The 284,166-nt window shown below is 40.6% G+C and overlaps 1 protein-coding gene across 3 annotated transcripts; it reads right to left on the bottom strand.

Moving 5' to 3' along the window:
• Positions 1 to 33,753: 33,753 nt before the first annotated feature.
• On the bottom strand, positions 33,754 to 223,373 carry NOL4 (nucleolar protein 4; the record flags this gene model as incomplete). Of its 3 annotated transcripts, XM_082290278.1 has the most annotated exons (12): positions 33,754 to 33,947; positions 39,534 to 39,614; positions 43,510 to 43,690; positions 67,676 to 67,789; positions 80,105 to 80,296; positions 81,044 to 81,223; positions 112,664 to 112,947; positions 172,523 to 172,655; positions 177,239 to 177,351; positions 177,862 to 177,973; positions 188,329 to 188,478; positions 223,107 to 223,373. In XM_082290278.1, 12 exons carry the CDS (start codon positions 223,371 to 223,373, stop codon positions 33,754 to 33,756), a joined length of 2,001 nt encoding a protein of 666 aa, XP_082146404.1. The 3 variants fall into 3 exon arrangements, with proteins under 3 accessions (XP_082146404.1, XP_082146405.1, XP_082146406.1); XM_082290279.1 differs by lacking the exon at positions 39,534 to 39,614; XM_082290280.1 differs by lacking the exons at positions 39,534 to 39,614; positions 80,105 to 80,296 and having other exon boundaries at positions 223,107 to 223,352.
• Positions 223,374 to 284,166: the final 60,793 nt, after the last annotated feature.

Consider the following 284,166-nt stretch of genomic DNA (forward strand, 5'->3'; position numbering starts at 1 on the left):
TTAGATTAGAGAAGTGGTGCTTTATCTTCTAATAATAAAATTAAAGAAAAATTAAGAAACAGGTAAGTTTATTTCTTGAACCAGCAATGCAATATTTGCCTGATGGATTAGTCCTATTTAATCAGAACAGTGAGCAGCTGGATAAATCCTAGCTAGGAGAATATTAGGTCATTTGTTAGCCCTTCAGCCAATTACAGCTGCAGCTGCTCTGTGCTATCTTTTTCTTCTCATCTCTGAGCTGCTTTTTTTTTTTTCCTTGAAAACACTAGATGATGAGCCCTCAATAGATAAGAATGTAGGGCAGAGAGATCTTACAGCATCAGGGTGCTGGTGGGTAAAATCTGGTCCCTCTCATCACCAAAAGAGAGTGTCAGTGAAACTTGTTTGTGGAACTGGAGAGCTGCAGGACCAGGGTCTAGTCCCGACTTGGCAAGAAGACAGCTGAAGTGCCTTTTTCTCTTCTGCCTAATAAACCTTTTTTCTTCATTTTTTTTTTCTTAAACTACTTAGTTCTTGGGGGGTTATATTTTTTATTATTATAATTTTAATTTAAACTGTCATTATAATGGCAATATTTGTGCTGAGCAGTTTGCTTTTGGGTTTGGGGTTTTTTTATGGATTTTATTTTGTTAAAAAGCAAGCAAATCCAGGTGAGAAAATAGCTGAAAAGTCTTGTCAGTGCTCCTGAAAGTGGGGGTGAGTGGAGTCTTCCTGGATCTTCAGAGAATCCTTTGTCTGGAAGCTGGCAAATGTTGCCCCAGTTTTCAAGAAAGGTAAGGAGAAAGGCCATGGTAATTACAGGCTTGTCCGTCCCATTTCAGTGATTAGTAAAATTATGGAAAAAGTTATTCTGGGAGTTACTGAAAAACACTTGAGAGACAATGCAGTCCTTAGTCACTGCCACCACAGGTTCACAAGGGGAAAGTCCTGCTTAACAAACTTAATTTCCCTTTATGACAAGGTCACCCATCTAGTTGACCAAGGGGAGATGTCGGGGCTTGTGGTTTTAGCAAAGCTTTTGATACTGTCTCTCACAGTATCCTTCTGGTTAATCTGTCCAGCACACAGCTGGATAAACACATCAGGCAATTGGTGAGCAACTGGCTCACAGGTCAGGCACAAAGGATTATAGTATATGGGGTCACATCAGGCTGGTGACCAGTCACTAGTAGCATTCCCCAGGGCTCCATCTCAGGCCCAGTGCTCTTTACTGTTTGTATAAATTATCTGGGTGCAAGAATCCAATGTACAGTAAATAAGTTTGCTGATGATACTGAATTAGGAGGAGCTGTGGTAGAGAGGCCTTGCAGAGAAATCTGGATAGACTCAAGAGCTGGGTAGTCACCAACCGCATGGAATTTAACAAGAGCGAGCACTGAATTGTCCAGCTGCTACAAGGTAACCCTGGTTATGCCCACAAATTCGGGGACAAGAAGTTGAAGAACAGCTCCATGAAAAGCGACCTGGGGGTCCTGGTCACTGCAAAGTTGAATGTGAGTCAGCAGTGCCCTGGCAGCCCTGAGGGCCAGCCCTGTCCTGGGGGTATCAGGCACAGCATCGCCAGCTGGGAAAGGAAGGGGATTGTCCTGCTCTGCTCTGCACTGGGGCAGCCTCACCTTGAGTGCTGGGGGCAGTGTCGGGTGCCACAGTATAAAATAGATATAAAGTTATTAGGGCATGTCCACAAAAGGGCAACCAAGATGGAAAAATGTCTTGAGGATAAGACAGAAACACAGGATCAGCTAGGTTAGAAAAGACCTCTGAGATCACTGAGTCCAACATGACAAAACACCACCTTGTTAACTAGACCATGGCACAAAGGGCTGCACCCAGTCTTTTCTTAAGCAGCTCCAGGGATGGTGACTCTACCACCTCCCTGGGCAGCCCATTCCAATGCCCAGTCATTCTTTCTGTGAAGAACTTCTTCCTAAAGACATAAGACCAGTGTCTGAGGCTACTTGTTTTGTTCCAGTTGAACAAGAGAAGGCTGAGGGGTGGCCTCCTCGTAGTCTACAACTTCTGCAAGGAGGACAGCAGAGGCAGAGGTGCTGTTCGGCTCTCTGGTGACCAGCGGTAGGAAACAAGGAAATGGAAAATGCATCAGGAGAAGTTCAGGTTGGACTTTATCTAAAGTTTCTTCACTGAAGGGGTGATCAGTGACTGGAACAGGCCCTCAAGGGAAGTGATCATGGCACCTAGCCTGTCAATTCAAGGAGCATCCCAATGATGGCCTTAGACATATGCTTTAGATCTAGTTGGTCCTGCTTGGAGCAGGGAGTTAATGGTCCTTATGGCTCTCTTCCAACCTGAGACATGTTGGAACCCTGGGTTTAGAGAATTTCGTTTTCTGGGATATAATAATATATATATGTGTAACAATATAGAGGACTTGGGGTGTGGGTTTGTTCTTTTTTTCTCCTTCTTCTTTACAAATCTGGGTGTTCTGGCAGTGGGGATCATGAATAGTTAGTTATTGGATTATAAGTGAAAATAAATTACTTGGCATTCCGTAATTGGGTAATTTGGACCTTAAAAGACCTTGGAAGTTAGAACTCGGGGCCATTTTCCACCTTGTTAACTAAGAGGCACATCCTGTGCAGCTGTATTATAGTTAAGAAAATAATAAATATCTAAGCCCGAAGAACAACCTAGTGTCGTTCTGCCTTTTAATCCAAACTCTGAGTAAAAGAACTCACGAAACAAAGGCAAAGAAGAAAAGAAATTATAAAAGAGAAAATTAGTAAATGGTGCCCGCCTGTGTGTTGGGGTTCCCCCCGCCCCCCCCCCCCCGCCATGTGGTCCTGGGAGAGGGGCCCTGGGGGGGGAGACACGGGGTTTCCCTGCCCCTGGTCAGCCTCGTTCCCCCTTGGTTGTTTTGTGTTCCCCTGCACGGGCAAGGACCCTCGGGTCCCATGATTGCCTCAGTTCCTCAGCAGAGCTCCGGCAATGTGGCTGGAGAAATAAACATCTCTGAAACATCTATCAAGAATCCGTCCATATATAATTCTTTCCCATGGGCCTCATTGTTTGATACGCGCGTTGCAGTATCTGCACTGTAACATATGGTGGGAAATGCGGGCAAGACACCGATCCCTAAGGACAGAAAATTTGTGAGTAAAAAACGCTCTAGATCTCTTTCTTCTCGCCTTGGTTTGGATATTCTCTCTGAACTATAGAAGAATCGTGGGAAATGTGGCTCTCTGAGCCACAGAAAGAAATGTATCTAGAAGTTAAAAGAATCCTTGAACAACAAAACAAGAAAGTACTTGTTCTGGGAGATCTAGAACATTTTTTTAACTGGCTTTTCAAAAATTTCTTTTATATTTCTCGAGACTTACTTTTAGATATTGATCGGCCTGGAACTAATCACGGGTGTTTTTGGTACAAGACCTGGGATGAGATAAAGGATCAAACAAAACATGCACTAGTGATAGAACCCCTCCGTGCATCCCTTGTAATCAGCGAAGCTCTTGAGGAGCATTCGTATGGTCCCATTACCCCTAGAGCAGAGGATGGCCATAATCCCATGGCTGAGGCCGCGCGGCCGCCATCCCGGGAGCACATGACTGCAGCCGTGCCGGCGGAGGTGCCTGTGCTGGATGCGCCCGGCCCCCTCGGGAGCCCGTGCCTTATCACGGACCCCATCCCTGTCTCGGGGTCCCCGGCCACACGGCCGCGAGTGAGGGAGCGATGCCGCAGGCGCCGCGGGTGCCGTGGGCCACGAGCAGCCAGGAACCGGCATCGGCGTGGCAGCCCGCTCTGAGCACACGGCTCGGAGAGCCCTGTGGAGGGAGAAGCGGCGGTGTCCACAGCGACACGAGAAGCCGCGCAGCGCCGAGCCGGAACGGGGCCGCTCTCAAAGCAGCGTGGAGTTGGCAGAGTGGAACTGCTCACAGGGTGTGGGGCCGGCGGTGATGGCAACGCGGGGCTGTGCAGAGCCCAGACACGCGCCGGAGCAGTGCCGCTCGGAGAGCGCGGAGCAGCTGCCACGTGAAGGCCTGACCAAGACATTGGAGTCGATGAGGCAGCGGCCACGAGGGACCAGCAGCCACGACGAACACACAAGCACATGATAGGAGAAGTTGTAGCCACGAAAGTCACAGGAACTGTGAAATGGTACAATGTAAAAAACAACTATGGATTTATAACATGAGATGATACAGGGGAAGATTTATTCATCCATAGAACTGCCATTAAAAGGAATAACCCTAAAAATTACCTGCAAAGTGTAGGAGATGGAGAAGTTGTACAATTTGATATAGTGCAAGGAAAGAAGGGTTTACAAGCAGCAAATGTTACTGGGCCTGGAGGAATTCCAGTCAAAGGCAGCCGTTATGCACAAAATTATAAACAATATCCATCCCAGCCTACTTTCCCCTTTTACCCTATACCCAATATGAACCCTTTCCTAAGTTTACCCCATCCCCAATTTATCCCTAATCCATTTTTCACCCCATGGCTTCCCTATACAATTGCCTTTCCCTACAACTTCTCTCCAATGCTGAGGGGGGAATGAAAAGGGGGAGGGAAGAAATTAACTATTGTTTAGAGTTCCAACAGGTACAAATGGAAGAAACCCTCTCCTGCCTCGGTTTCCCCACAAAGAATGCTCAGAGAGTCCTGTCTCCCTTCTTTCAGCCTTAGGATGTTCCAGAGAATCTGTTTGGACATTTAAAGACTCAGGAGGGTGGCTTGTTTTGTTTTGCAACTGTTCTTGTTATGTTTATCCAGTTGTTTTCAATGCTAACTTTTAAATCTCTTATGTTAAAAATAAATGGGTGAAATGTCAGGGTCCCTTCCTCCCTGCCATGTGGTCCTGGGGGGGAGACACGAGGTTTCCCTGCCCCTGGTCAGCCTCATTCCCCATTGGCTGTTTTGTGTTTCCCTGCACGGGCAAGGACCCTCGGGTCCCGTGATTGCCACAGTTCCTCGTCAGAGCCCCGGCCATGTGGCTGGAGAAATAAACATCTCTGAAACAGCTATCAAGAATCGGTCCCTATATATTCTTTTCCATGGGCCTCGTTGTCTGATACGCGTGTTGCAGTATCCACACTGTAACACCTGTGAGGACTCAGAGTTTGGAAAAAGAGAAAATTAATAGAGATATTCTGTGATTCTGGGAAATATTTGGTCCATGTCATGTAAGCTAAGTTTTGGGTTTTAATCAGTTGTGCAAGGTGGGGGTCTGTTTCTTTAGTGCACTGTAGAGGAATGAGAGAGTTATATTAGTACCCAGCTATGTCAGATGTGCTTTGTTCCCTCTCTCTCTGCCCCTCTTGGGGCTTGCAGGGAGCTACTGGTGGTAATACAAGACTGGACTACAGCTTTGTAACAGCCAGCAACATTTGGAGTTCATGGGATATTCAGTGGCGAATTATACCTTGCATTTTATTGACTAGTTCTGTCTCTTACACCAGCTTTGTGCTGCAGTGCATCCCCAGGTTACTCCATATGGTAATGACAGTGTGTGCTCTTTCTTGTACGCTTTAATTTTAAATTATATTTACATGGTGCATGAATGTGAATCAATTGAAGCTTGGCATTCCTATTTCAGGGTAGGAATAGCTGGTCAATATGAGCTGATATTATTGACTGGCCTGTTTATGTGTCTGTTACGCAAACCATACAGGTAAGGAATATCAATATACAAGAGTCTGCTGAAATGCTTTACAGTCAAAAGCATGGAGGCTGAACATGGAAGGCAGTCTCCCATGTTGGAAAGCAGTTGCCAGTATTTTGGTACAATAGATTCATCTGTAATCTAAAGTATACATAAAAGAAGAAATGTGAAATACTCTATCTTAAAGGGAAAACATGAACATATGTTTCACAGTACACTTCTGACATGTGGTGTCTCACACTCCAGAGAGAGGGTTTTTTAACATCGGATGCAGAGCTGGTGTTACAGCTATGGAGTTTCCACACAGAAGCACAGTGGAGCCTCTTTTCTAGCTATACTCTACTGTCTTGCTCTGCTACCCCTCCAAATTTGACAGACAGACCTTCTCCTGCCTGTCCTCAGTGGTCTGAGATCCTAAGCACTTGCTCTGACTCTTGTCTTTAAATCTTGAGCTAGTCAGGCACGTGTTTCAAGGAGACAATTAGGATTGAATAGCAATTAGGAATGGATAATATTCCATTATTGTAAATCAGGATTACTAAGCATTTACATAATTGCAATGACAATATTTATAGAAGAAGAGACCAAACCTATGAGTAGTAAGGGAAAATTAAGACTAATCATAAGCCAATTGTTGGCTTTGTAACATGGCCCCTGCAGCAGTCGTGGGGTCCATCTGGACTGTCTCAGGAGCAGAACAGGGGCAAGGCTGTGACTCTGGGTGGTGTCATATGGCTCCATGCTCCCTGAGACATGACATAGAAGGATTGGTTGATGCTTCCTGACTAACAGCAGATTGACTGTGCTGACTGGTATGCTGGGGATGACTGCAGAACAGGCACCAAGTCTATTGCTTGTAATTTAAAAACCCCTCTGCTTTGCTTCTCTTATTTTGCTAAGAGTCTGTAAATATGTCTATACATGCCCCAAGCAGATGTGAGCTTACTTCACTATCAGCGGCTACAGCCTTACTTGAAGCTACATAGCCATGCTAATGTGTCAACAACCAACAGCAACAACAACAAAAATTGATTCTCAGCAAGGTTTATTAGCTCAGGCCCAGCTTTATGCAGGCATGGCAGTCTAGCTTTCATTCAGAGCTCACTTGCTTCTAGCTAACTCCAAGTGTGGGCAGAATATGATAATGACAGTACACAAAATGCCATGCAGGCATAACTCAGTTCCTCATGATTTTTAGAAACATGATAATCTTTCAACACTTCAATTTCAGAGTGGGTAATAAAGTTAAAAGGAAGCAAACAGATGAATCAATTCTCCCTGTTTAGAATGGGATTCCTCCTCGAAAAGCTCTGTGGTTTACATTTTAGGGTTCTTCATATGAGATCAGTCATCCATATGCTGTCACTTCTTTGGAACCTGGAATGGCACTTTATGGTCTTGGGATGAACTCTGCATTGCTTGCGAATAGAGAGGCTAATATGGTTCCAGGCACAGGGTACCAGGAGACCAATTTTTCTGTCTTGGTGGCAAAATGGGAAGAATAATAATGAAGTGTAATATACACACTAAGCTACAAGTTGCTCTAGCACAGTTTACACTGGAAAATTAGAACTACCTCTTTGGGAATAAAAGGCTTTTGCTTCCATCTTCAAGGGGATAGAACCTTGCCCTAGTGAAGCTTAGCTGGGGATGCTGACATAAGGTCTACCAGCCTTTATTTTTGTCTCTCATAAATAAATGAAGTTAGAAATACAGAATGGCAGTGTGAATATCTAAATTCATAGACATGAACACTAATATTGTTCTGCATTGCTTACGTTGCTTATTAATCCTTTCTGGAAGATTAAGGAACAGGCATTGTGGGTTTTAGTCAATGTGCTGTGATGAACCTGAAGAATGTTGAAACAGGTTTTGAATTCTCCTCTGGTACTATTTCATCTAACTGCATCCAAATGATTTTTTATTTAAAATCTGAACTCCACTTTCTTTTCTACTTTTAATCTGTTTCACCAATGCCATTCTTTTTACCTAAGGTGTGACTTTCTGGAATGGTCCTATTGTAGAATTAATAAATATACCTTTGTCTTATCAGGCTTATCAGCAATTATTGAAGGTTGAGTTTTTCATCTTTCTTGAAGAAAAAGGAATTGCTGATTTTAAAGTTGGATAGTTTAGGGGTAAATTTGTTTGGTTTAGAGTGAGGTAATATTCCAATTAGTGGCAGACTGTTACAGTGATTAGTCACCCTATACCAAATACATTTCTCTGTTTACCACAAACAAACTCTTTACTAAACTCTTTATCTGTATGTAAAAAAGAAATCATTTGATGTGATTCCATTTGAAAGGTGTTGACTTCTGTGACAAAATACTTCATATGGGCTTTATGTAGTTGGTCCATATTACATCCAGGATCATCCCATTAGATAGCCTACTATTATTACTGTAGTTTGGGGTATTTTCTCTTTCTAAGAGGTATCCTTAGAAATATTTTAGGTGACATTTCATTAGAAAACAGTGCTAAGTTTTAAGACACGACCTTCTCAAAGCACCAAACCAATAATGAAGTTGCTAGTAACATTTTTGTAACATTCCACTTTCTCTTCCTTCTCCTTCACCTTCTCCTTCTCCTACACCTTCTCCTTGTTCTCCTTCTCTTTCTCTTTGTGACCCAAGTTTTCAGGTGACAATTTGCAAGACTCTGTTTGTTGCTTCAAATAATTTGGCATTTGTTGTGCAGAGTGGTGTCACCCAAGAATCTAACAAGACAGGAAGAAGTGGCTGACAGCCTTTGGTGAAAAAGGAAATGGCAATTGGTAGGGTAAATTCAGACTTGCATGCATCATTTCTGTCACGGGCCCAACAGAAAGGAATATTCTACAGAACACTTACTTGGATGGCAGCCTATTTGGGAAAAGAATCATAGTAAGCCATTCCATCTTACTATGCCTAAACCCACAGTCACAAGGAATGTCTTATTTTTGATCACTCAGCTTAAAAAAATAGAAGAGGTATGTCACTGTACACCAATCAATGCTCCTACACTTTGCAAGAGATTCAGAGTTACAGTTGCCTACAACCTGTATTTCCACCAGTCCCACTGCTTGGATATTCAAGGAAGATGAGCTGCCTTCTTCAAACTGGCAGTTCCCCAAGAGCCAGCAGTTGGAACTCTGAATAGAAGAAACAGACTTGGATTTTTCTTGGTATATTCTCTGTCATGTTTACCTCGTGCAGATTGCAGTGCAGACAGTTGCTGCTCACGTATGCATTGCTTTTTTCCCCCGTTATGTATACCATGTGTGCATGGGAAGAGTTTTGGAGAACAGGTGGGAATGACACAGCCATGTGTTGCAAGTATATACATAGAGCCAAGAGGGAGGGCTGCAACAGTCTAATCTGACTTCTTAATCGCGTTCTTCTGCACGTGCATAAAATCGTTTGAGAGGAAACATCCCATTTTGATCTAAGCATTTATTTCCTTAGCTATGTTATTCAGTAGTTCTCAATTCCAAGGACCTTATTTCTCCTCAGATAATAAAACCTTCATGTGTTGAAGCAGGAGGGCGGTGTTGGGGTGTTGAATTATAAAAAAATGTGCACACCACCAATGACTGGATTCCTCTCTGGGCCCATACATCTATCCTTGACCTCTTGGTATTCTGTGCAAATGAAAGTCTTTCCTTCAAGTTTCTTACCATTTTGCTTTAATTTTCTTCAGCTGTCTTGTAGCAGACCCCTTGCATTTTACTTGCTGTCACATTTTCTTTCACCCTGAGAGCTGACAATCCAGTCTTTGTTCCTCCAATAATTTGGCTTCTGCTTCTAATTTCCAGCTGTAATTCTGCTTCTTCTCTGTCTGTTCTTTGTGCCCAACCCTTATTTCTCCCCCCCAGCCTTGGTTTTGTACATCAGAGGAGGAAAAAATTGTCTTCTATATTTGCTTCTATATTGTCTTCTATTTCTTTAAATAATTCACAGCTTTGGCCCCATTCATGTGTCTCTCTCTTTCAGTGCTGGAGCTTAGTCACTGTTTTCCTGCCATCATCTCTAATTCTTTTTCTTGTAATGACTTTTCTTGCATTTCTAGATAAGTATTTTAGGATCCAGCCCTGCTGATGATCCTGCAAGTAACATGGGCCAACAGTACCAAGCCCAATGGAAGTATTTTGTTGAAGCAGCGATCACCTTTCAAGTGCAACTGCTTCAGATGTTATTGGTTTTTCATGCAGATTGTGGAATCATAGAAGTGATAAAAAGACCTTTTGTTATATGTATCACTGGTGAATCCTTTCTCTAACAAGTCTGGGAGGGAGACTGCCCCATCTGGCTTTGTCATTTCTCTTTCTTTCCTGCGTTCTGTATTCATGCATCTGCTGACTTAAGTATTTCCCCAACTAATTTATGCTTTTCAGCAGTACCTGTTTTTTCCCCACTTGCTGGGATGGAGACCACCCTGCTTCTCAGAGTCCGGTCAGCAAAGCTTGTCCCAGAGTTCTCCTTCAGCTCCATTTTTTATGATTATTGTGCAATCAGTATTTTGAATGAAATTACTTTCATTGATTTTTTACATTTTGTTTCTTTCTCTGACCTTATGCAGGAGAAACAAGCCTATTCAGCACCACGAATTGATAACTTTCCATTGCCTTTTCTCGCTACAGGTTGTGTAAATCTTAAAACACATCCAAAATTTATCCTAGAAGACACTCAAACAGTAATGTGTGGCAAAAAGAAAAGTTTTCTTGATAAACTTTTTTCTTGCCTCCTAAGAAATCCAGAGCATGCGTCTTGTGTGACAGTTGTTTCTCTCCTAGAAGGAATTTAGAAAATATCCTGTACTCCAGATATATTTGTGGAAGAATATCCCAAAACCTTTCTGCAACAGGGAGCTGGGGCCAGCCACTAGAAGGCAACATGATCCCACAAACAGCCTAAGACAGTATTATTCCCTCAGAGCTACTTAAGCCAAAACCTGCACTGCTGCTCAGTAAAATCACTTTTGCCACTTGTGTGTGTAATGGGTAGGGGATCTATTAAAACTACAGGACTTCTCTTAGGCAGTGGTTGCAGCACTGCAGCGCGTGAGAGACACAGCACGAGAAGGGGCAGTGGTCGCTGGTGGCACACAGGTGTTCAGTCTTGTGCTTTAGCAGTATTTGCTGTATTTATAATCAGCTGTGTTCGCAATGCAGGCTGATGAAAATTTATTGGAAAATAGTTACATGGCAATAATAGTCTCTTGATGACCACTGACAGTTTCTTAGACCTGAAGCCCTGCAGGACTGTGTGAAGGGGATTTGCTGTGCTAACTTGCTTTTGTGAGCTATCAGCAGTAAATAACTTGTCCTTGTCAGGAATTCAATGCTCTTGAAGCGTAGTTAATATATCCCTATGTCTGGGTGAGTATACAGCTACAAAATAGATGCAGTGCTGCTTCACCTTTTCATTTTCATCTCTCTTGTAGGTGAGAGACCCAACAGATGGTCCTTTATATGTCTGTGTGCTAAAACTGCAGTGTAAGAATTGCCACTAAATATCCTCTGCCTTTTAGTTTTAAAGAAAATGTATGAATGGAGGAAATCTCAGTCTGTGGATCAGAGGAGAGTCCAGTTAGCACAGCACTCTGGTGTCGGAGTGCTGCCCCAAACCAAACCCCTTACAGCTCCTAAAGGGACCATCATGATCTTTGTCACCTGTTTAGGGGTTTCTGGTGATGTATTTTTCTTGCTTTTTTCTAGCATTCACCTGGAATTCCACTCTCTCTGCTCGGTCTCTTTCAGTGGCTTTTGTCTTATGTGTGAATGGCAAGGACCTTTCTCTGCATTTACTCCTTTTTACTCACTTTGCCTCATGTGTAGCCTCCTCAAGTACCTGCCACTGGCTGGAGATGCCATGGTGTCCCTCAGAGCACATCTTCTTCAACAGCATGAAGGGGAGGGAAGAAAAAATACCTGAGGGGAAATATCCTTGCAGCAGGTAAGTAACTCCTTGTCCTCACTATTCGTCCTGTTTGGTAAGTTTGTGGATCCAGGCAAGTGCACTTACTGTAGAATCTAATAAGATGCCAGGATTTAATTAAATCAGATGAGATAAAATAATCATGTATGGCTTTGAGAGTACCAGCTCACCTGTTACAAGTCAGGATACACAGTTCTCATATCTTTGATGGCTATACCTAACAAAAATTGGGCTGTTTGCACAGCTTCACTCCTTGGAGAACAAAAAGTCTTATCTTGTACCAAGCCTCCAGACCCTTGGAAATAACTCAGAATTGTTCTGTACTGTATCAAAGCACTCTACAAGGCACAGGCATTTGGCTGCTGTGCCACAGCACTTTTTTTCATTATCATTGGGCCTGTATGTCTGTGGGGCTGTGTGTATGTCTGTGTGTGTGTGCTGAGAATTATCCATAAACTAGAAATCTAATTAGGGAAATTTTCATGTCTCCTGGCTCAGTAAAATACTCCTGAGACAAGGGCAGGGCAAACCTCTGTTGCTGAAGGACAAATCAATACTGATAGACTCCAACTAATCCCTGAGGCTGCTCTGCAGGGGGAAGGCAGGGCTCCCTGTGTGCCCACTGGCTGGCTGGGAGCTGGGTCAGGGTTTTGCTCAGGCAGGTGCAGAACCTGTTGTTTATTTAACAAGGTTGGCGGCAGCTGCCGCCATCACTTCGGAGCAATTAAAGAATGTGTTGTTGGGTAGGAGGTTGCCAGGTGCTGGCTGTCCTATATGCTATGACAAGCAGGGCAAAATTTCATGTAAACACCTGCCAGCATCCCAGGCAAACCTGAACTAATGGGCTATTATGTACCTGCCATTAAGCCGCTTGTGGGTTTAGCTGACAGCAACATGTGCACACCAGCTATAGCAGCAAGGGCTTGGAGAGATAAGATATGCCCGTGTTTCCTTGCATCCAACAGATGCCAGGCCAGGATGTTTGAGAAACACCAACAACCACTTCAGACTTTTCCATCTTCAATACATGGGGCCCAGTCCTCGCCTGGGGTGAACCAGTGTTGTGCTGGTGACAGCAGGAGTAAGGTGTGATGCACATTCTGGACCTCTGACAAGGATCAGACCAGCCAGCCACAGCCTGATGTTTCAGTATGGGGTCATTTTTCCTCATGGAACCTGAGTTGTGGTGGGCTTTCTTGTCTCCACAAACATGGTGTGGCAGGTTAGCCCCTTAGCTGACTTTAAAGCACGGGCGTGATCTCTGCTCCATTAACTGAGACTGGTGCAATTAGTGTCAGTAGTCACAAACTTCCCCCTGAAGAGAACAGATGCTACTACTGAAAAAAGAATCACGTCTTTGAAATACTTAAAAATATATCTTACAATGATTAATACACTTCTGAGAATGCATGTGATGCATTGTGCTTCTGTTACTTCGGTGTATGAGACACCCAGGTATTCTGCTGCTGTTGTCCTCTGAGAGCATAACTCAGGGAAGGAGACCAAAAATGGTTACAGGCTGTACCTTCTTTGAGGTGATACAGCCAGAGAACAGGAATAGTCTCTCAGAGCTCCTCTTCAGAGTTCTGTGGCTAATGGCCCTCAAGGGACCATTGACCAGGCAGAAATGGCTGGATGACAGCAGGGATGTAACCCCTGCCCTCCCATCCTAAGTGATGCTGGAGGAGCAGACAGGAGGGCTGGCTCTGGCACAGAGGTTTTTCCATCTGGGAAGAGGGTCCTGCAACTTACAGATCTACAAGTGATGGCAGTCATGACGAGGAGGGTGATCCAGCACATTTTCAATTTATTGCCATAAATTAGACCATCAAAGTTTATTTTTTCCTGTGTGCTTTAGCGCAAAAATGGGTGCTCTGCTTTATGAAGTTTGAGAGTCAATGGATTGCTGTTCAGAATTGTGTTTTGTTTTGAAAGGAAAAGTAAAAAAGCTTACTCAGAATATAGTTGTGGCAACAATTGTTTAAATCACTGACCTTGCTGAATTAATGATCCCAGCAGCAGTAACAGCGACCTACAGCCCCTTCCTGCAAACCCCATCCAACCACTCGTGTTCCCAACTCTGTTTACCCTCTGTGACTGCTTCCATGATCAGTCAGATGGACTGTGTGCACTTGGACAGGTAACTGTGCCTTCTGGACTGTTCACTGAATGATAGAAATTCATAGATTAAAGGATAATGGTAGAGATTTCTTTTGTTTTGTAACAAGACAATCCTGATAATATTACTAGATTAGTGACCCAGGAGTAACTTACCTATGTTCCATCCTGGGGAAGTGAATGACTCTAATCCAGACTCAATTTCTGTGCACTGTGTATGTTTGTAACAGCAACTATTATATATGCATTTTTCTTCCTTATTAAAAGGAAAACCTGCAGTCTCTTGCCCCCTGCAGTTTTTAGTGAATACTGTACATAAATGATTTATTCTTTTCTTTTAGAGAGGGCTTTGCTCTGCACGGTATCTGTCATCTGGGATTTCCCCCCTCCCCCTCTCGCAGAAACATAGCTGGAAGCTCTTTGACTCAATCTGAGAACAAGTCAAAGTTGGTTGTATTAATTCCATCAAGCTTCAACTACTCTTTAACATTCTCTTTCATCTGGTGAGGACCTTCATTAATATGTACCATTTGTGATTAAGGTAGCACTTGCAGGACCACCATAGGATTATGTGCAGATTACTACACATTTCCATGAAATTCAGATTTCTGGAGTTTAAAAAAAGAATACTTAAAATCTTTTAAAAAGTTCTTTTTAATCACTTTTTTACTTTTGATCAAGAGAAGTCATGCCCATAATTGCTCCCTAACAGATGATCTCTTCATTTGCTGTGTCTTGGAGATGGACAGTGAGACAGGATTTCAGCTGAAGGATGTGCTGCCCAACACCTAAATTAAGATGGATCAAGAAAGCTAACCTATAAAAAGTCCCAGCTCAGTGGGACACTGGGGTCCATTGCTGGTAGCTCTTCTTCAGGGGCGAATTAAGTGTGTTACATTAGGTAACACGTAGTAGTAACTGTTAGCAAATGCTCTGTATCATGGCTTTTACTTTTTATTTTTTAACAAAGTTCACAGTAGCTTTCTGAAAGAGAGCCATCAGGTGAACTCCTGTGTAAAGGCCAAGGAAATGCAGTTGCTGGCATGAGATAAAAGACAAAAATGAAATGGGTAGCAGGACAGAAAACTTTGTAAGTAGATGATTGTATCAAAGCAAAGAATGACAGAGGTCGATGGGGAAGAAGATTAAAGTAGAATAGGGAAAGCAATCAAAGGATGTCTCAAGCAAAAGCTGCTGGAGGGTAAACGACATGTTGTTGAGATGGAAAGCTTTGGATCAGTAAATACACCTAATGTAGTCATCCGTTTTCTGATGGTCAAAACTGCTCCCACTGAAGTGAGTTCAAAAATTTCAAGAGATGCAAAACTGAGTCTGCAAAGAACCTCAGGAGTATCACCACTGGAAATGTCAAGTGTCACCTGCTGGGGCTCTCTGATCACAAAGAAGACATGGAAAATCTTGACCAATATGAAGAACATGCAGCTCAGTCATGCATGGCTTATCAGAACCACCTTTTAAAAGCAAGCCTTTACCAGAAGACCTGGAGCCAATTACAGGTTGCTGGGACTTCAGTGGGGAGATGAGGAGGTACCTATGGCAGGTCATCACAAGCATGCAAAAGACTTTGGTGCATGATCACCACAGAATCATGGAATCATAGACTGGCTGGGGCTGAAAGGGACACCAAAGATGATCCAGTTTCAAAACCCCTGCTGTGGGCAAGGACACCTTTGACTAGACCAGGTTGTTTTGAGGCCTATCCAACCTGGCCCTGAACACTCCCAGGGATGGGGCATTTGAACCAAGAAACCAAGGAAGAAGGAACTTCATATAAAGAGGAGTGCCCTTGAATACAGGATTTTTTTTCTGCCCACTGTGCCTATAAAAGGATAAAACTGTCTTTACAGAATGCTCCATCTTCTCTGCTGAAGGGTGGAAGCAAGTGGTAGCTCAGAACTCCCAAGAAAGTTGGAACACAGCCTTTTACCTGTTCAGCAGCAGTGTTACAACGTGGTCGGTGGATGGAGTACTTCCAAGTTACTGCCCTGGAAAAGAAAGGAGAACTAAACAAAAAGGACTAAGAGGATGAGGTTATCTGTAAGCAACAGACAGAAGTGGGGTCAAATGGAACCCTAAAGGTCCATGCTGAACTACAGACTAAGTGCATTCTCCTGCAGGTGGACAAGCACACAGAGCCTGACCTCTCTCACTGAAGGGCTGTGGGCGATGGCTGGCAATGTGCTTTGTGCTCTGTGTGTGTGCAGCATTGAGCTGCAGGTCATTTACAGGAGCCTTGGTGGCTGTGGGTTAGGAGAAAGCAGGGAAAGTGAGACAGACAGGACATGAGGAGCAGGAAAAATAAGATGTTGAAAATTAGAGAAGAAAAGGTGAGGTGGGAGCTTATGGCTGTAAACTGCACTTTTCAGACCACATGGGCCACTTGGAACTGGGAATTCTGTTCTCTGTCCTTAACCACAAATGCCTGCATTTCTGCAAAGTATAATTTATGGGGAAATTCCATAATTTTTCTAAAGATAGTGCAATTTGCATATCACATTTGCATTGTATGACTTATTTGCATACCAATCCCACTTAGTTGCTCCTCCTGCATTTAAAATTTCAACTATTTTATATCTATAGGCAAATATTGAATGTGTATTTAGCTACCACTAAAACCACCATTTAATCATTGGAACATGTACTGTTTGTTCATGGCAGGAATAGTAGCAAAGGCTTCAAGGGTATGCAGAAATAAGAGTGGCATCAGGAAAATCTTTCCAAGTGAAAACTAGGTACTGGTTTTATGGTCTTCAAAAACAGTGTGTTGGCAGTGGCTAATGGTTGTGGTTGAGGTTGTTGAGAGGAGAATTGCTATGACATCATGAGGCCCTTGGCTTCAGAAGATACTGGGGGCATTGAGGGGACAGAGAAGTAAGCAGGTTTAAGGAACGGTTTTCTGCAGGAAAAGGGAGCTCCAGTCTTGAAGAAGAACCACAGAGTGGAGTAGGGTAATGTAGATTTATTTCTTCTTCTAAGTATGATGACTAGCCCAAGGAGGGAATTTCTGTGTGGGGGAGTCTGCCACTGGCCTGAGGGGTGGAAGGGCCCACAGGGAGCTCTAGTTAAAAGGTGTGACTCCATCAACAAGTGTGACACATGCCAGTTGTGTATTGTTGGTGGTAGAAGAACTGTGTATTTGAATTAATTTTTAATTAAAATCTTGTGGTACTGCTGAAAGCAATATCCACTCTTGAGGTTGCTGCCTGCCTCAGAAAAGAGAGCAGGCCACTGAATGGAAGAAACATGGTTATCGCAGGTGAGACTGGGCAGCTCCTTCATGAATTGTGCTATTTTCCATTTCCCACTTGGAACTAGGGCACATGATAGCAAAGGATGCTCTGATGAAAAATGAAGAGAGATAGTTTCACTCTTTTACTTCTTCTGCTCTCATAAACCTTCCCTTCTCCTGACTTCTCTGCCAGTTAGTCTCTCATCTGTTTCACCCCCTCTGTTGCCTCATCTCATGTTTCACACACAAAGCCTGAGCTTCTTCAGTATAGTGATAAGAGAGTGGAGAAACAAGGGGTTTGAAGAAGAGAAATACAAGCCAGAGAAAAAAATCTTCGATTGAAGAAGGAATGCCATATTGTTTGTCTTGTGTAGTGTTCTTGTTCAATGAAATTATCTCTACAGTCCCATAATTAATTCCTTTTTCTTGCAGTTACCTCAATTAGCATATAACACAGATAAATTGAAGAGGCAGTATTTTGCCTCCCGCAGCCAGCAGTGCAATACTTTAAGCCATCAAATCATCTATGGTGCTACAGAACATTTCTCCCTTTGAAAAAAAAGTGCCCACCATAAAAGCACTTTCAAAGAAAAATGAGGCAGAAGTTTATGGCAAAGAGGCAGTGCTTCAAATGTACATTTTATGCTGCTAAAGAGAGCCACAGTACTGTGACCAAAATCCCATTAAATGGAACGCTTTCTATTTAAATCTTCCCATGACATGATTCTGGTATTACTGCACCAGGGAGGCACATAACTGTCAGGCTTAAAGGCTGCTCTTCTTTCCATCTTGAGTGGCTCTGCAGACTCAGGCTGTCACTTGCAGTTCAGGATCTCAGGCTAAGTGCCAAACTTCAGTGCAGAACAACACCTCACCTCTGACTGTCGCTGAGCCCCTTGACTTGTGTACCTTACCCAGCGAGGCATTAGCAACTTAGTGCTGAGGTGAGAAAGCTCCAGACCTCTCAAGGAAAACTGCAATGCTCTTACCCCTTCCCTGGGCCATCAGCTTTGCTGTGTTCCTCACAGGATGAACTCCATGTGTTATTTGTGGGTGCCTGTCATGGACAGAGTGATACACTTCACTCATATGAAAGAAGTAGCAAATTTTTTATCAATATAAACCAGCAATTTAACAAAGTTTGATAGCAAATGGAACAGTGGCTTGACAAGATTTGTTGGCAAGATACTCTTGGTTATTTACTGCATGGAGGGCAGGGTCAGACAAAACTGTTAGGAAGAGCCTCCTGCTGAGTCATGAGGTTCAAAAAAGACCTCCTTTTATTCTAAACTTCTCAGAGGGGAGTTTAGGTGCAGCTTAGACTTAGACCCAGATTTGATCAATGGTTTATAGCTAAATGATTATATGGACACAATCCATCTTTTATATCACTTAGCTAAGATTTAAAATTTGGATAAGCTTTTAATCACTTACTGAGAATCCATTGTGGCAAGAAATCTCTCAGTCTCAAGGATTAACCTAGAGAAGTGTCCCTACTCAAGGGGAGATCCTGGAGTGCAGCCCACGGTTGTGCAGGAGAGCTCAACAGGCCACTGGCTGTCCACAATTTATGGAGTAGGGTAATGACTTACAGTCCTGTTTCAATACCAACTACAGAAGTTAGTTCCTGCCAAACCTGGCTCGAATCAAACCTTGACCAGGCCTATGGTGAGGCAGAGGGGGTGTTTTTCTCAGATTAGGCCTTGGCTATTGTGTTGTTTTCCATCTGCCCTGAACCCATTATGAGTTGGATGCAGCCATCAGGATTCATCCATTGCCACCACTGCTGGTAGTTATTCCCTGAGCAGGTGTGCAGGAAATATAGGCCAGGTTTGGGGAGATGTGGGAGCTCATCCTCACGGTGCCTTGCCTGTCTTTTTCCACTGGTGGATAGGCCTCTGGCAGTGTTAACCTGGCCAGCACTGAATGGAGAGCAATGACTCAAACTAGAAGTTTTGGTTGCTATTTTTGAATCACCCTTTGGGCATTCAAGGCATGCTGTGGTTTCTGACCCGCACAGAGAAGAGTTCCTCACCATGAAGGGCAGCAAGATGCAGTGAGTTACAACTAGAATCTGCGTGCACTCACTGTAAGTATCTGACATTATCCGGAATGTCACACTTAGCTTTCTGTCAAGGGGCTGGTCCCGACATCTTGGATACACTTAATGCTGGCTTACATTAAGCACTTGTTAAATGCTTGCAGTAATCCCGAGTGCAGTGTACACAGAGTGGAGTACAGGAGCTGGTCAGAGGAAAAAAAGATGCTTAAATGAATCTTCATAGATTGTCATCCCAAGCTCTCCAAATACTAGTGATGTTACAAAGAATAGTATAAGAGAAGAAAAGGAACATAAACGATAAACTAAAGTCCCAGAGACTTGCTTTGTCCACTGACAGGCTAAAATCTTCCTCCTTTTTTTACCATTCTGTATTGCAAGGCCAGCCTTTTTGCTGCCAGTTCAAAGCTTTAGTGTAATCATAATTTCTGCAATGTAGACAGTTACAGCACTATTTTCCTATTTATCTAATTTGTAAGGTATATAGAAAACCCATCAGATTTAGGATTCCTCCTAGAAACAACTAGCAATAACCACTAGATCAACCAGATTGTCATTTTAATTAGGAATATCTTTCACTTTTGCATGTTTGGGTTTAGTTTTTCATGCCTTACATTTAGATATTGAAATTTTCTTTTTACCATAGCTTGATCAGTTGCCTTAGCCTTGGTTTTCTTCCTTTCTCCCAAAATATTAGCAATACTCAAATAGGGAATTTGAGTTTCCTGGTAACTCTTCAGTGTCTGTCTAGCTAAAATGATTTTACTCCCTCCTTGCAGTTCATAATGGGCATGGTCTCAGAAAGGACACAAAGATCTGAACATCAGGTAAGTTCTACCTCCAAGGTATTTCCCATATCAGTCCTTAGCAACATTGGGCAATGCAGAAGTCTTAATCAATGTTCATCTCTTCTTTGAGTCAACAGGACTCCACCATCCTTCCTAATGCTCACTATGTGAGAATTAAATGCAGCTAACCACTCCCTCAACCCCACAATCCCAAAGAGAGATAATATATTCAAAGGGATAGGTAGGTTAAAATATGGTGTCTGTCAGGTAAGTGAGCCCATACTTTGTTGCAAACATTTTCAAATAATTTTCCTGGCCAGTGTTACTATTTATCAAAGCTCTCTTTTGTTTAAGAAAGGACTTGCTGCCTCACAGCCTGTCTGCCTGGTCCTGCAGTGCAGCCATTAAGCTGAATTTATGACACAACTGTAATTACTGTGCCAAATCCAACCAGCTGCTGTTTAAAAAAGAACCCCCCTCAAAAATCTAAGAAACAAAACCACTGGATTGTGTCTAACAATGCAGAATTAGATGGCGGAGGACAGGGAAGCTTTATTCGAGCATTAATGTTCAGCAAAGTAGCAGGGACAGTGGAAATGAATGGCAGAGTAAGCAGCATGTTGAAGAAATGTCTCCTCCAAGTTTATTCCACTGTAAGAGCCCTTCTCAGTGTAGGGTGTTGCCACAGTGTAAGGCACACAGAGAGACAAACACTCGCTTGGAGTGAACAAAAGCCTGTCTCCTGCTGTTGCTTAATGCTGTAACTTTTATTAGCAGCAAGTGACAGCGGTTTAGCCTCCCTTCCTTTTTCTAGATGATTACATTCTTAAGCCGATTGACTGTGGAGACTAAAGGCAGCTGTTGATCCACACTCTTTCCTCTTACACACACAATGGCACATGAAGAAAAGAAACACCAGTTTTTGTGTGTTCAGGATAGGCTTAAGGTTTTGATTGCCTGAGCAGAGGTGAAAACTTGCTTGCTGTATCAAGAGACTGGGATCCCTAAGGGTAGAGTTTCCACATGCCTAGCAAAAGCAGGTGGGGGTGCTTTGAGTTTGGGAGTACAGAACTGAGCCTCCTCCTAAATTCCCTTCCCTCTTGCCCCAGACATGGGGGAAAGGGTGGGAAAGGGGACTACAGTAATAGTATGCATTTGATTGGATTTGGGCTACTAAGTCATCAACCTGGGAAAACCCTGACAGAAAAAGAGAGGATTAGTGAATCAAGTACAAATGCAGCCTACACAGTCTTTATATAGAGTTAGATGTAGATGTGTAAATGGAATTTGTTTCCTTGTTGTTTTATTTTTTCCCCATGGTTGTTTATACCTAGATTTGTTTCCTTGTCTAAGTCCAGGCAGGTGCTTTGCTCCATGCTCAGAAGACCTTCAGGACATCCAAAGTGGCAGCTGTCTTTTCTATTAAGGTTGAGGGGTGCAATGCCGGTGCATGGGGATGTGGATGGCGTTGAATGGGCATTTCACTGAACTTGCAAGCCATCCACTTAGCACTACCATAGGAGATTGTATTGGGAAAGGATTTCTTATAACCACAAAACAGCTGATAAGCTGGCACTTCAAGAGATACTGCTTTTTAACTAACTTGTCTATGTGAACTGGCACAAAATTTTACCCAGGAGGAAAGATGACACTGGAAGTGGAGTTGCAGCTATAATTATCCAATTAAGCTTTTTTTCAAGGACAAACGTGTCTTAGATATCACCTTATCTGCTGTAAATTAATGGAGTAAAACCCAATCTGTTTCTGCAAAGATTTAGGTGACAAATTTCCTGCTTCAGCCTCTGTTGGCTGTGATGCACAGTAAATACATCAGTGACAGGTCTCAGGAGAGGCTGATCTAACAAGAAGGCTCCTGCTGCTGTCTTATCTCAGGTGAGAGGTAATTTACTGTTTAAGGGAACATCCAAGAGCAAGGCCTCATTTTCAAAAAGAAAGTACAAGTGAAGAAAATTGTGGGTATTTTTTTCTTGTGCACAAACTAGTGAGGCAATGTGGCTGTAGCGAAAAGGGATCTAACCAAAAAATTCAGATCTGCACTTTCCTCCCTGACAAAGCTGTGGGATATCTGATTAGGAGCCTCTCTAGCTAATGCAAAAACACACCAAAAAGTTCTTCCAGGTGAAATCCAGTTGAATGTGTCCAAGATATAACTGCAGCTTTTAAAGGGATGGTCATATGTGAAAAAAAATACTTTGACACCTCAAAATAAAGTTTTCAAAAATGGTTAAAGCAAGAGATACTTTTCCTACTGGGAACCTGTGCTGTCTGTTCTACTGCTTTGGAAACTGCAATAGGGAAAAGAGTTCCTTTTGTGTGCTAAGAACAAGCGAGAAATGCTGGTATCCTTACTACCTTTTTCTCCTCTCTCTCTCTCTCCATATACCTAAGTTCTCATTCATATTTGAGTGACATAAAATGATTTATGAAGTATTGGCCAGATATACAGCTTGCAAACTGATGGAAAAGCTTCTTGATTCTGCTTTGTGCAGTGTGAAAATGGTTTTATGCTCAGTGGAAGAACTTCACAGGGATGACAATTTGATAGGTGATACTGTTGTGGTAATTTATTTAGAGGAGAAAACCTAGACTGGATCTCAAAAGCTTGAGTAGACATAATAGCTCACTGGTAAACCATATCCTGAGACATGAAAGCACTGCTGGTGTGCTGTCAGAGAGGGAAAGTCAGTTCAATAATGAAACAAGACACACTAGGGAAGCAGGTGACTTTCCAGGTTGTAAAGAAATACGAGCGTGGGTCTGAGTTGGAAAGTCACAGTCCAATGGAGTTAGCAGTGAGGAGTGGAAAGATCCTGCTTTTTGTGAACACGCCAGGAAGTTGCTTGGTATAGAAACACCTTGGAAAATTCTACACCCTTTGATGGAGTGATATGGAAAAATATGTCATTTTAATTTCAACCCACAAGTGTCTGATTATAGTTCATACAAAACTGTTTTCTGTGTGGATGAGACAGGTGTGCAAGTTACAAAACCCCCTGATAACCATAACCATATAAAAGGGTTAAAATTATGGTTCTGCTGCTTGTCTTCACATCATCTTCAATCCACCCCTGGTGTCTTCAGAATAGTCCATCAACTGTTACATTACCTCAAATGAAAGAAACTCAGGCTCAACTTCAGCAGCCCATGCAGGATATGACTGTGGAAGCTGCTTCTCCGTGATGAGTTTTCCAAAGCCTTGGGCTACATCAGCAGCTCTACCTTTCAGGTAGGGGTGGTGTCGATTACACAATCCCTTCAGCCAAAGACAAATTGAAGTGGCTTGTCTGGACTCCAGGGCACAGGAGCCACACTGCCCTGGGCCACACTGATCCGGGCTGCAGCTGCCCCTTGCAGACACTGTCGTGTCTGAACACACCCCCTCCTTTTGCAAGCTGCAGTGGTTGTGCTGCCCATGTGAACGGACGTACATCAGTAATCACTTCAATGGGAAACAAAAATCCCAGTGTTGCCAGATGCATCTATTCCATCATTCAGAAGGAGCTGCATCTACCTATTTTGATTATCTCCACCAGTAGGTGTCATGATACAGCAACCTGTGAAAATTCTTGGTGGAGCAGGAGATAAAGTTGTTAAATAAAAAGTAATAATTACGAAATTTTATTTAAATCATTGGATTCCAGTGGTTGAAAAGGTGGTTAATTTTGCTAGATGCTGCCACACAGACATTACTCTCCTTGTTTTGGGTGCAATACAAATAAAAACCTCTGTCATTGCCCCCCAAAATTTCTTCTTGATACCTGTGGAATACACCAGTTTCTCTCATTCCAAGAATGGTACCTACCCTTCAGTGGGACATGCTAATAACGGGGTGGGTAAGTGACTGAAGAGTGACATCCTCTAAAAAAATTAATGATAACCTCTCCTTTGAAGAAAGAGATTCAAAATGAATGCCACACACATTTGCTATGTCTAAGAGCAGTGCACTTAGATATTTTTGTCACACACATCAAAGCACAACTCTCAGCCATGTCCATTTTTGTGATGACTTTGGTTTCATTCTTCAGAGGGAAAAAAAAGGCTGTCTACTCTGGGAAATCAATTTAAAGGAACTTTAATATGTCAGATAGTCAATCAGGTGCCTGCACTAATGAGGATCATGTCCATTTTTGCTGCAAATTACTGTGTGACATGAGTTTTCTCTCACCTTCCCAACAGCAATCCTGGTGTGAATGCCACACAGGGTATTTAGTTTTCAAGCCTTTGTCTGTGCAGGCATGCTGCAACTTAAGAGTAAAGTTGCAGTGGTTTAAAGTTTGATCTGATTGCTGGCCTGATGACTTCTCCTGAACACTTCTCCTGCTCCCAAGGAAGGCATCTGTTAAAACATTTTGAGGTAGTTTTTCGCTTGTTTGGTTGGTTTTGGGGTTATTTAAATTTATTTCTCCTAGCCCTTTAAATTTATTTAAATAAATAGCCCTCCTAGCCCTTTTAAAATTTATTTATCCTAGCCCATTGTAATTGCAACCCCCCCCCCCCAATTAATCTCCATCACATCACATGAAAGGGCCTGTTGCTATTCAGTGAGAGACAAAAACTGAAGTTCAAAATCTTATTAAAAATGTCTAAGCCTTCCTTTGTCTACCTTTGCTTCATGTTCTCAGCAGAGTTCTTACTCTAAGCTCCAGAGATCATGTAAATCTATTCTGGATATTTTTAATGATTGTTGCAACCCATATTTTGAAGGTTTTTTAAGACATTTATGTTTACAACTGAATTTCTAGATTCCTAAAGGGTTAAAATGAAAAACTAAATGGAGGCTCATTAAAAGTATTCCTCAGCACAGATGGAAGCAAAAAATATTTAAGAATATGCACTTTGTTTTAGTGAAAACTCCAACCCTGCAAGTTCAGTAAAGAGGGAGTGTAAGAACAAACACAGCATGAGGTTAGGAAGGTACCATGGTGCAGGGTTAACCACAAGGAACCTGTGAGTGACTTCTAGTCAGGCAAGACTTAATGGAACTTTTTAGCCAGACTCACCAACATCCACAGAGAAACCCTTCTGGACCTCTGACCTGGAGGGGCTGATCACTCAAGTCTTACTTGAGCGTTGGCTGATAAGCACTGCCATCTGCAGAACAGAACCAAAACTACTTAATTGGTAATACAACCTCTTTGACAAGTGTGGGTTTTACACAGCACACCTCCAGCATGTCATACTGTCACTCTTGAAGGAAATGAGCCAAGATCACTACATTATTTTGGTATCTCAAAATACTTTGGGAAGAAGTCTGGTCTCTGTTGAATTCAACAACAGTGAAATATTCATGAAGCAAAGCTACCACAGTGAGCCTGCTTGTCACAACTAGCCCACTTCAGAGTGGTTTACCATTTCTTAGTGTTCAAGCTGAATCTACTACTTGGCAACTAAATTTTACAAGAAAACATACCAAATTAGCTAGCAGGTTTCAGTGCATGAATACAGAGTCTGTTGTACCCAAACCAAATGCTAATGCTTTTTTGAATTGGAGGAGTCTCAATCAGTAATGAATGAGCTTTTTACCTTCATCCTAGAGCTGTCAGCCTTCTAGAAAGTAACTTATAGTCAGAGTATTTGGTGCAAGCCTCCCAGCTCAGCTGTGATTGCTGGAAGAGCTATTATAATGAAAGACGTGTAATCAACTGTCCTGCTTTTGGCTGGGATAGAGTCAGGTTTCTTCCCAGTAGCTGGTGCAGTGCTGTGGTTTGGATTTAGAATGAGAACAAAGTTGGTAACACGCTGGTGTTTTAGTTATTGCTCAGTAGCGATCAGGGATCCTTCAACCTCTCATCCCACCCCACCCGGGAGCTGGCTGGGAGACACAAGAAGGACAGCTGACCCCAGCTGGCCAGAGGGATAACACACACCATATGGCTCCATATCTAAACTGAGGGAGGGAAAGGAGGGAAAGCTGGCCAGGACTACTGCTCAGGAACTGGCTGGGTGGTAAGCAACTGCACCCTCCTTGTGATGTTTGCCAAGTCCTGAAGCTATGGCTGAGGTGAATGCTTCTCATTTTTATGAAGGTTTTCAAAGGTCTTAGCCTGATATCTGCTCTCTGTTCAATGAGTTCCACCCCTTTTCCCATTCAGGAGTGCCCCCAATAACTTTTATTCACAGCCTGGGACAAAATCTGCGTAATTTGAATTGTAGGTAACTGTTCCTGATGGTTCACTAATATAAATTTAGTGAACAAAAAGTGTGCCCTCTCAAAATGTGTCGAGTCTTGAATCAAGTAACTTCAGACAAACAGATCTGGATCCACAGAGTCCTTTTAGGGCTTGGTGCTCATCCAGGCACCCAATGCCTACTCATTTCTGCCGTCATATTGTGCCATTCACACTCTATTAACATAACAATGACACCCTCTTATTGGTGGGGAGCAAGAGAAGCCTAATAAAAAATCAGTATCCTTGTTAGTATTCTCATTTTCCCCTACAGAAGAAAATAAAAAATCCTTTTATAGGGACAAGGATGGGCAGATGGCCTTTTTAAGCAAAGAAAATTAATTTTCACTGCTTTACATCCTAAAAATATACCGTCTTAGCAAGATGTACAGAAAGACAGCTAGTAACCACATTTCTCTCTCATTTTCTTGGCAGTGGAATTCTCTTTCAAGTTCTGAAATATCAGCCTGAAGTCCCAGTAACAGTGACACTGGGAGAAACTGCCAGTGGAAGATTCTTTGAACTACTACTGAAACATGCCCACGCTGCCCACAATGCCTGAGGTATAGCATTTCACAGAGGTTTTCCAGAAACTTCTCAGCCCAGAAATATAGGGACTGCAGCACCCAGCCAAAAGGCCATTGGGTATGAGAGCTTTTCTGTAGCGTCATAGAGAACTCATAACAGCCCTCTCCTAAGCATGCTCTAATAATGGGCCAAGAGACTGGCTCCTCTGGGGTGCCATCCAGAAGGAACTTAGCAGGCTTGAGGAGTGGACCAGTGTGAACCTCATCATGCTCAACAAGGTCAGGTTCAATATCCCGCACCTGGGTCAGGGCAACCCTCAATATCGACTGGGGAATGGATGGATTGGGACGGGAGAAGGACTTGGGAATACTCCTTGGTGAAAATCTGGACACAAGCCAGCAATGTGTGCTTGCAGGCCAAAAAGACAGACACATCCTTGCCTGCCTAATTAAAAGTGTGGCCTGCTCTAGAGTTCCCCACACAAGGAACACATGGATCTGCTGGAGTAGGTCCATTTTCAACAAAAATGGTCAGATGTCTGGAGCACCTCCCTTATGAGGAAATGCTTAGAGAGATGGAGTTGTTCAGCTGGGAGAAAAGAAGGCTCTGGAGCAGCCAGAGCAGCCTTTTGGTACATAAGAAAGAAAGACAGAAAGTGATTTTTTATCAAGGTCTGCAGTGACAGGACAAGGGGCAATGATTTTAAACTGAAAGAGAGTAAATTGATATGGCATATAAAGAAGACATTTTTTACAATAAAGGTAGTGAGGCACTGGAACAGGTTACCCTGAGAAGCTGCGGATGCCCCATCTCTAGAAACGTTCAAGGCCAAGTTGGATAGAGCTTTGAAAGTTGTCCCTGCCCATGGAGAGAGGTTGGACTAGATAATCTTTGAAGGTCCTCTCCAACCCAAACCATTCTTCAATTTTATGACTGTACCAGAATATAAATGGTTTGGTGTTTGAGCCATTAAAGTTTAGTCAATAACCACGTGGTAACTTTTTAATTGAGCATGATTTCAAGCCCTTTATCATCATTGTTTGTAAGGCAGCAGAATGATGAATGGCAGGGAGACTAAAAGGAGTGTGCTGTCTTCTTTGAGACCCAAGTCCAAACAAGAGAGTGGATTTACACCATAGAGATTTCCCCTCAACAGCAGAAGAAATCTGGACTCCATATACTGTAAACAAAAAACCAGTAATTTTTTTAAAAGGAGAAATCATAAGATTTTACACTTTAGCACTGAGACAAATTTTCCAACTCTATGCTAGGTATTAAGGATTTCTATTAAATCCCTAATTTTATTTCTGTTCTTATTTATAGTTTAAATCAATTAATATATGGTTTAATATAGTATAACTAGATTGGACAGAAATGTTTAAAAAATAGCCTGTGCCTCCAATGATTAGAGAATGGCTCTGTGAGTTAAGCATGCCTTGTAGCTTGCGATTTTCAAATATCAGGTGCAGCAAATGAACATTGTTAAGGCTGCCTGCTGGCTAGGGCAGTAAGAGCTTTTCTCAGCTAGAAGCTATTTCTCCACAGAGCAAATCCTTCCCTTCCTACTACAAAATGTGAGAGGAAATAAATAGGTCAAGCTTGTGGCGCTAAAGCACTGTGAGTTGGGAACCACAAACAAAATTAATTTAAAACAGTTAAACTGAAACATGTTTGAATTATTAATAATACTTATCCCTCCTATTTTTCCAGTTTTTCCTGATGCTTTTCCTGCTGATTAGCAACCCTACAATAACAAAACAGCAGCCTTGCAGGAAAAAAGGAAAAATTATCGGATGTAAGTTTCCAGGGGAGCATTAGGAAAAATTTTAATTTAAGTTCTTTTGTAGGAAACCTTGAAAATTCAGTAACACTGTTTCTTTTTAATTAGCTACTGTAATTTACCTCCCTGCTGCGTCGAGAAAAGGAGGACAAACCTATCTATTATGCTGGATCCTTTTCCCAGCTCTCTTTACACCATAGTTGGCTAACTGCAGCAAAGATGTACTTACAAAAAGAGTTTTATACATATGGTCACAACAATTAGAACTCTTACACTGTGTTTCCAGACATCATTAGAAAAAGGAGCAAAAATTTTTGCATAGAATATCCAGACTGGGAGAAATGAACTGAATTATGTGGCACACCATAAAGTTTCTATTCATAAAGCAGTTAGTAATTTTACAGCCTTTCCAGCTCCTTTGTACTCCTTTGGTCAGTGGTGAAAAAGAGATTTAAGTAGGTAATTGGGGAAGAGGTTTAAAAACATTTCTGCACCTGTTCTACGACATTTGATTTAGTCCTGACAATGGAAAAGGCATTCACAGGTTGCATGGCCTCAAGCAACTCATTTTTCTTTTTCCCTGGTATTTTTGAATGATATATCATGCTACATGACATCATTCTTGGCCAAAAAGAAGTAGGGGGAATTGGGGTGGGGAATATGTCCAAACTAGTCATTGCTTTGGGATGAGCTGGGCATCACATCTCCTGGTGGGAAGTGGTGAGGGATTTCCTCTGCATCCCTTTTTCTTTCCTCACTTACTCAGCTTTACCCAGTTTTTTCCCTCACTTTTGCCCTTTGGATTTTTTCCCTGTGCCACTGTGGGGAGGGAGTGAGGGTGGGTGGGGACATACCTGCCAGCAAGGGATAATCCACCACAGCCTTAAGCTGTTGTAGGCCATGAACATGCATTTAGAAATCCTTACTATAGGCTTGCTGTATTCTTCTGGTCTGCTCTATCTGACACATCTTTATCCGTTTTACACATTATCAGATACAGAACACAAGGCTGAGAACAACTGATCTTGTCCAGCACCGGCATTTTATATTCTTACATATTTAATCCAGTAACCACCTGTCTGACATTGCTTGATTTCTAGAATTATTTCACAATTCTTTTTCACATGCTGGTGTTTTTCAATAGTGGGTAGAGTCTGGACTAGATCCTGACTTCAGGCTCTACCAAAAATCAGCTTTGCTTTATATAGAAAAACGTATGTTTTCCTTATGAATGCCTCACAAGCCTATCAAAGCCAGATTCAGAGGAGCTTCAACAAATTTGCGGGGAGTCTTTTAACACGGTGCTAGGCACTTCAGAGAAATGAATTTTTTCCTCATTTTCAATGGAGTTTTACCAACAAAACCTACCTCCACCTACACTGTATTCAGACCATTACAGCAAGAATATCCAGTCACTTTAGTGTAACTCTGTTTTCCAGTTAGTTTTATAGCCACAGTCACATACATGTTCACCTGCTTTCCCTCACTCAGAAAATTCCTTCTCCATACAAGATGGGCAGCTTTAGAACTGTCAAATACTTGCTTACCTCTGTATACTCGTTCTGTAGCTTCTGATACTCCCCATGGCTGCTATGGTGGTGTTCTCCTTCAATGACAGGCAGCAAGGTCCCAATCTGGGTAAAAACTTTTGACTCCAGATGTCTTGTTACTGTGATCTGACTCCAGTTTCCCAGCAGGCATTGAAAGCAGTAAACCAGTCTGATTAGCTGATAAGCTGGTCGGATTGTCCACTCTCACAACCCAAAGTTGCTTCTAAAGGTATTACCCACAGCTGCCTGCCCTGTTAACCAAAAATACCCTGGAAATCAGGGAGAGAAAAATGGATGACTGACTTGTCTTCCCAGTGTGTGTGTAAGCCTAAAGAGACTCAACATACCCAGACCTTGGTCAGGTTTGGTACTTAACCCTGTAGGGAAGTTTAGGGACAATATGAGATTTTCCCACCATCCCTCCCCTGCCTTGAAGGCTAAAGGTCTGACAGGACCACTCACAAAGAAACTCCAGGAGAGTTGGGAAGATGTGAGGCTGTCTCAAGAAAGACCAGCACCTACCAGTCTGCACTGATGAAGTTCTGTAGTGAGACATCCACCAACTTGAAACATCAGTTTAATAAAGATATTGGTTATAAGGATAATACTTTTCTGAAGGCAGCCTTAAGCAGTTATACTCAGTGGACACACCCATGCTGGTAGAAAATGGCCTTATCCTAACAGCAATATTTGGGCTGAGGTAATCAGGCCATTGTAACAGAAGATGTGGATAAGAGAAAGAAATAATCCTGAGGTTACTGCTGGGTGCCTGAGTAAGATATTTTCCCTTGCGCTTTTACTGCCTTAGCAGGTACAAAGCAGACACAGAGTAGGTGGGTCTGAGACCTGGATTCAAGAGGACAAATTTAGTTGCAATTCTTGGATGTAGATTTGCTTGCACAAAAGTGGACAGAGATTTATGGTCTCTCCTTCACAGGTTGGGTCTGAATTTCAGTACCCTCTTATAAGAGGAAGTTAAAACTATAGTTGAATCTGTGATTGCTCCAAAGAAGAGATTAATAAACCCAGTACTTAGAGATGGAAACAACTCTAGAATAAAAACTCATCAGTCTGCTGGAATTTGGCATAGACAAACCACTTGAGGACACAGTTATTGTTAAGTATCTGTATGACACTTTAGAGAAGAACATCAATTGCTCCTACAATTGAAGAAGACCCTAAATACTCCAGAAGAGGCACCCAAAAGAAGATGATGTGTGTAGAAGACATATTGTAGAAGACATACTTGAAGAACTATCAAAGTAGGCTGGGAATGGAGCAGGAAAAAGGTGGGACTAATCATGGGCCTTGAAGGTTGTATGGTGACCCCTACCTTTTCTACTTCTCCCTCAAGAGAAGGAGTAATTGAAGGACAAGAAAGAGGAGTCAGAGGATAGAACAATGAATTAAATCCCTTACCTCCTCATCCTCTAGCTTCTTGTCCTTACCGGGATTTAGCAAAAGAGCTTGAAAAGTGGTTAGGCTGCTCAGCTGAGAAGGATTCCTGGCTGGCAAACAGCCTCTTGGACAAACTGCTGGTTGCTGCTTATTTGGCAGTGTGAGGCACACTGCCCTGCACAACAGGACCAAGGAAACTTGGAAACCTAGGCATAGCTGCCACTCTTGTCTGTGGAAGATGTATGCCACAGATTTCTTTGGGTGAGGCCCAGACAGTGACATGGCACAAGGTACCTGCTTCATCCCCTCCTGCAGGAGACCAGAGAGGGTGCAGATATATGAAAGTGGAAGAGAGGAAAAAGGCTCTTGGCTCTGGATGGGCTTTTGAATTCCTGGTGAGACAAAAGCTGAGGCAACCCCACATCCAGGACAGAGATGAGTCATAGGCTTTCTGGGCCATGGGGAGATGATGTTAGGAACAAATGCACCTCCCAAGTGATGGGCAACAACAACTGGTAAGGATTTGCAACAATATTCTCATATTCAAGAATAGGGGCCTCTAAAAAGACATCCAGTGATGTTTTAAGAACAAATGTAGAGTGGCAAAATTGTGTTCCCTCCAGCCACCTTTAAATTATATATGCTACTGACTGAATCCTACTGGATTTACTCAGTAATTTTGAGAAATGATGTATGAGGGCCTGCATGAATCGGACTGCAAGGCCCTTTTCCCTGTTTAAAGGCCATAATAGTTATAGCTTTAAGTGCTATTTGATTTAAATGTTATAATGTTTCACAATCATGTATTTAAACACAGAAATCTGTTTATTTACCCAAACAAAACAGAGGAAATGATTCCAGCCCTCAGGTTTTGAATTCTCATTTAAATATGTGAACATCAGTCCACAACTTAGAGATGTTTGTGTATCTATGTACCTCCAAAATACTCATATTTCATAGGCTTTTTCACATTAATATTCACCAACAGTATCACAAAAGTTCTTTTTCTTTTACATAACTGTAAGCAACAGTAATTCTAGAAACACTAGAGAAAAAAAAGCATAGCAATGTCCACAGTTACAAGAAAAAGTGCACATTACTTGGTCACAATCACAGTCATTACTTGGAAAACTATATGTAACAAGTAGATATAAAATATCACTGATGCCTTAAACTCATTGTCAAAAACGGAATTACATAAAATTTTGTACATGAAATAAGGCAAATTTAGGAATGCACAAGAAACTTGTTATTCAACAAAAGCTAAACAACAGAACAGATAGTACAATAAGCATAAACTAAAGTACTTTTTTCTATATACTTAAAAAGAAGCCTGCCATAGTGCACAAAGAAAACACCATTAATGTGTAATTAATATTATAAAATAAGAAATAGAGGGGTTGGGAAGAGTGGGGAAGGTAAGAGAAGAGTTTTATTATAGTTGCAGCTGCATCCACTTACAGTTTTGTACAGGTTTTAGCTAGGCCTGGGAATTATACAAATTATACCAGAAGTGTCAATGACCTTCCTTGGTAAGAATTTTGTTTAAATTAAGGAAAAAAAATAAATACACACAAGAGTGCAAATTTTCAGATTGTCACTTGCAACCTCTTAACATTCATCATCTACATCCAATCACAACTAGAGGGACTTGTATAAGACAGCAGCAGTGATCATGGAGTCAGATGAGCTCACCGTAAGAAATCAATTCATCTTTTTTTTTTCTCAACGATATGTCTTTTTTAAAAAACGCTCAACTCTTTATTAATTGCTAATAAAGCTGCAATATATTACAGAATGGAGTTGAGAATGGCATGAATGCAGGAAATGCATACTTCCTTTGGAAGGTATACCATAGATGACAATTTACAGTACACAGGGGAGGAATTATCCAGCATCAAGTTACTCATTGTAGAAAGAATATGAAGTTGGGGAGAAGGGCACAGCCAGGGGTTCAAGAGAGGAAGGGGGGACTTAAAATAGCTCCTCAAAACATTTTCAGGACCAGTGAAAAAGTTTACCAAAGTAAAAATGAAAAATCTTGAATGAAAACAAAAATCTTTTGTTTTGTTTTTTATAAAAATTACATTTTTTTAAAATACAAGATCCTTTTAATTGCAATTGTGCCCTGTAGCAACAGGACATTTGGCAATGTTTTGCCATATACTGCAGCTTTAAGTCCAATGAGTCAGTATCACATTCCACTAATATTGCACTTGGATCTTGAACCACTTGTTTTAAAAAACCATCACAGCATCTTCTGTTTCCTCCACTTGTTAGAATGAGTTAATTTCTAGCCACTTTTTCGATATTTATGCTGACACACTAAAACGAAAGCAATAGGCTGGACACAGTAAAGTACCTCGGAAATACCAGAGGTCGAAGTTCACTTGAAGCACCTTAACACATCACTTTATGGATCAAGAACAGTGTGGCATTATGGTAATTAACTCTCCTAAAAGACTGTGCAGTAACTGAAGTGTGTGCTCTGGGAAATCAAAATGTCATTAGTGGAAATTCTGAGATAAGACCAGGCCGGTGTGAAGGTCACATGACTCAGTTCTGCTGCAAAATAAGGTTTTCCAGTTCATCTGCAGAGCGCAATAAAAACGCGGCTGATTCTCGGTACCCTGCCACAAGCTGCCTCACTGCGTTTATTTCAGTCGGACTCAGCTGGGGTCTGGAGCTGGAACTACTGGAGGATCCAGAGCTGGTTGCTAACTGCCTCTTCATACTGAGATCTGTTGGACCTGCAGACGGCAAAGGGAAAGAAAAGATGCTTCAGATCTGCTGCCAGAGACGTTTCACAGCTTTGTAGATACAAATGCAGAGTAGTAAGATGTGCTCTCAGCTGAGTGCAAGTAGCAGAAATAAGCAGTAACTCTCCTGTTACCACTCGCCTCGACAGGAACCACAGCAATTTATATTTATGTATCACAGACCCCACTTACAGAACATAAGGGGCAAGTCCACTGCCAGCTGAAAATTACCCTCCAGGGGCATATCCCAACAGTCTGAGCCACTTGCACCCCAAACCCTGCCCTGGGATCTGATGATGGTGATCAGGCAGAAGGTTCATCTCCCCCCAGCCTCCCCCCAGCTCCAGCTGCCATCATAGACTTCATGGCAATATGCACACTTGCAATTTTTATCACAGAAAATCCAACTTATGTTCTCTAGATAGCTGTTTTCACATTTTGTGCTTCAATCAGCATGTGGCCAGATTGTGAATCCCTTGCAGACATAGATAAATGGTCATCCACATGACTTGCCTGACGCTGTCTGATCACTTACATAAATAGCTGCTCATGAATGAGATTAGGCTGGTGACAATCTGGCTGCCACAGTGAGGAGCACACTATCATCTGTGAGGGCTGCATACAGCTGGCAGTACTTTGCAAGGATCTTGTAAGGCCGGAACACTGACAAGATTCTGCAGCAATCACCATGCTGTTGTATTGGCAGCTCATGGCAATATCCTTCGCACTTTCCTTCAAAGAATATTCTCAAGACCACGGATACTTCATATGGAAGACAGCATTCCTGAGGGCAGTCTGCAGGTTACAGTGATGGACAAAACACCTGCCACCATGAACTTTGGCTTTGTAGGGAAATTCCCTGGCCATTTGATCAGTTATTAACTGGCTAAGATGCATGGTGCTTTAATGAAATGCTTGCCTTTTCCACTTAACACATTTTTTTTCTTCCCAAAGTGTAAATTTGGACAGGTAGAATAGGACTGAAGAGTTTTTTGAACATATATAGAAGGATACAGATGGCAAGTATACCTATCAAACAGTATATTTTGTGCAAAATCTGGGAAATACTCCTCATTTCTTTTGACAGTGTAGCAAATCTGTATTTCTGTCAGGCAGAAGATCAGACTAGCCTGGTCCTAATCTTAATACTCTCCTGGAAATTGGGATCAAGCTATCCAAAGCAATGTATCTTGCTTTCCTATGAGAAAAATGTCACTCTTCAATGTGATCAGAACAATGTATGTCAATGCCAAGGCTTTCCAGAAAAGACTGGAATAATTTTAAAATTCAGCATATTCAGCGGTATAACACAGAACACATTAATTCATACTCTGGAGGTTCTTCTAAATAATCCCACTGAAATCATAAGATTCAAAACCAGACTCACAATTGTAAGCACTAATGGAAAGAGATGTCTGATTTCCAGAAGCTAAAGATCTGGTCATAAATCTAATTTTTTTTCCTTTCTTATTTGTCTGTGCAGAGGTACAGCTGAGACCACAAAAAATGTGGAGATTGCCATGTCCGCACACTCACTGAAGTTAATGAAAAAGCTCCCCTTGACTGAATGAAAGCAGAGCTGAGACTATGAAAAGAAACTACTCAAACAGAAAGGGTCCTATTAGATCTGATTTCCTACTACACAACTAGCATGAGCAGCACTTAGCCTTACAGCTTGTATTATCTGGTTTTACAGTAGCACAAATGAACTGACTCTTAAATGACTTCCAGTGTACAAAGGATAAAATAAGCACAATTAGCTCAGTGATTTTTTTTCGGTGTGACCGTACACTGCAGGAAAATGATGACAGTATGAAGAAGCTTAGAGGATATTTTTAAGTAAAATCTTAACCCAGTGCAGAGAAGAATGGTATACCAATCATAAAGCCAGTTGGGCTGAATGGCTGTAAGAAGCCATTAAAGACATCTATATTTATTGAGGCAGTAGTGAAAAAGCTGCCACTGACATATTGTGCTCCACATGAACCTACTTTAACTTTTATGTTCTTTCCTTGACTTTCATTCATGTCACTGCCAAAAACACACACACACACAAACAATATCTGGCAGAACAGAATTCTGCAGCAGAGCACATCATTTTATGAAATGTAACTGAAGGGCTTTTCTCATTTGTAATCCAGATTTTAAGTGACGTACTAGGATACCAGTTTATGCCATTCATAAGTAAAATATACATGGAAATGTGCTTGGTCATACCTCTCAGGTTTTCCTTACACAAACTGATGGTGCAAAGCACTGCTCTGAAAGGAAAACTAGAAGACCATGTCCATCATGCACAAACCAGTTTAAGTCCTCACAAGTCTATGGGATCTAAAGCTTACCTACGACAGCCCTAGCTTTATATCTGGCAGAACACCCCACTCAGAGATTAGTCCCAGGATGTGTTATATCTGTCTCAGCTTTAATAGCTATGATAGACACTCACTGGCAGTAATAAAGATTCACAACAGTTGGCCACGCTGCTAAGTACTAAAATGCTATAACAATTGTAGCTTCATCAGTCATATCTGGCCATTCAGAAACTAAGGAATAAGTGCAACCTGTAAGTGCATTCTTACACTGTAGATATTTCCCATGTAATTTTATGCAAATCAGCTATTGACACATGGAAACCTAAACCCTAATCATACCTACCATATCTCTTTAACCAGACAAATAAATCACAGCTATTCTGAAGGCTTAAAATAGCTGGTTAAGGACGCTTCATATACATCTATCTCCAGAAGCCATCACTACAGGTTACTAATCTGGAAAGAGCTGAACAGCTTCACCATCATGTCTTTTAGTAACTATCTTTACTATTTCTTTAGTGTATTTAACATTATTTATTAAGCTGCCAGTCCTCACAGGAACAAGAAAGTATATACTTGTAAAGAGGGATATCTGAATATTTTTGCAGTGAATTTTAAAGTGTCAGGTTCCTCCAAGATGTTACTGCACATTTTAGCATGCTGCTTCCTATTCTGGAGTACTTCAGGACCATTAAAAATCTTGATTGCAAACATTATCAGGTTCCACAACGTCTGTTGAGCAAGCAAAGATTAAGCATATATCACAGAGATTAAGACAGGAGACTTATTTCCATTTCTTTCTTTCTCTTAGTGCATATTGCCATAACACGAAATTGTCACCTTCCATGTTTTTATAACAGCACAACATTCTCACAAGCAGTGGGTTAAACAAATTGCTGAGACAAATTTTTTCTTTTACACTTTTTCAGAAGACTATTGTTCCTCTGCCTCTTGTTGAGATCACCTGATTGACACTTTAACATGGGAATACTTTTGATTTACCACCTCTGTCCAGTTACATTGACCTAATTTCCTCTGTGAGGTGCAATTGTTTTGTTGGAACCACATCAAGCTCAATATGAAAACTCTAAAAACCCACTCTTCGTGTGCTAGACAAACATTTATCCAATTAGCAGCTAGAAATGTCTGCCACTAAATACACTGTGGAACAAATGGCTTTTCTGTGAATTACAAGACTTTAATGGAACTAGTTATTGCCTCATGCACTACTCATTACCAACATGATTTATATCAAATTCCAAAATATGGGTCAGATGTAGATGTGCTGATACTGATTGCTTAGACCCTATCAACTGTCTCAGCAAAATTCCCTTAAGAATTGTATGTTGTCACTGGGTAGCTACCAATCTTATAATTAGCAACTGCTGAAAGAATAATAAATGTGTCAGTGACTCTCAAAATGGTTATCACTATTGTAGATAACAATATAGAATAAAAAATAATTTTTAAAAGCTTTATGTGCTGAAGCATCTATGCTTCTACATTTTCATTAATAGTTAAGCAACCTTTTCATCAGTGATAATGCAAAAAGCAGTGGCACTCATTTAGAGAAAAATACATTTGCCCATGTTTTGAAATCTGTTGCGTGTATCTTTCTATTGCACCTATTCTATTTTTTCCCCACGAGTGGCTTTAGAGGAGAGGTTGGACTATATTCTTGTATACTCCAATAAAACTAAATAGAAAAAAAAATCAAAGTATGCTACCTTTTATTTCCAAATCAGATGTATTTCTTGTAATAAGAATGCTTTATTGTGATATTATGCATCTGCCAATGCTTCTTTTCTTCCTGCCTTCAAACACAGAGCAGATGTGCCTAACAATATTGTTTCAAGTGCCAGGAGAAATCAAGAAAACAGGGGCTGATGAATTGGACCTTTTAAGCTTCTTTCTCCCTTCTACACCTCTCCCTCTGGAAGACACATCTTCTGCTACTTTAGACAGCAGAAAAAAAATGCTGTCTTGCCTGAGGAAAGTGATATGAAAACACAGAAATACCTACAGACATCATTCATTTTCAACGATCAGGAAACACAGTGGTCTGTGATTAAATGATTATGTGAGATCCTTCCTATCCACCACAGGAGATTAATTATGTGGTGTATACCTGTGTTGCTTTAACAGTTGTCGCCTCAGCTTTGCGCAGAGGTAGGAAGGTAATACACTTCCACAGACACTCCATTTCCATCCCTATGGTGGCAATGGACCAGTACTCGCATGTGCCACGTATCTGACAGTTTGAAGATGATGAGGAAGGAGGAAGAGGAATGTGGGGAAGATCTTAACACAAAATTCAGCCAGCATTTTACAGCAAGAAGTCCACACCTTTGCCAAAATATAAGTTAAACCATTTAACTTCTCCCAACCCCATCTTTAGTTTTCTTTAAACTGGATTAAACACACTGTCCCAGGTTCCTAACTCTATCACTCTTGATCTGTTTATTCATGCTCCAAGCTCCATCTGTGTTAGAGACAAACTGTGTTCTCTTTCCCCTCTCTCCACTTTGATGTCACCAGGGTAGCACTGAGAACACAAAAGACTGTGCAAGAGTAGAGGTATAAAGAAGACCTGAGCAACCACAGCAAAAACCCCATTCAACCCCTACATCCTGGCTAGCCAACCTGTGAGTAACTCACTCAGCATTTTAAAAACTAGCTACATATTGGATACTCTCATCTGTTGTTTTTTTCCCCTAGTTTGTCACCAAGAAGTCTCTATCAATCATGAAAGGGCCAAGATTTTACAGCAGGTTACAACTTGACCAAATTTTTGGACGTGGAAAAGAGGCACCTTTCCACATGCCTGCCATGTACTTCCCTACTTCCCTTCCATGAACAAGTGGACAAGAGTGCTCAGCACTCCTCTCCCTGCTGCAGAGCAGCACGGGCAGGCTGATCCCTGCAGGTCAGCAGCACCTGCTCTGGGAGACTCCCCCAGCTACTCCATTGGCTTCAGCAGCACTGGACCGTCTGAAGGACCAGGAGGCAGAAGGACCAGGAGGGCTGACTGGCACATGGGTAAGAGGCCTGCCTAAAGCAGGGAACAGCTGGGAGGGCATAGCCTCTGGAAGGGAGCAGCAGGGAGGGGTGAGCAATGTGGTGGAAGTCCAGCAGCTACCAGCTGGGCTATTAGGCCATCATGGTCTGCAGGCCTGCCAATTGGAGAGGAGGCTGAAAGAGAAGCCTGCCAGGGCTCAGGATTTGCTGTGGTGTGAACATATTGGGATTCAGACGAAGAACTCACCTGAGCTGGAAGGGGACTGGACGTTCGTGGTGCCTGGGATGCAGTGCTGAGTTGTGGCTGTGGTGGAGGTAGGCTGCAGATCTGTGGAGAGAAATAGAGACACACCACTTCATCTTACTGTGACACAAGGGCATGTCCTGCATGGCCAGCCTGATATTGAGTCTGAAACACCCTCTTTTTACACACACAAAAGGAATTGACTGGCATTTCTGCCTAGAAAACTGGACAATGATGCAGAAGAAACAGTCCCAAATCACCTCCAGGAAACCCAGCTATGGCAGCAGAAACACATTCCACACCTCTTTGAGAAAATGGACTTCAGAAAATGATGCAGCTGCAAAGACCATGACTCCAAGGAGCCCAACATGACTTCAGGGAGTGCTGACAGTCATCAGGAGAGGGCAGGTAGCACCGGACTGAAATACACAGGGAGACAAGCCGGTCCCACTCTGTCAGGAGAGGCTCAGGTTACATGCAGGAACTTCAACAGCTCCTGGTGGTATCAAAAGATTTTGCTTGCAACATTATCTCCTGTCCTCACCCTCCTGCCCTCAAGCTGGCCATTTTTCCAAGCTCGGTCCAGGAGTGATAGAGGGGGGCCAGCTGAAGCCTTTGTGGCTGGCTAAGAGCTGACAAGCAAATTTGTTTACATTCACTGAGCTATTCCACCTTGGAGGTTCTCCATTCAGTTCCGTAACAGGAACTGCATTAGCCTTAAAAAAAGAGAGCTGTTGAAATACACCCTTCTCAAAGAGCAGCTCTCCTTTACCATCTAAAAGAATCAAACACAACATGACCAAAGGCTTCTCCCCAGTCCATCCAGCCCATGTACAGGCTGACACAGACTCTGTCAACCCTCAGATTGCTTGGTGAATGTTTCCAGCCAAGCTGGATTGGCTTAAAAAGTTTAAAAGGAGGGGGAAAAGACACCTTGGCGCTGTAAAACCGAGCCTTTTCCTTCTGTGCTTTTTTTCCCAGCCCATAATAAAGGAGAGGTCATTGCACAAGCTGCTGCATTCTGTTTGCTCATATTGAGCAGTTTCATGAAGGCTTGCCCCATGCAGTTGTGTGAGGAGCTAATTATGGCTCTGTAATTAGCCATGTGGAAGGACAGACCTCCCCATGTGGAGGGAAGCACTGCAACAGCAGGCACAGAGAGGTCCCTGAGCCAGAGCCGCCAAACAGTTGGGCGAACAGATAGCTAAGTCTCTAAGGTCAGAGTAGGGATGAACTTTATACAGAGGAAATAACCAAATTAAATGAGTCACAGAATACAAAATACATGCATCAGTTGGACTACTAGACAGAGAGTTAATTGGACATTAATTATAATATTACTGTGGGGGAAGGTCCAGAAATAGATAATCAAGCAGTGAGTTTTAGATAGCTACGGCAGCTATCGCACCTTCTTTTTCTTCTGTTTTAGCAGATACACAAAACCAGACAGTATTTGTTTATACACACATTCTGACAGAGGTGTGTATTTATTTTTACACTAGGAGAACATCTGTAAACGTGACAGGAAAATTTGGTGGGTTACTATATTGAAAAGGAGTTGCATTTTTAAATTAGTTGTTAGCTCCTGAACACAATTTGCAAGTAAATATCCTGTTCTCCAAAGAAGTAATTCATTAACCATTTTAACAGCCTTGCTTATGTTTGGAACACGAGTCCTGGAAACAGCGTAATGATTGCAAACTGTCCTATGAGGTCTGTCAGGACAGGTCATCCCTGTCAATTTCAACTCCAACCACTCCTCTTGTCTATCAACAGACATTTCAGAGACGACTGACAGATCTCAAGGAAGTGGCCTCCAAGTCCTCCAACTTGTCCTGTGGGGAAATCAGCTGCCAGAGCCAGAGCAATTTACCCTTAATATCCAAGACATAATTAGTTTGGTTACTGTTTGGTTTTGTGTCAGTGAGACTAAGAAATGGATGGAGTTGCCTTTCCACAACTTTCCTGATCTTCCTGAAATAGCAAGTGGGTCACAAACCACCAACTTAACTAGACTGTCAGCATCAACTGGTTTCCAAGTCCTGGCATACAAAGACTTTTGGTTCATGGAGCTTATGTACTTTGGCTCCTGTAGGATCCCTGTGGAGAAGACGGACACCTTCGCACAAACTTCCAACTGTGAACAACCATATGGGAGAGGTGCAGTGGCTTACTGGTCCTTCAGAGTAAAAGGACATACAGACAAAATTGACCAGTACAAGTGGGGAAAGGCAAGGAAGAAGAATTGTTTGAGCATATGTCTGTACGCAAACCTATCTTGAGCTTTAACTGTGAAAAAACACTGGAGTCCTCTATGTTAAAAGCATAAAGAAAATGTGGCTTCTAATCAGAAAGCAAGACTAATTTATGGTGTTTAATTTGTATGTCATTTTTTAAAATTGCATGCTGAAGCGACATAGAATACTTTTGCCTAAACTCCACAATTCACTGAAAAATGGGAGTTATGAAAATGTATCCTATTACAAGAAGTTTGAAGGGAAAAACAAGTACACAAAACAGTTGTGATTCCTCACATTTTAAGATTATATAAACCAGTACAATATTGATGGCTTTTGCTGACAAATAACACATGGGGAGTTTAATCCTACTCTTAGTTGGGTAAAAGGGCAAATGCCAACTGTTTTCAGTGGGAACTGGCTCAGATCCTCTCTGGACATAACGTAAAAGACAATTTTAAAGTTCTTATGCATTTTCACAAAAAACCCCAGATTTCCACAGCTTGTCTTACTCTTATGAAAATATTTGATCAGAGACCATATTCAGTGCTTCAGATGTACTCTTCATGTGTATGGAAACAATTGTGATTATCATTCACTGTCTTTAAGTCAAAGACTTTTGACAATTAAAGTATTATCTTTTCAAAGCCTTTCAAAAACTTAGCACAAATCATCCACAGACCTTTGAGAATTTTGCGGGCAGGGGGTGAGGAAGAAGACATGACTGAAGGTCCCCAGGACACCACATAGCAGTAACTCCCTGCAGGCTGCAGCCCTGACAGCATTTTAAAAATTGCTGAGCATGCTGAATATAGAGGCAGTAGCCAAGCAATTACCATCTTGCCTAAGTCAGCCCCTCTACCTGAACTGGCACTCGTCAGCCAGAGAGGGATCAGCCAGGGCAAAACCCTAGGGATTTCTCCATCCTCTGAGACATTTCTTTAAATACAGTCCTGGGAGTCAATAAACCCTCAGGCTTCCAGAGTAATCACTTTTCTCTGACAGAGAGACAATACCCTTTTTATCAGAAGGGTACTGCTCTGCATTTGTACAAAATCAATATGAGGGATTATTTCAAGCAAATACCACAATTTGCTTACACTTTTTTTGTTAAAAAAGCATGCCAATGTAAGAAGAAAGGAGTGTTGTCTACATAAATGACACCACTTGTTTTTTTCAGAGGGACATATGACCTCATGGTGACACATATTTACCTTATCATTTTTAGTCTAGGGCATAAATTAATATGCTGATTTCTCATTTAACACTTGGTATGCCAGATCCTTATCTGCAGTAAATTAAAGTAGCTGGTGAGACCATGTGAGAAATCTATATCAATTAATTTGTGTTACACAACATGGAGTTCAGTGTTTCGAAACTCGAGCCAAAAATATAACAATGGCCTCATTTTGTTATTAGTGTAGGAGAGGACAGTAATGACAAGGTCCTCGTAAAGTCATGCAAACTGACTGAAGATCTAACCCAGCATTTTTTAACTCAGCTTTGTTAGAGGCTTATAGTTCAGTCTTCTCTATTGTGTATTAGTCCCTTGAAACTGGAAGGAGACTAGCATGCAGGGAGCAAGTATTTTGCTCAGCAGTAGCTGTTTGCAGGATTGTGCTCCTGCTCATTATGTGATAATGGCCTATGGATACTGAACCCCTTGGACTAGCTTTCTGTACAGCAGGGGGAAATACACAACGGCACATATACACACAGGCACAATTTGTAAGGAAACTCACCACTGCTAGAAGCATCATTGAGATTTAGCAGCCCACCTCCGAGCCCTCTGTAACTATGGTAACTGTAGGTCCCATTGCCGTTGATGTACAACACCTCCTGTGTGCTGGAAACAGCTGATGCTGAGTAAGTGACCTGGGCTGGCTCCTGTTTGTACTGCTTGTCAGCTGGAGCAGCCTCATCCTGCAAAAACAAGAAAAGGTTTGGAATTACGGTTACATTTCACCTTGCACGTGAAGGTCTTTTGCATTGTAAAGATTCTACATCTATTGCTTTCAGAAAAGTATAATGCATGTTAAACAAGCACAGATATGTTTCTGATTGACCAAATATCAGCATAACCGAAACAATGGGAATAGGCGAGAATACAGGCTTCCTAAAAATCTGAGAATATTAATTTACTTGTGCTCCACAAGCCAACCATACTGTTTTTTAAAGGAGAACATTTACCCTCTCACCCTGAAGAGTTCACAGTCTTCCTCAAAACCCAACACTGTCCAGAAATAGTGGGAAAGGATAGGAAAAAGCCAGAGTACTGGAGTGACTCTTACAAGTCAGAGAATCATATATTTCTCATTTAGGTAAACCAGTACAGAATGCACCAACTACTTATTTTGATGTATCAGTCTCAGAAATGACAGAAGGAATACAGGAATGGAATAAAACAGCATTCCTGTTTGAAAAAGTCTGAGTGAGTGTCCTTCCACACAAAGACCATAAAGTAGGGAGGGCTCCACAAAAGTGACTTGAAAACTGTTGTTATTTGTGTAAGAGCAGTGTCTGTTTGCACACCATGAGTTTTCCTCAACACTCCCTGTTTGCCTCTTTGATGATTGCATAACATTTAACAGAATTTAGCACAACAGCCCTTTAATTTTCCCTGAAAGGAGATGATGCTTCAGGTGAAAGTGTATTTTTCCCCACCTGCACTTACTGTATCTACTGCTTAGAGTACCTCACCTCCACTCATGATCACAAAATGCCCCGGTAGCAACTTTATTAATGACACAGGTGAAATAAAGAAAAGCATTAAGAGAAGATTTAATCCATTTTAGTAGTTGGAAGCAAGGAAAACTATCAGTATGTGACTGGCATCCTGCCACAGGGACCTCAGTGACACAAAATCTGATTTAGTCTGTATGAATTAGAACATTTTCTTTGTTTCTTGACTTTTTTTATGGGTTTGATTTTACACTCTCATCTGATGAAAATATATTTCAGTGTTTTCAAATAAAATGGATCTATGGAAGTTTTGTTTTTAAAGGACCTTTTCAGAGTAGTTAACTAAAAAAAAGATCTAGAATTATCTCACCTTTGTATAAGACTTTTGTCTGTTTTATGCATCTCTCCTCTGCACAACCCTTTCATGGTTGCTAAATAGACCAAACATATTAAGAATGCTATAAAATATCTGAAACCTTATTTACAGTTTTTACTTAGAGAGATCAAATAGTCCAAACAGTGTCCAGTCTCTGTGTTGAAGTAAAAAGGGTAGTGCATCCTGTATGCATTAGGAGCAGTTGCTGCTTCCACTTCTCAAAGAAATGCTATCAACTTTCCTTAGATAAAGACATCCCTGTCTTGCAGATATTTATTGGTGAAAGAGACTTTCACCTGAAGCACAACTAAGATAACTCAGGAGAAGGGATATATATTATTAACAGAAATTTTAATATTTAATACAGAACACTGAACCATCAGACAATTAATTCCATAAACAATAAGAATGGGGCCTCTTGGGCAGTAATATGAGCTAAGGCAAAACTTTACATTTTTAAGAGAGTTGGCCAAAGTGGTCTCCTAAGCATTTTCTTAAGTAATAATAATCTTAAACAAACGGCCAGAATTGAAATGTATTTTGGCCAAGAATTCAACTTTAATATAATTTACCTTTTATCTCCAAAGGTCATTGATGTCTCTTATGAGAGAAAATATATTATTTTCTCAGAGAATATTCATAAGCTGCACGGTAAAGTTCTATCTTGGCAACATAGCTTAACTCATCGTCCAAAATTTTAACACTCAAGACTCAGATGTTCTGCCTCCTTATGTCTACAACTAAATTATACTTCCTGCCATAGATTTACTCAGAGCCTCATTTTTTTTCACAGAGCTCAATAACAGATCTTCTGCCAATCTATCAAGGACTAAACTGTGTTAAAGGGGTGCAGTGCAAACAGGACTAACTCCTATAGCTGAGCAGAATGTCTCAGGATTGGTCTCCTTATCCTCGCTGTCTGGAACCCACAGATTTGCTGTCCCTGAATTTACATGTCCTCCAGAGCCCCTCTAGCCAGGACACTGAAGCCCTATCTGGGAGTCTGTTGCAGAGCAGATGTACTGAGCTTCTGGCAAAGCCCAGAATGCAGAGCCTGGCTGGAGGATGCAGCAAGGGCGATGGTGCACCTTGGTGCATACCAGCCCACGTGTTCCGGAGCACATGGCCAAGAAGTGGGAGACCAGAGTTCTGGCTACTTGTCGCAGTATGTGGTGAAGAGGCGGAAAAATTGGGATGCAGGGTCTCTGCTGGCTGTGGTGAGGAGGGGACCTGAACTCAGAGCTGCCATCTCCTAGCAACCAGGCTCCAAGCAAAACTGAGGTGGGAGTCGTCACTGAGGCTGTGCCACTGTGCGGGAAGAAATTCCCAATTCACAGGGCTGCAGAGATAGCACACGAAAAGGGAGCATGACTCAGTTCAGTTCCCTCTCAGGAATGCTGCCCTGGGAGGCTCCTTTCCAGCTACTCCCTAACACAAAATCCACAAGCGGCTTTGAGGTCAGGAATCCAAGGTTGGAGCTGTGCTGCTGAAGGGGGATCTTTGCAGACAACTAATCATAGCCCTACACAGCACCATGACATGCCATGGGATGGGGCTTGAGGTGGAGTCTGGGAGCACCAGTAGGGAAGACAGTCTCAGGGAGGTGAAAGGAGTCAAGGACAATGCTGAGACCAGGAGTCGCGATTCTGCATATGAACTCTAATCTCTTGGGCACTGTGCAAGAGGAGACTTCCTCTAAATATTACATATCTCTTTAAAGAGCACACCGATCACCTATCCCTAAATGATGAATAAGTTGCCATACATTTCAGACATTAAATCCAATCCTTAAGTGTTTACCTCAGTCTTCAGGATAGCTATATGCAGAAACAGGGTGGGATTTTTGTCAAGCTTTTTCTGAGCAGGCTCAGGTGTCAGCCCTACTGGTAGGATTATGAACCGTTAGCCTGGTCTCAGGGGGTTAGGTGTTGCCTCTCATACATTCCCCTGGGACTTAAGCATTTTTTTGCAAATGTTTTGTACTTCAAAAGGCAAAGTTATGCCATTTTTCCTTGCAGCCATACCAAGGATAAAGAAGCCATTGTCTCTTTTTCTTGGGGATGGAGAATATGAATATCATCTTTACTTTTGTATACCTGAGATTCATTCTTCATAGGTTCATTCTCTTCATTCTTTTCACCTGAAATGCCTTTGCTTTTAAAGTAACTGTCATAGGTTAGCAAGCATAGTCCCGGAAGGGATGTCCTTGCTATGGGGTGCTTACAGTTTCCTCTGGGAACTGATAGAACCTATCAGCTGGCCAGTTTGAATATGGACAATTCTCTAAGCCACTTAAAGTTGTGAACACCTCTGTGATCCACATTTAAGAATAGGCAAACTCCCCCCCAAGCTCTCTCTCGTTTCCGGCGCTGGCACAGGTGGCTGCGGGCCCCGTGTGGGGGCCAGTGGGCCCGGCCAGGCCCTGCTTGGGCCAGGCCGGGCCGGGCCACGGCCATCCTGGAGCCATGGACCTGTTCCAGCCATGGAACACCCCCCACTGCCTTGCCGTGGGCAGCTGGAGCGGCTCGGCTCTCCCCCCTCTCCACTGTGATAAGAAAAATTCAACATTCCAGCTGCAAAGCTGCAAGGCCAAGGTGAGATTAACCCTTTTAGTGCTGTGAAGAGCTGAAAACCTGAGGGAAGAGAGAGAGGAGATGCTTAAAGCTGAAATTCTGTTGTGAAGCTATGATATATCAGAGTATCCCGTTGTAATTTCATGAAGATATGGGGGGTGGAGTGTTCAACTCGTAAGCAAAAGCACCTGCACTGAGATAGGCAGATGCTGACGCAGCTGTAATTTCATGAGAAGTTTGGACAGGGAGAGATGAACCAGATGAGGGCTTTTGCTCCAGATGGGAGAGGAGAAACCTCAGTTCCTAGAGATGCTCCCAGAGATAGTCCTAAAGATGAAGATGAGGAAGACCCTTTGCTCCCAGGGAAGGAGAAGGGCCTCTGTTTTTGTTTCTGAACGGCTCAACCTTAAAATTGTACCCCAAAAAACTTCAAGAGTGGACCCTTGAAAGCAGTTGCGGGAAAAGCTGCAAGTCGGGGGAAAGGACTCACACGCAGGCAGAGAGACTCCTCTTCCTAAATGGACTGAACAATATTTGGAAGTGGGCAGCTGTCTCGTTGTGATAATGTTTTCATTCATAGCATGAGCAAGAAGAGACTTCTCTTTCTAAATGGACTAAACAAGGTTATTATGGAAGTGGTAAACAGACTGAACATCTCAAGGGTTGTCTTTTTCCATTGTCAGTGGGAGAAGGGAGGAAGGTGGGGGGAGGAGGAGAGTTCTGAAGGTGGTATAATTTTTTTTTTTTCTTTTCTCCATCTTTTAGGTCTGTTAATAAACTTCTTTATATTCTTTCAAGTTTGGTGCCTGCTTTGCATTTCTCCTAATTCGTATCTCACAGCAGATAAACAGTAATGAGTATTTTGGACCAAACCACTACAGTAACGTAGAAATTAAACATACTGTTGTTCCTCTGAGAACTGAGATCTTTAAATAATCTGTGTTAGTTATTCAGCCTCTCCTCTTTCTCCCTATATAATGCTTACACTGAAAAGGCCTATTTATTTAAAATTCTATTTCAAAAATACTTTAATTTCAAGAAAATCATTAACAATTAACTAACCATTTAGTGACATGTTTGACTTAACTACCTGGAACATACACTGTTGCCATCATAACAATGTACTAAACTTTTGAAATATTAATTAACCATTTTTAAACTATTTATAATTTACCGTTAGTAAGAAGTATGACCAAGGTGCAGATAAAACATTCGTTCGTTCATCTATAATTTGACTCATACTATATTAATTTAGTATATACAAAAGGAAATAAATCATCCTTCTAACAATAATTCTCTTCTGAATTTATTTTGGAGGAGAAGCAATTTAAGTCTTGAGCACATTACCTGCAAAATGATTGAAATAACAAAATGGAAAAATACTTTTTAGGTATAAAAGCATGCTAAAATAAAAATTTATCCACTGGATTGAAAAGAGGGAGCATGAGTTCATTACTGTGATCCTCAACTTGATATATACCAGAGATATTTATATCTCAGTTTTACGTCAAGGTCCATACTAGAAGAAGACTTTTTTTCACAAAAGAGCAGATAGAAAAAATTATTTGATTTTATTTTTAATCAAGGAAGCTGATTAGTATGTACTGTCCTTAGTAACCCTCTAAGGACAGTACATACTAAGAAAATTTTCCATCAGCTGTTGCATAACCTGTACATGAAGAAACCATTCTCTGCTCTGTTGCTCTGAGCAGCAAATGAATAGTTTACAGAGGAAACACCATCCACAGCAAATGATGCTGGTGCAGATTGTTAGGACTGTGGTACAAAGAGCAGGGCTCACTGGCAGTTCCCAGCCTCTTCTTCCCCGGCCAGCAGAGGCACAGCGCACACATCACTTTTCAAACAGTCTTCATGGAAGGACCTTTAGCAGTGTCACTGATCCATTCTTTTCCCCATCTCCTTTACCACCACCAAAATAACACAAAAAAGCAATAGTTTGTTGAAATAGAAAGCCCTGGCAAATCTGTGCTACGAGTTTTGATCTCTTACAGACACAAGTGTCAGAAATTCAGTGTACTCCAATTAAGAGAGAGCGGTGCTGTTGCCTTGGCTTCCCTGTTAGCAACAGACATTGCTAACATGTAAATGTAAATCCTGACAGGGAGTGTGTGTGCAGATCAACTCACATGGCCAGTGCTAGCAAACCACAGAGCTAAGAACACTTCTGCAAAAAGAGTATAAATGGTAATGTTCCAACAATGCAAAGACAGTGACATGCATGGAGCTACTGCTTTCAATAATGCAGTACTTCCCAGACTGACAAATCAACAACTCTGAGATTGACAGCTTTTAACTGCCCCTATGTCAACGTGACTTTTTCCCCATAAATTATAAAACAGACAGAAAGGCAAACACATTTTTGCTTCATATTTCTTGATACTCCCTTTTCTAATAAGTTAAGCTGAAAAATGTGGATTGCTTGTTGTTCTTGTCAATAAACACTTCTTTTAGAATACCACTTTGAGGTTAGAAAAACTCAAATGCAGATAAGTCTTCAAACAAATAGGCAAGCCAGGGACCCAATATTTGCATACGGTCTTCCATTCTTTTCAGCATAGGAAAAAAATTCATTCACTTGAAAAAACAAAGCGGGCTTTAAATTTTTTTAGTTCTCAGTAGCTTGTAATATGGCTTTAGAAGAAAGGAGATAATGTTTCATATATTTTTCCTATTTCAATCTCACTAATTTAATTCTACAATTTTTGAATCAAAAGTAAAATAAATAGAAACATATGATAAAACCATATAACACTTTTCAAAGCAAACCAAATTAATCCTTACAATATTCCTGATAGATAGGACTTTTATCAGTGCTTTTCAGATGGTGAGATTCAGTCAACAAAGGCAACCTTAAGCTAGAGTTACCTAATATGTAAAGTACTTGAGTTCTGCAACCATAACAACATAATGGGCTTCTCTTTGTGCAAGTTAATGTTTAAAAAGTCAGAAGTTTTTAACTGGGAAGAAACTCAGAAGTTATATCACAAGACACCCTGCTGAATCCACAGAGGATTATGGGGCTGGGAGTTGTCTTCCCATCTCAGTTTTTGCACAGAGAAGTGGCTGCCAGGGTAAGAAGCCATCATCACCTGCACGGAGTAAGGTATTTACGGGAGGATGAGCCACATGAATCCTGGCTCCCACTGAAGGGCCCGGAATCTGGCCCCTTCTTAGACACCTGTCAATCTGCTGTTGCCAGGACCAGATTGTGTACACCTTGTGCTCCGTCTTTCCAAAATCCCTGAGATCTCACCCCACTCTCTTTGCTTCTCCAGTCTCCTCTTCTACCCTCCCTTTCAGTTTCAACCTTCTTGCCTAGCAAATCCTAATCTCTTCTTCCCAAAAAAGTCTCTTGATGACAGATACCTGAGCGGCTTCAACAACTCAAGGCCTTTTGTTTCCTTGTTTGTATTTAATCAGTGTTACATCTACTGATGGTCCTATTTGAGATTTTCCCTCCATCCTCAGACTCCTATCAGTGTCCTAATCCCCAAAATCTTGTCCCACAGGGAGCAAAGCCAGGTTCCATAATAAGCCAGAGCAGCTCCTGTTTTCCACTCACATTATTTCTCATTAGTAGTATCTGATCCTCTTTCATCACGAGTTCTTTAATCCACCTGGCCAGTTTCCATCACATTGCCAGCCTCAGCTACTCACTCAACTTCCTCATCCAACCCCATCTCATAATGTCACTTTCCCTTCATCCCTTGTTTTCACTGCTCCTGTCAACCCTCACAAGGCTCCAGCCCCAACACTTTTCCCCTCCTTTCTGCACTGAGATCAGATTCACGGTCACACCCACTAAAATTTGAATAATCTGGGAACCTATCAACTAAAATACTTTGATTGCATAAGCACGTACATCCAGTGTCACATCCTTGGTATAAATGACACCACTATATTGTCAAGAGCAAACACAAAACCTTTTTTTTTAAGGAATGGTAAATACACCTAAGGATCAAACTATCTTTACAGGACAAAATTTTCCTTGTTCTTGAAAGTGGCTGTAATTATCTCTGAAAGAGCTCAATAGATAGAAGCCATACAGAACAGCAAATGTAATCCCTGTGGGCTGAAGGTCATGAAGTTATCACTGAACTGCAAACCTAGTATTGTAATGGGAAATGTCAAGTAATCTTAATAAGTGATGATTCCACCAACTGCTTGGATGACACACACTATTCTGACAGAACACTGGACTTTTATTAGCTTTAATTACATTAAAGTAACTCTCTAGTGTTTAACCCATCTTTTAATTTTATGACCAATATCCTGGAAGCCTGGACAGCTAAACACTTTGGCACATCACAGTAGGTTAAATTTTTCTTTAATTCTGACGTAAAGGCTGTTGACTCAGTGGGCTCAGCAATAGTGGAAATGGCATTTCTGCAAATGATGGATGCAAGTTTTCACTTCAGTTTTGGTTTCCATTCCACATTCTTTCTCCCCTCTCCAGTTGCTAAGGTTTGTGTTGGGATTACTACTAAATAAACTACACTAAATAAAGCCTGTTCAAGACTAGCGAGGCTTGGACAAAAAGCAAATAGGCCTACATAATTCATGGTTTCATAGGCCTACACAACTTCCTAAGTTTGAAATCCAAATGAAGCTACACAGTAGTCCTTTGCATTGGCTGACCTTCATATCTGAAGTACTGAATATTTATAGTCCTGTAAAAGGACATCTTTTAATATTGTAGGATATGCTTTTACAGCTGTAAGCTCAGCATGAAGGCAATGTAAGGCTAGGCCAGGAGGAGAACTTCTGTGTCCAGAAGCCGATCTAAGAAAAGATACTACCTTCCCCAGAAAGCCTTATTTCTTTTACAATGGAATGGACAAAAGCCAGATTTTCAGTTAAGTCAGCAGAGTTTCAGTATTCACAGTGAGAAAAGCCAAGCATTTGCTACGGCCTCTGGTGGATTTGCACATAGAAATGTTAACCCATGTGACGTATTTGCCATGCACCATCATGCCTTCTTACCTCAAAACTATTTTGAATAAAGTTCCACGAAATTTCCAGTCCCTAAATTGAGGGATTAGTAATAAAAAATTAACATCTACTTGAAATTTCAACTTGCTCTCCCAGATCCATAGCTGAAATCTGAAAAATGAGTGCTAGAATCTTATAGGCTCTTTAGGAAAAAAATTAAAACATAACACAGCTATATTTTATTTGTGGGGAAGAGTTCTTCTCTGATAAATTTTCAAGACTCATACATATATTTATATTTATATCTATATTTGTCACATAATATCTCTCCATGGGTATTTCTCCACCTCTCAGGCTATTCACAGTATTCCTTAAAATGATGCAGCTATTGACAGTCCCAAAACCTGGTGTCCAAAATCATTTGAACAGATAGATATAAAAAAACTAATTGCACCTTTAGACAGATTCTTTCCTCTTTAAGTTTAGCTGTCCTTCAAAACAGCATTGATAGATTTATGGATGAAGTCTATTACAGTCAGCAGAAAGGCCCTTGAGATTTTACCCAGAAGTACTAAATGCAAATTTGAGCAAGCTGGCAAAAATAAAACATGAATTAAAGTTCAAACAATATCACAGAACTCATGCCAGATATTCCTTATTCCTTCCATGTTCCTAAACATGAGAAATGTTTTGATAGTTCAGGAGTGGACTTAGCAGTGAAACTGAGAGGGACATAATTGCTGTTCTTGGGTTTGCACACTATGTCTTCTCTTGTAAGGAGCAGCTGGGGGATTGCACAGTTGCTTTCCACTCTCTCGTTATCAGATCTAGACTATGCTTTTCTCTGCCACTCTCTCTGCATTATTTTCTTCACTTTTACTTACTTAAATCAAGTTTGTCTAAAAAATGAGAAAGCCCATTCTTGTGTGACATGCTACTCAATTTGTAGCTCAGTTGGAGCTGGGTATTCCAGCTAAGCTGAACACTCATGCTTTAGCTGTGAGTCTATCATCTCATCATTACATGGAGAGCACATTAGTCTCAGAGTAGAATTTTCTGGCCTGAAAACATGAAAAAGTGCTCCTAGCCTGCAGAGGCAACTGTAATGAACATGTTACTGCCAGAAGTCTAGGTATTAATGATGATTTTGCTTTGAAGTCTAGTTTCAAAATTTTTTCATACTTCAGATAAAAAACCATAAATAGAATTTTTTATATGGTGATGAAATATTGATATGGTCTAATTGAATCAAATTGAGTGTAATACAGAGTCCAGTTAGGCATCGAAACTGCCTGGAATGCCAATAGTGATGTGGAAACTTGAAGAGTGCCTATCAAAGTGTTAAGTTAGCTGCCAGCAGCTCAAAGACCTCCAAACTGTCCTCCTGACACAGGGTATAGAGCCAAGAAAAGAAAGCCATGCTTCAGCTTCAGATTAGAAGGGCAGTAGGTTCCTTTTGCTTTCAGATTATTAACACCGAAATGAACTGTCAGCATCAGGGTTGTCACCAGGCATCAAAAACAACATCAGCTAGCGTTCAACAAGAAATGAAAGCATGAGACTGACATGGAAAAAGAAAATCAAAATAAAAAGGTGCTATTGCATAGAAGAGAGATAAATGAACTCCAGCCTTCTGCATTTCTGATAGAATGACACATGATCTATAGACTGCCATGGGTATGTTAACCCTAAATAAAAGGTTGGTGTTTTCACATGGCAGCATTTGAGTCTGGTTTTTTCACCACTGCCACTTCACCTGCAGTACAGAAAATATCCCTTGGCAAGAGGTATTGCATGACTGTTGCAAGGAGCTGTTGGAGAACCACTTTTGTTGGAGCACTACCTATGGCAGAGGGCTCACTGTTCATAGCCTGTCAGCTTTAGCCAGTTCATTATCCCCTGTGATAGTAGAAGTGCAACATGAGCTTTCAGAGGTCACCAGTGCTGCTGGTTGAGCATGAACACATCCATGAACATGGATGAGCTACTCCTACACTTTAGTTAACTGTGATGCATGCTCCCTGGGGAAAGAGAAACTGTGTTCTACTAAAGGACTGTTTTTCTCTGCCCAAATGGAAAAGGATAGCCTTTATCTTTTCCTGTGACCCTTAAGACAAATTTACTGGTTTTTAGTGAGGTTCTAGAGAGTTGATTTTTGAATGTACTCTCCCTGGTGTGGTTTTTTTCCCATCAGGAACAAAGGAATATTGAAAAGCATAACTTCAGTGTAGCAATCCCATTTGAGGTCGACTAATGGTAGAAAGCATCCTTGCAAGTTAATTTTCTCTATAGCTCCTGCTGTTCTTGTCTTAGGTTGCAGTTACCCCCATTCATAAACTATTTCATAAGTTATGCTGCTTATACTCTTTATTTTTCTAGATATTTTAATATATTAAATAATTTAGTTATAATTTAGGTATTCCACCAGTATTAATTGAAAGTTGTCTCAATATACAAGACAGATGCATAGTGCAAGACCACACAGTGCACCCCAGTGTGTGCACAGTAGTCATTTCCTCAGTGCAAATTTAAATCACATGTCCAACAACGGCTGGCACCATGTTGCAACCAGCTACAGACATGTAAGAGGCAGGACTGGGCCTGGTTGAATATAGGAATTGTGCCAATGCCTTTAAGTTTTGGCAAAATTCCTATGGGTGACAGTGTATTTCACAAAATACACGTGACATTTCCTATGGAGAAAGCAGTACAAATTCAGACAAAGGTGGTATGCAAAGAACAGAAGAGTCTTCAGCCACCATTTTCTGCCTTGCAGAGGAAGACAAGAGGAGGGAGGGCAAGTGGAACCTTTTTCCTCCCTGTTGTACCAGCAGAGGGAAGAGATTTATTAAGGCCCAGGCCTCATACAGAATTTCTTCCTCTTAGGATAGGCAGAAAACAAAGGCAGACTTTTACTCTGACCTAAAGAAGAGCACAGCATGACCCTTGCCTTGGGCCTTATGGTAAGTTATTGATTGAGGCTTTGTTTTTTAGTAGTCAATCTTGAGAATCCCCACCTCCTCTATTTACACCTTCCTACCCACTCCCAGCTCCCATTTTCCTTTAAAGGAAAGCAAGTTTCCCTTGGAAGACTACAGCAATTCCTTCAGCCTCTGACACAGAGGATGGGACCGGGGAATATGAAAGGATTCTTTCCTTCCCTGTGTCACCTCCGTTGAGTTCTCAGCCTAAGATCATTCAGGACGCAGGACCACGGGTACAGGTTTGCTAAACCTCTTTCCTGAGAGATTTCATTTGGTACATGCCTGATCACAAAAGTGAAGCACTGCATAATGAACTCCAGGGCCTAGGAAGCCCCTGCTGGAATTGGATTAGCAAAAAAGCTAGAGAAAATGAAGGTAAAACTTCAGGGAAAATGAAGTAGAGGTTATGTCACATTTATTCTCGTCTTGCTACATAAACCCTCCCAAAGCCAATTCCTTTGCAGAGGCCAGCACCTTGCCAAAGACCATGGCTACTGATCATTTTTGCTGCTTCTTTATTGACAGGCAGTACTAATGGAGGAGTCTGAACATCTGACTTTTCTTCCAAACGAGAAACAACATAAACTGTAAGAAAACAATGCCCTCCTCTCCCATCCCAAGAGCGGTTTTGCCTGCAGGTAATGGTGCTGAATGAATCAATGTATTACTGAAACTGATGGGTGATGACAAAGGCGTAGCAGTACTTACTGCTGAACCAGAAATATGCAAAGCAAGAGAAATTCCTTCTTTGCAGTATTCCTCCCATTCAGAACAAGCCTTGCTGTGCCTCAGGCAGCTACACTTTTATGATCACAATCAAGCATTTTTCTCTGCGCTTTTCATGCTTATGTATACCGTCTTAGAGAAATTATCTCAGTGAAGCACTCCTGCAGGAGTTTCTTTCCCCCCTTGCCAAAATGCCATTTTCCAGTGACTGTGATGGGCACCACTTTCAACTGGGAGAGATCAGCATTACTGCATTCAGTGCGGGAGGACTGTGGCACCAGAGCACCAACAGAGAAAATTTTTAAACTTATGAATCAAATGTTTAGGAAGCACACAAGGGAAAGCGTGTGGGAGTACTGGAGCAATGCTTGTGCCAGCTTTGCAGATTTATTACTACAATATCATCATGGTCAACATAATTAAACCTCCCACTATAGGTCTCTTCATCTACTGCACTACAACTGGTATCACTCCCACCACTGACAGCGTATTTTGTTGACACAAAACAGTTTTCCATGCTCCTGCCAGATCAGGGGTATGGAGATGCAACCACTGAAAAAGGCTTTATGGAAAACTATGGGGTACGATTTGGATTTTGAGTGATTCTTCCTATTTCTCTTCTGCTCCAGGCTTTCTTTTAATATTACATGTATTGGAGTGTGTGGCAGGAACAATGGACCTTTATGTTAGCTAGATAGGCACTTTATGTTAGATTCCAAATTAAATTCTTCTTCATTTAGAAACGGAAGACATCCTAGACATGAAGCATTTGAGGTCAATGCTGAATTAACTTCCTCACTTTCAACTAATTAAAAATGTCTGTGTATTCCGCTTTGAAATGGAAAAAAAGTAAGCCCGCTGGAGATTCCATCATTTTGCTTCCACAGATAAATTATAGTGGAAGTTACAGATCTTCTAAAAAAACCCCATAACAACAAACCTCAGTTTTCTTGTCTGTTAGAGAGTGAGCAATTACTTTTTTGCATTCACTTAATGGTTGGCTCTTTTCAAAGGTACGTTAAGATTATTTTAAAGATATTTTACCCTGTGTTTAATACATTTGAATGCCAATTATTTTATTTCAAATATGCATTAAAACTTGAACAGCATGTTCTAGAACAGCAAATTCTTTCTATGAATACAATTGAGGGTATCTGTTTATAAATACTGTCTCAGGTACAACTTAACTTCTACAATTTAAAAAAAGTCTTTTAAAAATAAATGGTATTAAAAAAACCCAAACAAGCCTCACCTCCACACCCTGTCTCCAACTATTTAGTAGAAGAAGAAGAAGAATATTTTGCTACAGAAGAAGACTTGCTCTGCATTTTTTATAGAACTTGGCACACATCTTTTAAGTTCAATACTGTGAGGGTCCTGTATTTTAAAAAATTAAGTAAATAAGAAGTGATGCTTGGGGCATGGCATTTTGATTCCATAATCGTTAAGCCAAGGTAGCATATGCCATTGGAAGAAACAAAGACATGAACTTTGACTGGCCTTTGGAGGACACACTTTCTGATTTGCTTTATTAATGGAGACAGTAAAACTGAAGCTAAATGTGAAATACCATGAGTAATAAGCATGAAATATGTGTACTGCAGTGCAAATCTGTTCCCCAAATATTCTCATTTCAGGGGAGAATTCTTTTGGCACAATGCCTGGGCTTCTGGCCACAGCCTGCTTGGCTGCCTTGTCCTGTGCCTAGCCTCTTTAGCAGCTGGTGCTGCTCCCAGGCACTGCATTCAGCTCCTGCTCCCACAGCTTATTATAGGTTTAATTTTTTTCTTAAAAAAATATGTTTCTAAATTTAGTTTAGGACATCAAGCCAGTTGTTGAATCACAAACATGTTCCTGCTACCAAACATAAGCAGTCTGTGCATACACTTCTACATGTATTTTCTGTGGGCAGAACTGCACTTTCTAATTGAGGAATACTTCTGAATCCCTTGTGCAGCTGATGTTTGGAATTTAGGAGTAATTTATGACTCTTTAAAATCTTTTAAATCTTACTAGCTCAATAATCAAAACCAGAATATGCCTCTCTTGAAAAATAAGGTTTTGCTCACGCACACTGGCTTTGCACTGACTTCATTAAACTAGCCCAAACTCTGTGTGATAATAGGGATTTACTCATCAGAAACATTATTCCCTGCCTGTGCTGTGGGCAGGAGGGTGTGTGCAATGAAGTCATTAGCTAAACACAGGAAAAGAAAGACATACTCGTATCTATGACAGAAATATCTGACAAGCCAGAAAATGTTTCACATTTAATATCTTCCTGCCATATGAAAGGAAAGGGTAAGTGAAAAGCTCTCTATTCCTGGCTTTTAAGGATGGAGCAGGAAGAACAGAAGCCCTGACTCTAAAACCTCCGTCTTCAGACCTGAATAGAGAACTGCTATATCTACATTTCCACTGGCCTTTCCTTTTCTGCATCCTTGACATAAAATGGATGTTAAAGACACCTGGAAGAAAGCTGTTCCCAACCCTGTTCATTTTCATTCCACCTATGGTAGGAAGGGGGATAAGATTGCTCAAAAGTTCCTGTCCAAGAAACAACACAACATTCCATTTTTGAGCCTTCAGTTTTATCAACCTCCAGAATAGAAAACTTACACTGACATCAATTTTACTTCACATTCAAGATCTTATAGCATCTTAGGGTGCTTTAAAGTGTATTCTGGAATCAGCAGCTTGAAATTCAACTACACATGAAATTCAGCACAAAGAACCTGGAAAAATACAGCATTTTCTAATTTAATGATCTCTGTGTTGAGGTGAAAAATTATCTGCTCACCTTGGGGCCTCACTGAAAATTCAAGGCATGAAATTATTTGCGATTGCATGCCTTGCACATTATTCCTTTCCATTGCATGTAGCAAATTTAATATAGGTTGGTCTGGAGTGTGGAGGGAGGGGGGCTGCCCTGCGATACTCGGCATCCTCTCCAGCTGTATCTGCTAATGACAGAACCCTATCCAGCACTGCTGAAACCAGGAATTTTGCCACTGACTTGAAAGGCAGCAGGATTTAAAATTACAATGCATACCACTTATTTTCTTCCCCTTGACAATATGGCCAGTGCATTCTGGGTAGGAAGCTAAGCTTCCCCATGCTTGTACATAATTTGATCTCCTGACAATAATCCACATGCAGCTAAACGGTGCCTGCATAACATTTTTTGCCTCAGTGGTTAAGGCATATCATTTGGAACCACAAAAACAAACCAAAGACCAACCTAGAAGCAAAATAATCAGTAGGTGGGGAAATGATGGAAGTGAACAAGGCCTGAAATGCAAACTAAAATGTGGGTACCCAAGGACATTACAGTCATCTTAGTGATCATTTTGAAAGCAGATAAAAAAGGATAAAGTACTGAAGTACAGAAGTAATTCTGATCCCTGTTAAATACTAAATCACAAAGAGATGTCTGAACACAAAAAGCTATTATTAATAGAGCTTCTGTAGTACAAGAGGCATTGAGCTCTTTGCAAGTTAAGTGACATTTGCCTCTTGTGGATTTTGGGATTCCAATTTCTATTTGTTTGCTTTATGTTAAGTGAACCATCTGCTTCCTTTTGCTCTTTTCTAAGACTCCACAAGCCTCCCATTCTGAAGCAATAATCACTTAGAGCTGGAATTTTTCAGGTCTTATGTAAAAATACAGCAGAGGTAGGACATGGCCCTATCCTTCTGCACAGCTGCCACTTGGATGAAGAGTCCTTTTTTTCCATCCTCTAGAGCAAGTTAATCTGTGAAACCCAAGAAGAAGAGAACTCCTGATGCTTTCTCCTCCACCTCTTACAAGGATGTACAGTTGATGTGCTTTTCCTGCATACTGAATAGCTGTGGCAAGGACTCCACCACCCTGACACAAGACCACTTCTGTGTGCTCCTGCTGCATTTGCAGCTTTCCACCACAGCAGCACTGCCTCAGCAGGGCATCCTCCAGCATCAGCTGGGAGATATTTTTGCATGACTCTCTTTTCTGTAACCAATGTTGTCCAAATCTGTCCTATGCAACATATTGCCCTATATTGCCACTTTACAATATAAATAACAGAATATGATTTTTTCCTTCCTCCTGGGAGCTGCATTGATTAGGAAAGAGACAACATACATATGGGGACACAAATGCATGTCTTTCTTCCTTCATTCCTGCTCTCTGAAGGGTAATAGATGAAATAACTCCTCAGTGTCAAGATTTAGAAGCTGTGCATTAATGGGAAAATTCTCTTGGTCCTCCAAATATGAAGGTTTAAAAGTCTCTTACCCATCACTGCTGAAAGCCAGATACAGTGATCCTGCAAAAGAGGTCCATGCCCTTGCTGCAATTTAGATTTTAATTCATTTCTTCCAAAGCAGTTTCACAATTACCTATAATTTGTCCACCAGTAATTTCCTTCCTTCTTAATCAAAACACAAACTGCTCCTGGTCTGCAACAGCCAGACATTATTCTTGTTAATAAAACTGTGCTTGAAGAGTCTTTATGTCAACCCCCCTGTTACACGCAGCAAAACAGCTCTAGAAATTGTATGGAGGCAGATGAGTAACATCACCTCACAAACCTCAATTGCTTTAAAAATTTAGGAATTAGATATAAATAGAAGGAAACACCATAGCAGTGATTTTCTAGTGGCAGTACATGTGCACTTTTATTAACATTCAGATGTATTGCATTAGCACAGAACCTGTATCCAGTTCTGCAACCAGCACTTGTTTCAAGCTGCTCTATTCAGGTTGCTGCTGTGACAACTGTCCAGAGTCAAATGTTAGGTCAGCTCCCAGCATATGTGTCTAGGCCATAATTCATTTGTCAGAAATCTAATAGCCACCTATTCCTACTCCTCTAACAGCTAAAACCAATATTGTTAAAATTACTAAATGTTACAATATCCTTAACAGCCTATTCACTGAAAACTTTAGATTTTCCTTCCTTTTATCCCCCAAAACAAAAATGGCTGAGAAGGATGCATTTAAAGTGCCTATTTGTAGACTTACCACAGAATCACAGAATAAGCTGCAAGGGACCTATCAGGATCATCGAGTCCAACTCCTGGCCCTGCACAGTCTCTAAGAGTCCAAGAGTCTCACCACATACCCAAGAGTACTGTCCAAACACTTCTTGAACTCTGTCAGGCTTGGTGCTGTGACCACCTCCCTGGGGAGCCTGTTCCAGTGCCCAACCACCCTCTGGGTGAAGAACCTGTTAATAATATCTAACCTAAACATCCCCTGACACAACTTCAGGCCATTTCCTTGGGTCCTGTCACTGGTCACCAGAGAGAAGAGATCAGTGCCTGCCCCTCCTCTTGCTCTTGTGAGGAAGTTGTAACTGCAATGAGCTCTCCCCTCAGTCTCCTCCTCTCCAGGTTGAACAGACCAAGTGACCTCAGCTGCTACTCATACAGTTTGGGATCATTAAATTTTTTCTTCTTTGGGAGGTGGTTGTTGTCTTTCACTCCTCCACCACGATGATTACTGATATTTAATTTGGCTGGTTACAAGTCACAGCATAGAAAAAAATTATAGCTGTCATCATGATGAGAGGTTTCCTTAAAAATGCATTCAGTGTTTATCACAAAGAACTGCTTCATAGCATCATAGTGCACAATACTCTGTAAACAGAGACTCGCCCTTGTCAACTTGAAAAGCTCAAATAAACAAAGAATATTTTTTTAATTGAGGTTAGCACATCAAGTGAGTCGTATTGTGATGTCTGTACAGTGAATATATGAGGACAACATCTTTCTCAGACTATAAAGTTGTCTGACTACTGCTATTTTCATGTAGTCTCTGGAATGAAAGGAAACTGTACCTTTTAAACTCATATTTTTCAAAAAATGAAATGCAGAAAACCTTTTTCTTATCATGTATATTCTATAAAATACTGACAGACAACGATTCTGTGAAGACACTACTAATTTAAAAAGCACCAGTTCTGACTGAGAAATGCCTTTGTTAGGATGGGAGATATGTAAGATAACAAAGCTTTCATTTTCCTCTGAGCTTAAGTTTTTCTTAGGATCAACTTGTCATTTGCTGTGTAACTACAATAGAATCACACACTGCATGTCCAATTACTTCGGGCATAAGGATCAAAGAAGTGTATGCAGCTCCCTCCTTTGGCTGACCAAAAAATTGTGCATCTATTGCAGCCTTTCCATGACATTAGTCACTGGAGTCAAATGGCTAAAATGACATGGATTGAATCCAGGGGAGCATCCAGTCCACTGGCTTTGCAGCCATATGTGACCACTATTCTCCTATCTGCAAATATAACAATGTATTCTCAAAGGTCCAGATTCCTAACTGGTACAAATCAACATGTTGTGAATGAAGCAACATCAATTTTCTAAATGTCCTGGCTAACTGTACATGACACGTCCATAAAAAGGTTCATATACTTCTGCAGTCATATTACTCTGTGGTTCAGTTCTTTTCCTGCTTCCCTGTATTCATCCTCCCCTCTCATTCCCAAGTGCTGACATTTTGTCTTGATTGCCAAAAACTACTTTTTTCAATTAGAGAAAAATGCTCATTGATAAATTTTGCAACATGACAGCATACAAAAAAGTATAAATTCTAAAGAAATAAAAACAATTTAACAAAATGCAGCTGTTACAGAAAACACTTGTGTCCAAATGAAGGAGAAGGCATTTTTTCCTACTATCATTCTTAAGTGCTTTCCCACTGGTTCATCTTTAGAGAAAATAAAGAGGCAGGTCCTCTCACATACTGATGTATATCAATTATTATTTACTCTTACATCTTCCCTTGAAGACTTCTCATTGGTTTCTGCGGTTTTTTTTTACAGACAGAACAGTAGCAACACTTATCCACCTCCACTTCTCCAGAGTCCCATAGCCCAGCCCTGCTCCACACTGTTTCATGTGGTGGTTTTATAAAAACTACAGCACACACATACACCTGTTTGGAAGAAGCAGAGACTGACAATGGTTCAGCTCTTAAAATAAAACTTCCTGTGATCAACAACAGATTGAGCCTTATGACCAAGGTCTCTGGAGTGCATAAAGCAGGCATCCTGCCCCTCTGTTCACTGCCCAGGACATAATGACAGGATGACTTTTCCCAGATTTTTCTACTTATTTAACCATTCTTCTTTTGCCCAACCAAGACACAATTTGGTTTGTAAAGTGAAGGACATGGCAAAAGAAAAATGGCTATATTGTTCACCATATGCGATGAATACAAGTGAATAGGGCTGTATTTTAGCTCTACTTACTTTGTTTCAGTAGTTCAGAACCTCCACTTAATGCAACTGCTTCACACCAAACATTGCTATGGATCTAATAAGGATTATCCCAGGAGAACATCCAAAGAAGCACAGAAAATCCTAAGGATTCAGATAATGCCTCTTCTATCTCTCACTGAAGCAAATAATAAAAGGTTGATCCAATTCCTGTTTCTACATTTTTCATCAACTGTGATAAAAAAGTCTTTAAAATTCAAAAGAGTTACTCTTTTTCAGTATCCAGACTCAACATAGGTGATTTGGAGAGAGACACAAAAGCTCTGTATTTCTTCTGTACCAACTGCCTGATCTGGACTGTGAAAGATCAACCAAATCTAGCCCAGTGTCACAAGCATTTCACTGTTCAGCAGCACTAACAGTAAACTTAGACAACTTCAACATATAAATCTATAAAAATTGTGCAACAGAATAAATTATTTTTGCTACCAGGCAGAATTAAAAAGTGGAAGTGACAGGAGTCTTCAGCTGGGTAATAGGTATCAAATATATAACTTCTCAGCACTGAAGCTTCTGGCCAACCAACCAGTGCCTGATCTCAAGATAATGAAAATACACTGAAGCTTAAGAGAGCACTTGAGTAACATTTAACAAGGTCAGACAACCAAAGCATTACAGTCTGAGCTACCACAGCCTAGTAAATAGATTTATATTTCTCAAAAAGAAGTCTCACAAACTGACAATGCTTTTATTGTTGCAGTTTCCCAACAACTATGGGAAATTACTAGTTTCCTGAAAGACAAGAACACATTGATTTTCCCATTAAGAAATAAATTCCTAGCATGAAAAAAACAATGCTGAAAATAAGTCAGTGACGCCAGTGAGACCAGATTTCATTAACTTATTTTTAAAATTGGATTTTTGCTGGCAGAAATTTTCAGCCATCAGTTAGGAAATACAAAGATCATATAAGTGGAATTTAAGACATAGGTTGAAGGATGGTTTCTTCCTTATTCACACTTAACTTTATCACACTTAACACTGTGCCATGATCAGGGCTATATTAACCACTGCAGCTATCAGAAATACTTCTAGAAAGTAATCCATAGGATGAAGTATTTGTGTGTGCAGAGATACATACACACAAGGAGAGGTTTCTTCTGAAGAGAAAACAAATGGGTGCATGGGACTGTAGTTATATAAAGCCAATCCTTCACATTTAATACTTGTGAAAGAAACAGCAAATACTCATGAGCATGGCAAACACTATCTATTAAAAAAAAATGAGGTCTTAAAAGGGTCCCTAGGTTTGACTTTTAAGCTGCTTCTTTTTGCTGAGCAATAATTGAGATTATTTTTCATAAAATCGTTGCTAAAATTAACACTGTAGGCAAAAAACCTATTTAATTTGGAGATTCATATCATTTTAACAAATAGAGACTTCCATTAGGGACATACATGCAACAAACTCAGAATTTCCTACTTGGGGGCTGTGTTGTGCCAGCGAGAGAAGGAAAAATGGAGAAGAAAAGGAAAGAGCATAAACAAGAGAAGAAAAGGGGTTCAGTGGGCTGCAAAGTTTTATCTCAGCTTCAGGACTGGGCATAACACTCACTGTGTTCTTAATTAATTCATGGTTTATGGGTAATATTCTGAAAAACGTGGTGGTGGGGATACAAATTACAGAGACACAGAAACACAGAATCAATCAGGTTGGAAGAGCCCTCTGAAATCATTGAGTCCAACCTTTCACAAGAACATTACCACATCAATTAGACCATGGCACCAAGTGCCACATCTCACTTTGAGGCAGAGCACCTGTCTGGAGAACAAAAGGCAGAACTTCACTGTACTGCATGCAAGAATAAAGCAGCCTTTATGCAGTGCTTCCATTCAGCTCTGAGGGGAAGTGCTGAATGAGTGCTCTTGCCAGATCCTTGTAACAATCTATTTTCCAGGACTGTCTAATGCTTGCCCTCAATTAGAAGATCTCTTGATATAATTTATGAAGTGGCAATTTTCATTATCAAAATCTTATTTCCCCTTTTTCCCTCCCAAATTTTCACTGGAGTTCTCAAAGCCTGAATCTACCCAGTGGTATAACACCCAATTTTGAAAAAACAAGCTACTTTCTTTAATTTATATATATATTTTTAAGAGCTATGGAACAGCAAAACAACATCATGAACTGAAGTTTTCCAATCTTGCTCTGTTTAAGAAAAAAAATCTAATGAAAATATAACATTTTAGATATATGTAAGAAAAGTGAAGGAAATTGAATAGTAAGTTAAGCGGAAAAAATAGGAAGAGGAGCAGAATAGAACCCTTTTACCTATAAGTCACACGCTCTGGATGTGAGGATACAGACTCAGTTCCCATCTCAGCACATAAACTGAGCACACTAGTGTCCATTAAATACCACACTCAGAAATACTCCAGAATGCTTTGCTCTCAGTCTACTTTGTTAATGTCTCATCCTTGGAATAAATAATTAAATTTCAATGGGACCAGGGCTAAACCCAAGGTTTTCTACTTCTCTAATGACTTATCTATTCCACCCTGAAGGGTAAATTTCTCACTAAGTTTTATGAAGCTACCTAACACACACTGCCATAATTTTTTTCCAGCATGTTCAGCATATCTACTCAGCATATCTATCCTGAATTCACAAGTAGTTTTGCAAGCACCAAAGCTACACCAGCTCAGCTAATTTACTGCTTGCTGAATCAAATGGCTGGTGCTATTTGCAACTCCACTGCGTTCCCAGAACTCACTGGCAAAAAGGGGGAAGAGCTGAAGGAAGCAGAACCCAACACCCTTTGTTCATAGCCAGCTTTGCTACTTTAACATCACAGTTGCAATTAAGGTGATCATTTGGGACATATCCTGACTACAGGTTTTTAATTCTGTAACAAAAAGTAAAGAAATGCCTCTCCCCCCAAAGCTGTTACCAAATGCTTCTGTGATAGTAATACTACAAATAAAGGGGAAGAGGGAAGAAAAAAAACAAGCCTATTAATAGGCTTTTCTGAGTTCTGACTACAGTTTAAATATTGATCTTTGTTTCAACAGGTCTCTGGCTCCCTGAAGAGCATTATGGGAGTCTCATTCAAAACTCTGCCTCACCCTGGCTGGACCAAGGAATTGAGCCATTAGTTTTGTACAATGAAAGTAACTGATGTCTGTGCAAGTAATTTCTAGTTTCCCTTGGGCTAAGAGCACATTGACTTTGTAGCTTTTTTTAATTATTATTACTGAAAAATCAGAGAGCAAATGAAAGAATATAAAACCTGAATGAGCACCGCTTCTAAACTAAATTATATTTAATATTACAGTGCTTTGACATCCCATGTGATTTGTAAATCTTAAGGCAAATCTAGCACAATAATGAAAATACTAGCAAAAAATTATCACAGCAAAAAGAAATAGCAACATACACTCTCAGATCTTAAACTATCAATTTTGTAAGTACAGCAGTAGCAATCCTTTATACAGTTAGGGTATGACCTGAAAGAACTCAATAGACTATGCATAAAAGGAAAATGTTCTTTTAAAAAATGTTCTATTCCACAAAATAAAAGTTCATCTGCCATGACAGAAGCGTATTTTAGAACACCTGAGGTATCACTAAGATTTTTACTTTGCTACAATCATGAAGAGAAATAAAGCATAATAGTTTTTGCAATAAGAATGTTAGACATTCACTCTGTCTGTGGAGTGAGTAAATAATGAAAAAGCCTGGAATGAACTACCAGTTGGATTTTTTAAAAATGAGAGAAAACCTGTAATTTCCAGAAAATAAAAGGTAATAAGATTGTAACATGCACTAAAAAAGGTGAATAATCACACAAGAAAAAACATATCAGCTTTAAAAACTCACGAATAAGTTAATTGACAGCATTTTGTTATATAGCACAGCAACTTTTCTGTTTCAGGCAAATAGGTATTTTCAGACACTAACACTAATTCACCTTATATTTAAAATGCATACACATTTTGAAAGAGAATATGTGCACAAATAAACACACTAATTCATGGACACATGCACCATTTCTGTTATTGATGTACTTTATATACACTGTATGTTCTGTTCCTTTTAATTCTAGTATACAGATTACACATTATGCTCTGAAAATCCACAGCCATCAAAAAGTAGATATATAGCTTTATGCAGCTGGACATTACAAATATATTCTACACCCTCACACAGCTTATGTAAATATAGACAAAGACATGCTTGTGTATTCATTTAAAAAACTACAGCTTTTGTATTTTAATTAATCTTGCTAGCAAGAAGCATATAAGGGATTGCACCACCCTTTTGCCTGGCATCCTATGTAAATGAGTCCAGTGCATTTATAAATATGGATGTGGTAGACCCCCAAACAACACAGTACCTGCTGTCTATCCAGCCGCATCCTTTTTGCAGCATTTCTGCTTTCACTCTCACAGGCGGAAGCCAGGATACTCTCTGCAACTGCTGAAGTAAGGTGTGAGGGAATAGGTCGTGACTATGAAAGAGAAAAAGAAACACAGAAATTATTCCTAGCATAATCCACAACATCCTTTTTCAAAGCACACCATACCATCACCTAGGCAGGAAAGTCCGCTCATTGAAATGCAGTTTATACCAACAAAACAGGGAAATGGAACTCGCAAAGATGAAAAATGAAACTAGTTAGATGTTAAAGCTGCAGCTGATCCACAGATCCACGAGAAGCCCTTTCCCCCCACAGCTCTATTGTCCAGTGTGTTTAGTCTGGCTCATTAAGCTGTACTTTGAACAGACAGTGGCATATTCTCTGCGTTCCAGCAGCACCCTGGCCGTCTGATTCTTGTTAAGAAAACTGAAAGGCTTTTTATCCTGTACAGCATGTGACAGAGATGAGTAGTGTTTTTTTATAGTCATACAAAAAAAAAAAAAACAAAACAAAAAACCCCAAGTGATAGGGTTGAAACATCACTCAAAACCTAACAGATTGTCAGAACATTTCAGAGCAGCCTCAATCTGTAGTATATGAATATTTGCATTCCTTGCTGCAACATGACTGATGTGATTAAAACGACTTTAAAAAAAAAATCTGTTTTCCTTTTGATAATGCCAGCCTTCCAACACTCCAGATATTTTGTGGTTCAACTAGATATGGTTCATTTTTCCAGTTCAAAACCTCTCATTACTAATTTCATTGGATTTACATATTTTAGGTTAAAGGTGCAGTGAATCCCCCAAAAAGAAGGGAATAATAAAATCTTTTTTGCGTCATTGTTGATTATGAACTCCAGTATGATCTTGCCTACCATTTCATTAGGAAGAATATTTACACACCCTTTTTTTTTCCTGATTACATACAAAACAATCTTCCTGAAAGATGAAGCTCATAATTATCTTCTTCATTGATATACAAAGATATATCAGAACTACCAAGAAAATCAACAAAGAGGGGATAATAATAGAGATACTGATGTACGTGTAAGCCCATTACAGACACTGCAATTTACTGAGCCCAGTTCTGAATTTCCACAAATTTTCAAAGCTTCATTGAACTCAAATTTACATTTACTATGTATATTTTTACATACTGAAAGAGTGGCCATGTGTGAGGGAGTTTGGGTGTGTTTTTTTGCTTGGTTGTTTTGGGGGGGGGTTTGAAGGGTTTTAGTTTCTTACTCCCAAAAATATGGATATGAACCTGCTATGAAATGTCAATGAATTTTGGAAGAAAATTTGGAAGGTATTCCCATTCACTTCCTAGACAACCTTAAAACAAATTAATTATATAGGCTCAACTGATTTTATGGTTTTCATAACATTCCAGAAAGTATGGAGCCAGCCATTACCTGTGTTACATTTTTACCTTTAAAAATTAAAATCCATTTATTGACTTCGGATATGCTCTGCAGAAAGCCAGTTTTTAATCTGACACTCTACTTTCTCTAAAGCATGGGACCACAGTCTGTCTGGGACCAGAAGATGAACTAGCTTACAGAAATAGACAGGGATTTATGGGTCTTCCTCACTAGTGCAATAGGCTTATTTCTCCCCACGTATATGAGAACAAGCTTCCTGGCATCAGTATAAGAGCAGTGTAAGAAAGACAGCCAGAGGCTGCAATACTGCAATAAATTATACTTGGATTGATTTGACAGAACAAACTATGGAGCTTGTTTCCAGTTTTGAAAATAATTCAGTCTAAGAGATGAGGGACACTGATGCAAGCCCCAGTGTCGTGAGAGAAGTTAACATCACGTGCAGTACAAGCAGACACCTGACTCAGAGCTCCAGAGGACAAAGTCTTTGCAGAAGGGTTTCACTGACAAAGCATGATATTTATTACTCTGACTTCCTGGAATGGTGATGTTACTCTGAATTTGTTACTGCATCACACTAGATCCCTCACTGTGTTTGGTGCCCAAGTACCACTGTACATGCCACTGGTTTATGTATGTTCCAGGTGCACTGACTCTGTTGACTGCATGGAAGTCTCAGTGTGGTCCTGTAATAGTGGTCACACAATGTTCTTGAAAAATGGTGAGCAAATACCTCATTAATTTCTCCAGCTCAGGTCTTCAGCTAAAACTGAAAATCCACATCAATGGATTTTTAGAAGGGGATATATGAGCCAAAAAACCTAATGTTCTGACCGAAAAGTAAAATGAACACCAGTTCTTCCAGTTAATGTATTTGTCTATGGGAGGGAATACGTTTATGGAAGTGTTTTATAAAACAAAACATGAAATGTTATTATAAAAATCAAGCAGTTATCTTTTCTCTGAAAAGGCGTGTAGTGATCATGTGCTCACTATTGAAATATTGAACACAAGTTAGCACCTGCAAAATAGAAGTAATCTCTGGGTAATGGAGTATCTTCCTCTTGAAATACGCATTAACCCAAAATTTCTCTCACTCATCACTGCAGCTGGCTGTTGATATGTTCATGTCAAGAACTATCTAGAGTGAACCGCAGGGGAAACATGATGAATACATGGCTCAGTAACCTGGGGAGTAAAGTACTGCAACAAAGCACAGGAGAAAAATCACCTCCTCAAGGTTCGGGCTCTATCAACAGAGCACTAGTCTGGCATTGACTGAGAAGATGAAAACAGTCCTCTGTCACTAGGAGCAGAGCTGTTAAAAAGGAGATTTTCTGTTTCGTGAAATTCCATATGTGTAACATGTAAAAAAGATCAATTTTGAAAAGCTTTGCCTAAGAGAAAAAATTACTTTGAAATAACCACTTCTAAAAAATTGTTTTTAAATAAACTGAATTAGTATCTCCATCTTCTAAGCTCAGAAACCCCTTTCTGGCTTAGCTTAGCTTCCTTTTCCTCTCTACTTCTGATTATACACGATCTCTCTCATAACTACAGCTGTAAAACCAATTCTGTAAGAAGCTCAAATATCCCTGTTGGGTTCTGAACATCTCTCAATTCCCAATCTGAGGGGGAGACTCAAAGGCCTTGGGAAACATGGCAAAAGTGATATCATTCAATTTTGCAGAAGGAAGCCTGCAGATCTCAGCCAGAAGAGAATTTTGCAGGTTCCCAGGCTGCCCTCTGCAGAGCTGAGAGCTGAATGCTGGTTCCTACATGTTTGGAACTACAGCAGGAAATGTGGGAGACAAGGACAACTTTTTACAAGGCCATCCAGGCTGTCCACACAATCCCTGGATCCACAGCCTGCCCACTGAACTAGCAGAAAACCAGGTTTCATTTTATGGTAGTATGTCAAAATCGAAAACCCTTGACAAAATAGCATTTCTCAAAGAGAAAAAAACCAAAAAGACATTATTTAAAAATTACCAACCAGCTTTAGCTGTTTTTGAATGTGCCTAGTGTTTGAGGCATAACATTCACAGGCCCAATCTGGTATTTCTCTCACTTCACAGCGATGTAAAGCAGGAAATAACTATACTGCAACTAGCCATGTGTAAAACAACAGACAAGAAAAAGTCCTGTAAACTTTAGTCTACCAAAAGTAGCAAATCACAAGGCAGGATAACAGTTTTGTCATTTTGAACCAAGGATAGAGAGCAAAGACACATGTGACAATTTTATGGCAACTCTCAGGTGAAGAGATGAATAAAACTTAGAAGGAATCTGGTGAACAGTATAATACAGGCCTTCTGAGAAGACTGTCTGTCCATCACACAAAAGCAGTATACAGAATTGCTTTGTATTTACTTGGAAACATGATGCTGCTTGTGACTGCACTGAAGCAGGAGTCACATTTTGAACACGCATCCGGTTTTGGTTTTTACATCTTCTCAGCTGACACACAGCTAACATCCAGCCTCTAACACAACGTAGACAAAGAGCATTTTGACAAACCATGTAAGGAAAACCTGCTAGACTGCATGTGCACACGGATGCCTTTGTTTAAAACAAATTTTGAAGTGACTGACATTTAGGAAGTGGTTGGAATTCCCTCAGTGACCCATGGGAGATGACCAACCACCTTCAGTCCTCTCATACTTGAAACTATTTTGAGATCACCACAGAGCCTGTAGATGACAATGATGACAACAAAGCAACATGCACACTTAACCATCTTATTGGATATGCACTTTTGCATGCTTTCATAAGAATTATTTGTTCAAATTGATTTGAAGTTTTTATACACTCATCCCTTTTTCTCTTTCTGAAGAGTTTATAAACCATTGACAGATATAGTTTTGCAAGCTGCATAATGGAAAATCAAATTAGTCAATACTTCTGTCTAGTCTATAACTGCTGTTTTGCTTTAAAGTATGTTGAACCTAATGAATACCCTTCCATGACTTTGATGCTCTTTAGATCTGGGTATCAACAATCAAAGCATCTTACAACAAGCCTTTCTGGAGTTAGAGAGTAGTCCTGCAAGGCTGCTCATTTTTTAGTAGTTGAAATCAGAAATCCTTGGCCCAGTTCATCTAGAAATTAGGTCTCTTGGTATAATCTCTGACCCTTTAACAAAGAAGAGAAGAGATGTTCAACATGCTGTAAAATACACACTTTCACTATACCAACTGCAGTATCATCAAGCCTTCTGCTTAAAGTGAGGTACCTTTGCAGTATCTTCATGTGAAACACCAAATACCTTTTCTGGCATGGTCACACAGTTCCTGTATTTCTACACAGAATCTGAAAAAACTTCTATATTCTAATTTCATACGTACACTTTTGGCATAAATTTACCAATTATTGATATAATAGTTTGCTGACTATATTTCAGTCTAAACCACTAGGAGCAGTATATTCACTAAAAAGAATTTTGCAATGTACTGTACATGCTGTCCACCCGTGGTTAGAGATCCATTATCACTACTGTTACTAGCCTGGCATTTTTTTGATATCCAGTATAAATAAAAGCCAAAGTTGTTGCACAAAATTTTGGTCTACATACTTTTACCCATGTTACATTAGTCTGGCTCAATTCTGAAAAAATACAGCTATCTGTTTAGTCAGATAATGGGCACACATGTATGTTGCTGCCTGTTCCGAGCTTCCCCTCCCCCTCCCCAAGACAAGCCAGGACTTGCCTCTGCCATGTGCTCTGAACCCCTTTGTTCCAAGCGCGGGCAAAACCAAATGTAACTCAAACTTTTTAGCAGTGTCTGATTGGCCGGTCACCCCGGGTCCGCCCCCAGTCCTCCCCTTTCCCCTTCTCTGAATAAAAGAAGGACACAAGAGGGGGCCCACCCTCTTTGGCTTGCACCCTTTTTGTGAACATCTTGTCATCTGTTTCTGCTTGAAAGCTTCTAATTGCAGGAATTAGGCAAGCTGAAAGCTGTATTTCTCCCTCTTTGCTTCTGCTGGTGGTATCAGTTTTGCAGCTAATATTTGCCACTTTCAGAGCTACTGAAATGCTGGATTGCCCGTGCTACCTCTCTAGGCTGCCTATGGCTTCCTAAGTCATTGAACTACGAGCCTAGCCGGTAAAAAGCTGTAAGTACACCTCCTCACATGTACACCTGCTAAATGCCAGACATTATAAGTTGACATGAGTGCATAAATACTACCTTCTAGTTCAGGCAAATTAACACTGAAAATTACATCTTTCAGTAAAAGACAGTTGCAAACACATAAACATGCAAGTTACTTAATTTTCTTCATAGAGACCCTCATATAAATCATAGAATCATAGAATCATTTAGGTTGGAAAAGACCTGTAAAATCGAGTCCAACCATTAAAACAGCACTCCCAACTCCACCACTAAACCACGTCCCCAAGTGCCACATCCACACTTCTTTTAAATACCTCCAGGGATAGTAACTCCACCACTTCCCTGGGCAGTCTGTTACAATGCTTTGTCTTTGGATGAAGAAATTTTTCCTAATAGCCAATCTAAATCTGCCCTGGCACGAGTGCAGGCCATTTCTCCTACTCCTATTGCCTTGTACTTGGGAGAAAATATATGGATTCTAATATAAATGTGAGAATGAGGAAGTATTTTAACTATTACTCAAACTTGAAAAAAAATGGTTTAAAATTTTCCAAAGTGATTTGGCATCCAAAATTGAAGATAAATGCCTAAGATGCCTCACTGACAGTAACTAAATTTCTCCAAAGATACCACTAAGCACTTCTTTGCATGTTGGGCTCCCAAAAACTGCATGTCAGCTTTTTCCTCAGGTATTGCAAGACCAGCTCATTTCCAAAATTAAATACTGCAAATATGCCACAACTCTTTCATAATAAATTATTACGATCTAACACAATGTCCTAAAACACCCAACATATTTGTAACAGTGTACAATATCTAAATAGCACTTTTTCATAGAAAACATGTAAAATACGTTACAAGACAGGGAATACAGGATCTTCAAAGAAGAGTTTTTAATCAGAACAATGCAGTGAAATGTATGACAGAACTGTCCTACACAGCACAGTTGCAAAGGACTCAGAAACCCTTCTACAGAGTATTTTTGAATTTAAAGACTGAATGAAGTACAGTACTGCACTACACTGCATGTACTTTTTTACTGGTCACAAACTGGAAGAGGGTAGGTTTAGATTAGATATTTGGAAGAAATTCCTTACTGTGAGGGTGGTGAGGCACTGGACTGAGTTGCCCAGAAAAGCTGTGGATGCTCCATTCCTGGAAGTTTTCAAGGCCCGGTTGAATGGAGCTTTGAGCAACCTCCTTTAGTGGAAGGTGTTCCTGCCCACAGAAGAGGGGTTGGAACTAGATGAATTTTAAGGTCACTTCCAACCCAAGTTATTTTGTAATTCTATGATTCTGTGGATTGTCAGTACAGAATAGTGGAATATGAACAACTGGACTGGCATTTTAATGTCTGTAGCACTGCATTTCAGTCTGGGGTTTGATATATTTTGCTCAGTCTCACAGTCTTGTGATAAATACCCAATTGTAACACCTACCAAAGGATTCAATGAGATAACAGAAATATTTTCTTAAATGGCAGAAAAGGCATTTTGAAACATCTAGTGATGTTCAAATCCCTTTTTTAATTTTTCAGCTTTGAAATACATTGAACTGAAACACTGAGTGTTGCACCTAGGTTATGATGGCACCTAAATAAATCCATATATATCTTAACATATCCATATTCCTGTCAAAAAATTAAGCAAATGACTCCTTCCAATCAACCAACATGCTGCTGTTGCTGCTGTTATGTCTACGTAGGGGTCCAAGTTCTGATCTGCCTATTTAAGTGAGCGATTTCAGCAGGGCTAGTGGAAATTTTAAATGACTTATGTGAACAACAGCAAGAATATCCATCTGACTTTATTAACCTAAAAATCAAGTATTTTGTCTAAAGTAGTCATCCAGGCTTCTTTTTAGTTTCATTTTTAACTCATGAGACTGCTGGGGATGAACCTCTCCAGACTGGTTCAAAATCTTTTTCCAAATATCATGCCGTTTTTAAAGCTAACTTCTTCACATTTTGCAAGGTTAATGGAAGAAGTGTTACTTCTTCCACCACTCACTTTTCCAAAATTGCCTATACTTTCAAAAGTCATTAAAAAGTAAAAGCTATCTGAGGCAGATTTAGGAGGAAGTTCTCAAAAATCACATGAACATTCACTTAACTGTTCTGTGGCGAAAAGAAAAAAAAACCAACACATCTAAGAGCCTTAGAAAAACTGTTTCTAGAATATTTTTTCAAGACTATATGAGATCTAATGGTAAAAGTCAAAGTTTATCAGAGGGTAGCTTTGCCCTTTTTCAACCAAGTTGCCCATCAGACTTAAATAAGTTAACCACTATCAAACAAGGGTGAGGTGCTTGGAAAGGGGAGTGCCCAGGTGACAGAGTTTGGGTTATAGTACAAAGCAACAACTCCATTAGTGTTTTTAGATCTTCATGTAACTGCTGTTGTGATAATTTTCTTAATGCTTCCCAGCTTTTTAATCAATTAGATATGCATCCCTGAATCTACAGATCGTCATTTTCCTGGAAATGCTTATGACCTTTCCAGACATAAAAGCCTGGAGGAGAGAAAACCCATGTGACAGCAAGGGCAGCTGGACTTTTCAGCACTAAATTCAGTAAATAATGAAAGATTTCTTTTTCTAAAACTAAAACTAAAAAGCAGAACCTAGACACCTATGCCAAGCAATCTTAATGAGGCAGATTTCAGAAAACATCCCTTCTGGAAACCAGTCCCCACCGAAGCTGCTCAATCTCAATATAGACACATGACAAGCCACTAGACACATTCAAAACACCTTGATCAACATGAGCACAGTCGCAAATTGTTAAAACACCTCTTACAGCCGACTGGCACAACCAAGTGACAGTAGCAGTGAAAGATACAGAGCTCAGTTACTTGTTCTTGAGGCTGGCGATAGGACAGAAGGTGCTGGGATGAACAACACTGGGACCTAAATCATGAACAATCTTCAGGCATAGTGTGACTCTTCTCTGACACATCCAAACTTGTCTTTGGACAATGAAAAGCATTTATGACTAGCCTTTTCTCTCCAACACAGAACACTTGATACTATTGTTTTGTATTACGGTAGTACTTCGGAGGAGGGTTTCCTTATGCTTAAAAAAAAAAGAAGAATCTCTTAGTGAATGAGAGTTTAAAATCTTGCTCTTGCATTGGGATGCTCACAGAAAAGAATGGCACATCTGTGAGAAAGATACTGTAAGATGCAATTTCAAACTGAATGCAGTGAGACTGATCATAGGAGATCATGAACATAGGAGGAAGCAGAGAGCAGTAAAAAAATGTAACTATTAAGTCAATTCAACCCCATTTGATTATTCCTAGCATCTAAAGTTCTTCTGGACTATAACTAAATAAATATCTCCAGCAGCTGTCAACTAAATCTTTCTAATTGATAGCTGTCTATTACAGAGGCTGGGACAAGTCTAAACAAAGGATTTAAAAAACATTAGTGAAACAGACCATGTGACTATTTTGGGGAGAAAATTCCTCTTGCATAGCCTATGGAGGTCACAAGACACCTAATGCGTATACAGGGAGTCTTGTTGATATTGGTCCTTGAGAATGAGGAAGCAATTTTTTTCTTTTGTTTATGGGCTAATGAAGAGAAAAAGAAATAATTTCTTTAAGAATATTGAGAACTTTTAAGTTCTCAAAGCAGTACAGCACAATGCAGATAGAAGCACAATATAGAAATCCCCTCCAAAAGCCAGTGATTTCAGTAGTTGACAGATTTCCCTCCCAACTAAAGATTCTGAGCAAGATCACAGAATTTAGTAAGAGAATGTTCTCAACAGTCCCTTAGCAAGAGACAAGGGGAGGAGAGAAACACTCATACAGTTAATGAGAAAAGCTGAGTACCCTACAGAGGTATATACTTGTGTCAGGATGAAAACTGCTAACTACAAGCTGCACAGTCAAATGGGCAGAGCATTTCCAATGTAGAAAGGGAATTTCTCAAAGGCATATTTGTCACAAGAAGCTATGCGAGCTGCCTCAGAGTCCACAGACAACTATCTGTCACAAGTGGAGGCAGAATAACTATAAGTAATCTCTTAAACATAATAATACTAAGAATCATATTAATTGACAATACGAACAGTCATGAGACTGAGTCTTTTTTATTGCCTCAAACCTAGAACTGGCCTGTTATGCAGCAAGAACTGTCGCTGGGATTACAGATGGCAAATAACTGACAGAATCAGGCTCCAGGCATTCTTTTTCATCTTTACCATGCAGTTTTACACTAATTTAACATTGTGTTTACATTTTCTCTTCACTTTACAGTATGGTGCTGTAGATAACTGCACGATTCCACACACAGCCTGAACTGTTACATGCCATAAAAGAGAATATTCTCTTTTTCTCATGCAACTAGATGCTCAAAATGTAGCATTTTGAATCTGAACAAAATAAAAAACTTGTATTTAACGTGTGTATCGCAAAAGCCATCTCCTGTGGAGGTTATTATCTGACATCCTATTTAATATAACAATGGTACTGGTACTGCTGCTGAGCAGATCATTATTCTGGTTTATTTTGTATTTGAGGGTAGCCCCTTATTCAAAACAACACCATCTTGTCCCTTCATGATTGTTTTGAACAAATGTTATTATCCAGACAAGGTGGTTCTTCTCCATTATCAAAATGGTAAGCACATTTAAAACAACTAAGTAGTCAATGCCTCTGTCCATGGTAGCATTTTTAAAAAATGGCTGTAATAAAGAGATGATGATACAGTAACTTAGAAATCAGAAAATAATTTAAAAACCCAAAGGGATATTAAATTTCAAAATTATTCAAGACATACACATAAAATACTATTTATTCTCTTAGGAAGTAGATGGGAGCTCCTCCAGAGACTTTGGATAGTCTTTGGCTCGTATTCCTACCTGCTAACAGGGACATAGGACAGATATCCCTTCAGGCCCAAGAGGGTTGCAGTCTTTGGCAAGAGTTCCAGTGCCTTGTCACTTCCATTCATGGGTGAGAAAGCCAGTGTTTTAGAGGTTGATTTTTTTGTTTAAAAACAAGTAAAGCCCATCATAAACTGTCATGAAACATTATAAAACCAGGAAATCTTTCTGAACTACAAAGATTGCCCATTTGGATCATATTCCTGGTAATCTCTGCTCCTTTTCCCCTCCCAGGAAAAAATTTGATCCTGCAACCTTTATTCATATGCAAGTAACATTTGCAAATGTGCACTGAAGTCAAGCCAACCCAGCTCTTATGGGTCAGACTGTAGCCCCTTGTTCATATTGCAAAACCGTTGCATGAGTCTTTCAGATGACAAGAAATGAGCCAGTTTACATAACTGCTCATCAGCGTGAATAATGACGGTAATAAGGCCGTGAATTGGAACAGTGCGGAGACTTGCTAGCATTGGCCAATTTTGTATTTTCAATTGAAAGGACAGCAAAATAAAATATTTGGTTTCATGGAAGCTGAACTTGATGTTGCTGAATTTTTGTCAGACAGAGTGAGTAGATGCAATTTAATGCTACTTAGTATATTGTAGGAAATATTTCTTTACTATTTGTCCTTTGTTTTGGAGGGCTAAACAAGCTGCCATATATGCCACCAGTTAACCTTTGGCACTTCTGTCTGTACAGATGTCCTTTATTCTACCTGTCTTTCTTCATCTGAGCTTCCATTGTTCAGAAATAGTGTTATGCCAATGTTTCAAATAATAAAACCATGCAGTTGATTAGAATACCAAACACACTCAAAAATTTACTTTCTGCCTTTGTTTTTTGTATTATCAAATAGTGGTCTTGCCCTACAAATAAGCCTGATATTTTGTTCTTAAAACTGTCAGCTACCATCTTAAACAACATATGGTACTCATAAATATTCTGCAAAAACTGCAGGAAAGAGAAAGACAGAGAGAAAGAGAAAAACAGTAAAATGCAATAATCTCCAATAATTCTTAATGTAATCAATGGGTTTGCAGATGATTCATTAAAAAAAAAATGGTATGTTTAATCGCTAAATGATATCTATTTGTAACAATGAGGTGATTTTGTTGTCATCTAAAGGCCAGAGAGATAGCTAAAACATTAAACACAAGGTGTGTAGGTGTGTAGCTACCTAGTTACTTCTGACTTTTCTCCATTTTGGAAATACAAACATTTTCTAGAGATAATAAGCTGCCAAACGGTGAGAAGACTTTATTTACCAATTTCTGTGTTACTGAGTAATATTAAAATATCAATGTCTGAAAACACTGTCAGTTGCATACTATGACAATTCTCGTGAGCTTTGGTTCAATTATAACTACTAAATCATTAGGATGCTCAGATTCTAAGTTTGATGTGTTTTACAACCATTAAATATGTTTTGCACACCTATATATCAACTGAAAGATTTCAAAGGAGTAATTTTCACTGATAAGCAATAGGCTAAGGTGTACAAGAAAACACCCAAAGCCAAAGCCATTGCCACTATGATGTTACGACACTGGGCATTTTCTTGAGTATAGCTTTTCTCTAGCGGGATCAATTTTACAGAGCTCACTGGAATCCAGTTAGCAGAGGCATTTTAGAGAAAAATCTGTCTTACTGCAAGACTTTTACAGGCAAAAATCTGTAAATGTAACTTAAAGTAAGAAATAAGTCACCATACAGTCCACAGTACAGTTTCCCTCCTTATTTATGCCTTGCTTTCGTCTTTTTCACCTGTAGATCCATATTAGTTCATTTTGTGACCTCTAGTGTCCCACAGCATTTTTAAATCAAGGGGAATAAATTCAGGAAGAATGAAGGAGGGAAAAAGAAATCTCTGACCTGGTATTACCAAAAAGAAAAAAAAAAAGAAAAAAAAAAAAACAAAAAAAAGACACTAAGATGAAAACAAAATAGTGCCATGGATTTACATATGGGGTTTTGATGGAAACTAGGGCTGGGTTTTAAGTCAAAACTCACCATCTCAAAACCACTTCTTTTCATCCGCCTGCAGGACTTGAGGTAAGTACGTATGCGTTTTCTGGCACGCTCTTGATACTCAGGGAATTGTCGCCTGCATGAGTCAATGATAGCCTGGATCTTTTCTTTGGGCTGCTTAGAGATTGGGACCATTCGGTCCAAGTTTTCATCTACAAACAGCCTGACAAACATCTGTTGGCAAGAGGGAGACAGAGGAGATGGGTTTGGAGGGCAGCTCTCTTCTCTTCCTAGCTTCCTGGCTTGTTTACTGATAGGAAGACATTTTTTTTCTATCCACTGAAGAGCTTTGTAACGGGAAGCCAGAAATATTAAGCAAACAGTTCTTTAAAGGGTTATTTGGGGTGGGGGTGGGGGAGGGACTGATCAAAAAAAAAAATAGACAAGAAAAGAATAGTCTATAGGATACAGAACTGTGAGATAAACCAGAACAGATTGTGAAAATAGGCACTACTTAAGTTTCATTATTAACAATAAGCTGTGATTGCTAATCATTTTATTGAACTGACTCACATTTTTTCTTTGTTTGAACAATTGCTTGTGTTTTCATGCATAATTATATACATTGGGAAAGCAATAGAGAACAGCTGACCACCAGAATGGTCTCCTGACAAAACTAGCTACAGCCTCTTTCCATTCAGTGGGTGAACATGCACATCCACACAGCCACACACATGGTCACACATGCACACACACAGAACAAAGCTTTGTTTTCCTCACTGGTAAAGATGGCACTCTGCCTCAAAATTCTAAATAAAACACAGTAAATCTGTTGTCTGTTGGCAAGAGTTTAATGTGCGTTAAAATAATAATTGAAATAAATCCTGCAAATTAATGTGCCTTTAATATTGTCAAACTTACCCAAAACAACAATGCAAAAGTAACAGAAGAAGTAAACAAGGTGAGTGCAAGAGGGCTTACGTTAAAAGCTTTCAGTCGCTCAGCTTCTACCCCATCTGATTCATTAACCTTCTCAGGATCTTCTTGCTCATCATGGTCATCCTCATCCTCATCTCCTCGATTCAGAGACAGATCTTCAGCACCTCTGCCTACACTCTCATTCTTGCCAGAGTCATAACTTGAATAGCTATGTGCAGGGGACTGAAAATAGAGAAAAGGAATATGCTTGTAAAAATTCTCAGCAAAAATAAGGTCTTACTTATCAAAAAGGCTTGGTAAATATTTCAAGAATTCCATGAATCCTTTTTATACTTGTTCAACATAAAGTGCTCCTAATCCTTCCAAGGACAAACAATGCACAATTGTAGTAATTTCAGTGCTTTAAAAAAAAATGTGACCAACTGCAAATTCAGTAAATCTATTAACAAATTAATTACCTATGATAATTACAGTTAACATGAAAACTTTGCCATACAGCCTTGTTTAAGTACTACATACAGAAGTTTCTTACAAATACTAACTTCTTTGTATTAGTCCAGATGTAAATAAGGGATAGCTGATTTGAACAAAACTCATATGGAGTAAAATTTAAACATTTCAATGCAAAGAGGATTCAAGTACGAAACACTGGTATTCATCCAATGAATAATAAATATTATCAAGAGATGCAAGAATTTATTCAAAATAAGGAGATGATCATGTTTCAGTTTCACTTGCAAAACCCCAGAATGTGTTAGAGATGTGTAGGTTTACATTTTGAATGCTCTCTGAGAATTATGTAGTAAAACCATTTTCTCTTTGAAAATCAGCCTGCAGAACTTTCCCCTGAGCAGAAATTCATTTTGTTGGATAAAACAGATGGCCATCTCAATAAAGTGTATCCACTTGAAGGACCAGAAAGTATCAAATTACCAGAAGTTCATAGAATGCATTTTCACTTGCAATATCAAGCCCTCAGTCACCTGTTTCCACTGCATACACTTCAAACTGCAAACTGTGCAAAAGGCATCAGTAACAAAAAGTCTTCCACAACTTAACATTCTACAACTTAAAGATCAAAGCTTTTCCCCAGCCACACAAAAGTATCAGAGAGTATCTCCATCAGAGACATCAGATTCACATTTAGGTAATTCAGATAAAAATCTCACTTCTATATTTTAACGCTGTAATATTTCACTACGTTTCTCTCTTGCTTCAAAGCATTCTGAAGTCTGAATCAGGTGCCACATGACAAACTTCATATACACACTTTTTTTAGATGCCTCCTGCCTTAGTGTCACCAGAAGTCAGGAGTATAATTCGTCAATCAAAAATACATTTCAAATACTTAAAATTGCATGCCTTGAACTACATTCTGAGATTCCTAAAACTTTCTTTATTTCAGGGTATTTTGCCAGCCACAGAATGAATCTGGACAGAGAGGTAGGAGTGAAAAACCAACAAAACCATCCATCTGTAAGGCATATTTTTTGCTTTATATTCTTACTTCAGCTTCTTTTTTTCCCTTTCCCTATTTTCATTTCCATCTTACGTTGGTTCTCTGTACACCGTGAGTTTCAGAGTCACTTGCCTTGCCTTAACAGCACTCATATTCCAAGCCTTCCTTTTTTTATGTATCCTCCCTAGACTATATTCTCGCATTACCAATCCCCTGGAGTTCCATGTTTTATTCCCTAATCCTCCTAATGTCAGAACTTGCAGTCTTTCTCATCCCTTTCCCTGAGTCTCTTCACTCTCTAGACCACTTTCCATTCCCTAGACCCTTATAGCAGATGTAGGAAGAATGAGAAAACATCAGAAGAAAACAGAAGAGCTGGCTAGTGGATAAAAACAGCTTCAACAAGTAGCAAGCTCAGCACCACCTCATATGGGGCATGAAATTAGAAAGGGTTCAAGATGGCAGATGTGAGATGGCATGGGAAGACAAGGCTTGCAAGAGCAGCAAAAACAAAACTCCAGTTCTTGATACAATGATACTCTGTCCTGTGAAGATGATGAGTATCTACATTGCTGTGCAGTAAGGTGAGTGCAGGTTCCATCCTAAATGAGGCGATGGCTGTTTCTTATCAGAGTGTCTAGCATATGTAAGCAATAGTGTTTAACCTGGCCAATGGCTACCAGAAGGCCAACAGCTGCAGCCCAGTAGCCTGTTATAAAGGAATGAGTGATTTCCTGTAACCCTGAAGAGATTCTCAGAAGACATTCTTTAAAAAAGAAAGTTACAATGAATTAATTGCTACTGTTGTACAGTGCAATGCAGTAGAAGATCTGACCTGTGCTGCAAGACTTGTTCTTCTGTACGTCTTTGTTTCACCTGTCACTACAGCTATACAGCCCGCAGAAGGCTTTGAGATAATCAAAAAGCCATTTCATGTGCTAGGCATAAAGCATAGAAGCTGCTGCCCTAAAGAAACCTACTGACTGAAATCCTTGTTGTGCAGACACTTGATCTCGCATGAGTCATTTCATCAGACTAAATCCAATTAGACTACTCATGTGCACAAAGTTAAACAGATGCAAAACTGATTTCAGTATGTACATATGTTTCGGCTGAATGCCAAGATCATAAATTATGCACCAGGGTTGAGATTTCCTTTTATGAAGGAAATAAATTCAGGCCAAAATGCCTTAAGTATGTCTCTCAAAAATGCAACAGTCGGGGTGGTTTTTTGGTCTTGTTTTGTTTGTTTTTTAAAGAAAGCATTACATAGAGAGTCCAACATCTTCTCTAAAGTTTTTACTTAAACAACAACTTTAGCATCTTAAATGAACTGTGGGGATTAACAGTCTGAGAAAGTTGCATGGCAGGAATCCATATTTATTCACTGTGAATTTGAAGACTGTGTACAGTACCAGGAAAAAGTGGTGTTTTTCTCCTAGCTGTTTCATTGGCAAACTGAGGGAGAAAAAAGCTCAGTTTGAGTTTGCAAAAGCTCAGTTAAGAACAAAATTTCTACCTTTCTGTATTTCTACACAGATGAATATTGATTCAGAGATGGAGGAGACATCTCTCTCATTTGTGTTGACTCTGCAGTTGTGCAGAAGCCAGTAAGGATTTCCTTTTGCTACTCTATTAAGCACCTGCAGTGCTAAACAAGGGGTGGGACAGCAGGGGACAACTCGTCCTTTGTACGTGCTTCCGAATTTTAGATCTTGCACTGTCCTTTCAAAAGGCTGCTCCCACCTTTGACAGACAGTAACATGCTAATGCATATTCCTGAACAGCCCTTGACATACGCCTTTTATGGTTCTGCAGTGAACTAGACTGAAGAAGTGATCCTTGTTAAAATGTTTTGGTTTTGCTTGTTTGTTTGTAAATTTGGTTTTTTATAATATTGCTAGTCCGCTTATGACCAGAATCCGTTCTTGGGTCCAGTTCACCATCTGAAAGTACAAACCTTTGTGCTGACAGGAAGGTATGAGCATGGAGGGGAGCATACACATCTCTGTTGACAGCAATGAAAGATTAAGTCTTGGTGGAGTGGAAGCATTAGTAGATATAAGATGTTTCACAGGTGAATCTTTTGTGCTTAACAAATCAGAGCTGGAGAAGAAAGTGACAGCAAAGAGAAGTTATTCAACGAGAACAAATGAGGCCAAGGTTAAGCACAGAATTATTGCCTTCTCCAAACACTTAGATGATTATGAAGTTGTCTTAAAAATACTTATGATGTTGACAGTTATATTCTGACCGCTTTGTCCTTGCCCCTTTTTGAAGGTTCTCAGTTCATTACTTTAATCTCCTTCTTGCAACAATAAGTACTAGGCACTTCTGCTTTATTAAAATGAAAGCAAAGGTTCATGCCCAACAAGCTACTTTTAGGAGTTTGGCATGAAATATCAACCTCTTTCTAAAACATTACTGGTCAGCAACAATACTCACCTGGCGTAAGGCGCCAAATTATGCAACAGAAGACCTGGGAGGACATCACAGTGTCATCTACTTTGTCTTGCTGCCACAGAAGAAGGTCAGATGGTCAATCCTGACCATTGTTTATCTGGTTGTTTTCTTAAGACTTCCAGTGACAGAGATGCCATGCATCCCCCAGACAACATGCACCAGTGTTTCACTGTCTTCACCACTATTAAAACATTCTTAAGACCAACCTCTGACTTTCGTAAATGTACTAAGCCTATTTCTTTTTCATGTATCTACCATGGACTGCAATGGAGGAAAGGTGTGGCATTGGGAGAAGAGAGCATTCCCTTCCCACTTTCCAACAGCTGAGGATTGTTGTGATGTCCCCTTCCCTCAATCTTCTCTCCCCAATAAATTAATTTATACTGTGAAACTCATGTTTTCCTGATTTCTAATCATTCTTACTGGGCTGCTCTGGTTGTTTTCCATCTGGTTTGAAACCTTCTCAAAGAACAACTCCCAAAATTCAAAAATGTATTCCATTTATGGCTTTTCTGTGAAAAATGTATTTCTTTATTGCTTGATTAATTTCTAGCATGCTTACAGCAGAAAAACTTTATCCCTTTAATTGCAGAAGAATACCCCAAAGATGCAAAAGACAGCAGTGCAGAAACCCCACAGTTGCCAACAGAAATTGTGCTGTTATTTTTTGAGAACTAAAGCAGAAGTAATCCATTACATTTAAAAATATAGTCTACCATAGTGCTCCAGTACCTGCTGGGCTTCGAGACTGGTGTATGGCCCTCAGACAGAGTTTGGAGGATGACACCACACGAACTCATTGAAGGAATGTCCCAGCAGAGACTCTTGGCTACCCCAGTGAGTACACAGAGATGGCACTTAATTACCCAACCAAAATTTATTCAGTGACAGAAAGCTAATTACTGAGGGTGACTATTTCTAATGACCAAAAAATGGAAAAATCATGTCTTTGTGACTTTTCAAAAATGCCAACATGGATAAAAAGACCCCACATTTTCAGGGAAACATGCCTCTGAAGGAAGTGTAGCAATTCTTTTTCTTTTAACGAAGCTTCATTTTTCACATTCACATTACATTTTACATTTACATTTAGTTAGAGAGCTTCACATCTTATTGAATAATGCGTAATTCTTTCAGTTGTTACATTAGACACTCATAAACCACAGAACTCCTGTGAGCAAGAGAGATTTGCACATTTGAGGAGTTGGCAAGACAGCAGCACAGGTTTCCATGGAAAGGAAAGGGGTTAGGAGGCGGGCAGAGATGAAAGCACTCTACTGGCTATACATGAGTCTCTTCTAGAAGTCGGCCTCCACATCTGTAAATGTTACTAAATATTTTAATGAATAAATAAAACCATATTCTAAAGCTGACAGAATTCTGCTTGCCCCTGGTAGTACATCCAGCCCTTTCTTCTTTTTCTTAGGTTTCAGTATTTCCCTCTCTGCCACTGAATACACAAAAGTCTACAATTTCACCAATTACTCTTTCAAATTATGTGTGCTTTTCTGCATGTTTTCCCATGTGCTATAGTGTATACATATTTTTATAGCAACTATTCCTATGACACAGAAAGGGATTAGAATATTCTGATGGCAACGGGTTTGATTGCTTTGAAGATCCTTTTTTTCCACAATTGCCGATTAAATTAGAATTTTATTTTAATTTTTTTTTAACATTTAAATTTTTAACTGACTCTACATATGAAAAAGTTTTTGAAAAATGCGTTAAAAGTAGTTTTTGGTAAATTGATATGAGTGAGAAGCATGTATTTTATTTGATATATAAACAAAATTAAAAGGTTAGACCTGAAAGGTTAAGGGAAAATTCATGTCCTATATCTTTCCCTTAAAAATATATTTGAAATTAATATTGCATTGTTAGAGTTCCACTTCATTCCTGTGCAAACTGTGAGTTCTCCATACAGCAGGGAACTTGCCTACAGAACGTAGAGGTGTTTGGGTTTGGGGTTTTTTTTATTATTAAATATATAATATATGTAATATAAATAACATATTAGAAAACACAAAATACTTTTTGTAGATACACCCCCTTTTGTTATTTATTGAAAGACTTGAAACCATTAATAAAAACATTCCTAAATTTTCTCCTCAATTCAAACAGAAAGCAGGAGGCATAACTGGAACACTTAAGTTCAGCTATTATCCTAAGGAGTTCTCTACCAGGTTTTACAGATAAAAGTCCAACTTTCTATTATTTTGCATTAATAAGCCATTTTTTTCATCACATGTGGGGAACTTTACTGTCCATCTCTTCTCATTACAGAGAAGACTGTGAATTCTCAAATACAATTCCAGCATCTCACCCTTTATTTCAAGATCCAATTAACCTCATTTTGATAAACTCATCAAATATTTGTCCATCTTACCCATATCTTTGCATCTGACTACGACCAGTTTGCTACTCTTCTTACACCATAATTGGCCTTTCCAGCTTCTTTATAAAATTTCACCCATGATAATGGGAAGGCATCATTGTGTGCAATTCTACTATTTGGAGCATGAGGACAACAGCATTTTTACAGGAAGAATGGAGAGCTGAAAGCTAGAGTTTCATCAGTTTGACTCTATAAAAGTGTTATCTAACATGCTAAGTGTTAAGTTGTAAAAGGCTTTTTTGCACAAAACTTGTTTTACACTAAATTATTAAAAGATCTTTTTTGTTTGCTCAGTGTTAACAATGTGACTTCCAGAAACAAACTGTTCAGTTATTTACAACAGGAACTAAGAAATAAAAAGATTTTGCTCCTGAATTATCTTTGACATGGTCTTCTCTTCAGAGCCAGTTTTTACAGTAGTCCCTGAGAGAACAGTGACTGTTTCTAAGACTATCTGCTCGTTCTTTCTCAGTAGTTTTCCAATCTATGGCATATTATGCTTGCTTATAATATTCCTTTCAACAGAAGCATATTTATTAGCAATAAGGAAACTATAAATTACCCAGACACTTTCACTCACTGGGTAAATAGAAGTTTGGATAATTGAAAGGTAAGAAATAATTGAAACACATTTCTTCCTGTGATATTTTCTCTTTTTAGCTAAAATGCAGTCTGCCCTAGGTCTGTCCCCACTGGTATTGACCAACATCAAAATACATCATTTTACCCTAATAGAAATAACCTCCAAAATTAAGTAGAGAGTAAGAACAGAGAGACAACTGAAAAGTCTCAGTCAAGTAGAAGAATAAAGTATATTTATAGGCTATAGATTAAAGAGCTTCTTTTTAACTTTTCTATAACCAATCTCTTATTACCTGATTGGGCGTTTTCAGAAAAGCTCCTGCTCCTTCCCCAGCCATTCTAGAGGATGAGAATTCTTGTGGGAATAAGAATAAGTATCTCCAAATCACCCTCGTACACCAGTGTTGAGAGTTCCAGAGCAGAGATGATTTAACAGAGCAGGAGACTTGCCTACTTCTTAGCTACTAAATAGCTTTTATTTTACAAAGTTGTTTTATTAATGAATTTCAAGAACTCCTGTCACTGATGTAGGAAGACAGACTTTTTCCACCAAATACTAAAAGAACTTAGTTATATAACCACCAATAACTAGTCATATTGCAAAATGTGGCTGCTGTGTCTTTGGAAAAAATACAATGTCCTTCGTGGGAGTTGAAAAGTCAAACCGAAATGGTGACAGACTCAAATAAAAGAGTAAATTATTTTTGGCAGCATACACTGCTATTTTGAAGCTCTAAAAGGATCTGACTGAGTTTCTGAGAATTTGAGAAACACAGGTTGCCACACAGGAAAGCTCCACCACAAATTTCTGGATTTCTGTAAATCGTGTGCCAACAGAGTATTTAAACATTTTCTATAGTACACTCAAAATCAAAGCAGAAGATCTGAATTAATTTATACTCTTTTAAGATCTTACATTGCTAAAAAGAAAAAACAAAAACCAAAAAAACCAACCTTACCTTATTATCAAAGTTAGAAAACTTCATCAGTGATTTTCTAAGGACAATAATAGCATACTTTTCAGGTAGTATCATAGCTCAGCAAAGCCAAGAGCCTGAGGGAGCCCCGTATAGTTCTTGTGCTTTTGGCAAAATCCATCAACATAAAACTTCTATTGCAAAACTATAATTTCCAATTTTTGGTGAAATTTTGACCTTTTGCCAAAAACCTTTACAGTTTCCATCCAGATTCCACAGCTTCCCCTTTGTCAGGGTTTGGGGGTTTTTATTTTCCTTTTAAATGAAATAGTGACAGTTTATATGAGGAGTAGTGAACATTTTTCTTATGGAATATACTTCGGTGACTACTAAGGTTCACATTACAGACAGATAATGAGCATTTTTGAGCAGTAATTCTTTGGTCAATTGGCAGACAATTGGCTGGCAAGAGCTACAAAATATTTTGCAGAAACACTGGACTAATAATTTCTTCTCATTATATCTAAATTGAGAATGAAGCCTCTAATGCAGGCAACACATTCAGGAAGCAACTAAAATGGAGAACATTTATAAGACCTGAATATCACAATGACAATTACAATGTTAAGTCCCAAGACTCACACTCCCCACTTTGCAACCTGTCCTCATCTAACTGACAGAGGTTTAAGATATAACTAAACATGTTGATGCCTTGAAGTGGCTACCTGAAAACAGAGGCCAGACAAGAATAAGAGAATAAAAGCAAGTATTTATTTGAAGGGCCTTCAAAGGTACACCTTAGGAGTCAAAAGCCTCCGAGGGGCTCCACCCAAGATGGACCCTGGGTCACGGGTTCTTCACAATTTTGTAAGTTTGGCCCACTTGCATAATCAGGGTTAATTCTTCAATTATAATTTCAGTTAATGATGTAATTACCCCAAGTTTGCTCCTCCTCTCAAGGCTTTAGTACATCTTTTGGGGCCTGGGACAATCAAGGTGTCCTTGAAGTGCAAACCTAGAGAGGGTTTGTTATGTCTAACCAGCATGAGAGAACAGCAGCTAACAGACCAAACAAAACTTCAGTTACACACTAGGCAGTACAGGATTTGAAAAGCCTAAGCCATCAACGTCAACAGGGATAAAACAGTAAAGTTTCTTAAAAACTCTCCAGCAAGGAAACAGCAGAATCGCTGACAAAACCCAGCCTATCCATTAAAGATCCCACTTACTGACCAACAGTGCTACCCCTATTGCTTGAAAATATCACAAACTGCTGCCAGCTTTCAGAACAGAAGCAGTTGCTGAATACTGCAACAGCAGTCATGGCCTCTGAAGTCTTAGGTAAGAAGCCAACGTCAGCAAAAGCAGGAGCTGAAATACAGGAGTGATGGAATTTCTTGAGCAGTAGTTTAAATGTGCTAAGCTTACCATTTTACTTCCGATTTTAATTTCTTATGGGTATCTGTACACAGGGAAATAATGTCATCATAAATACAGAAGAGCAGGACTTCTTGTCGACACGGTATCACTGGATGCTCTATTTTAATCTTGAGCATATTGCTGCTGGAATAACTAAGAAGAATCCCCTTCCTCACTTTAGCAGTGAGGAATACAAACCAGGGAATACAGAGCACATGTAATTCACTGGTTTAGTCATAGGCCACTTGTCAAACATCTACAATTAACTACAAAACTGCCATAATATTTTTTTCCTTCTGTGCTATTCTTTATGTTCATGCCCTTTGGTTCAGTTTAAGACTTTTTTTTCCATGCTGCTTTCTCCTAAATCTTTTCATTCTTTATCTTTGAACTCATTATGCCTTTAGTTCTTTTTGCTTCAATCTCTTCTTGATTTGTTCTTTTGTCTCTCATACTATCCCCTTCATTTCTTCCTCCCTAAATTTCTCTCTGCTTCCTCTTGTCATAAATTTAAGCTATGACATTAAAAGGGTTCAATAACCTGTTTTCTTCTTCAATCCCAAAAGGACATTGACCTGTTGGAGTGAGTCCAGAAGAGGGACACCAAGCTGATTAGAGGGATGGAGCACCTCTCATATGGGAAATGACTGAGAGAACTGGGTTTGTTCAGACTGGAAAAGAGAAGGCTTTGGGGTGACCTAATTGCAGCCTTCCAGTATCTGAAGGGAGCCTACAAGAAAGATTGAGAGAGACTGTTTACAATAGCATAGTTGTGACAGGACTAGGGGGAATGGCTTCGATCTGAAAGAAAGTAGGTTTAAATTAGGTATTATAAAAAAATTCTGTGAGGGTGGTGAGGCACTGGAAAATGTTGCCCAGAAGAGTTGTGGATGCCCCATCCCTGGAATTGTTCAAGGCCAGGAACAATGGTGTTCTGAGCACCTGGTCTAATGAAAGGTGCCTGTGTCCACAGCAGGGGGGTTGAAACTAGATGACCTTCAAGGTTTCTTCCAACCCAAATCATTCCATGATTCTATGAAATAGAAGGCTATTTCCTTAAGTCCCAAAGCAAGAATCTACACTTGGAAACTATGAGTTTATTCATAAACAACACCCCTTGAATCTATGACTGCAGGTGAAGTCCTGCTAACAGAACTACAACCACAGAGAATGTAGACTTTGTACTTGCCCCTTTAATTTACTGCCTTTTTCTTCCTCACACTCTTTGCCATGACAGTATTCTACTCCTTTAAAGCAACAAAATGGTCCCAGAGAGCAAATACATTTGCAAATGAAAGAGTTTGAGTTATATCAGGAATCCAGGAGAAAAAACTGATTTTTGGTTTTTGACAGTCACCTTGCTCCCCTGTCCACCTGTATTCTAGAAAAGCTAGAGACAAAAAATACACAAGAGGCTTCAAAAGTTGCAAAGTTACAAAAGAAACTTCCAGAGACCAACAGCAGAGGCAGATGCAGAAATAATAATACAACATCACTGCAGGGTTTGTGTGCCCTAAGAACAGCAGACAAGGAGAGGAGCACTTGTTTTCACTAGGTAAAACAAAGGAAGCAATGAAGACAAAGGCTGCCTCTGTCCTGTCCTTGTCAAGACTCTGGCAAGAGAGTGCTATTTGATGTCCAGGAATTCAGCAGCTCCCTATAATGTCTGCCTAAGGCCACACAGCAGCTGGACTTATTAAACACATAGATATATGCTGAGCTGTGCACCTGTATTTTCTGCTATAGAAGGACATGCAGCATTTTGTATCCTAACTCATGTGAGAAGTAAGAACACAGTGCACACAACAAAAGTTGGAAATAAGGAGGAACTAAAAGTGATGATTGGGATGAGAGAGGAAAATGGTTTAACAATGGACCTTTCTCAGTGTGCTCTTTCTGAATTAATCATAAGCTCTTCCCAGTGCTGATTTCTTCTTCCTAGTTCATTCCTACACAATGGCATTTGAGAACTGCTCACACCTTTCACCTTTCCAGTCTGAGCATGACATAAGTGCAGATAATTGGGAAGGAGATTAAAATCAGTTGATGGAAGCAGTGGAGGAGGGAACTCCAACTCATCTGTCTCCATCATTTAAGAGAAATTTAGGCCCTCCCTCCTACAGTTTTTATTGCTCAGTCATGACAGTCCTATGCCAGAATAGGTGAGAGGAGACAGTCCTGCCACTCCTTCTCTTCTGACCAATCATTTACATCTTCAGAAGCACCATCTAAAGGAAAAAACCAAAACAACAGGTAACAGTAACATATTGAGAGACAGACTCATGAAAGAAGCAAAGCCAATTGATTAATGACAGGAATTTAACCCAAAATAATCTGTACAGTACTGAACAACCACTTACAACTGGTACTGATCATGGTAATAAGATGACATATTAGGGACTGATTTTTCTAGGAGAAAGCTAGGAACACAACAGGGCCACAACACAATTTTTTTGCATATGAGGATGCAAGAGAGGAGCATATTGCCTAGAGACAAGTATAGGGTACAGTTTGAGAATGCTTGTTCTTACTTTTCGTTTTGGCCTTTTACCTCTATACACTTATAGCAGCAATCTTTGGCAAGCTTTAAAAAATTCTCCTGAGATAAATCAGCTAGATTGTCTCAGTAAGCAGCCCTGGGAGACAGAGGTTAATGGCCTTAATTGTTGCTTAAGAACCAGGTGGGAAGATTTAGAACTTGAGACCAATCAGGAGGAGACAGATGAAGACAGGGCTCCTGAACCAGGGGGGAGGCCTGTTCCCAGTCCATAACAGTCTGAGTAACAGAGGAGCAGCTGAGATGTGTGTATCTGAAGCTGATGGAATAGATTACTGATTAGTTCCCTACTTATCTACCGCAAATAAATCTTAAAGAAATGCATCTCGTAAATCAAGTAAGTCTTGTAAGAAATGCGTCTAATTTGACCCTCCTTGTTTAGGGAAGGATAAACAAAACATTTATCATAAAACTAAGCCAGAGGCATTGCTTGAGGTTATCACATTACAGCAATCATAAGAATGTTGCAGGAGAATTCCTCATAAAGGCAGTTTCTACCTATTCATTTTCCACTTAATGTATCCTTAGGACTGATACAAAAAGAGCAGGAAGAAACAGAAACAACAAAAGGATATTTCAGTTCTAAAGCTATGCTGACTGTGCTTCTATTAAAGACGTGGTCTGACATTTTGGGGGTGGGAGATGGAGGACAATATTATGAAAAGCATTAAACCTGACTCCCAAAGGAAAAGACAACTGCTGCTCAAACTACTCAGGCAGCCAGTTCTAGAGCAAATGCTCTTCCCCAGAAGAGTCAGACAGATCAAAGTAGCCCCCTAAATCCCTACCAATATCATTAAGTATCCCTATTGGGTGAGAGCTTTCATGGTACCATCCTGAAGAAACCAGAAACTCTCATTGTAATCCATAACTTTACCTGCCCAAGATGGTACAGCACTTTCCAACTTCTACAAACATTATTATATATTTGATACAAAAGTGAGCTGTTTTGGTTGGTCTGGTCATAAATGAGCCCTGAGATTTTTATATGCTGCCTGTTAAACTCTCAGACTTGTGAGAAGAGAATCAGCCAGTTTCCTCCAGGATAACATGGCAGAACAGCTTCCAGAACAGCTGCTGTTTAGAAAGGAAAGTGCACTTACGAACTTGATTCCATGCCCCTGTACTCTGATTTCTTGTAGCTGAAAAATCTTTGTTTACTGCAAAATGGTTCTGCCACTGGGTACTTGGAGCTCAGTTAGAGGGAACCATACAGCCATCAAGCAGCACTTAAGTTTCCAAGATGCTCTAATAGACTTGGTCTGTAAAGGCTCAAACTCATTTACAACAAACAATATTTACCTTCTGTTAGGAAAGATATTTTGAGTTTTGAATATTGAGACCACTTAGTTACATGCATTCACTTTAGCTAACCACATCACCACCCTGCAATGTAGAACTCTCGTACCAGAGTATAGAGCAGACTATAAAATCCTGTTTGGCAAAACTCCACTTCCGCCAAAAACCACATTCAATCACCTTCTCGTAGAGGAAGAATTCTGTGGGGAAAACCAGCTAGAATTATGCCAGAAAAATTAAATAAATCAGAGCAGACAGTGCATTTTCTCATATTGATATCATAACTCAATACCTGACTATGGAGAACTGAACAGCTATAAAAACTGCTTTGTATCATGCACCAACCCAAATTATTTAATCTTCCACATCCTGCCACCATATTCAGGGAGAAGGGATTTGATCTTATGTTAAGTCAGTTTATCACATGAAGAGAACTAGCTGAAAACTTTAAATTCAGATCTGAGCTGGCCTAAAGTTTTTTAAGTTGTTGTCCTTTCTATTTGCTTTCATATTTTATATGACTACTACCATATCCTTAGCTTCCATAGATGAAATTTAAAGAACAAAGAGGAAACCAAAATAGAATACATTTTTTAAAATTAAAAGAACTCATCTATACATCTATTTTGAGAAAGTGGCCCCCTCTCTCATGGTGTAGCTGCCTACACTTTGTGCTCACCCAGCCTCCTCTTTCACAGGGCCCTACCTGAGGTCAAGGCATGCCATGCTGTGATCTACAGGCTGAGATCCTTCTGGAGCACAAATATAGAACATAACTCTCATCTGTTGCATTTTATTCAACTCAAATACAAGAGGCACAGAATTTGAGGGACAGAAGGGTTTTCTGTGAACATCCCCCATCACTGTCCCTGGAACTGGCATTGGTTCTGCTCTGTTGTATGGCCAGGCCATGGATCAGAAAACCTGAGCAGATTTTATTAATTTCTAAGCAGGGATTAATTTTAAAAACTGAAAGGCAAGGATAACTTTAGTAAAAGTTCCCCCTCCCTAGTGTGTACCTCTAGTAGGGCTCTATTTGGAAACAAGGATGTGTTCACGTGTGGCATAGGATGCTAATAGCTTTGTTTTCCATTATTAAAAAGTAACACCACACAAGCAGTGCAAGCACTCAGAAACTGTTTTTTTCTGGCAAATATGACCTCTTTGGCTTTGTCAAGCAATTTTGCAACTCCAATTCTAGTGTTTTTAAATGAATGTGATGATATGGGTTCAAGCCACTGAATTTTTCTGTGTTATATATGCTTTCAACAGTGCTGTAAGAAACAAACAAAATACAGAGACATGACTCATGCTGGCAGTCACAGCTTACCTCTGTGAATCCTGTAAAGGAGCAGCTTAAATATCTGCTCACTGATTCCTACACAGAGATATCCAGTATATTATATTTAAACCAGTTTATCTTCAAAAAGTAGAACTGAAGAAACCTGACATCCTAAAGATGTATGTCCTAGATCCCCAAGTCTCACCAGCCTGCCTTCTCCATTTCACTCCACATCTCTCTCACATCTTAGAGGGCAGGAGTTTGTGGCTTGTTGAGGGTTGGGAGATCATTCTTTGCACAAGCAGTATCTGCTTCTCAATAGTCTAAGTCCCTTATGAAAGCAGTAACCTGAGTCTTTCTACTTGAGCCAAATGCAAATTTTCACAGCTCATAGCAACTCACCATTGTCAAGATTACTACCTTGTAAAATTAGTTTCAAAGGTTATTCAGGGACAGAAAAACTGACAGAGCATAAAACACCCCCTTTGGAAAAAAAACAAGACAACATATAGCAACAAACACATTTTCATGTTGATAGAATAAACTGCACCATATGGGTAGCAAAACAGTACTTTTTCTGTATAAAACTTCCCTGGCAGCCAAGATTTTAAAAAACATTTTTTACCTGGGACATAAGTAAAACAGGAACAGTCTGGCATAAAATGTCTAAATAACACTTTACATCTAAATGTATTTTTATGGAAAGCTATATTTTGAAAAGATCTAACAAACACCTTGCAAATTATGGCTCTAGGTAGAATGAATTTCAAAGTGATGTGTGGGAGTTATCCATACAGACAAGAATCCCGTATTTATTAGCCACTTCCATAGCATTATGTGCTATAATACACTATTAATTTTCTGGATATATGTACAAGTGGCATTGTTAAGAAGTTCAAAGTATTGAATAAGTTTGGGAGATGATTTTTTTTTATTTATTTATTTAATATAATTTAACCTCAGAGCTTGACTAAAGGCAGAAAATATAAATTGATGATTATACAAAATGTGTTAAAAGCATAAAATCACTTTCACAAAAAACTTTTGAAAAGATAATGTTCTTTAAAGGATTCAACTTTCCAAGTAGCTGCTTCTATTTAATAAACCTATGAAACTAATAGGTTAACTAATGTAAGAACAGAATGTCTGGGCACAGACATATTTCTTTTAATGCACTGCCTTCCAAGGCCCTGTTCTAAGACATGGGTGACAAATGGACCATCCTGTAGTTTTTAATTGCTAATAAATTCTGCATTACATGCTTAATCAAAGTTCCCCTTGATTTTTAGGACAATCCCAGCTGTTATTAAAACTGCAAAACCCCAGGTTTATAAACTGAAATTAAAAAATTTTACTATTTACCATTCAGCCTTTCAAAAGTCAGGGGGAAAGATACACAGCCTATCATAGGACCCAACTTTAAGCTTTCTGCCTTATGTTTTCCAGAGATCATGTTCCACAGGATTTAAATAATTGGAGCTATGGGAACACTATTTACATGTTAACTTTGCACACCAAAAATGGTAGGTCCTTCACTTGATCTGATCACTGAAAACTGCACTGCCCTCAATTAACTAATTCAAGGTAAGATGTTGTCTGCTTTTTTTCCAGGTAGGATGAAAGGCTTTGGGGTAGGATTAGTGAGGCACATTAATTTTTGAAATTAAATCCTGTCCTTTTGCTTGCCCGTATCTGCCTTTCCACCAAAGTCAAAAGAAAACATCTCTACTTTGTAAGATACTCAGCTGTGGCCTGAGCACAGCCCATGGAGCACAGCCCTTGCAGAGTAAATACAAGTCCTTCCATATGAGATAGGAATGGGCTCTGAGGTACCAGTGCCACTTAAAATGCTCTTACACTTTCTGTCATTAATCCATTCCCTCATCAGGACCTTGCGTGCACTATTGCACTTTATTTTTTCTGGCCACCTCTCCTGAGACCTCCACCTCCTTGCCCCTTCCCAGGAACCCCACCAAAGCTGAGCTATAGCATGAGCAAATGAAGGCCAAGGATGCCCCTGGCTGCTCCTGGCTTGCTCCCTGCCCCTCCTGCACTGAGCTGCGACCTTTACACCCCCTCCTGCTTGTCTGCTGGTCATTGGGACCTGCTACTGCCAGCAGTTCTGCACTGCCATTTGCTACATCAAGTCTCCATAACTTTATACTGTTTTTTTCCTCAGTTTCAGAATTATTCCTCCCTTTCATACTTTATCAAAGGTAAAGCAATGACCTGTAATGCATGCTTACGAGATCAGATAGGAAATACCTTCTATTCTTGCCAATCTCACCACTTGTTCTAGTCAATAAATTGTCTTTCTGAGTGGTTTGGGGTTTGATTTTTTCTGAAATGAACAATTACAAGAAAAGGTCATTGAACTGAGGCAGTGGTAACATAAAACTCAGACCATGAACTGAATTTTGAACGGGCAGCTTTTCTGACTCCTCTATTAGCTGTTGCCTTCATACACTGTAGGAGAGGTAACAGAGGAAACTTCTGCTTCTGGCAGAAGTGTTAAGGAGAGATATTGAAATTCATGAGATCATCTGTTGTGATAATCCTGTACAAAGAGAAGATCACCATACAGAGTGGATCCACTTTTTGAGTTTAATTCTCTCAATAAGTAATTATGAAGCAAATCACAATAGAGTTGATTTGGACTAACTTGTAAGGGTGATTAAGCAGCAGTTCACACCACCACAGGAGACATGGGGTAATAATATTAAGTCATTTGTGCCAATTAAGAGGAACAGGCAGATGAAGTGAGGGCCTAAAATGGCTTAATGGCAGTGAAAATGTCACATCCTGATGACAAAGTCCTTTCAAAGAAGAAGGAAGGAAGAAGGAGACTATTGCCCACCGTGCCTCTGAGCTGCAGCAGAAGGACTTTGCAGAGCACTACAAGAGTTAGAGCACTAGCAGGTGTTCATTTTGGCCCTCACCTCTGTATATTCCTTGCTATTTAAAGTAAAGACGCTCCTAATTTTTAAATCTATGTTCCAGTTAACACTTGCCCAGAACACAGTGAATGGCAAACACTGTGCCCAGCTGCTGTAACACCAGTAATTGTATATGTAAGTTACTGCAGGATCTCTTGGTGTCCACATGGCTTTGATGGGTGCAGCATATGAGTTTTAGAAAATGGGCTGCTGGAAAAAGGGTTTTTAATTTGAAGGTGTGTGTATAAAAGCACACTATCAAAAGCACCTGCCAGAGACACACAGAAAGTACAAAAACCTATTAAGCAGGACATGAATTTGGCAACCAGGAGAGCATTCAGCCAAGCAAGCTTTATGAAATAAAGCATTGTGAAAAAAAGATTGTATGGTAAGAAGCAACATTTAAGGAGGAAGTGAAACAACTTGCTTTATACAGGTACACAGATGCACAGATATACTCAAATTTTGTACATAAATTGAAAACCCAGATTTGAAGTCCAATGCTTCAGTGATTTGAACTATTATTTTGACTGTTTTTCATAATTAAAAAGAAAAAACCCAACTGCTAAATAGCTACAGACAATTACTTTAACACTTCTACAGCCTCATCCCCCTGCAGTCCTCTCAGTTTGGGCTACATACTCAGTACTTAGTTCAATCAACAGATTAATGGCTGTATCCATTTCAACTCTGCAAGGCCAGATTCATGTTCTGAGACACATTTAGAGACGTTCAGAGGCTAAACGTTTGCCTTTTATCCTGAGGAATATAAAAGAAACCACAGCATTAATGCAGGTGGAATTAACTGCACTTTGTACCAAAGTACTCCAAATTTACTCAAGTGTCAAGAGAACAGCCTACATGGATGTGCAAGACAGCCTGAAATGGAACAAGAGGATGAGATAAAGGGCAACTGAGCCCCATTGCTGTCTTAGGATGGACTAGGAGCACTGTACAGTACTGGCAAGGGTCACACAAGGCCAGTGTGAGAAACACATCCTTCCAGCGAGGTTATGTTGGGCACAGATTACCCTGGGGTCCCTACAAGGGTACCAAATGCCAACTCTGTGCAACTGAATGCCTTCTGCTACCTAAAGCCAGGATGAACTGCCACAGCTGCCAACTTCTGTATTATGTACATGCACTCTACCAGGAAGCTGTATGACTGAGTCTAAGGAAAGCATTTGACTTTAGGGCAATTAAGATTTAATCACACAAAGATTAACAATGTGGTCCATAGGCTCTCTTGTGCATACATAAACATGTTCTTATGATGAGGCCTGGAAAGATTCATCAAGACCATCAGTGAACCAGCAAAGCCCAAGTGAAAACAAACATTTTAAAAAAACTGTTTTGAACTTTAGCTATGCTAATAAAACCAAAGGAAACTTTCCAATTGCTATTCAGTTGGAGTTGACTCTGCCTCTTTACCTTAACTGAACAGTAATGTCTGGAGATATGAATTCGTACTGTGATTCATATTCAGCTATAACACACAGGAAACAAATGGCTTCTCCAGCTTTTCTGGAGAAATTGATTGATTTGCTTAGGGAAAGTCAATGAATTATGACATGCCTGTATTTACTAATCAGTAGACAGTGGTAGAACATGCTTGCCTCACAGGACCAATGTAATGTTAAGCTGATTTATTTTTATTGATGTTTTCAGAATCCCAAGTGTGCTATGTAAATCCAAATAATTAAGATATAGGAAACTCTGGCAATTAAAATATTGATGAAGGTATAAACAACTTATTCATGTTGTATAAAGTTATTATGCAGAATTATCTTCTTAGAAACAGAATAACCTAAAAAACTTGTAACACCTATATGAATTATAGATGTTAAATTACAAACATAAAAATTAACACCACAGTATCATATACATTTCAAGGACAAAACTTTCAACAAGGAAAAAATAGTAAAAAGTGGAGCAAAAGTTTTGAAGATGCTGCACAACTGACATTGCCTACATTACATGGAGAGAAAAGTTCTACTGTCTCACAATTAACAGTAGACTTACACAGTCTATTTTTTTTAATTTGCTGTTTGACATAAATAGCCCTAGATATAAGCTCTAGGTACTGTAAACATTATTATAAAGTAAGCATTAAATATAATCAAAATCTAAACATAGGAATGGAGAAACAGGCTAAAAGCAAAGAAGCACACTTCCTGCCAATTTTATATTTAAAAAAAGAAGAAGAATGAAGATAAAGAATTATCTCCACAGAGCTTAGATATAGTCTTAAAAACTACTTACCTCTTATACTAAATAGAATGGTCTTTAATTGGCATAGCGAGTGTAGTAAAAATAAATATTGTCCTAGGGTTTATATCCCAAACCAGATGTATGCAGGGCTAAGTACTTAAGGCTATGAAATACAGACATTTAGGCCAGGTTTCTCAAAAGCTTAGGCCAGGCAACTGGCAGTCTGAGATGCTAAAAGCCTTTTCGGCTCTTTAAGCATTCAAGATGCTTCTACTGATTCACAGAACCATGGAACATGACCACTCAGCTCTTGAACAGAAGGGAATAGTTGTCACCATTTTCCTAAATGACACAAGCATGACACGTATGCTTTCAGATTCGTTAGTACATATATTTATAAAAAGAACACCTACCTTACATAGACATTTTTGTGTAATGATTAACTAGTTTCATATGAGTAGTTTGTTACTGCCATTGTAAAAATGTTTTATCTCGATTCCAACCTAACCTTAAAAAAAAGTTTCATCTGCTGAGTCTTTTAATAACTTTGCCTTCCAAACAGACAACAATCTATTAACTGGCAATAACCACTGGGATCTGTGAGGAAGTCATGGCTGCTTTATCTCTAACAAGGTAATTCCCTCTTTATGCAGCAAATTTTTCAGCTCCTCAGTGTTTTGTCACTCATTCAGATCCGTTAGGAATTCCAATATCTTTTTACAGTATTACATAAACCTGTATATTATGTGTTTCCTGAAGGCAGGATGGACACTTAATTGAATGTACAGAGGTGGATTTTAAAAAGCTTCTAATGAACCATAGAGAAGCATCAATCTTGTGAGACAGTTCTCTTTAAGGCGCAACTGACACAAGCAGCACAACATGCCTATATCTCATTCCTTCATGCCTCCATCTCTCAGCTGAGCCAAGAGGGTGTGAGGTGGCACACATGCCACAGACTCATCTGACTTCTTTTCCACTAAACACAGCTATTCTTGCTAAGCAACACACTGGGGGAAACAGGAATTTTCAAAACCTTTATTTTAGTCATTTAATACAGCTTTTGAAACAGGTCCAGTCCCACGGGGCTCCATCTGCAAAAGATTTTTTAAGAGCATATGACTAACTGTAAAAAAGTGAGAAAAAGATAAATTCATTCAGAGGGGGTCCAAAAAACCATATATCACTGATTCAGTAATAGGGCCCAAAGAATATCCACGTGTCCTTTTGAGAGCCAATACTCAGCTCACACTATAATGTGGACTGAGGACAGGCCATAAGGGGGCCGTTCATGGTAACCCTAAGGAAAACAACTCACCTTTCCCTGTTTTTCATGCAGATTCTTTTATTAATCCTGAGACGGTGCAGCCCAGGAGCTCCATGGTAGAAGGCACAGGGCAGAAATTCTGAATAGCTCTGCAAGGGATCTTCCTGATGGAGTCAGACAATTCCCAAATGCCATGGGAAACACAAGAGGAGGAAACACATTACTTCATGACCTCTACCAAAATATAAAATGGAGTCAGAAGCAAGATACAAGATTTCATCCCAATATTAATTAAAACACACATGAAAGACAATCACACTCTTGTCTGCTAGAGCACCTGTACACAAAGGTTAGGTTTGTATCATTGCAGGTGCCTTAACAACATGAGCTCTTTGTATGCTCCTGATTCATCTGTATGATTCCATCAGCTTTGGTTCATGGCCCCTTTATATGACTGTTCTCATCAGACAAAGGGATAATATACAAATATATATATGTATATATAAAGTGTGTGTGTATGCATGTATATGAAGAGAACAGCATGTATCATTTCCCATCAGGTCTGGGGGTAGCTCATGGCATATTGATGATGACAAGAGTTGGAAAACACAGACTGAATCGGTGTGAAGGGACACTGAGAATGACAGTCTGACCAAAGCAGCTGATGAGAAGAAGCATCTATATGGGAAATATTCAGTTGTACCACACCAAGATCCAAGCAACAGCTGCAGTATTTCATAGAAACACTGTGAGCTCCAAGAAGCAGCAGCTTGGAGAAAACTCTAGAGATGCATATGGAATTCATCCAGTATTAAATGTGCATAGCATGCCACACTTACATGGGTGAAATGGAAATTCACATCAGTTACAGACCCCTACCTTTGGCTGTATATTTTTATACTCTTTCATCAGTTCCCAGTGAAACAAAAATGTTGACTGTTTACACAGCTCTCAAATACCAGTTTCCAGGATCTTTTACTGATTGTGCAAGAATACCATTCTGTAATATTCATAGCAGTCAGTGGCTTATTCCTTACCATGCATTTTGTAAAATTGTTTGATGGCTGTCTTTTGACTGTGTTTAACATAAGAAACATTTCACAGCTTTCAATGACTACCTACACCACTGTCCCCTCCCTGCCTCAATAACTAATGTAGATGCTGCTTTTTTAATTGTTTCTTTGAAGTATTCAAAATAAGTGACTGTTAGAGATGAAATACAAAGCAGGACGTTTTGATGAAACATATGGCAGACAAAACCTCAAGCAGACTGATAGGGATTATTGGCAGTTGTTCTTTTTCACTCCCCATTCTGCAGGGAATAAGATACTGCTAGAGACCATCTGGGAAATCCATCTAGCAAATCCCTTGTTGTTGTAGGGATCTAGGACATCAACCATGATTCCAGTTCCTCACTGTTTTCTGTGGCATATTGCAGCTGCACCACTGTTGTTTTCTATAAGGCTGAAAGATACTAATCAGAACTTCGTGGACATTGTGAATTGAACTCTTGCATATCCTCTTGGAGTAAAAGTCTATTATCTAGGTTACCCTTAACAGAGGGCTAGACTCAGTAATTAAAGTTAATTCCTCACAGTCCTTTTTTCTGGTAAGTAATACTGTTATCTGTATCTATCCTTTTGTTCCTAAAAACCAAAATTTAAGAAAGGTCTTCCCATGAGTCTTTGGAAGCAAATGGAGGAGAACAGATGAGAATTACCAGAAAAAGCTGAAGCAGCAAAAGGAAGTTAAAAGGCAAGCAACAAAAGGAAAGACGAAAGAGAACAAAATAATTAAATAGTTTTAAAGTTGAATTCTACTTCTCTTTCCCCTCTTTCCTCTATTAAAAAATTGACCTATTCACTTCTCTCACGTCACCCAGCAAATCCAGCTGCATGAATAAGTAAGTATCCAAAAAAAGCATTCAGGGTTCTAATGTAATTAATTATTCCCAGCAATTGCTATGGAGAGCACACAAAAGCACAGCTTGAAGGTGCATCAACTATTCAGCAAGACATTTGACTACTGGCATTCATTCAAAAAAAAAAAAAAAAGATTAGAAACTGAGATATCTGTAAGACAACTAATAAAAATGTATTTATTTTAAAATCTCATCAATATATTGTTATAAATGTCATTAAAGAAGAAAAACCTTTGACTTCTTTTCTCTCTTTCCTCAGGACTTGTCTTGGCATATAGAAAATAATTCAATACCAGAAAGAAAAAAATTAGGAGTAACATTCATGATTATCAACTTCTTGAATAACAATATAGTTTTGAAGGAGTGTAATGTGTAGAAAGGAGCCAATTATGAAGCCATTCATCACAGATTAGTTTTGAGGATCAGCTTTTCAACCTCAGCATCTGAAAAATAAAAAAAATGACAGTTCATTAACTGTAAATAATATTAAGACTAAACACACTCACAGTAGGTAGCAATTATTGCTGCCCCATTATATCTTGCTCAATTTACCATCAAATAGTGTTTAATCTTCCAAGAGCAAGATTTGCTCTCAGTCTTTTTCTAGGTGGCAGAGGAGCTGCATATGTGATAACAGAAGAAGAAAAAGGTGCAGCAAATCATTTAATGTGGTAGGGCTTCAACAAAAATTCAATTTCCTTCCTAATGGGGAAAAATACCCCAACAAACCACAACAAAAAAGACCTCAAAAATAAGAGTTAGGGATTGTAATAAGGTCCAGCCTTGAAGGTGTCTATCAGGAACAAATCTATGCTGAAGTGAACAAGAATTTGTCTGAGAGGTACAGACATGCTCCCAGACTCATGAGTTTTAAAACGTTCTTGGCTGTAAACAGGGAGGGAAGTAGTGATTTCAGACCTTACCTCACTGATTGCAGAGGCACTTGATAGCTTTCTGAACAGATGTCCAGCCACTAAAATCAAGTTGGAGAAAGTCCTGCATCTCCTTCACGTACAAGTGCTTCATTTTCGATATGAGTGACCAAAGACTCCAAACATAAAAGTAAATGAGGATAGACAGCTGGATCTGTGAGCAACACACATGCAATCTGGAATCAAGAGCACCACTTCCTGATACTTGACCAATGTGCACTTCCTCCTTTTAAAAAAAACTTCTGAGAAAATTTATAAAAGGTTACATCAAAACTTATTCTCTTCCACGCCAGTTTTACATTAGCTGGGATTTCATACACATATGGAATCAGATTGTATTCCCCATTTTGGGTATGTAAATCTGGAGTAGCATCATCAACTTCCATTTAATTGACCTGGAGTTACATTATTGTTGTGAATGCCCTGCAGGAAATCAATTTCACTTTCAAAAGCTTTAAGTGAACATGAAAACCTGATACTAAATGTACTTCCAAAGGGAAGAATTAGACACAGAACTGATGGTACTGTAGACAAAGGATTTTGATGAATGTGACTGTTAGAGAATGCTACAGAATTCGTATCTTCTGACAAACACAACACTGAGTTTTTTCATGCAGCTGTAGTGGCAATAAAAACATGCTCTGAAAAACATTGATCTATTTAGCCATTTATTATGGGTAACCCCCAAAATCAGAAGATTCAAGTCTGGAAAAAACAGACTATAAAACCATAGTTGTTACACTTGAGCAGAGCTTAAATAGTGCTTATTGAACCAATAAACTAACATCAAATTTTTTTTGGTACCACAGAGCTTCTCAGTGGCCTCTAACAACTTCCCTACGAAAGAGCAGCAAAAAAGAACACCTTTTTTCTTCACAGAACAAACATGCTTTATCCAAACAACTTATAAACTGACTTTCAGGGCCAGAAAACTGTGATTTTTCTCAGCTTGCTTGTTTTCTAAAAGTAGGGAAGAGTAAAATCGAGGTGTCAGATAAAATGGTAAAATAAAATATAAAGGACTCAGACTTTATGACAGCAACTTCTGAAATGCCTATTCATGAAGCAGCAATTCGTTGGGTAAGAGAGAAAAACAGGGTAATTTGCAGGTGAGTGGGCAGGAAAAAATTAGAAAGTCACAAAACTGCTTGCATACACTTTTTTCTCCTTTCATTAATGTTCTCCATGAATAGGAGAATAGTTTTATCCTCTTCTATTGTAGTGTATCTATCTCCTGAGAAGAGAAAAGCACTGACATGCCTGTTACCTTTGCACAAACTTGAGCATAGCAGAGAAAGATACATACCTCAACAGAACACTTGAACCTGCCTTCACACACCAAAGATGTGAGTTGCAAGACAAAAGATGTAGCCCTGTATCACCTACACACAATGGTGGCAGGGGTGGATTCTGCCTTCAGCTCATTTCTTTTATCATTTTTACTTTTAAATCTCAGTACAAACTATTTCCATGGATTTAGTGTAAAGCAGCAATGATGGAATCCATCGGGTAACAACTAAGGCAAAGCTGGAAGATGTCACCATCCTCATCTCAGTGCTGAGGCTGGAATGATGAGAGCAGACTGGACCCTTGTGGAGCTGCAGACTCATTCTGTGCTGGTATCTCATTGCTCCAGTGTTTCTAATGCTGGCTTTGCCTTCTGCCCCACTCCTGTTGTTTGCTCAAAATCTAGTATGCCACTAATTGTAGTAATATGTCCTGCCTAAACCTTTCACCAGACTCTGCTTCACTCCTCCTAAGTTATTAATGACAGTAGCAAACAGTATTTCATGCTAAGTCTCTTCCTAGTCCTAAAAATTAAGCCATAAAATAAGGCTGTCAGACCCCTGGACTGCAGACTCTTAAGATACTTCCATAAAGAAAACAGCAATCAGTAAAATACGGCATTGCTTGAACACTTTCTATCTGACCATGGAAATGAAATAAAATATACCAGTTAGAACAAACAAAACCAAAAAGTCTAATTTCTTGTTATGCCATATCTAGGTAGTGAGATCCAACTTCAAGCAAGGGACACAATGAAAAGTTCTGTGGAGAGATGAGTTGGAATCAAAAGCTCCTTTCTGACAGGCTAAACTCTCAATCCCGATTAATTATCTTAACTTGGGCATTTAGCAAAATAAACTGGATGGGCAAAAGGTTATTCTCTTTGTATTAAAAAAGCCAACAAGCAGAGTTTAATGGTACCCTCAAAAGAAGAGGAGACACTTTTATCTTACCCTTTCCACCTTCCCTCCTGCTTAGAACTGAAGTAACAATATCATGTAAGTATCACATGGCAATGCTCCCATTCAGCTGAAACCTGTCTATTCCAGTTGAATATAAATAATCAATGATGATGGAAGAAAAAAAAATTGAATTATTAAGTAAAAAAAAAGAAAGAAAAAAACAAAAACAACATCTCCAACACTGTTCTAAATAACATGCAAATTCCCAAAGTCTGCATTTTAACTCCTGCTTCACATAGATGCACACCTGTTTCACATTTCATTAATAATTTTTTTAAAATAAATTACTTCCTAAGTTTCTCAATAGGCCTCTATCAGTCTCTGTGAAAGTCCAGTGCAATTCCTAAGGACTCCATTTGCTTTAGAAAAAGTCATATGCTCCCTTATTTTCTGACCATGGCCATTTCCCCAAGGAAACCTGCAGACAGAAACACAGGCAGATGGGAACTAGACAGGCAGTGACTCCCCATGCCTCAGAAACACAATGTCAGATGTGATGATATTCCCTGGATATAAAGAATGACCTTCCACCTTTTGCTAAAATACAATTGTATCTTTTAAAAGGAAAAAGAGTGTCGAAGAAATACATCGAGACTCTACCTTGCTCCTTGTAGATGGTGTCTACCTGTGGCTAAATTCATGTGCACTTTTGGAAACCAGTTGGATTCACCAGCAGATGACAACAGGCTTATCTGTGTAATTGTACACACAGATCAGGCTGCTTGGGCAGTCGTGCCTGGTTTCCCTTGGTAATGATGAGCTCCAGCAAAACAGATGTTAGAAGATTCTACAGCTGGACTAACCACTGAACATGACTAAACTTTAACTGGAGTATTGTGCAGGAACTTCAAACTTCACCCAGGACCTCATATATGCTCTGGCTTTCAGATGCCATACAAGATTAAAGCTTTTAAATGCCTTCTTGGAGTGGGGCTGGTGTGAAAAGCAGACAGCGTGCCAGGCTAACCTGCCATAGTGTAGATACACCCATTACAACACTGTTTGAAGTTGCAATTGCTGGAAGCAAGCAGCCCCTGGCAGTGGCCCATGACAATAACACTGTTCTTTACATCAGGCTGTAGAAAAAAGCTTGTGAAACACTTCAAAAGCCCAGCATTAAAGAAGAGACAGAAGGATTTTAGTTTTAGATACTACATGAAAGCTCTGCCTTGTGGTGAACAACTGTAACTGTAATGACACACACATTAGAATGTAATATTATAATTAAAGGTCGTGGTATACAGCAGTCATTATTTATTGTTCTCTCCTTTAAAACTATGCTTTACTTTTCAGACTTAGGGGAAAAATTTCTTATCTTGTGCAGTTCTTCAAGCAGCCAATTACACACTTGAGCTAAACATAATGCATATTAACTTAGCCTACCATACATCCACAGGGACTCAAGGTGTCCAACTTTCTATCAGAAATTTCATCTGGTAGAAAGAAAGAAAACCAACTGTTTACAATTAGTAGGTATCTGGACAAAATGGGCATGTGTGTTGTTCTTGTCACCTCATTTTAAGGCATCTCCTAGGCATTTATGATTAGTAGCACATGTTTCTATCCGGGAAATTCCAAAGAGAAGTTTTTACATATTAGGAGTGCCCCTTGCAATACAGATAGAAGGTATTATTTATTAATCCAGGTAAAATAGTGGCACAATGTAAGTATGACTGGTGAGTTCAAAAGCCTGTTTTCCCATACTGTATTACAATAACCTTGTTATCCAAATGCAGAAAAGACAAAATCATTTAAAAGGAGCAGGCTTGCTATATTTAATGAAATAAATAATGAAGAAGATATAAAGCTATGTAATAACTTTTCAAAATAAAATATATGGGCCAGGAAGTAGCAACAACAAAAGAATCAGCAATAAAAAAATCTCAATGCTACAGAGACTTCACCATGGTCACACAAAAACCCATCAGGTTCACACATAATTAACAATCTAAAATAATTTATATATGCACTTAGCTATTTGAATTCACAGAACACATTTGAAGAGCATTTGCTGATGAATACTTTCTAAGCCTTTTATAGTACAAAGACCCAGCCCAGTCAAGGTAAACTTATGTACATATTTTTGCAGCTATGCAAAATTTCAGACTTCAGTTTAGCCCTAAATGGTTGTAGAAATTTCTGCTGTTGTGAACATCGAGGTCTTACTGGAGGATCTGGTCCCTAATATAAGCTTAATAAAAGCATACATATAAAGCCTATATATATATATATACACATATATATACATATACACATATATGTACTTAACACTATGAAAATTCATTTTGTCCTTGCACAACATTTTTTCAGTGAATAGTAGAACATTTTGATCAGATTTTAAGATCGTTACAATTTAGTAACTCCCTCCACTGCACTCAGCTCATGGTCTTTTTGTACAAAGAAGAGATTACCACACATTCTCACTGCCTGGAACTGAGAATTCAAAGTAACACTGTCCACTGAAATGTCATACTTCTTTAAAGAGTGCTACTAACACCAGTTTTAAAAGCCATATTCTGAAGTAGATGAACTGAGCAATCTTTAAATAATATACTCTAGGTGTTCACAGGGTTATCTAATCCCCAGTTATTTACCAGAGTCTTTTCAGGCAAGAAAACTTGATTTCTTATTAAAAAACCCAAACCCTATATTTCTTACAAATCACTAATTACGTCCTCTGTGTCCATAAGGGAGGCCTGCTTTTAATAAAATTTTAAGTATGCCTGTTTTGACATCCAAGATTTTTGCAGAATGATACCACTATTTAGCAAACTTTCCCTATAGCATAAGCATAGAATTGCTTCAAATAGGTATAGACAAGATGAATATTCTAAAAATTTAACTTCCACAAAGAAGTAACCATTTTCAAAAAAGATTTCCCTATTAGCTGTCATATTTTCAAAGACAATATGATGGAAAACCTACCATTTTTATCTCAACAGTTTCTTCTGATCATAATTCTGCAGCACATACAAAATTATCTATCAGAACATGTCAGCCAAGAGATCTTCTTATCTCCATTCCTTTGCCTTTGAGTTTCACAGTCTTGACTGTCCCAAGAAAATAACATCTTGTGCAGGTTAAATGGGACATTGTAGAAGTTGGAGGAAGCATAATGTATTTCTTCCTCTGATACTAGCCCAATAATCGAAATATATTTCCCCTCACTTAGAAAGCAGATATTTTCTTCAGTAGCTCATCTTACAAATCTCTAACAAATTTTGTTTATCCCAGGATTGTGTTCTTCTTGAAGTCTTTATATTTAATAATCTTTACTGCATATCTAATTAATTGTATACTTAAATGAACTCTAAACACCAACATGAGTTTCACTAGGACAAAAAGAGGAGAAAAATCTCCATATTGTTGGCAATATAGAGTGGGCAGGATGACAGCGAGTGTGAAAGAATGTATTGATGTGGGGGATGATTGTGGCCTCTTAAAATTTGCAAAGAATGAGATGGCTTGGATTGTCATCTCAATTCATTATAGATTTTTAACACTTTTCGATAAATTTTTTTTGCATCTGAGCTGGAACTGATTCAAATTGGAAATTGAACATTAGGCTGTGTTCTCATCTTAGCTATAAATGAGTTTCACATTAAGACTCCTCCCTATCTTTGCCAAGCTTATTTGTGTATTTGCAAGACTGATGGCAAAAGCAACAACCTACCTCAGGCAAAAGAGCCTGTGTGTCTGTCAGTATTTGGGTGACGGGCTTGTAAAAGGTTCATTAGAACAATCTGCCCTGGAGCAAAAAAAGATACAGTTCATATCAGCCAATCTGGGACTCAGTGTGCAACCCAAAGTACTGAGTACATCCAGCTCTGGGGTGCATACACAGGCTGAGACTACAGCTAGTCAGAACGCTTTCCATAAAATGCAAGGTTGTGAGAAAAAATGTATTCCATACAGATAAACGGTTTTTCATAAAGATTTTATGGAGAAGGTGTTAGGATACATGATTTGCTAAATGGCCTTGAGAAAGACTAACGATCTCCTATTTAGTCTCCCTTTGTTCTACCCACTGAAACTTAGACACTTAAGTTACAAAAACATTACAAGTTTTTATTTTTACTCCACAGGCAATGAAGATAGGAGATAAAACCTTAGCATAATTAAATGTTGTTCTCTAGATAGCAGTCATGTACAATCCCTTTCTAAGTATGCCTAAGGATTTTAACACTCCTGTTTCAAAGCACTGTAAAAAAATGTGCCCATTCAAAGTATATCTATGTTGTCAGGCTACTGAAAGCTAGTGACTAGCATTAAGAGTCTTTGGATCCAGGACTCACATCCTATTATTGCTGCTGTACAAGTGGTAAGCCAGTTGGTCATCAGATAAAAAAAATAAAAGGAACCTGTGACCAGTAAGCTCAATAGGTAAATTCTATGACATATGCCATTTCTTCACCCTCCCTACTGTAGGCGCTCATGAAAAACACCATCCTAGGAATCTAGCTAACTTAATCTATAGAATCTGTCTTTATCTACAAAATAACACCCCTGCTTCTCCTTACCCATGTAATAGAAACTACAGCGAAAAGCCCTCAGGGGATTACAGCTTCTTAAAGCAAACTTGTCAGTTTTAATTCAGGTTAGGTGCCTGCATAACACAATCATGAAGAAACCAAATCACTTCCTTTCAGATGTTGATAATTCACTGGTAGGAATTTTCTTGGGCATACACACTTAACATTCATACGGATTCATTCTTGTCCAGGTTTTGGTGGGAAACAGCTCCTTTTCTTCCTAGTAGCTGGTACAGTGCTGTGTTTTGGATTAGGTGTGAGAATAATATTGACATCATACTGATGTTTTAGTTGATGCTAAGCAGTGCTCAGTAAATGATTTTTCAATTTCCCAGGCTCTGCTGGAGAGCAGGTGTGCAAATGGCTGGAAGGGAACAAGGCCAGAACAGCTGACCCAAACTGGCCAAAGGGATATTATACACAACAGAGCATCATGTCCAGTGAATAAACTGGGGGAAGCTAGCCAGAAACTGTCAATCACTGCTCAGACACTGACTGGGCACTGGTCAGTGGGTGGTGAGCAACTGCATCACTTGTGTTTCTTGGATTTTATTCCTCTTTCTCTTTTTGTTGTCTCCTTTTTCATTAGAATTATCATTAGTAGTAGTAGTAATAGTAGTAGTAGTAATATACTTTACTTTATTTCAATTATTAAACTGTTCCTGTCTCAACCCATAGGTTTTACCTTTCTTCCATTCTCCTCCTGTGCCCATCAGGGCAGGGAGGGGAGTGAGCAAGTGGCTGGGAGGTACTTAGTGGCCAACTGGGTTTAAACCATGACAATTCTATAGATACACAAAAGATGTGATGAGATGGCCATCTGTAAATATACATATATATATGTGTGTCTCCATATCTATACATATATATATGTATCATGTTATATACATACTTTAATTTTTTTTTCAAATCAGTAATGTTGACAGTTCTCAATAAATGGATTGATAAAGTTCATGTCTGATGGAGAACTACACCATTTTTTCCTGTGTGTCAGCACAATATATTTGCCTGTACATATGTATTCACCCACGTACATCCATATACCCTTAATGTATGTATGCATCATATATGCGTAACAGAGCATACAAATCTACGTATGGCATTTAAGTAATGGTCTGACAAACATTAGACACATTGCATTAAGTGCTTAGCTGGGAATAACCCTTAGTTTGGCCTCACAAATCTTTTTCTTTTCTGAACTACATGTTTCATATCTGGACCATGTGGAAGCATCTTACCTTGCTTCCATTTTCTCTTGCCTCCCGTTCCATCTTGAGATCAGAAATTAGGAGAGTCTTGTATTTGTTCTTTCCATTACTGCTGTGATCATCTAGTCTGTATTCTGAAGTCAGCTGAGCAGAGAGGGGACTGTCACTCAGGTTCAGAGGCTGCTCATCCTGCTCCAGATTTGTTTTGCCATTACTGTTGGTTTCTGCCATCTCCCTGCAGTGTGTTCCCCCTGAAGCATTGGAACTGTGTCCCACGGTCTCATTGCCATTAAAACTCTCTGCGGCTGAATCATCTATTAAAAAATATATATTTTCAGTCACATGCCACATAATCATCTCTGTCCAGTTCAAACATAATTTATACATTCACAATGTTTTTTCAAAACAGAATGAAAACTGTTAAAATTACTAGCACCAGTACATTTCTGCAAAAAGTGCACACACACTCCTCCACATTTTCAAGTAAAATTTTAAGTAAATCCATAAAATACTAGCAAGTTAAGGGAAATTATCTGGGCTGACACTTTAGTATCACTGTGTACATAAAAGATAATCACAAAGGATTTTTAGGGACAAAGTGATAAAGTCTGCCTTGATCAATCTGTCTGTCCATATGCCTATGGATCTATTTAGATTCTTATACCACGCTCATCAGTGCAGTATTACATATTTCTGAAATCAACAGAGGTGCACGTGGTACTGAGAGAATCTGAATCTCAAGTTTTTAGTGTGCAGAACAGCACATGTCATATCCATAAACATCCTCTTGCAGAGATACAATGTAAATACATCTGATGTGTTCACTGCTGCCAGTGGAGATTATACTGGAAGAGCTGACTCCAGAAAAAAAAGATCCTCTCTTCATTTTGTTAGGTGCCCATTCACTTCGTTCATTCATGTCATAACATGCTTAAAAATAATGATAAATAGTGGATTAAATTATAAACCTGAAAGCTCCATCTAAAAGCTCTGGATGTGTCATTTCTACCCTTAAGATTTTACAGCTGGATTGCATGATTAATCTGTGTCTTCACATACTTATGGATTTGTGTATCCTGCTCTTGTCAGCACTGGAATGTGCCACCTGTGCTACCACTCAGCCCTTCTTTGATTCCAAACAATCTTATGGCCAACAGGCTACCTAGTAAAACATTTTATCTTTCAAAGGATTAAATGGCAGCAGAATTTGGCACTCAATTTCATTACTTCTTGTTCTCTAAAGCACTTCTTTTTTGGCAAATTACACAGTTTTGCTAATGGTGCAAACACCTGCCCAGGGCTCTACAAGCCTTCTTTTATTGCAGACTATGAATCTGGAAACAAAACCAGGGAGTCAGTAGTCAGGAATGCATTCAGATTGAAACTAGAGATACAGGATGAGATACACCTTAATATATTAGCACCTTAATATACCCTCTTTTTTGGGCCCTTCTAAACAACTTCCATGGAAAAGAAGCAAACACATTTATACACATGAGGAATTTTAAAAAAATCAGGACACGTCCTTTAACAGATGTGCTCAGAAATACTCATACTTTAACTCATGATTAATCAAATTGTTGACTCACCATCATTATTACAGTAAAAAACAACTATTCACTTCTCTCAGATCAGATTTTTAAATGAGGAGAATACTGAATAAACGGGTAGGGATCTAATTCAATTAAATACTTAGAAAGCCATAGACAAGCTATCATACATCGTTGCCTTACTTGCTGCATTCAAACAACATTTTTATGCCATAAATATATACAGGACTGGGCATGCACTACAAACAATTTTTTAATTGCTTTGTTTTGTAAACCTGTAAAAAAGTCTCATTTCAACAACAATAAAAATTAAGTGTCATAATTTAGATAATTTTACTTAAAAAACAATGTTTTTGTTCTAAAACAGCTGTATAATTAATGGCTGCAATGAAAAAATAAAACTATGCTTTAGCATGTATTTCTTTTACATTACCTTTTGCACATACAAATGTATATAAAATAAAAGACATAACATTCATAGAATAAGACTCTTAAATGTATACCCCAGCCAAACTTGCAACAGAACAATGCTGCTTGAGGATTTCAGCTATGTAAGTGCATAAAAAGAGCAGGATTTATCCTTAATAAACCTTCTATCATGCCCTGAGACTTATGTCTTCAAGGCCATAACACATAAAAAAGGCTAAAATTCTAAACACACTTTCAGAAATAAATAAGCTGTTTTACTGTTCCAAAATAGAAAATGGAATTCTAATATGGGGTCTTCATTTTTTTTAAAGAAAATAGCCGCATTTCCAACTTATTTTAAAAGCTGTGAGATAACAGAAAGAAATCCAGATTTTTTTAACAGAGGAACACTTTGGTTACTGATGATTTGTATTTAGGACTGTTAACAGATAATTGGCTTCTTGATTAGCAGTTTAAAAAGTGAGAGTTAGTTTCAGATTAATTTAATCAATTACTGAATGGGTCACTGAGTGAGGGATGCTCCTCCCTTTGAAGGGCTCAGAAAATTCCCTACAGTTGGCAACAAAGAGAGAAACAGGTGAGTAACCAGAAGATACAAAAAACCACCTAAAAGGTGTGGGCACTGCCTACACAGCAGCACACAAGTCTGATCCCTCAGGAACTTCTGTGTGCTGGCACTCAAGTGTCCCAGCTCACACAGTGCAGAGGAACCACTACCAGGACACAGACAGCTAAATGGGAATGGTGAGAGCTGTGCTAAGAGCTAGATCCAGGAACAGCCAATTCTCAAGCACAGCTGTTAGTTTTGCCTAGCAATAATGCTTTTATTTCTTTTTTTGTTGCCCTGTATGACATACGGTTGACAACTGAATCTTACAAATGTGTGAGAATGTCACAATGAAGAAGAAAAAAACATGACCATTGAAAAGAATTCCTGTGCTGAGTAAATGTGATCGAGCACTATAATACTCTGAAACAATAAAAAAGTTTTTACAAGATTTTTGCTTTTCTTAGCAAATGCTTAGTTACTTGATGGCAAATCTCAGTTTCCACTATAAAGTCAAATATCTGTTTTTACAGTCATTTAACCTTGCTTGTTAGAAATGGGAACTTGTTTGTCAGGATAATGGTTGGGAGAATGGCTATATTGGGTATGGTATAAACCACACTTCTGTCAAGTAAACAGAGTATGTAGTTCCATAAAAGAGACAAAGAAAAAACAGAAAGTGGTTTCGCAATAGTTTCTTACAGATGTTACCAAGGTAACTAGATTACAAGGTTTAGTACCTTCCTCATCCCTGGGCAGCTGTCTATTTTTGCTAAGAAGAAGGCTACTTTAAAGCAAGAGTTTCTCAGGCATCAGAAACACAGACCACATTAGGAATGACTGGGTTTGGGGAAAAAGGCAGGAAGTTCTCACCCAGGACAGGAAAGCAATGCTCATCCTTGGATATGGGTACAACCTCCTGACCACTCCTGCGCCTTCAGGGACTGCAAGCACTCATGGCCATCACATGGATGCCAAGGGGAAAGAACAGATCCATGGAGACCTGTCTCTCAGACCACGTTCCCCAGTGGTGACAGACTCTGCTGGGGGCAGGAGGTGAGACCTCACCTCCTTACTGTGTCTGGTGCAGTATCAGGAGCAGCAGTTTGCTCGCAGTTTTCTCACCTTTATATATCACAACACCTCAGCAACAATGAACTGCTGATGCCAAAAGCCTCTTCTTTTACCAAGTATTTTTTTTCCCCTCCACCCAGCAGAGGCACGGTGGCTTGGGGAGAGCTCAGGGAAGATGCGGCTTTGTCCAGATATAGCCACTGACCCCTGCTCCTTGTCAGGAACTCTGTAGAGATGAGGACCACCCCAGAGGCAAGGTCAACCCCAGCCCAGAGCACATGGGGCAGCAGCCATGAACACAGTGCAGGGCTGCCCTCCTACAGGAGGCTCAGCAAACCACAGCATTCCTCTCTGGGCTCACTTAGGCCCCGGTCAGTAGGCACTCCAGCCTCCCTTCCCACAGCTGGCTGATGAGTGCAGCATAAAACTCCACTGAGGCAAGGGCAGCACATTTTCAAATCCTGACTCTTGTCTGAACCACCGCTGCAGGGTGAATTTTATGGAAAGACCTCCAGAGAAGCCTGCCACAGGCACTGGGAGATGAGAAGGGAAGGAGCAAACGGGCTCCAGGCCCTGCATTGGGTATTGGGGCAGTAATGAAAGAGGCTGTGGGATGAGCTCGCATCTTTAACACCACCCAGGACTAAGTTTATCCACAAGCATCAGCCATGACAGAAAATCAACCATCAAATGCTGCTTGCTCAGGGCAGGACATATCTTTGGGAACTGTGCAGCTTTCAAACCCTTTCCCCAGAATGCTGTAAGACTGGAAGTAAATCTACAATTGGTTTTGTTACTTAAGCCTGAAAAGGGAGAGTCTGACTGCAAAACACGTATGTGTTTGACTTCTAAAAACAGCCAAGTGGGGCCTCCCTCACCTATGCAGAGATCCTCTTCCAGGGATTAAAGAGCATCACCCCTCAGGAAAACACTCCAAGAGCAGAGGGAAGGTATCTTTGGAACAGGCAGCAGCCACCTTCTTGCTGAAGCATAGGGCACTCTCTAGGCTTAGGCACAGACTTTTCACTCATGGACCAATACTTCTTAAAATTCTTGATGCCAACACCTCCTTCTTCCACCTTGCACACTGCTCCACACTAATCCTGTGCTCTGGTCTGAACAACACCCTTTGGACAACTTATTCCAAGTACTCTCCACGTCAGGGGTAATTGATAGAACAAGGGGTAATGGCTTTAAACTGAAAGAGAGTAGGTATAAATTAGATATTTAGGATAGGAAGAAATGCTTTCATGAGGTACTGGAAAAAGTTGTCACTAGAAGTTGTAGATGCCCCATCTCTGGGAGTGATTAAGGGCATGTTGGATGGTGCCCGGGGCAACCTGGTGTAGTGGAATCCCATTCTGGAGTTCTAGGATTCTAATTCTCAAAAAAAGATCTACAGTAATTTTTTTTTTACTTCAAGTTAATGTCTTATCTACAGTAATTTTTTTACTTCAAGTTAATGTCTTATCACATTGCATTACAGCTTCCAGCTTCTCCTTCCAGATCCCACTGAGACCAGCAAGATACAAAGTGACACCAGCTTTATTTTTGAACACATGAGAATTCCAGATTCCTGCTGTGAACTTTCCAAGCTCATTGCAGTCATCACTACGTTAGCTTTTCTCCCTCCTTTTGAAGGAAACTTGGAAATGGTGGAAGAAAAGACAATGCCAAAGAAAGCCCAAGCAAACAGATGCTCTGAGTATGAGTTTTAATTCTCAGAACTATTGCATCCTTCACTTCAATTATCTGCCACAGACATTCACATTATCATGGCCAAATCTCTGCCAAAATCCAATTTCCCTGTATTTAACACCTTGGATTCTGCAAGGTGGTATCAGTGGCAGCTGGTATTTTAAGGACACTCTCATTTGGAGCAGGAAACTGGGTCTTAATTTACAGGAATGTTCTCCCACCAAGCAATGTCTAGATTTATGAATAGGCAAACAACATACATTACTAGAATTAGAGATTCTTTTGTTACAAGTTAACATACAGTTGTTCTACCCAGAAAGAGCTGTCTTCAGACCAGATATGTCAAATGCTCAACACTGTTCTCTATAAGAGTTTTTTCTTAAGGAAAGCAAGTAGAAGTGTGCACCAAATCTGGCTGGAATAACAAGTTCATCAACACTTGTTTTCTGAGAGCACAAATTTAAGATCTGAACTCTGATGTAAGTGTTGTTGAAGTACTGTGAATCGCTAACCAAAGTACATATATATACTCTCACTTGTCTCCTTGAGAGAAAAGTCTCCAGATGTTCTAAAGGATCTCTTATCTATCAATTTCATACTCTAAATCACTCAGAATTTTCATATTCCTTGCAGGTAAGTCAGGAACGAGTTAGCAAGCCATTCTACATAAAGACAAATCTCAAATACATCCTCACCCTCTCTCAAATTACCTCTTAGCTGAGAATGCAATTAAGATTTAGAGCATGGTTTAATAGTTTATACAGCTGAGATTTCAGCGACCTGAAACATATTTTACCAGTCAATAATCCATAGCTTTGGGCTTCAGCTCTAAGAGCAGTAGTGTGGCACAGTCCTGCAATCATACAGCCACATGGAACTTCAGATCCACTGAAAGGGCGGATACCTATTTAGGAACTAGTCAAAAACAAGGGAAAGGCAATTAACCTTACAACACCTTTGGCTAATTTGAGACAGTCTTGACTACATGAGGGCACCCTACAAACCAAAACCATACCCGGTAATAATGAGTCCGATTAATCACATTAAAAGAATAAGGCACTTGGGGCCACTTTGTTCATTCTGCTCTAAGGAACAGAGATGGGAGAAGGCCACACATGCAGGCAGACACTGATGCCTGCAAATTCCAAGGCAGCAGGCACTCAGGTTAAATGAACATTGTGAGTGGGCTGCCTGTCGACAGAGCATCTCTGAGAGCAGCAAGATGGGTAACTGTTCCTTCTAAAAGGGGGAGATTGCAAGTGAATGAGCTGAGTGGGATGAGTGAGACTGAAACTTCTTGCTGTGCAAATGCAGGCTGTCATAACACCCACTCTTAAAGATTGTCTACCAAAATCCTGGATGATGAAGGTTGCTTTAATCTTCTTGGGCTCGATACCATCAGGCCAGACCTTGAAAACAGCACCTTACACCCTTAGCAATCCAATCCATTTGAATGTGGTCACTTGCAGGAGGCAGTACTGCAGACCAAAGAGTGACAGGTTCAAGACCTATTTTGAGTTACTATGCTGTTATCCTTAACCTTTGGCTTCAATAGTGCATGTGCTTTATTTTCCTATGTTAAAATACAACTTTAAGGAAAATAGTATGCTGCATAAGCAAACATTATAAACTAAGTTAGTTACATTCCTTCCACAATTCCACAAAACCAATTCCACAACCCTCCTAATGGAAGATATTGAAAAAAAAACTCGACTGGTGGCAACAGACAGCAGGCAGTTTTGGGAGAGGAGCACCATGAATCAGACAAAAGGTGGCATACAGTGCTGACTCACAGAAACTTCTGTAGTATAGAATATGCAGAGACTTTTCTAAATGAACTGATAAAAAGGCAAGGACACATTTCACTCCCACCACTTTTCACAAGGACTGTTTAATACCAATTTGTCACAGTTAGGTATTTGGTTATGCTTCATTTATATCACAAGTCATGTTTGAAGCATAAGTTCAATACATAACTTAAAAAGCCAGTCCAAATCAACTCTATCAATTCATCATTTCCATTCCCTTTCACATTGTTATACAGAACAGGGGTTGAATTAATAGAGGTACAAAGGTGATCTCAGACCTTCCCATTTCATAAAGCATAAGAATGGTCAGAGTTGGTCAGAAAAAAAATCCATTTAGTCCAATATCCTATCTCCTAATCAGTGGTTATTAGGAGATGTTTAGAGAAGAGAATAAGGCAAGCATATAAAATTCTTCCTCCTGTGGATTGCTGAGCCCTTAAGAATTTCAAACTCAAGGTCTTTCTGAGCAGGATGTGGCTTCTATGCTGAGGCATCATGCTGATGCTCACCGTGTTTTTTCTTCCAAGTATCCAGTCTTTCTTTGAACTTAAATAAACCTCAAGCACCCTCCTCTGCTCCTCCAAAAAGTTACTGACATTATTTCTGTTTCCACTGTCCTGTACCAAGAAAACAAGGAACAGGAGTTAAGAGGTGGGCAAGAGCCTTTCCAGAGGATGGAGCAGGGTGATGTGCCCAGAGGTCAGTCCCTTTATTCCCAGTGAGACTGCATTTCCTCCATTACAAGAATATGTATTAATTGTCCTCTTCAGTTAACCTCAATAAGAACAACAATTACTTTCCTCCTTTTGACACATATGCTTTCCTGATGGGGTTGCCTTCTGTGAATTCAGCTATGGAACTCACTGCATTGAATTTAAATCTGAAATGTCTATCAGTTTCAGTGATGCTTATCAGCAAATTCCTTACTGTTATTTTCAGTGGTGGAGAAGTAGATCAGGAGCTACTTCATATGATCACTCACTGCACGAGTTTATGAAAAGAAAAGGGAACAAAGCAAACTGATCCTTAGCCTTGTCAACAAGAGTACAGTAAATATGATATACACATGCACATACACAGTGGAATCAGCATTAGCCAGGCTGTAAATCTTATTTCATTACTAAACAAACCTTCCAAGTAATTCATGATTTTCCATGGGTAAACATCTCTTCCCGTTGGAGGCACAAAACAGGAAGCTATTTTATTCAATTATAACATTAAATAACAGAGCAGTGAACAACTGCCACTGTATGACATCAACAACTATCAGAAAAATAATACTGCCCTGTCAGTCACAGCATTACAGAAGGGCTCATTTATAAAGCTTCATGAGTGACTCGCACGCTTACTTCTTTGCCTGCAGAGCTACTGTCCCTGCACATGCACAGCAAGGAGATGGAGGAGCATGTCTGTTAGGAGGGTACTGCACACATAAATAACCAATTTGAAAGCTCACTGGGTGCCCAGTAGTCTTCTTACCACTGTGTATCTAGTTTGTCCTTGGTCTTTGACATTTACACTTCAAAACACACAGTTCTTATTGCCTCTGGGGAGAAAAATCCCTGGTTTTCCCTTTACTCTGGAGAAACCTCTAGGGTGCTTTTTGTGGCAAAGACTCTATCAAGCAGTTCTCAATGCAGAAATAATGCAATTCTTCTAAAGTTTTTATGACTCATATAGGATCATGTTTGACAGGCAAAATGTCATCTGGCACCAAGAACACGGCTTAGAGCTCTATCTCTGGGCAAGCACTGCAGGAATATGTTCTCAGCCCAGCAGCGTATGAGTGGTGCCAGAGGTATTGTCTTATGCTCACCCCAAAGAGGACTCCAGACTGCAGAACCATTTATTGATAAAAGCTAGGAACTGAGGAAGGCTGGGAGACAGGCAGGCAAAAACAGCTCAGGCAGGCAAACGGAACTCTTGTGTTTGAGGGTCACTAAAATTCCAACCCTGTACAGGGCACATCAGCAGCAAAGATGTTTGAGACTGCAACGTATTACGAAAAGGAGAAATATGAAGCTTTTTCTTTAAAAAAGAGGTAACCTAAGAGATCTTGCACTCTCCTATTCCTTGTCCAGCAGAAAGAGGCTTATGCTTTAGCATAAGCAACAGCTGCCACCGCTCCTGGCAGCATGAAGAATCTGGTGCTGTGCCAGCAGCAGATAAAGTGTAACATGTAGGTGCATGTTTTGTGTCTAAACTTTAACCCAAATGGAGCTCAGAGTAATTATGCTAAACTTATATGCCATTTGGACCTAATGCAGGTGTGTAGTGCTGTATTTTACTTCATCAGGATCTGCCAGAAGACAAAAGCAAAGAGGAGAGATCAAGCTGGAGTCATTTGAACTTCTCTGCAGAGTGGATGCCCCCAAACCCGGAATTTTTAATAAATTTTAAAATATAGCCCACCAGCTTTAGTGTGTTGAGTGGATTCACACAGTGTTATCAGTCTGTATTTCTTTCTGGAAGGGTGAAGCCTTGAGCACAAGCAACATAAGTAATTGCTTGACAGTTCTGCATCCCCTCAGCAAATTACTGCATACTCTTCCATAGGAGCAGAAATGCTCTGGAAAGGCTCATTATACCCCCTTCATCATTAAAACCGGGAGAGAAAGGAGGAAGAAGCCATAAGAATGAACAGAAATGGCTGCTTTGAGCTTCATATGTCCTTATCAACATTTAACCCACATTCTGACTTGGGCCCCCAAACTTTACAGTACAAATTGCTGGATTTGCCTGTTTGCTGTATTCCTAGCAGGGAACTTAATAGAAGTTTTCTCTTGAAATAGGAAAAATCATATGTCTGTTAATATTGTGTTTGTCACTAGATGACTACAGCAGAGTAGAAATGAAAAAATCTTACCTACCCAACCAAAAAAAAAACCAAAGAGAGAATTGGGAAAATATACCAGTATAGCCCCAGCTGTACAAAAAGCAAGAGTTCTGCTGAAGTTCAATGGATGCTATTATTGTATTTCAAGTTTTATTTTAGAACCATTCTGAAGAAGGCTTGCAAGCATCCTTTATTTTATATTTGTAATTTATACACTGTGTCAGTAGTTGCCAATTGCTATTTAGGTGCACAAAACAAAGAGAACTGAGATCAAAGTGCCCTGTCAGCCCAATATTTTGAGTACCTCTATAATAATAAAAATAGTTCAATTCAGTTGACAACATAACTCTCAGTAACAATATTTCTACAAATAGTTCACACTCATTAGACTCTTCATCATCATCTTTGTCACTCTATAGTTCAGGATTTCAAAATTACAATCTAGCTTTATTGTTTGGTTGGTTTTTTACACAGAAAAGTATAGTTTAAAGACTTGTATTACTTAAAGCAATTTTATTGTTACTTACAACTGCATACTAAAAGCTAGAACATGAAAATTCCTCAAAACTAGAAGTGAAAACATTTCCTACAATTTTCTTTCTTTTTTCTAGTTTTCATTTTATAATGCTGGTAAAATCAAGTGGGTTTTTGCAAAATATTTGTTTTTCACTCTGGAACAATTCTGTCAGATCCTTTCCAGTCAGTTGTCTCCACTCACATTAACAGAGATGCTTTCAGGAAAATTTCCTACCTCAGCAGAGAGTAAAATAAGTGTCTCTGATATTCACATACAGAAATTCAGTTTAAAAATAGGTAATAAACATATAATTGGGAAGAAGTAGAAGAAAATTATGTGGAATAGGAAGTAGGAACTTACAGCCTTTGTTCTTCTGTGCAGTTCTAGCATTATCAACAGTGAATTAAAACTTCCTCAATACATTAGGAAAGTGGATGTTAGTGAATCTGAGAAGTCAGAACAGTAAATATGCAAGTGTAGGACTCTGTAAGGGTTGCTCTTTCCTTATTTAATGGCTGTGATGTAATTAAGGTTTTTGCTTTGACAGAGTGTCCGTGACTCAGGTATAGGACTCTATTACAGATAAGTCAGTTTAGAAATTCAAAGAATTCCAGAGCTTGGAAAGCTGCTCTTACAAACTTCAGCAAATAACCATGTCTGAGGGATATAAATTACATGACCCTGTTCAATTCTGTTTGCTTTTTGTTCTGCCACTTTAAAATGCTTATAAATGTCCATGGCAGCATGTACATATTTTTTTTCCTGCTTTGAGCATGCCAAGGGTAACAACAGTAAGTGGTCTCCTCACTGCTTAAATGAAAACACTATTATTGTCACACAGGACAGCACTGGATAACAAATTTGGCCTTTCTTCATCTGGCAAGCAATCATTTTTGAATGGTTATATCCATTATGCTTTCCTACTGTATTTTTTACTGTATCAAGTGTAAGTTAAAAATATTCAGCATCTACAATGCCTGAGTGCCAGCCCTAACACCAAAAGAATACAAAGAGTGGTGTGGATGTTGAAAGCTTGATGCAGAGAAATTTTCCAGCTTTCTGCCAGCATCCCTGTGAAAGTGTTGCTTTCACACTCATGCTAGCTGCAAACAGTGAGAAGTTTTTGCAAATAATACTTTTATCTTGTCACCTGTAGTTTGTTATGCCGCTTGTTATGTTACTGACTGGAGAAATATTTTGAAATGGGTGTTGTAAGGTTTAACCAATCATTCTATGAGGTGGATGGTCAAAGGACCAATAACCTTATGCCATTCAAGCAAACCAGGTTATATAAATTAATTTGGAAATTATTAAATTCCATTCCATTCCCTTCCTGGACTGGACTGGAGTATGCTGCTTTTTTCACCGTCCCTGGTACAACAGCAACAGGGTGGTAAGAGTCAGCAGTGCTACCTGAACACAAAAATATTGCCACTGAGGTAAAGGACACAAGCCTATTTGGAGCCTGTCTAGCATTCTGACTACCATTATAAGGCAGAAAAATAAGCAGTGCTGATGACTGACCTCCCTTTGGTCTGAAGTGTTTGTCTCAAGTAGTGCATGCTGAAACTGCCAAAAGAGGCATTATGCAGGCATTCTCATACTCAAGATATTAGAACCTGCTTGGAAGTTTACAACAGTTGATGTTTTTTCCTACTAAAAAAATATATGGCCCAAGTCAGCAGAATCCTGAAATATGTAATATAACTTGAGTTGAAAAATGGCAGATTTGCAAATCTATCCACAAGCATCCACAATGTGAGGAATTTGACACCAATTGAATGTTATTGCACAGAAGATAGAAGACCTACCATGAGGTATTAACACTACAGGAAGGTTTCTTCTGCCTTCATTAAAGTCACCACTTTTAAATCCCAATTTACCTCATAACCCTACAGATGCTGTCTTCCAATCTGACTAACAAAATAAAACATGCCTTTTCATGTTCAGAAATTATTTTCAGGGAAGATAAAAATCAACCATGTTTTTTCATCAAAGTCAATAATTTTTTTCACAATTCTCAAAATATTGATGGTATAGATGAGCATTCGGTCACACATTGGCTAGCAACGGACTACAATAAGAGGTATCTGAACACACACACAAAAAAGGAATGATTTTGCTAGATGGTCTGTTGTCACAATATTTTTGGTGGGCCAAATAACTATGATTCAGAGCCCAGAAACTTCAGAAAGCCCAAAGGATCTGACAGATAGTTCTGGCATATCCACTGCATATCCACATATTCCTCACCATAGCTGTGCACTTGAAATTTTCATTGCCAAGCCACCTGACTAAGCAATGCATCTCTTGTTCCAAGCTTTCCCTCCCAGTGCAATGCAGTGGACTCTGCTTGACTGGGGAACAGAGCAAGTATGAGAACATGTAATGAACAAGATTGGAAATGAAAGCATAAAACTTAAAAACTACTTGCACTTGAAAACTTTTGCATGAAGACTATCGTTTTACATTTCCATTCTGGGAAGATAATGCCAACAGAAACACGACAGGTTCTTGAACTTAATACAGTTAGTAACTTTCAAAAATTTTCTTCTCATTAAGCACAGTCAATTTGCCCTTGATGAAACACCACTGAGAGCTAGACTCAAAACCAGATTACTCAAAAAGGCCAGAAAGCAGGGCAAACAGAATACCACCCTTCAGAGCGAAACCATGAGCTGTTTTGCAATTCTTTGCAGACTGGAGAGATTTCTTAGGAAATAAAATAACTAGTCCATGGTTGTAATTCACTTAAGGGCTTCTGTTAGAGCAGCAAAATTCAGGAATGGGACAGTCCACACACAGAGTAATTGTTGGATGTGCTTTTCCTGTGCTTTATGCTACTGATAAGGTACCCTTACCAATGGCTTTTAAGAATGTTTTAATCACAGCAAATCACTACTTTTCTGACTAAAATTTCAACTATTAAGGTACAAATTGTTGTTAAAGGTCAGAGCACTAAAATGGGAGAGAATAAAACCTTACCAAAGAGTCCAACTGTAACACCTACTTGGCTTCCTTATGATATGGAATAAAGAGCAGCAAGAAATTGTAAAAGATTACAATTTGCTGAGCTGGCTCAACAGATCTGTGTGTGGAAACCAGCAGGCTGCTCCTAGTAAATCAAGAGTTCTGTCCACAGATGATTTTCTCTGTGGCAAAGCTAGCTTGGGGAGGAAGGGGAAGCCTAGAGTAAGAGCACTCACAGATATGCTTGGTGTTATTTTAAATACAGAAGTAAAGATGAAGATATTTCAAAATCTGCTCTATAATTTATTTTCCCTTTGCAATCTGTAAACAAGATTATTTGGCCCATGGTATGCTTTATATTTTGACAGGATCAGCATTGTATAGCTCCTTTAATCTAATTGAAATGCACATTAGAAACAGAAACAGGTGTATGACAAACATACATCTGGATGGCAGACCTCTTCCCAAGCTTTCAGAAAACTTAGAAAATATAGTGTTTGCAAAAAAACAATTATGAGAATGAACAACACTTCTAATAATCTTTCTTCTGCTTAGTTAAACTGAAAATGTCCCTCAAAACAACAGCATCCTGACAAATTCTTTCAAATCCTAGATCATTACTTTGCAATTCCTAACATCCCCTTTATAAACTGATCACCTTCCTTCCTAAATAATTACAGACGAGTTCTGAGGGAACTGGGTTTTCCAGAAGCTTAGTTTAAACTTTTTGGAAGCAGAACATGGATCTGAAGATGGATGTGAGAATAGATTAACCTTATTTCTTCTGCGTGGAAAGCTTTTACCAGAGCATCGAGCAGAAAAGTCACGCTTGCTGAAATACTATTTCAACCTTGATCATGTATAGAATGTTATTTCTCATAAATATTACGGGGGGGGAGGGGGGGGGGGCGAGGGGGTTCTTTATCTTTTATATCCAATGCAAGAGTAAACATCAGGACCAACACTCAAAGAAGTGAAATGCCTAGCGTGTTCTCCTTCACAGCACACAAGCAGGTTTTTCCTTCTCTGCAATTGCAAATAACTGCCATCGGAAGAAATGATACAATCAATGCAACAATGACAAAAAACCAACAACCTAAAGGAGAGCTGTCAATGGTAACCACACTGCAATCAAATTTATTAACTGCACTTCAAACACAAATTTGATTGTGAAGGTTTGTTGCTGATGGCACCTGGTGATCCAGGTAGGGCACCTTTCTGAGTCTGTTCCATATTCTGCATGTAGGAATCATCAGAAACTTCAAAGCTAGATATTTAATTGGTCCCCAAATAACAAAACAAACTAGGGAAAGCATGACTTTACTACTCCTGATTAAGTTACTGTGATGGGCTCCAGCATACAGAAAAATATTGACACAGCTGGATTGTTCAAAATACATATGTCAGTTCAGATACTTAAATTTTACCTGTCTAAGCAAAGAAACATTTATCATCTTTGATTCTGCAAAACATGAATAAAAACATTTTGGAGGACTCAAAGCACAGTCTTTCTAAAAGAAAAACCCTTTCTTTATTACCCCATGTCAAATACAGTGGCTCCAGTACAGGAGCATTTAGAAGGTGGTCTAAGGCTATCATCTTCTTTAGAAAAGTCTGCAATACCTGAGAGATATTCTTGGCATTCTCCTTTATGCGAACAGATAAATGGAGATTTTCTAGTTCCTGGTCCTGTCGGTCAATTTCACCCTAGGAAAAATGCTCTTGGAAGCTTTTGAAATGCTGGTCCGAAACCTTTCAGCCTCACTCAAGAAGCCTTTGAAGATGAAAATTTTCTCAGAACTGCTTTAATTTCACATTATCTTCTTCTGTTGAAGAACACCTGGGACAGCTCTAATTTGAAATATTTTCAAAAAATGCCAAAACCAGTTGAATAATGTGGTGACAAGCACTGGAAATCACTGAGATGAAGCCCCTTTTACATAGATGTCATCAGCCGATTCTCAAGTGGCCTGTTTTCTCAAAAAAACATTTATTTTTAACTTCAGCACTGCAATCTGCAATTTCTGGAGATTCCTACGCTAGGAGTCCCTGCAAAACTCAACACCACAGCTGGTGATGCAGGAATTTAAGATAAAACACAGGGATCAGAGTCTGAGCTTTTGTATCAGACATGAACGTCTGCTGACAGCGCATTCGTAGACAGTGAAAAGGACTGACACTGTTAATGCATCATGTGGTAACCACAACAGAAACCATTAAAAACAATCTTCAGTAGTTTATGTAGCAGTAAAGAGCAGAATGGAAGGACATTAGTGAATATCACAGCACTCTTGGTCTTAGACTTGAATATCCAAATGATAGTTTTGATCAGATCCCGTTTAGTTTGCTGCTGACTGAAGGCATTCACAAATCACAGGTGCAATCAGTTGTTGCCATCAACCCACACATACAGCACTTGTCTGCTCCTCAGTGTGGTTCAGAAAACAATTTCAGTCACAACAACTAGAGAAATGCCAAATTCGAAGTTACTGATTATTCACCTACAGAGAGACCATTAAAGCATTCCACACAATAATCTATTGTCAAAAATGAATTTGCAACGATGAAATAAAATACGCTACATGTGAAAAGATCGGTCACTCATATCCTGAGCTCATATTCATCTTCCTATCCCTTGTAAAACTTCCAGTGGACTCTTCTGACAACAGAACAACAGAAACCCTGTATTCCTATTGTATAACTTTCTACCACAGTTGCACTTTTGGTATTATTCGTATTGATATTTTGATATTTGGATATTTGGAATCTAAAAAAAAACCCCAAAAAATGTAGCATTGCCCTAGAGGATGCATGTATTTCTCTCATCTTCCTTATAGCTGTCACGACCTCACAAACAACCTCTGGAGAAGACCTAAAATACTCAGATTACTATGAATGACAGCAAAAAAATGAGAATAATGGAGCTGCAACACAAACAATTGCACTCCTTTCAGTATTAGGGCTGCCAGATAAACTGCATGTAGTATCTCAATTACTGTTAGAAAAGAGAGCTTGCCCAGGAATTCTTGGTTTCTCTCCCTTTGTGTTTGGCCCTGTTAAAAATTAACATTGCTGTTTTGCTTAGCTCTTCAGCTAATATTAAGGACTTACTATGCAGCAAGCCACAAAGCCAGCAGCACAGCACTGAGAAAGCACTTTTTAATTGACTGCTAGAAAGCTGGCCAGAAGAACATCACACACTGGGCTAAGATCTACCTTTGGATGCATATGATCCTAATCTCACTAGAATCAACAGGAGCCAACGTGTGCAGCCTGGGAAGCAATTTAGTCCATTAAATTAATGCAATTTACATACAATTTGTGGCTTCAGAATTTTATTTTTGAGGGGAAAAGGAAGACAAAGGAGGTTTAAAATAATCAAATATTCCCATGTGGATGGCTATTACTGTTTCAAATTAGGACAAACTTTAAACTCAAAAGGTATTTTAAAGCCTTTCAGATTTGTTTGAAATAAAAAACTGATCGAAATATTTGAGTTCATGTTTAAAGACATAAAAAACCCAATAGATCTAAAATTCCCATTTCAATTGAAGGGACACTTCTTTCATTGAGGTCCACTTCTGCTACCATCAAATTGACCATTTACAGTGTCTTTGGAAACATTATATATATATATATACGTACATTTTAAAGGAAATAAAGAGGCAGAGATGCCTCAGGAAATAAGATGCCTTGAAACCAAGAAAAAATATGATCACTATTACTGTTTCCTTATTAAAATGTGTAGGATAAATCTCGGATATGGAGAGACACACACACAGTGCATGTGAAGTCTATATACAGTATAAAGAGATTTCTGTTACTGATTTAATGAGAATATCAACAGCAAGATCCCTTCTGGGACAGAATAAAGTTTGTGACTTTGTACTTGTGGATGTTAAAAGATAGACAGGTTCTGCGAGGTGCAGTGTACCACCCAGGAAGTGCTGAACATCCTACCTATTTTTCCCTGAAAGAGAATCTCAGTGAAAGAGAGACAAATTGTTAGTCATGAACTCCAAATGGAGGCTGTAGGCAGAAGTTGTGCTGTACAAGTTTTGGGGGCTATTTTTGCAATAGTGAGAAATGTTTCAAGGAAATAGAGTGACACACTACTGACAATATTTTTCTGTTTGGTGCCATAATTCAAAACCTTTTTCTGGTGAATCAGAATATACATTAAATTATCCTACTTACTTTTATGCATGGAAAAGACTCATCAGAGAGCATTATGTTACCGAGTTCAACATCTAGTCAGCAGACAGCCTGAGCACTGGGACACAGTGGAACAGGGAGAAGGCAGTTCAGGAAGAGTGTAATACCTGCTGGGAGCAGGAATGCTGAGCAGAAAAGGAATGAAGGGAAAAGCTTGGGCAGAAGACTCACCCACTGCTGTAGGGAAGCCAATAACTCTCAGAACAAGAGCGCACCAAAGAGAAGCCCTGGCAGAACATGCAAGTTCTGGGGTTTTTTAGAGTTTAGAAACTTTGGCTTTTGTGTATACAGCAAGCAGAGTCAACTCTGCTTTTTTGTTTCCAGTAACTCAAGGAATTTCAATTTAACTGAAACAGAGTTTATACAGGAATTTCCTCAAGTTTGGTGGCCTGGACTCCTGAGTGTGAGCAGTCTCTACCAACTGTACCTGCCCATGTGTAAAACAATCCCACTGCTACAAGGAGCATTCACACCCTTTCCCTGGAAGAGAATGAGAACACAGGCTATGGGTTTGGATGCATGCTTTGAATCCCACTGCACCTCCACTGTCTAGAAATGCACAAAAGAAATTCAAGTCCCTTTGTGAAAACTCCCAATAAAACTTGGACCAGTTTCCTAAAATCACACACTTTGTAGAAGACAAAATAAGCTTAGATAATGTTTGACCAGACAACATTATTCCATTTAGCACAAGTTAAATGCTGGAGAAAAATAAATGGAAACAAATCACAGCCTTGAGATTAAAAATATCCAACTTTTTGGTTAATTAATTTAATAAAATGACACAAGAGGTAGAAAATCTGTGCATTTAACAATCTCAGTTATTTTAAATGCTATAAACAGCCAAAAACATATCCTCACAGAGGTGGTGAAAATATACAGTGAAACCTCTGGCAAATCTTTCCCAGTGTGTTTTTTATCACAGAAGGGACTTTTTAATCACTAATTTAATTTGACAGATATCAAGAAATAATTTCATAGTGCTCTTTCTAATTAAGCATTTATTTGATGAATTTGCTTGTACCCTGATCCCCACGTTGCTTGGCATTTCTGTGGAATCTCTATCACCCATATGTCCACCACAGATTCAAGGGTCAGCCTAAATAATGGCTTAAAGCTTCCATACTCTTTGTGTTTATTTCTATGGTCCTCCATAATAGATGTACACTGGCTACTGAGTTTTTAAACTGCAAAGAAGACAGACAGTTTCTTTGATTATCAGTGTTCTGACTATTTGGTAAACTAGCCCAAAAAAAGAAGTTTGAAGAGAAGACTGTTCTTACACTAAGCAATCTGGAGCTTATGACTCTTCCTGAGCTGTCCTGGGAGGGAGGAGAAAAAAAACCATCACTGTTCTTAACTACCCATGCCATGAACCCAAGTCTCTGGAAAGGCAACACAGTGCTCTTTTATCATTTCAGTCAAGATGATTCTGCTTTTAGCTCTATAGACACACAGAGAAATATAACATATGCTGTTTCTTTAAGCAGACTGAGTGTGTGTTTACTAGGATTTTTCAGCAATAAGCTTTTTAGGTAGGAAGAAAATACCTATCCTGCCAGGTGAAAACAGATCTTTAACTTCCTCGGTGTTGTATTATCATGAATCACTCATGGGCCTGATTAAAACAAGGACTCCACTTGTCTGCATATGTATATGCATGTACGTATTGCAAAAACACACAAGCATGCATGCATTTTGTACACGTAAAACACATATGCACATTAGATCTAAGAGGGTACTGATATATAGAAAATAACCATTAAATAATTATAAGGGGTTTTTCTGATTAAAAACAGAAAAGGCATGCATACTAAAAATGCAAGAATACACAGGCTGAACATATAAACTCTGGTGGAAAAATTAGTTTAGGAAAAGCTGACAGTAATAAAAAGCAGACAGTTAAAATCTTACTGCAAACAGTCTAATTTAAAGCTGGGAATCTTGATCATCTATTACAGTGAAATGAAGGATCATATCAAAGAAAGGCAGAACATTAAAATAACCAGAAATGGAAAAGCTAGAATATCCTCTGTTTAATTCTACCAGCAAGAAAACAAACACAAATTTTACATGCTGCATCATGTCATACACCACCTTAATTCAGCTACATTAAAATGAGTTTTCCTCAAAGAAAAGCTCATATTATGACTATACCTTTAAAAAGCTCATGTTTTCACTGTCTGGGTTTTTATATGAAGAAAAAACAAGACTGAATCAGGAGTTGTAAATTTTTATACTTAATTTGATAGTTCAGCACTTTTGCAGTTGAGTTTGCAGCACACACAGACCAGTTTCCTCACACTTTCCCGCTTATTTTTCAGCACTCAGGAATTCTTAAGCACACTGCACAGTGCATACACAATTTGTAAGGCATGCTCATCACCACTTGTTCAGCTTGATGCACCAAATGAGACACGCTTCAGGTTTCTATGTGCGCATCTCACAATGATGTTTTAAAATTTTATCACCTAGTTTCCAGGGAACTGAGGCTTTGAATCTATATTTGAAATACCACCTGAACGGGTGAAACACATTGGTATTCCACACACAGCCTCCTGCTGTCATTCCACTGCTGGCATGGGACAGTCTTCACCAAGACTTAGAAAACCTCATTCAATATTCCTCTCTGGAGGATCTGACACTTACTGTGAATTCTGCTCTTCAACTTAAATACCAGTGTCTGTGGCAGGCCAATTCTATCATTGCAGATACAGCATCCCTCAGGCGAGGTCCAACCTTTCTCTTGCAGTGCACCCAGGGATTAGCTTGACTTCCCCTAAATTCTCTCCAGTGCACAGTACAAGCTAATCTTTCCTGTAGGAAGTAGGAGATGGGGTTGCCATGACAACAGAGCACATTCTAGCAGTGGGACCACTGAGATGAGCTGAAAAGACGACAGTGAAACATGCACTCAGCCTTCCTCCGGGGCTACGGGCTTCTTCCTCCAGGATTTAATTCCCCTGCAAGTTTACTGACAGGCTAGGAGGTTGATTAGCTATGTATTTTGCTGTGGGGAGATTACTAGTTAAGAATATGGTTGAGAGATCATAGCATTATTTAATGAAACTGCCATCCCTCCTTACATTAAATTGCTGATTTAAGTGTGGCTGCTTTTAAACCACTACTCTTTCATACACATTAGTCCTACACTTGGTCCACACTAACATCTCACTGTAATACAGTCACAAGCCGAGTCCTGTGCTTCAGCTTCGGTTTTCCAGCATATTAGGCACGCTTTTATGCTCATACACACACATGCTTATACACACACATGCACACAAAGAGCTCAGTGTAACATCTGTGTTTGGAGCTTAAAGGGTTCTGCCGATGGGGGAGGGGGCACCGAGAAAAGCAAGGCACAGCAGCCACGTGTCTTATACAAACGACACAACAGCCACAGTAAGCTTTGGGAGCCCTGTTCACCAGGCAAACGAAAATTGAGTAATCTATACTGTAAATATCAGCTATTTTCTGCCCCAGAATAATGTCTGAATCCTACGCTTTAAAGATTTTTTCCTCAATGAGAATAATAGAAAGCTTTTTTAGTTCCTGCCTTTCAATTATTTACACGTTTTTAATTGCTCAATCAAATTTTCATGCAGAGAGTTTTTCTTTGTGTTTTAATTTCTCTTGCAAAACCACACAATGCATTATTGTGGTAAATTCCTGGAGGCTGGAGCATGACTGTGTCTTCTCCTGTTATTTCAGAAACAAGCATGTCTCAGTGAGCTTTTACCTTAAAGACACAGCAACCGAGAATTTTCAGTTTCTAATCATATTTGCAAAACATTCATTTGCCCAGGACAGATTCCTGTCTCCTTTGTGCCTTCACTTTTGAGCATGTAACATGTGCAGCCACACACTCAACACCCCCTCATCAGGCAATGCCAGTCCCCTCAGTACATGTAAAGGCTTAACCCATCCAAGTACAAAAGAGCTGTAGATGAGCCAAATCCACACCATCTGAGTCCACTTCTCTCTCTGGAAATTTTAAAAGAACAGAACCTCCATGAAGGTCTCTGACACAAGAAAGAGAAGGAGCCCAGGGGTTGCATTTAGTCAGAACTCCTGTAGGCAGGGAAGGTGAGGGTGGATGAAACAGTGGGAAGATGTACAACAGCTTTCCCTCTAAAGCAAGTTATACAGGACGGTTGGCAGGTTAGTCCCAACTAACTTAGCCTTGGCAAACCACATAAGGCCAAGAATTTGGCTGGAGAGGGAAGGTGCCATGTTGGGGAGGAACCCTGATGACTGGAATGTGTAAAAAAATTTTTGGGAGGTCTGAGAGGATGGGGGCATGTGGAAGCCTGGGCCAGGATCTCCAAATGATCATCAAATCACTGGTTTTATCCTGGTACTACACTAATTGTATTTGCAGTGAGAAGCCCTCTGATAAAACCCAACCAAAAAAGGCCCCTACAGTTCCCATGGCTAGGCAATATTACACCTCCATAATCTTGAAAAGTATCTCAGTGTTACACAACCCTTTAAAGTTTTACCTTAATTTGGATTTTAGCATGTCGAGAATATATATATATATACAAAACAGTATCCCTCAGAATCTGCTGGCTCTGACTCATCCCACAGCTTGCTATGAAGATGAATTACACCACACAGTATAGCACCTGTATTTATTATCATCTAATTAGTGTTAGGATTTACTTTTTTTTTTTCCACTTTTCCACTCAAGTTCTATCCAACTGGAGAAATGCCAAATCATGTAAGCGACATATGGTTTTGCTTTTGAAATCATCCAGCCAGAATTCCCAAATACTGCAAAATCTTTGCCTAAATAACTTTTGGCTTGAAAGACAATATTTTACACCTTCAATTCCAGTGGGAAACACTGATATTTGTAGGTATGCAAATTGGTTTTGAGGAAAAAGGGCATATAATCAGATGTTGAATGATGTTACAGATTTTTCCTGTCACATGCTGTCTCCACACAATGTGAAAAGAACAGTTAACAGCAAGATTAATGCCGTGAAAATAGCTAAACTACTATTATGGTTAATGAAAGTAAGGTTCTGTTTCTTTTTTGCTTCACAAGCTATGACTGTAGAAATCAGTAAATATTGCCCTAGAATGCAAACACTCATTTCTCAGTGCTCATGTGCAGATCTTCCATTCAGTAATGCTGCATCCTGTTTCTGGAAATCCAGTCTTTCAGCCAGATACAAAACGTAAGTATGTTCCTTTAGTTGTTGGATAGGGAATGGGTTCCCCTGTTGGCACCCTAAATGAGTAGCACCCGGTTACTAAACTGGGTTCCAAATTATTCTTGACCATATTCTTTTTGTTTCTAGCAAAAACATCTTGTGTTTTATTTCAGATGAATACCCAAATCATTCTCTCAGCAGGAATACACCCTCTTACACACATGTGAAGTAACAAAAGCAATTTAAATGAGTGATGTTTGGAGATCTCCTGGAACATCCAAGAGCTCACAGGTATTCCTATTGCATCCATATATCCCTGGGTATATCCAGGAAAAAGCAACTGTTTTGGTGAACCCAGGTAGAGCATGCCAGCACAGGGGATAAGATAAAATGAAAGCTGAGGACATATGTTTAAGTAGTCTACTCTAACTAAGAAACAACATTTAAGTGTAACATACCAGGATGAAAGCAGCACACTTCTAAGACTTGAGTAGAATAACCATCTCTGGGTCCTCAGCAGAAAATGCCCCCAACTCCTCTCATAGGTCTCTCCTACCTTTTTCAAAGGTAGAATCTACGTTTATCAAGATTGGAGTCCGAGTTTTGCTCTCTGTTTACCCTCTTGCTTGGAAGAGGATGAGAGGTGAATACACAACAGCCCCTTCTCCTCTCAACAGGACACCTACAGTTTAAAGACAAGATATGGGAGCTCAGAAGACACATCCTGTCCTACATTTCTGCATGAGTTCACAGCTTTGGCCTCAAATGAGGAGTCTGAGGATTTCACATTGAAAATAAACACGAAAAAAGACAGGAAAATAAAACTATATATAGGTTCAACATGAAAGGTGGACATGAGAAAGTGAAGGTTTTTGTCTTGATTTCCTGTCTTTTTCTTGACTATGCTGCTTAACTGTGAAATCATAATTGAATTCTCATTTTTATTATATAATTTCTATACATAGCTGTTCACAGAGTCCTTTGAAACCTGTGGATGAAAGGAAATATCACTCTTTTTTTTCTTAAGAACTATTCATTTGAGATTAAACTGTGCTAAATGCTGAGCCCTGAACAAAAGGTTTAAGCACATGTAAGTCTTGCTGAAATAGAGCAACAGTGCCCAGTACTTTACAGGATCAAACCTGTGATTTGGGGCTTTAAATCCCCTAATTCCCTACCCTTTCCTTTCTCTTTTTAAATATATCTTGGAAACTGAGATCCTGCTTTTGTCAGATGAATTTGTTACACAGAACAGAGTGACCTTCAGTCCTTGTGCAGTGATACATCAAGCAGCAGCCTACACCAGTGCCAGCTGTACCACCACCTTCTGACAGCAAACACTCAGACTTCATATTCTGAGCACAGAACTAATGGCACAGAGATGATCACCTGCATACACCTTAATTTGAAAATGAAAAAGACAGTTTTGCTATTTTGCTTCAAGACTGTAACAAAATTGTTCTTAAACACAATCTGGTTTATGAGTTTTTTTAAAATGTGTCAAACAATTAAGCATTTCCCACCTGTAATTTTACCACTGGGCCATTTAAGCAATCAGGACCTCTCACATTTTGTTTCCATCCCTGTAGTTTCTCTCAGTTCACTGACTTTACTCAAGGTTTACAAATAGGAGTAGGTATCAGCAGAATCAGTGTTCATGAATTTTGAATCAAATTACTTTGTAAGTAATGACACTTTTCAGAGGATAGGATTTTTTAATATTCAAAATGATAAAAAGTGCTGTGATTTCATTCTAATAGACAAAGGAATTTATACAGAAAAACTAAAACAGCCTGTACTTGTAAAATTCTAATACAATTTTATCCTTTTAAGCAAATGCTTCGCATTTTATGAATATAGTGTAAAAATGTAGAAGTACTCGCTGAAGGGATAAAGCTACCCCATTGTGAGACATGGACAACACTGAACAACATTAAACTGAATTATTTCTACACTGAGATCATAAATGCAAGATGAAGTCAGATGTCTCAGGAAGATGTTCTTTTCTCTAGACTGTGAGATTAGTTTATCAGATTGGGAGTGGTGGAGAGACCTAGAAAGATAAAAGTGCTCTTTCAAATGTCTGTTGCTTCTACAGCTTCTAAAAACTGAATTTTGTAACTTTTTTAAACAGGCAGTGGGATTGGACTCAGAAATCTCCAGAGATGCCTTCTAAATTCACGTATTCTGTGATTCTGTGAGTTACATTGACCACTTTGTGGCAGTACAGTCTTTGGTGAGTGAGACCAACAATAAAAGATTACACCATTACTTCTGTCTGATGGACATTCTTATTCAAAAAGAGGATATAAGAAAATAACAATTCCTTTGAAATACATAATATTTCCAACAATAAGCCCTTAACAGTCTTCTGCAAGAGGAAAAGAACAGATATACTCTCCCAACCCTGACACAAGCCAACAGCCACAGGCATGATGGAGAAGAGAGGGAGCATGTTTCCCTGACTCACCCTCCTGCCATCCAGCTCCATTTTCACAGAATCCTGGAATCAATTAGTTTGAAAAAGAACTCTGAATCATTGAGTCCAACCTTTGACCAATCAACACCTTGTTAACTAGACCATGGCACTAAGTGTCACATCCAGTCATTTCTTGAGCACCTCCAGCGACAGAGATGCCACCACCTCTCTGGACAGTCCATTCCAATGTTTAAAAACCCATTCCATTAAGAAATTCCTCCTGATGTCCAGGTGTTCCAGTGCTCAAGCTTGCAAACCCTAACCCTTTTCTGAACCACACACACACAGGTGTACCCTACACTAGCCACAAGCTCAGCGAATCTTTCACACAGTAACACTTTTGATTCCTAACTGGTTTGAGCTCCTGACGCTTCATCACTCCACAGGACATTGTGTTACTGTGCTCCTGCAGAGAAGCCCTGTTCTTCAGGACAGTTTTGTACCAATGTGACCAGTGAAGGCCTCTGATTTTTTTCATCTGCAGCTCCCTGGATACCAGCTGCAACATTGCAAGATTCATATCTGCTACCTTCCATTTCAATGAAAGATGCTTTGAAGGTCAGATCAATTTTTCTCTACCTAAATATAAGTGTGAGCATTAAATTCTACATTCCCAGTTAGGAAATTCAAGGCACCTGTACTTAAAATATTTAAATTAAGTACGATCTGGGTACTATCACAAAAAGGTTGCGTTCAGCACCATGTAAATTTGGACAAATGCAAATGTTCCGAAATGTAGAACCTATTCACGCTGAGAGATAACAGAGCTCATTTACAAACCTATGTTTTGCAAGCTCAGTGCTCTTGCTGACATACAGTGTTGAAGTATACTCTGAAGTTGTAGCACGAAACCTGTCAGAGTTCAAGGAGTGCCTGCATGACACTCTTAGTGATATGATTTATGTTTAGACAGTTCTGTGAGTTCTGACAGTCCAGGGAGTTGGACTTCATGATCCTTATATGTCTCTTTAAACTTGAGATATTCTATTGTTCTCTGATTCTAATATTTACCTTTAACACTATTAAAGAAGCAAATTGATTTGTGTTTATTTTTGTGAATTTTGCTCTACAGGCTCATGCCTTCATGCATAAGCTATCCAAATGGGCAAGGTGTCATGCAGTTGGTTTCAGACAAAAAAAAAAAATTAAAACATCCAGGGTATTTACTGTTTTATTCTTTCAGTATTATTGTTTCAGTCAGAAAGCAGCATCTCTATGACACAGTCTGCAGTCTGACTTTTTCAGCTGATTTTAAAAATCCAGGAAGTCTAAGTTTTTGTTGTTGGCGCACTGAAGAAATTTAAATACTACCTTTAGTTAAGAAAGGATAACTTAATCTAGATTAGCTTTATTGAAGTAACTTCTGCTTCATTAATCATATTTATGACATAATGGGATATTATCAGTATGATAAATGCTTTTTGTACTGCTCATGGTTTCAAATGAAATTAATTTTAGAAGCTGCATCAAATTTCCTTCTTATTACTCCAAATCATGTCACTACAGTCCTATGGATGACCCCCTGTGCATTTCTGTGTTTGCATGTGTTTAGGTCTGTTTTCAATGTAACAGGAAGTCTGGTTTTCAATTATATAATACTTGGTCTTTTTAGAAATGTACAGCTTCGTTTCCCATATATATCAATTTAAGTTACTGTTGAGGAGAAAGACACTGACATTAAAGAAGTTGGAAATGGATGCAACAACACATAGTGAAATGACTGAAGTTTCTGTAAACAAACTATTGGAAAGACCGAAAATGCCCCTTTCCCAACCGTGCCAAGCAGCAAGCTCCATTTAAAGCTCCCTGAACAGCTTTCACAGAATCACAGAATCATAGAATAGTTTGGCTTGGAAGGGATCTTAAAGATCCTCTAATTCCAGCCCCTCTGCCATGGGCAGGGATGCCTTCCACGAGTCCAGATATCTGAAGTCAAAGTCACCTCCAACCTGGCCTTGAACACTTCCAAGGATGGGGCATCAGCAACATCTCTGGACAACCTGTTCCAGTGCCTCACCACCCTGACAGGAAAGAATTTCTTCCTAATATCTAATCTAAAGGTACTCTTTTTCAATCGAAAGCCATTTCCCCTTGTTCTGTCACTATATTAATTATGAATTCAGAGCAAACATTTTAAGTAATTTCTGTCTCAAAGACCACAGTAAATAACAAAGTCCACATAAACCATACTTGCTGATGATGTTTCTCATGGAGCTGCCATTTATGACAGACACACAGAGAAATCAAGATGAGGGAATACGAAAAGCTAGTGGCCCAGAAAAGTGACAAGAAAGCATACCAGTTCCTTATCTTTAAAAATCTAAGGATAAATATTTGGTATAAGACCATAAATACCAAAATCAAAAGTGAAGCAGTTTATGCTCTATTTCTCTGCATATCTATAAAGAGGCAAGAAGAATATGCTATCCAGCTTTGGCTTGACAAAGCATCATACTCAAGGAACACCCAATATGGGAAAAGAATTGAATATTCACATTTTCATTCTGGTTCAGTATACACCACTATACTTGAAAGAAATTTACTCATGTTACCCCATGGCTGCTGAATGACAACTGAGGAAGAGAATATGGTGAGGCTAAAGAAAGTGAAGCTGTAAAACAGATACTTCACAAACACCAGGTAAGACCTTTTAAGCACAGCTGATCTATATCCAAATACCTGCATTGGTTCTTTGCTTTGCTATGAGGCGCACCTCTGGAAGACTTTGATGAGATGATGAAGCAGTAGCATGTCAAAAGGTAATGAGGAAGAATGTGAAAACTTTACTTCCTCTTGATTTTTCCACCTAGTTCCAAAGCTCTGTTAAGCTTCATCAGCAGGTATAGAAAGAATAATTCTTTGGCCCGGGTAGGTGCAACAGCTAAACCAGTTTCTAGAGGGGAATTATGTAATGCTCATTTAAATTGTTATCTTACATTCTCACCAGAAGAGAAGGCAGTTGACTGATTCAATACAGCTGGCATTAGACTCAAAGAATGCTATGAAGAAAATATTGCAAGGGCATCTACCCTGAAGTGAACCACTTACGCACTGCAGATAAGAAAGACAAATAAACGAAGTTGAGACATGAGAGAATTACCTGGGCCAAAACCTCAGCTTACTCCATCTGCTAGCTAATGCTCACAGATAGATATCAGTGTTAAGGAATATCTAACAGGCATAGAGAAGGGACAGTGCCATAAAACTGACCTAAGAGTATTCAGTGTAGAGGAGGAATGGGAGGGGGAAAGGGATATCACATCCGTAGGACGTCGTCTAGAACAGAAACACCAACAAGCCTAATGTCTCCTATGGAACACAAAACAGATGAGGGTAACATGGATGACTGTTGCTACCAGCCTAGTCTCATCCATGCAGTGCAGCAGTGAGATGTGGGGGGGGGGGTTATTGTTAGTTCCCACCCACGCATCGCTTCTGAAACTCCCACTAGTAAACACGATTCGGGAAGACTGTTCCCCACCAACGTTCACATTACATAAAGGCTTTTATTACACCAAAATGAGAAGGGCAACATTTTCCCCCTGCATCTCAGACTTACAGATTTTCACTGACAAAGTCCCTTTGATTTTGTTTTTTTTAAATTTTCGTTCACATTTCCTGCCACCAAATCACTAAAAGGCCATGGATACACAGAGAATCACTTTCTAGAGCCAGTGCCCTGGGGTACTGGTTCCTCATGAGAAGGCTGGATGTGCGCTTCTAGTTTGCTTTTGTAGAGCTGGTACACTGGTTTGACATTGCCAGTAGGCACATCTTGCAGGGCTGCCTGCAACACCTGCGTCTCCACTGAGCTCTGCCTCCAACGCATGTATGAGTGTGTCACTCTTTGTACAAAGAGGCGGATGAGGGTGAGCACAAGCAGCTCCAGCTGCAGCATGGAGCAACCCCTGAGGAGCACACCTAAGCACTCGAGTGCCTGTTTGGAGGAGGCAGGCACACACAGTTCAGGTAGTGACTCCTCACAGTTTACTTTTTCTTTTAATGAGCATCATCAAACAGAGGCAGGCTTTTGTTTTAGAGAGATTGCTCTTGCCACCTGAGAAAGGTTAAAGAAAAGAAAGTGAGCGTGTCAGCAGAGTACAAGAGGGGAAATAAAGAGAGAGAAAAAAGGCACCAGTGAAGAGCCAAGGACCTGCCTTTTCTTTGTCCTCAAATAGTTTTTCTTTCGGTTGGTCAGTTTGGGGGGGTTTTTTGGAATTTCTGTTTAACATACATACATGCACATGTGCCTGCATTAGCACTTACACGTTCCCGCTTGTATCAGGTCACCATTATGGCAGGCATTGCACCCATACATGTGCGTACCCATAAAACCCCTGGCATAAAAGCTTACTGCTGAATCAAGCAAGACAAGATAGAAAATACATGGATTTAAAGCAGTATTATCACTTCCATTCTCCAGACAAGAAACAAAACCAAAAAAATAAAGAGACTTGACCAGGGAAAAGATTGCTAGGAAAGAAATGCAAACCCACTGAATCCCTGAATCTTAATCTCCCCCTCTCATGACCAGAGCAGGACTTGCACACTGGTCAGTTCCATAATGCTATTTTTGCTGTTTAGCTGGTTTTTTCTACCACACCAAAAGGGTTATTTTTTCAGAGGTACATTTGTTTCTCTGTGTAACTACTGGTGCATCTAACAACATAGTCTCCATTAAAAAAAAAGAAGAGCAGCAAATTGTCAGCAGTAACAGACTCTAAAAAGCCTCAGGATAGTTGTATTGAGCATTTTAGTACAAAACAATCATCCTTTTCCATAAAGAATTCTGCTTCACTGATGGCAAAAACTGTATTAAGCAATAGGGAGAGGTAAGACAAAGATTTAGGTTACAGTCAGTCTTCATGTCAGTTCATGAGGATAATTAGTACAATGTAGACCAAAAATCAAAGAGCAAAAATCCAAAAACAAGCACAAATAATCACAGTGGGTCAAGCAAGGATTCATCTGGCCAAATATCCCAATTTTAAGAAGATATTGGGCAAAAGACTGTAGGAATAGTAAAATACAATGATCCTTCTCCTACTACATCCTTGCAGCTTCCAGCAATCAACGCTTTATCATCTTCTCTGAGGAAGGTTTTTTAAAAATATACTGAATAGCCATCAGTTGATCTGTCCTTCAGGACTATGCTCGCTTCGGATTTTTTTGCTTCTGCAACATTCTGTGACATTAATACCACACCTTAGTGATTGTCTGCGTGAAAAAACATCTTATGATTTTTATGATCTCACTGCCTGATCGTTTTATTGTGACCCAATTTTTACAGTATGAGAAACACTATAGAATAATACCATGTTTGACACTACACACCACTTACAACTGTACAAACCTCTGTCATACCACTCCCTCAGGCATATTTTTCTCCAAACTGAAATGTCCAGGAGTTTATTTAATGACTCTTAATTTCACACCTCTTTCTATTATAGACCTTTCTTCATCGTGTCTTCTCTAGGCCTAGAGTGTTCCGTGATAGTATTTGTTTTGTAACATCCATTTTCAAGGTGTGATAATGCAATTAAGTTTGAGGAAGCACACAGAACATAACATGATAATGAATTCATATTCTGTATGCAAATTTTTTGCAGTGTTTAAACAGAGTTTTAAGAAGCAGGAAAGATTTTTAGCTAACATTTCTCCCTAAGTGTACAAATATGAGATCAATTTATGTATAAAAGATTTACAAGCTGCAGACTGGGAAGTCTAAATCTGCTACTCTTCCATTTAAAGCTATCAGACTCTTCTGCAGAAGAACATACAAGCTGTTCTTAAAGCTCACATTAGTGGCTCTGATGAACTGGACTTATGCTACAGACTTTCAGAATGCACAGATATGTATTTCCAGCTAAGAAATCCTATACAGGAATACTGCAAAATGCTTTAAACACTTCCCTCTCCTGTTTAGCACGCACATCTAAGAAGTATCAGAGAACACATCACAGATGACCTCAGCTTTTGGATGGTAAATAAGAATAACATAAGTCCTTAAGAAAGCTTAGTCCCAAACAGCATGAAGTGTATACAGCTGAAGTTACATGCACGAACAGGTAGGAAGGCAAGACTGTTCCATCAGTAAATGATAATATAGCAAAAAGAGGATGCATCCTAGCTGTGTCTTCATTTTATAGATGTGTTAAGTTAAGCCTTTAAAATTTCACAGTATGAAAAGATATTGGCAGTCATGCATTGGTTACTATTCCAGAAGATCCCCAGGAGATGGTATTTATTTAGGTAGAAAACTATTTCTGAGGATAGCCTCCTGGGAGATTCAGTACATCTCTTCCTGAGCTTCCCGAGGGGACAGCAGTCAGACAACCTCACTTCAGCATCCTGCAGTACAACACAAACAACATAATGCAGGACATTCACTCGGGACAAGCAGACAGCCACTGTCAGTGTCTCATTAGGCTGTCACGGCAAGTAAAGGCTTCACACAGGGACATTAGTATTCCAGTCACTGAATCTATGGTATATAGAAAAGTCATCTTTTCCCTGCACATATTTATATGTATATTACTCTATACCAGAGGGAAACCCTTTCCAAGGCTTTCTTTTGCCCAGCTTGGAGCACACAAACCCAGGTCCTGTCTCTAAGCCACAGGCCTGAGGCTACTTAATTTATAGACATTTTAGCCTTAAGTGAAATACACAGTATGTCAATTCAGTCAATAAAACCAGCACCATAGATGGCTTTTTTCAGCATAGTATCCATGTCCAGTTCACTCTATCTCTGGCATTTAATAAATGCATTTAATATGAACGCAGCATCTAATTTAAGTTGCCAAAGTTTCTGATTTCACAGATGAAGCGAAAAGAACTTCAGAAACCTGAATTACTGCTCCATAAGTTTCACTTTCACGATATCAAGTGCCCCAAATTAGAAGCCAAAGATTCTCAAAATCATTAGAGAAATCATAAACATATGCATATGTATAAATAAATCCCCAAATCTGCATTGTTAAGCAAAATGGATTTTTGCGTTTCATTTAAGTGTTTCATTGGGTCTTGCTTGATTGAGCATTTCTGCTTACAGCTCTCCTAAAAATCAACCACATTTTCTGGAGAACCGAAATTAAAACATGGAAAACAAACAAACAAACAAAAACCTAAAAACAAACAAACAAACCAAAACAAAAGCTTTTCTTGATAATTTAGTCAAACTTGTTGGCAACAAACAGGAGGAGCTGGAAGCCGTTGTGCAGCAGGAACAACTGGAGCTTAATGAGGGTGACGATACAACTGAGTGTTTGTGGGAAAGAATAAGGGGCAAGGCCAGTAAGGCCGATATGATGGTGGGATTGTGTTATAGACCATCCAAACAGGATGAAGAGGCAGATGAAATATTCTAAAGGTGTAAGGGAGAACTCTCACTACCACTATCTCTTGTTATCTCTTGAAGGCTCCTGGGGGCCTTCAATTTACCCGATGTCTGATGGAAATACAACACAGAAGAGATGAGACAGTCTATGAGGCTCCCACAAAGTGTAGAAGAAAGCTCTCTGACAGAGCTGGTGAGTGAGCCAGCTAGAGCAAATGCTGAGCTGGACCTCTTGTTTGTGAACAGAGAAGGACCGGTGGGTGCTGGGATGGATGGAGGCTGTTTTGGGCACAACAATCCTGAAATTACAGTTTTAGTTCTTGAAAAGGTAAGGAGAGGTGCCAGCAGAACGAACACCTTGAATTCCAGAGGGCAGACTTTGGCCTGCTCAGGAGACTGGTTAACATCATCCCTGGGATGCAGTCCTGAAGGGTAAAGGAGTCGGGGAAGGCTGGACATTCTTCAAGAGAGAAATCTTAAAGGCACAGGAGCAGGCCGTCCTCATATGTCAAAAAATGACCTGGTGGGGAAGAAGACCTGCCTGACTGAACAGAGATATTTGGCTGGAACTTAGGGAAAAAAAGAGAGTTTATGACCTTTGGAAGAAGGGACAGGCAACTCAGGAGGACTACAAGTATATCATGAGGCAAGGAAGGAGAAAACTAGAAGGGCCAAAGCCCAACTAGAATATAATCTGGCTACTGCCATAAAAGACAGTTAAAATTATTCTATAAATGCATCAGCAACAAAAGGAGGGCTAAGGACAATCTCCATCCTTTACTGCATGCAGGGGGAAGTACAGTGACAAAGAATCGGGAAAGGCTGTGGTACTTAATGCCTTCTTTGCCTCAGTCCAATAGTAAATTCTCAGAGTACCCAGCCCCTGAGCCCAAAGACAGGGATGGAGAGAAGAGTAAGCCTACATAATCCAAGGGGAAATAGTCAGCTACCTGCTACACCACTTAAGGCACACACATGGAGCCAGATAAAATCTATCCAAAGGTACTGACAGAGCCAGCAGAACTGTTCAGCAAGCTGGTTTCCATCATTTCCCAGCAGTCCTGGCTAATCAGGGAGGTCCCAGATGACTGGAGGTTGGCCAATATGATACCCATCTACAAGAAGGGCCAGAAAGAGGATCTGGGGAACTACCAACCTGTCAGTCTGACCTCAGAGTCAGGGAAGGTCATGGAGCAGACAATCTTGGGTGCCATGACACAGACATACAGAACAACCAAGGGATCAGGCCCAGTCAGCATGGATTAGGGAAAGGCAGCTGCTGTTTGACTGACAAAATCTTCTTCTATCATAATGTGACCTGCTTACTGGATGAGGAAAAGGTTGTGGATGTTGTTTACCTGGGCTTCAGTAAACCTTTCAACACTGGCTCCCACAGCATTCTTGCAGAAAATCTGTCTGTTCATGGCTTGGCCGGGGGCAGAGCTCACAGGGTAAAAAACTGGCTGCATGGCCAGAGAGCCCAGAGAGTGGTGGTAAGGGAGATACATCCATGGGGCAACCAGTCTCCAGTGATGTTCCCAAGGGCTAGGTACTGGGGCCAGTCCTGTTTAATGTCTTTATCAGTGACCTGGACAAGCGGATCAAATGCCATGTCAATATGTTCACAGATTACACCAAGTTGGGTGGGAGTGTTGGTCTGCTGGAGGGCAGGAAGGCTCTGCAGAGGGATCTGGACAGGCTGGATCAGTGGGCTGAGGCCAGTGATATGAGGTTCAACAAGGCCACGTGCCAGGTCCTGCACCGGGGTCACAACAACCCCAGGCAGCACCACAGGCTGGAGGAAGAGTGGCTGGAAAGTGGCTCAGTGGAAAAGGACCTGGGGGTGTTGGTCAACAGCCAACTGGACATGAGCAGGTGTGTGCCCAGGTGGCCAAGAAGGCCAATGGCGTCCTGGCCTGTAGCATGGCCAGCAGGACAAGGAGAGTGATCATGCCTCTGTACTCGACACTGGTGGGGCCACACCTCGAATCCGGTGTTCAGTTTTGGGCCTCTCACTCCCAGAAAGACATTGAGCGTGTCCAGAGAAGGGCAACAGAGCTGGTGAAGGGTCTGGAGCATAAATCCTATGAAGAGCAGCTGAGTGAGCTCAGTTGTGAGTGAGAGCAGTTGTTCAGCCTGGAGAAAAGGACTCTACAACCACCTGAAAGGAGGCTGTAGCCAGGTGGGGGTCAGTCTTTTCTTCCAGATAACAAGTGACAGGACAAGATGAAATGGCCTCAGGTTGTGTCAGGGGAGTTATAGATTGGTTACAAGGAACAATTTCTTCACAGAAAGGGTTGTCAAGCATTGGAACAGGCTGCCCCGGGAAATGGTTGAGCCACCAGCCATGGAGGTATTTAAAAGAAATGTAGATGTGGCACTCAGGGACATGATTTAGTGGTGGACTTGGCAGTGCTGGGTTAGTGTTGGACTCAATGATCTTTTCCACCAAGTTCTATGATTCTATATCTGCCAGCTTGAGAAAGGGTTGGGTTTCTTGCAGTCTTGCAGTATTCTTCTCATTTACTTCTAATGCCTTTGCTCCTGGCAGAGGTTCCAGCCTGAGATAGTAGTAAGCGCACTGAGTGCTAATGAACTGCCATTTGATTCCTCATCCTCTTCTTGCAGAGAAAGGAAGCCAGAGGATGGAAATTTGCCCCATTCTACCCAGGGGAAAAGAGATAATAAGGTGCATTTTCCAAGTCCAAATATTCTTTTTTTCCCCCCAAACTCACTACTTGCAAAAAACAAAAATGAAACTGTGAAGGTGTTCACAATACTGCTGACATAGACACAGGGAATAAAGCTTTGAAGAGATGAATCACCAGCTCTGGCGAAAGAATAACTAGGAATTCAAACATCTGGAGAAAATGCCATGCTGGCTCCACCCTTTCTGCCATATAATTCCATTTAGACACTATATTTTAGAGCTAAGAAGAAAAATGTTCCCATTAGTTTTGCCACATTGAGACTCTGTAAGTAATGCCTCATTAGCCTCACATAGCTTACATCTGCTTTTACTTAAATATGAAAACCATAATAGCCCATGCTCATGATGTATCTTGTCTCTTTTCTGTCCCTCACACTAATCACTTTTAAGCATTCATTCCTCTCAAATCTGGGATGCTCAGGAGGAAAGCCAGACGGTCACAGTATTTTGCCTGTTGCCCAGCACTTTAGGAACAACTTAGGGTTGTACAGAAGCTACAGTCATCACAAAGTCGGCATGTGGACCTAGCACCAGAACAATTTCTGGGGACTATTAAGAGAGAGATGATTATGATGATGATGATAACACTAATAACACTAGCAACAGTAACAATTATAATTATCTGTAGATTTTTTTCAACCAGGTCTCTCAACACTAGATGAAAACAGATAAAATAATTTCTCATTCAGGAGATGAATGGACGCTAATGAACAGGATAGACAAATGGGTGGAGAAGGCACCCTTTGTCCTCACTCTTCCAAGCTACTCTGGCTGTATCTGTTTTGCCCTAACCAGCTTCACTAAAAAGACTTCTTTGGAGCCCTGACAGCAACTTCACACTACCTTCCCCTCAAACCCCGGAAAGGCCAGAGCAGCTCTGCCACCTGCTCTCTCAGGGGAATCCCTGTTGGGATGCTGGTTCCAGACTCGTGCAGAGAGACACTTCCCAGCACTCTCTTGAATGAATCTGCTCTTTTGCCTTTCACACAAAGGACTTGACTTATTCTCCAACTGTCCAATGAAGAAAGCAAGGATATTCTTAAAAGAACTAATTTCACTGGTCTTTCCTAAGGAAAGTGTTGACCTCTTCATGTGGCATTTCCTCTTACAACTGAGGATGGAGAGAAATTAAATATTTCCACAAAGGGCAGTAAGAGAGAACTATCTTGGGCATGACTTATGTGCACAGTGGACATTTATACACAGGTTTATGGAAACCCTTAGTTAATCATTTACGCTGAGTTTTTCTGCTATCACACTAACAATTTCCTCTCCTATTAAAGAGGTGTACTCATACCAAGCACTCTGACCAATAAGAGGCAGGTCTGGATACCTTCATAAATATTAAGGTTGACAGATGTGGCCATCAGATTTTTTCCCATTATAATAAATAGTCTGAAAAAAGAGACAGACTTTGTAGATTTTCCTTTTCTTTAGCTACCAGCCATAAGCCACTGACTTCACACACAGAACTAACTGAAGTCACTACACTCTCACAGCCCTCATCCTTCAGTGAGTGAGGAAAACTATGCACAAGGTAAGAGCTAGCGCTAGGCTAAGGACTGGGGGAGTACAGCAGTCACAATACAGTCAGAACACAAACAATATTTCACTACAAGACCCAATACTCACACAATGTACAACAAATATTTCCACTAAGATGTATCCCAGTCCAACAAAGCTCCTAATACAGTTTAGCACACATCAGGAAGTTTTACAGATGTTCTGAATCAGGCCTTGTTTGTATCCTTTGCAGCTGCTTTCAGTGACACTGCCTGTGATACCACCTTCTTTCAAAAAAAAGGAAAAAAACCAAAATATCTCCACTTGGCAGACACCTAACCAAAAGCACCATCAGATGAGATCTGAGGAGTCTGACACTTCCTATGAGACTCACAGGCTCCATGACTTGTTAGGCTATGACAAAAAGGATGCAAAAACATTTTGCTGAGTATGAATAGTCATGTTCAACTCTAACCATTAACTAGGTCTCAAAGGGATCCTCTCATGCTGCAGCTTGAATCCCTACAAACTCTAGGTAAGGAGCTCATCAATCACAGGAAACTGCAATTTACACACTTCATTTGGTTTTGGTTTTTGTGTTTGTTTCAACCGAGAAGAAGCATTTTTCACCTGATGGGGAAGTCACCAGAAAAAAGTCATTAATGTTACTTGTTATCCCTTTTGTCCCAGTGAGTACATTCCTGTTCTTGTGATGAATAACTAGGCCTAAAGGAAATGCAGTAATCTAATTCCCACTTGCTGTTAGAAATTTACAAGGTATCATACTAAGGTAATTTAAAAGAAGGTTTGAAGATTGTTTTATTTTCTGAGAAATAAAATTGATCCTCAAAGGCATATAGAATTCAATAATGCCATAAGAAGCTATTAATTGTACAACAATTTTATTAAAACACTGTTTTCTTCAAGGTTAACCACTAAGAAATATATTCTATCCAGTGAATTACATTTTAATATACTTACTTATGTGAATATAGTTGGCAATCTTTTAAGGCACTTTTCAGTTGTGAATTTTACATTGCAGCTCTTCCCTACTTCAGTTAAATATGACAATTAAAAACAACCCTAAGGAGTTAAAAATTCAGATCATTTAAATTATACACCTCACAAAGTAGGCATAGTTTAGTAAGAAGAATTTTCTTTTGGGTGAAATATTTTTAATACTTACAGAAATAATTGATGTTGGTGGAATTTTGATATCAGTAGACCTCTAGTGGCTATTACAGTAATTGATGGTTGCATTATGTTTTTAAAAAACAAATATGCTCTTCAGAAAACAAAACAAGAAAAATCCACAGAAGCAACACTGCAGCGAAATGTTATTAGAGTTATTAACCTGCAGTAAATGCCTGCATAATTTCACAACTCTTACCCAGTGAGTAGACAGAGACCTGGTTCTCATTGGTTTTAATGAAATTGCACAGCTAAATACCTTTGCAAATTCAGTCATCAAAACCCAAATCTGAATCAGCAGTGGATGTTTTAAAATTTTCTGAGATTAATCCATAAATATTTGCCAAACATTCTGAGGGACCATTTTACAGATCAAGTCTTAAAAGGAACAGGAAAGCACTTCATGGCTCCCCAGCCAGGGCATGAGTCCTCACTCTGCCCACACACCCTGCTTGGAAAGACCTCAGGCCTGCAAGTCAGAACGGGTCTGCAGAGGGCTTGGGACAATCCCCAGTCTGGACCAGGAGCTGTGGGACAGGAGGACATTGTCACATGGTGTAACTAGCCATGACTCCAAGCTGGTCATAGGTAGAGCCAGACACTGTCAGTATTTAGTAAAATATCCTTTTAAATAATTTTTCATTCATTTTGGCTAAACTGTCACCTTTCAGTGCCTATCAGCTAGTGTAAAATAGGTAGGATCCCCTGCAGTGATTGAGTAAAGGAACCAGTAAAGGGCAAGCCTCAATGACCTCTGAAAAATCAGTCTACATTAGCTTAATGCAATCTCAAAGACACGGATTTGATGTCTGAATAAGGGGCACTCAGCTCGAAAGTTGAAGCTTTTGCTCATTTAATTTGCTGATTTAAAGTTTTTGTCATGACATTACATTCCCCTACATTATCTGAAATGCAGTTCAGGAACTTGGGTATACATTTATAGTTTTTATCTTTCCCACACTCCTCAATATGAAAGAGTCAGATTTCCCACAAAATGCAGAAAGGCAAAGAGGACAATCTGTATGAATATATCTGAATATTAGCCATCTTATCCTTCCTGCCCATGTGACTAGTTAAAAGGCTTTTCTTATATTTAGGCCTAACAAACACTTAATGGCTTTTACAGATGGTATTAACTATCTTTTTCTCTCAGGGAATCAAAGGGGTTTATCTCTTAAGAAGAAACACTTAGACTCGTACAGTATTAGTAAGAAAGCAGTATGAAAATCAAATTCTCATTGCCTGAGGGCCTCCCACTTGCCCGTTTAAGAGACTCCACTTTAGTTAGCTTTCTCATACTATTTTTTTCAGATATACTTTAGATTCAGAGTAGCTGTTTCTCTCACATAGCAGTACACCTTCAGACTAAATCTAAAAAACTCTAAGTCAAAACTGTTCAACAGATTTCTGTGTGGCCTCCTTCATATGCTGGTGAAAAAATGGTAAATCATATGTACAATCTGAAAAGTCAATTCTTATTTAAAAAACAATCCTGTCCATCTGTGCATGAAATCTACTGCCTTCTGATGGACCTTTGTGTCCACGTGACTTTTGCAACTTAAAATGGTCACAAAAACGTGATTCTGCACCACCTGTGTAGGTTTAGAACCTAACAGTATCTATAAAATATCTTCTATTCATAACCTTGAACATACTTGTGTACACTAAGACAGAAAATGCAAAACGATCAAAAAGTGAACCTTTAACATGCCACAGGGCTTTTAAAAAGAATTGAAAGCCTGCTTAATCAAAGGCAGATTATTTGAATGAAAGAAACAAACACTGTGGAAATGAGCCCAAAGAGATATGAATACACACAGGGAAGTGCAGTGATGTAAAATATGTGTGCCAGTGCAAAAATCTCTCCCCTCAAGGAACATCTTCTAGCACACACTCATCAAAGCTATTCTTGACTGATTCTCATAGGCTGGGCAGTTCAAAAAGAATGAGTTTAAAACATTTGCAGCTAAGCATTCATATTTTCAAAAAGGTCAGCAGACAATCTCTTGGCAGTCTATGTCCAAGAGCTGTCTATTCAGATAGGATGATGGCTTTTCATTATCAAATCAACTCTTTGCCTAAGGATGTTGCCACACTTGTTAATGATAATTTTAGCTGAGCAACCTGTGCACTGTTTATTATTCTTTAATCTCTATTAAAACAGTATATTCCCTTCTCCTCCAAACCCAGGATGTATATTGTGCATAAATGAGAGGTGCTTACAGCTCAGAGGGTTCTTGACACATCCTGCCAAGACAAATATGCAGTCAATCATTCAATCAGCTAAAATTCCTATTCCTTACCCTGCTCCTCCAAAGCTTTCTCAGAGCCAGAAGCTGGAGAGAGCCAGCCTTCCTGGACAACCTTCAGCTCTTCCTGTATGTTCCTGGTTACAGTCTCTGGAAACAGAGCACTGAGAATCCACACAACAGGGAACAGCTTCATTTGACTGTGCAACTAAGCACACAGGTGCCTCTACCTCAGTGTGAAGTCCATAGAAGTGGCAACTCAATGGAAAGGGATTAAGTTTGAGCCCACTTCCATATGTGTCTGAATTAGTCCCGAAATGGAACAAGGGTCAGAGAGTCAGCAGCTCCCATTTGAGAGATAATAATGAAAGGCTGTGTGTTTGAGCCATTTTTTGCACTCAGCTGATCCTGAGGGGACTCCAGCCCAAGGCAGACCCTGCAGCAAACTGAAAATTTGGAATCAGAGTAACTGATGAAACTATCCACTATTGTTTCTTCTGCTAAACTCCTCTCCATGTTGCAAGGTTCGTCAGTACGTTTCAACTCATTTAAAATTCATTTTGGCAAAAGGTGTGGATGTGCAATCCATAAGGCTCCAACACTAGCTAATGAAGACCTAGAACCTGGGCTCAAGCTTAAACGTCACTTTTTGTAAACAAGGACTTTAAAAGGGTTCATTGATGACCATATTTATAGCAAAGAACAAAGGAACTCACTGGCTTTTTTTGTATTTGCCAAAGCTTGCCTGCACCAGATCTATATAGGTATAAGGAAAAACCCAAAAAGCAAGGCCTCAGCCCTACCTTGAAAACATTAACAACTTACAGATTCCCTATGGCTTTTTATGTAATCATGTCATGAAGTCAGCAAGCTCTTACAGAGAGAAAGCTTCTAGCCTATCCTTCCTGCACAAATGTGTCACCAAAAGTGCCTGTCACACTTCAGGCTGAGCTGTAGCAGGAAGAAAAAAATGCTCCTACTTCAGATACCTTTGGCCAATCCATATGTTCTACTCATTCTTATATTTGGCATGTTTAGGGAATCTAATTTAGAGTAGTAAAGACTATCTCACAAGATGTAGGTGGATCTTAAAATATCCTCCAGATTTCTGGCTTAGTGTAAAAGCTGTTCCTCTTTAATGTCAAAGGAGTGGATTTTTTGAAAGAAAAAAATATTATAAATATAGTCAGTGCTGAATCAGTGTGAATATCCAGGGGAATAAAAACCAAAACAAAAACAAACAATTTTCAGTGTTCCATCCTTTCCTCCCAAAAACTGGTCACATTTCATTAAGATGTAGTTCAGATTTAAGGTGGAATATTTTCCACTAATTCTACAACTTACTCCCAACAGAGCTTGTAGTGGCCAAAAATCCTCCATCATCTCTCTTCACTCTCATGAAAGGAGTATGACAGTAATGTCCTCCCTCTTCTTTACTCATTCACAAGAGTTTCTGGAACACATTACTTACAGCCATCAATAAATTCCAACATCACCAAACCAGAAACTCAATTTATTAAACCACATGGTTTGGACTTTTCTGTTTTGTTTATTTCAGAGCATGCAAGGTATGTTCTGGCCTTCAGTCATACTGCTTCTTCAGTCATGATGCAACTTCTGATACCACCAGCTTCTAAATAACATATATATTGCTGTGACACAAAGCAACAGACATTCTTCATCTGTCCAAGTCCCTTCTTCTGACACAAGACCCATCTTCTGCCTTGCCTCATTTCTCCAGCTCCACTAGCCTTCTGATGCATCTAGAGAGATGAAAGAGTAACCTCTCTGAGCTGTGCTATCTCTTCTAATAACTCTAACCTTCTGGATTAATGATGCTCTGAGTCACTGGAAAAAGCTGTCACTCTTGTTATATGGATGAGTACATTTAACAAAGATGGAAACATTCCTCCAAATGCTCCCAATTAAAAACACTTCCTTTAGCACTACTACTTCGAACAATAAAACTACTGAATCAGACCTTCAGTTTAAACGCTTAGGCAAAAACTCTCAGATTGCTTTGAAAAGATACTCCACATGCAGAGGGTGGGTTGAAGAGGTGACAGCATCTCTTTTGGAATGCAGACAATATAATAAGGCATGCCACTTATGCCATGCTACTGACTTGCTGGTATTCCAAAACAGATTTTGTTATACTGAAATACACAGGTGTTTACCACTAACATCTATGTGGTTTCTTCACCATCTGAAGATGAAAATGGATAGCAGGTGGACATCAATATGTTTGCTTTATTTCTGCTACACTTTGGGCTAATGTATTGTGCTAATAATTAATTAAGATCATGTTTTTCATGCTTACAGGGGTGCACTGACAACTATCAACTGCCACAGAAATCAGTATTGTAAACAGAAAATAATACCTGTTTTTAAAAAAGGTTAGGTCCTCATTTGCTATAAACCAAAGTAGGCCCACTGAGAACAAGATGCAAGACATCCGAATTTGCCTGCACTGACATTTTCCTTTCACGTACTGGCAAGTAATACTCTTTTAAACAGCTTCTTCAGGGAGTGACTAGAAGAGAACTAGCAAACCTTCACCAAGAGCAGTGGTTTAAAAGGCACCAATGGTAGAAGAGTGCTCTCTCTCCTGCTACTTCTCTGCAGGAGTCAGAGGTCTAACTACCACTTATGTCTCTGCCAAGCCCATCACTACTGACTCTGCATCTGTCAGACAACTCTTTGGAAAACTGCTTTTCCTTGCTGCTAAAACTGACTTTCTCATCTCATACTCAGAAACAAGCATGAAGATAGACCTTTCCATTTGCTCTACACCAGTCCATTCTCCTCAAAGAACATGCCTTTCAAAAACAGCACCCTTTCCTTTACTACCATTCTCCTCTCCCATGACATAGTTTCAGCTGGCAAATAAGCAAAGATGAAGTATTGAGGAGAAGTATTTCAGACTTCCTTAGACCGAGAACTAAGGATTATTATGTGAACTGTTTCTCTCCTGTTAAAATCTACACCTTACAGACAAAAAAAGCCTCAGAATTCTTCCCCAATAACTACATGAACTCGTGAAATAAATTGTTCCTTATCACCTGACACCACTGCACAAAGCTTTTTACTCCAGAATTCATTTCCTTCTCGAACTGTCTTGATGTTTAAATGATAGCAGGAAAAAAAAGCCTTTTACCAACAAAGGCAGACAAATGAAAGGTGGTAGGAGGAAGGAAGCACCTCCTGATCATACTCCAGTAACAAGAATATCCAGCTTTAAATTATTCAACCCACTCTGCAATTTTGGAACCTTTCATGATCCTGCTACCTTATTGGCTGCCCAGACAGGCATGGCAGGAAAAAAAAAATTCCACCTGAAATGATCCAGAAATCTCCTTTATTTTTGGACAGAGGCCTTATAAGTTGGAGTGTATGTGTTCTCACCTTGATTAGTGCAACCACAGAAATAAAGGGTGGGTTGAGTTGGAACAGACATTGAGAGCAGTCTAGTTTCAACACCCTGCATGAGCACGAACACCTTCAGCTAGACCAGGTTGCTCAAATCGCCATCCAACCTGGCCCTGAACAAGGATGGGGCATTCACAACTTTTCTGGACACCCTACTCCAGTGCTTCACTGCCTTCATCATAAAAAAGAGTCTTCCTTATGTCCAATCTAAAACCTATCCTCTTCCTGTTTAAAACTATTATCCCTTGTCCTGTCACTGTAGGCCCTGGAAAAAAGTCTCCCTCTCTCTTTCCTATATGCCACCTTTATATATTGAAAGGCTCCATTAAGATCTTTCCAGAGGTTTTTCTTCTCCAGGATGAGCAATCCCAGCTCTCTCAGCCTGTCCTCATAGAAGAGTTGTTCTATCCCTCTGACAATTCTTGTGGCCCTCCTCTGGACCAATCCTAACAAGCACTTGTCTTTCTTGTACTGAGGATCCTGGAGCTGCACACAGCACTCCAGTTGGATTGTCACACAAGTCTTCTCCACTCAGTCTCTTACCTGCCCTACAAAGCACCTCTGCAAATGGCTCTGAGAGGAAGCCCCTAAGATTCCCTGGTCCTGTAACAGAAGAACACTTTGAGGGATGGACAGAGCTTCACTATGGGTTCATATTTATTTTTACATGAATGTATGTGTATACACACACACACATATATATGGAACCTACTTATACAAGAGACAGCCATCCAAATTTATTTTTGTTGTTGCATCCCTGGAGGAAGAATGTGCTGTTGAACTGTTTTAGCTACTGCTGTCCCTCAGACATAACCTGTAATATTCTGATAGCAACTACAGATACTGACATCTGCTGTTTTCCACTGCTGCCTCTCCTGAATAGGAAAAAACAAGCTGGTATAGATGGCACACACCTTGTGATATGTTTGAAACACATTCAAACAAAACCTTTTCCATGCACACCAAAACAAGAAAGCAAGACGTTTGACCACAAGTGTTCTTCAAGTATGTAAACAACAAGCAGAAACAGAAGGAAAATACTGGCCCTCTGTTAAACAGGAAAGGTGAATTAGTCACCAGTGATGCTGAAAGGACCGAGGTTCTCAAGATTTTCTTCACTTTTGTCTTTATCCACACTTTTGGGCCTGGCCTTGGGAACAAAAATCCAGGTTGATGTAAACACAGTCCCACCCACAGTAAAGGAAGATTTGGTGTGTGAACTATTACAGGAGATTGGCCCCTAAAATCAATGGGCTGACAATATCCACCCAAGGGCATTGTTAGGAGAACTGACTGACATTGTTGTAAGGCCACTCTCCATAATCTTTGAGAAGCCTTGGAGATCCAGGATGTCTCAGGAGACCGGCAGAAGACTAATTCCACTCCCACCTACAAGAAGGTCTTAAAGGAGTATTCAGGAAATTATAGGCTCATCAGTCTTACTTCAGTCCCTAGGAATGTTATGGAACAAATCCTCCTAGGGGCTATCTTAAGTCAGATGAAGCACAAGATTGGGAAAAGCCAGTACAGGTTCACCAAGGGCACATTGTACGTGACAAACTTGATCACTTTCTACAACAAAGTAACCTGTTCACTTGATGTGGGGTGAGGTGGACACTGTCTACCTGGCTTTCTCCAATGCTTTTGACATTGTTTCCCTCAGCCTCCTTCTGGAGAAAGTGATGTGTTATGATCCAGACATGTGGTCAGTGTGGTTGGTAGGGATCTGGCTGACAGGCTGCACCCAGAGGGTGGTGGTGAACAGCTACTTTTCAAACTGGAACCTGACAGAAGTGGGTCCTCCAGGGATCTGTGTGGGGCCCAACGCTGTTTAATATCATCACAAACTATTTGGAAGATGGGATCAAGTGTACACTGACAAAGTCTGCCAATACCAAACTGAGTAGGGAAGTGGGCATTTCAGAAGGGAATGCCAGACTGCAGGAAGACCGGGATAGGTTAGAAGAGTGAGCTAACAAGAACCTTATCAAGTTGAACAAAGACAAATGTACAGTCTTGCACTTGGGAAAATATAATCCAGAAGTGCAACATATTATGGGATCTACCCAGGGATTAGAGACCAGTTCTGTAGAAAAGGAGCTGAGGGTCCTGGTGCACAGCAACCTCAATATGAGTCAGCACTGTGCTGCTGCAGCAAAGGTGTCAACAAGAGCATCACCAGCAGATATACACTCTCAGTGCCTGCCAGACTGCACCAGGAATACTGTGTGCAGTTTTGGCTCCTGCTATACAAAGAAAGGTGTGGAAAGGCTGGAGAAGGTACAGAGAAGGGTTACAAAGATGACCAGATTACTGTGAAGCCTGCTGTGTGAGGAAAGGCTAAAAGAACCGTGTTTGTTCAGTTTTGAGAAAAGAAGGGTTAGGGTAGACCTTGATGCCATGTTCCACTATTTAAAGGGTGGCTACAAAGATAAGGACTCTCTTTTTTACAAGGAGTCACATGGAAAAGATGAGGGGTAATGGGTACAAGCTACTTCTGGGGAGATACTGATTAGATACATGAGGAAAATTTTTCACAATGAGAACAATCAGCTATTGAAATAATTAAGATGCAGCTGGACAGGGTCCTGGGCCACGTTGTATAGACCATGCTTTTGCCAAATAAGGTTAGACTAGATAATCCATGAAGTCCCCTTCCAACCTGATATTCCGTGATTTTACAGTTCTATAAGCTCTGCTTTATTGCCTCAGAGATTCACGAGTATTGGAATGTATACTGCTTTGGTTGGATTTAGCCTTCACAAAATTGCCTCTTTAAAAATTTGGGCCAATGGTATTTCTGAGCTCTCAGAGACCATCTCTAATTAGAGTACAGGAAAATGCATGCTTAAAACCAGGTTCCCATGCCATCAAGCTCTACCTCTCTTCAGTGATCTGTTCACTTTATTTAGAAATAGACATCTATATAAAGATACATATGTATATTTGTGATAGGAGAAATATAGATTTATAAATATGGGTATAAAACCTACTAATAGAGAATCTATTCATAGTAATAAATACATCTGTGTAAACTTGAATTAGATTCATATTTGTTTCATATTGTGTAACAAAATACAAAACTGGGCCAACATAAAACTCAATGCTAACTTTATTTTTAATAAATGCTGATGGAAAAATAACCTTGGCAAGTTCAATCTCAGCTACTCCCTACACAGCCTTCCTAATCCTTTACTCTCTGGATTTTTCTTCAGAACTGATTTCTGTTCACATCTCTGTGTACAGACAGGGAGAAACAAGTGGAAAGGCATCCAGCACATACTCACATTGGAAAGCAGAATAAGTAAAATTTTCCTGCCTTGAGGGGTGCTGAAGGGGGACAGTTTTCACTCTGAGCAGGAATAATGGAGGAGTCCAGAGGGTGGTTTCTCCTCATTTTTTCATTCAGGTTCAAACTGTAGCTAACTGCAGTAATCCCAAGAAGTGGTCAAATAGCATGGGAGACTAGATTTCTTCCTAACCCACAAAACAGAAATATCTTTAAAGAAACTCCTTATTATTAAGAGAAATTCACTCTGCAAGGCAGAAAGAGCTTAAAAACCAAAGAGTTCTTTCTCTTCTATCTGCATACACATTAAAAGAACCACAGATACTGGTACTGCTAGCATCTGCTCTCTCCCTCATATGTGTGTACTGGATGATCAGTTAGGCCTGGGACCTTTCTGGCCAGTCTCCTCATGCCCAGGCGTTAGCCAGATCACAAGCAACACAGGGTCCTACAACATATTTCAGTTAAGAAGCAGAGAGCCATTACAGCATGCTCGACTGGGACATGCCAGATTTGGGACATCCCTGTTGTCCTTCTCCCAGGAACCATATTGCAGAATCCTTTTCTACTCACAGAGGCTCACATCAAGCATCTACAAAAAACAACAGATGCACTAGAAGGCCTCAAAGCTAGCCTAAAGAAAAGCCACAAATTGAACAGAAGTGCCACGCAGACTATTGACTTGCATCTGGGACAGGACAATCCTGGTTGTGTGTACAGACTGGGGAATGAGATGCTGGAAAACGGGGTGCAAAAAGGGACCTGGGGGTCCTGGTCGATGGCAAATTGAACACGAGTCAGCAGTGCCCTGGCAGTCAGGAGGGCCAGCCCTGTCCTGGGGGGCATCAGGCACAGCATCGCCAGCTGGGCAAGGCAGGGGATTGTCCTGCTCTGCTCTGCACTGGGACAGCCTCATGTAGAATATTGTGTGCAGTTTTGGGCACCACAATATTAAAAAGACATTAAATCGTTAAAGCACATTCAAAGGAGGGCCACGAGGATGGTGAAGGGCCTTGAGGGGAAGCCATATGAGGAGTGGGTGAGGTCACTTGGTCTATTCAGCCTGGAGGAGACTGAGCAGAGACCTTGTGAGGGAAAGCAGAGGGGCAGGTACTGATCTCTTCACTCTTGTGACCAGTGATAGGACCCAAGGGATGGCATGAAGGTGAGTTGGAGGGATTTAGTTTGCATATCAGGAAAAAGATTCTTCACTCAGAGGGTGTTTGGGCACTGGAAGAGGCTCCCCAGGGAAATGGTCACAGCACCAAGCCTGACAGAAGCATTTGGACAATGCTCTCAGGCACATGGTGTGACTCTTGAGGTGTCTTGTGCAGGGCCAGGAGTTGGACCCAATGATCCTGATGGGTCCCTTCCAACTCAGCTCAGTCTATGATTCTATGATTCTATGATTCTATGATTCTATGATTCTATGAGCTAGACTACACAAAACCAGGCATTACACTGGAAGGGGTTTTAAGAAACAGAAAGGACAAATAGGCTACCACTACCCATCCAAGTAAATTATCTGGGCAGTAGAAGCTCTTCTCAAAAAACCCCGTTCTTCTGCATGGCCATGATAGCATCAGAGCTGCCTATAAAAGGCTAGAAGTGTACACAGTTTCCTAGGTGGTGAAAAATTGTTTCTCAGAAAAATGATAGTTTTACCATGTCCACCCTTTCCTTTGAAAAGCAGCAGTTAAGAAAGCTTCTACTGAAATCAACACTTTACAACGCCAACTGAGACAATTAAGTTCAAGGATCACCATGGAACACTCCTTCTTAAATTATTGTGAAAAACTTGGCCAGGCTGCTGTTTCACTCTTTGAAATCCTTGAAATCTACCTGTGCCACTTGCCTTTTAGTGCTGTCACCACAGTTCCTCAACTCCTAGAGCAAGCAATCATTTTAGGCCCCATTTTTTCCAGGGGGTGAATAGAAGCCCACTGCTGAATAGCTGATTCAGAGAAAAGAAAAATATTTGTCCCTGCTAAGAGGCTTTACAACATCCATGCCTTTAATTAAAGTAGGGCATATTTGCAGAAGATATAATAATACGTACAACTGCAAGTCTGTGACTGCAGTCTTACAGGAGTAACCAGGGATTATAGCCTGCCGCAGGAATCTAAGAGAAACAGTTCCTAGAGAGCACACGTAACTAGTAGAGAACAGCAGAAATGTAGCAGAAAGAAGAAATGAAGATACAGGAACAGACAGAGCTTGGCTAACTTGAGGAATTAAAGCTTATCATCACTGCATAAATTGCACTGATGTTTTAATTAAAGATACGGTAGCAGTTTCAGTGCCCACATTAACTACTTCAGGATTCGTTCAGCTACAGAGAATCAATTACATAAACCTTGTCTCCACTGGAGTTCACAGAAATTCTCATGATTGATTTCAGTAAGATTTGCATTGCATCCATGTATTTTGGAGATGGATAAAATGTCTAAAAACCAAGTCACTAGAAGTCAAAGTTCTTTCAAACCTTTGATACAAATACAGTCCTTGAACAGTTACCTCAGAGGGATATCTTTTAAAGTTACCGATTGTTTTTAAACAGACAGAAATCCTAGAAGACGTATGTATGTATGTATGCAGACCTGTAAACTATTCAAAGACTAAGAATTATAGCTTCTTTATACACTGCAAAGAGTCCTTTTTAAAATTGATTTGAAAGCATTAGTTGCTTCCATTTACTTTCTAGCTCTCTAGACCACCCTGCTGCTCTCACTATTTGTACCACTTCCTTTTGCAGAGGATTTATTTCTTCCATTCCAAGTAATTTACATTAAAAGTTCCCACATCACGTAGTTCTGTCTTGCTATTGTCTCTTTGACAGGTTGCAGCATCAGCTCCCTTCAGAAAATCATCCACAAGACACTTAAATAGTGTGACATAACAAACTCACTGTATGTCTTTGCCAATTAAGTCATTAAAATTTTATTATACTTCATTTTTTGGTTCTTCTTGGAACAGTAACTTTGTGTAACTGAAATGCCATCTCTCTATTTTGTTTTTACAGAGGAAAAAAAAACCCTATTCCCAGTTTGTATCTCCTAATTTCTTTTCCTATCAAATTAGTAATAGCAATTATCACTTCTAAGATTAGAATAGTTTGTTGATACCATGGTTTTATTACAGTTTCTCATAGCAAAAAATCAAATTTTCTAATCAATTATTGCCCCAAAGTATCTATTACTATTGCCTTATTTAAAAGTTGCTAGTGAATCACATTCTTTTTTTCTGGTTTATGATCTTATTTAAATCTCCTTGCCAAGGTGTATGCTTATGTGAAATTCAAATTTCAGAGTACAAAAAGCTAAGCATAGAGGTTTGAACTCCACCTTCCAGTCAGAAGGAATTACTAATTTTACAGAAGTTTAACAGTTTATAGCAGGGATCTTGGATGGTTATTAACAAGGATCACTCTGCCTTCTGCTTAGGGAACTCTACCCAGTAAAGCACACGGGATATCAGAACAGCTAGAAGTTCAGTAGAAGCATCACTACTCCTCCAGAGATGCATTAAACTGACTCCTTGATTTACATCATGAAAAAGGCAGCTTGTAAAAACACTGAAGTTAAATTGAAGTCCTGAGGAAAGACTTTCAACACAAAGATGCAACTATCCCCATAAGCAGGAACTTCAGTAGAGTCTGATCTCAAGGCAATCTTTCTGCTGGAAAGCCACATTCTGGCTGCAAGGCTGGCATCCTGATGGGTTGTTATCTGATGGAAGTGGAGAAAAGCTTCTTGGAGCTAACTTAAGGCATCAATTTCTCTTCAGTTCTGTGCACCTAAGTCTCAAAGTTGTATGTTACATAAATTTAGCTTTTATCTTAATTTATTCTATTAGTAATGCCAACACTTACAGATGAGGTTCTGAATTGGTTTCTCAGCATCACACATAGTAGGGCCAGCAAAGGCAATTAAATAGTGTGCTCCTCCACGTCTTTTGCCAGAGTGGGTCTTAGTAGCTACTGAAGTCTGTCAGTCTGTCTGTCAGTCTGGAAGGCTGCTCCTGCAGTGGTCAGAACTGGTCAGTGTCCATCTGGCATGCAGCAGTGGAGAGACTGCCTGAGCCTCACACACCTCCCAGCAGGCTGTTAACCAGTCACCAAGTGCTAAATAAACTTGTAAAACGAGTCAGGCTGTATTCTAATCTGTGTCGATGCTAAATTTAATTGTTCTTGTATCTTTCTCTCTCCAGTCAGCCTGCAAACCAGCTCCTCTGTGTTTCTCACAATAACCAGGCTATCAGTGTTCATGAATACTTGGAGGACACCACTGGAGTTCAACCTATCCTGAAACTTTCAGGATGATTGCATCATTTTTTCCATCCTGTTATTAAGAAGTGCCAGAGATGGCACATCCCTCTGCTTCAGGATAACAAATACAGTGATTATCTGGCAACATTAAACCAATTATCTGAAAACACCTCTTCACAAATCTCAGGAAAATATATATAACCCCTTCCTTTGTGTTTTAATATTACAAAAGACTATACCACTGAAAAAGTACTCATCTTTTCTTGTAATCAAATTATTTGCATTTGGTTAAAAAAATTACTACTAATTTTAAACATTCAGCATTACAAATATTTTATCAAACAAGAAATGCTTCAAAGAAATTTCCATTAAAAATATCTTTTGCAAGACAGCCCAATGTCTCCAGGGCATTTCCTGCTCAGAAAAAAAATAAATTAACAGCTTCCTTAATTAAAATATAACACAGTGAAGAATCAATTGCTAAATATAATTTTCTTTAAAGGACATCCTTTTAAATTCCTTTTCCTGAAAAAAAAAATGCTCTATTATATTATTCTATAGTATATGTAATAGGAAAAAAAAGGGGGAGTCAATGCCTAGCATGCATTTTAACAGTAACTATTAAAAAAACCCTCCACCTGTACTATAAGGAAGTAGACAAATTAAATCAAACAATCTGTGCACATAGCCTCTGCTAAAGTCAATTGGTACATTTGACAGGATAAAATGGATAAAGTGCCTTTACTGGAAAGCAAAACTTAATCTCTGTAGCAGAATGCCCCTTCTTTTTTTTTTTAATGTTAAAAGAGAAATAGGAGAGAACAGCCTGAGATACGCTGAGGGAAGAAAACAAAGAATATCGACCAAAACCAAGCAACACTTTCAGAAATCCAGCTAAGCTTAGTTACAAGGACTTGCACACTGACATCAAAAGCAGACTCCCTTCAGTACCTGCATAAGGAAGAGACAGCTTGGTTGGTCAGTATGCTTGCCAAAGTGAAATACATATTGTTACAGGACCTGTACACCACTCATACAACTGTTCTGAAGATGCAAAAGGACACAGGTCTGCAGCTAGCCCTTTACACAGGGGTAGGCTTCACTTACCACTAGATTGCTGATGTAAAAATGAGTGGCTGTGAATAGAGTGAATGGTCTTGCAAGCATTTTACTTGTGAAAAGATAATTCTAATTTCTCAGCTATTATTGGCTGCAAGTATTCCCTGATGTAATTATGGAGTAATAGCTGAGAACCTGATTGTAACCAACAGTCAGTAGTTTGTTGCTAACAAGGCAAACATGACAAACAATTTTGAGGCAATTATTGTCATTACAAGCCACACTCAATTGTTCAAGGCAAGCGTAATAGAAAGTGACAGTTGTGCAGCTGGGAGAGTGGTGCAGGAAACGAGATTGTTCTCTGGTTGCAACAGACCACTCAAACTCTAGCAGAGAGTCTGCTCAATGCATAATTCATGTTTAATAATATTTTAGTCTCTAAAGAAAATTACAGTATAAGATAAGAAACAAACAGATATCAGAAAAAGAACACAAGTTATTATAAGGTGGAATAAGACACACAGAAGTAACATGGAGCAGGGGGGAGATATTCAGTATAGCAAACTCACAAGATGCTTGCAAGTAGCAAATGTAAATACAGTAACTCTCCATATTAAAAGAGTCAGTTATAAAAGCAATCCATTTGCTATGCTTCAGTGAGATGGGTGCTCATGTCCAAACCCCAGGTTGTGACCACTGTGTGATTAGGTAGGTCCAGGAGGAAGGACTGAGAGCTCTCCACTGAGAAACACTGATGATTAATTCTGAACAAGTTTGAATTGTGTGTGGAGTCAAAGGAAGATTTTCCTCTCTTGTACAATAGAAGCGCCTCATGTATCAGCTCAGTATTCTGATGACAATGCACACAGCAGCTGCCTCGTCAGCAGCCAGTCCATTAAAATACTTGATTTGCTGAAAACTCCACCCAGCTCTCCTTAACAATGTTAAGGGCTGAAAGTTTCTGATGCAGCTGCAGCAGCACTTCAAGCTCTTGCCCAGGCTCAGTAGAATTCATTGTCAGTGACACTGTAGCACTGCTTAAATGTCATTACAGCGTCACTCATAGTGCCTTTTGGACCAATAAAGTATCATTTCTAAAGAAGTCATTAAAACACCACTGAAACTAGATTTCAAAAACTCCCTGACTTTCTGGTCATGTTTCACCATTTTCCTCCCTTTCTTAAATCACAGAATCATAAAACGTTTTGGCTGGAAGGGACCTTAAAGATCATCTAGTTGCACCCCCCTGGCATAGGCAGGGACACCTTCCACTACAATGTGTTGGTTTATGCAAAAAAAAATCCATCAAACCAAACCTGATGCGCTAAATCGCTCCAGGTGTAGCTCCACTGAAGCAAAATAGCATCACATGCCAGTTTCTCAGGTATGCTTTGCCTCTGCTTAGGTGAGGATGATACTGATTTTCTCAGACAGAGCAACATGTTATAGCTAACTCCCTTTCTAAAGAAACCTCTGTGATTTTGACGTCTGTGGCACACTTCAGTGCAGCCCATAGGAACATATATGTGTGACTGCATTGTCTTTTGCTTTATTAAGTAAGAAAGCTGGTGCTTGCAAAAGGTGGCAGATCAGCAACTGCAGAGACAGGAGACCTTTGCTTCTGTATGTCACATCTGTACTCCTTTTCGACTGCCATGAGACAGGCAGGTGTCTTAGATTTTTACTTTCAGAAAAATAGTATTTATTGTTGCACTCTTAGTCACAGGAAGTGAGATTATTGCCCAAAATGTTGCAAATTTCAGTGGCTTGAACAAGACTGGAAGGTCTGAATATATCATAAAATTCTCAGAGTGCCTGGTCCTAGCTCAAATGTAATTTTAAATGGTCTGCCATTTCACCTAAGAAAAAAAAAATAGTAATGATTTTTCTATCCTCATTATAAGCTAACATTCTTAATCAGTCCAAACCCTCACTATTAAGCAAAAATTACCCTTTTCTTCAGAGTAAAATGCTTATTAACTTTGCATGTCCAATGTCTTGTATAAAGTAAAAGCATTACAAACAACTTTAACAGCATTATAGATTTGTTGATATGGATCTACAAATTGCAAATAAAACCAGTCAAGTCACATAAAGTCCCTAAAATGAAAATGCTTTCTAAAAGTATATGAGGTTGCATCTAGGAAAACTGGCAGACTGCTTTTTATTTTATTTTTAATATTTTTACTAAGGCTTTGTGACTCCATGTGGTAATTTCAATCTATCCCATATACCACAGAAACGTCAGGCGCTTTGTTTTGAAGACTAGGGAAGTAAAGGTATTTAGTAAGAGACATCTAAACTCTGCAAACAGTTTGGCAAACCTTTAGTGGGCCTTTACTGAAGTCAAGTGGACTTACACCTCATACAAGGGCATTTGTAAAACCTTTCAGTGCTTGAACAGAAATTAAAAGCACAATACATCTTGATGTAAATTGATTTTATAAATTAAAGTAAAATAACATTTCCACTGAAAATTCTTAATTACCAGCAAAAAGGTTGCCATGGACTTAATGCTGGGAATCATCTGCTCTCATGTTGGCTTTGCTACCATTCACTTTACTCAAGATCAAGAGCAGGGCCAGTCCATAGTCAACAGCAGAGACAATTTACTCCATTATACTCTTTCACCAATCTGTCTTCACTTTGGCCTGCAGCTGGTGCTTGGGCTCATATATCTTGAACTTAAATTGCTTTGAGAAGAAAGAAAAGTCAATGTTTTAAGACAGGGAGTCCAGGTTTCAGTGGAATAAAGACAAAAGCAGAAAGAAGTACAGTAGTACAACCAAGTTCAGAATGAGAAGGTGGATTAAACTCTTGGCTTGGACTTAGCTCAGAGAGAAAAATCAACAGCAAGTCTGCACTCTTGCATAGACAGTCAGTTTTGACAACTTAATTAGCTAATGTTACTTATTTCAGGTGAAGCCGTTGTGTAGAGATTATAGCTCTGATGCAGAAAACAGGTATTTAGATGACTGACTCCAATACTTGCATCTGTCACAAACACCAGATGAGTGAAAGGGATAGCTAATGTTAACACCCAGGTTTCCTACATCTATATTGTGTAAAATGTGGCAATTTGAACATGCCAAGGAAAGAGAACTGGCACCACCCAAGTGATTACAAACTACTTGAAGACATAATCCTCCATTGCATTACAGTATTATTGATCAATTTTCTATAAATTGGAAAAAATACAACCAGGAAAAGCTTATGAATCTCTACATCTAAATTGATAGCACAAGCCCCATTAAAGGTTGACTTCTGATGTATTTTGTCATAGCTATCTCCTATAAGCTCCTACAAATCTCCACACAGTGCCTGTGAGAGGCCATTGTATATAAATATGTATAAACACGTAGCAGTTATTTTCCAAAATCTAGATTGAAGAGAACACAGTCCCTCCACCCAAATCCAGACTAATCACTGATATGTTTCTGTATACCTCAGTAGAGTGAGAAATACTGAAAATAAATCAATCCTGCATCTTTCACTGAGTTACAGTCAAATAGTCTCATCCCTGACTTTTACTAGATAGCTCACATAGTAAAAAACAAACAAACAAGAAAAAATTCAGTGTCAAATTCATACTTAATTCTCCTCACTTCTAGGGTTGTACATGTTCTTAATTTCCTCTAATCAGAGCATCCCCCTACATACCTCATGTCTTGGTAACTAATGAACTACCACAGTGAAGAGAGAAACACACCCACCTGTTCTGCACAGGGCTCCAGCTAACAGGCAAGGGCAACGAAAGTCCCTTTTTCACTCAGGGTAGAAGCTGTTGCTGCTCCTTTGAAGACCTATCTAGAGGTCAGTTTTCACTACAACAATCTTTTTTTTTTTTTAACAGGTTGAACCACTAACTTAAAAAACAAAAAAGCTCCTTTATTTCCAACTCAGTTCACAAACCTTGCCTGCTGTCTGTGGTCTGACACAGGCAAAAGGGTTTGATCCAGCAACATCAGAGTCCCGAGAGCATTATTAAGAGAAAGGAGAATTAAAGACAGCTCTCAAGTGGGAGCTTGGCCTGAAGAAGAGTTGTACACCGGGCTCACTCCAAAGAACCAGCTTAGGACACAGAACTGTGTCATGTCTAGAGAAGCAAAAAAATAGGAACAAGCAAGAGGCAAGCAAAAGAGAAAGGAACATATCTGCAGCCTGCAGCTCTGTTATCCAGCTGGCTGCTAGAGAAAACACCTCGGAGGCACTGGTAAGCAGAGAACCATACCCCATTCCCAGCTGGGGAATGGACCAATTGCAAATTAGGGCTGCTTTCCTTTTCTAACTCCGAAGGGAAGACCCGCAGCCCTTTTCCAACTCCTACCCCATCATTGCAACAGCCCTGCAGGTGCTCAGGATGCTATTTTCAGCCATTCACCAGCAGGTGTGACTCAAGACCCTGTTATTTAAAGGCGTACTAAGGCTAATTTAAGTGGGAATTGTCTTTAGTAGTACTGCAGCCATGTACTATTCACCAACCCTCCACACTTTTCATTACCTCCTTAATTCCCAGTACCCTTTCCACCTAATAAGCTTAATACAAGTATTACGAAGCCTTAGCCCACTTGCAGAGCCCAGGACTTTTGTGCAGTACCAGCACCCATTTACTCTGAGCAAATACGCACCTTCTGTCTCTGCGCCCTTCCTCAGCATTTTTCTCACCTACAATGGCATTTCTGGGTGACGAAGTCTATTGCTTTCAACTGATACTGTGAGTTTCTCTCATACTTCCCTTTATTCTATTTAGGTTCAAGCAACCTAACCATGAGAAACAGGACACAGCATTGGGCTGGAAGACATCGAGAAACCTCAGGTCAAATTTTCTAGTATGAGCATTACAGAGCGTAATGGACTCCCAAAGACAAATGCCTGTCTAAATAGGATGCAAGTATAGCCCCAAGGGATGAAGTTATGAAAGCATCTTATTTATTTTACATAGACAGTGTCAGCATTCTGATGCTCTGATAAACTGAAGTGGAAGAGCAGCCTCCATCTATCCCTCAGTAGCATGGCCCACCTCACTATTATATTCCTCTAGGGTACACAGACAGTTTATATTCTCATACCAAACAAATTGAAATCCATAACAAAAAAAAAACCCAGGGGATGTCCCAAAATATTCACATCCTACCTCACATGGAAAACCAGGGAAGTAAAGTGATTAAACACATCACCTTTAGGTACACTGGAGCTGTCCTTAACCCACCCCAGGCAGCAATTTTCCTAATGATTCCCATTAGCAAATTATCCTCCCAAAGAGGGCATGCTTTGGGCAGCAGAAGACCTGTGCTATCCCATTCCACCCCAGACACCAGTTCCAACTGCATGTGCACAGGCAACCTTATGCAACAGGAAGTTTTCACCTGCCAGGATGCAGCAAACACACTTCAGATGAGGCAAATGCCAAGTGTCTTTATCTATAGGCTGAATGTGGTGGCTGACATAAACTTTCATAGACATACAGAATTGAGGGAAGGGAGCAAGAATCGCTTTAGACACACAGATTCAGGCTTTGGTGATGATTTTGGTGTGCGTGTGCTATAATTAAGGATTAAATTTGCAAAATTTTACAATGCAGCCTGTGACAGCAAAAGGGATTGTACTGCTAAGTTCCTTAAGTTCCCTTTTATTTGCCCTCCTTCCTGTTCCAACTTCCTTTCCTCTACCTCTCATATTCTTTATTTTCTTCCAATCTTTTTTTTCCCTGCCCTCTCCTATCATTTTTCTTCCCCCCCCCCCCCACTTCTCTCATGTCTTTCTGCTCCTCCTTCAGCCTCTTCTCCCTCATCTGAAACAGCAGTATTGCTATAACTAGCCACACTTAGGTTTGCTACCTGACAGCAGCCAGCAAAGGAAAACCATGAAGCAGGAAGAGAGCTGCTATTTCAAATCTCTCTATCAGCAGATGCTTTAGCCAGAAGATGCAGCAAAAAATAGGATTGCCTTAGGAAGGTGAGCAAGTACCATCTGGGAGGAAGGGAAGGAAAGCTTAGAGATTTAAAACTGTACTGTAAGATCACACTACCTGAAGTTCAAAGAGCACAGTGGATTTATTTCCCATACATTTGAAATAGAAAGTGACAGATTTGCAGCACTTTATCATTCGTACTTAGGTTCTAATATGATTAGATATGGCACATGAATCTGGTTGCAGCAGGTATAACGATATGTATGACAGGCATTTCTTCACAGGTTACTGTACTGAGCAATAATTTTTATTTCAGACATATGCATGCATACAATTATTATTAAGAAACTATATATGTGAAAATTCTACAGTATAGGATTGCACTGAAAGCCAGATACATTAAAAAATGGCACCTTCCTAAGTATCCCTGAAACCTTCAAGTTAGCAGTATTACTATAATATATTATCCCTGGGAAAAGTCAAACTTCAACAGGAAAGTGAACTAACTTTTCATACATCATGTGCATCAGAACTGCTCCTTTAGCAAACATATGTAGACAGAAATTAAGTTAAAAGTTGAAAAAAAATTGTGATAGCTTGAGGACACTCAGACAAAAGGAAGTTGTGTTTAGAATCTGACCTAGCAAATTATCACAGACATCGTACTCTTTTATTTGTCTGGAGAGCAACTCAGCTGAAGATCCAACCCATCACCAGATCCTATCAGCCACTATGCACCACACCCATTCTCACCTAAATATTTTACCAGCTAGCAAATGACCATGATGCATGAAGTGCAAAGCATCCAGGTTAGCCATCAAATCAAATATTTAGTGTTCAAGAGAAACATAAGAAGCACTTCTGATTTGGCACACGTGATCAGAAAATTCCCAAGTAGCAATTAAGGAATTCCAATGTGTTGTCTCTAATAGCAATAGAATAGACCTGCACTTTGGGTGTTGTGCATTCATGTGCCACTCATGAGCCACTGTCACAGTCTGTAGTAGACAGGCTATTTGTGAGCTCCATAATCCAGAAGAAAGTTCATCCCAAACCAGGCTCATTTAACTTGCTATATAACAAGGGCTGAAACTTCATTTATGCACCTGCAATGCAAAGTAAAACTTTCATCTCTGACCGAAAAGTAGCTCTGTGCTGTAAATGAGAAACAATTAACATTCAAATGGACAATGCTGCTCGCTGTTTTCTCATCTTTTGCCTCTATTTCCCTAAAGGAATTTGTTGTTTTCATCCTTTCTTCTGAATATGACATCCCAGTTCCTATCTCTCAAATAACCAGCTTCTGTGACACTCCCTCCTTGTAAAAACAACTTTCTCAGCTTTCTGGGTTGCCTCAGAAAGGTTTGAGTTTCATTTCCTTTATGCCTGTGCATGGTCATACTACAGATATATATATAGAAACAGTAAGATAATACTACTTAACATACAGTGGTCTAAGCACTCATCTGTTGCCTAAGCAACAAATAAATTAACATGCAAAAAAACTCCAAACTTCTTCATGCTGAGATATAGGGAACATGTATTTCAAATTACCTAATGAAACACACTATGAAGAAAAGCAAATTCTAAATGAAAGCACAGAATGGGAAAAAAGACAAGGCAATGCCACATTTTCTGTAAAAAATGAGAGCCTTACCATCCTGCTGGCCCTGGAGGTTCTGAGGACTTTGCATTCTCTCCTCCAGATTTGAGCTGAGGTCGGAGTTCACAGCTGACATTCTAGTTGAGTCACTCATATCAAACTCATCACTTTCTATAGAACTTTCATCCTGCAAATAGAAAGAGACATGTCAGAAGACATGGTAAACTGTTCACATTATATGTGCAGTTCATCCTCTTCCCATTTGTTCCACTTGCATCTGGCGTGGAGTGTAATCATACTAAATATTTGTGTATTCAAGAAAACAAGCAGAGCACATCAAGGAGAGGAAGGAAAATACAGCATTTATGTGGTATGATAATCTGACAAATGTAATTTGTTCAGCTATAAGGATACTACATAGAAGCTCCATAGTCTTTTCCAGAAAAGGATTGGTAAGTAGAGACCCCACACCAAGTCCTTGTTATTCAAATTTGGCTGAGGAGACCTCCCTATATTCCCTGCCTGAATCCTTTACCTTTCCCACATGGAAGTCAGTAACCCTGTGAATGACCACTGTCCTGGTTTGGGCTGGGATAGTTAATTTTCTACTTAGTAGCTGGTACAGTGCTGTGTTTGGATTTAGTGTGAGAATAATGTTAATAACACACTGATGTTTTGGTTGTTGCTAAGCAGTGCTTACTCTAAATCAAGGACTTTTCAGGTTCCCATGCTCTGCCAGCAAGCAGGTGCACAAGAAGCCAGGAGGGAGCACTGCCAGGACAGCTGACCCGAACTGGCCAAAGGGATATTTGGAGCTCCACACCATGGAGCATCATTCCCACTGTATAAATTGGGAGGAGTTGGCCAGAGGGGGCCAGTTGCTGCTGGGAGACAGGCTTTCAGTGGGTGGTGAGGAATTTTATCTGGCATCACACATGTTTCTTGGGTTTTATTCCTCCTTCTCTCTCTCTCTCCTTTCATTACGATTAGTAGTAGCAGTAGTAGTATATTTTACTTTGTTTAAATTATTAAACTGTTCTTATCTCAACCCCTGGGTTTTCACGTTTTTCTGATTTTCTCCCCCATCCCACCAGAGCAGGGAGAGGAGTGAGCAAGCTGCTACATGGTACTTAGTTGCTGGCTGGGGTTAAACCACAAAAACCCACAGGAATATATTTCCAAATGGCAGCTTGACCTAGTGAGAATGCACGATCAAATTTCCTTGGCATGATGTCACACTTACACTATGTTTAAAGAAGCACCTATGAAAATTAGAAAGCTTATAAAAGTTCTGAGCACGGTCATGACAGTCAGTGGCAAATAAAAGTAATGTAATCACAGAAGAATCACTGTAAATTTATTCTACATTATACGTCTTTAGTATGATTTATCCATCAAGTCCAATTAAAGAGCATTTAATGAGGGATGATAAAAAAGGAAAAAAGTAAAAATCCTGATCATTATCCCGATTCGTAAAAGTTAAACAGTTTTGGACCTAGTCCAGAAAATATTCAGATGCATGTTTGACTTCAGTTTCTTCTGTCCCACTGAAGCTCACACATCCACTCATGGATTAGAAATTAAGTATCCACAAGTCTTGCTCTGTAAATGGCTGAGGCAATGTACAAACCTAAGGCAATATATTTTCAGTAACAGCTTTTCTGAGGTGGTTACTCCTGTTAAGAAGAAAAGTGCTTTAAAGAACTTAGGGAAAAATATGGCAAATAATTTTGTATGCCCTGAAGATGTTTGAAATGCTTTTCCAAATAATTTTTTGTTACTTTTTTTTATCAAAACAGGGTAAGACAGGATTCTGACTATTTTTCTGGGTTGCTCACCAAAAGCAGCCTAGAAAAATAGCAACCTTTAGAATATGATTTACTGTGTACTTGTTGTCAAGTGGAATCTACAGATGTAAATATAGCTGCTTGCTTCTTTCTGAGTGCTAGACCCTTAAATGTGTTCCTCCCTTGAGTCTCAGCAATGTTTCCAGTTTGTATGGACATTTCTCTCATTTTCAGAAAGCAAGGTCCCTGCAGTAGTGACTCATGTTAAATTAGGATGAAGCACTGCAAATGCCATTCAGGAGCAAGAGTGGGACAACACACAAAGTGAAGCTGTTCTGTACTGCCACAGCAGGACAATGATAAATAAGGAAATAAACATATCTTGTTCTCAGGGATTTGTAAAAAAATAAATGGAAAAGTGAGGGCTTCTCTAACAGGCACCTGTCTGTCTTGCCTTACATAAGGTAGGAGCACCCCAGTTACAGAAGCCGCAAACACCCAAACACTGCCCTCACAGATGAACCGTGGTGCCCACCAGCCTCCCGCCCCAGACAGACAGGGCCAGGGCACATGCCAGATGGTTCTGAGGCTTAGGGAAAATGCACTCTGCTTGTTCAAACAGAAAGATAAGAAAACAAACTCCCCCAGACCTTCTGGATTGCTGTGTCTCTGTTAAAATGCAGGGGTATTTCTCATTGATTCCTGCAGGAGCCAGCAAGCAGCAGCTTACCTATTTCAGTTCTGAGGTTAGGCAATGTGATGGGCTCACAGAAAGGGAGCTCTGGCTGACACTTGCATAGTTATAAAACAACACACATAGGCAGCCTCTGTTTGCCTACAGCATTGCAGAATACCTCCACCTCACTTCCCAAACTCTGTAAACATCTATCTGAATCTGCATGGACACACGGGCATGGGAGCAAAAACTGAGAACCACTGGCATCTTTAAAGCAGCTGCAGCACAGCTCTAAGCTCCCACATAGTGGTGAGTTCTCCCTTCAGATGAAGCCTGTTTCCCTCTCATCAATGGTCTCAGCTTAAGAATGTTGAATTGAGGATGAGAGAATTAGGAGGCTTTCAATCATTGTGCTAGCTAGCGGTGGGATCCAAGTTTACTCCTGTCACAATTCCACACCCTTCCCCAGAAAGAATACAGATATGATTGATTGAATCTTTCCTACAAACCCAAGGCTTTTTTTTAAGTGCATGAAATAGTTTGAACCAGAAAGCTTGCTATTTTGTACTACAACATTTTCACTGTCATTTTGTTCTAAGGGCAACAAATGTACAGCCCGGGCGGAAAAGAAAACCTTGGCAAAACTCCGCTTTGAGGAAAGACATGACAATTATCTTGAGAACTTTCCTTGTGCCCACTCTGCCCTGGAAAAGTCATTATTACTAAAATATACAAAAAATTATTTTCATAAATCCAGAACTTTCCTTTTGCCCACTCTATGCTAAAAAAGTTACTATTACTAAAACATATAAAAAATTACTTTCATAAGTCCACTGCTGCAGGCATTTCATACACAGTAACAACAGAGCTGCAAAACTGAGCTAGACAGGAAAATACCAAGCAATGTTAAGTCCTGCTGCCTCCGTATCATTGCCACTGGCTTGTCTAGATGAAAAACTGGTTTAACAAAAATTTCAGTCATCAGACCAGAAAGACTACACCAAAACATTCAGGCTACAGAAGCTCTGAGGCATGTGGTTCTGATCCAGCACGAGTGCTTGACCCTGTTGTGGAAGTAGTAATTCTCAAATGGAAAAGGTGTAGAAACCAAGGAGTCCTTTAATTGCTAAGGCTACTGCAGAATAAAGCCTCTTCTCTGCTGCTGCTTGAAACCCTGCTTCCAGATCACTGAAATAATCAGGAGACTCAATAGGAAGAAAAGATGACCAGGCTGTATATATGCATGAAGAACTTTGAGTTTGGGATCTCTCCCTACACCCTCTGCAATTAAAAGAAAAAATAAAAGTCCAAACTGAAACAAGGATCCTGGTATTTGTAGAAGAGTGATGAAATCCCCATTCTAGGGAGTGTTGAATAATTCCTATTAGCCCATATCTATTTATTGGGAAAAGAAATCTGGTTGACTCTGCACAAATCAGAAATCAGTCAGGGTCTTGACATAATCCAGCTGCTAAGGTTGTTTTTGAAGGCTTTCTTTATTAAAAAATATCTTGTAGTTGGATGGAAAGATACAGAATGCAGAACTGATTTTTGGCTGGCACATAGCTGAGCTTCTATTTGGCAGCTTAAATGGTAAATGAAAAAACTTCCAGCAAAATGAGGTTACTACAAACAATTCGGTATGTGCCTGTCAATTTATGAAGCACTTCTTAAGATCTGGGAAAACTCTAAATAAATCAGAGAAAGCAAACAATCTTTGAGAAGAAATAAATACAATTCAACCCAAATTCTCTATGAAGAAGCTTGATTCTCAGTCTACTTCTCTTCCTTTTCTTCTGCCTTTTTATTCAAAATTTCAAAAGCAACTCCTACTCTTATTTTTAAGCTTTCTGCCTTAAAGATTTCAACTGATGTTGCCAGGACTTTCATCTCTGTCAGTAAATTGTGATGCATCATGGTTGCTAACCTTGAGAACACCATGGCATTCATTTCAGCTTTTGATGGTACTGGTTTCTGGAAGTAGACAATGGAAGTCTCTGCTGGGCACAGAACTAAGTCTCGATGTGCTGGCCACATCCCCCTTTCCACTGGTCCAGTGAAAGAGCACCTTCAGGCAATTCAAAGTACAGTTCACTACCCCCAGTCATAGAAGGGCCATAAGTAATGATATTTTCTCTCAATCTGCTGCTTGAAAACAACCCTGCCTTGGCTTCAGACTGACTGTTTTAGCAACAAAATTATGAAGATGGGATCAACAATCATCTTCAGTTTCCTAGCTACCTCAAAGACAAGTACAAAATAACACAGGAGAACAGAAAACCAAACTTAAAAGTTTTCAGGTTTTACCTCATCTTGCTGTGAGTTTAGTAGCTGCAGCTTCATGTGCTTCATATAAGCCATAGTAATGGGCATGTTGTAATCAATCATACTGGTCACCAAAGTTGGAGGTTTTCCATTATCTGCAAAAAAATAGTTATTATGCATTATATGTTAACTGTGGAGTCTATGTAAGCCTACTCTGCAGTCGAAGTCAGACTGTTATGTCATTTAGCTCCAACTTTTGCATTTTCAATCGCTTGTAGGCTGTAAAAATGGAAGTCTCCCAAAGAAAAAGGAAAACCAAGTTCAAACCCTGAAAACTGATGAGTTCTTCTTCCCTAAATGACTAGAGCCCATATACCCTACCTATTTCTTATGCTTAAGCTCCCATACAAACATTTCCATAGCAAAATAAATTATTTCCTCCAGATAAAATCATCTTTCTATTGAGGGTGCAGATGGTATTATACTCCACCCTTAAGTGAAAGCAGAAGATTCACTACCTTCCAGCTTAAGTAAATGAGGTGATCTGACTTGTTGAACTGTTACAGTCTACCAAATTTATATGAACTCTCACCTAAGCTAGGAAAATAAAAATGGGTATTAGAAATAAAATTACTTTACATCCCACTATTTGACACTAAAACTACCTTTATGATCCGCTCCATCTGGGTTTAAATGCATTCTTTTCTGGCACTCTGAGCAGCTCATTAGAAATCGTGTCACCGCTTCTCTCGGTAGGAAGGCATAGGTCTCTGAAATCTGAAATTAATAACAAAATATAAGTGTTATTATGTAAGCTGATTGAGCATGATTTAACAGACCTGATCATCACATTTCCAAATAAGGCACATTATCTTTTAATGCCAGGAAGCACAATGAAAGCATGTTCTGCATACTATGTAGGATTTCAAGAAACATCTCTCCAATCTGCCTACTTATCATCTAATGGCTACTAGCAGTTGTTACTGAACAAAATTCCACTTATATCAAAAGTGGGGTTGTCTTCTGCTTGCAATTCATTTCAAATTCCTTTCAGCAAAAAGACTCATACATAACAACTATCCCACTGTGGAATGGTATCAAAAAAATTTGAAGAGAGACCTTTTTTAATAGCCAATGCCAAAAAAAGAAAGCACTTGTCTTATGTGTTCTATGTCTTTTTGTTGTAAAAATACATAGACAGATACAGGACTTGATGTATTAGCAGCAATGAAGGTTGCCTTACTATTTTAAATTTGTACTTGAATGTTTTGTGAAAATATTCTTCAAAATCTTGTGGTTTTATACTTTGGAGTACCTACATTATTTTTACTAATAGTTAAAGAATTTGTGAACCAGTTGATTTTAAAGACTCTGCTTTACCTGGCAATATCTTGAAACAACAGATTTTAATTGCTTCTTCATTTCAGCAATGCCATTGTTTCTAACCACACACTCACAAGCAGGCACCAGACAGATTTTTTTCTCTTTTGAAAGGGGAGAGGATGAAGCAGTTATTGCTGGTTTTAAAGATTGCATTCCCCCCACCCCAAAGGATGCCTCTGTCTTTATAGACACTTTGCCTTGCTGAAAAGGACCTGGAGGCTGGTGCCAAGCTGAAAATAAGCTAACGGCGTACTCTCTGATCACAGACAAACTACATCTCATACTTTACATTGCCAGCAGATCAAGAAAAATTATTATCCCTCTCTACCCAGTACTGGTAGGAAAGCAGCTGGAATAATGTGCTCAGGTTTCCTCTCACAGTTCAAAGTTCCCCTCCACACTTTAGGAAGGCTGCTTAGAAGCAGGAGATGACTCTGAGCCAGGCCATCATAGCAGCTGGAACCTGAAGGAAAGGTTGAGGGAGATAGATTTGTTTTGGGTAGATTGAGGCCAAGAAAGATCTAATTGTAGCCCACCACTGCCTGAAAGGCAGTTTAAAAACTAGAGAAAAACACTTTATAGTGCATACCCAGAGACAACAACAGTGGTGTCTTGGGACATTCAAACCAGACATCAGTAGAAACTGTTACACTCCGGTGCACTGGAGCAGCTTTATTAGATGGCTGGATATTTGATGAAAATATCCAAACTTGGATGTTTTCAAGCCAATAAAAGGCAAACCCATGGTTTTTCTGTGATCCCTTATACACTTTGATGCATATACACTGAACAGTGCAAGTGTTACAATGAATCTCTAGTCTTTCTTTTCCCAACTACGGTGGCTATCTTCCTGTGGAGGTAATCCTTAAAGAAAGACCAAGTCCCAGAAAGAGAGCTTATGAGAGTGAGTTGTTAATCTGCATGTACTCCCCTACTGTAAAACCTACAGCAGGATTTGATTTCCTATCAAGCACTATGCTGAGATGCAAGTCTCAGTAGGAAGTGAAGAAGAACGGAGATGGTGTGTATGAAAATGTGGCTACAGGAAGGACAAAATAACTTTTTTTAACTGGATGTAAATGGGATTACATACTGTCCAAATCATTTCTGGACCTCACAAGGGTGCTAAGAGGAGGAGGAATGGTCAGTTTTAACTCTCTTACACTCTTCCACTTGGCTCGTCACCTACTTAACATATGTTGAATCTTACATTTCCTAAAACTCCATGAACCAAATTTATCAGCAGCAGTATTTTTGAAAAGAGGTGGGGTTTAAATTAGTGTTTGTTGATGTGATGTGTCAAATCAATACATAGAAATGATGCATTATAAAGCGGGAATGCAAAATATACCATCATGTTTATAACATTGGTTTTTGTTGTTTTCTTATATAACAGAAATCTTATGGGGGGAGAAGAGAATTAGTATAAAACCAAGTATTGTTCTGTGAGGAAAATTGGCAAAGATTTTTTCTGGGCCTGAAACAATTTTTCTGAAAATTAAGGCACTAAATAAAGCCACTTTTGAATGGGAGATCCTACCAAAAATACATTTTTAGATTATTTTTTCCCGGTTTTCATACCCACAGAACAGATGCTTATTTACCTTTCTAATCATGAAAACACTGGTTATGCTCATGCTTTATGGAAACTAAAGAAAGAACCTAAAATCAGCTAGAAATTAGCATTGAAAAAATTGGAAAGTGCATATAGGCAGCAACCTCTCTCTTATAACATTTAACATGTTTAGCACTTCATTGAAATTAATGGAGCTTACCCATGGATTCATTAGTCACCTGCATTTAATAGGAACGCTCCATTTATTCTAATCAAGCATCTCTGTCAAAATTCCAGTTCTGCTCAAACAAGATGAAATCCCTCCATGGACAGAAAGTGAGATAAGGCCCAGGTTTGATAGGTATGCTCCACTGACTATAAGGGAACTGGGTTTTATAACTAAATTTGTCCACAGAGCAGATGCTCGTGTCTCCAACCTCCCACTGCAACACAGTTTTAAGGATGCCCTTCCCTGAATAACTCCAGATTTCACCAACTTCTTCCCCTGTTTATTTAATAATTTGAATCAATCACTGGCATTCCTAGACTTCAGCCTGTATAAATTGGCATAACACAACAGGAATCACATTAAAAGAGGTACATAAGGAGCATAACCCACAGTAGTCCTCATTCTTGTTGCCTAAATATACAGAAAAGAAAGCTCTCTCCAACTTTCACTGCCAGAAAGCTTATGAATTGCCTCTCCCTAACCCCACAATTTCATGCCCCCAACAGTACAGACTCTAGTTTGCCATTCATATCTACTTTATAAGATGCAGATAGCCACTTGCTTGCTCCAGCCAAGCTCTGAACCAGCTGTAGCCGAGAAATGCTCAAGCAAATTAGCACAAGGCTGAACATGAAATCCTGTATTTCAGCTCTCAGTAGAGCTTACAAGGTTGTGCACAAGACTGGACTGAGGTAGTTCATGGAGCTGGCTTCCATTTGAGTGTTTCAGAGCACAGTGTGGAGGCCTATGACACCTTCTAAGCAGCTATACAGAAATACCTGAGTGGTCTGATTTCATCAGGAAAAATTATTTCTGTCCTTCATTCTATCCAAAAGAAAGCAGTAATGACCCAGTCCTTGCTGATGCTGTATCCTCTCACTGCCTTCAGTGGCCCAGGTCCTAGCCCTCTTCTCAAGGCTATTAGCCAATAAAATATATGGCCAGACCTTCTTTCTCAGTGATGTGTTGTAAAAAAAGAATACTGGTTTATTGTAAACCCACACCAAAATTTTTTTTTTTAAATTGTATACACTTCTATATTTTAAGAAAAAATAAAACCAGAAAAGTGAAGTTGGGGATATTGCATTATTTACATACTTTATTATTTACCGACAAATCAGACTGGCATCTTTTTGGTATGACTTACAGGAAACTTCTCATGCACATGCCCATTCCAATCAAAGATCAGTGAGTGCTGATTTACCATATTGATAACACTACTTGGATTGACTTTAAAAGAATTTAAAATATACTTTTCTCAAATATGAAGCTCTGGAAGTATCCTTATGGGATTCCTTACTCTTACTAGTGTTTTTACTGCACATTAGTATATCTTCTGCTGCTTGTAGAGATATATTATGTCATAACTGGATGTATTCTGTATCATGGAGAAATCAGAAAATAAGCAGATTCTAGCAGGTTTGTGTTTAGATATTGTGTATTCGGTACAGTTCTTACAGCTAAATGCTTTTTTACATTGTGAAGATACATGAAGAAGAAACAGAACATCCAGAGCATTAAGTAAAAATTGCAAAAATTATACAGGGTTCTTTTTAGCCTCAGAAATTATAGGATAAAAAGTAAACATTTCCTAACAATACAGTCCATGCACATCTACATATATGTGGTTTTAACTCTGAATTGAGAGGAAAATGAGTTGACTTCAGTGCTTTCAGTCAAAACTTTCATGATCTTCCTTCACCATTCACAAAGTGTTTGACATATTTTGACATATATGACTGCATCCAAAACATCGCCCAGCAATGAAGGCTTGTCTAGGCTTGTTTATTGGATCCCATGAAGAGCACAACTAGCACAGGCAAGTAATCCACTACCTGAGCATGTAATCTGATTTACCCTGGAGCTAAGCAATGAATGTCCTAATTGTCTGTGAGAAGCCTATGGCATTTCTACTGCATCACTACAGGCAGAGCAAACAAGCAAAGCTTCCTTTATGCTCTCCCATACTCAGATGATTTAAGTGCAGGATGTTGTGATGGTGTAGCTTTCAGAGATAAATTTTTGCTTGGAAAATTAACAAGTCCTAAACTGAAAGGCAGATTTTAGGACACATATGGCAGAGTAGGAAAGACAAGTGTGAGGAGAGGGAGTGAAATTTTGCAAGTGAACCTATTAACCTCTAAAGAATTAATATGGAGGATGTATGTGTAGTCTGGAACATACAATGTGTCAGAATACAGATTTCGTGTGTGAGTTTGTATTTTTTTAATTAAGGAGGGTAAAGGGGGAAAAGATGATTAAAAGAAGACTCCAGGAGGAGGGAAAGAGAGAGAAAGACAGGGACAGAGTGAAGATGGTAATCTGTCCTGGGCCCACAGCCATCAAACCAGGTGGCAGAAATGGGCTTCTTGATGACAGGAGGGTGAGCCAGCCAAGGGAAGCCCTCTCCTTTCCTCAGCAAGAGGTCAGAATAGAAGGCTGACATAGGAAATCAGATATATCACTGCTGGGAGTTTTATCAAGAGCTCGCTACCCCGCTACACTGTGGGAAATGCTGTTCCCTCATGTGCTAAACTTGCGCTTCACAGCTCCCTTCCCCTGTCTCCCCATATAGCAGAAGCTGCTTTCTGTGAGGGAAGTGATGGGAAACACCTGCTAGTGGGACAATTGCCAGGACACTCAACAGTCACCCCTTGCAAAGAAGCAGGAACAAGCCCATAGAGTAAAAGTGCACAGGGCTTGGCTGTTTTGCCATGCACACAAGAATGGTATGGATGCAAGAATTTAAGCATGCTAAGGCCCTGCACAAAGCTCAAGTTCTTCCACTTCCCCAAGGATAAGGTCTGCCCTGTACTGAAACCAGCCAAGCCCCAAACCTACTTTAGCCCTGTTTGATCAGGAAGGAGATGATGTTACTTCACAGTACAACCTGTCAAAATTATTCCCTGAGGAGAGCGCACTCAGTGTGATGCTCACAGGGGACTCACAAGCATGCTCCTGTTTTGGGAGGGAAAAAAAGTAACCCCTTGATTCTCAATCTCAGAAAGGCTTTTCTTAGGCTGACAGGAGAAAGAGAAGCTACTCAAAAGCTTGATCCAGAATCAAGAAACATTTATCACTGAAACAGCTGGATGAGGCACAAGACCCCAGATATTGCCCCACATCCAAAAGACTCCTGTTATGCCTCAGATGTTATACATTTATGTACTCCTGATGAGAGTCTTGTCTCAAGCTACTTTCCCTTGACACATTAGTATCTCCCCCATCTTTTGCAAGCCTGCTTCTTCCAGCTCATCAGCTCAGTGGCTCTTTTTTCATTGATGGGTTCAGAGTCTTATTAACCAACCCATTTCACCTGCTCAGACATGACAACCCCCACTAACAATTCAAGTTCACTGCTGTAGTGTTTCAAGGTTTTTCAGAGAGACTAGCAGGCTCTGTTATTTCAAGTAGAATATTTACATAGAATTAAAGTTGCTTAAGGTAGCTATGAGACACACGGTTCTCAGCTAGATGATGCACTTAGTTATGGGAAAATGTGCTCAGATATAACATAGAAAGGTGAGGCACCTACTCAATTGTTTGAATGAATTAAAATCTAATATCTTTTTTAAGGATATTAAAACAAAGTAAGGAATATAAATCTATTCTGAAATATAGGGCTTAATCACTTAATCTAACCTAACAGTACCTATAGCTGGGCGTGAGAGGTAACACAGATGTTTTAGATCTTCAGTCTCATCACAGACCATTTGCATTTCTTGAAAAATATAATAAGGCTATTTTTTTCCTGGTTTGCACTGAATCACAGAGTTGTCCTGACAGCTTGAGCCTGTTGCATTATGCTGCTACTGTAGCCACAACTTTTCCCCGTTACTCCCACCTCTGATATACCCCTCAGCACTTGTATTTAAGTTGTAGACACAGATGAATAGTTTAAATCAAGAAATGTAGCTCTACAAAGGCACAGAAAGCCTGCTACGCACTTGTTGCATGCCTTTCCCAAATACACCAGATGGATTCTTTTCCTGAACACTTCTCTCCCATGCATCCCCATGCCCAGTTTGATGCCACAGTTCTCCTTTCGGAGTGGGATGCCTATACAAAAATAACTCCCTGGGAACACAGAGTGAAAAGTACTACCCCAAAGCAAAGCAGCTCCCCTCAGACACTGAGCTGTGGCAGCAACTGCTAGCAGAGATACTCCTGCGAGATCCCAGTACTTTCTCCTGACCACATTGCCTGCATCAGCATTTCACTCCACCTCCTGTGAGGCCCAGCAGAGGACCCAGGGGAAGGCAGGACAAGCACGGAGCCCTTTGGGCACCGCTGCTTTCCTTTGCCCTGAGGAACATGCTCTTTTCACCTTCCGTATCTTCCTGGTCACCTGTGCCCCTGCTGAGCAACCACCTCAGCCAGGCCTTGTGTCACATATCCTGCCTTTGTGAGGGAATTATCTCCCAGATCAAGACCTCCAATGTCTTCCCCGCTTGTAAACTTCCCTGGGAACTGGGAAAACAGCTGAGATTAAAAGCATCGCATGAATTATTCCTTCAGTCTGGCACACTTTGGATAGGATTTAAAATTCTTGGTTTCATTTTACATACATAAGCCACGTCTGGGTGATTTGCTGGTGTAGATCTACCTAAAGTTAAACACAGCACATCAGTCTTACCTTGTATACAAGTCAGGCACCCGAAATGAGCACAAAATCTGCCAGTTAAATAGGACACTTCTCCTGTTTTGCATGTTTTCAGTGTTACTCTCCCACACCATATATACAGAATTTATACAATTCTCTTCTGATCTTTTTGTGTGAAGAGGAGAAGAGAATGGGTCCTTATTCTAAACTTAAATATTGAAGGACAGATGCTTTCCTAGTTTACATATAGGGTTTGTGCCAAAAATCCTAAAGTTTGGTATATTGCTGCCCCAATTAAAATGGAAAGACTCTTCCAGTACTCTGCTCTTTAAGAGGTTTCAAGTACCACATCCTATTTACTTCTTGCACAGCATCGCTTTAGGAAGTCCCACACAAATCAACCAGTTGTAAAAATATCATGCATTTCCACACAGTTAACATAAACAAGGCAGTGCCCTGAGTTTGTCAAGTGTTCAGAACACACTTTTAGAGAGACATTCTAAAGTATTTTAGCACTCCAGCACCCAGGGTGACTTTACCAAAAATTAAAAAGACTCTAGCTATACCAAATTTGTTACTCTATGTACATGCAGACAGTAGTTAATTAAGTCACCTTTGACAATTTCATTACCCTTCCAATCATGCTTGAGGGGCGTTCAAAACTTTGAGTGGAGCAGGTTCACTATTGAAAACGAGACTCAGAATCTTTAAGTAAATTAATTACTTAAAAACAATATGTTGCAATTCCCAAGGGCTGTGCCATTAATTTTTCAGAAATACTCAGGTACTGAAAATCCATGACAGTATGTATGAACTTCAGAAGTTCAGAAATTTTGTACCGAATTGTGGTGTTTTCTCCCCATAATTTCTGTGTTAAAAGGTTTTGGTTACCCAGTGAGAGAACAGAAGCAATGTGACCAACTCATGCCAGGGGTTGTGAATTACAAGTATCAATTGTAGCATACTGTTTGTGAACCATCTCTCCTATAAAAGTTCTTCACTCAAACCATTTGGTGAATACTTTTGCATGATAAATACATGCAGAGATCTCAGGGATGATTCACTTCTGACATGTGAATAAAGAAACAAGACTAAATTAATCTTGTTCCAGATTCACTTAATGAAATTAAACCCTGCCAAAGTACTCCAGTTTGATTTATAAAGCTTTTAGGGTAAAATGTTTTGGGAGACAGTTACCCGAGATACTAACTTTTTCCTCCTTAAAGTGCCACAGGGGAGGTAGGTACTGCGTGGCTTCCTGGAACAGACTGACACTACAGCTCTTAATTTTACTAAAGGCATTTTCATGGACAGGTCCAGTAAAGGAGCATGTGTTTACCTGGATGGTCTGGTAGAGTTTGATGCCTGTTTACTCAAGCTAATTCTTACGTCAGAATAGAGAGCAAGAATTGAAATTAGTTTCTTCTGGAGTCTTTTGTCCATTTTTTTTATCTATGGAAGTCCTTCAAAATTATATATGTGAATCCTGTCACTGGGAAATATGACTCAATGCCCTTGATAAATGAATATACAATGAAATGGATGCACAAATATTGCAGACTGATAATGACAAAAACTTACATTTGGGCATCCTTAACAATGCAACAGGCTCATGTCTAAATTGCAATAAAAGTTGACAATAGATGAAACTACTGCATAGGCTACTGAATCTGCACAAATAGTTCTTCTCACCAAAGATACACTAGTCTTTCATGCTATTCACAAATTTCTTATCTGACCTGTAATCATGGGATTCTTACGGTAGTAAATATTATACTTGGCACGTATTTGTGGGATGATGACTTGAAGTATTGTATTTATAGTTGGCAGCATTCCTTATAGCTGTATATTATTCTAAGATGTTTGTGACCTATACCTTTGAACAGATTGCTGAAGTAAAACAAAATAGAAAGAGAAAGGTCAATGGAAAATACCACTTTTCTAATGCTTTTTGAAAGAGAAGACAAAGTATCAAAATGGCTGAGGTGCCAGATAAAAATTAATTTAGAGAGTTTGCGTTTGTTCACCCTGAAATAACACTCTAAGCCTTACAAAAGCACACCCACATGAAAGATGTCTTCATATGTCTGTCTTAAGGTCAATACCTCTGGGAACAAATTAGAAGAAATTTTGCCAAGAGCTTATCCCACAACAAACCATCTGAAATAGCCTATAAATAAAATATCTGTGAAGGGATTCACAGATACAGAGAAAAGACTGTTATATGGGTAAAAAAAAACCAGTAATGGAAAAACAGCTATTTCTCACAGCCAAAATTGAATCAGAAACTTGGAGTTTCCCCATATTTTGGTGACCTCTGATGAAAAACAGCTCAAATAACTGCAGGTTGTTTTTAAGAGGAAGAGCTGTGTTGAGGGTGGTAGGTCACCTCAGGGCGCTGTCCACAGCTCCCTGCCAGCCTCATCCCACTGGGACCAGAGGGAGAGGTGCCTTGGATGCCCTGCACTCTGGCCAGGGATGTGTGATGGGCCCTGGCTGGACACCCCCGCTCTGCCATGCCAGGGGGGCCCCTGGAGCTTCAGCAACTGGAAACAGTTGGGCAGATGGGTCAGGATCCACCTCTGAGTGTGCCTGGCCCTATCACAGCCCTACACATGGAAAGTTGGTCACCCAAATCCAGGTAAGACCATACATTCTAAGCACCTTGGGAAAGTGCAGCAAATGTTTCATTAGTTCTCCACAAGAAAATTAAGTGTTGTATTTTTGTCACTAATCACAAAAGCTATTTGCAGCTATTTTAAGACTGTACTGATACAACCAAAATTTTAGAAATAATATTTTCTCCCTACTCAGCCAGTTTATGCAGGTATGAGAGGTGCCCCCTTAACACTTTCCTTACTATACCTAGTAGCTTTCCAGCCCTTTGAATTTAGGACATTTACAAGTTTTCATACCATTAAACCATTAAGTACTACTTAGTCTGCAGCAATAAACTACAAGGCACCTGCATTTTTATGCTGAAATACAGCAACCCATTTAGCCAAGTTGTGACAGTACCTTCTAAGTCTTCTTTAACACTTCATCCATTTAATAGCAATTAACTCATACAGAGAAATTAGGAAAATTGCGAAACCATTACAGAAATAGCAAATTCTCCTCTCGTACCAATGAGAAAATCTCTAGTGAAGTCAATGGATGTGGCCCTTACTACACAGCAAATGTGATTTCTAAACCATATGTCTTCATGCATTACTGAAAGATCTCTGGAATCAATTTGAGAGTGAGGTTATCAGTACTAATTCAGTTGGAAAAAAACCACAAATCTCATGCCATGTGACTAAGCCCAAATAACTCATATTTTTAAAGACTCATGTTCACTTCTAGTTGGTTTTTTTACTTACTGCTTTATACGTTCTCTTTTGTCCAGCATGTTTTCTGATTTGTTCTCCATTAGGCCCAGTTTCAACATGCATGGAATAGATAATGTCAAAGAAATCTTCTACGACGGCCACCCGCCGTAAAGACAGCTTCTCATCTACACCTACTCCATCCTGCAAAGGGAAAAAAATAAAAAAGAGAACAGAAAAAGTAAGGGAGACAAGATGAATAGATAAATTGTGATAATCATAAGACACATTGTCCTTTTTTAGAAGGGAGTTAAAGACCCTTCCATTAATATCTGAAGATCACCCACCCTACAGACACAGTATTGTAGGAAAGCTGTGTGATCACAAGGATCACTGCAAGCAGTCCATTTTGCCAAACCAGGGCATTTGGCCTCTTAATAGGAAGTGATCTTCCACTCCAGTATTTTTTTAACTATTAAAAAAAACAAAACAAAAAGTATCTGTGCTTCTTTCTCTAAATGCACAGACACAATTCAAAGGCAGAAGCAGTCCCAAAGACGTGGCACAAAAATGCATTATGTGGTTGTTAGTAAGGATGCAACAGTTCTTTTATTCTCACACTCCCTTCCCAGTAAATCTGTGCCCAGCATTTCACAAAGGTATTTAATAAAAGGTTTTAACTCAAAGAGCTGACTGTAATTATGAACATGAAGGAAGTTGTTACAAACAATTTGCCCCTGCAAAAATTGCTTGAAGACATACTCCATGAGGACATACCACAACATGAGGAAAAGAAAGGGATGTTGTTAAAATTTTCTACTTTTGCACACAGACATCCAGCTGGAAGAAGTGACAGAAAAGTGAGAACACCTAGCATCTGATTTTCAAAAGTGATAGTGTCATGATAGCTAAAGGCTTCTAAAAAGAAACAGTCCCCAATGTCTCTGAATTTAATCAGTGCAGTTCAGTTCCCGCCTTTTTAACAGAACCACCCACACGAGGTTTTGTTTGTTTTACAGCTGCCTATGGACAGAGTTCTAATGCAGGGGCAGGAACTGGGACTCTTGTTTTTCCAGAATAGACATCTATCAAGCAGGCTGCATTTTGTAATACAACATCAATACATGAAGAATGAAATAAGAATGGCCAGTTCCCTTGCACTCCAACACTGTATTCGAATTTAGATCTTTGGAGGCAGCAGCATAACCTAACATTCACTGTGTATTTTAAGCAATAAGGCTGTTCCAAACTTAATATATTTTATAACACCATTACTGATCATGTAATTCATGCCACAACAAAACTGATTTACATGGGCACTTCTATGACAAAATACATGCAATTATGGCTTCAGTGACCGAATAAAAACAAAAGATGAGAAACTAAAAGGTAATAATTATGTATGACTCCCACTTGCTGTCCCCCGATCATAATTCCTTGCTAACACACTCCACTAAGTTTGCTGTATGTGGACAAACATGATTCATTTTTCTCACTCCCCCTATTTTTATTCCAGCCCACTTCAATTTTTCATATATTTTGAAGAAAGAACCTAGATAATCCCAACGGCTCCAAAGAACCCCCCCAGGGTGACATAGAGGACTTCTGACATGTTCCTAGTAGCAATGGAGAAAATGTCAATACCTTTATAGCGTAACCTTCTAAACGTGCATTAATCCAAGTGATAGAGGTTTAGGAGGTGTTGATGCACTACCAGCCAGACAGGTTACACCCTGTCCTGCTCCAGTATGCCCAACATTCTTCAGAGAGATCCCTGCCTAAAGCTACATGGTCTCTTCCACCGTGTTCTTTATCCCCAGGAGACAGCTGGACCCAGGCAGAACCCCAGCACATGTGCAATGAGAGCACTGCCACAGTTCTGATGGAAATGACTATGTTGAGGATTCAGGGTGGAACAAGATGAGGAATTTGCAGGGCAGTCTCCACCACAGGTTAAAGCCTCAGCTCAGCTGGGAACAGTTGCTCTGAGAAAGCTGTGAAGCTAGCTCGTAGCTCATGATCGGTCACTGACCACCAGCTCAAAAACTTTGTGGCATTGTGACAGGTGTTGGTTTAAGCATCATTAAGAATTTGCTTGGTACTACCCACCACCATTTTCTACTATTTAAAAAAAAAATTGCTTTAGAGATAGGACCAACATCAAATTCAGGTCTTTGCAGCTTTAATCTTTAGGGGAATTCACATGTGAGCGCTGTAGGGGGGCCCATCTTCAATCATTATTTTCTCACCACCCAAACAGCACAGTGGGATCCCTGATGATTTCAATCACTCTTATTATGACGACAGTGTTATCTCACACTGCTCTCCGAATACTCAGAAGTTTATAGTGTTGATTAACTGAGAAAGATTTAATCTGTTTATTACTAATGAGTTTTGTTTTATGAAATTTCCTACAAGGGAGCTCTCTTTTTTAATTAAAAAGAAATGCATTACAACAATATTAATTTAAAACCTGAGATGCCACCTCAGCAGAGCTGACACATGCAAACATTATGAATACATTCAAAGAAGAAACTCAAAAATGAAACTCATTTTGCGGCTTTTGGTGGCCATAGTGTGTGCAGTGCTCTCTCTAATGGTCCTCCTACCTCCCTCCCCAGACACAGACACCCAAAGGTTGCCAGGTATGATCTGGGGGTGCTCTTGAAGGGGCATTTCTCCATGCAGCTGACTAAAACAATAAGCACTGATATTACTTCTAAAAATACACAGAAGTAAAGTCTGCACAAATTGTCATTACTCCTAAGTGAAGTGCTAGAAAATGAATACAAACTTTCCAAACCTTTTCAGTCAAAAAGGGTAGGAAAGAAATTGTTTAAACGGAGTAGAAACTGCTTCAGAGGAAGACAGGGCTATAACTCAATATCTACATCTGTAACTTTATCTAGTGGAACCTGGACATGACTAAGTTGGCTTCATCCTGCTTGGTGCTGCCTAAGACAATAAGGCAGACCTTGATTCAGAACACCTGCAGAGCTGCAGAAGGTGCCAAGTCGCTGTGAGCGAGCTGTTCAGTTCATCCGGCAACATGCAACGCTGTACAGAGATGTAAGCCTCAGCTGCAGAAGCAATACACCAGATGAGTAATTTGAATAAGGTAGCTACTTACTGATGCTTTTGATATTCCATACTGACCTGCCAATAGGTAAAAAGCTGGGCAAATGATAAAACCTCAAATCTCCATTTAAACCATGAAGTCTCTGAAGTGGACGCAGTTGTATCAGGCTTTCCTGCCATATGCCATTACACTACACTTTTATCCTGAAATTGCTATTTGATAAAGGCATTAACAAAGCAGCTCTGCTCTATAAGCTGGCTTTGGGTAAAAATTTTCACAGTGCCTAAGGGGACAGTTTTTTTAGCCTCAACTAAAGCTAAAAAAAAACTGAATGAGAGAATGCATCATAATGTTATTCCCATGACTGAAAGGCTATGAAATGTCCACAAGGGACAGGACAAGTAATAGGCTTAAACCACAGCACGGGAGATTTACATCAGACATTTGGAAAAACTTACTATTGATGTGGATAGTCAAGTACAGTAATAGTTTGCCTGGGGAGGCTGTGGGATGTATGTCACAGAAGGATTTTGAGACCATGTTAGGCAAATATCTGTCAGGGATAGTATGAGTAAATCCTGTCTTGGACAGACTAGATATTAATTGAGTTTCTTCTTGATAACTCTAGGAAGCCTAAATACCACTTTCAAAGTGACTTGGCCACTAACAACTCTGGAATAGCAAGGAGGACATTTATAAATCACTGAGGTATTTTTAGGATTTTTATTCAGCATGGAAAGAGTCCAAGCCTCACTTTCAAAAACTACTTAGGAATGGAAGCCTCACTGAATGCTTCACTTCCAGCATTGGACTTAGACTCTTAAATCTTTTAGGCTGAGTTTCATGCCTCTCCTTTCAGCCACCACTGAGGTGTGCCATGCTCTGTCCTAAACCAGTTGTCTCAGACGCCTCTCTGGCCAGCAGTGTGACAGACACTGACAAAATACATTCATCCTGACAGCTGCTGGAATGGTTTCAATCTCTATCAGTGAGATGTTATTTCATTTTACTCTTTGCATTACAGTTTTTCCTGCTTACTCTCAGTTTTATGTATATCCAGAGATCTTCCTATGTTCGTAGGACACAAATAAAGAAATGTTTCTTTGCATTTTCAGCACTACAAAATCCATTTGTACTCTGAGATTAAAGTTGTTTGCTTGTTTGTTTTTAGATATCTAGACAAAGAATAAATTTCTGGACAGAAGTGAATTTTACAGAGATTTGTGCACCTCTCAGAATGTGCTAAGGATCCCTTTGAACCAGGATGCTTGGGGAGACAGGCAGTGTCTCTTATTGAGGTTGAATCTACAGGGTTTGTCGGAGTAAAGAAAGGAAGAAAGTTTGCCAGTAAAGTGAATAGATAAAACTCTTAAGGCAGCAAAAATATCTATTAAATGAAAGGTTGTCATTTTTATAGTTACTTTGCAGAGGAGAAAAAAAATTCATACAAGCCATTAAAATTAATGCCACTGAAACGAAAGTGCTTGTAATTCCTTGCTTGAGAATAGCTGCCCCATCTCCTGTTGAAATTTCTGGGAGGAAATAGGTCTCATAAAACACCCTCTTGCTTTGTGAATGAATATAACTATCAGCATCTTGACAGCATTTGAAAAATATTCCTATAAAGACATGATAGACAGAGATAGAAAATAAAAGGAACGTCTTGGTTGGTAGTTTTATAGAAAATGTTCAGGTCTATAAAAACCTCTGTTGTAAAAGCATCAGAGCCAGAAGCACCTACAAAACATTAGGAGTAGATGCAAATAACAATGCACCTAAATATTTCATTGCATAATATAAATCACATATAAATCTAAGATGGCTTTAAATGCAGAAATATGATGCGCAACATTCTCCTCATATAACCAGTTCAGACAACAGCACAGTTAAAGCTCATTTATGTCCCCACACGTCTGCTGACTTGTACCACATTTTGAATTTCCCCTGGATGAGAAGAAAAGTCTTTTGCTGATGGAAAGACCATACCCTGGATAAACAAAAAGTCTTGCTCATAGCCCTACGCACTGTTAGTACGTGCATAATGAGCTCCTGACATGACTGTATGTAGATGTTTCACTCCCTCTGGGTTCAAGATAGGAAAATTTTGTATTGAAAGCGTTAGGAGGAAGCAATGGTAGTTGATGTATAACATGAACCCTATATATCTGTCTGCAGAAATAAGTAAAAACAAATGAACAGACTGAAAATCCTATTGTACATTATTTCCTTTATCTGCTTGTTCAGTAACTGTAAAAAATATTAATATTTAAAAATAGGGATGACCATTTTAGAATGCCTCTTACTCCCATAGAAATGAACAAATTACTTTAATCAGCCCATGTATTTGAACTCCCAGGTTATTAGTACACCCATTTGAATATCTGACTCATTCCTGTCAGCAAAGTTAAAATCCACAAAAGAGCAAAAGTTAATAGTACTTGGTAACTATTATAAAGCAGCCTAAAATAAATAAACTGATCATTTCTATCCAGTTCCAAATGGAAAGTGCCTATAATAGCAAAAGGAATATTTATTATTTGCAATTTACAGTTTCTGTTTCTTGTTATATCATGTTTGAACAACAAATCTCATGTTTTACCAGCAGATGGAGACAGGAAAAATCAGAGTTATATTAAAACAGATACACACCAGAACCATTTCCAGCTGACAAGTTCTCCCTTTAGAGAAACACACACTACAAGGACTAAACAAATAAGGTAGGACATGGCAGCAATGAGTCTAACTAATGGTAGACATAGATCATGAAAATAAAAATAATAAAGTGAAGTAAAATGGCAAATTAATTTGCCCTTTGAGATGAGAGACTTAAACTAAACAACAGACACAGAGTTTTGATGTATTATGAAAGCTGTAGGTGAGAAAAAGCCCTTTTACTGGCTTGATGGGGGAGTTCAAAACAACCAATAAACAAAATCAATACTGAGCAGAAGTCCCTTTCTCCTCTATCTCTCGAACTGTTCCAGATGACGGGGAAAGCACCAAAGCCAAATCGCTGTCCATAAACAGTAAGGGGTGAATTCTGGGTGCCATATAAGTCTAAAATATCCCACCCAGAAGGGCTGTCCTACTGAGTCTTTTCACGTGAGGCCATCACCTGGTGTGGATCACTAGCTCCCTCAAACTAAGCCCTAGCAAGCAGAGAGAATGGATTGTGAAACTCAACTTGCCAAACTGTCTGTCACCTTTCTTTCCTTGAAACACAGTAAAATAGGCCCAGAGACTATTTCATTATATACAAAATATTTTCAAAGCTATCTTCAGAGGTTCCTTTGGCATGAATGCATAATAACCTGGCCAGTGGTCTCTGAGATAAATATTTGGTGCTCTTTCCATACGAAAGAAAGGCAAAAACTTTTCTTTCTCATCTTTGTTCAGAAGTGTGTATGGATGGCAACAGGCAGAAACTGATGCACAGGAAGTTCCACCTGAATATGAGGAGGAACTTCTTTACTGTGCAGTGACTGTGCACTGGAACAGGTTGCTCAGAGAGGCTGGGGAGTCTCCCTCACTGGAGATACTCAAGAACTGTCTGGATGCAATCCTGTGCCATGTGCTCTAGGATGATCCTGCTTGAGCAGGGAGGTTGGCCCAGATGGCCACAGTCATCCCTGCCATCCTGACCCACCCTGTGATTCTGCGAAAGGCAGACTATCATCCTCTGTAAGAGTGCAGAAGAGATTTGAAATAAAACATGGAGTGCATGTACTGACTCTTGCACTTCCTACCAAAAACAAGCACGGACATGGGAAACCAGAGGTAATTTCAAAAAGATGCCTGCACTCAGAGCCTTGAAGGAATGGCAGGAGACCTCAGTGAGGAACACAGGACAGGCAGAACTCTGGTTGCAGTTCACTCTTCACAGCTAAGACTAGCCTCTTAACTGAGGTCTGAATACCCTTTTCCCTCAGCACACTAACACCTGATTATTTTTTTCCTTTGATGTTTAAACATTTACACAAACCTTCTGAACAAAAGCGGGTCAGAAGCTGGGTCACACTTCACTGTTTGTGAAGTCTGTAGCAGCAGGCTAACCAAGCACCACGAGCTGTATCTCCATCAGCAAGCGGGGCACCGCAGGAGCAGCACATCTGTGGAGCAAAGCACTTGATACCAAGGAGCTCATGCCACACCATAAGTATTTCAGGCTATCTCTGACCTGGACCTCTGCAATGGACACACACTTGTGGTCACAACCCAGTACGTTCCTGTCTATCAAACGCCACTTTTCTTTCACTGGAAGGAATCTGTTTATACACTGAAAAAATATCGCACTGTGAAACTAAGCCCAGCAAGCACGGTCCAGAGCTTTGTTTCAAAGACACACTCATCTTCCAAACGAAAATGCCAGTGCAAATGCAGCCATGACTTCCTTAATAAGACAACAAAATAGGATTTTTCACACACGCACATGTTGTGATGAACATTACCCAAACCGATGACAAAGATACTTAACTGTCTCGCTCAGGGACACACATGGCCCCGGTGTGACTCAGGAGATCAGAAAGGAGCTGAACAAAGACTTATTCTGAAACAGAGACCATATTTGCCATATTACTCCTTCTACATTCCTCCCTCTCTAGCAAACTCCTGCCTACTTAGCCTGTTAAAACAACAGATGATGCTTCCATCATTACATGCAGTCTGATTTCAGCTGGCCTTTTTTCTTTAATTTTTTGACAGAGAAAGCAAATTAATACTCTATTCTGCCTACTCCCTGTTTATAGAGTTGGTGTATTTAGTACAGGAAAAAGCAACCCAGGCACTACATGCATCATATTGAGTGAAATATATGTGACAATTCCAATCAAACCAAAGTTAGAATTGGACAGAAAGAGAGGAAGAGCACATGTAACACCTGCAGGGAAGTGGCAGTTTGCATTTCAAAGCTGAAAACTTATGGTCAATTTATAATAATAGTAATAAAAAAAAATCTGCAAATTGAAAAAAGAAAGCAATTTCTTGAATTACATTTTTTAATTAACTTGAACTTAACTATAATTTACCTATGAATTCTTAATTTTGAAAAATTGTCTCAAAAATAATTTCTGATCATAGGAAGTTTGAAGAGTTTTTTCTGAAGCTTATATTTCAAAAGAGAAGCAGTAACTGTTTCTTTTTTTGATAACCAGATTGTATTATTTCCTGTTCCCTGAAGGATGCTGTCTCTTTTCTAATGGGTTAGTATTCTATTAGAAAGAATTAAGTTTTGACTTTGAAGTCTATTTTTTTCGAATATATTCATGACAGTTCTGGGAACATCCAGCACACTCCACTTGCCCTCTTCAAACTCCCTGTTTGGTAAGCAGCTGAGAGCTAATAAACCTAGCTTGGACATCAAGGGTAACTGAACAGAGAAAAGTTTAACACAGACAAATCTAACTGAAGTTTTTTGTTTAAAGTCACATTCGTGACCAAAGTTTTAATGCATGTATTCCTTCTTCATAACTCATTAAGGGATCCATCTAGGTACTAGGACCTTCTACCAGAATTTTCTGTAATCCTGTGTATTCTAAGAAATTGCAGTTTTTAAGCTTAAAAAGCTATCATCATTTCAGTTCTACCACGAAACAAGATGAAAGTGTGTGAAAATTCATTCCATTAAAGTAACATTTTATTCTTTTACTGAAAGTAAAACTGAACATAGAGGTAAATATTAAGATAACTATAAGATTTCTCTTAAGACACTAAAAAAGTTTCAAAGAAGGTACAGATATTCTGAGGCTGAAGGAAATCTTTCTGTGTACAGATTCCTTCAGCTGTTGAAAAAACTGTAAACACACCATCAGACTAAGTAAAAAAATTGAAGGATAACAACTCACTGAAGCACAAGTGTCCACTAAGTGTATTAATACTGAAATGACATTGTCTTTTTTCATCTTCCTACTCTTCACACATTTTATCTGATAATTATATCTGCCAAGCTGTAAGCAGTTACTCCAGGACTTTTCCAGAGAAGACTGCAATGCCAAGCTAAATGCTTGGTAGGGGAACTGCCTTTTCAATCTCACAGCTAATCTGGAAGGGTCAGCTACTCCTGGTGAGTGTTTTAAAGGGAGGGGACTTCAACTTCCCACTCCAACAGATCAGCACACTGTACAGTGATTTCCATGAAACATTGTTTCCAAAAGTTAGTAGCAATTATAATACAAAACTTAGTTTTATTTTAGTCTCAGGATAGACAGTTCTTTGTATCTCTTCTGAGCATGAAAAATTTGCTTTTCCCAAATAAGGGTACAAGGATAAACCAAGTTATTCTCCTCAAATATTTTTGACTGTAGGGGATTTTAAAATGAATAGGTGTGAATCCTAGTGTGGGCCTGCTTAGTATGTTTGGGGCTTTTTCCTAAATTATGGGATCTGGTATTGTCATCAGCTCAGCAAAAAGAAATGGGCAAGCTACTAATTAAATGTTAACTCTTAACATTCCTGTCATGCTCCAGAAATGAACAATTGCTCAATTATAATTTAAAGTGTGCTATACTTTACAGGTATTCAAGCACTAGGAGAATGCAATGTAGATCTATAATGCCACCTTTTTTCAGACTGATGAAATGCAACTACTGTACACCAAAAGTAACCTAACACTAAAGGGAAGCTTAAATAATAAGAACTCATTACCCCAAAGTGCTGCCTGTGAAATTAAATATATTAAATATATATTTTTTTAAATTATGTTCCAAATACTCATAAGCCTCTGATGCAAGGCTGTTGGCAGACAGAACTTTTTTAATACATAATGTGAAATGCAAGTGCCAAGTGTTACATACTTCAGTAAAGGGCCAAGAGCATACCACACCACAGATCAACACTGCTCAGTGACAAAACGTCTAAATAAAAAAATTGCTTCAAAACCCTAGTTAATTGGTAAAATATTTCAAAAAGTCAGGGAAAGAGGATAAATCAGAGGACTTCTGATGGGAAAGAGTGTTTTTGTGTCTAGGTCTCTGCGTGCAACTCCAGCAAAGGCTTTTGTCCCTTAAAGTGGCTTCCTCCTTTCACCTGTTGCCTATGGCAAGGAACAGCCTTGGGGTGGCACGGAGATTAAACGTGTGACCTAATCGCTCCCACTGATGTCTCTGCAACAGCTGTTCACTTGCTTATACAAAATCAGTTCATGGTCTCAGCACAGCTCCCAGAGGACAGCTGTCTCCATCACCAAAACCACTGCTACAACAGCCCATTAGGTGCCATTAATTGGTAACCTCATTAGCATCATCAGTAAAGACACTGGGGATCAGATTTTAAGCTGCACTGGTGCTGTACAGGCAACTTATGGTATGAATCCGTACAAAGCTCTGGTGCTGAGGCTGCCTAAGCACAGGTGCAGCAGCCTCACCTGCAAGGCCAAGTGCAGAATAATGACAACTGTCCCCAGCTCCAGTGCCAAAGGGGACAGGAGTCTCCAGGGCACCCATGTTCCACGCGTGTTCCACTGGTTCTCTGACCACATTACCAACATACTTCCCACACTGGATAAAAGCTGCTTCTTGCAGGGAGCAAAGAGGTACTTCCCAGACAAAACATTCCTGGAGTACAAATTAACAGCCTCTAATGGAGATCCCTCTAGACTTCTGCAAGGACAAATGAGCAAGGATTATGAAGGGGCTCTCTGTAATTGCACAGGTAATGTTACCTGACCAGGGACAGAGGCCACTGGGGACTCAGCAGTCATATCAGAACAAGCAGAAGGCAGGATCACTGACTTCCACCTGCATGGGTCTCAGCAGCAGCAGGGGTGTGCCAGCCCTGAGGACGTACAAACATAAGCAAAGTAGGAACCGTAGGGATTAGGGTCTGTTCTTAGACGAAGCAGCACAGTACCCAGAAAAATCAGGCAAAACATTGGATACACAATCTCTCTACCAGGTTTGAGACAAAAGTAGTAAGTATCATGTCAGAGATTTGCAATAAGTTTTTGGTGTAGCCAGCAATGCCATAAGCCAAATATCTAACCATGTTCTTCAGGAAAATTCATCATGGAGGGGTGTAAACATTATCCTTCCAAAAAGACAGGAAAAAAACAGAAGTTTTTTCATCCTCCCTCAGACCGGAGGGAGGGCTAGTACCCTCAAAAATATCATCAAACTAAATTAATTGGTAAATAACGAATATTCATCTTTTTTTATTAGTTTTGTTAATATTTGTATGTGTGTGTGCACAGATCAGGTTTTATGAAATTACCCCAGCAGGCTCATGTGATGCTCTTCAATAACTTTCTTGTCGAGTTTTCCTTTAATTAAATTACATTTCCCCAATTCTATCACTTTTTTCACTCCTGTGACACTTTTCTCTCCTGGGTAACCTAGGCAAGAACAAGTGCCAGATGCAAAAATCTTGTGTTTCTGTGAGGAAGCACTGTTGCAGATAGTCAGATTATTTACACCACTTTTTTTCCTTTTCTTCTTCCTCCCTTCCTCAACCATAAACAAAGTCTACAGCATGAAGAGGCCAATCCTTGCCAGCAGAACCAAGTTTTGAAAAACACTACTCCACCATATGTTCAGTCCTGACCAGCGTGATAGTTCGGAAGCTGACATCTGCAGATGGGGAGTTCATACCACCATTCAGCACAAACATGCTGCTACTGTACACTGAAGTCAATATTAGCCAGACTTTGCTTAGGAGAAATTTTCAACACTGATCTACAGTTTCACCTTGCCAACTAATTTTTGTTACACTGATGTAAATGGAATAGATATAAAAAGAATCTTGGAGAAAAATGGTGGCGCTGATTGAGAAAGGGAGCCCTGGCGAATCCTTTTAGTAATGTCCTTTAGAAGGAAAACTCTCCTGTATCAGATATTACATTGAAGCTGTTGGTGTAACAGAAAACACTTGCTAATGTTACATATGATGGGCCTTCATGAAAGCCCACTAAACTCTATTTGGCCCGTAGGGTTACGCACTACAAGGACACAATGACCTCAAACAGTCCCCTGAACATCTTTGAAGACTCAGTTAACTCAGTTTTTCTCTAAACAAGATATATCAAACTTGCAATAAGCACTTTATGAACCAAAGTCTTTCTTGCCTTTCTTAAAGCAGCAAGAATACTCTACTTAAATGTTTGTGGGAGTGACATTGGTTCTTCTACAAAAACAGTAAGATAAAACGCCTTTTCCCAGCTCCTTTCAGTTTTTCTCCCCCTTGCTCCTCTCTCATTCCATCTGCAGCTCCTTATGCAGTCCAAACACTTTTTCCAGGTCTTAAACAGATTCATGGCTAACAATTTCCACAGGGACTGTGTGCATGTTCTCTCAGGCATGCTCAGCCACCAACACTCATCAGAGGGCTGGAAATCAAAATCTGTGTCAGTTGTGCCACTGGGATTGAAATTCCATGACTTCATGTTTGTGTGTCCCTCGTTCAGACCTTTACTGTATAGCAGTGGCCTTCTTCAAAAGCCTGTATCTAAAATCCTCTGTGTGAATTTTCTTTAAAATGTTTTGCAGTCTTATCTTATATGCACATCTACCATCAGTTATTAAATGGGAGAGTAAATGGAACCATTTTCCTTTATTATGTTGCTCTGAAACTGAAATGGACAATGTAGAAAGAGGTTAGATATTCAGTTATACAAATTTTACTCAGAACTTTTCCTGCATAAAATTAGGAGCACGCCTGAGTAGCAAACAGTTCAAAACAATGGTAACTACAACACTGACTTTGCAAATGCTGTTATATTGAGTAAATTCGGCTTCCTCATTTTTTATAAATATTACCTACCTAATATTTTTTTAGTGTAGATAAGAGGTACATCCCACTTCTGATCACTAATGATGCTGCCCACCAGCCCAATTCTTTTTCTAACAGAATTAAAGGAACAGCGAAATAATGAAGGGGACCATTATTGCCTCAACAGTACTGCAAAAACTGGTGTTTTGAATAAGTAGGTAACCAGATTTGTTCAACATGTTATGCATTATAAAAGACAGGAAATCAGAGTATTTGCAAGTTGAAGACTCCTTATTAATGAGATGTTTGCCAGTCTCTGCCTTAATCCAGGCACGCCCATGAATTTACTACCAAACATTATTGCTTTGCATGTAAATACATATAATACATATTTGATATAATATCCTATCATATAAGGATACATATAGTACAGCTGATGAAAGAAAAGGAAAGATGCAGATGAAATAGTCTGTTCTGTCTAATAAAATTCAGGCTTATTTTGTCACACCTACAATGGTTAATATGCAAACTATACAAAGCTTCTTTGTAATTAATAGCACAATTCTGTGCTCAAAACATGAACCAAACACTATATTAACAATTCTCTGTGAACATGTATCCTTACTTAAACTTTCTCTCTTTCTATAAAAAGAATAAAGTTTATGTTTCTCAGCTGTTTGTAAGAACAGGAAGAAGAGCTGAAACACAGGATTAGAATTCAATTACATATTAAACACAGTATGATGATTATACTATTCATGAAGTTCCCGAGAATTTGGTGATCGATCTCCCAATATCTTAGTTTAAACTACTGTGTTGAAACTGTAGCAAAACTGTAATACACCAGGATTAAGTGACCTGGGCATTTTCTCACTTCTCTGTGTATACTGGCTGCATTAAGTTAATGGGACACAGCACTTGGATGCCTTCAGTAATAACAATAAAGTTCTCTTCCTCTCATGACATTCACATGATGTGTACAGCTTGACTGACGGATGTGCCATCCAACCCAGAGCTGGTTGTAATCAACAGTTTAGCTTGCAATGTCATATGGGATCTCTTGATAGTACTTGAAAGTACCATAGAAAATCAGGGAGAGATGAAAGAAAAATCAGACGGTCGCTTAGTCCACCCCGACAGAAAAAGGGACTGTCTTCTCTTGCTCATGATGTACTTTCTTGTCTTCTCATAAATGACTCATCTGAGACAGGTTTCATCACTGCCTCTGAGACACTATTTTACAGACTGGTAGAGGTAAACACAGAAACTTTGGCTGAGCCTGTGCCAAGGGCCTGCCACAAAAGCTTTGCAGACTGCTGTGTTGCTGTTTCTTAGTTCTGTTCACTTGGAACATAGGCACGACACTAACCCTCTCTAGGACTCATTGGAGAATAAAGTTCCTCTGTCACACTAGATCATATCTGCTAAGAAGGAGTTAGCAAGGGCCTCTTGGTGGCAGTGAGAAATAGGTGATCATCTCCCTAAGGCTTTGTCATGTCACTGCCTTGTTTCCAGCTTATCTCCCAATTCCAGGAGCCCAATTTCATCTCCTACCAAAAATAGCTTCCCTTGCAAGGCGCTCAGCACATTCTTTCTTCACAAATAATAGCATAATTTAAAATCCCACGGAGGAATCACAGAATATTCTGAGTTGGAAGGCACCCACAAGGATCATCAAGTTCAACTCTAAAGTGAATGGCCCCTACAGGAATCACACCCACAACCCTGGAGATATTAACAGCATGCTCTAACCAACAGAGCTAATCTCAGGGTAACATTGATTTTAATAAACTATGGCTCAATCTTCCAAATTGTCCTATTCTCTCCAAAATGATGCTCTGCCTGCAAAGGACTAGGGACACATCAGCATCACTTTTCGTTCCTCAGCAAGTGCAGAGATCACAGTCTCACATACACATCAGAGGCTAAGGTTATAAAGCTTCAAATTTATCTCACAAGGAAAGCCAACATCTGTTTTCATCTTGCTGACAACATGAACAGCAACATATTTATTCCGCTGAACAAAACATTAACAAGGACTGAATTTTCAAATGCATTTTTTTTTCCTTTATGCATCAATTCAACATTAAACTGCATCTTCTGATATACTGCTATACCTACAAGAAGCTGCAATTTGGTTGTCTCAAACTTTTGCCATTTCCTTATGTTAGTTTTCAGTCTTCCTGGACTACATTTCCCAAGACACACTGCAGGAGATCACATGTTTTGTGAAACATTCAGTAAAACCAAGGACACCAGTGTAGTAGAAATTCTTGTGTCACGTCTCTCTTCGTAAATATATTGCACCCACTCATTTACTTGCACTTCATAGCAGCCACTCACTCCAAAATGACTGAAAAGGCTTTGATGCACTTGCACCAACAGAGTCAGCTATGAGGACTGAGTCTGTACTTCATCTACATCATTTAAGCCTTGCCTGCTCTAAGAGAAATATGTTATTACTTTATTGACAAATCGCATCTGCCACCCAAACCACATACAAGGCCAGTTGAAGGAAAACTCTAAATTCAAAATTGTATGTCTACAACTGCCAAACCAGCATGGATCACCAAGAAGATTTAAAAAGACCATACAGGCAAGCCCTGTTCTGTTCTGTGCAAATAGCCTATTATGGCACTGTATTTTGTGTGCTACAGCCTTAAAAAGGAAATGACACAGTAATTTCCCATCAAATCAAATAATTTCTAGCATAACTTTTCATTGGGGGTATTCTGCATGTATCCTGAAATTTGTTTTCTGGGGAGACGACAGGCACAGCTGCACATCTGGTAAATATGTGTGCTTGTTTTTCATGTAGGGGTGTACATGAAATTAAATTCAATTTGATTCAACTGTATTTTACTGGCATGGCAAGCTGCTAAATGTAGCCTAGGAAAAATGAACAGACCTTTGAGGTAGCTGTCACCAGCTGATACAGTGAGTTTAGGATGGGGTTTCATTCTGTATCTGGGGTTTTATCCCATCTATCTATTCCCCACTACTGCCCATTTCCCATCTTGTTCAGTCATTTTTAACAGTAACCTGCCACCTGATAGGACTTCACAACACAATGCCATCATTACACTCTCCCCCGGGGGTCAGGAATACTTTTTTCCTCGATTTAGTTTTGACAAATACATTTTAGGATTTCTGATGATACCCCAAAAAAATCTTTTTGTATCTCACTCAGGTTTTGGATGTTGATGCAAAAAGCATTGCTCCATTTCATTTTTTCCTACTAGATTTTCTGTTTAGATGCTCCCTTTTTTCTCCCCCTTTATTTATTTTGTCTCCTTGTTTCTGCTCATAGCTTATAGGCATTCCTCCTCCATTCAGTGTATGTTTCAGCCTGCATATTCACTGAAATAAAAAAAATCTGTTACGACAACAGTGTACAGTTGAGCATCCTATTGTTTGCTTCCATCCTTCCCAGACCTGTTGTACAGAGCATCATGAGTTACAGAGACAGAATCATAGAACAACAGAATGATTTGTGTTGGAAGGGACCTTAAAGATACTCTAATTCCAACCCCCCTTCCATGGACAGGGATACCTTCTACCAGATCAAGTTGCTCAAACCCTCATACAACCTGTCCCTGAACACTTCTGGGGACGGGACACTCACACTGCCCTGGGCAACCTGTTCCAGTGCCTCACACCTCATTGTAAAAAATCTCTTCCTTCTGTCCAGTCTAAATCTACCTTTTCAGTTTAAAATGATTACTCCTTGTTCTGTCACAACAGGCTTCAGTGAAAACTCTTTGTCCATCTTTCCTCTCAGCACCCTTCAAGTACTGAAAGGCTGCAACTCCCTGGAGCTTTCTCTTTTCCAGGCTGAACAACCCCAACTCTCTCAGCCTGTCTTTGTAGGAGAAGTGCTCCAGCCCCCCAGTCATCTTCGTGTCCCTCCTCTGGACCCACTACAACAGATCCATGTCTTTTCTGTGCTGAGGACTGCAGTCCGGGACACAGCCCTCCAGGCGGGGTCTCACAAGAGCAGAGTAGAGGGGTGGAGTCATTTCCCTCAGCCTGCTGGTCAAACTGGGGGTGGTGATGTGATCCACTCAACTGATGCTATGTATAACTCAAGCTATAGCAATTCTCTGAATTAATTCTTGTGAGTTATTGTTGCTGTACTTACTATAGCAATTTATTTTGCATTTTTGGTCCCACAGAAGTCAACCTATTACTTTTAAGAGGCCAAAAAATAATGGCATTGATGTTGCTTTCACTTTTGATCCTCCTGTGCTGCTCTGTTGCAGCAGAAGGAATGTCTCCAGGTGAGATGGGACCTGGGAAACAGGGTCTTTGGCAAGTTTGCTAGAATGCTCTCCTTCTCCAGATCTTGCTTTATGGTGCAGCATACTCACACAGTTTTTTTTTCATATTAAGCTTTCACAATCTGATTTGTAAACTTCAGAAACTGAAGCTTCTAGACTCCCCTATTATGAGGCTGAGCTTTATATAATTTGAGATGTATTCAGTGTTCCTATCTCTATAATTAAATTTGTCTGGTTTTGTTATTTTGAGCACCTTCTGAATTTTTTTCAAAGAGCTTACTAGGCATTATGTTGAAAGGATTCTGCTCAAATTATATCCTTCATTTTTTCACTTTGTTTTAAGGATAATTACTTAACTGATATTTGAATTAATGAAATAGGGTATGGAAAATCACTTAATTGGCCTGAAAAATCTTACAATTTAGGAAAAAAAAACTGCTTTTTTTTTTTAATTTCCTGGTTTCTAAGTCTACAGGGTTCACTTGGGACATTTGCAGTTTAAAGTGGAAATTCCCAAACATGGGCCTGCAAGACCATTCATGGTTAGTAAATCAACAGTCTCTAGAACCACACTAACCACCCACATTTTATATACTCATCAGTAAAAAGGCTGATAATGAAATATCCATGGTCCTTGAGAGATTTTGAGAACTGACAGGGAGTTGTTGCTAAGACAATCTCTTCTACATAGCTGTGGGGACTGCTACAGCATTTTTGTGTGAGGGGTGTTTTTAATACAAAAGTAGAATTTTCCTGAGCATTTGACTAGAGATGGGATTTTTAAAGAAAAAAAATTACAAACACTGTGGAACTCACAATGAAATTGTAACAGTTGATAAGACTCCATTTTTGCGATATTTTAATATCTATAAAGAAAAAGAAAGAGTCCTGATCTTTTTTGACATTGACATCTTTAGGATACAGATTCAGTTTTGTGGTTAGCTTTTCATGAAAGAATTAAATTTTTATTTTCATGTGTGATAGTATTATTGATCAGATATTTTACTAACTTTTTAGATCCCAGAAGCATTCTATGAAAGAGAAAATGAGTCCTCCAGCTGTGTTCTATGCCACATAATCCAGCATTTAGTGAAGCTGATAAAAAATAGTTTTCTCTTGTTATGGTTAAAAGAGAAACCTCTTTGAATGATGCCTTAGCTTTTAACTTTTACATCACTAGTAATTAGGGCTAAAGACATTCCTCCTCTCTACGCACTCTCCCCAGTTTCTGGGCTGTCCCATCAGCTACATGGCAGAGGGGACTCACAAGTCTTCCTCAGAGAAACAGACCTGGCTTCAAAGTATATCATATTAATATTTGCATGTCAGAGGCCCAAGTCCATGTTTTCCTATCATAACCATATGCAAATGTTTTTACTGCCTGTAACAACAGCCAGTGTAATACCTCGAGGGCCAAAAATGGAGCAACACTACTTTTCAGGAAGAGGTGTAACTATGTAATATGCTACACACCATACAGCCACCTGCACATGGTAAGAGAGCACCAGGCTGGTATCAAGACATGTCTCAAGTACTGGGTTCTGGAAAAAGCAGAAAGCATCAGTGAACACCAGCAGTGACAGTGGCACAAGGTTTTATTTCCACTCACTGCACCTCAAGTCACACCAACCACGACACATCACTATCTACAGCAAGTATTTGTAGCTGCCATGATGCTGTGCAGCCCTGCCAGCAGGGTCTTGTGTGGCATCACGGTGAATTTTCTTAGGAAATCTGGTGCTTGTTTCCGAAGTCAAGGGCTTCCTTAAGTCAAACCGATGGTTCCCGGGGCCTGTGCTGTCTGCAGGCTACACAGCCATGGTGCAAGTGCACTGCAGGTGTCCAGGACAGCCCCGATGAAATAGGTACCAGCTCTATCACTGCACACGCACACCAGCACCCATCCACAGGAACACGGGAACAGGGCTGGCTAGCACTGAAACCCATCCATGTTTGCCCACACAGCTCCTCAGACAGAGGTGGGCATCACAAGCAAGTCCAGAGGAGGGCTGTGAAGTTGGTAAGAGGGGACTGGAGCACCTCCCCTACAAAGGCAGGCTGAGGAAGTTGGGGCTGCTCAGCCTGGAGAAGAGAAGGTTGCATGGAGACCTCACAGAATCTGAAGGGAGCCTACAGGGAAGCTGGAGAGGCACTCTTCATCAGGAACTGTAGTGACAAGACAAGGAGTAATGGGTACAAATTGAACGAGGGGAAATTTAGGTCAGGTATTAGCAAGAAATTCTTTACTGTCAGAGTGGTGAGACAATGGAACAGGCTGCCCAGGAAGTTTGGGGATGCCCCAACCCTGGCAGTGTTCAAAGCCAGGTTGGATAAGGCCTTGAGCAACCTGGACTAGTGGGAGATGTTCCTGCCCATGCAGGGGGTGTTGGGAGTAGATGATCTTTAGGTTCCCTTCCAATCCTTAACATTCCAAGATTCTATCACCCACCCATCTCCAGCGTAATGCTGCCCGTGCCTGCAGCAACCACCACACCGGGCAGGCACGGGGCATTCACTGCGCTGAAAACACACCGGAGACGATGTTTTATTTTAGCTCCCAGTACGCCCTGCCCGCACTGGGTGCAGGCTGAGGGCTGCGCAGGGGCTGTCCGTGCCCACCGCGGATTTACAAAATCCCGCCTCGCCCCAGCCACCCGCAGCCCTTTCCCCGGAGGGCTGGCACAGGCGCTCCGCCCGGGATGCGGCAGGCGCGGGGGCAGCGGGGCCGAGGGGGCGGCGGCGGCCGCACAGGTGCTGCCGCAGCCCGTCGCCATGGGAACGGCGCTGCCGAGGGCGCGGTGGCCGGGCCCGGCCGGGCCCCCCCGCCCGCGAGTGGGAGCGAGGAGCGGGGGTGTGTGCGTGTATGTGTGTGTGTCCCGGAGGTATTGCACTGTTTCCATAGGAACAGGCGGGGGGAGGCGATGGCGGCACAGCCGCACCCTCTCCCCGCTCCCCCTCCCCCGTGCCCTGAATGCGAGCCCGAGCCCTGAATCAATTAATGGAGCCGGCACCGGGCTGGGAGCGGGGAGAGGGCTGTGCGGCCCTCGGGACAGCCCCCGCACCCAGCTGGCGTCGCGGCCGCGCTGCTTCCCCAGGAGGACCCCGGGCCGCGGGTCCCCGAGGGGTGGCCCCGGCAGATGGTCCCTCCGCAGCCGCCCCCGTTCCCCGTCCCGTCCCCGGCGAGGCGCGCCCGGGGAGAGGCGCTGGGGAGCCCCGGCCGCACCCTGGGGACACCCGCGGGGAGAAGGGGCGGGGGACACGCACACAACAACAACAAAACCCCGTGCCCGCACGGCTGTTTACGGCACCATATGGCTGCAGGGGGAGGGGTGAGGGACATGTCTGCCGAGCCGCCGCGCTCATTATGTCCGATGGAGTCACGGTCACCGCGCCTCCGCCCGCACCCGGGGCGCGGGGGGACACCCCGCTCCCGGCACAGGCGGGCGGGGGCGCACGGAGAGCCCCGCGGCGGAGGGACCCCCGCGACCCCGCGGTGGGGACTCGAGGGGATAAACACACGGCGGTCTGGCTGCCCTGCTGCGGCCAGAGAGGGAAAATTCAACCCCCTTCCCCAAAGTCTATCTCTAGACCTGTTAAGATCTGTGTGTATCCTCGGCGTAAAGATGAACGTATGGGACAGAGCACTATTTTGGATCACAACGCGGCAATGCTTGAAACGTGAAAAGGAAAATACGAAATAAAAAAAAAGTCGCTTGTGGTTTTTTTATCGGTGGGGTTTGAGACGACAGCCTGACCCACTTCGGGGCATCTCTGTCTGTGGTTGGCACATACGAAGGGCTGGAGTGGAAGCCCTGGGCATCAAACGCTACACCGAGATCCACAGCGATTAATGCTATTTTTTCTTTCCGAGCGAGGCAGCCATTCATTTCAGAGTAATCCTTGCTGCACGGCGCTGATGGAGGCACGCTCGGTGCAGCGCATCCTGCCTCTGGAGAGCTTTCTCGGCTGGGGCAGGGGAAATGCTTTGAAATGGCTTGTGTCTTTCCTCTCAATGATTCATAAGATAGGTGCTAAACCTTGCCATTATTAGAGAGATAAAATCCACAGAGTGTGGGGTCTGATAATAGGCAACTATACTGTTATCCGTATTACCTTGTAAAATTGAAGTATTGATTTTTTTAAAGCATGGTTTGCTACTTCGCAGGCCAATCCCACTACTATTGTAGTCAGTGAGATTTTGCTACTGACTTCAGTGGAAACAGCTTTTTGCCTTTAAAATGGTCTATTTCACATTATTATGGTAATATAATTCAGCAATTCTTAAAATTGGCCTTCTTGGCCTTGGACATTTTAAAAGATTAATGTAAAAATTACTTCAGCTCAACTTATTCACCTCATTTCTGCTCATGTTTTGTCCAAAGTTTTGTTTGGATAAATCCAACAGATAACTTAGTGCTCCAGATGGTTGTGGGTGGACTGGACCTAATAGATTCTCCAGTTACGTGTGTTTAAGTGGCTTTTTGTTTTGGTTTGGCTTTTTAATTTTATAGAAGCCTAGATTTAGAAACCCATTTGTAGATCTCCTCTTGTGTGCAGCTTTGAATGCATTTGGTTGCTCACCAAAATAGCATGCCTTCCAAAGCAAGATTAAAAATATTAAAATGCAGCCAGCACAGGGAGTGGTTCGGTTCAGCGGATGCCACATAAACGGGCTGATCCTCCTGCCCATAGATAATATACATCTGAATCTTGACACCTGCTGTTGGATTGGAATTCAAAATGACAAACAGCAGGCCTTGAGGTCTGGAAATAAAGGCAACATAGGGGAGAAAATGGTCTCTGCCTGTTAGTAAATAATAAACTGCAGCAATAAAGACAAATTACGAGGATTGAGGAAAACGTGTAGCACTGTGGACGTCAGACAGGTATTGGGGCTATGACACAATGGCAAACATGTCCAAATTCAAAGAGCAGGGTGTATCTAGCACCTATATTAACTATTTGCATATTTGTGTAACTACGAGCTTTTTAGTGTCCAGCAACATTCTGCTTAGCTACTTTTTTGCTACATTATGCTGTGATACTCATTGAACTAAATGTTGACTAATAAACTCCAATTTGTAATAAATAGTTGGGAAAAGACATTTATCCGAAATTCTGCTGACAACAAATTTCCCTTAGAAAATGCTTCCCCCTGACCTTCTCATCCCCCCCCCCCAAAAAAAAGTGTGTTTTATCTTTCTCACATTTTCCAGGCAGTTTTGTTATGCAGTTAATATCTTAAGGTTGTTCTGTGCTTATAGGTAGCTGACAGGTATGCCTAGCTGCTTAAACACTACTTTTGAAGATCAGAAGTAGTTTTATTATCCAGTTAACAGAAAGCATCTGTCTTCTTTTGGCTGCTTTATTTTTTTATTATTATTATTACTGTGAAATGTGTAATGTGTGTTCTCCAGGCTTACTTTACTTTTCTCAGCCTCCATCTCTCCCAAGGCTGACTTTCTTGCTTTAAGGATCAGCTCATAGGAAGCTATTAAGCCAAAGTTTGTTTATACTTGATTGGCTTTAACACTTCACTCCATTTGTTCTCTCATCTCACTTTCCTTCCACTCTTATTAGAAGCAGGATTGCTCTAATGAAAATATAGTTCAAAGAGACAGGAAAAAGGGGAAGAGATCTGAATTCTCCTCATAGCAGATGTCCTAATGCAATATCCATGGAAAAGGGAAATTACTTTTAAACAAGTAAACTAACAACCTCAATGGTGTAATTGAGGGTGAGTATATGTGTTGGGTGTGTTTACTTGGTGAGAGATGCTCTTTCATTTGACTTAAGTATACAGACAGCTTAAAAGTTTGAAATCAAGATCATTCTCTGGTCTGTTTTATTTCTCCTTGAACAATCAGAATCTGGGGATTTCTACAACAGAGAGCTGTCTGCACAGTGCATTGCATTGAGTGTAACTCCAGTGTTGCAGAAGATTAAAACCAAAGAGGTGGGAACAGGGTGGCCCCTGGTGTTACTTTACAGCTGAATTTGGCCTTGCTGTTACTGAACCTTTCTAGGTATTTTTATACATTTTATAAACCTCTATATGTTAAGCACCAGTCTCTAGCACACTGGAATTTACCTTGGCAAAACCAGAGAGCACTTACAGATAAATTTTTCTTCACTAATAGAAAAAAAATTATCTAAATGTATCCTACTGAGGGTTCAGTCATTGCTACTCAGTCAACCAATACCAACTGATCAGGACATTGAGTGCCCAGGGCAGTGGTTTGTGGGCGGACTCCTCCCTCAGGCACTGTCCATCGCAAAGCCCAAGCATCAGCCAGGGGCTGCATTATGTCTTCAAAACAGGAGCATAACCTTTGTGCCAAAAACTTTAAAAAAAATGATTTGCAGACCTTCTGCTGGTCCTATCCCAGGAGGGGATTTCACCCAGCACGATTTAGGATGACAGGACTGGTCCTTCAAAGCCTCACAAACGTCACTGGCTTAACTCCTTCCAGCTTCCTTCAGCTGCAGTTTTTCAGCTTTTTGTCGGTCTGTTGGTTCACTCTTTGGCTCTTTTAGGCATGGTACTAATTTACTTTAAAATAGTATCACTTAATCATCTATATTGTACTTTACTTATTTGCCTGCTTTTAAATTACAGCAAGAATGATAATGCAAATATCTTGAATTTTTTGAAGTCTGTATATATGAAAATTTTCCTGACTTTACATCCATTAAAATTAAATTTATTAAAGAAGAAATCTTGTAATTACCTATAAATTCATTGAAGTTCACTGATAAGTAGCAGAAAAATACATAGTTCATTAAAATTCTATTAATTGAAATGTTCTACTTATTAATAAAATTTGACCTGCTTTCTCCTATTTAGGAATGCTTTTTCCTACTCAGCTTTTGAAAGCCATCCTTTTGGTTACAGCTGAAAATGTAAGATTCAGTTACAAATACAGCTAAAACCATATTTTCAGTTCCACAATTTCCTCAAAGTCTGATGTATCTTGCCAAAATTGGGATGAAGAGAATAATAGTGAAATTTGCTATATAGAGGGGCTATTGAAAAAGAAAAAAAAAAGTCTTCTTTTAACTAGCTTTATTCACTTCTAAACCTAGCTTTATTTGTATTGCTTTATTATTTGCTTAGGTGCAAATTTAACTGTTTGAAAGCTCCCTATATGCCAGTTCAACTCTCAGTTACACCAAAATAATGATAACGAGGCCTTCTACATTGGTAACACGTGGCAGAGGATTTGTGTAAGTTTTCTAAAAAACACAGGGTCAATGTGGAAGAAGTTTACAATAAACACCTTCTTGAGAATTCTGGTTTTTGCTGCTCATTCATACAAAATTTACTATGCCATTTCCTTGTTGGATAAGCCCAAATTGAGACAAAAAGGGATAAATAGATGAGATCTTGCCTGAACTACAGGTTTTAGATGGATGCCTGGCATTCAAATATAGCACTCATTAAAAGAATGCTGACTGTTTGCTCAGTAGAAATGAAATACTTCAGTATTACAGCAAACATAGCCAGGGGGCTTTACTGAACTCTCAGAATATAAAAATATAAAGGTTATCAAAAGATGTCATAAAAAACCCCCTATGACTATGTCTAGATTAAGGGAGGAAGGAACAAGTTACATCCTTTTTTCATTTCCACTGCTGTTTCTTGAGAAATGCAATGGGACAAGTCATTTAATTATATATGTGCCATACTTCCTGGTCCCATTGGCCAAAAAGCAAAGTCTTTCAGAAATTGTCATCATTTGAAGGAGCTAATTTCCTCTCATACTGGACAGTAATTCTCTAACAATTCTGGTCTTTTTTCTTTTCTTCCCACCATAGTAAGAGTTTGGTAATAGTTGTGACAAATACGCACACACAAAAAGCTGACACAGGTAGACAAAAATATGGAGGTGAAAACAGCACATCCCTTCTCACCACAAGTGCAGTAAATTGTAAACCAGAGGTATTTGATTGGAAACATTCTATGTAAACCACAATAATCTCATGCACTGGTCCACACAGGGTAATGCTGGACCTCAGGGATGGTCTCCCTCCTTCCTCCAGACTAGTGATATCACCACAGCAACGAGCCACAGAAACTGCTACAGTCCAGCTGACCAACAAACCATCTAGTACCAGTCTGCAAGGGAGTCTGCAAAAGATGTTTCAGAGCTCAGTAATTAGTAAATAAACAAATTCCTAAACAAAATACTGTGCCTTGTGCAATAGTGACCGATTTATTTTCCCCTGCTATAGCTTCAGCCAACCTAAGAAGACACACTTAAAACTTATTAAGCTATTCAGGAAACAAGAGCATGAAGGCTGAGACTACCAGCAGTGTTAAAATTCAGTACAAAGTGGAAGGCAATGGGAAGATGCTGGGATTTTACTGTGCCCCACAAGTCCTTCCTTGTGTTGACTGGATGGGCTGGAACATGACTAATCCTGATAATAGGCTCTGTGGGACAGCACCTGGGGAGGTGCTGCAGGACACCAGGTGAGAGCCAGGCAGCGAGTTCATGCCATCACACCAATGCCCTCATTCCCAGTGGCACAGAGCAGGAAGGGCATGAACATGACCTTGTCCTCACTTCTGCTCCAGCCAGCAAAGCTGAACTGACATAAAGAGCATACTACATCCTTATGAGAGCCACAGAGCTCCTGTAAAATCCTTGGAAGAAATTTTGGATTAATCAGTCAGGGTTTCTCTAGGGGCAGCAGGACAGGCTTTCCATTCCCAACACTTTGGTTTATAAAAATGGCCTAGCTTTGAATTTACCTTCTGAGATAGTTGTCAAAAGAGCCTTAGGAGATGAAATAGAATTTAAAAGGGTGGCGACTGAATTTTCTCTGCTGTTCACCAGTATTTACACCACACTGTTTCTCTCACTTTCTTTCTACCTCTTTACATGTCTGTTTTCTGCTGTGCATTTTTTCTCTTAATGTTTATCTTTTTGGATGATATAACCATTTAAAACTACTTCTCATGCAAGTACCCTTTTTCTTTGATAAGCTTAGTTACCTTCCATGGACATTTCATATTCTGCAACCTTTTAGAGATGAGATAAATACACTAAGCATGCTATTAAAGGCAAGGACATACCACTTAATTGATGAAAATAATAAGTTTTCAATGTTATTCTCTATACTCTTCCTAATGCCAATTTTTGTTATACCTGCCATGCTCATTTTGGATACACTTATTGATTTGTTTGAAACCATTCCTAAATATTTCCCTTGAGATATTACACTAATTCCATACATTTTAGATGTGATTGAAAAGCTTGAATTCCTCCTTTCCTCTCAAAAAGCTAATATCATGATAGCATAAAATGTAAATTATCTGGCAATGGTCTGTTCTGCCTGCCATGATTTCTCTCTTTTTCCCTTTTGTTATGATACTTCTATTTTACCTCCCAATTCTTCTTTGACTTAACCTAATTAATTTACTTTTTTGTATACAGTGTTGAAAACCCTTCACCTCCCTGAGTTTTAGGTGTATATATGTATACGTATATACAAATGTGTGTATATACACACATTGGACTGCACTGTATAGCTCTCAAACACTTGCTATGGTTTCCCAATTCTTCATCAGTTTTAATTTGCCATCATAGCCAAAGTTGCAACCCTGCTTTAATAAAGTCTGTATCAAATAGGTTTCATTTCAGAAGGAAGCAAGAAACAAAGTTTTCACCTGAAAATTTTTGAAGGATTCTTGAACACAAGCTAGAAGAACATTAATTAACTGTCACAAAATGCAAACTAGTTCTACCAACCAGGTACAGTTCATATTTACACTTAATATCATTTTTAATGATTCTTACTGATTTTTTTTCCTAGTGTTGACATATGATCCACTAGTCTGTTATTTCTATGAGCTGTATTTACTACCCTGTTTTTTCCCTTTCTAGTACATTTTTGTCCATACTGCAAAATCATTGCCATATAGAGGGGCAAATAGTATATTTACTAGTATTTTAGTTACTTCATTCTTAAGTTCTTTAGTGGTTTTGAATTTGTGTAAGTCCCAGTGATGCACTGCAATTTAATATCCCCTCTTTTTTATTTCTCTATTTCTGTCCATTCTTCAGTTTTATCACCTGAAAAAATGCAAACCCAGGATAGATACTTCTTTATCACCCACATCAGAGAAGATACACACTGAAAAATAAAGTTTTGTGAAACGTGTTTTTAGTCCTCATCTTTCCTGCCTGCTGAAACCTCTGGCCATGCCTTAGCTGTTCTTCTCTTATTGTATCTAATCACTTGTGTAATGACTTGCCTGTTACTCATCTTCTATCAGCTCAGGGTAGTGAAAGACCGTTCCTAAATGTGATTCCCCATATACCAGCACAATGCTGCTTTACTCTACAGATAGGTCATGACTGGGCAGCTATTTCAGCTCTGGATCTGCCTTGAACAAAAGTTTTCTACAAACTCCACCTGGCAGTAGTAGTAGTGGTATGTATAGGTCCAGAGGCAACAAAAAGAGCAGTCACAAGTCATACTCATTTAAAAGTTGTACAGTGAGTTAGAGTCGTAAGTCATTTAAGGGCGAATAATCCCACCACCTAAATTTTCTCTAAGTACAGTTAAAACATTGTAGCATTCATATCTTGTATTAAAATCTCTGGGGTAACAAAATGTACAAAATCTTCAGACACACAGACCTTACTATCAATATAATACATAAAACCTCTCGTTTCCCTAAGGAGTTTAATTACAGGTTCTCAAGTAAAAAAGGTTGAATGAGTTTCATCCTATGCAGAAGTAGGTCATTTGATAAACATTGTCCTTCCAAGTCTATACAGAATATTTGTTTCCAAAAAAAGTCTCTCCTTGAGGTTAACTCTACCATAGATCAGTTTTATTAAGTAAACTGTTCGCTACAGATAGCCCCTTAAGTTGAAGAGTATCCACATATACAAGAAAATGTTTCAAACACCCCATTTCAATTTCAACAACTAGGCTATAATCTCAGCAGATGCACACAGTTACTGTCAAGTTTTGCAGCTTGCAGAGTTATTGAATAAGCAGTTAGAAGCCTGTACAACTATCTGTGACAAAGTTGATCATTGCTAAGAAAATCCATGTGCATCTGAAAAAATGCTCAATGGCATAACCTGTAGCATGTCTTTCCTATATATTGACAGTGCCTACCTGGATATTGTATGTTAATAAACCATTAAAAAATACCTTGCTATTGGAACTGTAAAGTGTTGAGACTCATCTGTTTAAAGAGAACAAAAGGGTAATTTAAGCAAGCTGCAGGATCACTTTCAGTGCTCTTGCAGGACAATGGAAACAACTCTCATTGCACCAACTAATAGTGCCTGAGTTTTCTAAAGTCAGAGAGGCTTCTGGCAGGTTTAAAATGACATATACAAGACAAAAACATCTTTTACATCCTGTAAAGCTCTACTAATTTTGGAGACGGTGTTGACCAGTCAACCTACTCAACAAGGAACAGAAGATGCCTGTGATGCTCTGTGATGCATGGGAGGCTGCAGAATCTGGTATGATCCTCCCTCCTGGAGAGTGTGTTTCCTGCCACGCTGTCTCATGATCTTTCTCCACATGTACCTCATTTATACGCCCTGCTTATTTTGTTCCTCTTTTACCAGCAAACTCTCAACAGGTGTATCCTGCGTAACGGGGAAGGATTGGGACCCAAATAGCTTCCTTCAGACCAAACCTAACAGCTGTCTTCTTTCAACAGCAGACCAAAACTCACAGTTCAGTGTCAGCCAATTTTAATTTATTTTTGTAGTGTAAAATGAAATTTGAATCATTAACTCTCACATTTGTCCAGCACTGGCACTAGCCTTCTTTGCCCAGGGGCTCATGTTCACGGGAAGCCCTCTTTACCTGCAGTCTCTCTGTGTAGTGTCCCCAGATCCTGTCTCCTTTCAGCCTAGAGTTGAACAACAGCAATGGTGATCACCCCAGAGGATAGGGAAAGAAAGTTTCTCTGGAAAAAGATCAGAAGAAGTCCCATCATGCTGTACTGACACCTATTAGCTGATTTTAGCAATAAGCTTCCAGCTTATTTCCCACTGATCACATAGCTGTGTAGCCACAGAAACAGCACTCAGTACATCCAAAGAAAATCAGGGAGCATCTGAGCAGCAGTCCCTGCATCATGACCAAATCCAGTGCAGCTTCACTGACAAGAGACTCAGGGTAAGAATGAAGAAACGAGTTCACTATCACCTCAGTTGTCTCAGCAAAGGTTCACAGAAGCATGAAAATCAAACTGTGAGGTTTTATTTCTGATCACTGGAAAGATTTGGGCTTTTGAGCTGCATGTCTGGCCTTTGCCCAGGTGGTAGCACTGAACTTGCCATCCTGTCTCTCACTACGTGTGTATATATGGGATGGATGCATCAGTACTAGTTTTGTTTGTACACTGCTACACCCTATTTCATGTTTCTAAACTCATGTCAACATTTTCTAACCTTAAAACACTCAGTTTTTAAAAATCTGCTCTCCTTGGTTCATTTTTCTTTGACAATTCTAACTCAACATTGTTACTAAGAAATCTCAGCTCCTCCTGTCCCTTTCCCTCTCTCACACGTGCATGTGGAGATGGCATCTTACATATGGGCGCTTTAACATTTTTAAATTCCAGGACAGAGTTATTCTCTTTATTCATGAACACTCCCCTGAATGCCTGCATTAAGAGTTGCCAACTAAACCGGTTTTGTTCCATCTGCTGTGACCATTTTCCAGCACTGTCTCTCTGATTCACCAGCATCCCTCCTCACTGACTCCAATCGGGAGGTCTGCAAACAGCAGGGCAGAGGCTGCGGGTAAAGGGAGGAGACAGAGCTCTGCAGACCTGAACAGGGGTTAAGGAAAATGTGGTAGGCACTTAAAACAGGGCGGATATGGCAGGGTCTGAATGCCACTCCTGAGCCTGGAAGGTGCATTTAATGGGACTGTAAAACTCCCGCAGCATCGTACCTTGGGATAAATTACAGCTCACCCTCAGCATCACCTTTCTGCGGTGCTTACTGCCATTATGTGCTGGCAGTTCAGTAGGCTACAGAGCTACCAATATACATTTGAAAAACACTTTTATACTTTTTTTTTTATATTGATGCTTACAAAAATGGGGAGAAACGCAAGAAAAAGATGCTTATTTTCAAACTGCTACAAAATTCCCTAAAATAATGAACAATTTAAAATGTAAGATAATTCAAAGCAATAAATTTTGACCTACAATCCATTTATGTTGTAATCTGTTTTTTCTATTGTTCAAAAACAAAGTAATTTATATAAAATCAAAAGGAACATAAACTCATATATCTATCTCCTGTTCTTCATGTCCAACAGAAGAAGAGGTGGGTTGGGATATAGACTGTTCCTTAGAGCTGACTGGTCTATAATTGTAAGCCTTAAATCCTGTAATCAGGTTCAGTAGTACAACCCTGCACCTGCAGAAAGCCTTGCTGGTCTGCTAGCAGCTATCCTTAAGGACGAGATCCTCCTGGAGCATCTAAAGATTTAAGCTAAACAAAATTTGGTTTCAGAATGAAAGTTCATTCTCTGCATTTAGTTGGAAAATATAAAAGAAAGCGGAGGAAAATTCATACATTAGGTCTGTGGTATCATTAAAATCAATGGAGTCATTTCAAATTAGTAATGACATAAAAGTAATCTGAACTTGGCCTTTGAGTTTGCTAATACTGTGTAAATTCTATATTTGAGAGCTATCCTGCAGTCATCTTGGCCCTTCTTTTTTAATGGAAAATTCTGCTTAAAGTCTACTGATACAGCTCAAGCCATTACCTTATAACTTCTTTTTAAATCAAGACTAATTTTTACGGTCCATATTTGTGTTTACACACGGAGATAGGAGAGTGGTGAGGAGAAATTTGTTTTCAAGTTGCCAATCAATAAATAGCTCCAGCTAAAGAAAATATGCAGAAAATAAATTTTTAAAATACACCATAAAAATCATGTATACAGTTAGAAAGGGTACCTTACTAGAGATACTAGTTCCACACCTCCTTATGTTGGTGTGTACCAACTATTAAAAGTCGACATTGTCAACCATTTGGCATATCTGTTGGCCTAACCTGTTTTGTTTATACAGTGTGTCTAGGCTAGGCTTAATTTCACTGCTTTCATAAAGTGCAGCTTGGGCTTAATGAAAGAAAACCTGCAATGGTAGCAGAAACAATCTGAAAAGTTGCAGAAGTGAAATACTTGCTAGGTTGCACACAGGAATACCTTAAGCATACAGGAATACCTTAGTGTCTGTTGCCCCATTCTGGACCTAAAATGGCTGTTTTGCAGGGAATGTTGTTGCCTGGTGACCAAAAGTGCATCTCCTAGGCCACAGAAGGATGTGAACATTCAGAAATTGATTTGTTCCTGTTGCTCTTGAGGAGACCATACCCGTAAAATAGAATAAGCCAACACATAATCATCTATGCATTCTCCTTGCTGGCATGCTTAAACTTGGTACTGAAGACAGGCCTGTGATTTTGAGCTACTTATCAACCAGGCAAGGGAAAAACAGAATAATACCTTGTGCACTACTGCCCACAGAATATGAAAGTAGACCAAGCCTGAGCTACTGTGAGACTGCAAGACACCCTGCTTCAATTAAGTCTGTGTTGTACATCTAGCCTGTTCCGGTGCAACCTCCCAGTTGCTATCAGGCTCTCTTTCTTTCATTAGAATCAAGTAGTTAATTAGCCCCAGCCTGTCCTCTCTCCTTCTCTCTTTCCCTTTAACGCAGCAGTAATGATGTCTAATTACCAGCAGCAGTGGATTACAGCACCATCAGGAGCAAATCTCTCTGGCTGACAGCAAAGCTGAGCAGCAAATCTTAAAGCTTCAAGGAGAGAATAATTCCTAACAAAGTATTTGAATATTTGCTTATTTTTCACCAGCTTGTGACTGTAGAGTCCAACTCGTAATTTCATCCATCCTGTTATGCACAGGGAGTGCTCATGCTGCCAGCAGTGATTAATTTTAAATTGAAATTACTTTTACCTATGGTGAGATCAAGTGATGGACAAGAGGGAGAGCCTCACAGATTGGGGCTCTGCTACCATTTGGGGCTCTCTCTGAGGACTGGACAGGCCCAAATGTATGGGACAACCATGAGAGAGGGGAGAAGAAACAACCAAAAACAGTGGGGATGTTTCTAAATGATCACAGATTAATAATTAAGAGATAAATAAATGAGAAAATGGGCTTTTAAGGCTTACCAACAATTACTGTCTGATGAAAATCCGATTTTTTTCCCTGTAACTTATCATTCCCATCTGGGTGAAATTCTAGGCCTCTTGAAGTCAATAGGAGCTTTGCCATTGACTTTCTCTGGGCCAGGGGCTGCATCCCTCTTCTGTCAAACATGTTCTTTCTGAGCCTTCAGTGCCCGGCAGGCACTGCCCTGGCCCTGGCAGTAGCTCATACAAACCACTGCCACCCTGCAGGCCTGCTTAAATACTCCTCTGCCTTTTGTGGTGGGATAGTCACACCAGACTCATGGGGTCAGGAGGGGCTGGCATTTGTTTTTCCGAGCTGAATGTTGCCGAGCATCACCCTTTCCCTTTTATGCTGGACAACAACAAATTTCTCTTGGCCAGAGGGAGGAAATTGTACCTACATAAAGGACCTCTTCTGAAAAGGTCTATAAGTCATTGCTCAGGTTATATAGAGATATTCAGGAATTGCTTACAGATAGGTCATGCTAACTTTTCCTTTCTTGATTTCATTAGCAATCCTAATTTTATTAGAATTCCTGCTTGGTTGCTTTAGCTGTCTGAAGAGAGTTACTCCTATAGGAATATAAATACACGTATATGGACATACAAAGACATTCACAGCCAAGGGTGTGATTCCCACAAATGTACAACGATAAGACCTGCAGGATGCTTGAACTCTCACTGAAATCCCTTGTGGGAAAAAATAAAAACAAAAATTGATTCTGTGTTCTTAAAATAGGAACCAGGATGGAAGGTGGGACTCCAGGCTTTCATGGCCTAACAAAGATGAGACAAATAAACAAGCTGATGATCACTGAGTCTTGTGTTTCAGAGGACCAGAAAAGCACTTAATTTTTAAATTCCATCATGTAAAATTAAGGTTATCCTGTTTATTTAGTAGCACAGTCAATGTCATTTTAAAAAATACTGAATTTGCTTACAGTTTTGAACCTGCAGTGAAAAGGATAGTCTTGGGAATAAACAATCTTCCCACTGGCCCTTCAAAATAATTATTTCAGTGAGCAGAAGCGATATTTAAAAATACCAAGCTAATTGGAGACTTCTGCTTTAGGCAACCTTTTTGTTATAAATTGTATCTATGGTACTCTCTGGGCTCAGAGACGAGCAATCAATCTTCTAACAGTGAAACAGAGATCTGCCAAATCATCTGAATCTATAGGCAGACGTGGAACACTTCAGTTTATAAAAACCACAGAGAGGGAAAAAACTCTGTCCAGAGCTTCTCTTTTACTTTCAATCTTCATATTAAAGATCTCCTTAAAATTAATTTCCCACTTCTGCCTCCTCACAGCCATGACAGCGCTGATGACAAGGGGGCAAATACAAGCCAGCCCCTGGGAATGCCCAGGTTTATGACTTCAGCAAGGCAAAGAGAGGCAGATTTCCCCGGCAGCCTACGTCACAACCCAACCCAGAATACTTTCCAAGAAGCCCCCTTTGCTGCGCCACCCAGCAACCTTCCCGTTAGGTCCAGATAAGCCGCCACTCCAAGAAAGAAAATAAAAAAGGAGAGTATTGCTCATCCAAGCCAAATGCCCAGGCAGGAATATTTTTAATTGCCGGGTTTCCTTTCTCGGCTCCCCCTCCACACCCGCCCCACGCACAGACAAAAGAAGCTTAGCTTGCGTGACCCAGCGCATAAGAAGTAAGAATAATGATACATTAAGAGAGTTCAATAGGCAAAACCTACTTGCAACCAACAGTCCCCATCTTCTTAAATAGGAAAATCTGTCGCTCCTACCACCACCAAGCATAATAGCTCTCCCGCTGTCAGACCTGCGCCCAGCCCGCAGCGCCAGCGCCTGCCGGGGATGCCACGCTACCCTAGCGCATCGAACGGAGTGCTGAGGGGCTCCTGCGACCCCAGAAAGTGTCACAAAATACACCCTTCCCTCGGTCATGCGGAACCCCGTCCTCCCTTTGTTGAGCATCCTCTCTCTCCCGCCGCCCCTTACTAGCGCAGCCGGCGCTTCACAGCTAAGCCGGGCACATTCGTGGCCGCTCGGCGGCGGCGCCAGGGCTGCGGGATAACAATAAAGAAAAAAGGATAAAAATAAAATAAATAAATAAATAAATAAATAAATAAACCCCAACAGATATCCCGGGGAACCACCGCCCGGCGCCGCGCCTGGCTTTGTGCCAGGCAGGGTACCCCCGTGCGCCATCCATCAGCCCCGCCGGCGGCGGGGGCCGCTGCCCGGGGCGGCCGGGCCCGGCACAATGGCCGGAGCGGCGGCGGCGGCGGCGGGACAATAGCACACCCCAACCCCGCCGCAGCGGCCCGGGGAGCACGGGGGGGACGAGGAGGACGAGGAGGAGAACGACACCGACCCGGCGGGGTGCGTTGTGCGCACGATCGCTTTAAATAAAAGGACCCACAAAGACCTCGGCGGTGTATAATGTGACAGGCAAACGCAACATGGTGATGATGACTTGGGGGAAGAGGGAGGAAGGAGCCAACTGTGGCTGCGGCTCCCCCTGCGCCTCTCGCTCCCGGAGCGGGCTGCAGCGGCCGACATAGAACAAGGAAGACAATTCTCTACTAACCGTGGTTTTGACTGGCACGTACAGCACTTGCTTCCCTCCTCCAGCACCACCACTGACCTCGTCCGAGTTGCCGAGCTGGAAGCCTTTAGATTTGACCCAGAATTTGAATTTGGCATTATCCGTGGAGCTCGACTCGGAGCCGTTCAGGAGCTGGACGATCCGGTCGTATTTTTTACGGGTCACCGTCTTGGTTTTTCCTGAGTCCCCGTAAGTCCTGAGACACCAGTCCTGAAACTGGCGGTACATGTCCCGGTCGCTGCTCTCCATAATCTCCTAATACACACACGCACACATGCACACGCCGGGGCGCACACACACACACACGGACACGCACACAGACACGGGCAGACACACGGACACGCACACGCCGCCCCGAAGCGGGCCGGGGTGCGGGGCCGGGCCGCCCCGCCGCACTTTGCACCTGTTCACCCAGCGCTCATGAAAAATGCATCCACCTCCGAGCCGGAGCGAAGGAGGTCCCGGTGCAGGCAGATCCCAGCGGATTTTTTTTTTTTTTTTTTTTTTTTTTTTTTTTTTTTTTTTTTGTTGTGGTGGTGGTGGTTCGGGGGGGTGGGGGTCGGGAGGGGGATGGGGGGGCAGCAATCAATTCAATAGTGTGGCAATGTTCTCCTTCATTATTTTTTTTTCACAGGAGGCAAAAAGGATCTGGTGGAGGTTCCTCTTATCCTTCCACAGTACGTGATCAGTCTCTTTAATAATTGTGCAAGGCAGGACTATCCCACTGGCTCCAGCAGCGTCTTACCCGGAGAGGGTTCGGGTGGATAAATAATTAAAATCCTATCCCTCTGCTTAGCGAAGAGAAAAGAAAATATTGACTCGGATCCTTCTTCTTTTCCATACATCAGCTGCACCCGGATTCACCCCGGATAGTGCAGGTGAAGAAGACGAAAAAAAAAAAAAAAAAAAAAAAAAGAAGGGAAAGAAGAGAAAAAGCCCACCCTGCTCTGCCCCGGCAGCCCTCGGCTGTCTTCTCCGAAGGCTTTCTGAGCTTTCTGTCTCTGTCCTGGCGAGCTGTGCCTCTCCCCAAAGCCGCCTCGCCGCGCAGGATGGAGGAAGCACTGAAGGGCACACTGGTCTCTTTGCTCCCCCTTTATTCCAAGGCTGGGCAGCTTTGCTTCAGATATCCCCGCTCCGGGCATGAAGGTACTGGAAAGAAAGAAAGTTCTTACCTGCTATTTTCTAAGCCTAATGCATCCGATCCGCGTTTAAAAGAACATAATTTTTAATTTTAAAAAAATGGTCTGTGAGAATTTCACTTCCTCATATTGAGTCCCATCGAATTTTCATACGCCCTTTCAAGAATTTTCCTCTATTTATTTACTTAGCAATCCCAGCCGATGGAAGGGGAAAAAAATAAAAAGAAAAAGAAAGAAAACCCATATATATGAGATAGGTTTGGATATTGGACCAGAAGAGAGATCAGTCCCAGGAGGATGTTGGTACAGGAAAGGAGGCGGCTCTCGTTGCTCTGCCAGTGCAATGATGGTGCTCACACATGTAGGACTCCTCGGGTGCGGGGTATCCTTTGGTCTCTGGACTAAACTGGCTACAAGGCATTCAAGTAAGTTTGCGTGCGGATGCTGAGCATAAACCCCCTTTTTGTAAAGGGGGAAGAAGAAGAAAACAGACAATCCTGGTTTTTTTTCCCCCTCCCTTTGCCACAGCTTCAGTTCACGCCGGAGATCTCCGCGCTCCCCCCGGTCTCCCCCGCCGCGTCAAGCAGGACAGCCCCTCCGCCGGGGGGGAAGGCTCCGCCGCTGCGCTTCCTCTCGTCGCCTCTCCGCGGCCGCGCCCGCCCGCGCCTCCGCCATCCAGCGCCCGGCTCCGCGCCCCCGCTCCGCAGCCGTGCGGCACCTCCGCGGCTGGGGCCCGAGTCCGGCCCGCGCCCGGCCGCGGGAAGCGCGCCGGGGCCGCCGCTGCGCTCCGCTCCGCTCGGCTGCGCCGCTCCGCGCTGCGCTCCGCGCCGGGCTGGCGGCGGCGGCGCACCGGGCCGGGCCCAGCGCCGCTCCGCGCCCCCCCCGCGCCCTGATTGGCCGCCGGGACAAAAGTTTCTGTGGCGACGGCGGCGCGGCGCGGTGACGGGCAGCGCTGTCCCATGTCGGGATGCGCCCGCCTCCGCGGGCGCGGCGGGGCGCGGGGGACGGCGCGCACCCGGCCCGGGCCGACGGGGGGTGGGGGGGATGCGGCGGGGGGGAGAAAGGCGAGGGCAGCGTTTCCATGGCGATGTCTCCGGGCGCAGCCCCCCCCCGCCTCCCCGCGCGCAGACGGAGCGAGCGGATCAGCTGACACTTCATTAGCTGAGGACCTAATTATTGCTTATTGGAGCAAGAAACGCGCGCAGGGCCGTGGCGGGGGGCTGGCGGCCTCCGCGCCCCCGGCGGACATCCCCTCCGCCACCTCGCCCGCGCTGCCGGCGGAGCGGAGGAGGAGCGGCGGTACCGCGCACTTTGCGCCGCACCGGCCGGCGGGGCCGCGGCGGGCCCGGCGGGGTCCCTGCGGGACACGTGGCCGCCGCCGGGCCGGGCTTTCCTTCGGAAACGGAGAGCGAAGCCGCTCCGCCGCCTTCGCTGCGGCTCGGCCCCCGCCCGGCGGAGCGGAGGGGCCGCGCTCCCTCGGGGCGCCCCTATCCAGCGCTCCCCGCGTGTCCCGTCGCCTCCGGGACCCTCCGCGCAAGCCGGCTCCGGGGAGCGCAGCCCCGCGTTGGGCCCCGCGGGCGGGCGGGGGCTCGGCCGGCCGTGCCCGCGGCATCGCACCCCGCGCTGCGGCGGGCGGCGAGCAGCAGCCGCCCCGCCGTTCGGCGCTCGCTGGGCGGGAGGGGAGCCCAAAATCCACCGCAACCCAAACACGTGCCGTTTCCGGCTCAGGTCGCTGAAATGAAGAGGGCTACGGGGTTCCCGGGCTGTGCCTCGGGTGTCTTCTGCAGAAATCCCACCTGTGTCTGGGTATCCAGTCACGCGGGGCCTGGAAGGGCCCAGTGGAAAGGCAGCTGTTTGTTTTTCCTGCCCAGACCTGGGCAGTAGCGAGCACCCTTCGCTTTCACTCCCTTGTGTCCTGCGGAAAAAGGCTTCCATGGGCTGTCGCGCTGTTTACACCGAGCCTGGATTTCTAGTGCAAAAGCCGGAGGTGCTGAGAGAACCAGGAGAAGCCCTTCCTTACACACCCCAGCCAGGACATGCTGGTCCATTGGGCTGGCACTGCACATGGGCACCTCAACCCGGCCTCCATCTCCCCAGCTAACCCAGCTCACATGTACTTGTCCTCTTCTCTCTCCCCTCTTCCTTTCCCCCTCTTTCCCCTCTCCCCCCAGTCCCATGTTTGCTTTTCTGCTTTCTTTCTGTAAACACCTCAGACACAGGCAAAGCTAGGACAAGACTATTGGAGGATGTTTATGTTGCCAAAACCTTTCATGCAGTCTGTAAAATCTGAGAGGACAAGCTGGCACAATGGGCAGAGAAAAGCAGGACTTAGAGATAACCCAAGGAGGCTTGAGGCTTTTTAATTGGCCACAGGGCCCATAAATTATCTTGGCAGCCCCATTTTAGTGTTAGAGAAGCACGGGACTCCCGTCCATCACAGGATCTAGAGGCAAGGCAGTAACAAAGGAACTGCTGTGCAGAAGGGGAGCGAGGGGAACCTCGCTGAACTCTTACGCAGCAGGCTTTATGAGATGTAATATTACTTTAATGTGCCATTAGATCTACATTTAGAAAAAGGGTCGTAACATGGATTGGGCTGCATGGCTAAACAATTCTGTCAGATGATTGTTCTCAACCCAGCCTCCTGCTGAGGGTCTCAGTAACTTCCGTATCACACTGATACTATGCTATGACTGAATCCAAAGTACGCACACAAAGCAAGGGGGATAAAGGAAGATGTGACAGAACCAGGAGTGACAATCCAGACAGTTATAGCATGGATCAGTAAAATGCTTGAAATATGCAGGAGTGGTTTAGTAGATCAGAAAATAATTCCATAGCCAGGAGTATCACTTTGGATCATGTAAAGAGCCCTGTGCCTTCTCAGCAGAGACACATTCCTAAATTCCTTGAAGTTTGGACCATGCCTTAAAGAGACCCAGAAATATTAATAATTTTTTCAGACTGTTTTGAGACAGTAGAGAGAATCATAGAATTCTAGGATGGTTTGGAAGGAATCTTAACAATCTGAACTAGATGATCTTAACAATCATCTGCCATAGGCTGGGCCACCTTCCTCTAGACCAGGTTACTCAGAACCCCATCCAACCTGGCCTTGAACACCTCCAGGTATGGGGAGCCCATAACATCTCTGGGCAACGTGCTCCAGTGCCTCACCCCCTTTGTAGTACAGAATTTCTTTCTAATATCTAATTTGTCTTCATCCTAAGGCCATTCCCGCTTGTCCTACCACTACATGCCCTTGTGAAAAAAACATGGAGGAAAACCACCTAAGTGGTGAAGTGGGGATGGAGAGTAGAAACTCGGGTAATATTTAACTCAGCTGGATTTCTTTCTCTGTTTTACAGTTGAGATTTATGATTCGTGTTGATGAAGGATACGGATGTTTCATGACTGCTTCCAGTAATCACTTGGCCAGAAGTCCTTGGAACATCCTGGAACCCCCCCAACCCTGCCAGACAATGGATCAGCACAGGACACAAAATTATGCTTACCATAAATAATTGGTGATCTAAAGAAGGTCAGTTGCATGGTACATGACTTCACTTTTATATAAATATACATTGCAGAGTGTATTTGCATAACCTATACTCATTACATATGCATATATAGAGATTATATATATATTGTGTGTATAGTAATTTCAGCAGGATTTATATGGTGAATTTAGAGTGCAGATTTTTTATCTCCCGTTTTGAGATCTTCTGATACTCTGAAAGCATCACTATCAGATTATATTTAAATAAGAAAAATTACATGGGGTTAAGTTCACTGTCTGGTTTTAGGGTTTGGGGTGGGTTTTTTGTATCAGAATTAACAGAGTTTAATTAACACAGTCTGAAATCTCCTTGCAATGAAAAGGGCTTGCACAGACCCTCCCCCTGTCAAGAGTTCTAATGACACCCTGTTATTCAGCTGTAGCATCCTTGGGGAGAGGGACTGCGTTGGGCCTTCGATGCCTCGGACTGAGGCTGTTCTGTGCTCTGCATTCTGCAGAACTCCCTTGCCTTTGCCAGAAAATGAAAGTTTCTCTCTGGTGTGGAGACACCACATCCGTGCCTTGCTGGCCTGATTGCTCTGCAGCCATCCTGAAACAATACACCACCAACAGATGTGTGAACGTTTCCATTCAGTGGAATGAAGTGTTAGTTGCAAAACAGAGTTTTGGTGATTTGAATTGCCTCATGTGCATCAAGCTGTGAAAGAGGTTTAAAGTAAATCATGAATATCATAAATATTGTATTTTTTGAATTATCAGCTCCAACAAGTCCACTGGCAATAGAAAGTGAAGACAGGCAGAATGGGGCCTGATGTCTCTCATTAGAGTTACCAGTGTTTCTAGATGAAATTACAATCTTGCAGGGACATGGAACTGAGTCTATGGAAAAAGCTGAGAGATATTTTCAAGTGTTTTAAACTTGCTGAAAAAAAGATTTTTGGCTTAAACCTGTCATCTGACTTCTGCCAAAGAGGAATGTTTGGAAAACATGCACCATATTTCAGCACAGTGCTTGATATGGCACTACTGGATGGCTAAGGGTAGCCTTTGAGGATATGAATTTCCTGTCTCTTGGGTTTTTTGTTCACTGACATAGTGAGAAAAAATTATTTTGACACTTCTGACTTGCCATGTCCGTGAGTTACGATGGAAAGCCCATTTCTGTGCAGACTGAAAATCATCCATGCTGAACTGACAGAAGATGTGCTGAGGAATAAAGAAACTGCAGCTCTGAATGGTTTGCTTTAAACTACGTACCTGGTAGCGCTTTTCCTCTCTTCTGGAGAGAATTTCAGTGGAAGTGTCCTGTCGCGTCCTTTACAGCCCAGTGATGGCAGCAACAATTGAGCACTGCAAGCCCTAATGCTTGTGGAGGTAGAAGTCAGTGTTCCCACACTGCATGGGCTTGACTGTGCTCTCTCCCTTTGGTCTCACATCCATGGCAGAATCTCCTGAGTGGTTCAATAATCAGTCACCTGACTGCTTTTAGGGAGGTAGGACTCTGCTGTGACACAACTTCCCTGAGAAGAAAATAGTCACCATTCCACCTACTAATATTACTGGCAAAGGACAACTCTAGAAAGGTATCCTTAATGGTAACTCCAAGGTATTCGCTGCTTAGGAGGTCAGAAGGTGATTACTTGGTAGTACTAATGTGTGAAAGCTTCAAATGAATGAGTGTTGCCTAGGTTTTGATTTATCTACTGAATGAGCTATCATGGAGCAAAGCCTAAACCATTAATTACTATTCAATATAATTCTTTTTCTACAAATTTCTTCCAGTTCCAATATTCTTCTCTATTTTTCTTAAGTTACTGCTGGTTTTGGAAAATTAAGAGGAGGTAGACCGAAGCAATGACTCAGAGATGGCTTATAAGAACATACTTGCTAAATATTTGGGGGAAAGAGGCTGTATGTTTCTAGGTTTATAAAGAAATGTGAGAATGAATTCATGAAATGTGGGAATGGTGTCATAGTTCTGGTTAGGATCTTTTCACATAGAGTGATGTTTATGATGCCAATGAGAATAATACTGGGATATATTCTGTCTTTATTTTTTAACAATCTTCTTTGGCGACATTTGGAATCTCTTGAGAAAATACTCAAACTCACTTCCCCTTCATGCAGTTAGAAAAATTCAGACTTGGCTTCATTCTACAAAGCTGCTTTGCTTTAAGTAGCAGTTCTGCAAAACATAACTTCACATATTTCTTTTACTCTATGCTTTATTACTGAGAATATTTGCATGAAAACAGCGTCTTTGTTTAAAAGTTCCTGCTTCTTATTCATCACAGCTCGTTGAGTTGGAAGCAATTACGGTACCCTGTACAGAAAGCTCCGATCCCTTCAGAACAGAAAAATATAAGCAGGAATTGACAAACTTCTAAGAATCTAAGCTCTTGTTTTCATGAAAATGTCCTCATTTCCTTAGTAATAAAAAAGGAGAAGGGAGTAAGTATGTGGCACACAATGAAAAAAAAGAAAAAAGAGTGTTTCAAATGTCTTAAGGTTTGTATATGGGCACTGAAAATTTTTTATTGTCACAGTGACACCTTGCATTCAACCTTGCTTGCTTTCATCCTAAAGAAGAAGGTGTGCACAAAGGATTTTTTTTGTATGTGTGTATAGTATTTTTTATTCTTTCTACAGGTAATGTATCTTTCTCAGCTACAGCAACACTAATATAAACCAGCTACTGGAATACCACCCAGTGTGTTGTCTAAGCCAAGCCAGGACTAATAAGGCAGTGCTGTAAATGCTGGCAGTCTATCTCTGTTAGTGTTCTCAACTTCATTGCCATGGAAGGAGATGTGATAATTGGAAAATGTTCCAGAAAGTTTCAGATATGGCTCTACAGCCATTGTGTCAGGCACTAGTAGACAAAGTCAGCACTGGAACAGAGCGTGGTTAACCAGCTGCCATCGTTCTGCTTACAACAGGACAGAAACTAGGGAGAAAGCAAAAATGAAGAAGAGAATTTCTCAATCACAAATATTTGGCAAAATACAACATTAATCCCTCACTGGTATAAAATACCATCCAAATTTTACTTTTGCATTTGATCCATGTATTTGCATCAGCAGCATGGGGGCCTCCTGACTCCACAACATTATAGACAATGATAACTAAAGACCAAAACAGAAGAAATTACTGTTGCATCTCATTGTAGATATTACTTCCTTCACTATTTTCACAGAATCACAGAACCACAAAATAAATGAGTTAGAAGGAACCCACAAGGATCATCAAGTCCAACTCCTAGTCCTGCACGGCACCATCCTCAAGTCACACCACATGCCCAACAGAATTTTCCAAACGTTTCTTGAACTCTGTCAGGCTTGGTGCTGTGAGCACTTCCCTGGGGAGCCTGTTCCAGTGCCCAACCACCCTTTGGGTGAAGAACTTTTTTCTAAGGTTAAACCCCGCTGCCTTGTCCATGTCCCTATTTGTGAGGTGACATCCTCATCTTCTAATGGGACCATGATATTTCTGCTGCCTTCTGCCATTCATATATTTGAAAAAAACTCTTTTTATTGTCTCCCACATTTCTGGCAGCTTCAACTCCACCTGAGCTTTGGCCACACAAATTTTCTCCCTACAGTGGCAAACAGCATCTCTGTATTCTTCCCATGTCACCTGACCTTGCTTCCATTGGGCATACACCTTCCTTTTTAGCCTTATTTCCAAGAGAACATTCCTGTTCAGCCAAGCTGGCTTTTTGCTTTGCCTGCTTGACTTCTGACTTTTGGGAATTGCCTGCTCCTGTGCCCTTTGGAGGTGATGTTTAAAAGGTGACCAGCACTGACGGACCCCAGCACCTGCAAAAACATTTTCTCAGGGAAATTTACTTACTAATTCCCTGAGCACACTGAAGTGTTCTCTCCTCATGTCCAGAGTTGAGGTTTTGCTGGCACTCTTCCTCATGTCAACAGAGATTTTAAACTCAATCTCTTTGCGGTCGCTGTGGCCAAGACAGCTGCCAATCTCCACTTTGCTCATGAGATCCACGCTCTTGACAAGCAGCAGATCAAGGAAGGCATCTTTCTGAGTCAGCTCCCTTGTTCCATAAAGTTGTCATCCAGGTTATTTAGGAATCTTCTGGCCTGGGTTGTATCAGCTGTGTGATGCTCCCAGTTGATTTCTGGCAAGCTGAAGTCCCCCATAAGGACAAGGGCAGTTGACATGGAAGTGTCCCTTAGTTCCTCATAGAATAACTTGTTGGCATCATTGTCCTGGCTAGGAAGTCTATAGTAGACTCCCACGAAAAAATCCACATTGTTTGTTTGTCCCTTGATCCTTATCCAGAGGCTCTCAACTGCACCATTGCCACCAAGTTCTTAACCTAATTGATCTTGTTTCACAAGTGCAATTTGCTTAGAGTACTTATCATTTTTTCTTTTTTTTTGCCACTGTGGTTTTTACTATAAGGTAGCCATGCTCTTTAAGTGAGAACACCCTGCGCATTTTGAGGTTATATGTGTAGGGTCCCAGAATGGTCATTAGAAAAGTGCCCTTTCATAAACTGTGATATGGTAGCTTTGTACTTGGTAACATTTAGATGTCCTCAATAAAGTTATCCTCAAAACAACCAAATTAGTGTTGTTAGCATCAACTTTAAGCAGCAGAACAGTATAAATAGTATCTGCCCTCACACGACTGCTCCCTGCTACCCAAATGCAGCTTATCTATCACACACTCCTTACACTAGTCTCTCTGTTCCTGCTAAACTGCTGAATAATTTTTACTGGGTGTATCCCCATCCTGAACAATAACAACAAATGAAAGATCGTTAATGTTAAAAAGTGAACACAAACAACCAAATTACTTAAATAATTCCCATGACAACTAGGAACTTATAAATAGAAGTGGGCTGCAGATCTCCATGACCTTAAAAAAAATCCTGTTCCAACTCCTCTGCTGTAATCAAGGGCACGTTCCACTGGACCAGGTTGCTCAAAGCCCCATGCAACCTGGCCTTGAACACTTCCATGTATGGGATATCCACAGCTTGTCTGGGCAACCTTTTCCAGTGTCTCAGTGCCCTCACAGTGAAGAATTTCTTCCTAAAATCTAATCTAAACCTGCCCTCTTTCTGTGTACTGCTATTTCCCCATCTGTTGCTACGTGCCCTTTCCTGCTGTCTTGTAGCCCCCCTTTAGGTGCTGGAAGGCTGCTCTAAGGTCTCCCCAGAACCTTCTCTTCTCTAAGCTGACCAACCCCACTGTCTCAGACTGTCCTTACAGGAGAGCTGCTCCAGCCTTCTGATCATCTTCATGTGGGACAGTATCAAACGCTTTGCACAAGTTCAGGTGATGGCATCACTGATTTGCATCATGTGAAATTGGTTCAGACCTAAGAAGAACTTTTGGGTTGTCTTGTAGGGTTCTTCTGGATGGCTGGGTTGGTTTTTTTGTTGGTCTCCAAGTCTCCATGTGCTCTGCCTGACTGGGTTATCCCTCAGGAGTGAGGAGAGGATCCCTGAACAAGGATAGTCCCTGCCACCTGTAGGGCAATGGGACACTGCCACAAAGTAGGTAGAAAATTTTGGGGTATTATGTGTAGAAATGCCCAGCACAGAGAGCTGGAGGTAGTCATCATTGTGTCCTGCAAATCTCCCAGCTTGGGAGGGCAGGCCTGGAGAGAACCTCCTCACAGGTCCCACCTCCTGTAAGTACCTTGTACATTTTAGTAAAGGATGGTCCAGAAAACAGCTGTTCCATATTTCCCACCCACTCTAGGACTCTCCCAGCCCTTTGTGTCAATCTGGAAACATACAGAAAGAAATAAAAGTCTGCAGTGGTTTCCATAACAGGGATTTAGCTGTAGTTCTGATTTCTAACTGGCTGTGCCCTTCCCCAAGCAGTACAACAAAGAGACACTAAGATGACAGCACTCAGGAATTATACAAGGGATGAGCCAAGGATTGCCCCCCTATGTCCCTCTAGAGATCTTCCAGAATCCTGACAATTATCTATACCCAGACCTTGTGAGCCATTTGCTGTTAGAAACAGGTTTAGTTAGGCCTCAGTGTGCCAGTGAGTTTCCTTAATTCCATACTTGTATCACTCAGAACAAAAGCCACAATCAGTCTTAGGACAGTGAGGTTTTAGACAGAGCCAGGTATCTCTGTGACCATTCTGCCCAGGCACCCCTTTGATACAGCCCCTCACTCTGAGCTGTGATATAGAAAGAGAGGTAGAGATGGAGCACAAGTCAGCCCAAATGCTTGTTTTGTTTCACTCCTTTTAAGTAGTGGTATTTCTCCACCTCTTGTCCCCAGCCATTTAATGACCACTCTCTAGTATATAAAGCAATGCAAAAGTGGCTATAACAAATATTATCATGGTGCCTTATCTTTTGGATCCTTAAAAGTCTCCAAGGTACTTTTGAGGCTTGTCCACTGCTCTAAAACCTGAGGGATTCACCTGAACCAGCATGTTCTCTCATGTAATTATGATTTCTCTTTTTCCAAGAGGGAAAGACCATTAAAACAAACAAACAAACAAACCAAAAAAAACCAAAACAACAACAACAACATTAAAAAAAGAAAGCAAACACCCCATTGGATAATGCTTCAAGGCTCTGGAACAGAAAAAAATGCTTAATGTGAAGGATAACATGAATATTTCTATTTATGACCACTAGCCCATAGAGAACAATGCTGCCTTAGCAAAGTCCTCACTGTGTTTAACATATACTGAACTTTGCAGTGTTAAGCTATATATATTTTCATGTATTTCTGCTTGAACTTTGGGTAATGGTTCTTATGAAAGAATGTAAAACTGGAGGTCTTTGTACTTCCCACAGCTATTTTTCAAGCCAGAGTTGTATTTTGTTTTCTGAAATTGATACCCTCATTCAAACAAATATGTGATAAAAAATGTGTTCATGTGTGAAAAAGCCATATGCAGTGTTGAAATTCTGGCCAACTCGTTATACAGATACTACATGCTTGAGAAATGATGACTCAGTAGGGGAATTTTACTCATCCCGTAACATGCTCAAGTTCATGAGCAACACCTTGCCTTCTTTTACTCCTGCCAGGGACTGGGGAGGTAGAGATGTGCATGGACATTGGCAGGGTACTTTAGAAAGATATTCTACTGTTTCTGCTGTGGGTTTTGTTTGGTTTGGTCATAAAAGGGATATATAAAGAGACATATACTCTCTCTGTAAGATCAAGAACAGTCACGGTGCTTCTCAGTCTCTAATGGGAAGGAAGAGGGCATTTTGGCCTTTGCCTCCAAACTTGCATGACTCCCTGCTCTATAATCACCTACTGTGTTGTGTTTAGATGGGCAGAAAGTTACCTGTTGGTGTCTTAGTGACTTTCTATTTCATGCATTCATTTTGGTAATTAGTCCGAGGAAACAGAAGAAGGACATAGGCGGAAACTTGTTCATCATACACAAGCTAATGCTGGCTGGCCCTGTTGTTCATCTTGCTTTTCTCTATCATTTGTATTTGCACATCTGGATTCGTGAAAGATGTGATCCTTAGCCCATCCCTTGCTACAGGCCTCAGAGAATTAATTGAAATACAATCAATCTGTCTGTAGATGCAGTATCCCTAGAGAAGAGAAGAGACAGCAGGTTTGCAAACATACTGAAGGAAATAACTGGTCTTCTCTGCTCTCGTGACACCCCACCTGGACTACTGCATGCCGTTCTGGGGCTACCAAAATAAGAAGGACACGTCCCAGCCCATGACAGGGTTATTGGAATCAGATGATCTTTAAGGTCCCTTCCAACTCAAAACATTCTATGATTCTGTGAAGGCAAACTGTATCACTTTTGTTCTCCAAAGCACAAATACAGCACAAGAAGTTCTCTCATCAGTCCATTTTAAAGGGTGATCTTGAAATATATTCTAAAGAATAACTAAAGTATATTCTAAAGGATAACTAAAGGTAAAACACCTTTCTAGATATCTCTCTTTGTAAGTCTCTCTGGTATTGCTGGGCGTCCTGGCCATGGTAGGTACCATTTCCAAAGAGGAAGAGACATCCAAAAAGATTATTTGAAGCGTTGTAAAAAAATAAATTTCTAAAAAAAAAGTCCAATTTTTTTTTCTGGGAAACAAAGCAACAGTCACAGGAAAAACAGTCTGTTAAAGTGGTTGCTGCATTTTTGTCCTCCACAAAAGAAGGAAGAAGAAGGAGGGAGGAAGGGAGAAAGAAAGAGAGAGAGAAAGAGGGAAAGAGAGAGACACAAAGAGAGAAAGAGAGAAAGAGAGAAAAAAGAGAAGAGAAGAGAAGAGAAGAGAAGAGAAGAGAAGAGAAGAGAAGAGAAGAGAAGAGAAGAGAAGAGAAGAGAAGAGAAGAGAAGAGAAGAGAAGAGAAGAAAAGAAAAGAAAAGAAAAGAAAAGAAAAGAAAAGAAAAGAAAAGAAAAGAAAAGAAAAGAAAAGAAAAGAAAAGAAAAGAAAGAAGGAAAGAGGGAAAGGAATAGAAGGAAGGGAGGATGGGAGGGAGGGAGGGAGGGAGGAACTCGGAAGGAACTCGGAAGGAACTCGGAAGGAAGGAACTCAGAAGGAAGGAACTCGGAAGGAAGGAAGGAAGGAACTCGGAAGGAAGGAAGGAAGGAAGGAAGGAAGGAAGGAAGGAAGGAAGGAAGGAAGGAAGGAAGGAAGGAAGGAAGGAAGGAAGGAAGGAAGGAAGGAAGGAAGGAAGGAAGGAAGGAAGGAAGGAATAATTTGCCAGGTGTAAATTTTCAATCCAAGGTTGTGAGTCAGAGGGTCAGTGCTCTGTATCTGGTGCAGGATTTCTCAGTGAAGCTGTGTTGCCTCTGTATGAGCAGAGGTGCAGTGGTCACTGGAGTAGTGTTTGCTTCTGGGGTCTTCCATAGGGGACTGGTGGCTGACAGGGAGAGGTTCAGAGAAGGGTGACAAGAGGGGAAGCTATGTCTTTCAATGAGATGCTTAAGTACATCAATCTATTTAGCTTAACAGAGACAAGGTTAAAGGGAGAGTTGGATATAATTTATAAATTTCCTGTCTTCCTGTAGAAATAGAACAGAGGAGTAGAAATTTGATAATATATAGCATTTCGGTCAAGTGGAAAAAAGCCTGACAAGAACCAGTGAAATTTGAAATTAGACACATTTTAGCACGGAAGGTAATTAATTATTAGAACAATTTACCAAGGATTGTAATGGATTCTCCATCACTAGGCATTTTGAACTTGGAAATGATTGATTTTCTCAGAGAAATTGTTCCTCTTGCTCCTGTAGGAGTTAACTCAAAAAAACCTGTACCCTGTGTACTACCGGGAAAACATCTATGATCCCAAATAATCTTTTAAGCTTTGGGATCTATAAGCTTGCACCAAATAGCTAATGCACAGCTGCCTGTGTCCTATGTTCTCCTACAGTCACTACAGTCACTTGTAAGTATGATTCAAGCATTTTTCCCTTTGTTTACGTTTGCTTGGGGAATTGTGAAGTGAAGGACTACAACATTAACTTTTGCTCTTTGGGTGGGACATTTTGTCTGATATATGGATTCAAAGGTTTTCAGGCTGCGGAACCCCTAATCATTTGGGCTGAGTACCTCCAGCACAGAGCATCGTATTTCACCCCACCATTCCTCCAGTACTGGGGGAGCTGAAGTCTCACTGATCACATAGAACTTGGGGGGTTGGCCAGTACTCCTGAAGGCTGTGCTGCCATTCAGCAGGACCTTGATTGGCTGGAATGTTTGGCACAGAGAAACCTTACGAAGTTCAGCAAGGGCAAGTGCAGGGTCCTGCACCTGGGGAGGAATAACCTCAAGTATCAGCACAGGCTGGGGGCTGATCTAGAGAGCAGCTCTGTGGAGAAGGACCTGGGAATCTTGGGGGATGACAAGTTGACCATGAGCCAGAAGAGCCTTGCCACTGCCAGTTCCTTGGCAGAAGGGCCAGTGGAATCCTGGGGTGCATTGGGAAGAGTGCGGTAGCAGGTTGAGGTTTACCTAGTCGGCCCCAGTGAGGCATATCTGGAGTGCTGTGCCCAGTTCTGAGCTCCTCAGTACAAGAGAGACAAGGAGATACTGGACAGGGTCACAAAGATGATTTGCAGTCTCAAGCCTCTCTCTTACAAGGAGAGACTGTGGGAGCTGGACCTGTTCAGTCTAGAGAAGACTGAGAGGGGATCTCATAAATATATATAAATATTTCAAAGGCAGCTGTCAAGAACATGGTGCCAGATTCTTTTTGGCGTTGCCCAGTGGCAGGATGAGGAGCAATGGCCATAAATTAAAACACAAGTTTCACCTCAATATGAAGAGGAACTTCTTTACTCTGAGGGTGGCAGAGCCCTGGAACAGGTGCCCAGGGAGGTCACTGAGTTTCCCTCCCTGGAGACATTCACGCACCTGGACACGTTCCTGTGTCACCTGCTCTAGGTGATCCTGCCTTGGCAGGAGGGTCGGACTAGATCATCTCCAAAGGTCCCTTCCAACCCTAACTATCCTGTGATTCTGTGATTCTGTAATTGACAGCAGATACTTCCAAAAGGCACATGGGTTATAGTTTGCCATGACAGTACAGGGAGAAGTGGGATGCCCCACTCCTTTTCCATCTCAGTGGAATATGAGCTCCTGATTTTTCCAGGCTCTTTTGTAAATTAACCCCAGATCAAATTTGAAGAATGAGACTCTGCTGCTGCTGAAGCTAGAAGAAACCTTGACTTGGATTTAAGTGAATTCCACTGGATGAGCCAAAATGATGCTGCATTTGCCACACTGAAAAGACACAGAATTATCAATTAATAGTTCTTTGTGGATTTTTTTATGCAGAACTAAATATAAAGCAAGACAACATTGGACCTCTATGAACAGGACCTCTCTACTCCTGATCACGTTTCACGGAGGGGTATGAAGTCAAAAGGAAAAAATCTGCTTTAAAACAGGCAGGCAATTTTTTATTTCAATATGTGTCCAAGATCTTCCCAGCCACTGCATCAAACTGTACTGTCTAAATACAGCAGTGTCTGTCTCTGAGCAGTGCTCAATGCAAATGTTACTTGACCTAGAAAATTACTGCTCACAAGGAAAGGAGAACCCTTTCGACATTTTGATGGTAAGTCATGGAGACCAACTATACAGAGAACTGTAAATAAACATTACTTCAAAGTGTAGCTCTGGGCAGTTCTGTACAGTTCATCTGAAGCCATTACAACATTTGTAGCTATATAAAAGAGCCAAGATAGATGAGGGAGCAGCATTTATTACAGCTGGAAAAAATGAATGTAAGAGCTTTTCTAATCAAAGAGGTTAGTTACTTTTTCCTGCAAACTTTGTGTCTTTGAGCTGCCACAGATACAATGTGCCACTCTTTCTCCACAGTGTGTTGTCAGTAGAACTGATTTTACACACAGCACTAACTACTTGAGAAATAAAACAACAGCAATTATATACAGATGTGCAATTTAAAGCCTAGGTGAGAAAACCAATTATTTGATATTCTCACTATTTTTTCTTTTCTTTTAACAAAATTAGATGACAAATTTGTTTATAAAAATAAAGCTGTTTCCCTCTGTAGCAGGTCTGAGTAGAAATAGCAGATAAAGGATCCACAGGTTGAACTATTCATGTCAGTTACTTGCTTCACAGAATAACGTTACTTTCCTCACAGAATATATCCTTTTATGGGTTTTATCAATGATTAGGTTGCATCTATTTGCTATAATCATGCAACACCTCTATGTGAAGAAAGATCAACACATAACCACTGGTTTTGACTTCATATCAAGGTATAATGAACACAATTTGGAAAAAAAAAAAACCAACAAACCTTTCGTTTTAACCGAACAAAAAGTAAGGGAAGAAGAGCTGGACAATGAGTATCACACTGGTTTTCTGCAAAAGTTAGGTGGCATCAACACCGTAAGGAAAAGCAAAACTATTCCCCTCTCCCACATTCCTTCTGAAGCCCAAAACAATCACTCATTTACTAAATGACTGTAATGTAGAACTACATTTGGACTAGCATGTTAAACACCTGAATGAGGCTCAGCTTGCACAGGGTGTGAGTGATTCAGGTATGAGTGATCTGACTACTGCTGATGTGCATTAACAGCAGGGATTAGTCAGCCAGCTCCCTGTGAGTGTTCAGGTGGCAAAATGAGCGATAAGTGGCAATGCATTGTAAGGCATTAGAGATTTTTGGAGGATGAGGGAGAAGGAGGGAAAATTGCTGCTATCTGCAGTGCAATTTAACAGGTAATAGCAACTTGGAAGAATTTAAAAAAACACTCAGAACCTCACCTATTTACAATATTGGGTCAATTATGTGATTAGAAAGTGAGCCCAGATCAGGGTAGTAACAGGGTAGTTCCTCGTTTGACCTGACATCCTGCGTAATTTTGGTCAGGACATCCACAATAACCTGACTTTTTTTAAAATTTCTCTTGCTGAATTTTTTTGATAGCAGTCACTAAACATTTAGTCAGAAATTTTGCTAATAGCAAAGAACAGCCATCCCTTTGAGAAGGGTGCTCAATGCAATGAGCATGGTCTGGACATTCAAGATAAACTCACTCAGAACCCTGCAGTTAGTGGAAAAACCCATCATTGCAGGCCAATACTGACAGATCTCTGCTAGGCTGGGCTCTGGCACTGGCTGCACTTATATGTTTCACACTTAACTTTTAAGAACAGCTCTTCACATGGGAATTTTGCAATCTTTAAGTGACCTTAAAACACTCATTTATGACAAGTTTCTAATGTGTAGTTTCACTGTTGCTAGACAAACCTACACTTCAGGTTTATTGATACTGTGTGAGAAGTGTACTGGGCATAAGGGATTTGCCTGTTCTGAGACCTTCACCCCCGCTATCATACCTGTTTTGGGAACTGGATTGCTGCTAGCAAATATGGGTAAAAATCATTTATTTTACAGTGAGATTTCTCAAGGGAATGAGATGCCTAGCTGCTTTACACAGGCTCTGAAAAAGCATTTTGAAATTACACAGCAATAAAATACAAAAATCACCACATTTAGCTTGCACCTTGAGTCTACACACAGGGCCAGAGCTAAGGGCATGTCTACCAGGAGGTCCCAGAGGCACTGGGATGGCCAAAGCCACCTGCTTTTAGCAGTAGCTTCTAAGAGTCCACAGTGGGATAATTGACTCTGTCTCCTCCTCGTGAGGTTTTTGACATGATGGAATTATAGGGACATCTTTCCCAGATTTTTCAATAAATGACATCTTGCTTAAAATATCGGCATGCACTCTTCAGAGGTCTTCCTGTGAAGGAGGGAGATTTTAATGAGCAGGCAGCATCAAGTCAGGCCACTTTCTCCTGGGGTTTTTTTGTAATTGCTGCCAGCCTCAGCCAGAGATGTGTGTAATGAACCTGGAGGTGAAGAGCTGCATGGCCTGGTCCTCTCCTGCAGCTTCCCAGCTGACCAGGGCACAGAGGCACAGATGCACCTCCTGGGAGGGGACAGGGAAGAAGGTCACACTCCACCACCCACAACCTGCTGGAAGACCCACTGCAGAGTGCACAGACTGCAGCCACTCCTCCTCCCAAGGCCAGTGATGCTGTCATTCCCCGTTCCAAGGCCGGGGAATTGTTAACACAGCATTTTCCAACCCGGAGATCAGGCCCTTGGGAGACCAGGCAAATGTGCAGAGGTACCGGACAGCAGCACAGAAGATGCGGGGGGCAAGAAGAAACCTCTCAGTTCTCTGCTTTGCAGGAGCAGGGGCAGGGCTGGGGGCAAAGCAGTGGGTGAGAGTGCTTGGCCATTGCATGCTTTGCCCTTCCTGTCCCCTTGTCCCGTGCTCCTGCTTTTTTCTACTTTTCAGTACACTTCCAAATATTTGTTTTGTGAATAACAGTGGATGCACAGTTATATTTATCTGCAGAGGTGATTACTTTAAAAACCCAAACTGAGCACTGAAAACTCTAAAAGCTTTAATTTACCCATTTGTATAGATAACCATTTTCAAAGAAATTATCTTCTTTAAAGAGATGGCTTCTTTGTGACAATAATGCTGTCATGTAGGAGGGCACGTTTACAACTCAAACACAAGCTGAAGCATTTCTTGTACTGCTCAAACCAAAACACAGTCATAGTTTTTAAAAAGGAAGGAGCCACTTTCTCCTCTAATCCATTAGTCTGTGTAATACCAGTCACATAATTTCATCTGTTTTTTTAGTATCCCAAAACACTCAAAGTATCTGCTTAGGAAGACACATCTAAAAAAACCAACTCATCTGGTCACATGGGAGATGTGGCTTTCAGATGACAGGTTTAGCCTCTACCTGTAACTAATCAGCTGTCTCCCAGCTGATGAGATAAGGCTAACAAGCAGCTTACTTAATGGAGGGAGCCTGCTCTAGCTGAAGAGATTGGGTCATGTTAAGGATAAGGTTCTGTTATGCAAAACTGGGTGATTTGCTTGTTATTTAGGTGATGGTAGAGAGCTGGAAGGAGTCAGGTGGTAAGTTCTGGCTTACCTATTTTACCTGGCTTTAAATTATGCTTGTGATTGATTTAGTTCCTTTGGGAAGAGTCTTGGAAAGCATTTCCTGTACTCAGTTCAGCTAGCTGGTCTGCCAGCCTGTTCAAGGGAAGCAGAGGGCTGAGGAGGTACTTGCTGGCTGGAAAATGTTCAGCTGATGCAAAGGTTACTACAATAATCTTTGTTGACCTATGTAAAAGAGTTGATTGTTGTATGTGTCCATTGGCTTTTAACAGCAATTATGTGATTTCATAGGGTATTTTATCTATATTTCTGTCCTTGAACTATGCTGCAACTGTAAATGCTAATGGGGAATGTGGAGAGTTTACCACCATGCAATGCAGAGCTCTGTATAGGATGGGCAATGGCTAAAACGAGACAGTGTGTTAACCTCTTCTGTGGGAGTTCTAATTCAGTAGTGAAAGCATCTGTACCATCAGGGACTTCAAATCTTGCTAGAGCTTCCCTTAAAGCCTTGCAGTACCAGGTGCTGCACACAAATTGGTTTGGTAGCTCCCTCCAACCAAGTTCTTGCCATCTGTCATTGCACTGCTCAAATGGGTCTCTTAATCTGGCAGTATGAATGCTCAAATCTATAGAGAGGCTTAAGCAGACACACTCGCCTCTTTGTAGTCCAGGCAAAGTTCCAAAAAAATAGAGATCTGTGTACCAGGGTGTAAATCAGGCCAAACTTAAAAGGCACAAAACCACTCTGGCATCTTTTACTTTTATTTGCCATCAAAACTCTTCTGTGGTGTGTATGGGTTTAGTACTGTGGCTTTCTTTCAGTGAAAGGCTAAAAAATGCCTGGAGGTCAGCTCCCTTCCCTGTCAATGAGTGCCTGCACTACACTAGATGGCACTGCTTAATACTCACGTTTTTCTCTTGTCTCTACTGTGCTGGCTCCCTGGATCTGGAGAATCCTGTAGCTGCAACTTCATCAGACTTTACCAGTGCTCTGTGGTCACTGGCAATGGGATCAGCTGCATGGGAGGCATTGGGAGCAGTCATGTAACAAGGCAGTAGTAATGGTCATCAGAAACACATTCTAAGTGTCTCTTTAGCCTGATAAATGGGTAAAGCAGAGTTTTTTAGACACAAATTAAGACTAAGTTCTGATGCTATCTTTGACTCTTCCTAACATCCCTCATCTCCTTTTTTCTCATGACTGGAATAAAAAGGAGTGGTAGAATTGCTGCAGACATCAGGCATCTTACAAAGCCAGAAATCTGAGCAATAATACAACTGTTATATACTGATCACTAAATATGGGAAGAGGACAAGCTGTAAGTAACAAGTCTCTGCTCTCATCAATAGTCCATAGATTTGGAAATAAACAGCTGTGTTTCTGCTTTCAAAATAGTGTTCAGGTAATTCAGAAGCTTTATTCTTGCAAGGAGAGGTTGATCAAAATTTAGGAGTGCTGTTGAACAACCCTATGTTGTGCCCTTCACTCACTAATAAATTGCTGAATACATCTAAAATGTGAAAGCATAAAGGCCCACCAGTATTTTATGTACTTTTTGAAAAAGTCAAACAAGCATTTGCTTACAAAAGTCAAACATCAAATGTCAAGTATAGTGTATGTCTTTAGCATGATTTCAAAATGTGCTGTAACAGCAATGCCTAGTTGAAGAACTGACCTTGTCCAAGAGTAAGCAGAGACCTAGGTGCTTTAAACCTATGTTAGATTGAAATCAGCTGGGCCTAGAATATTACAAATTGACTGAAGTTGTGTTAGAACACAATAGCTACTTTTGAAGTTGGGTAAAGTTCTATAAAAGGGCAAATGGGATAGGTCTCTCAGGGAAAAATGGGAAAAGCAGAGGATTGTAGTCACTGTAGATTTGCCACCCTGATGCCAGTTCTGAGAACTAATGCATATAAAAAGACTGGCTAAGCATGTGGGAATTGCAAAGAAATAAGTAACAGCCTGTGGATGTGCCAGGCCACCTTCCTTTCTCTGACACTGAAATGGGCCTTTTAGCTGGGGTGGAGCATCAGAGGCATCTTGCTGTTTTAATGCTGTTTAATTTTAGTTTCTGACTTAGACAGTAGAAGTGGAAGTTAGACTTGAAGGTGACTCTAAGTGGGAGGGCCTGCAAGTGCTCACAAGGGTTATTTAAAACTTAAATATCTGGAAAAAGGGATTAAAAATACTGGGTGAGATTCAATAAAGATAAATAAGATGCAAGGCACTTGTTAGTTGATTATTCCTCCCCAGTAGAGGATGAAAAATAATTGGTTAGGTAGCATTTTCTCAGGAAAGGGTCTTGGGAGTTTACTAATCATAAATCATAGCTGTGCTGTTGCCAGCACTCCCCCTGAATCTTGTAAGAGTGGGAGATACAGACAGAAATATAGATTGCAAAACACATGGAAAGATCCTTTTTCTATCCATCATTGATCATGTCTCAGCTGGAGCACTGTGACTGATTTTGGATATTATACTTTAAGAGCAATGTGGCACACTTGGAGAGCATCCAGAGGAGAATAACATGTTCTCCTTAGTAAAGAACATAACCTACAAATAAAATATTTCTAAAAAACTTGCCTAGATCAGGGAAGAAAATTCCTTTTCTCCCACTCCCAGATTTATCACAATTTTTAAGACTATAGAGAGGAAGAGGCTCTCTCCAAATACGGTAGATAAGAGCAATGGCTTAAATTGGTGCAAGAAATATTGGGGTTTCACATGAGAAAAATCTCACAGGTATACTTATTCCTGCCTTGAAACAGTGAGAGGGATTAAAGTAGTCCCTTTCTGCCCTCCTTTTCTGTTACAGTATTTCACAGTAATTAATACAAACAATTTGGTTTAAAGGATACAGCTGTGCCACTCCAGATCCTGGATTTGGTAAGCTGACAAGGCTGATGCTGTATTTTTAGACCCTAACCTTGAGTTTTATTGATGTCCAAACAGTGTTTTCTTTTATTTTCCTCTCTCAAGCCATGCTAAATTGCTCATTTGAAATAAAAACCATGGATGTGACTATGCTTTCAAGACTTCCTCACTGAAATGTTTTACATACTTCTTTTTTTACAGTCATAACCCAGATTACAAAATAAGATGTGAGTAAGAAAACAATACTTCAAATAAGGTGATTTACATGTTGGATTTTTTTCCCCAGTGATTCAGTAAGTAGTAGGTGTAGACTAAGCTTTTCAGCATGGCTACAAACTGAGCCCTATACCAGGTTTATGATCAAAAGCAAAGTTAAGCTTTCTGGAACTCTCCATCCAGGCTTAAGAATTGGAGTCCCCTCTTGGGCAATCACCTTAGGTGCTGGAGAAATTGCTGAGGCGGGAAAGGAAGGTTGGAAACCATGTGGCTTACCTCAAGAAGAATGAAAAGCAGACAAAAAATGTCATGTTTCTTAATCATAGCATGGCAAAGGAGATAAAACAAGGAGATCTCTTGGGTTAAATCAGAAAAAGTTTTCATCCTTTTATTTTCAGCAAACAAAAAGACTTTATTGTAATACAGTCTTCTTCTGTGATTCAGGTGTTGATTTTCTTGAAACATTAGGTCTCAGTGATACAATTAAACTAAAGAAAAATTGGATATTAATATATCCATGTGTCTGAGGGGTTTGCAAACTAGAGCTTTAGTAAGAGATATCAGTGAATACGTTAGGAGTCTTGTGTTAGGAAATGGACTCAGGTTCTGTTTGCAAAGGGTACTTCTCTCACATTTTTAAGTGTTACAGAATTTATGCACATATTCAAATTCATCATTGGAAAGAGTATTTTTCTTTTTTTCTGTAGGGTACATGACAGAATCCTGCTAAACCTTAGCTTGGAGTTCAGGTACAAATAAATTTTAACTCTATGCACAAGAAGTTTTATGGGTAGATTTAAAAATGTATGCTTCAACTAGAATTAAACACCATTTTACACAATAAATTGAGACTTATAACTGAGTTCTGTTTGAAGATGGTAGGAATGTACACATGAAATTAAAACTTCCAAAGGAAATCATGTTTCCCTAAAAAGGTAATGATAATAAAAAAATATTTTTCCCTTTGTGTCACTGTCCTTAATTTCTGTACAAAAAGATGATGGCAGTATGTATAACAAGGAGGATGGAGTGGGTACCTCATGGGTGTTTTAGATAGGTCCTTGCTTTCTTCTGCCTACCTTGGCTCTTGGTCTCTTTTACATGGGTGCCCCAACTTGGTGTTCATCACATCAGGGAAGGGTTGGGCTAGATAACAGGGCAGCTGATGCTGGCCACAGCAATTGCCAGAGAGCCCTTGAGCCTATAACCTCCCTGTTCCTCTCAATCCTGTTAGATGTTTACCTACTTAAATACATCTTAAAAATCTCTCTCTAAATGACTTACAGGTGTAAATCCCATTGGAAATCAATAGCAATTTTTTTTTGCTAAGTGATCAATGTACTTTTGAAATCCCACTCATAGATTTAGCATATGTACAGAAAGATAATGCTCACCTGAGTTTCTTATGGCCTATATTTGCTGTTACAAGACTTCTATTTTTACAGAGTTACTGCCATCTAAACTCACCAAGGTAATTGTGATGAAGAATGAATGTTGTTTTGATTGAAACTGTGTGGAAACAAATATAGAGAGATTTTGCACTTTTCTCTTGATATTAACATACTTCTAAGAAAGGGACCAGGTAAAGGACTCACTTCCTGCTTATCCAGCAAAATGCTTGTTCCTGGTTGCATGGAAGCTGCTATACCTCAAGAAAGCACAATCAGAATTAAAGCCCTAAATGCTGAGGTGCTGCAGTTAAGCAATGTTTATTCTTCCTTGCACCTCAAATTGGTTTTGTTACAGAATCATAAAACCATGCAGGTTGGAAAAGACCTTTAAGGTCATCAAGTCCAACTGTTGCAGATGTGCACAGCAATCATATACATGTATGCATATAACTCAAGCTGGATATTGAAAATTTGGGATTCAAAAATTCGAGTTCTCCTCTGAATTGGCATAAATGATGTGAAACACTTCTCCTAAAACCTGCTTTAATGATGAAAATATTGCTTATTTTCAGTGCAAAGGTAGACATGTTTTACTTAGAACAATGCCCAAAGTTAACTAATTATTTCACTTTGCAGCTAGTGCATTATCCTGTCTCAGTAATGAGGTCTTCTTAGCCCTGCATGTTTCACACAGGCAGCAAGGACGACAAGGTCATAGAAAAAAAAGTTGTAATGGTTTTCTATCTCCTTAAAAGGATAATTTTGAAGAAGATGCTCATATCAGGCAAAATTTTGTGGACTATCTCCTACTGAAGCCTGTAATGCTTTTAGCTTTCTGTGGTTTCTGTGATTTACTTCGATTTTTTTTATACTGACAAGTAGTGTTTTCTGACTTTTTTGGTCACAGGACTGTCAGTAAACACTTATGTGAAATCAGTAGGGTTTGGATTTTACACCCAAGGTCAGTGAACAAAATGGGTTTGCTTTAAATGATAAAGCCATAAGGTACAAAAGTTGCTACCTTTGTAGGTTAGGATGCTCCACAGCAGGGAGACAGCATTGGCCTTTTCCTGCAGACTCTACTTACATGTTTTCTGGAAATTAAAAAGGAAAGAAATGTTAAAGCAGAATTTCACAACTGTCCCCTAAATGAGATAACTTCCAATGTGAAAAGGGAATTGTATCTTATTTTTTAAAAAAAGTAAAACCTCGGTCACCATCTGAATCTTGTTTCAGTGTTGGCTGCTAAGAGAGCATGGTAAGAGGGTAGTGGTCTTGGCTAGATACATTCACAAACCAAAGGCATGCAGTAAATGAAAACTGGGTATCACAAATGCTTTTCAGGCCCTCTCTGCCCACGGCTGCGCATTCCCTAAAATCCTTCCTCCAAACGTACGTACAAAAAGTTGGCATGCACGCGCACAACACGTCTGAGTGCAGATGGTTCTTGTGGTCTTAATGGTGCTTCTTTCCCCCCAGTTTTCTCCCTTTCTTTCTACATGCATGTGGATGTGGAGCAGAGAGGAAGGCAGAACACATGATGAGAGTCTCGTGTTTGTTAACTGTGGAAATAGCACTCTCCTTAATATTTTCTTCCTTTCAGAACCCCTTTTTTGGTATTTTAAGTGTCTCAGCAGCTTGCACAGGATAGAAAAAACGCCATATGGAAAAGCCAGGCTGGGCCACACTAGATCAGCTTGAGAAGCAGACACTGCCATGTGGGAGCCACTACCACACCCAGCAGTGAGGTGGCCTGAGGGACTGCACATCCCCAACCCCCTGTGTTAGGAGGAAAGGAAAGAACAGCCTCTGTTTGAAAGAGAAAGCTTCAAACCTCAGCAACATCCCTGTCAGTGCTGATTGTGCAACAAAACCAACGTAATTCCAGTGAACAAGTGAGAAATAAATTCATTGTTCTGCAATTCACTGAGACCATGTCCTGGCAAGTTTGTCACTGCTCTTTGGTGGGTGGTGGTTTGGCTTTTGTTAGCAATGTCTCTGGCTGCACACACTGCAAGCAGTCTCCTGTGAAGTGAGGAAAACATGCATTTGTCATGGGCAAACCACAAATTAATTTAATAAAAAGCCTAATAATACTGTTTCAGCTTCTAAAACACTCACATATGAGTGTTGCATATACCTACAGTACCTCCAGGGAAGCAGTAGAAGAGGGCAATTTGCTTAAAACCGTATTTGATGAGCAGAAGCTAATAAAGTACCACTGGCCATAGAGGTTCACCTCATGCTGCCTGGCTGCTTTCACTCTCATCATGAAATGCAGAAACTTTATCCCAATGTGGCAGTTTTGTAAGGGGAAGAGGAGGAACAGTCAAGGCTGCTTATGGATCAGACCTTCCACAGCCACAGTTTATGTTCACATAGCAAGTGGCACTGAATTATTCAAACCTGTCTGGAGTTGAACTCACTGGGTTCCTACTGGGTATGTAGGGGTACTGAAGTGGTTCCTGTTTTGTGAAATGGAGGGGGAGGGGAAGGATGCTGCCTGTAAACTATAGCACGTTTTGCAAATGTCCCTGTTAGCTTCCCAGAATTCTGGACCTTGATTTGAATAGCAGCCTGAGAGGTCATTATACAGGCAGGGAAATGAGTGTTATTGAAGTACTGAGCATTAATAGAAGTAACCTCTCCAGTCCTTCTACTAATCTATCAAAGCTAGAGCAAGCATCCAGAGCATTCCAATTTGCCTTTCAGCTGCAATAGTCATATCTGTTTTGAAAATCTTTACATGTCTAGGGTGCTCTTGAAAACCTTGGAGCAAGAATTCCCTATGACTAGAAAAATGAAGATGAAGCGAAACATTGCAAATAAGAGTCTTGGAGGTTTAAAATGTGCTTAATTTAGATTTTTATGAATGTCATGAAACAGGTCCAAAAATTCATAACAATTTTTTAGTCTTTCCTAATGCAATAAAACAAAATTAGGGCCCTAACCATAAAATCTGACTTCCGTATTTAATGGCCCACAAGTATTTAAGGCTTTACCAGAAACCTCTTGCCTGTTGAACTGGCCTCAGCCACGTTTCTCAGCAGTTGTCCTTTGCCTCATACGCAGAACAAGACTCTCACTGTGCTGCACAGAAGCCTCATGCACACACAAAACACGAGCAGTTCACTCAGCAAGTTGCAAAACACCTCCAGCTCTCTGCTGAGATAAATCTGGGCCATTGAGAAACACTTCCCCAGGGCACCCAAACTGATGCAATAGTTATCTGAACTAAAATTATAAGGACTACATTTTATGAAGCAAATGAAATCAAGCTAATTAGAAAAAAAAGAGGGCCCAACCTGAGATTTTCCTCTGCACCAGGTTTTCAAACTACTGTTAGGTACCATGCAATGCCTATCTGCTAGATGTAGCTTTTTTCTGGTGTCCACAAGTAAACATGTCAGAGGAAACTCCTTCTCACAAAGCTACTACCAGCCCAATCCAACACTGATATCCAGAGGCTCAAGCTTCAAGGTGGTGATTAAAGAAACTTTTAAACACACATGACTATTAACATGTCCACAATTTTAAACCACACATATAAAGTCAATGAGACATTTTATGCATATTTTCCACTTCCTGAGCTAGTTTAAAAACAATGTGCACAGGAAAAAGCAGGTGGGAAAAAAATATGTTCTGCAGAGCATCTGATCAACTTGTGCTTGTGAAGCCCAGGAAAATCACCTGGCTCACTAGCGAAGTCACTGACTGCGTGCACATAATTCTGGTTAAAAAAAAAATATAGACAATATCACAATCTGCAGCCTGATCAAGGATGACTCCAGAACAAGCTTCTTTTCATATAATAAACCAGTAACACTCCTTTCAGCATATCCCTTAACACAGAAGCCTTTTTACAAGAACTCAAAAGCAATAGCATTTTCTACAAGAATATCCTACTATGCCACAGTTTCTGTGTGCTTGATTGGAGCGTAGGTGGGAACTCCTACCTGCAATAAACCAAAAGCAATAAATGTCCACCCATGAACTGTAGTCATGATTCCATCTCTCCCTGGGGAATATTCCCTCTCAATACCATGTCATCAGGGTGAAATGGAAAATACCTTCATAGCTCTTAGCTCTTGAGTTAGCTAGGACTCAAATGAGACCAGCACTTGAGACCAGAGTGTCAGGCTGTCTCAAGCAGCCAAGAATACTTCAGTGGCAAGTCTGGCACATCAAGTCTCTGTTGTGGCAATTCTCTGATGACAAATCTCATAGTCACTGTTCTCTGAGAAATAATGGTCTCAGACAGCAGTTTTAATAGGTAACTAATGCTACATAAACTTTTTTTAGGACTTTGTTAAACAACTGTGTTCCCTAGGAATAGAGTGGCAAGACAATAAGTTTCAGTGGTGGTTTACGCCATTCCTGTGATTATGCTTATGGATGAAAATCATTGCCTGACACACAGACAGATTGGGGTAGCTCTTCTCCCCATGAGTGGTAACCTGCTGATATTCAGCTTAAAACTTCAGGAAGCAAATATTCCAGTCTTTCTTCTGCTCCACCACAGATGGAGATACACATATAATCTATATTAATGCAAATATGATTTTTTTTAATATTTTGGCCTTTTATCCAAGGCAGAACTATCCTTATATCATTTTGATACTTCATGCATTTTTCCTAGGATCTCAGACTACACTAGACCTAAACATCAAGGCTTGAAACTTGAGACATTATCCACTATTTTAGAAATGGAAAAGAAAAAAAAGCACAGAAGACGAAAAAAATATTTCCTGTCATTGCTGCTTGAGACAGTAGGACATTACAAAAGAGACCTCAAACTATGAGACTCACTTCCACTTTAAGCAGCAATTCATTTGTAAAGTTTAGCACCAGAAACGTGGTTGTGTAGTCTGACCCCTGCTAGGACAGAGGACTTTTGTCCAGTGAGGCTGTACTGCACAAAATTACTGATGCTTAGCTGGACCTTATCTTCTAGACAAGACTGAAGACACACAGAGATGAAGAATCAACTATGCCCCTCAGCTCTTCCAACAGTTTTATGCAACATCAAAAGCATGCCTGATTTTGGCTTTACCTGTCTTTGGCTTCCCATGTTCTGCCAGCCTCATTCCTTCTCCTGCCTTCTCAGCTAGGTCAAGTCCTTTCAGATTTGTGTTCCTTCTCTGTGAAGGTACTGTTCAGTGATAACAAATTACTTCTCAGTCTTCTCTTTGCTAAGCTAAGCAGATGGAGTTCTCGAAATCTGTCACTGCCAGGCATTTCCTCCAGCTTTCAAAGCATTTGTCCAGGCTCCATCTTTGTCCTTTTCAATTTTGGACTTCTCCTGTTTGTTTCCTTCATTTTCACTTTTAACGTACCAGCAGGAGAATGACCTGTGCTATTCCAGTAATGGTGGTCCCAATGCCCCATTTAATGGTAAAATCCCTTCTCCTTATAAGTTTGTAGTTCATACACAGTGCCCATCACCAAGGCAGGGCACTGCAAGCTCCTTTACCTTGTCTGTTTCTTAGAACTCTCACATCTTCTTGCATGCTGCTGTTTCCTAAGATGTGATTGTCCATCCTTTAGGTATGAACCCTCTTCCTTTGCTCTGGGTGTGGAACTTGTATTTGGCTGCATTTTAATGCACATGGTGTGCATTACAAACAAGCATTGGAAATCAAGGAATTCTCTGTAATACTTCTAACTCAATGAAGAAAATTTAAAGCCTAATTTTAATAGCTATAATTATTCTCCAATCTCTTGACTTTATTAGCTCTAAATATCAAATAAACTTTTAAATCCCCCATTTTTTACTTTCAGGACATTGGATTTCTATTTTTCAACTCAAAGTTTACAACTATAGTTTGCTAACTTTGCAAGCAAATTACAGAATGAGATGTTCAGACATCAAGCAAAAGAGAGAAAAAAATGCCTGAAGAGAATGAACAACATTAGTAAGTGAACAACAGATGATAGAATAATTTACTGTTTCAGTACAAAAGGGCCTCTATTAGAACTAAATCCCTTTGATGAAGAAATAGAAAAAAGGCTACATGCTGCTGTAATCAAGAAAGTAACCAGCAGCATAATCATTGCTAGAATTTGATCCTAATAACCTACCCTTACTTGGAAATCTTGTCCATGTACAGAAAAGACATGACTGCAAATTAGTAAAACAATTATAGTCAAAGGCTGTTTATACTTTGTGATAAAACTCATTGAAAATCTTTGCCTTCAGAGACCATATGTGTGTTGAATTCCAGGTAAAATTCCCAATGCAATTAATCAAAAGACCCTTGTCTTCAGTGAATGTGATTCTGATCAGTATCTGATAAAGTTGAGCTTCCAGTTAGATCAGTGGTTTCCCTGGTAAAAGCCAGAAATTAAAGGAGAGCACTGCTTCCTAAGAAGGTGAACAACAACGCTGGGACAAAGCACAAGAGATCCCAGTACTTCATGGAAAGCTAAACAGTCCCTGTGTTTGCTCAGAGCTGACTTGAAGTCACTGCACTCCCATACTCAGGCTTGTCTCAGGGGTCTCATCTAAGCAGTGTAAGGAAAAGCAGCCTGCCATACATAAAGACTTCCAGTGAAACAGCAAGTGGAAAGAAAGGGGGAAGAAAGAAGACCCAGATCCTGCAAACCTGTGCACATAGTTGTGAATACATAAGCTGCCCCCCTGGCTTCATAAGGCTGACAGTCCACCCCCTGGGGGCAAAGGGATCCATTCAGGTTCTGCCCACAAAATGTCTCAGCACCTGGCCAGAGAGACTTGTAGGACAGTAAAAGAAAACAGTTGATAATCATTCTGTTCTGTACAATGAACCTACAATTTAAATACTATTCCTGCAACAAGCTGCACTCTAGTCTCCCCGGTCTGTGTTCAGTGCAGAGGAGAGGAAATGCCAGCCTGTGCAGGAAATGCCACCCTATACAGGCTTCTTGGACAAGGGCTTGGCAGTCAGTTGAGCAGTCATTTGTGTCCCAGGCTGGAAATGAACTCCTTACTGACTTCTTCCTTTGTGAGGAGAAGGGATAGTGTAGGACACAGAGCAGTCTTTGGTGCTGCCACCCTGCACAGCCCCAGCCTGCTACACTGGATGTCAAGATTGAAGTAGCTGCACTGACCTTGGACCATCTAAATGCAAATTTCTCATTCTGAAAAAAGTACTCTCCAAGCCAATTGATAAAACTGGAGCACAGAAAGCAGCTTTAACCTATTGGGAATCCAATCCCAGTTAAAACCAGGCTCAAGTAAAGTGGCTGCTGAGTCCATCACATTGCATATTGGTAAAAGTGACTTAAGTTTTTTATCCTATCCAACAGTCTTAATTTTATGCCTCTGTTAATTCCTTAGCCTGAAAATTCCCAGAACCAGAAATGTCCTAACAGGCTTTTCTGCCCATCTTGAAATGCACTTATTACCTATACATGGAAAAGTAATTTGGTCTTCTGATTTTCAGCAGTGATTGCTGTGTGAAGTGTGATGACTCTTATCAGGAACTGGCAGGGGTTTATATATGCTAAAAGTTAATCAGTGATTCCTTTCTTCAGGGCAGGACATATCATTCTTCTGGTTGGGTTAATTTCTTTTTTTCTAAACTAATGCAAAAAAATAGTTTCATATCCTTTGAAGCGCAATTGTACAAACCAGAAATATTGTCAGCCTGGTTTTATGTTTGAGACATAGTCCCACAGAGTGAACAGAAATATTGTGGGTTGGGGCTCTGTACAGTGTATGAAGCAGATCCTCCAGTCTGGTCATGGTACTCTGTGTTAAAATAATGCAAAGGAACAGTGAAGTGTATTCAGCTTATCCTGTGAGGAGTTTTCAGTCCTGGACAATCTCCAGGCAATAGGAGGCCATTGTTGGATTCATGCTAATCTGCACCCACTGCCTGATGTGAGGCAGTGCTGTGGAAATACGGGTATTCCCAGTTTGAACCATGGTTGGTGTGACTGAAGTCATTTTAGTGGCAAGGGCAGGTGGCAGCAGTTGGGCAAAGGTGTACTAAAAGGCAGAAGGTGGAGAACTGAGGAAGGTTCTGAGGATTCAGAAAGCCCTGGCTACTGCCTCCCACATAACTTTTTCTTGACCATCCCAGAGTATCTGTGTGGGAAGTTAAACCATTTCAGCTAATTTTGATATTTGAAGCTGAGATCTATTTTCAGGTCAAGTTCACCTTTCCCAGATGACATTCCCTTGGAACCTTCCTTGGGTTTCCACTGGTGAACTATGGCTCCAGAGATCAGTAACATTCCATAAAATCAGTTGCCTGAAGGCTCTGATCTAAAGCTTATTTTTCAGGTGGAACCAAGAGCAACCACTGGAAGCATTTCAACTGGAACAGAAAGCAGAAGTCTCTTTTGCTAGAAGATGTTGAAAAGGAGCAGAATTGCTGGCATCCTTACAATTCCCACATCACATAGACAGGAAAAGCGCTATCAATGCAGGCCTTCTTCTGGATCAGCTTCAGGCTCTTTCCCACCCTTCCACCTGCACCGCTAACAGCAGCAGTGATTGATCCAGCCAAGCCGGTGCCGATGCTCCAGGAAGGCGCAGGTTTAAAGCAGGGCAGTGTGACACGGGCAGGAAAAGCCACGTCAGCCGCACTCGCTAATGAGGTGCTCCTACCAGCCTGAGAGCGGGATGTGCTGTAATTACAAGAGGGCAGCGGAGTGCTGCGGCTGCGGCTGCCCCCGACAGCTCTGCTCCCCTGGAAGAGCAGGGCTGACAGCTCAGGAATGAGAGCAGCAGAGCTGGAGGCAGCTTTCCTGGCAGCTGGCCTGCCTTCACAATGCTCTCGCCCAGACCGTGCTGGTGCACAGGAGCTTTCTGAACAACACATGAAAGCCCACGGCAAGAGGGAAACAAATTTCTCTTCTCTTTGGGAGAAAACAGGACACTCTGGTAATTTGATTTGCCAGGCTCTGCTGTACTATGATGGTGCAGATGAGAGGATGCAGACACATATTCTAGGGCAGCCTACTTTCACATTGAAGCACTGGGAGGTTTCTTATACAAACAATGGCTTTAACAAGAGTATCTTAGTCCTGCCTAATCAAAAGGGTAGTAATTATGAAGCATAGCTTACAAGGTTTGGGGTTTTTTATTCTTAATATGAAAAAAAACTGATTCAGTTTTTCAAACAAATAGAAATATCACTTCTCTCCAGACCTGAAATGACAGGTCTTGTTTTCTTAACTCAGAAATAATGGAGAACAACATCTAGCTGAAGCAAACAGAAGGACTAAGAACTCTCGCTTGTTTTAAAGGTTTTCAATTCAGACCACTCATGAGTGGGTCCTACTGATCTCAGAGGAAGTTATTTGTCCATGAAAAGGAGGGCTCTATAGACCTTGATTTTCATGTGTTATGCTCTTTAAATGCATTCCCTCAGCTTCCCAAGGAACAGAGGCAGACAGGGTCCAGGGTATGCCTTTGAACTCCTGGGTACTTTATTTGGTATACAGGGCCACAGAGCTGCAGGTAGTTCATTTTGGATCATGCCTACCTGGGAAATCTCCTTTTATTGTTGTATGCTCAGATATCACCATGATCCAAGTCCCTGGGCTGATCAGTGTGAATAGCTAGGAAATACGTGTATAACCTCTCCTGATTATCATGCAGCAGTACTGTGCAGTAGCTTTCCTCCATTTACTTTCTCATTACCTGTTTAATGTTCCTCTGTCTCTCTCCTTTTGAAAGGAAAATCTTCTTGACCTCAATCAGTGTTTCTCCAAACCCCTTCCTCCCCCGCCCCTACCAAGTCCATGCTTCTCCGTCGGCCTTTAATGCTCATTCCCCAGGGCGGATTGTCCTTGATCACCTGCTGTCACTCTCCCACCCTGTCTTCCTATGTCAGAACATTTTCTGTGCCAACATACCAAGCTAATCTTCAATACTGACATCTTACACTCAGGCTAGCAGTGTTAAGCAAGGGCAAGTGTTTGCTTTCAGAAGGCAGCCAGAGATGCCAGGATGGTTAGTGCCTTCCCTGATTTAATGCCACAAAGTTTTACACTCGGTCTTGCTCTTTGACTTTTGATTTTTCTGTTGTAAAAATGAACATGTGACAAGGGGGGTGGAGGGTCATTATCAAGATGTGTCTGATTTGGTTTTTTTTCCCTGAGGTAGCTTTTGCTACTTGGGATCTCTGCTCCCCACACAAAGTCAAACAAACCATAATGCAGTCATTGCAGGCAACAGCAGATCCAGTCAGTGGACCTGCACTTTCTTGGATCAAAGGCAAGAAGAACCTCTCCATTAATACAGAGAAAAGCTGTCTGCATGTGTCTTGCACCACCTCCACGGCAGCAAACACCAAACTTTTGAAAACCAGCTTTGCACTGCAACACGGAGGCTGTGCTGTTGGTGGAGAGAACAGCTTTCCTTCTGCCACAGAGGCTTTTGGCAGCTCGAGGCAGCTGTGTGGGTTTTGGATAAGCAATCTTTATAATCCTGAAGGGTATTTTGTGTGCAATGGTAGAGAGCTTGAAAAAACCAATATATTTGATGCATGTTCTGTGGCACATGCCAGGAGGACACTTCCATCAGTATAGGTATTGCCTCCGACACCTCCAAAAGCAGCTAGGAAGACATTCAAAAGGTATTAAAATATCAGTCAAAAAGGGCACAGGACACCTGGGCTCACCTCTTAACAATTTCACAGTTTCAGATCCCCACAGCTTGGAGAGGTACAAAGCTTGCAACCATAAACACACCTCAACTTGGTGCTAATGAAGACTTCTTCATTAATTTTGCCAGCATAAGAGGGAAAAGGAATGGCTTTTCTGGAGGCTGGAGGTGTACATAGATGTAGAGAGCACACAGAAGTGCAGAGTGTATGTTGTCCTCTGTGCTACTCCACAACAGAGCTTTTCCTCTTCTGGTAAAGAATCTGTCCAGGTAGTTTCTGACAAGGAAGATGAAAGAATTCAAGCCTATATATGCCTGGGGCTACTAATAGCTGAAGTTTACTTTGGCCATAGTAACTTTAAACTTGAAAATGTGAATATAGAACTTTTCCTCCTTGATCTCAACGTATATACTCATTTTTCCATTTGCATTTCCCCTGTCCTTTTGAACATTCCTTCACCAGGCACAGGGACAGAAGACCCAGATTCAAACAAGAAGGTTCTGTTTTTACTGGCAGCTCCTGCTTCAGCTTTATAACCTCATTTTTCAGCAGACCAAACACCCTTTGCAATACCCCAAACTTCTGAGCATTTCAGAATAGTTGTATCTTATCAGAAAAGCAAACATCAGCTTGTATTACCCACTAATTACCCCAGCCCAAAGCTCCCAGCTACCCAGAACTGAGTTCTCTCTTCCAGTGAACTTGTCATTAACCTCTTAAGTCCCCTTTTAAAGCCCACCAGGTCCCCTGCTGCTGGGCTGGTTTACTCAGCTCACAGCCAAGGACAGCCAGGAAGGTTAATGGTATTTCTCACTTCCTTCAGCTTCCTTGCTGGCACAGTGGGATCCCCACAGCCTCTCACACCACTCGTTCTTGTGCCAAAACTGCTCTTTAGCTTAACTTAAATGGCCCATTTCCCTTCCTGCTACTAACTCCTCTGAATTACTTATGAAGAGCAATAATATAAGCTCTACTGTCTTCTGCTGAGCTAATTACTCTTGAGCGTATTCCCTCATAGGAGGGTGACTGCCCCCAGCCATCACCTTTGACTCCACTCCAGGCTGGCCATGTCTTTCCTGGCTGAGAGTGACTGGTCTAAGGCAGCAGGGATGAGATCTCTCCAGAGATTTCTGTGATAGCATTAATAAGCCTTGCTCTCTGTAGGAAGTACCCTGCTTAATAGATTCAGTGGTCACCTCAGTTGCTCATTGTCACCTTGTGACTAATAAAACCAAGACTTACTCCACCTCTGTCATTCACAGCTGATGAACTCAAAGACATTTCCATGATTAATCCCGAAACATGGAGACTGTCCCTTTGCTGTTAGATGGATTTCCATTTCTACCCCACTGGTCCTCGTGCTCATGCATTATGCCTTCACATAATATCCCAGCCCTCACCATGTAGGCAGGGCCTCCCAATCTGATGTCAACACTGGGCTGCTCTGCCTCCTGCCTTGCACTTCTACCAGGGGACAGCAGCGTTAAGTCTGATCCCAGAATGATTCCTGTAGATACAAAAATGCTGCTAGCAAGGATTTTCTTGCTGTTTCCTAAGTCCGTGAGAGACTTTTCTCTCTCACAGAAGAGGTAGCAGAGTTCTGTAAACAACCAAACCACCTTCAACCTTGAAAAGTCTTGTTTATGGTACAGTAGAAAAATATTTTGACAATGGATGTTTTAGGATTTTAACCAATCACCCCAAGGGGTGGCTGATCCTTTTTCCAATTGGACTTTGAAGAAAAAAGTCTATAGAAGAGTTTGCAAAATAATTAAATAAATCAATCTTGCTGCACAATTCCTGCCTGCTGGATCTTCTCCTCCTCCTCCCTATGGCTGTGGGACACGGTGACATACCCTAGGGCCTAGGCCTGTGGTAATAGACTCCATCATTAATTTCCTTCCTTGCTGATAGTTTTTCCTCCCAGAGCACACATAGCCACTCCCTCTCTGGAGCCAGAAGAACAACTGTCCCAACAACTGTGAACCTCAGCATCATACACAACAGCATGAACACAGCATCTTCTGTAGGTGAAAGAATTTGGCAAAGGCCAGACCAGGTGCCCAGATCTCCCCAGCTGGACTCCAAGCCAGGCTCTCCACTTGCCCTCTCTGGTCAAGTGCCCTGACTCGCTGTCAAACAGACCTGGCTCTGCCCACCACGGCCAGACCCTGTGGGTCTGCACCCTGTTGCTGAAGCACAGCTCATGCTGTGGTTGTTCTCATCCTCCAGCTTGTCCACTCCTGTAATGGAACCGCCAGCCCTTGTTGTGCCCTGGTGAGCCGTGTGTGTCTCTTCAGCTTTGGAATACACATGGCACCAGGAGAGCTCATTGCCAGCTTCTGCTTCACCTGCCTTTCTTCTTATTGACAGAAGAGAAAGGTATCTCAGCCCCAGTAAATTATTCCCTTGGTTTAAAAGAGTGATTTTCAGTGATGTGAAGAGTATTTTTTAAGCAGCCAAGTGAGACATCTGTAGGGACATCCACATTTCTAAAGTATCAATTAAATTAGATTTTGGGAGAGAGGATAGGTTGTTTGTGAGATAGGCTTTAGACTAACTATATAACTTAAAAATTTGTGGGTGTTGAGCATTGCCCCTAATTTTTCTGCAGCTTGCTCACTTTAGTTCACTGTTAGTGGCAGCACCATGCATTGCTAAGTATCACAGTAATTTGTAATAACTGAGTGCAAGTCTTACCCCTTCATTGTTCACAGAGCTGAAAAAAAAATCTCTATGCATTTTTGGTCTTTCTAAACACTGGTGTCTTTCCTTGCTGTGTTTAAACTGCCTGGCAGTTCATTTGGCCATTGTTGTGTGTGTGTGTGTGTGTGTGTGTGTGTGTGTGTGTGTCCCTGCCCAGTGTGTGTTATTTCAAAGTTGATGTGATGACAAAAGCCACTTAAGCAGCTAATGGCAGCTAATAAGACATCTGCTTTCCCCTGGCTTGCAAGGCAGTGGTCAGATGTGGGCTGGTAATAGGGTGCATTACCTTTAGACTCTGGGTCACTGCTTCACCTCTGATCCTTGTCAAAAGGGACCACAACTTGTTATCTGCCTCTACATCACTAACCCAGGAAAATGCATTGATGCTCTTTCTTTCAGTCCTGTTGACAACTATCTACACCACAATTAGCCAAAGTAGCAAAGACAGACTGGAGTGTGTGGCTTTCTCAGCCTGTGGTGGGGGCCCAGCAGGTCAGTAACGAGGGAGCTCTGGGCAGGCTTGCTGGCTGCAGACCTCCAGCACCATATTTTGGTGCTCAGGCATGACCCATATTTTGATATAAATTAAAATAGCAGTAAAACAAAGCGAACTTGCACAGGGTGTAGCTTTTCTATTGCTTTCTGGAGCACTGCTAATAGAAATCAGTGCCCATTTAATAGAACATATCTTGAGAAAGGGTGGAATAAAGAAAGGAAACTGTAGGATAAAACAGAGTAATTTTCAGGGGCCTTGGAGTCACAGCATAAAGTGATGGTTCATTGTTTGTCTGCAGTGTGTGCAACCCCGGGCTTTTTGCTGATTTTGGCTGGTTTGTGCTGTATCTGCACATATATCATGCCGAAAATGCCAGCCAGCTGTGCTACATTTGCAATGTAAAACACTATACATTTCATTTTCACTTTCTCTGTGTATCTTAAGATAAGGCATAGGTAAGATTTAAGCCAGGAGTTTTGTTATTAGCACTGCACAATTTCACTAAATAACAGCAATGAAGCTAATAAAATAACTAATAATTAATAACTATCAGGTGATCAGCATTAGCCATTTTCACTACATATAATTATCAGCATCTTTTTCAATTTCAGTTTATCACAATTAACATATTATGCATATAGATCACTGGATTTGTTTGAAGTCTTTATGGATGTCAAAATGTAACCAGAGTTTAATCCCAGTAAAAGGGCATATTGAAGACCTCCATTTGTGCTGATTGAATAATACATTAACCCAAGAGAACAGAAGGTCTGACATCACCACCAGGTAGTTAATGATTATGCTTTCTATTGTCTCCTAATATTATCTTGAAAATGGCCATGTCAGGAGGCCTAGAAATCCCTCAGAGCACCTTATGCTTTTTTATTTTCAAGTGTTCTATTGTAGTACATGACCAGAGAGAGAAATATGAATTAATTAAATGTATTTTTATTTTTATTAGATGTAAAAAAATAGGGCCAAAATCTGCATTTTTTTTAGTCAGTTCTCAGTCAGGCAAATCTCCAAATACTTCCAGGCTGATGTCTTGCTGGAGAAATTATTTCAGAGCAAAGCAGCACCAAGCAGACTGAACTATCCCACCAACAGCAGAAAGATATTTATTTCAGGAGGGTATCCCATGGGCTTTTGTGGGAAGAGCACAGGAAGAGCCACTCAGGCTTCCCACTGGACCCCTGCCCTGGCAGGGTCACAGCAGATGCTTGGGGAGGGATACCAGCAAAGGGCAAACAAGAGTCTTTCTGCTCCTTTAGTGATGGGCAAACAGAGGCCTCCAGAAAAAAGGTATCTGAACTCCACCAACCTACATGTGAATGTTGTTCAGTCTTACTGGTGCAGAAGGACTTTATGGCCTTGAAGTTCAGAGCTGCAGAATCAATCCATCTTCTTAAACCAGGGTAGATTTTTAGGTGATAGCATCAATACATATTTGGGTTTGTGAGACTCTCTAGAGGGGTTAGATGCTGGACGCCCTGGCTGCAGCAAGGCTCTGCTGGGATGTGGGAACATGGCAGAAGGATGCCCAGGGTATGGAATAAAGACAGTAGAGAGGCTGGAGGGGCACAGGGCCTGGAGCAGCTGTAATGTGATGCAGCAGAGCCAGGCAGGCACAGGCATGGGTGAGCAAGGAGAAGGCAGGACTTTTCAGGGAAGAGAAGATGCCAGCATATCACAATGGCACATCTTTGGCTCAGCCACTTCTGCAGAATCTAAGCTGTTATTTAATTGGGGTGCTTAAAAAAATGGATTTAGTTTGATAAAGTGATGATTAATCTTCATTATACTCCTCTGTGATCATCATAGCAAAAAGCTGCACTTGTATGTCTGCTTATCATCTCTTCTGAAAATCTTACTGGTAAAGAAAGACTTGATGGATGATTAGATTTTTGTCATCAAATCCCAATTTTGTTTACACGCAAAAAAAGGGAAGGCCTCACTTTTGAGGGAAAAGAGAAATAAAAGGAAGCACAATAGCTGGGCAGTTATCTCTGACATTCATGTAATGCAGTGTATGTCCTTATGTTACATTTATGTGAGAGAAAAAGAAAAGCATCGATTGAAAAAGGTTACAGGAGTTCTTCAGGCATGAAGTCATCTCCAGGCAGCACAGTCACTGCAGTTTATAAACAGGTTCTGCTCTCACCCACTGCATTCACAGACTTAGGGCACCATTTAACCCATTCGCTTGCTGACACTTCTTTAATACCCAGCTTTGATCTTCCTTTCCAACAGTAGCATTAAGCCTGGAAATGAAGACAATTGCTGATTTTAGGAAAGATGTTTGCAGCCCCTGCCCTTGTCATCCTGTCTTCCACAGAGGAAAAGGGCACTGCACTGAGGAGCTGGGCATTGGCATGGGGAACTTTGTCTCCAGTTTGCTGGGGAAGTGCAGCCGGCACTCAAGAGGGGTCTTCTTCTCTCATCCCTAGGCACGACTTTCTGTGAAACTGGGAAGTCAGACAGATGGACACAGGATGCAGATGCAGGCAGAAATGGCAGGGTGACGCCCACCACTTAAACTCTGTACCAGTTTTAAGTCTGTGAAGAAGAAAATCCAAAGCCTTTCCTTAAATAATCATTACACGAGCATCTATTTCAGTAGCAGTCACTTTGCTTTTTGTTTATCTCTGGTTTCTAAGCACTGGGATTGACTCATGGTATTTCTTGAGGTTCCTTTTATTTCTACAGGCATGGCACCTACAATATTATCTTCATTCAGCTCAGAGCATGTCACCCTGCAAAAAGCTGTGCAGACACCCTCACAGTCCCTAGGTTTGGCAGATCTTACACAGCGAAGGTTTCTGAAGATGCAAGTCCATATACAGAGGCATACCCAAAGAGCTGTGAAAAAAATGACAATATATGGATAGAAAACCATGGCAGAGAGGTGGAGGCTTCTCTGTTTGCATGCCCCTGTGTGCTGTCTAACTTGTCTGAGGTGGCCTGGGTCGTCAGGTGGTCCCACTTCATGGCTTTCTGTGGAAAACAGCTGGTTTTTAGAGAATGCAACACTCCTGAGTGAGGGTGGCCATGTAACAGTGCTGGAGCTGCTCCTGCGGTTTCTTGGTGTTGGCATGGGTTTCCCAAGAGCACAAAAGGTAGGAGTGGAGCTGCCTCCTCTTGACTCCTAGTCATAGTCTGTGCTTGCAGATGAAATTGTCTCTGTCACAAGATATAAAAGATGCATGACAACACTAGCATCTTCCAGCTTATTTAACTGATTACGAGTCTAAAAGAAACGGTAACCATGTAAACACAGGCTCTTGCATGGCACATAGGCAACTCAGAGACAACTTACCCCCCCAGGCAGGTAACAATGAATGCATGAAATGTCATAGGCCCATGAAGTTGTCTAAGTTCAAATGGTCCTTAGTGTCTCTCACAATATTATTTTGCAGTGTGTGATGAAGCATTACTTGACCAGAGTGACCACAGGCCTGCCTGCAGATGTGGGAGCACTTCCAGCCATAACAGCTTCCCTTTCAGAGACATGTCTTCTGTGCAATTTTATTTGAGATAGAATCTGGAAAAGAAAACCTTTTAACCCTCACATCCAAAAGGAAAATAATATACAGTGCAATGTGTAAAGCTGTGTTCAGCTGGAGTTGTACAACATAGCATTGCTACTGCAGAAAGCAGCACAGGTATTTATTGCTGCATTATTTGAACCCAGATGTCTTCATAATTTTATTGAAAAATCTTATTTATTCCCTCTTACAGGGTGCTGTTTTTCCACGGTCTTACAAATGCATTCCTAATTCTCTCTTCCTCTTTCATTCCTGAATTGAGTACATCACCTTCCACTTGCTGAAATTAAAGATGTGTAACACTTCTCCTTCGCATGCCCTGGACAGCCTACTCCTGCCTTCTTTAATTCCAAGAATTCTCCTTTTTTTTTTTTTTTTTTTCCAAGGAAATACCCAGGTTCCAGGGAAATTCTTTGTGAAGCTCGTGATTATGAGTGAGGGTGGCAGGACTGTGTCTAATGACTCACAGGTGCAAAGCTGTACAGCCATGGAAAACTGCTTAAAAGCCGCTTGTGTGCCTGTGTGAGAAAGTCTGGAGCGGAACACTCCTCCGACCCCGCAGTTAAGAACTCACGGCGGAGCTTTGCGAGTCTGTCAAGAGGTGGAACAAAAGCCCGGGGGGATGCGCAGGGACCTGCTCCCTCTCCTGGTAACAAGGGCAAAGCGTCGGCTCAGTGAGCCCCTTGCCTGCCCCTTCTCCTGCCCCTTCTCCTGCCCCTTCTCCTGCCCCTGCCCGCCCAGCCCTGCTCCCCGGGGACCCCGGAGGCGGCGTGGGGAAAGAGGGAGGTGACGAAAGCAGGGACGAAAGAAATGAGGTGCTGGAGCGTGTCCAGGGAAGAGCAACGAAGCTGGCGAAGGGTCTGGAGCACAATCCTATGCCGATTAGCTGAGGGAACTGGGACTGTTTAGCCTGGAGAAAAGGAGGCTCAGAGGGGACCTTATGACTGTCCACAACTACCTGAAAGGAGGCTGTAGCCAGGTGAGAGTTGGTCTCATCTGCCAAATAACAAGCAGTAGGACAAGTAGTGATAGGACAAGGGGAATTGGCTTTAAACTGGCAGAGGGTAGATTTAGATTGGATATTAGGAAGAAATTCTTTACTGTGAGGGTGGTGAGGCACTGGAACAGGTTTCCCAGAGAAGTCGTAGGTGCCCCATCCCTGGCAGTGTCCAAGGCCAGGTTGGATGGGGCTCTGAGCAGCCTGGTCTGGTGGAAGATGTCCCTGTCCATGGCAGAGGGGTTGGAACTGTATGATCTTTAAGGCTCCTCCAACCCAAACCATTCTACACTTCTATGAATTCCACACACACATAACGATCACAACACTACATTCAGTCACTTCTAGAACAGCTGCTGCTTTAGTATCTGAATTCGAGGGGAGTAACTATCAACCAGACAAAGATTTATTACCACAAACACTCTAAGGAACAATTCAGATAAATTCCAAAAATTAGAGAGACAAAAGTAGCTGCAAGAACAACAAGGAAATATTCAGTCTTGTAGCTGTAACGATGCAATGCATAACAAGAGCCAAGGTATGTAAAAGTGAAACCGTACACTAAAAATAATAAAAAGCAAACACCAAAAGGATCTATTTGGGGGAAGATAGCTGTGGCTCTGCAAACCTTCTGGACAAAGCCATAGCAGTCTTCAGGAGATCTTGTGGTGCCTCAGTGAGCTCCTGTACTCCTTGGGAATGCTCACACACTTGGGCACCTAATGGGCATCTCACATGTAATGCTGCCTGCTCTGCACGTGGGCAAAACATCTGTCTGAAGTCTGTGCACCTGGCCTCTTCACTGGCTGCCCAACTCCTGGCCAGAGCTTTCTTGGAGACATACAAGTGAAAGACTTCTTGGGAAATAGATGCACTGTACTTTTCATATAAAAATGGGTGTTGCTGATTTTCAGAAATACCACTCAAAGATGATTCTTATTCATGAATTTTAGTACAGCAGGCTGACTTCTCTCTTGGTTGTAATGTGTTAAAGATGATATGGCTGACTTGCTACCATAACAGTGTGTCAAAATATGTTATCACGGTAAGAAATAGAAAACAGTTTCTTGTTGAGACCTATGTTCAGCATTCTAACTGCATTTGGCAAAGCACTCAAATGTTTGTTTAAAATTATATTTATGTCCCACTGATTTCAGTGGGACTGAAATAAATCCCAAATGCTTCACTTAGCTGAGAATTCAGGCTTAGTTTCGTAAGCAACCCCCACCACTATTGAATTCAGTGGAAACTCAGGGAACTTGTTGACCAGTAGGAAAAATAATATTTTATGAGGTACGATCTTAATGAAAAAATTATGTCTTCTTTCTGTCATGAGTGAAAGAGAGAAGCACAAGGCCATAATATGTTTAGTTGAATAAAAGAGCAGCACACTGGGATGCGGGGGCATATTAGGAAAGTTTTGTACATCACTAATATGTGATGTTACCATAAGATGCAATTTCTGTAGGCTGGGAGATGATCTGTTAAAAGAGGAAAATGAATAAATAGAGCAAAGAAAGCATGAGTGTTGGTTTGGTATGATGTTTTTAGTAGTAGTAGTTGCATGTTACTAAGTACATAAATTCAGAAATCATTCGGAAAATGAGATTAATGAGATACCTTTCCGAGAGCTAAGGGACTGGAAGTTCAGTGCTCCTAATTTGTTCCCTGGCCTAGCAGGCTGCAGGCAGCTGTATCGTGTGTATTTACTTACAGGTAATCTTTTTTTTTTTAAAAGGAGATAACCACCATTCTTATTCAGCCCTGGTCATTTCCTCCACAGATCCTGGTTCTGCTGGATGGTTTTTGCACTTTGAACTAATGTCTGGAAGGAACTCAGCTGAAACCACAGTTTTTATTGTACTGATGGCATCAGGCTGTACAGGAACCATGACACCAATGTTCGCCCTACAGCCATCCTGAGGCACTTTCTTTCTATTTTGGACTGACCTGTTATGACTATGCCTGTGCACATCCCAGTTTGGAAAGGAGAGTTCAATGTGACAAGACACCAGGAAGATATTCTGAGTGCAATCCCACCTCTAAGGATCTCTACTGCCTTGATTTTTATAATTTGTACTGTGGAGCTATGAGAAAGTGTGGACAAGAGCCTTAACTTACATGTGAAAGATACATTATGAAACTGAGTAAATGTTTGATTTGAGGAATAGTAGTTGTTCATCTCTAGAGATCACTAGGTAAAGGTAACAAACAGAAAAGAAAACAGCAAGACTCTGTTCTGTATTTTTCTATTATTTTACCATTCCCATGCATGGCAGTTATAAGCCAGTTAATAGATGGAATTGTTTTTGTTTCTGTTCCTGTCTCTCTATAATATTAATTAAAAACTTTGCCTGGATTGATCATAACAGGTGATCCCCAGACTATGAAATGAGTCTATGTCACAAAAAAAGGGCAGCAAGGTTCAAGTGGTTGTGAGTTTATGGGAAATGAGCTGTCACGTACTCAGGTCCCCAGGACTGCAGACCTACGTAGTGTAAAACTGCCATCAAGACTAGTCTTTAATGGCCAGACTGATTTTGGGATTTGGATGAACTGGTGGTGGAGATATAAACAAGGGAATGTTACAAGTTACATTTCACAATGTGCTTTCACCTGAAACAACGGCAGAAAGCCTTGGAACTGGCTGTCCTTTCGTGCTTTGGGCAGGATGATCATCCCTGCAGCCACCCAGAAGTCACCAGCCTAAACCCTGCCATTGGTCTGCTGAGCCAGAGAAGGAGGGTGACCAAAGGGGCCTTTATTAGCATTAGCACCACCTGATACAGTATATCTCCTCTGGGGCAAAATGAGGAAGATGCCTCAGACCGTGACCACCACAGCTGTATGCAGCTGTATGCAGCTGTATCCATCCCATAAACCCCAGTGAAGAGCAGGGCCAGAGGGAAACACAAATCCTTCAACAACCTGAGCCACGCATTCTCTGTGCACAGGCACCGAGTTCTTCATTCCCCAGTGCTATCGGTCACAAAAATAGCCATCCTGATTCGAAGAGCTGCCACCTCTGGCTATGTACAGGCTGCTCTGTGTGTGCTTCAACACCGAGCTCTCCACACACATTAATATCCCATTGTGTCATGCAAGGCAGTGTCAGCATTGCCTGCTGGTTAAAGAACACAGCCCACAAGGGAGGGCCACGGCCCTGAGAAGGGCGATTCACTTGCTTTGTTGTCTCAGAATAACAGGCTTGTGAAACCAGTAGGACTTGTCGTGGTTATGTCCCCGTGTGCCACCGCGGCTGTGGGATGCAGCCCGTGCGCTTTGCAGGAGAGCAGCCACCGCGCGACACGTGCGTGAAAACTGCAGTCACCGTCAGAGAGGAACCGGAGGAAGCTCGGATGTCTTCTTGTGAATGAAGCTTATGTCCTGGTGACCCACCTCAAGCAGAGGGGGAAGAGAGGGAATGTTACTAAATATGCATTCCCAGAAGCAAACAGAGTGCAAGCTCGTCGTTCTCTACAGAATGCACATGCGTAGAGTGGCCCAGAAAGCACCAGACGCTGCTTGTTAAAAATTGGCATCTCTTCAACACAGCTACCAGTGATTTTTCTGTAAAACACATTAAGATTCAGTATAAATGCCTTTATGGATTTCACACCACATTAAAAGGAGTGAGTGATTGACTACATTCCCAGTAGCTTATTTTTCATCCTTTGACAGCTGTTAACCAGACAGAAGCATTATTAGTTCAATTTCTCATGCTGTAAAAATATTTGGATATAGGAATTTGGCCAAATTTTTCCTTCTTGTTTCTGGTTTCCTATGAGAGTTGGTTGGATTGTTTTGACAAATCCAAGAGTGTAGCTAGCACAGCATCTTAGCGCAAATGCTGGTTTTAGAGCCAAGCCTCCAGGTTTGCTAAGCAGATTTGAAGCTCAAGGTAAAGAGACACAAGCTCTAATTACAGCACTCCTAGGCAAAGTTTCAGGGTCATCAGGGCTTGAATATGGTTATGCTCTTCACAAAAATAAGTGCTGCTTATGGGGTGTGGGGTGTCTGGTTCAAAAGAAGGATCTCCCTGACACAGTCAATAGAGGGCTTTAAAAAAACTGATACTGAATGCTAATGCTGATTTGAATCTGTTTTTATCTTGTATAGACTACAGACAGGAGAATTTCCTTCCTGTCCATCAATCTCTTCAGTCTATTAAAACTTCTTTATTAAAACTTCTTTAATAAAACTTATAAAACTTCTATTTTATTTGTGTGTCTTCTGGAATTTGCCATCCCTCAAGGCAAACTCCTTTGCAATCAAGTGTTGAAGTTCTTACAGTGTAAAGTATGGAAAGAAAAGAATTTCCCAAATGCCTCAATAGCACTGGCAGAGTTTATAGCATCCGCTATGGCCCCCAGGGAATTTACACTACCCAGGCATTATTCATCATTTCAAGCAAAATGACTGTGCAAAGCAAGGTGATACTTACACAGCACTGAAGTGAATGAACTGCTCTGCATTTAATTCAGAGGAGCCAACAGCAGAGCCTGAATGTTTCTGAGATGTTCAGGTGTCACAGACAATCCCACTTCTCTCCCTCAGGCTCAGGGCTCCACCAGTTCTGTGACAGGAAACCAAGGGACTTGGTAAATCACAACCATGTCTGAAAGAATTCCTCGTGTTCTGGGAAGCAAACACTTGAACCCTTCTCAGTATAGTCATCTGAATATGAATTACACAAGTTCACAGAGCATACAGAGAGAAAGTTTTGGACCTAGTATAGATGAAATTGTAACACCTACTTTCCTGGAATATGGTTATTTTCAAATCAAGTCTGCATTTCGAAATGTAAATATTATAGGTCAAAGCTAAATTACAAAGTAAGTTCTGTTTTTCAAATGTTTAAATCTTTTTTTATTTTTTTAATAGGCATACTGGAGACAGGCATATTGAAGGAGTGTAAAGCATTTACTGGTGAGCAGCATAAAATAGCTACTGCAACTCAAATCTGCAATTTTAGCATTCTTAAACAACACTAAGTACTTGTTTCTTGTTCCAACTAAATATTTATGATTGTATATGCAGATATATAATGTTCTAAGTAAGTTAGTGGCAGAGAAAATGTACATTTACCTTCCCCTCAGCTTTGAGCCAAGTTAAGTTATATGATTCATGGGGTTTTTTTCCACACCATGGGAAATGTCAGAAAGAAAATTCTTCCTTGTAGCTAAAAATCCTGGAGGAGCCTCATGAAATGAGCAAACAACAACCAACCAAGGAGAAAACAAAGTTGTCATGTCCACTTCAATCATAAAGAATATGTTCACCCTGCAGAGCATTTACATTTCCATTTGCTAGATCAGGAAAGGGGTTCTGTTTTTTCAGGAGTTTCAGAAAAAGTAACATCTCATATTCTGAGGCTCCCTGCTTGCCCAAAGGCTTTCTGCCAGACTCCAACATGCACAGGACACAGCTACGTCAGGCAGGGCAGGGAAGGTGTCCCTGAACAATCACCAACTCTCACAAATAACAAGCGATGGGACAGGAGAAAGTGGCCTCAAGCTGTGCCAGAGAAGGTTTAGATTTAGACTGGATATTAGGAAAAATTACTTCACTGAAAGGGTTGTCAAGCCCTGTAACAGAATGCTCAGGAAAGCCCTGGAGTCTCCAGTCCCTGGAAGTGTTCAAAAAAAGTGTAGGTGTATCACTTAGGGACATGGTTTAGTGGTGAACAGAGTGGTGCTGGGTTAATGGTTGGACTCGATGATCCTGGAGGTCTTTTCCAGCCTACATGATCCTGCAACTCTGTGATTCTAAAGAGTGGGCCCAGAGCACAGAGCAAGAAAGCAGCATTAGTGCACCTAGCCCAGTCTGACTGACCCGTGCAAAACCAAGCTGAATAAATCCCAGAACAGGGCTGCATAACAAAAATTTTCAGCTACGTTGCAACCCTGTGGCTGGGACCTGAGAGGGAACCTGTGTCCATCAGAGTCCATTCCTGTACATCACTTGCTGGGAGCCAGCTGTGGTGCCCAACACTATTCATGGGTCTCCTCTCCCTGCACAACTCACTTTCTTCTTTGCATCTGCCCCACCCAACAAGGGCACTGTGGAGTAGTGAACAAGGTCACACAGCAAAGTGACTACTGCCAAACTCTATGTATAAGGCATTAGGCCCATTACTCACATGATTAAGAGAGAAACCTACTTTTATTTTCCTAGGCTTATTCATATAATTAATTAATATCTCAATCAGCCAAGAACCGGCAAAGACATAACAGTATTTCAGTGCATTCCTTGGGGAAACACTGCACAGAGACAGCACAATTAATTTAGACAAGATCCATTTAGATAGCAAGTTAATTTTAATGGCTAGAAGTAGACAGGAGAACCATTTTTCAGAAAATTTTTCTTACCAAGAAAGTAAAAATTCCTTTTCCCTTACCTGTTGTCTGTCTCCATTGAACATGCTTTTGTTTGAAGGCAAAGACAAGCAGAAAGCACAGCAAAACCTCTGTTGAATTTCTGCAGATTTCTGGGGCATTCAGGCCAGGTAATAGAGCAACTCATTGCTGCTTTACTGGGTAAGCAAATTCGTCCCCCAGCTCATCTACACATTGAAACCATATCAAAGCCTGAAATTACACAGCGTCTGGCTTAACTATATTAAAATCAGTTTTGTTATGTCCTCCCAGTATTAGAAATACAGCTTGCCAGAGCTAAGTCAATTAATTAATTAGATTTTTTTTGCCTGTCTTGCAGTGATCTGACCGAACATGGGTGAGGGGGAAATAGCAAATAATCCTCATTCAATTTGTAAGCAAACTAGGTTACTGTAAAGTTGTCCTTGTCACAGAGTGCCAAAGTGCAGTATGCAATTCTCGCCTCCTTGTGGGTTGCCATCTGCCATTGCACCTCCCTCTCCTTCCTCTGGCTCCCTGTTGGGGTAAAGTTGATGTCAGAGGCTTTGGCAAGCAGTGGGGAAAAAAAAATCCAAATACTGTGAGTGCTCTACAGGCCAGTGCAGTCTGTTTCTAATATTGCTTCAGTCTGTGCCTTCAGGAAATGAAATTAAACAGAGCTTGTGCTTCTCTCGGGCTCAGTCCCTGAATCACTGTAAAACAAGTGCACTGGAGAGCCTCTGCTCAGCCCAGGAGATGGGATTGTTGCAGGGAAATGTCCTGTGTTCTTGCACCACACTGCAGCACTCAGTGACTATACCCCACGCTAGTGAAGCTGGGCTTTTAAAGTTTGAACCACCCATCCTTGGGCATTTAAAAAGTGCTTCCAGTGTTTGATTTCAACGACTGCATCTCTTAACAGCTCATGGGAGGCTCTTTCTTGCAGTGTGAAGTTCTTCTGCCTGTGTTTGCACAGGTCATTCATTACACTACAGCACAGATTAGGCTCCACTCAAGGAAAATCTCACTTGGAAATCATAAGGCAAAATGGGATCTGCTGATTACCATGCAACAACCAACAAGTCAGACCTGGAGAAGATACCTGCTTTCTACCTCCACAGTTAGCTTGCAACCCAGGCTGCTTTTGCAGCATGAAATTAAAGTCCTGAGTGTTACTGATCAGGATCACACATTCTCTGAAAAACAAAGCAGATATCAATAACTGTTTTCTGCCATAGCTGACCCCAAATATAGTGTTTATATGAAAGGAAAATTCACTGACCACAAATAAAGAAGATGCCTCTGTTTGCCCAGGAAATCTCTCCTGTAGCCATCTCAAACCCTCTTTTACATCCAAATGTGTATTTGCTTTCCTGGCTTTTTTAGGAAAAAGAAGCAGGACACAGTGTAAGCTTACTAGTTTATGAAGTGTTCGTTATAATTCAATTTTATGCTTGTGCAAGATGGAGCTTGAACTTTTTGGGCAAGACTTGTTCTGTAAAGACCATGACTTTCATGTCAAATACAAGGTCTGAATGTTGGGCAAAAGGAATGTTCAGGAGAAGCTCTTTTATGTATGTGGCTCCATCATTTCATTCTCCCATCACAGTGCAACTGAGGGAAAAGAAGTCCAATGAGTTTTTAGGTAACTCTTGTTATAACCTATATTTTATTCTATTTTAAGTTTGTAAAAATGTAATTTTAAATGAAATAGCCATGTCTGGCTCTTTGGAGTTAAGCAGGCAATTAATAGAAACCAGTGCAATCTAAGCACCCTGACTCACGTTCCCAGAGGCAAAGAGCTGCTGTGGCTTAGGATGCTCTATTTTGCAGATTAGTTCTCTCACAGCAGTGTCAGCAATAAAATGTTTGCACCTCAGCCACAGCGATGCCAGACCAGACGTATCACTGAAAATTCATCTTCATCAGAGGTTTAAACCAGTATGCCTGCACTAGACTGGGAACAAATGTTTTCCTATTCTAACTCCTCTACAGAAATGTTATTTCTAGGAAGTGGGGGAAGGATGACATCTGGGGATAGCTGCACTGGATTCGTCAGAGCTTCTCTCTAAGTGCTGTGCAGTCGATGGCTGCAGGACTGGGTGTCAGCATCCATCGCAAGATGTTTCCTCAGGTCCCTGCTCGATATTTCTGTCAGAGCCGGGATTAACAAAGAAAGGAAAGTTTTTTCTCCAAGGTTCACTGAATGACTGTTCATTTTTCCACACAAAAGGCAGCACTTAACCCCATCATTGCACTGAAAAGGAATATTCTTGAACAAACCCTCCCACAAAAGTGGCTTATTTTATGTGAGGTATAAAAAGATTTCACGCTAAGATAAATTAACAATTATTTGCCAAGATGCAGCAACCTTCTCCTTTCAGATTCATTCATGCAGTTTTACCCTGGGCAATATGTATAGATCTATCTGTCCCGTGGCTGTAAGTCTTCACACAAATCTGCCAGGCATTCAGCTCTAATACCCTTCACATGAGGCTACTGGTTCAGCTTGTATATATTGCTTAATCAATGAGCAATAAAACTTCAGCTGCTGCCCAACTGCTGCTTCAGCTAAGAAAGGCTTGGTCTGCATTGTCAGAGTATCCTAATTACTAATAATGAAATAATGTAAGTAGATCTGATATATTTGGAAGCTGTATTTTTTTCTTTTATCAAAATGGAAACTCAGTAAGTCTTTGAGTTTTATTTCTCACTGAATTACTCTTTAATTGGACCTGTTTGCCTCAGCTGCTATTTGCAGCTGCAGCTCTCCCCCCCCTCAGTGTAGGGGGCAATCCTTAACATCACCACCTACAGGGCTGCAACATTTTCTGCGGAAGACTGTAAGATACCACCATCCATCCCTGGCCAGAGACAGATTTAATACCCATTCTTTTGCCCCAGTGGGTTAGAAAAACTGGCTGGTGGTGTTGCACCTTCTCTGGATTGATAAAGATAATAGCAGCAGTCTTGGTTTGCACCAGTAGCAGACTGTAAAGGGACTGGCAGCAGCCTCATAAACACAATACCAGTAACAAATATCAATAATTTGTAATGTATTTCTGTTCCCTGTGCCTCTGCATTACAGAGGGCACTGACCTGAGCCTGTGAATACTACAGAAATCTCTGGCTGGGCTGTAAAAGATTCTTGGACCTTAGCAGACAATAATAAGATTAAGAGACAGTTTAGGGAATCTGCTCTGAAACAGCTCAATTCCTATCTCTGGAGGTCCTGAGGATTAAATAGCTACTGGAGAGCAAGAAGCACTGGAGGAGGTCTGTTGAGATAGGTAAATATACCTGCCATGCAAGCAGTGGTTCTAAATGGACTTCCAGAAAGGGTTCTATGGAAAGAGCTGTGCTGGCACAGAGGTAAGGGCTCTTAGAGAAACACTGCTCAGTGGCTGAGGGGAACAGATTGATCTCCCAGTGAGCCAGCAGTGAAAGATCTTACACTGCTTTATGTTTCCATGGTTTGAAAATATGCAGGTAGGTAGAATGCCTTACAACAAAAAACCAATTACCCAGAGCAACACCCTTAGTGGTTATAGTGTAGGAAAGATGTTAGTGAGAATTTTCCTGTATCAGTGCCCATCCTGCTATCTTTTGGGGGAAATATATCTCCTTGCAGTGTGTAAAATATTGTTTTCTTTTTAAAAGTCTGGCAAAATATTTTTAATTGGTGGATGAATTATATCCTTTGTAACGTAGTGTGTAAATGTTAGGACACTTTTTGTGTAATTTCCAGTCATGGTCATTAGAAATACTTTATTCAGAAATGCCTGTTTTGTTCTCTGCAGAGTTTGCAGATGTAGATGAGGTAAGTGAAGAAGTAGCTGCTGCTCTCCAGTTTGGCAAGGCCTGGATCTCCGTGCAAGGTTTGCAGGAAGTACCAGAGCGTTTAGAAGAAGTGCATACATTGCATATATACAGGCCAAGGCTGATCTCCGACCATATTGGGATATTTTTCATGGAATCATAGAGTATTTTGAGTTGGGAGGGACCTGTCTTCCATGTCCCTTAGTATAGCTTCTGGGAGAATCTGTTCCGTGATCTTCCTGGATACAGAAGTGAGGATGACAGGTTGCTAATTCCCAGGGTCCTCCTTTTTACCCTTTTTTAACATGAGTACAATGTTTCCCTTTTTCCAGTCACCTGGGACTTCATTTGAGTGCCATGGCTTTTAAAACATCATGGAGGGTGGCTTAGCAAGTACATCAGCTAATTCCCTCAGAACTCTGGGATGCATCTCATCAAGTCTCATAGACCTATGTATCTTCACGTTCCTCAGGTACTTCCAAACCTGATCTTCCCTTGAAGGACCATCCAGGGAGGATAAGAGGTATGGGAAGAGAGGTTGCCAGTGAAGACAGAAACAAAAAAGTTGCCTTCTCCTCATTCACTGTTACCAGTTTGCCAGCATGGTTTATCTTTGTCTGTATGTGTGTGCATGCCTTCTCTGACCTTCCTTTTCAGGCTGACATACCTGTAGAAGCTGTTCTTACTCTGTGCATCCCTTGCCAAGTTCAGCTCCAGCTGCACCTTGGCCTTCCTGGCCCCATCTCTACACAACTGAGCAACATCCCTTTACTCTTTTCAGGATACCTGTGCTGCCTGCTTCCACTCTCTGTGCATTTCCTTCTTGCCCTTTAGCCTGACCAGCAAGTCCCGACGCAGCCATCCTGGTCTCTTGCCTTCCTTCCCTGATTTCTTATACCTGGGAATTGCTATCTCTTGTGCTCTAGGGGAAAGCAGTTTTAAGGAGCTGTCTGCTCTGTTCTGCTCCCTTTTCTCTGAGGGCAGTTTCCCAGGGGAACCTATTGACTAACTCCTTGAAGAGATGGAATTTTTCTTTCCTAAAGTTTAGGGTCCCGACTCTTTGCCTGACCCATATCCCTCAGGACTGCAAACTTCACTGGTTTGTGATCACTGCAGCCCAGTCTGACTGCAATCTTGATGCCTCCGAGTGGTTCACTTGTGTTGGTGACCATCAGATCCAGTATCATATTCCCTCTGGTAGGGCTATTACCTGGCTTGGGAAGTCATCCTCCCTGCATTCCAGGAGTCTGCTGGATTTCCTACAGCTCACAGTGCTTCTTTTCCAGATGTTGCAATTGTTGAAGTCCCCCCCCCAGCAGGACAAGAGCCCATGAGTGTGATTCCTCATGCCACTGGAGCAGGGAAGGCTTCATCAACAGGCTCCCCTTGAACAGTAAGAAACTGAAGAAAATTTGCAGGGCAGCTCCACTACCATAAAGTTCAAAGGAATGAATGGTTATATATCAAAGAGGAGGATTATGCGTGGCTCAGGTAGCAGCCACACCTGGAATTACGAGCACTTCTAATCCACACAGCGTACAAGTCGGTGCACCAAGAAAAAGAACCAAAAACTATGGTCCAGGGCAACAAACAGTATTTTTGACCTCTGTACTTGCTTTGGCTGGGATAGAGTTAATTTTCTTCCCACTAACTGGTATGGGCTATACTTTGGATTTGTGCTGGAAATGGTGTTGATAACACAGGGATATTTTAGCTGTTGCTAAGCATGGTTTGCACAGTGTCAAGGCTTTTTCTGCTCTTCACACTCCTCCACCAATGAGCAGGCTGGGTGTAGACACGCAGTTTGGAGGGGACACAGCCAGCACAGCTGACCCCAACTGACCAAAGGGATATCCCACACCATATGGCATCATGCTCAGCATATAGAGCTGGGGAAAGAAGGAAGGTGGGGACGTTTGGGGTTATGGCATTTGTCTTCCTGAGTCACTATTACATGTGATGGAGCCCAGCTTCCCTGGGGATGGTTGAACACCTGCCTGCCCATGGGAAGTGGTGAATTAATTCCTTGTTCTGCTTTGCTTGTGCATGTGGCTTTTGCTTTATCTATTAAATTGTCTTTATCTCAGCCAATGACTTTTCTCACTTTTATCCTTCTGATTCTCCACCCCATGCTGCTGGTAGGGGACTGAGTGAGAAGCTCTGTGAGGCTGAGTTGCCAGCTGAAGTTAAATCACAACCACCTGTAAAATAAATTTGTACTACGTGGAGAATGTAGAAGAAAAATTTTGTACTATCTAGCATAGTGAACACTCAAGAGAGAAACAAGCAGGCTTTATAAATACTATCAAACTGACAGCACAAATGAAAGAAGGGAATTATTTAGTCTCAGAAAATAGCAGGTCAAGAAGAAAGGCCCTCAAGCTAAAGAAAGTTTAGATTACAAAAAGCTCTTCATGGAGCAATTAGATGGTCATATGTATATACCTGAAAAGAACTGGGAAATATGTGTTTTGGTTGTTTAAAAGTTGATATTAGAGTAAGTGTGTCAGAGTAAACCCCTACTGAAAAACACCTGCAGTAGCACAGAATGAGACATGCTCTTAGTTCATGGAATTAATAAAATCAGCTAATTGGGAAATAGCTCTGGTGCCTGAGTCACCCTGTACCTGCTGTTTTACATCTTTTGCAAAGTAGGCATAAAAATGTTAATACATAGTCAGAATAAAATGTCATTATTCTGGCTGCAGTGAGCTTCACACTAATTTTACTGTGTTGTCAATTTCTGCATATGGCAGTAACAAATCCACTTCTTGTGCTGTAGGTATTTAAGTACAGTTTACAGAAAACAGAAAATGTCTTTGTCAGAAGGCCAGTCTGTCCTTTAAATGCATGGAAAAGGACTGAGTGATCTCAGTTCTGACACTGGTATCTATCCTTTTACGCACATTATTCCCCTCCCCACTGAAGTCAAGAGGAATAATAGTTTCCCCCCTTCTACACTTTTTATGGATCACATGCCAAAAGTACATGATGATGTGGTTTACTTTGGAGTTTTTCTCATTAATATCTGCAATGTAATCAGTGAAGTCAACAGTACTCTAGAAACAGGGATACGGTCTTATCTGAAATAGCTTTATTTAACAATATAAGGAATTGGAATGGATTCACATTTGCTAATTTGTTTTCTCCACATGGGACAGCTTTTCTTGTTGTAACAGCACTTCAAATATAATGCATTTAAATGGTTACTGTGTTACAGCTTTTTCTGCTTTTCAGAGAAAAAGTAGCTGATGTTCTTTTCTAAAAAAGAAAAAAGGTTAAATGTGATTTTAAGAAGAAAAACACATTTCTTTTCATAGCAAAATAATTTTAAGGCAGGCCAACCTTGAGTTCAAACTAATTGGTAAGATTCCTTCAAATTAGTTATGGATTGTCACTGTCAAAATCTGTTTCTTTACAGTAGCATGACATTTTCCATCCCTTAAGTTCTCACAGGAACATACATAAATTTTGATGACAGAGTTTTCAGAAAGCCTGTAAAATACATGTCTAAAACGTGGCTATAGTCCTAAACTATTTTTCAAAACTAGAAAGTATAATACTGTAACATCAGGCCATTTCAAGTTAGCAGTGACAACTGCTCAAACCAGTTCCTTAAAAGGCTCAGAACTGGGAGTGATAAGGACTGATTAAATTAATTGGCACTGGAAAACTCCCAAAGACTTTCACATGTTTCTTATGCAAAAGAGATAAAACTCACAACTATTCCAACTTCCCTACGTTCATGAAAGACAAGTATATCTAGAGTTCCTCCTGCTTTGGAAATGTTTTTGGCTAGCATATTCTACAGATACATAGAGCACCTGACACTGTGTTTACTCCACTTTTATGCTGATGTGAATAAAATCTGGAGGGTCTCCTCAGAATAAAGCCCATCTCAGTGAAACCCAGGGCAAAGCCTTAAGAAAGTCTCTCCTCCCATTTAACTCATTAGGTCAATTTTCTAAAAATGTATAGTTCACTTTAGTCAGTGTATTGTTCTAATAAATAATTCCTTAATTGCACTCATCAAAAGTCCTAATGACTTTACAACATTATAGACTGAAAGTGAATGCATATTTCAGTCATATGGACTTCAAAAATAAGAACAGCCTAAGGACACTGTTGGGCATCTGTCAGATGGGTGAAGAACGATAAATGTGGGCATGTATCATTATCCCCTTAAATGCCACAACCCCGTCTGTAAACCAATGAGAATTCATTAAAAAGATACTAGAGAAAAGCAGATTACCTTGGATTTATGGAAAGGTAGATCTGGTTTTGCTTATTGTCTGTTTGCTTATTTTCAAGGTCCTTACAGCCTCCACCTTCTTTATTGTGCTTTTCTAGTTTTCTCTTCTCTGTGAAGTTGGAAAGATTAACATTAGAAACCTGATTCAGATCCAGTCAAATCTATTGATCTGCTTTTTGAAACACCTGAGTGTAAGGCAAAGATGCTCCTTCATTTGCATTCTCACACAACCTTAGCAAGCATCAGCTGGTCACGTAGGAGAAGACTTTCAAGTGACCACTGATGATATATTTCCTTTAACAGGTATGACTTTTCTGGAAATTTTACACTGACCTGAAAATTATGAAGAAGGGCTGGAAGAGACTGTGATAGGGGACACATAAAATTGGGACAACCAGCTACAATACCCTGGAATCATGTAATCCTTAAGGTTGGAAAAGACCTTTAAGATCATTAAATCTAACCATCAACCTAGCACGGTCAAGTCCACCACTAAATTCTACCTCTAAGTGCCACATCTACACATTTTTTAACACCTCCAGCAATGGTGACTGCACCACTTCTCTGGGCAGCCTGTTCCAATGCTCAATTACCCTTTCAGTGAACAAATTTTTCCTAATATCTAATCTCATATGGTATCTAGGGAAAAGATGCAAACAGAAATGAGTTAGGAGTCCCATGTGAGATGGCATGCAGTACCAACATTTCTCAGAGCATCCAAGTGTTGCACCACCATTTCTCAGGCCAGGTTTAAATAAAAACTAACTGGTTTTACAGTGAAAATTATAGCTCCCCATTTGATCAGATATTGGAAAGTACAAATAGACATGTAGTATAAGGATAGAGATGAACACGTGAGTGAAGATGGGAGATGTAGTCAATGGCATTTCCATCTTCTTTCTGCCCCATCAGGGCTCACATCTTCATATTAATCATTAACATGAAATATTAATTCCTTTTGAGAGGGACTTGCTGAACTCTGTAGATTGTTTCGGTGTCTCAGACCAGGAAGAAGAGTGTGATGTCCTCTGAGGCAAGTGAATGTGCCTCTGAGGCAGCTGAAAGTGTTTGTATGGGAAACTGGAAGCGTACAGACAACTTGAAGTAAGCCTGAGCACTGACCCCTGTGCTGGTAAGGCATGCACAGGTTCTGTGTTCATTCAAGAGCTCCCTGTTGGACAGGAGCTCCTTACCACCAAGATGCTGTGAGGTGTCCATCAAGGTCTGTCAGAGTAAACCTCATTCCAGTAATCCCTGCTGACGCACAGTTAAGAACTTTAAAGCACTGATGTAAATTGCAGCAGTCTGGCAGCTGCTATAAATTGTATCCAAGCTGGGCTGGATCAATAAGATCCAAAGTCTCCTTGGATTCTGTTCTTTCTTATACCAGAAGAGGCTCTAATATTTGTTCTTATTCTTCTGCCTAAATAAAAGGATCATGGCACAAAGAAATAGGACGATATACATTCAACGTAAAGCATTGAAACCCTTGGCCACATTTCCCCAGTCAGGTCTAAATCTGTATATGTTTCCTGCTTGGTTATGACTGCAGTTGGTCCCCTCCTCTCCACTCCATACTGAGGTGTCCTGTTAAGAAAGAGGGCAGCTCAGCAGTTCAAGTCCTCACCAGTGAATAGAAATGTTGCTGCTCCCTGTTAAGGTTGGTTGTATATGAGGAACAAATTCTCTTGCCTGCAGTATTCTGGCAATGAGTACTTTTTGCAGATTGATTAAATGCTTCAGCTTTGCTCAGTCTGTTAATCTCAGCAGCCATTTATTGCTTCATATACTACAGTGCATTGGGGATTATCTCTTAAGCACTGTGTGTAGAAGGCATGTAGCAGCAAGATACAAATCTTGTGTCTTGGAAACGCTTCTCTGGAAATAAAGAAAAGCAGCTGTCAGTAAAAACCAGGATGGTTTATATTGGCACTGGATGCCTCAAACTTCTGTCATCAATACTGCGAGCTCCAATGTCCTCCATCACCTCAGTGATACTAACTCAGACTCTGTGGGTTAGCATAATGTACTGCTGCTGCTACACCCTTTCTTGTCTGTTAATTCCCAGTGATACCCGACCCAGTGGAAAAGGGACTTTCAACTCCTAGACAACGTGAGCAATTGCTGTCGTGTGTTGGCTGGAGCAGTCATCCTCTTAATCCAGTAAACTTCTATTGCTTCCTTCCAATGTTGCAGGTATTGTTATTCTGCATGATAAGAATACATTTAAAGGTAATAAGTGCAGCCTAGTGGACTAAGCAAACATATGTTATCAGTGAGGCTACCAGCAGGAATAAACCAAACCTCTCCCTTTATCCTGAGCCTTTTTCCTTTTGTTGTGCAAAAACTGATGCTTAGCTAGCATTAGTAGAAGTGGAGCTACGCAAGTCCACAGGAGCAAAGGGATGGCCTCTTGGCTGTTCAGCCACTGTTACTGACTTTAAGACATCATCTGTCACTCTCTAAATCCTTCCTTTGGTTACCTGCTTAATATTGGATTGTCTTTCATTTCAACAATGTAAAAACAAATAGGCACATGCATCAGGATGAATTCACTCTGCACTCAGAGTTTACAGTATAGTTAACCAGGTTATGTTTACATTTCTAGTCATTTGAATGGGTTCATACAGGACTTATTTTAGAGAGCTTGATACCCAATGAGCAGTGAGGCACCTGCACAGAGAGAAAAGACTGTGACCAGAGTACTTTGATGCTCCTTGCTTTCTGGCTGCTCTGTTTATCCTGCTCTAACACATTGGCATTTAGATGGTCTGTCTATTTATGCTCATCTCTTCTGCCTTTGTGCATTCCTAAGTCCTTGACTCATTGCCTTGCTAGCCCATAAGAATGTTTTTCCTACCCTATCTCTTCTGATGGACACATCTTCCAGACTTGAACCCCTTGACTATTGGAAACGATGGAGTAGAAAACAGAAAGTAGTTTTGAAGCTGAACATTGCACGAGAAGATGATTTACAGGGTGATTCGAAGACCTTTGAAAACAACAAACAAGATCAGAAATTCTCAGCCCCTGGCCAGGCTACAGAGTTTCCTGACAATCTGCTCTGGCAGTGATGTGGGGAGAGTTTAGGACATGAAGGAGACCATGATGCCTTCCAAGAGCACAAGAAGGCATTCTCTGTCTCCCAGAACAGTGACATGCTTTCTGCTCACACCAACCTGGGCACTCGGCCCTGCTTCTTCTCTGCTGCCTGAGCATTCAGGCCATCGACAGCCCAGCTGAGAGTTTTGTTTCTCCCCAGCTCCTTGCCATCCTCATGTTACTGCTTCCCTCCAAGTGTTCAAAAGGCTTCTTGACCACAGTCAAGCAAGTCCCCCACTTGCTCCTATTTCCCTGACCAAAAAAGCCCCAAATGCATAACCCATTATATGTGTATTTGCCACTCAGCGGGCTTCTCTTTTTCAACAGTGACCTCAGTTCCCCATGCCACTTATTCTGGTCCTCATAATATCAAATAGTTTTTTGGGTTTCTTAACTAAAATTTATCAAGAGCAACCCATGTATGATTATCTAATGTATGATTTGATGAGGAAGGTATTAACACCAAAAATTAGTGCTGGCTTTTTGCTTCATCCTGTTAATTCTGAGTAATGTTTTGGAGCAATTTTATTGAAACAGGAATCAGTCTTAGATTTTAACATCATTCATTTTCTTTCTTTTTTATCGATTAGTTCAGTGATGACAAGGGGGGAAGGGAGGGAAGCGAAATTTCTAGTAGCTTTCTTCCTTGTCCCAAATTTATTACTTTATTTGTTTCCAAATTGTTTTTTTTCTTTTATTTGACAACAGCCAAAAATGAATTTTTCTTCCTTTCCCCTTCCTACATGAGCAGGAGCCCTAAGTGTTTTGGCCTTCACCATTGCATTTTAAAGTTTTGTGTGGTGGTCACATCCAAAATAGAAGCAAGCAACGCACTTGTGAAGTGCAAAGCACAGACCTGCCATGATTATTCCTGAGTGCAGAACAGCCAGAGTGGTGCACCAAAGGGCAAGTGCTGCTGTGAAGTTTCTCACAGCAAGGTAGGGTCACCCCTTCTCTGTTCCTATGCCAGTGACCCAGCATGAACCTCAGTATTTTGAGGGGACAGAGAAGACTATCTGTGGTAACAAACCTCTGAGAGAATTTCGACAAAGTCATATCTCCAAAATGTCCCAAGATTTTGAACAGCACCATAGATCATTGATGGGGATGAAAGAAAAAAATAAAAACAACAAAGAAAGCGAACCTGAAACCCGTGAACCACCCTTTTTAGTTTTGCCAATTCAGCAACTGCAACCTCCCTTTGAGGCATCAGGCTTAACCATTTCACAGTTTTTTATGTGAACTGAAAAGTAAAAGGTGAAATAAAGTTCAGGGATCTCCTGGGAGTCTACAACTCTCTGATACATGGAATGTTTCTCAGACTAGAGAAAGTGAAGGACAAGTGGAAGTCAAAGGTGTAAGAGCAAAGAGAGAAACGTATAGAAGTGCTTAAAAAAAGAAAGAGGGTTTCAATCTGACCTGGCAGCTGCCAGAAAACAACTGCAAGATAACAGAGCACATTCTGGCCATAACAAGGAGGGCAATTAGCAACTATGGAGAGAGCGTGATAGCACAGGGGCATTATCAATAGGTCATTACTGTTAAAATAGTCACTCAAAGTGATGCCTTTTCTAGGTCTTAAAATCAAGAATCAAACACGGTTAGA

The sequence above is a fragment of the Coloeus monedula genome (genome assembly GCF_965178545.1).
Source record: "Coloeus monedula genome assembly, chromosome: 1".
In the NCBI taxonomy this organism is placed as follows: Eukaryota; Metazoa; Chordata; class Aves; order Passeriformes; family Corvidae; genus Coloeus; species Coloeus monedula.